At 38.1% G+C, this 288,358-nt stretch overlaps 11 protein-coding genes across 19 annotated transcripts in view; 5 read left to right on the top strand and 6 right to left on the bottom strand.

The window, feature by feature from the left end:
* Nucleotides 1–59,329: 59,329 nt before the first annotated feature.
* Nucleotides 59,330–68,612, bottom strand: mettl4 (methyltransferase 4, N6-adenosine). 2 transcript variants are annotated; one of them, XM_088072242.1, is made up of 9 exons: nt 68,260–68,332; nt 67,418–67,483; nt 66,889–67,034; nt 66,106–66,463; nt 65,810–65,879; nt 64,820–64,994; nt 64,623–64,729; nt 64,288–64,379; nt 59,330–59,660 (listed from the first exon to the last, which is right to left on the bottom strand). In XM_088072242.1, exons 4-9 carry the CDS (start codon nt 66,326–66,328, stop codon nt 59,392–59,394), a joined length of 936 nt encoding a protein of 311 aa, XP_087928368.1. In that variant the 5' UTR covers nt 66,329–66,463; nt 66,889–67,034; nt 67,418–67,483; nt 68,260–68,332; the 3' UTR covers nt 59,330–59,391. The 2 variants fall into 2 exon arrangements, with proteins under 2 accessions (XP_087928368.1, XP_042366538.2); XM_042510604.2 differs by lacking the exon at nt 66,889–67,034 and having other exon boundaries at nt 68,260–68,612.
* A 1,217-nt stretch (nt 68,613–69,829) lies between these two features.
* smchd1 (structural maintenance of chromosomes flexible hinge domain containing 1) lies at nt 69,830–99,914 on the top strand. Its single transcript, XM_088071954.1, has 47 exons — nt 69,830–70,134; nt 72,983–73,058; nt 73,312–73,470; nt 73,572–73,654; nt 73,773–73,906; nt 74,036–74,150; nt 74,518–74,637; nt 74,750–74,916; nt 75,007–75,100; nt 75,204–75,414; nt 75,507–75,624; nt 76,422–76,602; nt 77,017–77,211; nt 77,298–77,411; nt 78,038–78,144; nt 78,360–78,442; nt 78,591–78,704; nt 79,403–79,480; nt 79,593–79,712; nt 79,793–79,937; nt 80,099–80,201; nt 81,398–81,467; nt 83,047–83,186; nt 84,272–84,400; nt 84,508–84,729; nt 85,489–85,637; nt 86,012–86,097; nt 86,180–86,298; nt 87,337–87,498; nt 88,759–88,887; nt 89,016–89,095; nt 89,413–89,570; nt 89,686–89,801; nt 90,445–90,506; nt 90,756–90,843; nt 91,587–91,718; nt 91,868–92,023; nt 92,122–92,242; nt 93,247–93,366; nt 94,628–94,707; nt 94,818–94,940; nt 95,890–96,071; nt 97,006–97,115; nt 97,942–98,012; nt 98,097–98,265; nt 98,353–98,511; nt 99,572–99,914. The coding sequence occupies exons 1-47, from the start codon at nt 69,967–69,969 to the stop codon at nt 99,649–99,651; spliced, it is 5,898 nt and encodes a 1,965-aa protein (XP_087928080.1). The 5' UTR covers nt 69,830–69,966; the 3' UTR covers nt 99,652–99,914.
* A 406-nt stretch (nt 99,915–100,320) lies between these two features.
* Nucleotides 100,321–112,699, top strand: emilin2b (elastin microfibril interfacer 2b). Its single transcript, XM_042510199.2, has 9 exons — nt 100,321–100,605; nt 100,769–100,894; nt 102,340–102,515; nt 102,652–104,298; nt 109,817–110,020; nt 110,104–110,157; nt 110,239–110,289; nt 110,372–110,488; nt 111,072–112,699. Exons 1-9 carry the CDS (start codon nt 100,487–100,489, stop codon nt 111,404–111,406), a joined length of 2,829 nt encoding a protein of 942 aa, XP_042366133.2. The 5' UTR covers nt 100,321–100,486; the 3' UTR covers nt 111,407–112,699.
* LOC121960484 (phosphatidate phosphatase LPIN2-like) lies at nt 111,787–130,193 on the bottom strand. Of its 2 annotated transcripts, none has more exons than XM_042510200.2 (20): nt 130,032–130,193; nt 123,643–123,843; nt 122,529–122,624; nt 121,270–121,565; nt 121,075–121,191; nt 120,784–120,910; nt 120,156–120,624; nt 118,837–118,936; nt 118,468–118,655; nt 117,980–118,073; nt 117,473–117,542; nt 117,287–117,370; nt 117,026–117,105; nt 115,954–116,110; nt 115,069–115,217; nt 114,881–114,967; nt 114,624–114,776; nt 113,540–113,654; nt 113,292–113,395; nt 111,787–113,193 (listed from the first exon to the last, which is right to left on the bottom strand). In XM_042510200.2, the coding sequence occupies exons 2-20, from the start codon at nt 123,832–123,834 to the stop codon at nt 113,049–113,051; spliced, it is 2,823 nt and encodes a 940-aa protein (XP_042366134.2). In that variant the 5' UTR covers nt 123,835–123,843; nt 130,032–130,193; the 3' UTR covers nt 111,787–113,048. The 2 variants fall into 2 exon arrangements, with proteins under 2 accessions (XP_042366134.2, XP_087927954.1); XM_088071828.1 differs by lacking the exon at nt 130,032–130,193 and adding an exon at nt 126,501–126,637.
* A 667-nt stretch (nt 130,194–130,860) lies between these two features.
* Nucleotides 130,861–164,781, bottom strand: myom1b (myomesin 1b). 5 transcript variants are annotated; one of them, XM_042510572.2, is made up of 40 exons: nt 164,624–164,777; nt 163,917–164,138; nt 160,419–160,553; nt 160,131–160,305; nt 157,949–158,106; nt 157,667–157,759; nt 156,693–156,781; nt 156,366–156,407; nt 154,285–154,446; nt 153,768–153,929; nt 151,064–151,205; nt 150,531–150,730; nt 150,090–150,143; nt 149,259–149,383; nt 148,997–149,180; nt 148,736–148,910; nt 148,520–148,641; nt 146,118–146,135; nt 144,212–144,408; nt 143,986–144,112; nt 143,174–143,358; nt 142,969–143,083; nt 142,736–142,892; nt 142,193–142,299; nt 142,041–142,085; nt 141,808–141,944; nt 141,555–141,699; nt 140,983–141,042; nt 140,462–140,529; nt 140,249–140,362; nt 138,583–138,670; nt 138,455–138,493; nt 138,236–138,341; nt 137,720–137,883; nt 137,447–137,483; nt 137,246–137,268; nt 137,008–137,063; nt 136,401–136,616; nt 133,563–133,704; nt 130,861–133,477 (listed from the first exon to the last, which is right to left on the bottom strand). In XM_042510572.2, exons 2-40 carry the CDS (start codon nt 164,066–164,068, stop codon nt 133,272–133,274), a joined length of 4,722 nt encoding a protein of 1,573 aa, XP_042366506.2. In that variant the 5' UTR covers nt 164,069–164,138; nt 164,624–164,777; the 3' UTR covers nt 130,861–133,271. The 5 variants fall into 5 exon arrangements, with proteins under 5 accessions (XP_042366506.2, XP_042366508.2, XP_087928346.1 ...); XM_042510574.2 differs by lacking the exon at nt 146,118–146,135; XM_088072219.1 differs by lacking the exons at nt 130,861–133,477; nt 133,563–133,704 and having other exon boundaries at nt 135,021–136,616.
* Nucleotides 164,782–170,188: 5,407 nt separating this feature from the next.
* myl12.1 (myosin, light chain 12, genome duplicate 1) lies at nt 170,189–174,281 on the top strand. The gene is made up of 4 exons (XM_042510577.2): nt 170,189–170,274; nt 171,734–171,936; nt 172,162–172,323; nt 173,757–174,281. The coding sequence occupies exons 2-4, from the start codon at nt 171,753–171,755 to the stop codon at nt 173,927–173,929; spliced, it is 519 nt and encodes a 172-aa protein (XP_042366511.1). The 5' UTR covers nt 170,189–170,274; nt 171,734–171,752; the 3' UTR covers nt 173,930–174,281.
* A 28,779-nt stretch (nt 174,282–203,060) lies between these two features.
* On the top strand, nt 203,061–207,682 carry fastkd3 (FASTK mitochondrial RNA regulator 3). Its single transcript, XM_042483574.2, has 7 exons — nt 203,061–203,194; nt 203,956–205,431; nt 205,582–205,667; nt 206,461–206,635; nt 206,727–206,796; nt 206,926–207,040; nt 207,414–207,682. The coding sequence occupies exons 2-7, from the start codon at nt 203,985–203,987 to the stop codon at nt 207,510–207,512; spliced, it is 1,992 nt and encodes a 663-aa protein (XP_042339508.2). The 5' UTR covers nt 203,061–203,194; nt 203,956–203,984; the 3' UTR covers nt 207,513–207,682.
* Nucleotides 207,683–207,722: 40 nt separating this feature from the next.
* Nucleotides 207,723–213,819, bottom strand: chmp5b (charged multivesicular body protein 5b). The gene is made up of 8 exons (XM_088071991.1): nt 213,656–213,819; nt 212,591–212,695; nt 211,824–211,870; nt 211,613–211,706; nt 211,466–211,537; nt 211,137–211,245; nt 208,133–208,248; nt 207,723–208,047 (listed from the first exon to the last, which is right to left on the bottom strand). The coding sequence occupies exons 1-8, from the start codon at nt 213,722–213,724 to the stop codon at nt 207,997–207,999; spliced, it is 663 nt and encodes a 220-aa protein (XP_087928117.1). The 5' UTR covers nt 213,725–213,819; the 3' UTR covers nt 207,723–207,996.
* A 923-nt stretch (nt 213,820–214,742) lies between these two features.
* Nucleotides 214,743–278,167, bottom strand: LOC121960972 (delta-type opioid receptor-like). Of its 3 annotated transcripts, XM_088072321.1 has the most exons (9): nt 278,026–278,167; nt 276,215–276,344; nt 273,749–273,866; nt 268,450–268,553; nt 266,248–266,370; nt 236,410–236,559; nt 225,126–225,379; nt 220,039–220,391; nt 214,743–218,699 (listed from the first exon to the last, which is right to left on the bottom strand). In XM_088072321.1, the coding sequence occupies exons 6-9, from the start codon at nt 236,473–236,475 to the stop codon at nt 218,170–218,172; spliced, it is 1,203 nt and encodes a 400-aa protein (XP_087928447.1). In that variant the 5' UTR covers nt 236,476–236,559; nt 266,248–266,370; nt 268,450–268,553; nt 273,749–273,866; nt 276,215–276,344; nt 278,026–278,167; the 3' UTR covers nt 214,743–218,169. The 3 variants fall into 3 exon arrangements, with proteins under 3 accessions (XP_087928447.1, XP_087928448.1, XP_087928449.1); XM_088072322.1 differs by lacking the exon at nt 236,410–236,559; XM_088072323.1 differs by lacking the exons at nt 236,410–236,559; nt 266,248–266,370; nt 268,450–268,553; ... (1 more) ...; nt 276,215–276,344; nt 278,026–278,167 and adding an exon at nt 225,701–225,851.
* On the top strand, nt 276,440–284,082 carry LOC121960755 (regulator of G protein signaling 20). Its single transcript, XM_042510605.2, has 5 exons — nt 276,440–277,204; nt 278,050–278,210; nt 281,350–281,433; nt 281,520–281,754; nt 283,135–284,082. The coding sequence occupies exons 1-5, from the start codon at nt 277,064–277,066 to the stop codon at nt 283,321–283,323; spliced, it is 810 nt and encodes a 269-aa protein (XP_042366539.2). The 5' UTR covers nt 276,440–277,063; the 3' UTR covers nt 283,324–284,082.
* An 848-nt stretch (nt 284,083–284,930) lies between these two features.
* The window catches only part of lypla1 (lysophospholipase 1), a 5,955-nt gene continuing 2,527 nt past the window's right edge, over nt 284,931–288,358 (bottom strand). The window contains exons 7-9 of the mRNA XM_042510444.2: nt 287,393–287,494; nt 286,211–286,387; nt 284,931–285,306 (exon numbers count right to left, since the gene is read on the bottom strand). Of these exons, the coding sequence (XP_042366378.1) occupies nt 285,247–285,306; nt 286,211–286,387; nt 287,393–287,494 (339 nt within the window). The 3' untranslated portion in view covers nt 284,931–285,246. The remainder of the gene's footprint in view (nt 285,307–286,210; nt 286,388–287,392; nt 287,495–288,358) is intronic.

Below are 288,358 nucleotides of genomic sequence, written 5' to 3' on the forward strand. Positions count from 1 at the left end.
TCCCATTCACAAGAATGAGACAGACGCAATGTCACAGTCACCTTGACCTTTGGCCTAAAATTCTAATCAGTTCATCCTTGAATCAAAATAGATGTTTGTGCCAAATTTGAGGATATTCCCTTAATGTGTTAAAGAGAGACTGCATTCACGAGAATGTGATGGACAAGGTCACAGTGACCTTTGACCACCAAAATCCAGTCAGTTAGTTCTTCAGCTCAAGTGGATGTTCGTGCTAAATTTAAAGAAATTTGCTCTAGTTGTTCTAGAGACACTATTTCCTTGAGAATGTGACAGAAGTTGAACTTAACACTAAACTTAACCTTTGAACGTCGACCACCAAATTCACTCCATCCTTGGATTTAAAAAGTTTGTGCCAAATTTGAAGAAATTGCCTCAAGGCGTTCTTGAGATGTCGTATTCACAAGAATGAGACCATGGCCAGGTCACAGTGACCTTGACCTTTGACCACCAAAATCTAATCTGTTTATCCAAGTGGACAAATTTGGACAAATCCGACTCTTGTTCTCATTTGTTCAAGTTTATATTCCAAAGATTGTTTCTGAGGATGCAACAAATTGCCTTTCCTAGAGGTAGAGTACAGGAGTTGTGATAGTTTGAGCTCATTTATTCAATTGAATATTGTCATAATTAAACTTTTATTGAACTGCAGTGTGCTAAAATGAAAAAAACTTTTTTCAGTTTTTGGAGACTTTTTTCAGTCCAGCTTGAATGACGACACTGGTAACATCTGCTGGGACAAACTGTGGCGAATCGCAGTCGCTCCTGACGATTAAATCTAATTTGTACATTAGATTAACGTCAGTCATAAACGTGTCAGTTCATGAAACAAGTTTATGGGATTCTCTGAGTGTTTTATGTCTAGTTTGAAACGTGTATCATCCTCTGAGTTATACACATTATACAATTCATTATACCAAACTGTCCTTTACTTCTTACTAATGACCCCTCTTTAAATCACCACAGCAGAAGTATGACTGGAAGGTTTCACAGCTTCTAAACATACTTACATTGAACCCACAGCCCATCTTTATTTTACACATTTATCCTGATTTCATAGAAACATTATTCAAACATTATTCACTGTGAAATTATTGCTGCTGGAAACCTTTGAGATTTAAGCAGCCTCTCAGATTAAAGGATTTTCCAATTGTCTAAAAATGCAATATATGCATTGTATATGTTTTCTCATCTCATATGGATGCTTTTGATATTGGTGTTTCATATACACTGCCTGCAAAACAATTGTAGCATACACAGTGAAGAAATTCACCGTAAATCATCTTCTTTCTGCTCTGCATGATGGTTTATCCTCATATAGTGGACTTTCTGTAGCTCCTCTCTGTCCTCACAGATCTACAGATGTGAATCAGTGTTTTAGTTGGTAGTTTGGTTGGCCCACTACTTCCACCCAGACTGAAATTTCTCAACAACTATTGAGTGGATTGACATGAAAACTTTGCACAGAAATTCATGGACTCTTCATTACCCTCGTGTCACCATGACCTTCAAATTTGTAGTTTTGATTGCACATTAAACAAAAGATGTTTTAGCATGTGCTTAAATATCTCAGAGTTTGTTGATGTTGTTTAACACAGTGTTAAAACAAAGAGATAGGCTACACTGTGTAAAACTAGTGTCACGTAGCAATGAGGTGTTACTGTCTGAAATAAGCGGTCAATGAGAGGATGACATGCAGAGTCTATGTCCCGTGAGCCACACTTCCATTTCAGCATCTGACCAAATGTCTCCCCTTCTGTTTCTGAATTATGGCTAAAAATTGGCGTATTAATTCCTGAGTTATGGCCAAAAGCATGTTTTGTGAGCTAACAGTGATGCTTGACCACCCAAATATAATAATTTCACCACTGTGTCCAGATGGAAGTTTGCGCCAAATTTGAAGAAATTCCCTCCAAGCATTCCTGAGATATGGCGTTTACGAGAATGGGCTGGATGAGGTCATAGTGACTATGACCTTTAACCTTTGACTAAATTGAATCAGTTTATTCTTAAATCCCAGTGGATGTTTGTGTCAAGTTTCAAGAAATTCCATCCACTTCTGTTGTCAGCACAGAGGAGAAAAAAATGAAGCAGCTTGAAAGCTTAAGATGATGGTTAAATTACTTATATAACACACTATAAGATGTACTTACAGTAATTGTTAAAAAATGCTGTCATAGACGACAGATTTGAAGCTAAATCTCTTCCTCAGGCATCTGGTCTACCATGAAATATATATTCTCCCTCATTAATATGAGGAATATAAGAAAAGTTTAACTGACAGCAGACGTCACTCCATTTAAAAAATCTCCCATTAACCGAAGCTGTGGCGTAATTTTCAGCAAATAATTATCACATTCAGTTAAAGTTCATATCAGAATGCGACCCTGAGGTGATTTTCCATGATCCGAGAAGTGGATGTGTTATTAATAGAGCTCGTTACGTCCTGTGTGTTCTTGGAGGGACATTTTCATTTGTCCGCAGTGACGCCCCTATACTGACAGTGAGGGCACGGCGCCCTCACCTCACCCTGAATTTCATCAGCTCATACGGCCGAAGGGTCAAACATAAAATCTACCTGAAGCAGACAGGATCCCCCGGCCAGCGTTTTACCACCAGTTGTCATTTTGACCCGTAGTATAAATGACACTACATTATAATGCTTCGAAGAGGCTCTAACAAGAGTCTTCAGCGAGCGTGGTGTTATTATGTGAGAAACCTTCCTTCATGGTTAATTGAGAGGATGCATCACCAGGTTGAGTGTTTCCCTCTTTGCTCTGCTGTCTGTTTTGCAGGGATGAGGACATGCTCATTATTGATCCATTCAATGCAAAGGGTGTTATAGTGCCAAATGAGATTTGTCTCACCATTACAAGAAGTAATTGGTCCGGGCTCTCTCTGTAATTTACTCTCAGCCAGCACTGCATTGCTTTATGGTGAATAATTGCTGCTGTCTGGCTCACTACTGTGATGGGAAACATGGAGCTCTTGCAGCTAAGGGGACTATGATCCACAATCCACAATCTGCTCTAATCCACCGTGATGTCTTGTTTGGAGCTTTTTTTTTATTACAAAAATGCACTTTTTTTGTTTCTGGCAGAAATGTGAGAAGACTGTGTGAAAACAAGTAAATATTTGATGAAGTTATGAGAGGATTTATGCTTCTTTCTAATGTGTTCTGCCAAGATATTATCTCCCCATAAAACTTGAATTTAAAAGTTCACTCCTGGCAAGTTTGTATTTATGAAACTCTGCTAACCACATCCTGGCCTCTTGGTAAAAAACAATGAAGGTGAATGATTCCACAATCTCATTTAATGCCTATAATGTCTTCATAAGACAAGCTCAAAGCACTATGGATAATGCGGGCGCGCAGGCATTTTAATAATCCAGTGCTGCGGTGCTTTTTTCTCCCCACAGAGCCCACAAGACTCGCGTCACTGTATACTGATGAGCTGATGTGAAGCCTCTAGTTCATATGAAAGTGGAAAAATATTAAGTGCAGTTTTTCTTTATCTTGTAGCTCACTACTAATCATAATATCTTTACCCACCAAATAATGTTTTCTTCTTATTATCTACAAAAGTTTCTTAATATGTCTGCAGTTAATTGTTACGTAATCAAATATGATTTCAGTTGTTCTTTTATGAAAACTTAGAAAATGATTTTTTCATATTTTAATATAGTGCTTACACACCATTTTATATTTATAAAAGGGCCTAAAGCATTAGAAAATGTGTTCACCATTTGACTATTTTGGACATTTGTGACATTCTGTTTCCCATTAAATAAAACACATCTGAGACAGAGAGCATCATTTATCGTGTACAAGCTTGCTGATGTGAAACTTCTTATTCATATGAATGTGGAAGTATAATAAGTGCAGTTCTTCTTTGTGTGGTTTATCACCATTAATCACAATATTTTTACCTCCCAAATAAATTCTTTCCCCCTGAAATATACAAAACAGTTGGCCACTTGGTCTTATTAATTATCCATATTGTTTGTCATATTATAAAACATTTACCATACACCATTTAATATTAAGGACGCATTTTGAAATTTGGCTATTTTGTTTCCCAATTAAAAAACACAGTGAATTATTTGTGCATAAGCATGCAGCGGGTCTTTATTATTAAACCAGACCAGAGTTATTGCTGTACATTTACAGAGGTGACGAGAGAATAAATAAATAATTTCTCTATATCAACAGTTAATATTACAGGCTGCAAATTAATTTAGAATGGAGGTGACTAATGCTTCCTCAGGGATAGTTTCTTTCAAGAGACTGTTGTTAGGCTTTATTGGACTTCTTAAATTAAATTTAGCACAATAAGATAGATAGTAGTCATAAATGTTGTTTTCTTAAAATCTGGGACTTTGGTGCTCGTCACGTTTCGAGAACAAAAGCAGAATTTTTGACAAAGTTCTTCCATCAGTCCTGTTCAGCTAGCACCTGAAAATGAGTTTGTATGTAAAATAAGTACTACAGTATAAGTTTCTATAGAACAGGACAGGAGCTCACCTGGCGGCAGGCCACAGAGGAAAGAGGCTCTCACGGTGTATTGATGGGCTTGGCTCCGATCGGAGTCCTTCACTGTCTGTTAGAGGTGTCCTGGTTATACATGCCTCACAAATTTTTAGCTTAGGGGTAGGATTTGAATAAAAATGTCATAACTGATTTAACGATAAAAGATGTGCCTGTCCTTATGGCACTGTTCTCTATGTGAAATAATTTGGCAGGTTTTTTTCACAATGAGGTTCACCTCTGATATGACTTTGCCGCATCTCAGAAAAAAAGCTTCATTACTGTGCCACTACATGTAGATTTAAAGAAGAAACAACTTTGATAATAACTTTCTAAATGGAACTTAAAGTATTCTGCAATTTTTAAGGAGTGAATCAATTCCGAATGCAATACAAATGAACTACAAGCATCCGTAAGTTAAAGTCTCCAAATATGTTCCAGATGAACTTTGTCAAATTAGAAGGTTAAATGTGAAGGCCACAAACTGTTTGCATGGCGAGAGCTCATTTCTGTGTCTGACAACTGTGATTGACAGTTTTGGCAGACTACTTAGTACCAAAAAAGTTTTTTTTGCAACCCTAATCATGGATGGCGGGAACACGCTTGAGATGTGGCATTCAGTGTCAGAGAAAACACTGAAACTGTGCCTCATTAGTTTGTTTTGTCTCTCTTTGTTAAATGTTTAAAAACTGGCGGAAAATCTTTGAATCCAAAGAGGTCAAAGAATGTGCAAATAGCAGATTTGCTAATTGTCTAAATGTGACATCGAATTATGCTGCTGCGTTGTTCTCGAGGGTAATTAGCTGAAATTATGTTAATAGAAGTCTCTCCCTCGGATTTTCAAGAGATTTAATTACAGATGCAGCTAATTGGGCAAAGATCTAGCTTTATTAATGTTGAACAACTCCTGTGACCCTGGAAACAGTTTACACATATTTTCTCCTTATTCTCATAATGGGATAATTATCTATAAATAATCAAAAAAATTTTTTTAAAGGAACAGTACCTGCACCTGCAAAAGACCAGACATTCAGGAAGATTTTAGCTGGAACTAAAATTAAGCATAGGTCTCGTCCTCTCCAACACAAACAGATCAAGTCATTTAAGCTGGTAAAAAGTTTTTGTTTTTCTGCAGATTGCAGTGGCTGATGCAACCAATGTTTGGTTTGACTTTTCTGGATCACTGTAGAAACACAGCAGTGCAACACAGCAATCTCATGGATGTATTAAGAGAACTGGATACAGCATTGGTGTATGAAGCCAAAATGGTTCAACGGCTTTGTATAAAATTACCCAGATGTTGCAGAGATGATTGACACTTCTTCCGTGCCGTGCGACCCCTAGAGCATGATACTTACAGCAGCCAAGAGTTACCGAGCAGCTAACTTCCACCAGCCAAATGGCAAACATAGGCTACTGAAATGTTATTGGACTGAATGGATAAAATCCTGAAAGTGAAATGAGTCACTTCACAGGAGTGGTGACGCTCAAAAAAGGTGTCCATGGATTTACAGATATCACTTTTGCCATGTAAGTCAGGTGAAAAAGTATTTTCTCATTAACGAGGACCCGTTTCCTATGTAACAAAAGCAATGCAAATGCTACAATTCTTATTTCTAGGGATTAAATGCTCAAAAAAACATACTTATTATATTTTATTCCATTTCTGCCAATACGTCCCTTAACTGGACCTTGTGTTGTCACTATGTTGACTTTCCTAAACCTAACAAAAGTGACTTAACATTAAGTACCTAATTCGTGGGATATCATTCAAACCCTTGGATGAGAACATGATGCCTACTCATGGTTTGAAAAGTATTTATCAATTTAAAAAAAAATGTATTTAAAAAACTAAAATGCTGTGTGAGATTCTCCCTTTTCTGTAGCGAGGACGAGATTAAATAAACCATGCATGAACCATGTGTGTTGCATGTTTAGACATTCAAATCCAGACAGGCAGAGCTGCACTTCTCCCCATGTCTCTTAATCTCGGTGACACTTTTATGAGCAACATATCTGTTCACACGCTCGATGTCCTCACGGCTGCCCTCGGCGATGCCTTGATATCACTTACTGTATGGATCAGGTGCTCACAGAGCCGGATGAGCCACGGTGAATTTCCCTGATGGAGATAAAAGAGCGAGGGTGCTGAGCGTGCGAGGAGGGCCATGACAGTGAGAGGGGCTGTGTAATTTACTCGTGTCCATTCATTACCTTCATTAAAGTTTGAGGGGTAGACACATGCTCACTGTCTGATTTATCCTTCAATGATAAGACAATCAGTTACACTCCTGCCTCCAATCAGATTCACTGGTTCATTCACTCTGTAGATGATGTGGGCCGGATTCATCTGAGTTTTATTCCTCTGTTAAATCCCTGATGTCAACCTCGTCAAACAAAAATCATCATTATCCATATTTCACACATTTTTGACTTCTTGCATGTGTGCTTTAGAAGTTCACTTTGTTCAGTCAAAGTTATTGAGTTTGTCTAACCAATTTCATAGAATAATCAGGTCAAGTATTTGTCTAGACGATTGAGAGCTGTGGAAGTACTCAGCTCAATCAGACTGTCTAAGGACATATTGTTTCCCACTTGAGATTTTTGGGTTATGAAGAGAAAAATATTTAGCAGGTTTCTGTTGCATGTGAGTTTGTCATTCTCCACTTGTCCATCCAATAGCTGGTGAGATCTTTAATTCACGAAAACCTAAAGGTGGTGTTAGAGGAAAGGTCATGGGATTATCAAAGTCATTAGGATTCATCTTTTGGGAGCCATGGATGTCTTTACAAAATTCCATTAAAATCCATCAAATAGTCATTGAGATTTTTCAGTCTGGAGCAAAGTAGTGGAGATTGGCAGACTATTAAAAATAACTAATGTTCTAATGACAAATAACTAATGACGTAAGGCTGTTAAAACTATTGGCTCAAAAATTAGCAGTGTAGTGAATCAACACCTCTTTGACACAGAGCCTTCGAGTCTCATCTTTTTTTGTCCTCTTCCTGTTTGAAGGATATTTATAAACGATGAAAGACTTCTCAGTTTTGCTCAGTGTCAAACGGGAAGCTACTAATTAGAAGTCAAGGTGCGATCTCAAATTGTGATCAGTCCCAAATACCAAGAGGGATCACTTTTTGGGCAATAGGGGGTTGTGTGTCTAATATTGCTTCTAGCAAATATCAGGAAGTCTTAAATATGTAGCAGCACAGTATTTTCACACATTTCCCACAGATTATGCAATAGAATAATACTGCTGAGGCCTGGTGGCCTTGAGGCTGAGCTGGATGTCAGGCGGAGGAGGGATGAGCTTGATTGGAATTAAGTCTCTGTTGGTCGAAGCCCCAGCAGTGACAGCCACAGGAGGCTAATTGGTCTTTGCCATTTAGCACATTGTCGGTCAAGGAGAATGGACACATTTCCCCATGTGCTTTGACTTCCAGGTTTGCATGAAAGAGCAGAGAGCAGCGTGAGAGGAGGCAGTATTTCCATACATTCCTAGTAGTGTAGTTAGATGGACATGTTCATATGTATATATACTTGATCTTATAAAGCAGCCTTTGTTGAATATTACTGCAGAGACCAGTAGAATCAAGGAATTCTCAAAAAAATAATTAATATTCCTAAAACCTAATCAAGCAACCACACAACCAAAAGTCATCACTTTTTTATTCAAATATTGCGAAATCTGGATTGCTGCCCAGAAGTGGTGCCGTTAGGCCTGGGCGCCGGAGACTTCAGCCCTGAATGTTTTATAGGCTAAATAAGTTTATTTCAAAATTAAGACGAGTCTGAATAGTAAATCAAAACATTAAGACAAGACAAAGACAAGGTAAAACCACAGAAAATGAGGAGATAATGTTCAAAACTAGGTGTGTTTTTGTGGGCATGCATCTCCACCTCACTTCCTTCACAAACTGTTGTTTTTTTACTCCACAATGCATAGAACTGACTGTGAACAGGCAAGAAAACTGCTATAAAATCTTCAAATCAGACACATATTAAGAATACGTACATACATGCTCAAAGAGTAATCCTAAAACATGTCTTGATTGGAAAACACTACACTCTGGGGTGCCTGGTGGCTCAGTGGATAGAGCAGCACCCCATGTACAGAGGCTGTGTCCTGGCCGCAGGGGCTGCAGGTTCAAGTCCAGCCTTAGCCCCATGCTGCATGTCTCCCCCTCGCTCTCCACCTCCTTCACACTCATATTGTCCTGTCAATTAAGGGCAATAAAAGCCCCAAAAATATAATCTTTAAAAAATTCAGTATCAAATTCAGAATATTGTAATATGCTGAATAATATTGGACTATTAGTGTGCTTGTAAATGTAGTCACTGAGACTGAACAACAGTTTGATGATGTGTGGAACTGTGTGAACTGATTGTAGTCAGGTGTGTGATGAGCCTGGAGCCACGAGAGCTGATGAGCTGATTGCCAGCAGGTGTGTTGGTAATCTGGGTCCAGGTTAGTGACAGGACAGGCATGAGACTCACACACACACACACACACACACACACATAGAGGACAAACAGGGGACATGGACAAGACACAAGAGGAGTGGGGACCAAAGGGAAACACAAGGCAGAGAATAAAGCACTGCAGTGGCTGCGACATATTGCCCACATTTAGAGTTTTTTAATTAGAAAAATCCTTTCTCAATGATGTGTAGCACGAAGGACCTCGTTAGAGATAAGTATTTAAAACGTATCCTCTCATCCAATCGATTGGTAATGGTTCTTGTTGATGATGCTTGGTGATCTCTTTTTTAATGCTGTGTTTCAATTATTCAGCCAAAATCATCATTTTATGATTGAGAATGATGATTTTGGCCATTTTATGCAGCCCATTTCTGTTCCCAAACAGGGGTGTGTCTAGGGAGTGGCCTGGAATGGAAAACCCATGAAATCTGATTGGCCACCCCATTATGATTGGCTAGCTGCCCAATTTTTTTGAACTGTTTGACAACTAAACTGAATTTTTGTTTATAGGTGCAACTCAGTCTTAAACCTGAGAGGCAGTAATTTGCCAGAGTAGTGTCTAGCCCGTCTAATTTTAGCTTCAAATAAACTGATACAACTATTAAAAAGTTTGTTCACACAGGCACTTAATTTTCTGCACTTATATTTTATTGAAACTTTATTCTTGCTATATATTTCCTTTTGCAGGAGTAATTTCTTTGAGAGTGTGAAAGCTTTATTTTAAATGTATGTGGTGTCACTTTTTGGTGTTATGATTAGTAGGTCTGTTTATCTTTTAAGCATTACACATTACATTACCATATCATCAGATGATTTCTACAGATCTGCGCTGGTTTGCACGTTAAATTAATAAATTAGGTCTAATAAGTGTCCATTGTGTGCTACTACAGTTTGGTCTCTGTAAACCAGCCTTTTATGTACTGTACATCCTCTCACAAAGCAGATTTCAGAGCTGTGCGGTTTTGACCTGCTGGCATTTCTGGAGGCAAAGCAGGACAGATCAACTGTCCCTGCTGGGTAACAAGGATCTCACTGAGTCATATGTGTGCGTGTGTGTGTGTGTGTGTGTGTGTGTGTGTGTGTGTGCGGACTGTAGTTTCCCTCATTGTCACCAGTTTCCACTGAGCCTGTCATCCTTAATCAGCTCTCTATGACTGCCATCATTTAATTCTTGGTAACTGCGGGAAGCCTACAGAGCCAAAGAGCAGGAAACAAACTGTTATGATCCCACTGTACATGTCGAACCATAAAGAAAAGAAAAGATTTACAGATTTTCTCCACCTTCAGATAAGATTTAACAATGCAGAGCATCCGGCGACTGCTGTGCAGTGATCCACTCGGGATATAAAAAACACAGGATATGCTAAAAAAAGTTGTTGATAATTGGTATCTGAACAATATTTTGCCTTCAGCATGTGTTACTTCTCATACTGTAGACACACGATCATGGAGGTGATATTCTCAAGTCTGACATCATGTATGCACTGTTATATTGTAGGGAGAAAGCGAGGGTTATGTGTCAAGATTTAATGCTTCATACATTTTCCATGGAGGTTTTTTTTTTTTTTGGTCTTTAAACCTGATTTAGTACAGCAAAGAAGTACTGATTATTTATCTTAGGTTTTACTTCAATCCTCAACAACCCTAACACACTATTTCAACCAGTGTTGCTTTATTTCATCACAGAAATTATCAATAAATTTGTTAAGGCTGTTTTTGTCTTCAAACCTCCATCATTTCATCATACACTCAATCACTATAATACTGTCCACCTGCTATAAAAACATGCAAGTAGCAGAGGACTTTGACAAAAAGAGATATTATCACACTAAATTGATGCAGAAAAAGCATGTTCATGCATACAGAAATTTAGGATTTGATGCTTAAAATATTTTGGGGGATAACACCTAACCCCATGTTTTAATATGTGTCTCCCCAGTGTTAAAGCTAAGCCTACACACTTGCAAAGATGTAAACATTAGTAATGGTTCAATGAATGTATGTATGATTGAAAGACTTTGTTTTAATTGACATGGAAATGGAAATAAAAAAACACCATAATACTGCCATATTTCTTAATAAAACAACTTTTATTGACTCACAAATTATTTCATTTGATTTTTAAAGGCTGTAAGATGCATGGTGTGAAAAATAATAGATGTCAGCATGTTTTCTCAGAGACAAAATTTTAACTGTAACTGTTGCAGCCCCAGAGTCCTGTTGCAATGTGTGTGTGCTTGTGTTTCTTGCAGGTCCTTTGTTAGGTGAAGTTGCGGCCTGATTGAGCTGAGGTGTGATTGCTGTGATTGGCCTAACTGGGAACACCTGGCCAGTATTCCTGAGCTGCTCTGGCCAGCCTGTTGGTCCCTCATTATGATATGAAGGAAGTAAATAGAGAGACTGGGGTAAAAAGATTTCTTTAAATTGCAAACAAGTTCCCCAACAAAGCACATAACTGTATATTTTAGTCAAATTTGTTTGCTTTTTCTTCCTCTTTTCCTCTGTAGCATTGCATTGTACTGAAATTGCTGTGCTGAATATTTAATCTATTCATAAAAACAAGTCGCAGTGGTCATATAGCCTTTATAGCCACTGGTGAGTCCATTTCAAATCTAAACAGTAGGAATAGGCTTAAAGCACTGAAGATGAGAAAAATGGTCAATTTTAATGCTTCACCTAATGCATTTTTAGTGTCACTTGTTTGCAGAAATGCAAAAATGCAAACATTTTTTCTGCCAATTAAGTTGAACTAACACCATTTAAAAAAGTCAGATTAGGCCCTACTTCAGTTGCCTGCAGCAGCCTACTAGCATAAGAATCTTTTTGGACCATTTTAAAAAGTTTAAACTTGTGAAATATATTTTAAAATACTTTAATCACTCATTAATTATTCCAAAGTAGGCAAAAAACAAAAAGAGTGCTAACGTTATTCTACTAACCTAGCAGGCCTAGCCTTGTTATCTGGGTTTTTATTCTGCATAATAATTATATGTAGTTACTGTCTCATTATGCAGATTCAAAGACTGATATAATGTCAGTTCATTAAAATGAATATTATTAATATAGCAACTGACTGAATTTAGCAGCTAGCTTCTACCTGAACTAGCTCTCTTGAGTTTAGTCAGTTTTAATTATTTATTCACACAGTTTTACTAATTTTTAATGTTTTTTTTACACTGAAATTATACTTATATGGCTTTCACAGAAATAACTTTATGCAATTTAGAGCATTTCCTGTATGGACTTAAAGCCATCCGGTCACAGATAGAGGCCTATAGGCAGATAGACCTCAGAACACCTCCTACACACACCTTTTCAATTAATTTCCCCACTGTGTTTTTCTGTAGTTTGCTGCTGCAATACATCCATTCAGCCAAGGTGAATAATAGTAGAAGCGCACTCCTATAGCACCACATTCTTCAGCGGTCGGATCAATAGAGGGCGGCCGGCCTTGACTGAATGGATGAGTGTGTGTGGGTTTAGTGCTATGATGCTGTCATTACGTCAGTATACTAATGTTAATTAACTGTCCAGTGTCTTCTTCTCTTTTCTAGGCTTGATGAGAATAATTGCAAACTAGTTCTTAACTAATTGGTTTCTTGTCTTCTTTGAGAGGTGTTGAATCTCATGGCCATGACTGACACTGAATGTATGTAGGTTGGAGAGTTGTTTTATAACACAAATATTAATATTCATCTCTTAAAGATACTCAGGTTATTTAAAAGCATTCATTGTCTCCTGTTTTGTCGTTTGATACCATATCTCACATTACAGGTTTAAATTGGAAAGAAAGTATCTATATTCTAATTTGTATTCATCTGTAAGCAACAACACCTCCTCTGCAGAGCTGGACTGGTCACCTATTCTCCCATGAGGCCATTGTGTTACATTCACTGCAAGCTTAAGCAGCAGTGATTGAGGTAGTGAGCTGCTAATGAGCTTGAAAATGGTGTGGACACGGTTTTATGAAAGAACATTCTTGACAAAGGAAAGCATTAATGTCACAAGAGAAATGGTTTCTGATACATTTTAATGTGATTACTAATGATGAGATGAATCACTTCACCTTGTCTGTATTGAGAGTTTAGCCAAATTTAGGGATATAATTGAGTAAAAGGAAGAAAAGGTCACCTTATTTTGATGTCAGAAAAGTGATATATGCTTTAGTTTTCTGTTGTTGTTTAGGCCTATAGAATGCTGGTTTCATTGTCATATGTTTTTACCCCAACTTGGGCTGTTTGTGTAGACATTTGTTTGAAAAATTATGCCTTATTAATCAACACAAAAGTTAATTTATAAGGAAGTGTGAATAAAATGTAAAAGTAGGATTTTTAAAAAGTGTTTATTCCTGCCTACAACTTCAGTCGACTGTACACTTTTACAAACTGTGCAGGTAATAAAAAAAGACTTTGGAGTAAGTAATTAAAGTGAGCAGGAGAGACTGATTAAAGAAAAACTGGGGGCATCTAAGGTCTTTAAATTAAGTTGGGCAATCACTGAGATGGAGCTCAGGTGTGTTTAGTGATGATTAAAAAGCAACAGCTGAGCTCTCTGATCAGGGCCAGAGGTGCAGCGAATTCCCACACTGTGAATTTGATGGTGCTGGATTCTGATCAACAACAACATCTATCCGCCAGGTTAATAACACCTGATATTTCCAAAGGGAGAGTTTTCATAATTAAATAATGGGGAAAAAAAATAAAAGCTTGGCTGTCAATATCACACCGTAGACTTGTTTGGAAAAGTCTGAACTTCTGGTTTCTATGGCTACTGATATTCATCCTCCTGATAATAAAACATTGATTGTAAAACGATGGGTTTGAATACCAACAGTCGGCACTGAAATAATGCACTGAACAGAGCTGAATGGAAATCATACAAAGCTGGCTAAATATGAGTCTGCCTGAATTGATGGGAGCTCAAGGTCAGCCTTTTGTCTAGAGTTGTGAATGAAAAAGGTCGATGTGCATATAGCGTGGTATTCAGAAACAAGGCTTCCAACAGGTTTGAATGGATCATTGGAGTACATCACACAGCGACGGACCTCCAGGTGTTATTGCAGTAAGACGGACAGGAGGACACAACCTCAGATGGAGATAGGTAGCAGTCTATTCTCCAAAGTACTGTTTCATGGATGAGCCTTTGATGCTTCCTGCGCCACAGCTGACATCACTGCATTTTAGTGACAAAATCAGTGCTTTGATGGTACAGCATGAACAGGATGCAGTTTGTGAGTGCTATGTCAACAATAATCTAAACGTTAAGAAATCTGCAGTGTCAACCAAAAGTCAACACATGGCAACCAGGTCTAAGAGGAGAATGAATTTTTCAGGTAAAATAGAGCAGAAATTACCTAAAAGGTATGTTCATCCGAATAACAAATGTTATTTGTTTAAGGTTTTGCTTCTCCTGAGACTTCTGCTGTCAAACCAAATACGTTGACTGCAATTACATGGACATGAATGACCTGTTTATGTATCTTATTCACATTTTGTGTGAAAAAAGTTTCTTTTAGAGCTTCAGCTAGCACATTTGGGTTTCTCATAAATGAAATATGGTGTTTACATGCTAAAACACACAAACATCATACTGCTTGGAGCAGAAATGTGTCTTTATTCCAAAACAATGTGCCAGTTAATCCAACAAAGACACGCAGCATCTTTAAACACACATTAATGGTGGATTTTAAGTGACAAAATTGTGACATTTTTCACTTCACTCTCAAAAATATTTGTGTGCTTTTGAAAAAGAAGATTTCTCATTTCATAAGCAAGCTCTTTAATTGGAATTAGGTGTTAATGAACAGGCTGCTTGTTAGTGCTTGTCACAATGGACCTGTTGTGTACTGAGAGGAATGTCTCCAAGAAACACACAACCTCCCTCAGCATCATCTGGAAGTCCGGACGCGTTTCCATAGAAACTCCGAGTTACTTTCCACTGAAATGAAAACATTTCTGAGAACAGACATTAATGAATTCTTGCAAATTTAACACAAAGAGAATTTATAACACACAAAGGTTCAGGGACTTTTCCTCATGTATTTGACTGTGGAGACAGAGCTCAAATTTTGACACGTTGGTCACACTTGGCTTTATTTCTCCCACATACTTTCCTATGTTTTAACTGTGGTTTTTTCAGTTAACAGTTTATCGCCAGATAAAAAAAACCCAAAAAAACCCAGTAACACAAATTTTAATCTTTAATCACTTCAATTGGATTTCCATTTTCATTTTGCTTCAGAAGACAGTAGAAGTGTCTGCAAGAAATGTTGCAAACTAAAAGGCTTTCCCAGCGCTGGCTCTCCCTGCCCTTCCTCATGCCTACGCAGAAAGCCTAAAGCAGAGAAAACACGCATCTCCAGCCTCTGTAAATGCCTGGATTGAATCAGTAATGCACTCAACTTACAGCCTGCAGGCTGAATCTGGCCCCCAATGGGGTGTCTGGTAGCCCCTCAACCATTTATTAATTCACAATAAAAATATAAAAAAAATAAAAAGTAATTCACACTGGGAATTGTTTAAGGTTCCAGAGTGCATAAAAGAGCAGCAAAATAGAGCTTGTTTATCAAAAAATCCTAGATCCTAGAAACATCTCATGATCCTAAGAATGTCTTAAAATCCTAAAAATATCCTAAAATCCCTGAAATGTCCTAAAATTCTAGAAACATGTATGGGGCTGCTGCGACTGGCCCCTGGTGATTTTGCAAAACTGGCCTCCAAGTGAAGCAGATGTACTCCTGCAATAATGTCGACATTCAGTCATGTAACAGAAGAATTCAGACCCACTGACTGGGCTAAAATGACGTCAACCATTGCAGTTGCAGAAAAACTCCTGCAGTGCCTCAAAGCTGCCATGTCGTTTCTCTGCTCACCTTTTACACAGGAGCTTAATTACTGGAAAACAAGATGTTGTCTCTAAACAGGCTGTCATTTCTGAGGTGGTTATTGTGCACAGTTTGATGTTCTCTGTGTCCCTTATTTCTCAGCTATAATCCTGAAAAGGCTATGCTGATTAAATTTAGCAATTTGGTCATACAATTGAGAAAGACAAACATTTATTAAAATGTAGAGCATAACCTTAAATTCAAACAAGAAGAACCTGTTTTTTAGTGATGAGTGCCCACATCACGTTCATCTACATCATGTCTATCTTGATGTCCTTGTAGCAATCTTCTTCTCTGACTCCGTGCTCATACTCGTGATCAAAGCCCAATAATGTGACCTGCACCTGAATATTTTATACTTGTTTGTGCTTCCTCCTCGAGAACGCCCCTCATGCATTATTCATGAGGCGAGCTCCCCATTGATTCAGCTGCTGTTTAATCTCAGCGGTGGCGGGATTTTTTCCCACGTCAAAGTCACCGTCACTCCTCCCTCGGCTGAAGCTGTCACACAGAATTACCTGCTCCACCCTCCTTCAGATGAGGTGAGTTCAGGGGTATGCTGGGACCATTAGGCACTTTTGTTGAGCAGAATCGAGTGAGACTTTCAGGGAAACTTGTGTAACTGTTGTGCCGTTTGTCTGAGAAGGACATTGTAACTTCCACTTGCTGTGACTTCTGATAACTACAAGCCTTTATTACAAGGGCAAAGGTTCGTTTCATACTCATTTTCTGTATGGGAAGTCTTTCATTATTTCATGTATTGTGCCATTTTCTGTTTGTTTTAAGCAAAACCATTTTTTTTGCATTTAAAAAAATATGTATATATTTTGATGTTTGTGGTCCCCAAGCTCGATGACTGACAAGGCAACTTCACCTGAGTCTTTAGATGGCCAAACGTTGTCTGTGTTGAACAGTGATTTGATTACTTGCACATTCGTTTGGTAATATGCATCAATAAAAACAATACAAACTAAAATGGTAAGTGCCCTAAAGGTAGCAATTTTAGCCCATCTTTAAGTCAAAATATAATTCTAATCTCTCCAATATCTCAGTTAATATTCTGCATATAATGCAGAATATTAAATAAACGTTTAGCACATAGTTTATAAGAAAACCAGGAGCAGAGTAGTACTTCAGTATCGTGATACTGGCTGGTATGTATAGTAGTTAGCAAATTAAGAGTTTTTTGCAGGAGTTAGTGTAAAAACTGAGCTAAAGGGAAGCAGTTATTGGACATGCATTCATGAGATCGACAGAAATATGATCTAAATGAATGATATTGTTGACTTGTAACTGCTGGATGTGTAAATCAACAAGTGTTTGTTCAGGTTCACCACATCCCAAAATGACCTGAAAAATCAGTGAGTGATTGCAGGTTTTTAGATAAATAATGTACATTTATTATACAGGAACACTTGAACAACAAAATGATAATATGTACATCAGTTATTCACCATGTGTTGCATTGCATTGTGTTGCAAATTTTGTTTTTGTCACATGCCTTCAGGTTGAACGAAGAATCCAAAAACTGAGGAAATTCTTGATGATTGGAGTCAAATGTGTTATTTAACAACAGCAAAACTGTATCAAAATATCCATTTAAAAACTCTCACGCAACTCTAACAGTAGATTCCAAGTCTCAATTATGCAATCATATGCTGAGTTCTTCCCAAACATGCATTTTTGCTAAAACTTACTTACTTATTGCTGAAACTTACTATTTGAAACACTTCCACGTAAACAGTTGAAGTCGGCTCAATGGCCGTTCATGCCTTGGCGTGCTGCTTGTGTGCGGAAATATTTTAATGAGACTTGGATTTATACTGCATGAGTTGTGTGAGAGTCTCTAAACATTTTGATAAAATTTTGCCGTTGTTAAATGTGGACCTCTTCCTCTCCAATTCATCAAGAATTTTCTCAGTTTTTGGATTCTTCATTCACTCTGGAGGCTTGTGAGAAAAAGTAAGCAAAGCAAAATAAGTTCTCTTCACAAATCAAACGTAACAGGATGAGTAGTTGATGTTCAAATCATAATTTGGGGGGAGGGTATCCCGTTAGAAAAACGAAACTCTTTGAGATAGTTTTCTCAATTGTTATAATCTTGTTTTTAGAAACACTGGGCTGTAACATGCATCTAGAAGAATGAATCTTTATTTTTGACCCTAAAATGCTGTTAAATCCTGCAGTACGACAGAACAAAATGGTATCATTGTGTTGTCTAATGAAGTGAAGTGAGGTGAATCACAGCACCTTTGAGAAATGTACTTTTTACTCCGAGTGCTCCTTCCCTCCCTGACAGGGACACTGACAACAGCCATGACAGTATGGTGGTCACATATCCAGACACAGGAAGCATCACTGACCGCCTACAGCTTGGCTAATTGGCAAAGCCTCGGGTCCTTGAATATTTCATATCAGACATTAGTTATAAGATCAAAATGAGTCTCTATTTGCCTATAATGACTCCCAAAAGGTTAAGGATTGGCTCACTACTGAGGCAGCGAGGGAGCACTCACACAGATAATGACGCTCACAAGTCCATCAGCAGCTCGGTGCGGTGGTTACTGTCAGACCACAGCGGTTAGAAAAAGAAACTACAGAGAGAAATGTTATCGATTCCTTTCAGAATAAATGAGCCAGGTGAGTGAAACATGTTCTCGGTAATTTATTATACTTACGTCTCAACACAACATTATTCATGCAGTCAGATGCAGTTATTAAGTAATGGAGTTGCCACCAGTCTCACCTTTCACATCACACACAGTCATTTTATCCATTGTTGATGTGAAAATATTGATTTTGAGCAGCTTTAAGTACAACACATGACTAATTGTACTTCCTTTCGACAGCTGATAAAGCTGTACACTCATCCGGGTGATCAAATTAGCAAACATACCCTCAGAGTTTATTGGGTTTTTTCAGTGACACTCAAACAAGCAACACATGCTGCGCGTTGTTCATTTATTACAAACAGGAAATTTGAAAGTGTTCTCATGCTTGCTTAACATTCTGTTGACCTAAATTAGGCAAACACTGTGCTGCTAACAGCTGTAATATAAATATAATTGCTGCTATTAGTGTCACAATGAAAATACAGAGCATGTTGTACATTTTTAAACCACTAAAAAGGTTTAAAGCTGCATTTGTTTCTGTCACAAGGTCAGAGGTGACTTTATTTTTATTTACGGAGAGTAATTAAAGAGACATTAAATTAACAGGAACATTTGAGTGCAACTATTCAGGCTAATTTTCATCTTTAGTCATCAGCAGATTTATGGCATTAAAAACAAAACATACAACAGCACATATATGCACAATATGGTGTCAGTTTCTCTGTTATGGGGATTTGACAGCTGGTGCTGCCTACCCAACAAAACATCACCTCAATGCATCAACAGTCATCATGTGTAAGTTTACATTAATAAAAAATAAAACATTTATTGTAGTGCAACAATATGGAAGTCCATTTATAGGTAAGCAATAAGATGTCAAAGAATTGTCTCTGACCAATCATCAGTCATTTTTTTGGGGGACAAGTAGCAGACACCACAGCAACATAATTTGCCAAAACCTTCTCTCTGTATCTTTACATTAGTTACATAACTTTAAACACATAACATCATCATAACAGCACTAATCAATTTATATTGATTTGCAGCCTTTTGCTGTATTCATGTGGTGTCGGAATAATCTGAAAAAGACTTACCAGACGTATTTTTAACCTGATCCATTTCCTTAGCTCTTCATTATCAACACATCTTTGTAGCATCCATGTTTGCACATTATAATGTAAAGCTCCTGAACAAACACCAGGTAAAAAGAACGAGCCTCCGAGGAGCACTTGAATGCACCATTAGCCTTGACTTGACTCTTATTCAATCTGTCCTCATTCGTTCATTTAGTGTTGTTTCTGTGCTACATTAGCAGACGAGAAAATGCTTCATTTAGTTTCATTCAATGACTGCAAGAGTGTCTGAACTCTGTCCAATTCAGTTTTTTCCCGTTCACTTAGCATAGCGGACAGCACAAGCAGTGCTCAACGAAAACTTCAAGTAGGAAAATTTGGTGATTCATTAGCACTCGTATTGCACTCGTTTCCACACTTTATTAAAGAAATTGTTCCTCCAAAAGTATATTGTACAATAAAGTGTCAAATATTAAAATAAATAAGCCTGTATGAATAAACTTTTTCACAGTTGTATCTATATATTAGCATGTAAAATAAGTCAGGCTGGATACTACTCTGGCACATTACTGCTGTTCAGGTTTAAGACTGAATTACACAACACTCTCATTCTGGATTCAAACACTTTCTCTGATTCCCAAGTTAAAGACGATTTCAAACTCTTCATGCGTCAATCAAATCCAAATATAGTTCACACAAAATACTCCATAATAAAAAAGAGTATCCTGTCAATGTTGCTTCTGGCATTTCAAAGGAGATGAAAGAGCTGCATGACAGACATGACAATGTTTACTACATCTATCTGACGTGACCACTGAATAGTCATGTAGCGGGTATTATCTCTCTGGAGTAAAATGTACAACCAAATTAGCTGTTCGATTTCCATATCAAACGACATTGTAGTTTTAGGACTTGGGTGGGATTGAAAATGGTAGAAAACAGTACATGGGAAAGTCCTCGTGCTGTTTCTGTGTGATTTATATGCAGTGTGATTATCATGTGATGACATGGGTTGAAACCTTGTTGTTGCTGCTTCACCTCCAGCATGTGACATCCTGTAAAACTGTGCTCTGCAGCAATGAAACAGGTTTTATATTAAACTTAATGCATTTGGGATCACACCTGCATCTCTCTATGCATGGACAGCAATATGTGTCCTCAATTTTTCAGATGTTTGAGGCAGATTTCCCTCATGTTTTTGAATTTGGTGGTTAGGAAATCTCTTTTTCTCTGTTTTTGAAGCTTAACGGTAAGTGCTGTTCAGTTCATCCCTTGCTGATTAGATCTTCATGAACTGATTAGCTTTTCATGAACAACATAAAAAAAGCAAGCACTTATATGTACATTCAATAGATAATTTAATATCTGTCACTGACAATGGTTATCAGCTGAGCTGAGCTGGGCTCAATATAACGGCGTGTGGTCACTTAGTGAAAGCTTCATAAATGCCTAATAAGTGGGGTCATGAAACATTAGCGTCACAGTATTGATTTCTAATGGTCTTGTTGGCTGAGTGATGTTCAGACGCTGTCAAAACAGTAATTGTTTTGTCCAACACCTCTCGCTAAAAGACACTGGGAATTCAATAAGTATTGATTTTATGTTAAAGTGTATAATAAGTTCCAAATGTGGCATTCAGAGTGGATACTAACTGACACAGTGTCATTTTTTTTAAAACAGACTTTACTGAAGTAATTATCTCCGCAAGGTTTTATTGATTCAAATCCAAGACATCTTTATTTGTTTTGGAGTTCTTATTAGGGGTTCAAGCAGCAAAACCCATTGCTGGAGCCCGACTGTTTTTGTTTTCATTCTTCCTCTTTTTCTTCTTCTTATTTTTCAACGCTTAAACTGTTTGTGCAGCAAAAAAACAATGACAAAAACTCATCGGATTTGGCAGGTTGGTTGTATATTTCACCCGCTACTCAGGCCCATAAAATGACACTCAATAATCTTAAGGTGGTGCTGTAAAAATCAAATTTACATTTTGGCAATGATCTCAAAAATGGCTTGGCTAAGAGACGTTAATCTCTCAATTCATAGTACCACAGGTAAGAGGAGAAATATGTTTTTTTGATTTTGGGGTTAACTGTCCTTTTAAGACACTCTCCACCTCTCCTGCAGCATACAAGATCTGACATGCTTCTATTAGATCAGTAACACTCCTGCAACATCAGCTCTCAGTTTCCAGCAAAACACATGGTAATTGTCTCACAGATACTTCCAATATTGCCACTGGTGTTTTGTCACAAGGGAGACAGATTTCCATTCTCCTGGCATGCTGCAGCTATAATCAGTGTGTGTGAGTGTGTGTATATGTATGCAGACCTGTCATTGATTGCTGACACGTTGTGGAAGCAGAGGACAGAGTCGGGCCAAAGGATAAGAAGCTGAGCTATAGTCTGAGCACAGGCAGTCGGGGAACACAGCTGACCTATAGCAGCAGAGAAAGGGAAGCAGCCCCTGCAGCGTTTTGTTCAGGACCTTGATAGCAGCTGGGAGGCTGAAGGGGGAGTTTGTTTTGTTTGTTTTTCATGTCAGGGAGCACACAGGGACGTGACTGAGTCCAGTTGATTTTAATTGCATTCACCACCTTGGAGAAGCTTTAATTACTTAACCATGAATTGTGCTGGCTTCATCTTTAAGCAAGATGTTGGATGCAAAGATATGCTGATGCTTTTGTGAATGACACCTGGACTACTCCTCTCAGCCTCATAAATGAAAAGGGATCATATCTATGTCCCCCAGGTCCACAGGGTTCTATATGTTTACAGGATCGTATGTTTTCCTGTTTCCTAGCTCGATATCTCTCCCCAAGTACAGCTACTCCTGCATGTTTTATCCAAGGGTGCCATAATGGCCTCATGCCAATTGCACACAAAGGTGGGTTTACTTAGGTGGGCCCCGGATAAGATGCCCATTTTGGGCTCATGTCCAGTAGCCCTGGCATAACCCATGTGTGTGGAAACAAGTTAAAGCTTCACTACTTTCTAGTCTTGAAATTGCTCATGACTCTGACTCATATACATTCACACACAGGGACACATGTGGCAGCCCATTTGTCCCTCTGAGCAACCTCTTCACCACAAACCATCTCAAATTTCATAATCCCACTGTTTGCATGTATGAGCATGCCCCTGGTCAAGCACGAGCGAGCCAGCGCTTGCCAGATCTTGTTGATTGTCCACACAAGTCTCTCAAAGAAAAAGCAATTTAGTGTTTTGATACTGTGGAACGTCAGAATGAAGTGTGTTGATAAATTAGAAATGAGATGTTTTGATGAAAAAAGATGAGGTTATTGTGATGGAGTTTCATCTTGTTCTTGAGATTCAACACATCCAGTTGAAATAAAAATACAGCAGGTTGCAATTCCTGTGTATAGACTATAATATTAAAGCTAAGGCAAGTAATATGGCCATATTTCTTCTCCAGTGATGTTGTTGTTCAGCACTTGTCCACGTGAGATGTGATGGTTGGTCTTTATGGTTATTTGGACACCACTGTGAGTTGATGGCTGGATAAAAAGTGATAGTGACAAGCGCTGTGTTTTACCCAAAGCTGAACATTTTATCAACTCTGAACGACCAGAAAAAGCACTAAATGTGCAGCACTCAGCTTAGAGTTGAGGCAAACCGGTCCCTGCGGCTGTACTTGTCAACATCTTCCACATGTTGTTGTTTTTTCACGCTGGTGACATTCTTCTTCTTCCTTCGTCATTTAACAGCAGACTGGAACACTTTTAGCCATATATACGCCCCGTCAGGGACAGAAGAACTGCTTCTCCAGAATCTACAGTGAAGACTGTCCAATAGCAGCTTGCTGGAAGAAGGCATATTAACACCTACCTTGGTGGAGTATAACTGTAGCTTGACTTATCTGTGCATTTAAATGTACCGGGTCTCAGCATCAAATATTGTAGCCGATTGGTTAACATTGGAGTTACTTGAAGCATGGTGCGTCTCATAAAGACTCTAAAGGCTGTCTTTGGTGTTGGTATCACAGGCTAAGGGTCAAAGCATTGGTAATGACTGCTTGGGGATGACAATGGGCTGAAAAATCAACAGTTGTTTGTTCTCTAAATGCTCTGATTTTAAACGTTTGTTATTTTAAGTTGTGTGCAGGTGCATGCTTGTTAAATGAATTAGTGTTTTTTTTGTAGATGCAGAATCTCAGAGTCTGTCATCTAAAATTAGAGGTGGATAACAACGCATTCCCTGTTGTTGTGTTGTTGTCGTCCATAAACCAAGAAAAGAGTTAGAGTGATCTGAACAGATGTTGATTGTGTCCAGTGATACTGAAAAACCTGCACAGGTCTACAGCTGTTATTTTCACTTTGTTTTCAAAGACATTTCAAAAACATCTTTAGTGTGTGTGGATGGGGGCTCTGTACCAACACCCATTAGAAAGAATCTTACTGAGAAAAATATCTCATCTAATCTTCACTTCCCTAAAAGACTCACTTTGCCCTGTAATCATGTTCAAGCAACTATTCTACTCTCTAACACATCCTCTTTATTCCCCACTCATCCTGTTGGATGTAGAGAAGCTGCTCTGTTGTCTGCCCTGTTAGCTTAACATGGCTTTAATTGCTGATATCACAGCCACACTCCTGCATGCATTTGTTTGCTCTCCCTCCATGTGGTGGTGAGTAGGTGGAAAGCACAAATGTCACCAACGATATGGTGTAGCACAGATAGCCCACACACACACACACACACACACACAAATGCATATGCATATGCTGTGATATAACACCAGCTGAATGGTACACAACCAAAGTGTGGCAAGAAAAGACTGTGTCTTTATTTTTACAATCACTTGGATGAAAAATGTCAACATTCAGCCCAATTTTGACCATACGTTCTTGGCATGGTGTGTTTTTGTTTCATAGTGTGATTGAAAAAAACATTTTTTTGTGCCGCTCCACACACCTCAAATCACCTTTCACCTGCCAATTACGCTTCTGGTTTTCTGGTCTTGGCTGTTAACACACACAGAGGCAGGATTGCTCCTGTGAGAGGAGATGGGATTAATAAGGCTTTGTGCCCGCTGTTAACCTTAAGGTAGAGATTCAGAAAGTATGAAATGAGAAAGGATGCTCCTCCACTTGTGGGTGAAAGCAGGACTGCAAGAGTAGAAAAAAGGACGCATTGCTCAGACTGTCAAAAGCTATCAAGCTTGTATTTATTTTCTTTCTGTCTTCTAGTTTTAAAAATGTATGTGCATTTCCCTGCAAAATCTTAAATTGCGCATTTTTTCTTAGTTTTGGACTTCTGCACTAAAGGTGTCAGTATGCTTGAAATTAACTACAAGAAGCCCTACTGCGTTGCAATCCTTCAAAGTGGGACAGCAGCACACACTGTAAGATTAGTCCTTTGTCAAATGCATTCATTGTGTTTGTAGATGCAAGACTGTATAAGAAAAGTGACAAAAGTAGTTGAGTTAAAAGAAGAAAAAAAAGAGAGATTTGAGAAAAGCTAAAGCCCAGCATACTTACTAACCTCAGAGCCATGGAAATATTCGGATATGAACCCAGCATTTCCAACAATGAAAAAAGACTAAAGGGGAGGTTGGTTTTAGATGCTTTTTGACTTCTCGAAAAGCATTTTAGTTGAAGCTTACTGAACACTTAATCATTTTTTAGAAACAATCTTTAGACTCAACCATGAGCCAATAATAAGGAGAGAAAGGCAGGTCATTCCCAAGCTATCCTAAGATTCTCAAATTTGTAGACCATAAGCAGAAGGCATCCAAGAGCAAGCTACAAAAATATTGGACACAACCCTGAGAAGACAATGCATTGCATCGTGGCAAAATGCAAACTAGATGACGCTTGTCCCGAAACAAGAGTGAATTTGGGGTTGGCTGTCACCTTTGTTGGTGAGCACTGAAGGAGTCGATGAAGAGCTTTGGACTGTTTTCAGTTGGACAGGAAAGTGACGGTGGTTCGATTAGTTAACAATTATAACACTCTATTACAGTGGCTTGCTTTGTTTGTCCAAGTGGTGAAGACGTTTGAATGATGTGACCAAGTGTTTTAGTTGTCTATCCTTAACAATCATTAGAATGAATTTGCCATAATCACAATCCCTCTCTAACCTTAACCATACCACGACTGTCAAGTCCAGATATTGTAGAAAGTGATCATTGTAAAATATCGGCAATGAAAGCTACACACAGACTGTCCCTCTCTTGGCAGACTGCTGTCTGGGTAAGCGTGGACATCTTGAAGTATCTCATCTTACTTCACACATGTACTCCACCTCGTCTCAAACCTCCTGCCCTCCTCCCACGTCATTAGCTCTTTTTGTAGTGGCTCAGTCAACCCGCAGCCTCTCTGCTCTCTCTCTGGCATGAAGAGAGCTTTCTCGGTGTCCTCTGCTAAGCCTCCAGATGTCACAACAAGACAGAGACAGCTGTTTGAACAAATGATGAAAAAAAAACTCTGAATCAAAACTTGTGGCCGTTTTGTTAAAGCGGCACTGTCTTCGTGATATCATTTATGTTGCACATTTTCTTTTTGCTTGCTTCTTCAATGAGTTTAAGGTTCATTCACATCACTTGAGCATTCATAATGTTGCTGACAACTACATTGTGTGAGCTGAAGCTAAATTTAGAGTGTTAATTAACCAAGCTCTCGCTGCTGCTCTGGTTGTTCTTGAAGTTTGATTTGTTTGTGTCACCAGACGCTGCCCTCGTGCTCTGCCTGCGGTTGTGCATTTAAATATCTGAACGTCTGTAATGTAATACAGATTTATCAGGTTTAGAATAGATCAGTCATAAACACCAATGCCTATTGTTTCTATTTTTGGCCATATAGAGACCGTCACAAAGGGATACTATGCAAAACATAAAGACCGTGCTCCTTTTTGGGGGATAGAAAACTAAAGCTCCAATTGATGTTTATGCAGATGATATGTGTTTTATTTATAATTTTGACACTTGAATACATTTTACTGTTATTGATATGTCTAATAATTCTTTTGAGACTATGTCTGAACCTAAGTGTTCCCAATGCTTCACCAAATTCAGGTTAATAGATGTTGTGTCACTTAAGTCCATGTGCATAAATGATCCAACACAGGAGCTGGATATTGTTTTTCTTGACATACAGATTTGATTGAATCACCAGATTATTATTGGGCCATGTGTTGTCTTTAAATAACAATCACTCCCAACTCATCAAATTTAGCAGCCGGGTCAATGGCCTGAGGTTACAAAATATGACACTCTAGGTATCCCTCTGGTGTCTCAGTAGTTTTAGATGCTCAGGGACAACATGCTAATTTACAGTCATTGCTTACTTAGTGTCTTTCCAAAATAAACCTCCGTGTTCAGAGGAAATGTAGGATTTCTCACAAAAACTACCTAATGTTTAGAAAAATAGAGCATGGTTTGGGTGTATTTGTTCCATGGCTTTATATGACATCATGTACTGTATATCTTTTACAGTAAGAAACAACACTGACTTTTGGTTTCACATAGGAAAGGGACATTAAGCTCCTGGGTAAAAGTCCTATATTTGTTTGGCCCATACATACCTGGTCTTATCCAGCTTAGTTAGTTAAAAACCCAGTGTGTCTCAAACAGATGCTAAAAGGTGTCCCTCAGAATCATGAGCAGATCACTGCTGATCAAACTGCATTTCTGGTGTCTTAGGAATGAGAATTGGCAACCTGCTAATGACTAACTGTTGGATCTACAGGCTGAGATGTCTGATGCTGTTGCACTGTATGACTGTGCCGCACACTGACAGTGAATATTGACGTATATTATGTGCCTCAAATTTCACTGTCAAGCTTGGTTAACCAGCTACTCGACAGCTTATTTGACAGCGTATTTCCTACCTCGAAAGGAGGCGTGGCCGTAGGAATGACACAATGCTGGTCTGGTCCATACCACAGCCTTCTACATTAGTTCCTCAAGTATTTGTTTTTCATGCAATATTCCAGAAAGGAAGTGGAAACGAGTGCTACAGTTCTTAAGATGCATTCAAGGATGCACTTTTGGATGGGCAGAGCATCTACTCTTGAGATTGCATTAATTCTTTCACACATTTGGCCTGTGCTCTTTAATTATTTTTCACAGTGGGTCTTTCTCTCTTTCTCCATTTCTTCTCTCACGATTGCACGAAGCTGCAAGATGTGCTTTGTCACTACTTGATCTTTCTCATCCCATGAGATCCCGAGCAGATAGAGCAATGTCTGCCTCCATCTCTGTGTGCATGTTAGTAGCATCTGTTCCATCTCTGCTGGTTTATTGGCTGATGAATAAACAAACAGTCACCAGATTTGTCTTGGCTGTGCGATATTAATGATAAATCTGGCAACCCCCGAGATGCTCGTTATCATCTGTCTACAGTGAATTGCTTTCAGGATCATTCATCCAGCCCCCTGGACTCATACTGTACCTCTGTGCTGCGACTACTCTACGGTAACCAGAGTATTCATGAAAGGAGGCGTTGTTTCTCAAAGGAGCTGAAAATAAGGTGGTTTGACAGTGTAGGACGTGATGTGTGGCTCAAAAGAAATTTCGAATTCAGAGCAACTGAAATGATTCGCACTTCATCTGAAGACGTGTCACAACTCGTGTAAGACATTTGAATTTGCAACATTTAATATTTTACATGCTAAAGTTAATGTGGCAGCAGCTTGTTCCTGTGACAGAAACTTCACCAAAAAAATGTGTTTTTTTTTAATTTCATGCAGCTGTAGCTGTGAAAAAACGGTAACAACTGTCCCACTGAGGAGGAACACAACGTGCCTTACATGGAAGAATAATGGAGCTTATGTGATGCATGATTTACACTTTGAATAAGTCACATGGACATTGTAGTATCACAACTTTTAACTCAACTGGAAAGAAACAGGCTGAGTTTTAAATGGTTTATTAATATTTTAGCTTTAGGTGTACACTAATATATACATATTTTGAGTCACAACCAAGTTCATACAGCGTTATGCTACTTTTTGGATAATGGATAGTGGAACACATGACATTTCTTTACTTGTGGTGGCACACAAAATGCTTTAGAAACGTAAAATATTAGGCTTGTCGGTCCAGTAGTTTGCGAGATAAGCTGTGGACAGACAGCTAACCTCTGATCTGATCTTTTTGAAAGGTTTTTATAAACAAACTCTGCAGAGATTCCACACACTTTAAAAATTAATCTGTTTTGCCGCAGCTGCACTTATAAGGTATTTATTACTCTTGACATTTATGATGATGCAGAAATATGCCAATATCTTAAAAATATATTAGATTTTCCATCCCCCAAAAAATGATCAGAAAGTTATTACCAAAGTATTGTGCTTCACTTGATGTTATGACTCAGGGTCATGATATCTGTTTTGTGCAGGTACAGTGTACAGTAGGTGTCAATTTGAGATGTTTTGAAACAAAGGTCTCAGAGGAATTTTACTGTTAGCCGGGTCAAGTAAACATCCGTCCCCCTCCAGCCTCCGCACAAGCACACACACACATACACAGACAAACACACATGTTTTATTTATGGACTGAACGTACTTTAACTCACCTCTTCGTCTTCAACCGAATCCTCAAGAGGCCAGGGGTGTTTCACTGTTCTGGCAGTTTTGTCCTGTTAATAGATGTTCATTAAAATCCAATTGCTATGTTTTGATGTGTTTTTGTTTTCTGCATCTAACGAGCACAATTAAAATGAAGTCAGTGATTCAATGCTATTGTCTCTGTGGACCTTTAAAGCGTTTTGGCCAGAAATACTAATTAGTGTCAGATTTCCACTGTAGATTAATTTACTCTCTTTTTTTCCACACACACAGACAGGCTCTGGTCCCTCTAATGAGGCCTGTCTGGGTCTGGGGGAGGAGAGAAGAGAGGAAATACAGGTGGCAGCTCTCTAATTATGTCCCCAGTGGATGACTACATTACCCAGGTACCCCAGGCCTCCGACAGGTGGGTGGGTGGGTGGATTGGAGATGGACTATCACTGGGATGAATGACAATCTTAATGAATCATTTCCTGAGTTATTCCATTTGGGAAGGGAGTGGGCCAATGTTTTCCATTAATTATAGTCGTGCACTTTTGTTATCTCTGCACAGTAGAATTAAAATCACTCTGCATTACTTATCAAAATTTTGCTACAAGGGTAAAAAAATTAATTGTTGTTGACAATCTGGTAGCACTAAATTTACAGGCCAACAGTTAATTTCATTGGGTCACGCTTTCTCATTCTCAAGAGGGACCTGATAAAACTTGGTGGTCTACAAAGCCTACAAAGGACAGAGTACCTCTTTGTGGCCATCATGCCATTGTCAATGTTAAATCCTGATAATGTCTCATTAGAAAGGTAGGAGAACTAGCTTCTACTTTCCTTTTCGGCCAAAAAAGCCAAACTCAAGGCTTTCTATTGCACTTTGTCATATTTTTTTTTTTTACTAATAAACTATTTTACACCTAAGCTAAGCGTAATTTAACTTTTTTGCAGTATTTTGAGATTTTTTCTAATGTCCTGCATTTCCACATGGGGTAAAAAAAGTAATAAAGTATTAAATTTATATTTCCAATCACAAAAAGTAAACAACTTAAATGAACACTCCTTAGTTAATGTCAGCTTAATGTGAATTTATCCACTACTGGACTACAACTTTCAATTTTCCCGTCACTCCCTCATCCCTGGACTCTGCTCCTATCTGAATAAACAGTAGCCGTCATTGTGAAACAGTCGCAGGAGCAGGCCGAAGCCTCTTTGGCAGTGATTTGTGTGGAGGGAGTCAGGTCCCATCTGTTCCCTGTCCACGGGGGATGTTGGGTTAGCCAGCCAGTCTCCACCACCACCTCACTCCCCCCCTCACATCTCCACTCCCCCTTAACACCCAGAGAGAGGATAATGAGAACAGGGAGAGGGTGAACCGCACATCACCGGGCAGCATGCGTGTCTGAGCTCCCGCGTCGCCACATCTCGTCCACTCAGCCCCGTCATATAGACTCGAGGCCTCAGCTGGTCACATGTGAGCAGAGTGACGAAGTGGTGTTCTTCAAATGCAGATAAACTGTTTGACGTGTGTCCCACTGACTGTTGGTTCTGTAATTCTTGCTCTTCAATCAGCAGCACTTAAAGGGTCACCCTACACACATTACAACACTGTCATTTCTCACTTTATCAGATTTCTGCTTCCACTCCATTTTATTAGAACTGCTTTATAATACAGAACACATTTCAATTCAACCTCTGGTCATTATACCATGGCTAAACTATTTGTAGTTTGAGAGTCAGTAAAACTTTGCAAAGAGGGGACGTTGTACATACAAATTATGCAGCTCAGTTACAGAACTGATGTATTTTGGATTGCTTCCTCTTTTCACTGTCAAACATTCAGTGGTGCAAATTAATTCAGGCCAAAACACAGCTTGAAATATTTCACTGAAATATTTAATTAAAAGAGGAATCTGGCGAAGGATGTAGCTTTTAAATTTAGTTTTTGGGTTATTTTTATCCACTTCTTCAGAGCCAGTGACTCAGAGCAAGATGTCAAACTCGTTTCTCTGTAAGTGTCATCATTTTTCTTCTGTAATAGAGAATCAATCAATTGTTCCTCCCCTGACAGCAGCTTGGACGAGCCTTTCTGTAAACACTGTCTGAGTTGTGACTAAGAGGCCACCATGATTTGTGCCTCGCTCCTCCCTGATGACGTCTTTCATTACCTCCCTGCACCTCTCGGCCCGTGGAGCTCTGACAAATGTTAATTCTTTCATTTGGAGTCAGACTCAGCATTAAATCATTTATTTCAGCTTGTTGAAAACCAGCTCATTACCACAGTGATCCAGCTTAAGACCGGAGGCTTAAAATTTCATGACTTAACAGTGTGACCAGATGTTCCAATGACCAGCTCACATTTGCAGTGTAACAGATGAGCTCTGGCATCACACTCTCTGCCAGCCAGAAGACACACCCACACATGCACACGAGCTGAGGAAAACTCCTGATGGGCTCTCACTGTCTGAAAATGAAATTCCCCTCACTCCTCCGGTAGAGCACAATGTGCAAATGTTCCCCTTGCATGTCTTACAAATACCGAATAATACTGTATTCTCATCCTTTTCACCTGCTGCAAGATTAGTATTACACAAAGAAGTCAGTTATTGCATATATATTAGTTTAATTTTTTTAATATCTCGTCCTTTTACTGCTTCACGTTCATGCTCGCAGTGTTTGCCCTCACAAAAAAAAAAGGCAAAACAGCCAGATACCCGCCTGGCTCATTCCTTGAGGGCAGACTCGAGACTAGAGTTTGTGGAGGATGATCATGGTCTTTTTTATTGGACCTGGGTCACGCTGTCATCAGAATATTGATTCAGACAGAGAATGGACTCGGGTCAGCCTGGCTCCGAGACTCTTTGCAGGATATCATTTCACTAAGAAAACAGTATGTTAGAGTTTGGAGCAGCATTTGAATGTTAATTTGCACTTTGGAATTATTGTAGCTCACATACAGACGTCAGAATAAAATCAGTATGCAACATTGTCCCAACTGATTTATTCAAAGCAATTTATCCTGTTGATCTAATCCAAGACTTTTTATTTAGAGAAAATGTGGAGCAGCAGTCATCTTTAGACCTTCTTGATGTTCCCCAAGTCACCCAGACCATCACCTGCCTGCACACCTGCCCCCTGTTGTCCTAATTAATCACTTAGGTTAAATACCAGCTCACCAGCTTGCTCTCTTTGCCAGATTGTCTCTCCACAACAGAGCTGCAGTCTTTTGTTCTGCTCACTAAAGATGTCTCCCTCTTCCTGGCTCTCACCTGCCTGCCTGTTTGTCCTTCCAGATTTCTTTGCTGTTGCTGCCTGTAACAGTTACTTAATTTCCTGCAAAGACCAAAACTTATTTTGTTTAAAACTTTTCTACTTCATTTCTATGTCCTACAACTTAAAGCAGAACTGCCACACACTTTCTCTCATGATTTTTATTAATTTACACGAAGGTTTAGATTCAAAGTTTATCTGGTAAAGCAAATTGGGGGAAAACCAACTCCAACCCATACGACCATGATCTGTTTCTCACCATCAGAGTTATCATAGTTTTGTGTTTTCCATTAGTTTTTACTATTCATTTCATTGTAGTCGCAATAAACATATGCACTGATGCTTCCTAAGGGTTGTTGTGTTGAAAAAATTGAAACTATATTGACTAAAACTGAAGACATTTCCTGCTTTTTCTGAAAGTCCTAGAGGTCACTGCCTAATAATAAATGCATATATGGGTCAGAATAAGATGCTTATTTTAACAAACTAGATGCATGTATTTTGCATGAGAACAGTCGTTGCAAAACCTGCTTGTTTTTATCAAAGAAATAAGCTGTTCTTTCAGATGTTGTAGTGAGCAAGTCTAGAAGAGTTAAGTCGTAGCAGGCAGTGGAAATTAGGCATGTGTAGACACTCGTGTTGGATTTATTCTTTTACAGAATGAACAAAAAATGTTCAATATCTTCACTGGACTCCCCCTTTTAGCATATTGTAATTAACAGTACACCCACAACCACTATAAATTTCCATAAAGTGTAGTCTAATGACTTAATATTGTCTGAAAGATGAGTATTAAGTGGTGTGTTGCTTATTTTATAAAGGACTTTCATCACTATGTAACAGGAAAGATGCTCATTTATAGTATTTAATTAGACACTCAACAGCTGCTGTTCAGATTTTACTAAATCCTCATGGATCTCACCTGTAATATTAATAGTACATTCTGTACAAAGTATCTCGAATGATGTACTGTATATTGCAGCGTTGAAAGCTCTGTTGAAAATTCTCCACGTTTACAATCCCTTAGTTTTATTTTTTTAAGTGAGAAGTTCATGAATTATGCAACCAAGTTAGTGTGAACGAGGTGTAAATTTGTTTTTTCTGCTAGTGTTAGAGCTGCTCAGGGTTAATTCATTTACACTCATTCATTTTTTTTCACCACCACCTCCCCCTGATTGTCACACACACACACCTGCATCTGCCTGCACGCCTACTCACCTACACACACATGCAGTATAGGATGTAAACAAGCCCAGAGGTCAGAGGGGCAGCGAGGACGCAGGAGAAATGGAGGAGTGAAGCTTTGAGTCACTCTCCACCTCCAGTCTCACTGCGTCCTGCTGCTCCTTCGTACCTGACGGGGACACCTGACTGTTTGATGTGTGTGACAGCGGTACAGAGAACACCACACCCTGCAGTTCTGATCTGGTCTAATCGTGGACCCACTGCTGCGCTCTCCTGCCGATCCGCATCCTGTCACCTGTGGAGGAAAAGGTCAATCCAGGTAACATCACAGCTCACAAGGCAGGTAACTCACGATTATTTGTACCGTCCCAAAAAACATGGCTGCGGCAACACTCCGCCCACTTTCCTCTCACCGCTCAGTGCATTTTTCAAATCCACGCCTTCACACGCTGCAGGCTTGAAGCCAAGAGGAAGCCACAACAGCTGAGTGTTGAAGCCGGTGCAGAAGTGCCTTTGGATGGCAAATTTGGCAAATTTCTGGCACAAAAAGGCAGTGGTGACCCCAGAATTTTTTCATAGAGGGTAACCACATAGCACCACTAAAAATCTTGAAGTGGTACACCAAAACTAAAAGCCATAACCACCCATACATGTCAACCACAATAAATACAATTTCTAAAAAATTCATGAGGAAAATATATTTTGAGTAAGGTAATGTCCATATTCCTCCTTTATTTGCACTGAAATATGCATTGACAATAAATCATAATTTTGGAGTAGTTATAAGAAATTCCATCCATCGATCAAACCAGCTGTCAGCCAGTTATCCAGGTCAGAGTTGTGGTGAAAAAAAAGGAAAGACTCTGTAACTTCTTTTGGGGGGATAGGCCCTCATGTGACTGATGTCGAAGGCATCTTCAGACCAAACACTTGTTCACAAGTTTAACCAATCAGGTGCTTACCAACATAATATTACCACACAAAATACTTAATTCATACCCAGGAGTAAGTATCCATTTTTCCTGAGATAAAAATACACTCACTTTGCCTTTATCTTACCCTCTCATACACTATTAATCATTTGCTATTCTACTCCATTGTCATCCAGCGTCATCGTAAATGTCCTCATAATCAGAGTTAATGGGACAGTTATTGCACTGATCAAGGAGGTGCTTGTCTTTGTAATCCACTTGTTATTGTAGGTCTTTTGTTAAGTAATTGAAGTGTCTTTTCCTTCCATTTGCCCTCTTTTGGGACTAAAGAAATCTACGTTAAGCCCTCTGACGCTGAACTGCAATGATCCCGAGAACAATATGAAAATGTTTGGTTTCTCCAAAAGCATCTTCACCTTTGATTGTAGGAAGTTATATTTTTAAATATAGAAGAGGACTTGTTAATCAGCCAAGGTGCAGAAAGATACATATCTTTTTAAGAAGTTTTGTAGCACTAATATTACACTGGCCCCATATAAAACAAGAAATATCCCAAACGAACACCACATAATGAAGGTTTTATATAAAAGCTAAGGTCACTAATCTTTGGATGAAAAGGTTAACTTCATATAAAAGGCAATATTTCTGAAATGGAAAAACAATATGCAACATTTTTGGGGCTGAGGAAATTAGAAAATGGAAGAGGATGTTTTTAATGATGAAAGAACAACTATGGCTAAATCTCCAAAGGTGTGAGGGCATTGAGACTGAAACTGAGGTTAAAGTTATGACATACAGAGGCTGTGAGATATTTCCACGCGTTTTGAAACGGAAATTTTAGCCATGACTGCACACTGTGTGAATGCACAGATGAGACTCCGATGAGGTGGAGTCTTTTGACACTGTGACTCTTCCCAGATAAATGTATGAGAGGTTTAATTCACAGAACCTTCCCAGGAAAGAGATGGTGTTGGAGGTAAAAGAGCTGGAGCAAATGAAACACCTACAAATATAAAATAAAAGTTTCCCATTGCAAGAGATATGGGGACATACTTTTACACACCGGCTGTTACGAATTGTGTAGATCCTGGTTTGTCTGTTTGTAGAGAACAGAAAAGAACTTTTGTTTTTCTAGTTAAAGAAGAAAAAAAAAGGAAAAGCAGCCCAATCATCAGAAGAAAATGCTGGCATTGTATGTTTTTTACAAACCACGGATACGTTAAATTTGAATGCTTCATACGTATCATTACATTTTTAAAGTGATATAGTATATCAGTTGATTTTGCCATCAGTAGGTGGAGGGGATGGTGGATGGCGTGGCACCTGGTTGAGATGCCGACCAACCTGCAGACCACCACATAGTAGTGTTCAAGATCAAAAAACCATAATGGCAATCCTGTCTGGCATTTCCAAGTGGCGTTAGTGGCACCAAACGTGGGTCTTTTAGGCAGCACCACAGCGCTCCTTAGCAATGTTTCCCAAAAGGGTTTCTTTAAAAGCATTTCCCAGCAGTGTTTGGGGCACCAAACCTGTTTTTTTAGAGGCTCTTCAAGGCGTTTCCCAGCAATGTTTGTGGCACAGGGCCTGAAAGTTTTTGGTAACCCTTTGTGGTGTTTCCCAGCGACCTTTGTGGCACTGAACCTGGCTGGTTTTAAGGAACCCTTCACATTTCCCATCGGCTTTAGTGGCACCAAATCTGGGTGTTTTTAGCAATAGTTCATGACGTTTCCTAGTGGTGTTTGTGTCACTAAATCTGGATGTTTTTTTAGCAGCACATTGCAGCATTTCCTAACAGCATATCCCAGCAGCATTATTGGTGTAGAACCTTGATGTATTTGAAGACCTTTTACTGTGTTTCCAAGTTGTGTTAATGGTATCTAACCTGGGTGATTTTACCGACAAATTACGGCATTTCTCAGTTGTGTTTGAGCCGACGAATCCCTGTTTTTCATTGACACGTATCTGCTTTTCCAGTATTTTTTTATGCCACCAAATGTAACCTTTCAAGCCAAACATGATCTTTTCTTTACCATAACCAACTGTTTTTTGTGCCCTAAACCCAACCACACCCTCACCACAATGTTGTTGAGAAATACTAAGTTCCCCCGCTACAAAACAAAGTATAAATGTAAAATATTCCTGGTTTGCAGAAATGTATAATGCCAAAAAATTTTGGGGTGATTGAATTGGAAAAAGTCCATTCCCTTGGTTTAGCCTAAAGCAAACACTTTTTAAAGAAACAGCCAATAATAACTATAAGCTTTGTCTTTTCTTCCTTTCCCTTAAAAAAATCCTAAATATGACTCAAAGCCACATCTAAGTCATAAAAGCTTGTTGTTGTATGAATTTGAAATGAACTTAACAAACATATTTCTGTGCAAACAAATTTGCTGTATAATAAAGTCATATAATGCACTTTATTGCCATCAAACAGCCAAGCTTATCGATGTCTGTTTGATCATCTCCACTGAGGCCTGTTTAATGATCTCCTCTGCTCTCTTCATGCTATGAGCCGTCTGTCAAAATTCAATTAATTTGTCAGAGGTTATTTGCCTGTCAGTGAGTTGCATTTTAATAACGCGGGAGGGCTTTGATAAGACCTCGCTTTAATTGACGGCGAGCAAGCGATAACGCTGGCTTTATTTATTCCTCCGTTTATTTGCTCTCTTACAGTCGAGGATTCTCCAGAGCAGATTCTTCAGGCTCTCATGACATTATACAGAGAGTTTTCAGAAAGTGCTCTTATTTGAACTCCCCTCGGGTTTCAGAAAAGGACAGTGGCATCCCAACGCTGGGGCTGGTCTTCCCTCGTATGTGCCGTCTCTGTCAGGCTGGTATTCTGAGCTGACATGTCTCTTTTCCATCAAAGCGGCACATCTGGCCCTCCTGGAGCTGGACTCAAATGTCACCCAGAGCTCCCTGCAGAGTGATGCCAGCCCTGTGTTGGGTTACACCACCAGATATTGAAGCATCTGAGTGTCATTCTTGTGTTACTGCCCACTGTGATTCCCATGTGTTACTCCCTCAGTGTCCCCTTTTAAGAATTGTTATATAATGGTTCAGCAGGTTGTCATGTTTTAACCAGGTCTTCTTGTCTATTTTGTAAATAAACATCAGTTTTTAGATTTAACCCTTTGAACCCTAAACAAGTTGGTGCGATTTATTTTTGAAATGTGGAAAAGGGCAACCAGCAACTTGAAAAGAAATGTTCCTCAAATTTCATGAAATTAAAATATGTAGAAAGCTATTTCTAAAAAGCTAGGTAAAACTATGTTATACATACTATAATTACAGAAATAAAATTTTGCTGCAAAATTATTTAGATTTTTAAACACCTTTTCCAGGCCATCTCCTTGTTTATTTTAACCTTCTTTTTCATTTTTTCACTATTTTTTGGGGGTAATTTTCTTTTTTTAAAAAAAACCTTTATTTTTCATTTCATCACACTATTTTTCAGGTAATTTTTCTTTCTTGTTTTCACTCATTTTCAGCTAATTTTCTTGTACTTTTCAGGAACACATTTTTATTTCTTCATTCATTGCTCATTGCCTTCTTCCCATGTTTTGGAAATAAACTTTTGCTCAGTTTTCAAATGGTTATTATTATCAGCTGTGGAACAAAAGATTCAGCATGGTAGTTTACACCATAAAGACTGTGTGTTTATGATCGCTTTATTTTATGAACTGCCCACATAATGCCAAAACAGTCTTTGTCTTACTGTGCAGGATCATCTTGATAGCTAATTAGAAGGCAACACGTCTCATGTGTCTCATGATTTCATTGGCTTTCATGTAGACGTTACATAACACTGAACCCGTCCCCACCCAGAGAACACACACGTGCTGCATGCACAGTATATGATGTTTGATCCGACTGCACACATTTACAAATAGCACATTTATAGGACCGTCTGCAGCCCAAGATTTAGAACCACACGCAGACAGTGTTAACAGCTCCGCCTATGCAGACCTCCAGTGTAGTGAGAACAGAAGTGGGTGTAAAAGTCAATCTGTCCATTTCTTCTCTATAGGCCTACATTCTTATGGACATATGTGATGAGTGATGAGAAACAAACAGTGCTTCATATTAAAGGAGAATACAGTCAGTCAAACTCAAGACTAAAAGTCAGAATATCTTGGCCTTGCTCTGGCTTTGTCGCTTGCTTTATGAAAGTGTACAACTAAATTGTTGGAGTAGCACTTTTAAATTGAAGGAAGATAACACTAATTTTACACATGAAGCTCAGTTTATTACAAGTCAACAAGTCTAGTCTTAGTTTTACCTAATTCTCTGTCTCTTGTGAGACACCCATCTCTGTGAATAACATCACTAAATCATCACAGTTCTTTGTCTCTGTCTTGCCTCAGACTGACAGAGGAAGACAGCTTTTATTTCACAGAACTTGTCTCAAAAAAATTCCAAATTCTCAATTCAAATGCTCTAAAATTGTTTCAGATCCATTAAATTCACTTTGAACCTTTGTGTTCTGAAGCGAGGCTGGTAATTGCCTCGGGGTAAAAATGCACACGAGCCGCTTGATCCCCCCAAATGTTTCATTCACCTCTAGGCTCTGTCTTTTCTCTCCGCCCATAGAGACGTGATTGAGTAGTTCTCAGACTGGCCTTGACAGGTTAAGTAGGGCACGAGAAGCGGCTCTCTGCAGGTCTCGGCCCGCTGCTAGCTCACATTACCAGATACATCTGTTTGAAGACTTTTCTTTAAAGGCAGATAAGTCAACTTGTCACGGGCACTTTTCCCCACGTAGAGTCTCATGTTGTACACAGAAGATCAAGGAGGACTTTGGGTTTGGCTGCGGCGTCTGCAAATGGGTTTTTAGCTGAACTGCTTGTCCTTCCTTGTCCAAATGGACTCTGGCATGTTTGCTTATTGACTGCCATTTTTTTAGATTTATGTTAATTCAACATATTACGAAATCCCACGCAGGGCTGTGGAGTTTCCTCTCGGCTAATCATCTAATCATTTGATGCAGGATGCTCTTGTCCTGTTTAGACATCTATTGAATAAAAAAATTTGCTTTATTAGGAATACACCAGAGGATGTACACTAATGCTGTATAAACTGCTGTATAATGAATGTTTATGTAATTTTGAATTTGATATTTTCTAGACTTTCTATGACTACAAGCATACACTTTTATTAGCACCATTTTTCTGGCATAATAAATAGGCACTTATACCACAGATATTCAGCAGCTGCTTTCACTGATGAGTGTGATTATTCAGATCTCCACTGGCATTTTAGTTGATTAAAGTGTGCTAATCAGGAGTAAGAAACAAAAGAAATTACATTATTTTCCCATTGAAAAAGAATATTTTCTGCAGAAAACAGTTAAATACATTTACTAAATGCATCTCACTACATTTTGATCATCATGCTACCAGTGGTGGAAGAAGTTCTCAGATCTTTAAGTAAAAGTCGACAATGCAAAAATACAGTGTAAATATTGTGCCAGCTGTGAAACAAATGCAATGGAGAAGCAATATTTCCCTCTAAATTGCGGGAATTAAGTTATTCCTGTTTCAGAATTCCCACAGCAATTTCCATGACGTTGCACAAAATCCAAATACTCAGAAACCTCAGCATTGTACTGACGCACTGAGTGGTTCAATTTTTTTTTCCTCTTGTGTTGCTTCCTCCACTTGCTGCTTTTGCCTGTTTCCCCCCTGTGTGATTACCTGCCCTGCCCTAATGTGTTGCACTGTGTCTCGTTGTCTTGGAGTATTTAGTCTCCTTATTCTCTGCTCTCTGTGTCAGGTCATCTTGTCCTGCTGTAACAGAGTCCTAGCGTCCCCTCTGTTTATTCTGTGAACCTTAGTTTTTGACTGGTGTCTGTCTTTTTGACCCTGCTTTTGCCAGCTGATTTGGTGCCTCTGCTTCACTGACTGATCTGCGGTGTACTGACCAAGCTTTCACCGAAAGTCTTGTTTGTTGCAATTTTTACTGCTCTGGCCGAGTCTGCTCTTCTGGGTCCAAAAAACAGGGGACAATTAGACACAGGCACTACAAAAATATATAAAAAGAGGAGGAAGTATTAAAAAGCTGGAGGTCTGGACATTTTCTTCGGAGGTTTAAAACCTTTAGGACTTGTGTGGAATAACCTGAGTCGTACTTGTGACTTACAAAACAATAATTTGGTCCCACCTTAATTTTCGACCCTGCCAAACCTGTGCAGAATTTGACAACATTCTGTAATGTACATAGTTTGGTATCAGCAATTCAACAATTTTGCCTGTGAAATATCACTATTGGGGACGACACTGACAAATAAAACTGTATTTTTTTCACTTTCACTATGTAACTTTATTTGATTCATTAATTTTCTCTTTATCTGGGACCTAACTGATCGAAGTACAACTTTGATTTAAATTATTCCTTCACATAATAGAGATGCTGTCTTGATTAGGAATGTAATGGAAACGGACTTGATTTGTAACGTTTATTTATTTAGGCTATTTATTTTTATTTTTTTCTATCCTTACATGCGCTTTGTTTACCTGCTAACTAGTGTCTTGTTTATTTATTTATTACCTTTAAGCACTTAATTTTGTTGTGATTTATCAACATCAAAACAGGCTTCAGTTAAGTTTTTGTAACTGCCATTTTTGTAAATCTTCTGTCTGCCAATAAAAAACGATTTTATTTTTATTTTTATTTTTTAAAAAGGCCTTTATTTGCAGAAGCTAGATCCATGCTGAGAAAAATAAAATAATCCTGGCAGTGCAGCTGAAGCTCAGTCTAGAACAAATGGCTATTGCTTATTAAAATATATTCTCCTATGACTGATCCCAAACTAGTCTAAAGGTCATTCGTCGAATTCCTAACATTGCCATGTTGTTAATAAAAACCAGCCGAGGGTCACAGGCAACGAGCACAAAGTCACTGACTTATGGAGGAATTAGTTAAGCATTAATGCGGGGACACATCAGCCCGACTGGTCTGAGCGGAGAAGAGAAGCTTCACGCCATCAGCTTGCATAATCGGGTGAAAGTGAGTTTGGATTTGATTGTGTGGAGGATAAAACAGAGACAGGTGTTGGAGATGTGTGTGTGTGTGTGTGGTGTTGTATTCGTTCCTGCTGGACAAGACTTTATTTCAGGTGAGCGTAAATGCCAATGTGGCCCTAATTAAGCCATTGGCCGGCTGTGAGGAGGGCTTAGTTGTCAAACCATTATATCTTTGCCTTTCACTTCATCTCCTCCTTGGCGAGGGGAGCAGGCCTGTAATCATTAACGAAATGTTATGGATGAGTCCTTGAGGAAATCCTCCACTGTGTTCGCATGAGCATCAATCATGTATTGACTGAGTTAGTCCAAAGTCTCCAGCATGTGAGCGAAATATCAGAAGTTTGGAGCAAAACTGGCTGCCCCCTGTCCTAACTTTATAACAAGCTGTCCAACGTGTCTGTGCTATTAAAGGCTCTCTGTTTGAGGCTGCACCTGTCACTTTTCTCCTCGTATCAAACTGAACCAATGACATCGAATACAGCTCACACCGTGAAGTAGAAGCTGACAATATTTGTTACAGCGTACCTTTAGAGTAATATCTCCACCTGAAGCTCATTTCTTACTTAGCTGAATGACAGATGTCAGAAACATCTCCTGCTTCTTCCTTGAGCCTTTAGGGACATGGATGTGCCGCTAATTAACATGAGTATAGGTTAAGAAGGTTGAGTCGCTCACATGGATAAAAATAATGGATGTGGCCAGTGTAATGTAACCCACTGGTTTGTGGAATCCCATTCGGGAACATTTGGCATTTTGGTCAAGCTGCTTTCCCCTAAATATACGTTAGGTCTTAAAAAAAAAACCCCAAAAACAAATAGGTTATAAAAAATGTACCCCCCATACAGTTGTCATGAATGTTGAAATGAACTTTAAAGAAAAAAAAATGCACCAGGCTGTCAAAATATACATAAATAAGCTATTTAAATCGCAACCTTGAAATGTGCATATTTAAGGCAACAGGTCACTGATGACGATGTCAAGGAACTTTCAACAGCTATGAAAGTTGTCCTTCAAAAGCTCTGGTGAAATCACTGATATTATTCACGTATCATTATTATGATGGTGAAGCTCTGTTTCTTGTGTGCAAGGACATGGATGAGTAGTCAGCAAAGTGTTGTGCAGCTCGGTCTGAGCCACTTTGTTTGTTACCCATTCACAGAACACCAGATTTTTTTTCAGCGCTCACAGAATAAAGAGATAGTGGACCATGAGGAGATACTCACTGAATCGGATGAAAGTTTTAAGTATTGGATTAGAATCCCAAACTGCACCTTTTAACCTACAAAATCCTCATATTTTTTTCCGTATGATTTTGTGTCATGCAACAGGTTCTGGTTCTCACACCTTCAGAGTTACTCCTGGCGATGTGAATCACCACATCAAAGAAAAAATAATAAGCTCTTCAAAAGTGATGGCAAGCAATGAATCCTCAGTGGGGTGTCAGTTCAGAAAACAGGTGCTGAATGCTAAAAGAAAACCAGTAAAACCAAGAAACTGAACCTGTTTGCAAAATTAGGTATATACCCACAGGAGAAGATATCTGAAGTCAAGTTGGCCGTAGTGGATTAGTGTGCGTGTGTGTGTGTGTATGCAATTGTTCAACTAATGCTTTATAGATTCACTATACTCATAAAATTACTTGGAAAATCTTTATAACTCATAATGATCATATAGTGTATGAAAGAGCAGTAAGCTACAGTATGTTTACAGTGAATTAAACTGTCCATTAAATACTTGATATTATTGTTATTGTCACTGTGCTCTTTGCGGTCCAGACTCTGCACAGGCAGAATTTGGGAGCTTTATAAAATCAAAATGAACTCAATTACAAGATATTAAACATGTTCCGGTGTGATGAGGAGCTCTGCCACTGAGCACATTCAGTTCCCGTTTATTCACTCAACCCTGATGGCTCCTGATCTAATTACATCTGTAAACTATTCAGCCCAAAACAAGTCACTCATTAATGTGATCGCCACCAGCCTTGATAGTAGAAAACTCCTGACGATGGATTCGTTTTATGTAAATATGTTCTCGTGTTCTTCAAGTCACAAGAGTAATGTCTGTAGCCATCTGGTTTAATGTCATTACCCTTTCAGATTTTAATTGCCTCTGGAAATTTAGCAACTGATAATAAAAAACAAAATGCAGTCCAAGTATCCATTGCAGTAACATCACATCAAACTAATTCATTTCTAATTTAAATGTTAAATTTCCTATTACTAAATCAGAATGTGGTTTATATTAGGGTGTGCTCCGGTTCTCAGGGAATCACATTTCTCAGCCTCCCTGGAAAGGCAACCAATTTTCGTATTCAGGAGGCGCAATCTAAATTCTGTCCTGCTCATAGAAGACTGGACCAGATCTTTATCCTTGCAAGGTGGGGTTTTGCGAGTTTTCCTATCCAGTCCACATGTGCTTTGTGGACTTAAAGAAGGCTTATTACTGCGTCCCATAGTAAGTCCTGTAGGGGGTACTGTGGAAAAACAGGTTACTGGGACCATTGCTATGACCAATCTAAAGTAAAAGCTGTGTAGTATACTCATAAATTTAAACACATTTTCAGCAGGTTTTGTTTTTCGCTGAGGTTGTCTCTTGTCATTGATCCTGTTTGTGGTTTTCATGGATAGGATTCAAGGTGCAGCCAAAGGGAGGAGCGTGTCTCTTTGCAGATGATGTGGTTCTGTTGGCTTCATCTCACTGTTACCTTCAGCACATGCTGGGGCTGTTTGCAGCTGAGTGGGAAATGGTCAGTACCTCAAACTCTGAGGCCATGGTTCGCTGCTGGAAAATTGGTGAATCACCCCCTCTAGGTTGGGGGAGAGTTACTGCCTCAAGTGAGGGAGTTCAAGTATCTCAGCGTCTTTGTCATCAGTGAGGGTTAAATCCTGCAGCGTCAGCAGTGCTGCCGGCGTTGTACTGAACCATTGTGGTGAAGAAGGAGCTGAGCCAGAAGGCAAAGCCCTCGACTTACCAGTCCATCTGACCCTCTCCAGTGGTCATGAGCTTTGTGTAGTGACCAAAGAATACGATCTTGGATAGTTCAGTCGGCCACCTCATAAGGACTGTACACAAAGAAAAAACTACAGCACACATTTTACTGAAATGTTTAATAATTTGCAAAACAACTAACATTTCAACGCACACTGCGTCTTCATCAAAATAAAAAAAACATGTTACAGATTAAAAAAACAGATAACCTTCTCCTTTTGGGTTAGATCACCTGGTCAGGGGACCTGCATCATCATGGATACAATAATAATCACCTGGTTTATGCTAGGGCACGAACACAGTCATTTTGGTCAAGAAACAAGTCACAAAGAATGGTTCCCTGTCTAAACGTCTGATGTTATGACCTGCCATCCTCTGTGAAGTTTGTAGCTCAATAACATCAAACTACTTCCTCCTTCGCGCTCCCAGTGGACAGCAATCTTGATTACTACAGTCGCTGGAGGGTTTCGTCATTTCTGTGTGAACATGTGATGTTTTCAGGCTCTTGTTGAAACAACTGATGGAGTCATTTTTTTGTGGGGACAGCCCACTTTGGTGTTTCTGTTTGATGTAATTTTGATGGCGTCAATTTCATTTTTTTCCCACTTTACATCATCTTCTTTTCTGAGGGTCACTATTTGAAGAGAAAAAAAAGGTGAGGCTGGTATTTTCTTTATCCTTTAATCCGCTTCCTCTCTCACTCTTAGCCGTGCTATTGCAGCTGGTCTCCATGTAAGTCCCTCCTCTCGAAAATAGAGCTCCAGAGCCCTGGAGAGCTGATGCTGAAGTGACGGCATGTCATCGCTGTCCCATATCAGTGACTCACTGAGGCCTGTGTGCCCCTGCCTGTCAGCGGCCTGTCGCTCTCTCTTGCTGGGCCAGTTGGCGGCCTGACGTCTCACCACCTTAAGCGTTGTTAACTCCAGCTCGATGAAAAATCCTCACCCTGTGAAAAGTTTCACAAGAGGATGCACCTCTAAAATACCTGTCTCTCTCACCAACCTTTAATTTCAGCATAAAACCAAAAAAACAAATACATTGTAAAAGCATTACTCTACTTCGTGCTAGTCTCACTGGCAGGCCTGACTGATTTCAACTGCTGGTTAATTTGGTTTACAGCCACAGTCCTCCCCTGAGCCCTGAGGGGGGGGTAATTACAAATGTCCGAGAAATGGATTTCCCTAAACTGCCGGAAAGTTATGTCACAAGAGGAGACGTACTTAGTGCCAGATTTGCGAGCTGTCAGGGGCATAGGGAATAAGGAGGGAAGTGATATAGTGAGGACTTGGAAATGTAACTTAAAATGAAGAGAAAAGCTTTATATGGCATGGCATGTCCTGCGGGGCATCTGGTCCCCAATACTGAGTAAAATGTTTAAAATTTTTATTTGTGGGTTAAAAAAACCCACAAGTGAGGGTGTGGGTGGCTGTATTTCTTTGTTGCTAATATATTGTGATAGAAATTTTCAAAACACAGAGGAATAATATTTTATAGAGCCTCTGGGTTTGTGTGAAAAAGTGGAAAAGTGAAATTAAATGTGTGTGTGATAAATCTCCAGTATAGTTAAACTTTAAGATCTTTATCTGCTTGTGTAAGTGCCATTTACACAGTGGAATAATAATACTACTTTTTAGATGAAGGAGCCACGTAGAGGGTAGCTTTGCTATTTTTCAACCTGGACCCTATTTTACAATGCTTTTGTCTTGTGACTGATGGGATCAACGTTTTTTGCCACTTACAGGCTCAGAATGTTATTAAAAGTGCCTGGAGACATTACCTTTTTGTTTTTCAGTATTCGTAAACAGTACGATTCGATTCAATTCAATTCAATTCAATTCAATTCAATTCAATTCAATTCAATTCAATTCAATTCAATTCAATTCAATTCAATTCAATTCAGTTCAGTTCAGTTCAATTTAGTTCAATTCTATTATTTGTCCCACATGGCAATTTGTGTTGCAAGTGTAAAAACATAGTAAAAACACATAAAAGCACAAACAATATGACACAGAAACATACAACAAATAACATCCTTTTTAACCAGAAACAGTCCAGAAATCCCTATTACAAAACTCACAAGACTTTGTTAATTTAAATAATCAGTAAACCCGTTAGGTGTAAAGTCACTGGATTTACTGACAAGTTTGATTTGTGTGAAAAGCTTTTCAGTAAGTATTATCACTATCAAAGCTAAATCTTAAAGCCATAACAGCAGAAACGAATTAGTATGTGTTTGACTTGTTGTGATCAATTAAACTTCTACAAATTAACATTTAGAAAAGACGCATATGTGAGCCCCTCAGTCTGTCACAGCAGGCTACCTTTATTTGACCTGAAATTCATTATAGATGGGTCAGTTTCCATCACAACCACTCAGCGTTAAAGGTGAAACTCATTAATCTTTAGTGGGAACCTTCCCAACTTGTTGTAGAGGGGTCTTGGACAGGACCAATAGACCTGGATCTGTTAAGAAAAGAGCAGGTTAGAGGTTGAATTAGCATTGGTTGATACTAATGGATAAAAAAAACAGATAAAAGTAGCAGAACTTTTTCAAGTTCGTGAGATAGGTAAGACGTTGATGATCCTATTTTGTGCCAGTTCCTGCTAAACTCTCTGTCCTCGCATGGCACGTACATTTACAATGTCAATCTTTGTAGTTCTTGACACATTAACACATCAAAAATGTTTACCATGTTAACACATTGATTGTCAGTTGGCTGAATGCAGGCAACACTTTGGCTGAGGAAAATAGCTGTTTACTGGAATTGTTGAAGTTAATAATCAGGATTTTTATAAAGTTTTTGGGACACCAGATGAATTTTGAAGAATACTTCTATTGTTAAACCTCTTGACGACAGCTTTGTTTTTTTTTGTTTTTTTTCCGTTCTGTAACTGACACAATATGTGTAAAAACTCATCTTGACAGCGTGGCGAACGTTAGTTATTCATTGCTATTCAACTTACAGACTAAAGTAGAGCTTACTAAAGTCAGAGTGGATGATTCATCATCCCTTGGCATTATAAATGGTATTTATTGCAGTTTTTTCTTCTTCATGTCTTTTTGAAGATGTGAGCAGTGTGTCATCAGACTTCTCCCGGGTGGAGACGTTTTTATTTAACACAGCTTAAAGTGATATTTCATAAGTCAGGAATATTACTACTATCAGGAACATTTTAAAATTGTAAAAAGCAACTTTAAAATGAGTTCATGCACCACTGTCCTCTGAAGTGTGATGTTTCATGAGTAAATAAAATCAATAAAGAAGCCCTGCAGCAAATGATGATTCAACTATAAGCAGACTTTTCCGTGCTACATGTTTAAGTGTTGTTGTATTGGATTTCATTATATCAAAAGGTGTTTTGTCTGTTAGTGATTAGATATAATAACATGATTTATCAACATTTAAAGTCAAGTATTTGACATTTCAAGGTTCCTTAATTAGCCCATTACAAGCTCTACAGATTCTTCTCCTTCTGTTTATGTCCACAAACACATGACCAGTACATTTTTAAAGAGGTAACATATGTTTATGGAGGCCTATTTCTGCTCTTGTCATAAAAAAGATTCTGTGCATCGTTATAATGAGAAACTTTCTCAAAATAAGGACAAGCGAATCAAATCAATCAAAGTGATGACTTATTGACATGTCATTATTTTATGATCAGTCAGTGCTTTATGATATTTTAACAATATTTTGTGACACTAAGACATTATTCTTAGATACCAAGTCATTATTTCAAGATAATAAGACATTCTTTTTTAGATGTTATTGTTATTTTTAGATAATAAGACATTACTAAGTCATTATTTCAAGAAAGTTTCTCCTTTTAATAACTAACAGGATGTTTTTTTTTTTTTTATCACATTGGTGGAAATGGGCTACAGCATATAGGCTACTAAACCTTAATATACCGTAAAATAATTTAAAGTCAAAAACTGCACAAAGTATTCAGGTAAAATACTTTGTTCAGGTGATCTTTGCCTCAAATGACCAGAAAAGGCTGAAAAGCCCTCAGTGGTTTGTTTATTATTTATTTAAAAATACCCATGAACAAATAAAATTCACAGAGCTCTACATTACTTCCACTTTATCACTTCTCCTGCAGTCAGCTCAATATCAGAATACAAACCCCGAGAGTCTAAGTCAATACTCAACAAAGGTTATCCATCGGATTCTTTCCATAAAGCACCGATCCATACTACTGCTGTATGAGCAGCCTGTTCAAACAGTCGCCCTACTGCTGGCTTTGTTTACGCTCGGATTTATTGAATTGAAGCTATTTTTATTGCTCTAAAATTTATTCCCTTGCCTTTTGAGACAAAGGCCGGCAGTGATAGCTCCCCATGTGTTTGTAACACTTGTGAAATTCATATAATATATTTCCACTTCTAATTATACACCACTCTGATGAAGTTTTTATTCCATTTATCTCACCTTAACTTCCCTGAGTCCATGTACTCCTCAAAGGTCAAGATAAGAAAAAATAGAGGTTGTTGTTGCTGTTCTGCGGAGGTGGGAGCTTAGGCAGGCGTGGACGCACCACTGGGGCAGTGATTGATGGAAACCCCTCTGAATATCTGGGTAGCTGGCTCTGACTAGCAGCAATCTGCCAGCACTGCAGCCTCATCAACCCACATCCTGCACTCATGGATTTACTCTCTTTCACACACTCTGGTGCCACAGCGACAGACATTGCTTTGAAGTATGGTTAATACTTCATTTCACTAACAGCTGACACATATTTTTTATTTTGTCTACTTCAAACCCACATTCAAAAAAATGCAAATTAATATGCCTCCCCATCCACCATTGTGATGAGACCACACATTCTAATCCCAAGTCATAACATATTGCCACTTTGCAATGGACTTCCACGTCTTCATATTACACCCAAGGTGTCCTTCTGCGTCTGCTATCTACATTCCAGGATGCTGCTACGGTGATGTCAACACAAGCACATGTTGGGACTACGGTGCACATGGTGATGTTTAGACATCAAAAGCACACAGCAACAAATGCTGGGATGTCAGCAAACACACAAGCAGGCACGGGTGGCACATGGTAAGGTGTAGAAGAAAAAAAAATCACATGCAGACAGGAAGCAAACACCAGACTTCTGCATGAAAGTCCAGGGCTTGAGGGACCCTCCCGCTCCTTATATTACATCCTTACTGGCAGCATTTCAGCCTGTTGCGAACGCAACAGGTTCCATCTAGCGATGTTCTCAAATGACCCTCTGGCGTATCATGCTGCCACCACAGGTGTATTCAGCTGTCCACTGACGTGATATCTTTATCTCATCCTGACGATGTAGTTTAGACATCTTAACAACAAAAACCCAGTGAAACTGCAACTGTTTGACAATGTAAGATATGCAAACTATGGCCTGATAATGGTGACTGTCTCTCAATATTCAATATTCAATATTCAAACAGTTGAATTAATCAGCTGATAACCTAAAAGTAATAGCAGGTGTGGTTTTTAACATATGAGGCTAAAAAACACATTTTTAGTCTCTTTAGTTGATTTTAAGTCACATTCTTCATGTATGTCCATGACTTATTTGTTAAGTCTGTTTCTGTTGCATTTTCTTGCATTTTGCTTTTCGGTGAATTGCTTTGCCACTCCATTCATAAACATGAGAGGAAACAATATTTCAGTATAATGATTTTATTTTATATTTTTTTGTGTGTTTTAAGATGCATTATGTAAGGCAATTGCTGATGTGCCTAAAAATAAACATTTGCTTGAAATATTCAAACCCAAACTACATGTTTTTTTTTTCTCTGCACAAAATGAAAATATTCAAGATGTCTTCTGCATCATGTTAAACACACTAACACAAAATTCAACTTGTCATGTTTGGTATTTTTAGAAAACCTTGTACTTCACTAGAATTTAAAAACACGCCCCGTTTATCTGCACCATGTGAGTTTACACAGTCAAAACAAATTCAGTTCAGCCACATTATCAGTTAAACTTATGCATTAACTGTTGATTTTCTGTGTCCCTCCTTGAATGGATCATCCGTTGACCTGCTCAATTAAAATAAATCCTGCATACACCCACGAAGGTACAAGGCTCTTTAAAGTGTTTGAGAGGAGAACTGTCGTATCATTACCAGTGTCATACTGAGCTTTGTTTGGAACAACAGTGACCTTTGCTCAGTAGCGACAGGGAGATTGGTATTCTCCAGCTGAACCTGCTCCTTTTGTTCCAAAAAATGATTCACAAACCGGGCAGGCATGGAGCTCGAGCTGCTCAAATTTTGGCTCATAGTGTCACCACAGAAGTGGAGCAAATACAATAACACAATGTCGAAAGGAATCATTTTGCAATTTTTTTATTCTCAGTTGTAATAGCACATGCTTGATTGCAGGGTTTTAAACATACATTCATTTTTCAACTTTACTATATGACCAAAAATATATGTACAAATTAAAAAAAAAACAGCTGAAAGTTACATCCACATATATTTTTAATATCTCATTCAAATCCATGGGCACAAATATCTTAGTAAAACAGCCTCCATTTCTCTCCACAAGGTTGAGGAGAAAGGCTGTATGTCATGACAAGTTAAGCTAACTTAGTTTATGTTTATTTGTCTTCCCTGTGTTTTCTGTTTTATTTTGGTAACCCTTGTCTTGTTTCAGATCCCACAGTTTGTCAAGTTTCCCTCCTCTGTGATTACTCACCCCGCCCTAATGTGTTTCACCTGTGTCTCAGAGTATTTCAGTATTTCCCCTCCTTTGTTGCCAGATCGGCTTTAACTTTGTGTGTGAGAGTTCCAGCTTTTCTGTTTTTCCTTTTTGAACATAAATCTGCCCACTGATTTGGATACTTTTGCCTGTGTGACTGATTAAAAACTAACTTGTGAGTCTGCTTTGTGGATTCATCTCCAGTTTTTGCTTGATACTGCAGGGATTTGCTCCCTTTCAAACACAAGAGTAAAAGTGAAGTCAGACACTGCTGGACAATCAGGCGTCACTTACAATCGCTGGTCCAGATTATTGCAAAGGTGTTGGGCGCCGTGGTGATTTAAGGAAGGTAGAAAAGGAGGGAAGCCAAAAGGAGTGCCATGCAAGTTTTGGGTGTCCAAAAACCAAGTAGAGAAAATTATCAAAAAGTGCTAAAACAATGAGATATGTCACCAAAATTAGCCAATCAATAATTCTCCAACACTTAACTGGAGTGACCATTTCTTTATGGGCTTTTTGTGCTGCAGCTTTAGGGCCCTCTAAAATATCATAATATAACATAAAGTTGGAATTAAGCAGCCTAATCTAAAGCATGAAAACACCACTGAACAAAACAAAAACAGGGACGTACTTCTGGTTATTTTCTGTATTTGACTATTGATACTGTCATGAGTGGAGTAAACCACACAAGTCTAAAAACATATTGTTCATCAGCCTGCTTTATTTCCAGAGTATTCACTCACCTGTTAAACTCTTCACTGCTGACACACTCTTTGGAACAACTTTGGTTTGCAGATCACATATGAATATAATTTTACAATGTGGTTTTTATTGCTCAAATGCCATTTTACAGATGTTTTCTTGGCTGCATTAGACAGCAGCCTCTGGCATTTTTATAATTTGCATGTATTAATTTTTCTCCCATGGAATTAAAAACGTTTTTTGTTTACTCCTCACAGTGGAGTACCCTGCGGCAACTGTGATGCAACACGACCCGCCACTGACACAGAAATAATATTTAACAAAGGTGTCCTTTGCAAAAATAATGACGCGTCTCATGTGCAAAGTGAACAGAAATAGGTCTTAACTGAGGAATATTGTAGGTTTTTCCTTTTTTTTAAAGTTGCTCATTCACAAATTTACCTTTCTAGTACTTGCTACTGCGAGTCTACTCCTGTATTGGTGTTTGTAAATGCATAAAACAGATGAAAAACAGAAAGCAGACTTAGGACAGACAGGAAAAGAAGGCTGTCATGAATCTTTCTGTTTAACAAAGCCAAAAGATTTGTAAATCCGGCGCAGAGTGATTTCCTGCCTGCTGCCATCCACCTGTCAGCCATTTTGACACCTAAGCTACTAACATCCCTCAATTTATCTCCTTCAGCGACTATTTTGGACCGGCTGCTCATGTTTGGATGTTCAAACAGTCCTTTTTTCTCCCTCGCTGACACCTTTTCATTGACTCGCTGACACATGCTGCACGCTGACAGACAGATCTTTACATGAGAGACATGAGGTATCCTGAGAATGAATATGGATGCGGCCGTCCATCTGTCCATCTGCCATTAGGCCTTGCTGACACTGAATGCTGACAGGACGCAGCGAGAAGACTGAAAGGAATCTGAAAATGAGCTTGATGTGAATGAGGCTGTAATATTTTCCAGGGAGCCCAGGGGAAAAGCAGTCAAGGAACAGTTTCAGTCGCATTTATACTCCTCGTGAAGGCGAGCGCGAGGTGCGACATTTGAAATATTAGCTTTGAGCTTTCTGTCAACGTGTGGAAAACGACTGCCAGGATTAACAGATGAAGAGAAAAAGGTTGAGATGAGAATAAAGACAGGTCCAAAGCATAGATTTAGAAATAAGCATATTAAACCGCAGCCTTTCCCAGCATGCACTGGGCAGAGGGCAGGAAAATACATTGAACGGCAGGTTGCCAGTTAACAAAATGTAGGCACATTCAGACCAGTGGGTAATTAGGAGTTTCCATTCCACTTGACATGCATGTCTTTGACGTGTGGCGGGAGGAGAGCAGCGTGAAGTCAGAGCGCACACAGTGACAAGAAGGACTAATTAACGTAAATCCAATTAAACCAGAAGATGTAAATAAAACATTACAATACAGCTCCTGTTATTCTGTGGAACCAAATGACAAAATCAAACCACCGGACAAGATGTGTGTGTGTTTCTGTGGTTCTATCTGACACAGTGTTTGTGTGTCTCTCAGCTGGTTGATTTGCTAGCTCGTTAGCTGGCTGTCAGCGGCTTGCAGCAGGACTTCCTGTGGTCACCTTCAGTCAGTTAGCAAAACATTAGAATACAGAATGCACTGTGCTATTTTGGGCTGTTTCTGACAAAAGATGACAATCGTGAAAGAAACGTGGCACATCGCAATGGCGTCACCATTGTCAATTCAACCACAGGCTGTATATAAAGATGGACAACATGACAGTTCCCCAGAAAGTGTGGCTTTTCAGTCTCGATCGCCCCCTGGTGTCTGTCTGCAGTATAGGTCATAAATCCCGCCCCTCCATGTTAGTGAATCCTGATGTCACCTTGATGTTTGTTCAAGTGTTTGTTTTTATGATATGTTCGGTTTTTCATTGGTTATTTAGTTCTACAAAAAGGGGATTTTCGGACACTAACCAATGGCGCCAACATTGTCCAATGACCGACATCCACTTGCTGTGTCAGGGCCTTTAAAGTGGTCATTTTATTTCTGTGAGATCAGGTTGAATGAACATTTAAAAGCCCTTACTGACTTGAATTTGATTTTCTAACTTTATAAAAAAAATATAAGTAAACTTTGATTTAATAGTTGTTTTGCTTCTCAGTTCTTTCACTTTGCTGGAACCACTGGTGTTGTTCCCATCGTGTAACAGGATGAATGCACACATTATGTTGCTTTGCAGCACTGATTTCTGTTCAGATTAAAAGTGTGAGATCTGTGAGCTACAGTGTGTTCTTGTAAAATTATGAGCTCCTCAGCGCGTCTCAATTTAGCTCTGAAACATGCCTGTCTCTCTCCCTCCTCTCTTCATATGTATATTTAATGACAGCCAGATATATCTTGTCCCTTGGGTGACTTTGAAACATTTCATAAAGTACATGGCACTGCGTTAAATCAGATTATGTTACCAGTCTACATCCTCATGAATACATTTAAGATATTCTGCAAAGCTTTTTGCTTTCATTCCTCTCAGCTCACATTTGGAGGTAAATGAATCCTCTGAGGAGATTACATTATCATTTGAATGGGTATCAGGTGGGAATCAAAGCTCACCACGCTGCCTGTTTAAGGTTCTCTGGCTAAATAATATTAAGATTTCTTCAGATGAGTAATGATGTCTGAATCAGAAAGGAAAAAGTTTGTGTCCGTTACAAACTAAGAAACAGCGAAAAAAAGTGTGAAAAAATTAAAATTTCTTTCATTTTGCTAGTTATTTTTGCTGTTCTGTCCACCTTGCAAAAGGAAAAAAAACATACAACTGAGTTTGAAAAATCCACTTGTAGTGTTTCTTTAGACCACAAAACTCATTAGAAATGTAAGAACATACTAGAGCTGCAGCCATAAACATCAGAGTTGGTGGTAATAAATTTATACCTTGGGAATCATTTCTACGCCTGCACACTCAACTTCAGATTTCACATTCTCTCTGATGGTGCTGACTGACGAAACTACTAAGTGCTCGTTCATTGTAGTTGTTGCAGAGCTGCATGTGTGTCTAGCAAAGGCAGCGCAGAGGACCAGAGGATCAAGACAGACGAGGAGAAGCAGCACCTCTCAGGAAATAATTATCTCTCTGATCCCCCCGCAGCCTCCTGTGGGAGGTCTAGCCGTGATGGCTGCCAGTTTGCGGCCCGGCTGTCTCCAAACCTAAGGCTTTGTTTTTCCCTCTGTGAGCAGAGTTGTTGACAAAGCTTCTGACTATTTACAGCAACATTTTCTCCATACCCTCTGATACCCAGGATTAGGGAAATATGTCTGGTAGTTTACCATTGTCAGCATGGGATAGTTTCATGTGATGCTTACACACTGGAGAGACAACACACAATCACTCATTTAAGTACAACCAGCAAGTGTCTGATCTGATCAAATAACCTCTTAAGATGTGAAGCGTTCTTTCTCTCTGTCATCATAAAACACTGATTAACATATAATGCTTACTGCCCAACCATAAAATGAGTCATGGAATTTAAAGGTACACAATTTTACATGTCAAAGTCAATTTACCAGTCTACTAATCAGCCTGTGATGCAAAGTAACTAAGTAGATTTACTCAAAAGCTGTATGTTAAGTCCAGTACAAGTCAGTAAAATCAAGGTCAGGCATTTTCTGCATTAAAAAACATTTGATGCAATTCAGATTAAAGGTACCCAGTTCTTCAGTCCTTCCCTGTCATGTTACATATATATGCCCATGAGGTGTTTGCAGGTCCATCAAAGAGACAGTTCTCATCAAAATGTCTCAAGTGACTTCATTTAAATAACTGTTTGAAGCCCTGAGAAGAAATATTTCACCAAAACTTTATAAACGTTATTTTTTTGTAAATCTCTTTTTTATTGTCATTCAACTTGTATTGCAATTTTGCACGAAAGGCACTTCATAAATAAAGTTGAACTGAAAAGTTGAATTGAAAAAAAAAGCAAACACTAGAGAGAAGTCCAAAAACTGAATACAAACGTGTAGCAGAATTTTGTTTCTTTTTCCTTCAGCCCATTAGTTGTCACACAACCCAGTCAGATTCATCTATTATTCATCCCTTAATTATATAATTGATTTCATTGGCTGTGTCATTTACAGGCCATCAGCCTCCATAAATCGATGAGATGCGGGCTGACCTGTTGATGTTCTCGGTGGTTCCCATTTGAGGTTGAGAGAAATCGTACTTCACAGTAGGTGAAACTGTTGAAGGAAATCAGACATGTGGTCACTCTTTGTCCTCCATCTCCTCGCCACAAAGCCAACAGCAGCAATCAGCGCTCAGCTGACTGACAATCAGCAATATGAGGTGAAGCTCATGCTCCAACCTCATTTAGGAGAGCAGGAGGGGGAGCAGGAGGAAGAAGGGATGACGAGGTCCACACTGTGGTGCTTCATCTTGAGTTTGACAGGACACTCTCTGTCTGCTGGCGCCTGGAAGAGAGATGATGACCACGGTGACATCACTCTGCAGTGCGTTGTAGGCTTTTAGGGAGTGACTGCGTATTCAGAGATGATGATCATTGTGCAAAGAAAAGCCAGTAATGAGGTTTCAGAGGGCTAACAGTTTGGAAGAAGTCTGTATTAAAAAAAGTGTTGGGTCTATTAAAAAATAAACATTGATATTTTTTTTTTAATTATAGCCCCAAGGAAATAAAAAATGCAAAAACTTCTTCATGACATATAGTGACAATCAGAATCAAGTCTCTAATTTTAGCAGAAGTGTTGCAGAAATTGACCAATGAGCTTGGCGTCTGATAAATAAGGTTAAAAAGAGCAGAGGGAAGGAACAGTCACTGAAACACCAATAGAGCCAAATCATGTATGTTTGCATCATTGCCTTTAGACATAATTAATATAGGGTGTTTTTTCATAAACTGCCTTTTTCTGATAGTATTTCAAGGATGAGTGATGAATTTCTTTTATTTGCCTTTCGTTACCGTGGGAACACAGACAATAACGAGAAATCCTTGGTGACTTGATTGCCACCGTTGAGTCCCTCTCTACCTTCACCTCGCTAAAAGACATCTCATTGTGACTCTTATAAGTAAAGTTGTTTCTCAGTTCCTGGTAGTAACCTTTGGCCATACATATGGATGTTTTTTCCACCTCCTTCTGTTGAAAGATACAGCTTGTCCTTCGCTGCATCAAATGACAGCACAGCAACTCTAAAGAGTGATAACTTACTGATAACAAACCTCAGTGTGTGTACCAAAACACACCCATGTCAGTAAGGTTATTTACGTCATCAGTTGGTGAACCTATTGTGAGACTTATAGATATTTCAGATTTTAATTTGCAGGGACTGTAGGAAACATATTCCACATTATACCCTCATATATCTATTCCACTGATTTTCAATGTTAAGACATGACGAGAACCTCATCTTTTTAAGAGATAAATGATTAATCCCATTAAAAGTATTATTGACCACTTGAGATGCTGCAGAGCAGAGAACTTTAATCTGTGGGGGAAAGGGATTGGTATTTAATCTCCTGCGACCCTGAGTCCTCATATAAGGACATTACATTTTGGGTTTCTGCACCTTATACTTCATTCTGCTTAAGTTAGACCTGCTGTCCTTGTTCGTGGACACTTTTTTGTACCTTTATTTATAATCCGTGTCAAAACAAGATGGCCATCTCAGCCAATTCAGTCTACAGCCAAACACAACACAAAGGTGGACAAGTTACAAAATTTGGTAAAAATTTTATGGTGGAACTTGTTTCTTTATGTTAAATCAATAAGTTAATAATAGAAGTTTTATGTGGCACACAACTTTGACAATTTTTGGCCATAGTAACATGCTAAAATGCTGTCAATTAAGAAGTGTTACTTTGAGAACAGTGGGACTTCATTATCATCTTGTTTGAGGACTTTGGGACTTTGTTATTATATTATAGCAACATTTCAAACAGGCCAAAACAAAAAGGACATTCCTAACATGAGGTGGAGAAAGGAAAATTCATTCGTCACAAAACAAACAAATCAATTTTGCTTTTGCACAGCTGTGTTCAGGTGTTGAAGTGAACACTTTTTGACAGTTTTAGACTTCAGCAGTGGCCCCTAACCCATATAGTTACAAAACATTGAACACATGTTGCAGTTTTTGCAATTTTCCTTTTGCACATCAATTTTCAAGTTTTGAAATAAACAGTTTTATCCCTTATTAGGTATGCATGAAAATTAAAAATAAACCCAAGGTCCCCATATGAGGACATCAATTTTTTTTTTCAAAAACAACTCACTGATCACAGTCAGTACTTTTTTCTACTTTCTACTTTTCTACCCTATCTAATTAGCGATGAGAAATTAAAAATGCATACCAAACAAAAGCTCGAGTCTCAGGAGAATAAAACCCTGTAAGCCTGATCGCTGCAGTTTTTTGTTAATATTCAGACTCCTCAGAGTCATAGATTAAGTATGGCTTACACTTTCTTACTACTAAACAGTGATATGGTTGGCAGGTAAAGTTCTGACAACAAGGTCTTGTGTATTATGCAACTACAGGTTAGAGGAAAAACATGTTTTTTATTGTTATTATTATTTTGTGGTGACGTGTCTCTTTAAACCAGCATAGATGTAGAATAAAATACACTCAAACCTTCAAAAAAAAGCCTTTAACTGTAGGAGGTCTGTTAAAGACTTTGATTTCAGATGAGGTTAACTGGATGTATAGACTGGTGTGTGGGTGTATGTGTGTGTGAGAGAGATGGAGAGCATGACAAGTTAATGTGTAAGTGATCCTGCTGGTGTCACACTCTGGCTTCATTAGCTGTGATGTGTACTGTGCTGCAGCGGCCGTAACTCATTCTCATCTGCTTTAAAGACAGCCCCGCTCGTCCACACAACACCGCCACACCACCTCTCTTCTCTCTGGAGACCACAGGCTCATTAGAGAGGCCCCGCCCGACAGAAAAAGGTAGGTTAATGGCTATGCAGTCGGTTAGCAGTGTGACACAGGGAAGAGTGCATTGTTCAGTGAAAACAAGGAACACTCACGGACATATTACGTAAGCGTAGACCTGGGTGTCCTTGACAGGATGCAGCAGCGTGTTGTTGAAGTGAAAACTTTAAACAAAAGTTCTGCGAAAGGCTACAAGCATAGCAGTTTCTTTGATTAGGAGAGGGAAACATTTTGAACTTCAGTTCAAAACAGCATAAAATGAATAAAAATAGAAATACTTTGATCATCCTTAAGACACATATTGTGTCAAAGATTACTCAAAAGCCAATTTATTTTGAGTGTTTATTTAACTGGGGAGTTAAAAACACAGCTACACAAAAATGCACTTTCATCTCACCACATGCATCATAAGCCCTGTGATTCATTTAAAAATGTACCTAGACCCCCCCAAATCAAATCAAAGGTGCATGAGATGTACAGATCAAAAGAAACTGGTGCAGAAGTATTCTGGTGTTGAATCTTTATTGAAAACACACAAATAGTGATGTGGCACTTGTCAAAGGTTGGTCATGAGTCCGCAGCGGTGGGACAGTGACGGGGAGGAGAGGACTCTGCAGGTGAGCTCGACGCTGCGGTGACGGTGGGTTTGTCTGCGAGGTCATCTGCAGCCTCGTCTTTAGGGATGTCTGCTCGGTCATCTGCTGGCGTCAAAGTGAAATAGCTCATGTGCTGAAATTTGAGCACTTCATTGCCCCAGCTGGTCCATCCAGGTTGAAGATTTCGGGCAAATAGCTCCAAGCACTTGGCTTCTGGTTTGATGTAGGGCTTCAACACCTCTGAAGAAAAAAAGAAATAAGGAAAGTGAATGATTGCAGCTGGTTTAACCCACTCTGGAGAAGAAATAGGACCTTTATTCACCCCTGCTCTTCCAAGTTTCTGTGCATTGTGTGTGTCCTGTCACCTGCAGACTACAAACAACACATGGAAACATTATATTTCACCTAGAGGGACCCAAAAAATCAGGCCAAGTGTGCCTGAGCAGTATGGCAAACTTCCAGTTTAGCACTAACTTGAATGGGGAAAAAAATATTTTATATTATGATGTACCTGAAAATGTACCTGAAGTATGAAAATTAAAAGTACCAACAGAAAAATCTTCAAAAAACAAACAAGAAAAAGAAGAAACCAAAATGTATTTGAAAAAAAAAACACCCAAACCTCAAAAGTATAAAAAAAGGGAAAAAAACCCTCAAAATTATATAGAACTAAAAAAAATATCTAAAAACTTAAACTTAAAAAAACTAAACAAGAAAAAAACATCCAAATAACTCAAAATTATTTCAATAAAAAGTCTTTCTGGGCCCCATCTGCACTGCCGATTGGCTTCTTTCCCTTTTGCAAACAGCATTTCTGTGTTCATACATCAGCGGATGATCTGACGGAAAGCGGGCTATGCTGGTTAGCCACTGGGCTCATTAAAGTGCTCGAAGGAACTTAACGATTCAGTTGATATATTTAGTGGTAGCCTACATACTGTATTCCAAAATCGGGAAAACACATTAGCAATTCATTTATTTACTCCAGATGAATCTACACAGAGTGAACGCTGTGGCCCTGGGGACTGCACACTGCACTGCATCCATTTCTTATGGGGGCACTTTCCTTGTTTCTCTGTCATCGGCCAGCACTGGCAGCTGCCCAGCTCCTTCACACCACAGCACAGATTTTTCAGTGTGGAGGCAGCCAGTGACCTTGAGTCTATAAGAGATGATATTCCAGGAGAGGCACACCTGACAGATACGTTTCACTTCCTCTGCCCCGGTGCTACTCTGTCTGCTCTTGTGCATGCTCAAACCGCCCTGATACTCGCCTCAGCCAACACTCAGGGAGTTAATGAGCTCAAAAGCCTGATCCCCAAACTGATCCAATCTGCACAATGTGGTGTCCTGCCTCCCCGTTTTCTCTTCCTCTGCACGTCAGAGAGACAGAGTCACAGAGAGGAAAGGCCAAACACGCAGCTCTCAGACTAATTCAACCTCAACCGGTGACTCAGCTCTCAAAGTTGAACAGAGAATAAAAGGTCTAATTATCATCTTAACTCCAAGATGGGACAATGTATGAAACTTTTAGCTGGAGAGACAGAGGAAGGTGTTACTTAACTATCTCCGGACAAGTAACATATTCACGCTTAGATATTCTGCCTCCTCATTTTCTCCCTGTGATTGATCCAGGGTTAATAAAATAAGGGCAAATTAATTATGTATTACAGGGCGGCTCCATTAGTTCAATTACTGAACAGTAACAAGTTCCAAGGTTTCCCTAGCCCCTTTTACACTGCCTGTTCAAGACAGGAGTATCGCGCTGTTATGCTTGTCGTTCCGTACATAAGGTACGATCACAAAATGTGGGGAAAGAGTTTTTGTTGTAAGTTGCCATGGGAGGTAACAGTGTAGAGGCATTTACACTTCCTGTTTGAGGCAGGAATATCAAACCGTTAAGCAGCCTTGCCATTCTGTATATCAAAGAGAAAAACGGGTGTTTTTAACTCTGACCTGGGAACTGACTTAGTAAACGCGCCAAAACAAGGTCTGTGTAAAACATGAGGCCGAAAAGACGTGACCATCGATGGGGAGGTGTGACATTTTGATTATGTTGGCAACCACAACGCGGGAAATTTAAAAAGCAGCTGTTAGTGAACATCACCTGCCACACACCTTGTGATTCAGCGGTGCCGGCATGCTATTTAAAATCACATACTGGAGCAAGTTGATGAGGCCGTCATTTGGTTCCATTTAAAAATGCAATGAAGGCATAAAGAGGTCCTTAGTAGTATCCCTATATACAGCTCTGAGTAAGAAGACCTCTTGATTTAAAAAAAAAGTGGGATAGCTGACAAAAAATGCTATTTATTGTAGCTGCCAATGAAACTTACTGGTGCACAGATCACTGTCAGATCCATTCCCCAATCAACAGCAATGAAACCCTCACAATTGGCAGTGTGGCACAAATACTAGGATTTAAAAGCTTATTATAATACAGAGTTAGGGAGGGACTTAATTTTTCACAATTTCTGTAGTTGCAGGGGGTCCCTAATTAATAAAGACCGCACGTCTTGTCATTTGGAGAAGTGCAAACACTTTTTTTTCCTGCAGCTTGACCATCTGGCAAAGGATGTGTTGTATCCCTAATGGTGTCCCTTATCTCTCCATGGCAACCAAAAATGTCAGCGATAGGAGCCCCATCTGAGAGAGGAGGAGAAGTGGGTCAGGGTTTCTCGAACGCTGCAGGCTCGAGAATTGTGGCTTCACACTGTCAAGGCTGCCCACTGGCTCTAGCGGACCTGACATGCTCGACAAAGTGCAGCAGGAATGATAGCTGGAGATGAAAGCTCAGGTTGATTACTGCCAAAGGTCTCGGGACACACTTGAAATTTCTAGCAGTTGCATTATATATTGCACGAATGAACAAAAGAAAAATCCCTCAAGGCCTGAGGTTTTAAAATATCATGTCAAATAGTTCAGTAATTAAACTGTTCTGCGTTTATGCTGCAATTTACAATTATTATACTGATAGATTTGAGCCACACCCACTACCAACAGAGCTTTCTCACCTCTTAAAAGAAAAAGCAGCAGGGTAACGGGACTTATTTGAAATTTCTAACAGTTGCATAATCTACGGCAGGAGTGAACAAAAGAACAGTCCTCCAAGGCCTGAGGTGTTAAATTGTCAAGTCAAATCGTTAAATAAATACGCTTTTATTGGCAGATCTGCAAGAGTTGGGTCAAGCCCTTTCTAATATTTCATCACACACTGCAATTTACTATTATTATACTCACAGATTTGAGCCACACCCACTACTGACACAGCTTTATCATGTCTTGCAGGAAAACAAAAAGGGAGTATATTAGCTCGTGCTGAAACAGACGCAACACCACACCACTCATTCTGGCCATTTAGTAGTCCACGTTTGTTTAACCTTTTGAAACCTGGATCAACATCAGTTGCTTGTCTTACGTTTGGATGCCTTTCAAAAGCGTTTAAACCTTTGAAACATCAGCAAATTGGTTTGATTTCTTTTGAAAACATGGCTACAAAGGCAAGGTGCAAGAGATGTTCTGCAAATAGCAAGAAATTAGGAAACGCTTACAAGAAAATTATGTGAAATTTTGTAAAAAAAAAAAAAAAAGGAGAGAGACAGAGAGAAAACTATTCTTTTTTAAAGGCATTTTCTTGTTTTAATTATTAATTCATTTATTTATTTTTCTAATTTTTTACCATTTTCAAATTTTGTGTGTGATCATTTTCATGTAATTTTCTTGTTCATTTCTTTTTTTTTTTAACTAATTCCTGCTAATGTGGTGTAATTTCTTGTGAAGTTTGAAAGAGTTTGAAAGAGATTAAGCCAATTTGCTCAGGTTTCAAGGGACTACAATGCAAAGCAAAAAAAAACAACATTTCTCTCCATTTTTGTCTTTAATTAGTTGTGCTAAGTCAAAATAAAAGGCTGAATTACAAGCTGTGGAAAAACCTCAGCAGCAGCAAATAAAGCGACTGGAATAAAGAAAGCAGTTGTGATTAAACATGCTGAGAGGCTCGGCCTGGAACGCAGTCTGCATATATGTAACCACTATAGTATCACAGCTCGACAACTGCATCATTATGATTAGCATCTGTGTATTTTAACAATATCCAGCCACTTCAACAAGGATTTTCTGTGCTCATGAAAAGGTGCCGGCAAACACTGGCTGTGTTTTTGCTCTCCATACTGCACAATAAATCGCGTTCCCCTGAGAGGGAAGGACATGACGTCAAGGCTCTTTTTCACAGCGCCTGCATATTCATTATCAAGGTTTTACATCGATTCTTAGTCGTGAAAGCCATGTTGGAGTCAAGTCTTTCCACACCACCACAACCAGTGCAGATGGGGCAAATTTGATTAAATCGGAGCAGAAGAGGTCCCCTTCTCTGACAAATCAAACCTGTCATGGGTTCAGGATTCAAGTCCATCTGTTATTATGTTGTGTTAGAACAGTTTTCTCTCCTCGAACATAATTATCAAGAGAAAATGCTCACTTTCTGTGGTGGAAAAGCAAGTTCTACATTGAAAGAGTTTGAAATTCTTGCTTATTTAGCGTCAAAAATCAAAATGTTATGATTTTAGTGTGTCGGTTTCTCATATAACAACATATTGTAGTCACCATTTTAGTTTTATTAACTTTTTTTCATCTTCTTACATGAGATAAAATCAAATTTTTTGAGTTTCAGTCATGCAAACATAACTAATTGACTCAGACTTTGCTTTTGTGGGTGTTATAGCACACTGTAGTAAAATTATCAGCAAAGCTGTCCAGCAAGATAACATCTCTGATGCTGCAGCATTGCCCTCTGGTGGCACAGTAAAACACGACAGTACTGTACTTTTTAAATATACCAAACATTCAGAAAAATGATGAACAAATTTACCCGAGAGTGAGGGCTTCTGGGAGTGAAGAGCTGACGGGACGCTGACAATCAAACGCTGATCCTCCACAGGAACCTCTGACGTCTCTGCAGAGCTGAAAGTGGTTTTAAACAAATATATTGCATTTAATCATTATAGCGTTAATAATATTAAAATAGTCACACTGTAATGACCCCAATGTTCAGCAGTTAAGGTGTTAAGTTTGCATTTTTACTGTTTTTATGTTGCTTTTATGTGTTTATTTACAGGAACATTTCTTACAGTGTGTTTTTAATTAGACTGGTATGCTGCACACACACACACACAAACACACACACAAAAATCAAACTTTTCACACCTTTTGGAGTTATCAGCAGAGGAGCGATATCGACCCAGCACCAGCACTTCATAAGGCTTCTTATGATGTGAATCCAGAGGAAACACAAACTGTCCAGATGTGGTCACCTGAAAAAAAGAGCAAGGCCTTGAAACATCTGGAATCACACCAAAACCTAATGGTCACATTTTAATGATCGACAGCTGAAGTTTCTGCACCTTGACCCAGAACCATTCGGCCAAAACTTCCACTCCCCAGTGAGGATACAGCTCATCACGGACGAAGCGTAGGTGGCTCGGCCGGTTTGTGACCCAGGTGACCACTAAACAGTTCGGGGAGGCCAGCTGCGGCATAGAGAGCCGTTTGAGTTGGGATGAGGGCAAAGAACTGTACCTTCATGGAGGAAACAGATTTAAAAAGTCATGATGTATAAATGCGACCACTCAATTTTAGTTTGGTTCTTAAAGGGACAGTTAACCCCAAAATCAATGCATTTTCCTCTTACCTGTTGTGTTATCTTTACATCTACAGTGTTGAAGATTTGGCCATCTCTCAAATATAATGGAACTAGATGGCACTCGGCTTGTGCCAGTGCCAAAAAATTGCCAAATTGCCAAAAATTTAATCTAAATTGATAAATAGCACTACAGGTAAGAGGAAAAATATGTTTTTGACTTTGGGATGAACGTCCCTTTAAGAGGGTCTCAAAACTGCTTCATATCAGCACTGATAAATTCATTTTTGAACTGTTAGACTAAATATTTTTGGTCTACTGCTGACCAAGAGAAATCTAAGGGATCACAAGATGATTGACAAGATTAGACAGAAAGATGAATCTCTTTATTTATTTATTTTTTTACTTTGTCTAATTCAAATTAATTCTACAAATAAGACAAGATTAATGTGTTTGGTTCAGGTCAACAACAAGGGCATAACTTATATATTAAATAAAGTCTGAAGTAGACATTACTTAATTTTAAAGGGCAATAAGCCCAAAAGGTTGGGAGCTACATGGTTTAAGATACTGTAATGTATATAATGTATCCTGTGACTGTTGAAATTAATGTCTTATTTTATTTCATTTTTAACCTGTTTCTTGTGCTGTTGTAACATGTAATTTCACTGCTGGGGACAAACAATAATAAAAATAATTGATTTTATCTTCCTGTCTACTTTACAGCTTCTAAAATGCTTGATTTCCAAATCACCTGCGACTCCTTTTCACAGACTTGTTTTCCCACGGTGGATCCAAAACTATCAGGTCAAACCTTCTTCCATCTGTGTGAGAAACGAGCAGCTTTAGGAAACAGTTTCAGGCTGAGTCACTTATTTACAATGACATATTAATTTATGTTGCAAGGATTTTACTGCGTTCTTTTGTCTTCATTGAAAATAAGTTATCACAATCACGCAGTGACAATAATTGTAAGGCATTTTGTCAAATCCGCTCCAGATGGCCTAACCAGCATTTACACACTTTTTTGGTTTCCAACATTGTACTCACAGTGGACGAGGGGCTGTGTTCTTGTGAAATCAGACAGCAGAAAGGCTGTGTGTGGTGGTATTACATATTCTTCTCCCATCAGTGTGACCACTGCAGCCCAGTCCGCCCTGTTCTCTGTAACCCGAGAGAACAAGTCCACATGTGAGGTACAGCCGTCTTCAGCAACAAGTGGCTGAACCCACTCCTGCTCCTCATCGTCCACTAGAGGAAGCTCTTTAGCCATTTCACAGAGAGCCGCCAGGCTGCACTCCTGAGAGGGGAGAGGCTCCTGCACTGAGTCTGTCGCTCCGGTCAGATATCCGAGGGATCGGGCCGAATCCAGCAAAGACTTGGTTCCCTCCAGGACGACAGACCTGATCTGCATCAGCGCAAATTATATTATTAGACATTTTTTTTTAGACATTTTTATGATCTCAGATATGTGCTGACAGAGACTGTATCTGAAATGCATGACATAAAACATAGAGCAGCACATAGAGCAAGTACCTTTACTCAAGTACTGTACTTCAAGTACTGCACAATTATCAGGTTCTTTACTTGAGTATTTCCATTTTATGCTACTTTATAGCTCTACTCCACCACATTTCAGAGGCAAATATTGTTACCTTTAAAGCTTAAGTTACAAGTTATTTTGCAGAATTATAATATTATAGATCAAAATATAACTAACAGATTGATTCTAGTATATTATTACAGATTACCCAACAGCATATTGTTGTATTTGTGACACACATTTCAGTTAATACAATCTCTGCAGGGAACCAACGACACATACAGACTTACAGGAGCAGTGTGTAAGATTCAGGAGGATTTTGAGGCATTTAGTGGTGAGAATTTCAGAATGCAACCAGTTGAAACTTCTCCCAGTTTGAATTCCTTCAGTGCACATTGGTTGGGATGTTATAACTGGGAGCCAAAGGTCTCTTCCTCTATAAAACAAACAGATCAGGTAATCTATACCAGTAAAAACACTGAATAAAGCAGTATCACATTAAAAACAGATTTTTTCGACACTGCTCATCATGGAGGGATTTCTAAATATGGTGCTAACATGAAAATACAAATGGTTTGATTTGTCAGTTCTGGGCTACTGTAGAAACAGCGGTGCAACATGGTGATCTCCACAGTCAAGGACCCGCTTCATATGTAAATATGGCTCATTCTAAGGTAACGAAAACACATTGATTCTTATTTGGAGGTGATTGCACACTGAGGAAAATATAATCATTATAATATAATCCATTTCTGCCAATATATCCCACTAAATCCTACGCACTGCACCTTTTAAGATAGAGAGTGAGATTCCACCTACCTTCTCATGGAAGGCCTGTGAATCGATTTCCCCCTGGTTGAGTTCGACGTGTTTTCGTTTTCTTTTCTGAAAGTCAAATTAACATTGGACGATAAAATCTTCTGGCTGCAGCTTGTAAGATTTAAGAATTTGATGATTTTGTTTGTCATATGTGGCAATACTATGAATGTCTTTGGGTTTTGGATTGATTTACAGAAATGCTGATTGATGTGTGTTGTCCTTATAAATATAATGAAATTAAACTGACTGTGATTTTATGTGCAACAATCTGTAAACACACCTTACATGAGAAAATGTTATGTCTAACTCATTGACAATTTTCATACATTGCTAGAGTTTTTATCAAAAAAATGTACAAAAACCCAAAAATAATACAATTAATAATAACAAATTTGTGCAAAAAAAGGTCTGTGGCTTCTTTATTTTTGTAATTTTACAGGTACTTAATAATAATAGGTAGGTACTATACACTCCAGTTGCCAGTTTATACATGCAGTCTTAACAGAAAAGTCCTGAGATTAATTCTACCTTTATTGAGTTTATAATGTTCACTTCTACGTGAAAATATATTTTTTATAAAGGTTTAGGTTGCATTTTCTATCCTCTGAAGTACATTGTGTTATGCTGAGAGGTGTTTACAAAATAACATAAAATGAAGATCTTCAAGACTGCATTAGTTTTAGCTAAGTGTACCCTCAGTTTTTGCTTAAAGATTCAAAACTTGCATTAAATATGTGTAGTGCACATGTAATTACACAGACAGGAGTGACTTTGGTTGGATGCATACAGACACAGGACCACCAGTTGTCGCTGTGAAGTCATTTTTAAAGCTCTTTATTTACCTTTGATGGTTTGTCTGCTTTCTGCAACACATCGGCGTTTCCTCCATCCACAGCAGCACTCTCACTGTAATGGCTCTTTAAAATCTGAAAACAATGCCTTTTGAAAAGACACTTTACGTGTAATTTCTGATTATCATCTCTCAGTCTGATGCAACGCGAATACCCCTGATCGATTAGTGCGCGTGCATCTAAAACCCAGCCCCGCGTGTTCACAACCACCACGGACATTGTTAAACCGGTTGGTTATAACTAACAAACATTAGATGTGCAATCTGGCTGGCTGTCGCTCCGGTACAGCAACCATGTCCCGCCCAATAACTCCGTCAGCAGTCTGTGGTCGAAACTATTGCATTTACCGGGAAATGATACCGAACGGGGACGACGCTGAAGTTCGCTTTCGATTCGTCGCTGCCGATTCAGCGGTTAAGGGGAGAGTTAAGGAAAAAGACACAAGGGACTAATCTTTGGCTTTTTGCACCTCTTACACCTGTGAAAGCATGTTAAGTGTCAACGCTGTCTGGAACCCATTTTCACATTTGTAAGACATGTGTTTTATTTGTGAAAACGCAAAAAAAAGGAACTTTTAACAGCTTATTTCAGCTGTGGACCACATTACACCAAGTGTCTGTCAAAAACCACTATATTTATACATATATATTTATATTTATTTATGAGATAACACCAGAGAGGCTAAAGACTGGATAAAACACAATTTCAGTCTTGTTTACATTTATTGTATTTGTGAAATTGCAAAATAAATGAATCAGTAAAAAAGAAAAGTCAATTTCACTGCGTTTTTCACAAATAAACTAAAGTTTTCACAAATCTGAAATTATATTTTAAATCAGCCTCTCTAGTATAATCTGGTCAAGGTTTGTATCATGGGTTTGACCTGGACCTGGTCTAATCTGGTTTGAATTTGAAGAAAAAAAAAGAAAGAAAAAGGAATGAAATTGCATTTTCACAACTAGGCAATGCAAGGCAGACTTATTTGTATAGCACATTTTATACAGCAAGTCAGTTCAAAATGCAAAGTGTTAAATTAATACCTAAATGATTTACATTTTTAAAAAATGATTAAAAATAGCAAAAGTTCAAACAGAAGATGCAAAAATAAAAATATTATTTAAAATTGTTTAAAATCAAGTTGAAGTTTGAAGTCAGTAAGGGGTAGAGTAGGCAGAAGAAAAAAATGTACAAACAGAAAAATAGAGTAGAGGTTTCACAAAACTGAAACTATTTTTTTAATAATATTTAGCCTCTATGGGATCATGTGGTCCAGATCTGACCTATAGTGGGGTCAATTTTTCCAGAGACCTGGTCTAATGTGGTCCACGTGTGAAAAAAAGAATAAAATCTTCCTTTTTAGTGTTTGCACTAATAAAATAAAGGTTTTACAAATGTGAAAGTGGGTGTCAGACAGCGCCCTATTTTTATTTTAAATGTCAAACATGCTTTCCCAGCGTAGTTTCTTTCCCTCAACTCTCCCCTTAACTGCTAAAGCAAAAACGACGAATGGGAAACTTACTTCAGCGTCGTAACCCGTGTGTTGCTGTTTAGCAGATGGCCCTCACGAGCTTCCTTAGCACAGACAAACGCCTGAGGAGGCAGCAACTTCTTCCTCTTCTTCTTCCACGAGTGACACACGAATAAAAGACGACTGCAAATTTTAACATGCATGTCATTTAGCTGTCTAATTAAGTAAAAATGTTTAACAGGAGAGTTGAGCGTGCCGCTGAAGCCTGCTCGAAGGAAGAAAAAGTCAGCAGAAAGATTTCTGTTAACGACTGTCGCGGTAAAAACCAGCAGCAGACTGAATTTATACTGGAAACCAGAGGTCTGGACTTCAATGGCTTTCTGCAACTTCTGCGCCAGGTAACGACTAATGTTTGCCAACTTTTACTGTGGTTTGAGGTTAACAATTTGTCTACGAGAGTGGTCAAAACGTTTTGGTATATCTAATATGTAAACGTAAAAAAACAGATTTTCAGGTCATTTTCTTCTCATGTTTTCATAATTTCTTACAGTTTTTGTAAGACACTTTATGCCAAGTTACTCAATGCGTTTTTTGTAAAGAAACCTTTTTTTGTTTTGTTTCAGAGGTTTTATTAGGTGTAAAAGGCGTCTGAACGCAGCACGACAGCAGTGATGACAGTCCAGGTGTAACGGGGTTAAAGTTAGGGACTGTGCGTTATTTATCATAACAGCGGGGTGGCTGTGGTGTGACATATTTCAGTCTTTAGTTTTTCAGTTACTTTTTTAAAAATCAGTTCACACACAGAGCTTTACTGAAAGTCTCTTGCTGAAATGCATTTTATTTTGTTTTCTTTAATTTTTTGTTAAATGCTCTCACACTCATAAAATGTTAAACACATGCAACAAAAGCAAATATTTCCATCAGTCAACACAACTTGCGGTTAAATGAGTAGGGGTTGACAACTGGCCTGGCCGATTTCTGGGGCCGATATTTGGCATTATTGCTGATTATCTGTATCTGCATTTTATTTTAATGATCATCAATAAAATGTATTACTTAAAAAGTGCAAAGAAAGTGTCAGCATGGGAGGAACTTTTACCTTGTTAAACCCCAGGAAGCTATTTTTATTTAATTTTTCACTTGACTTTCCATAAAAAAGTTGCTAGGAACTTGCTGTATATGATGTTGAACGTTTCAGTTTTGATTAAACATTTGATAAAGGCATTTAAACAAATTGTTTTGTCAGAGTTTGTCATATTGCAATTTCTAAATATTGATTTTCATTTTAGTTTTAAATGCATATTGGTTCCAAATATCAGTTAGCGGTTTCATTAACTATTAATAATCAGTATTATGTCAGCCCTGCTAAAATAATATTGGTCGACCCCTACAAATTAGCATATTCCTTCAATCAGTCATTATGAAATGGACAACAGAAAACGAAATACAGCTATCAATATGAGCCAGTTCAACCTTAAATGCTTTATGCTTGTGCCGTTTTTATTACTGTACACAGTTTTCCAAGAATGTTTTTTTGATTTTTATTCAGTGATTTATATTTTTATTCAGTTCACCTACAGTAAGCTGAGAGACTAGACAAATTCAGACATTCATTATGGTGCAGCTTTCTTCATTTGCAAAAGAAAAAATGAAAATGTCACCCAAACTCAGAAATACTCACCGTTGTTACAGTATTGTACTAAACCATTTTTTGTGTTTTCTGTCTTTTTTTCTTTTGTTGGAAAGTAACAGCCATATCAGTTTTGACCTAGTCTTGTTGTCAGACTTTTCAATCTCAGACTAACTATGTGCTTTTTTCCTCTTTGGTCCGTGCTTGCAAACAGCAGCACACAGCTGCATGTTTTATCTTTTCCACAAGTGTATTTTAGAGATTCACGATTATGTAAGTAATTTCTATCAGTTGGGAACAAATGTTTCCGTTTTGTTTAACACAGTTTAGCCATAAGAGTTCGGGGTCTCTCTACAAGATCAGCACTAACCCTTTCAAAAAAAAGTGTGAAACCAGTGAAAAGGTGTCAACGCATTTGCAAAAGAAGTCTTTCGCTGTGCTAAAGAAAGTGGTGATGAAGATCAAGTGTATCCCAGTTAAATTAGCAAGTCTTAGCACGTGAGAAAAACATTTTTAAGGCTGACTTCAGCCACTGTGCCAATGCTCAGGGGCATCATAGCTCTCCTGAGAGAGTACATGTTATGCAGGTTGTTGTTGCACAACACAACGCTCCCTGCAGAGATGGCACGACATTTAGAATCAAAACATCGTGGTTATCTTTAATTTAAAGGAAATCTTGTTGAGAAGCATTTTGTTCCGTGTGCTGTTGTGTCGAGGTTGCGTGGTATCGTGGTAAAAAATCTGCCACTGTCTCTCGACATTTGGCCTTCAGTGACACGAGTGAGGGTGACAGCAGACTTCATGGTTTGCACTGCACATCTGGAAGCCACCTGAATGCACATATGAAGGCACTGCCTGCTAAAATTTGTAGTTAAATGTCTTTAATTCGTGCTTTTAAAATGGCAGAGGGGCACTTGGGTGAGATCTTTGATGAGATTCTCGGACATCAATGTCCATACTTTTCTGACAGTGTTAAGATTTGACCAAAAAAATCTGCCAAAAAAGTTTGTGCATGTAAATAGGAATTATTTAATTCTCTACTAATCTGAGGTTCAGGGATGCTGCTAATTTCAGCAGTTTGTTTTAAGACTGTTGTTTCTGGAAAATGTTATGCTTTTTTTTTTTAAAAAACAAACTTTTTGTTGGGTTTTTGGTCTGTTTGCTCTTTTATGTGAAATTCTCTTGCTGCTGTCTTGCTGAATCCCATAAAAAAAAAAGATTTCAATCTCAATGAGACTGGCTAAATAAAAGATTTTTAAAAAATTAGGAATGCACCATAATATCAGCATTTAAAGTGAGTTGTTATATATAGGCACATTGGATATTGGCAAAAATTCAAGATTGTGCGTCCCTTTTTTTAGATTGATGGATGAGTTGATTTGTCTATAAATGTCATAAAACAGTGAAGAATGCTTACTGTGCTTCATAAAATAAAATCAAAAAGAAAATGTACATACAATGATAAAAAGCAGCAAATCTCCACATCGGAGAAGCTGAGAGTGACTGAAAAACAGTTTCCACTTAATTTTCTGTTTTCAACTAATCAAGATTGTTTCAACTCTAAAAAAAACGGACATAAAAAGCTAACAATGGACACTTTTGACATTTCATTTCAGGTATTTAGAATCCATGCACATGAAACATTTGTGTTGGTCACGACGGACAGAACCGTCCTGGATTTTGACCGATTTGGTGAGTCCTTGTCGATTCACAACGTAACAACATGCTGCTGTAAATTAAAGATGGGAAAATTGAGCAAATATATTTTAAACTGCTGTAATTTTTTACTGTAGCTATCATCACATGCAACAAACGTTTTTTTCTGACTTTGTATTGAATTGTCTTACTGTTACTTAAATAGATATTTGTCTCTCTGGTCATGTTATAAATAGGTATTTAAATATTTTTACACCAGCCAATGAAAGTAATCTATTTTTTATTGTAGAGGAGCTTCAGGATGGCAGCACCCTCAACTTGTTTCAAGGGAAGGCCCAAGCTCAGTCAGCGGCAATGGAGGAGCGAATCACATTTGAACCTCATTATGATACATTGATTCGGAGCGGCATGGAAGAGTACTACTCAAGTCAGGGCGAGAAACCATTACGTAAGTGCTCAAATAATCAAAGTAGAACATTTGAGATGGACAGAGTCTTTAAGCTGCGTGCCATCACTCAGAACTTGCTGCTTTTTTGTTATTTTTTCCAGCGTACGCACTTGCTGAGCTGATCGACAACGCCCTCTCAGCCACGGCTAAAAACACAGGAGCGAGGACAATAGAGATACAGATGGTTGGTTCTGCAGTCGTATATGATTTCATAGCCAGCAATTCACCGTCAGATCTTGCAAATCACAGTAGTAACGTGTCACATCTAAATCTGTGATAGCGACTGACGTTCTGTTTTTCAGGTGTTCGATGAAAACGTTGGGAAACCCGCAGTGATTGTTTTAGATAACGGGTGCGGGATGACTTCTAAACAACTCAAAAACTGGGCAGTGTACAGACTCTCGAAGTTTATCAGAGAAAACGGATCATTTGGAAGGTTTGTTTACTTTCTGTCATCAAATAAACTATAGCTGTCAAATGTGGCTTTCAGTGTTGTATCTTTTAGGTTTAAGTGCATCAAGTTAATTTTTTTATTTGTTTATTTTTCCTTTTTTCTTCGCTACAGTGAGCAAGAGGATTATGTCCGGCCTGATCCTGTCCCGCGTAGTCTCAACAGTGATATATCCTACTTTGGCGTCGGAGGAAAACAAGCCATTTTCTATATTGGAGACTCAGTCAGGGTATGTTTTCTGTAAAAACAGTTTAAGGGGTCCTGTTAAGCTTTTTCTTTATGTAATAGTGATACAGTGTCGACTGTTCGTATTAAAAGTGGCCAGTGTTTTCAAAAATGAGGTAAACATATGTAACATTAATCCCTTTGAGCGAAACCCTCAGGCTTTACACCGTCCTAAATACTCTGATTACAACAGTTTGTTTTTTTCAAGATAAGGTGACAGATTACTTTTATTTGACTCATGTTCGTGCTGGAACATGTGCGACTTTTAAGTTTTTGTTACTTTTGCTGGACCCCTTTGCATCGGTGTCGCCAGAATTACTTCATTCAAATAGTCAGAAAATAACCACAGACTGGTTCCCTCTGTTTGTTAGATGATCACTAAACCAGTCGGCTCCCCAGATGTTCATGAGCTGGTTCTGTCAAAAGCGGAGTTTAAGAGAAAAGAGCAGAACAAAGAGGAGATTTACAGCACGAACATTAGACACAGGAAGGTAAGTGCTCTGAAAAACAAGGCGATCATGTTTCGCAGTTTGAAGCCTCCGTGTCAGCATCTCCTCCCTCGTCTGTCTGTCCTCTGTGCGACTTGTCGTCCTCCTCTTGCAGCCCGGTGACTCCTCACATGTGAATAAAGCCGATGAGCGCTTTCTTCACACCCTTATTGCCGAGGAACGTGGAAAGGAAAGCTTCACAGCCGTGGTCATTTCAGGAGTCTTTCCGGAGCATTTCATCTTTCTGAGAAGGGAGTTTGAAGTGTGGACCAGACAGCTAGCGTGAGTTCATTCACCCACACCATGTGATATGTACTCAAAAGTCCTAAGAGGTGCAAAGTTGAAAAAAGACCTGTTTTATCCACATTTCAGCCACATATATCACTATTATATTCATGGAGTCAATGGAAACGACTTGAGAAACAGCTCTACAAACTCAGATCATCTCCCTACAATTGACATACTGGTGAGGCTGCTGCTTTAATGGCACACAAGGGTGACTTCTGCTTTTATTTAAACACAGTCTGTCTCAGCTGATGTCACCATATGACTTTTTTTTTTTTTATCAGATCTCTCTGCGCGAAAAACCTCCCAGATGTCCCCGTACGATTAATCTCCGGGAGGTTGACAACGACATGCAGACTCTGTACATATCTTCTGCTGTGGACACCTTTGAGTTTAAGGCTGAACAAAACGGTGGCATGATCGACGGAGTCATTCGCTATCATCCTTTCCTCTATGACAGGGAGACTTATCCTCAGGACCCCTATGCCGAGCAAGGTATTGTCACTCTAAAATACAGAATATACTTTATGAGATATAACAGCTTTGGATTCAAAGTGTTGATTTGATTTTTGTTCTTTGTTTTTCAGCCTCTTCTGATGATAACGAAAATAATGAGTCTGGAGACGTGCAGCAGGCGAGAGAGAAAAGGCCGATATTTCAGTGTTTCTGGAATGGGCGGCTCATACCGTACACAACTGTCGCTGAGTAAGTACTTTTTAAATATTTTGTTGCATCATTTTTTCCACTTTAACATGAGCAAGCAAACAAACAACAAAAACACACATCACCAACATCTACTGTTTGTAATATACTGTTTTAGATTAGTGCCCCATATAACACTCAAAAAATCTCAGCAATGCCTTTAACTTAGAACATTTTTTTATATTTATTTATAGCACTATTTATCTGCCTTTTAGGCCATATTTGATTGCTTTAGTGGCTTCCCGGAGTACCCGGTGTTTGCCGTGTCTCTTTTGCATGTGTCCTCTGTCAGTGATTCTCTTGTTTGATGATGTAAACCAACATGGATGCTATCTCTGTTAATTTGCAAAACAAATCTACCTACGGGTACAAAGTCACCTCAGCTCACCTCATCCCATGAGCTATACTTTGTCTGAACTGCTATTTAGGTAATGCTAACACGCTGAACGTCAGTAAGATGGCAAACTAAGTCCTGCTTAAACAGCGTAGCATTTGCATTATGAGCATGTTAGCATGCTGAAATCAGCATTTGGCTCAAGGCACTGATGTGCAAAAGTACAGTCTCACAGAGCTGCTAGTGTGGCAGTAGACTTTCAGGTTTTGCTTTGGGCAGAGCGGGGTAAATTGTTTACCCTGCTGTCAGTGTCTTTGCTAAGCCAGGCCAATCAAATATTGACATTCAGCTGTATGTTTTGTGTGTGTATTTTATCATCTAAGTCTCAGCAACTGTGACTTGATTTATTTAAGAATTAGCATAGTATGTTGATCCTCTTGTGTTTTTTGCCGGCTGTTTTTTACAGGTTTGACTGGTGTACGCCCAGCAAAGGAGCAAAGGAGATTCCAGAGTGTTACAGTCGAATTTCAGGGGTGCTTTTCACCGACGACAATTTCAAAGTCAGCACCAACAAGCTCACTTTCATGGATCTGGAGCAGAAACTGAAGAATAAGGACACAATCTTCATACACGTTGTTAACGGACAGGTAGTCACATACAAATGCTTTCTTTTTTTTTTTTTTTATTTTGATGATTAGAACAAAATGCCAGTGCCATCTTCAAGTGTTTCTCTGTAGTGTGTGTGTTGGATGTGGATGTATGTATTTTTAAGATTTATCTGTGCATAAAAAGTTATATGCTGATTATTTTATTGCTGTCGTTGCTTATCAACAGAATTGTCCGAGAACAGTTCTGCATTGGACTATGAACATGAGTGTAACAGTGCTCATGTTGCAATCAGTAGCTGACAAATTAGCCATAGAAATTTGATAAGCCAGCAGCAGAAAACCTGTTTTGGTGCCTTTTTGTTTCTTAGTGGTCAAAAATAGTCATTTTGATGCAGATTTAGTTAATTTAAAAAAGCTAGAAAAACCATATAAATATTTTTTCCACGTCCACAGAAACAAAGAAGTCACATTCAGAAGGAGTTTACTCAGTGGCTAAGAAAGTGTCACGAGAATTGGGACAAGCAAATTGAGTACCGGGGCTACAAGGAGACCATAACGCGAACAGATTTGCCAAAGAAAGTGCAGTATCCCTGGGCGACATTCTCCTCCATCGAGTGGGACGGCAAAATTTACAAGAAAGGCCAACTTGTGAGCATCTTTTTTTTTTTTTAATATGAGATTATGTTCTGATTATGCTGTTTTCTGTATTGATGCCTCCATACTTCTTCATACAGGTGAAAACTCAGAAAACTCAGCCCATTATGTACGGTAGCGTGGTTCGGTTTTTGCTGTACGGAAAACATGACGGAGATATTTTTGCCACAGGGGGACAGGTTGAGTTGGCTTTGGTAAGGAATAAACTATTGAGTTTGTGTTTGATAAATTGATAAAAGTATGAGATCCTGCATGTTGATCCTCTGCTTTTTTAACTTTCTGTTTTTGTAGTTTTTTTATATTTTTTGGTCAATGAAAAAAAAAAGGGAAAAAAATTAAAACTGACAGTTATAGGTTGAATTTTTAAAGCTTAAATAACTTATTACACAGTTGGACTTTATTTAAAAATATTAACACTGAGATATTTATGATTATTTATCATAAATATCTCAGTGTTAATATTTATGATAAATAATCATAAATATTGTGGATGCATTGACTAAGTAGGTAAAGGCAAATAATAAAACAGCCAGAGCTGTTCATTAAGTTCAGAAAATGACATTACTGTAAGATGATAAGATGATATCTAGTCTCATATTAGATATCAATATAATATCAATATATTACTGAGCCCTAACTTAAGCGCAGCATTAGGAAACCTTTCATTTTACAGAGCTTAACAGATTCGAGGTGGCTCCTCACACCAGGCTAAAAATAAGAGAAAACTTGATCTGGAATTGCTAAGTGAAAATGTCAAATGACTTTTTTTTTTAGTCTACTTAATTAATGCGTGGTATTGATAAGCAAATCTGTTTTCTAGGAACCCAAAGCATTTCACGACACGATCAAGACCATACCCATTTTCAAGATTGACAAGACTGCCTCTAATGAAGCCATCAAGAAACACATTGACAATGACTTCGCCAGGTGAATACACAGCTATGAGAGATGCTCTCGTGCAGCTGGCATCTAATCAGAGGCATAAGACTGCAAGGCGATAAATCTAGTTTTTTGTGATCCTGCGAATGTGTATCAGTTGGAAGTAATTTGTATTATTATGTTTTATTCCCTTCCACTTTATTTCTTTGGTCTAGCCTGATGACACTTTATCAGCTCAAGTAAATTAAATATCTTTGTTCCAGGCTTCCAGTGACTCTGAAGGTTAATTGGCCGAATGATGAGCAGTGGCCAAATAATGCTGTTCGTCCAGCTGGGAGCATTATTGGTAAACTTGTCATCGCTGTCCATCAAAACATGATAATGTTGAAAAATGTCCTTTCTCATGTTGTGTGTATGTCACATTTTACGTTGTTTATAAAAAAAACATATGTATATATATATATATGTATAAATATGTTTTCACATCATTTTAGGGGATCTGCAAATCCAAATTCTAAACAAGAAGGGAGAGCCGATAACCGTGTTTCCATCGGTGGGCCAGGGAACAGGGAAAAAACTGAGTATTGTGCTCAAAGTCACCCATCATGGTAAGAAAAAAAAACACTATCTTCTCAGCCTCTGAAATAAGCAGATTTTTTGAAACCCCAATATATTAAAACAACATTATGTTGATCTAGATCTGTATATCCATTCAATGACATACAATCCAGTATCATCGATGCAGAGTGAAATATTGATATATACTGTATTCATTAAGAAACACCTTTATTTCGAATCTAATTTCGTAAACAAAACAACATCGAAACAGTCTTAGCTGTAGTGATAACCTTTAAGTCAAATTGAAGCAAAGTCATATTCTGACTTATGTCAGCAAATATTGCATTGTCCAGCGAATTAAGATAATTTTATATAAGGATGAAACTTCTTTTATGTGAGAAAGAACAGGTAAAAGCTTCACCAAATAATTATTATTAATATACTGATAAAATAAATGTAGAATGCCTTTTATAGTTTACCAGAGCTCAAGTTGATTAGTCTGTAGTCTACAACCTAATATTCAGTTAATATTAAAAAAACAAAAAATAAATTAAAAAAAAGCAAATCCTTATATTTAAAAAGTTGGAACTCGATCATTTTTGTTTGTTATATGACTTATAAAACCTTAACTTTCTTCCAACCTTGGTGCGGCCTCATTTTGAGTCTTTGTTTTGCAGCTTCGTGGTTAACAATTCGTCAGTGTTTACTCTGAATGTTGTGGTAAATTTGACTTTCCTTTTACATGTAGGTCCTAAAGGGAATCAAGACGTTATGTGTTACGTTGCCCCGCCTTCTGCACATTGGGGTTACTGGTTCAAATTACGTGGTAAATTTATTTTTATTCGTCAACCTTCTGATTCTTGGTTACTTTTTGCATGCCTTGTTTTTTATCTGCTGAAAGATCATTTAGCGATTTGCAAACATCTCTTCTTTGGCAGAGGAACTGACCCAGCTGGGGAAGTATACGCTGTCCCTGCTCACCATAATAAAAGAAAGTGATGCCACCTCCTTTGGCGGCAAAGAGCTTCCAAGTTACAAACTCAACTTTACCGTCACAGGTGAGGAAAAAACTCTGTCATATTTATCATCCTTTCTGGATTCCCTAATCAGACATGTCCACTGTCTTCGTCCTCCTCAGAGGGTAGCGCTGAGACATTCGTTATGGGTACAGTGAGCCCCACTGCTCGCATTGGAGTGCCATTTAACATTCCTCTGCTGATAAAAGACGGTTATGACCACTCAGTGACGCCTCCTCCTGATCTGCAGCCTGAACTCAAATGCAGGTGGGTCACTCCACTTTATTTTAACATCTGCTGCTGACGGAGAAGTCCTGTTTTTCTTATTGTTTGAAAAGTGTTTTGACACAGTTGCTTTCGAAGAACAGCAATTTAACGTAACTTAGTTTATTTAGCGCCCTGTTAACATGATCTTTTTCATTATTTAGTGGCCTGGACCTGAGTTACGAGACAGTGGACAGCAGTGGGACCACGCTCACCATCAAAGGCGTCAAAGCAATCGCAAAAGTCCGGAATTACCAACAATCAAAGGTTAGAAAAAACAACATCTCAGAGGTCATTAGCTTTCCCGCTTATTCAAAATCTATAATAATGTAAAAAAAAAAATAGCAATATGTACCTACAGTCCAGTAATGCCATAAAGTCAACACCACAGTCACAACTCACAAACAGAAATACAATTCGTCAGCCCTGTAAATGCAAACCAGGCTGGCAGAGGAGTGGGGGTGCAAAACTCTTTATGGTTGACAGAGCATATAACCTCACCGAGAAACCAGTTCTCACTCAAGGCTTTTATTTGCTGACTTGTCTTTGGCTTTTAACAAAATGTAACCTCACATTTTAATGTTTTTTTTCTTGATTTTTGTGTTTATTTACCAGATCAGCTGTTCTGGTCGCTTCTTAACTTCTTAACAGACAGAGGCCAACAGGTTTTAGTTGAAGGAGTTATGTCATGAGTTATGTTATGAGTTATGCAGGATTTATAATGCCCTGGCTTCAACCACAGGATGCGTCTTACCGTCTTGTTTTTTATTTTTTACACAGGAAGCTGCAGGTCTTCAAAAGAGGGCAGCTTCCTGGGGAAATTGTCTAATCATAATGCACTTTTGTCTCTTCTGCAGAGCTCAGAAACAATCCATGCTTGTGCCAAGCCTGCTTTTGTTAACTGGTGTGATACTAAAATCCTTAACTTAAACGTGGTGAAAACTGAGAAAGTTATCATTGATTTTAGGAAAAACAATACTAAGCCTAAAGCTAGCACTAAGAGTTTCTCAAGAACTAGTGACATTGTTGGCACTTTTTAAAATAATAATAACAATAATAATAATAATAATAATATAAAAATAACAATGATAATGCATATCTTTTTTTATATAGCATTTATATAGCATTTTAGAGCTTAAGCACAAAGTTCTTCCCAGTTAAAAAATGTTTACTGAATAAAATAAAATGTCTCATGTGCCAGCATAAAATAGCACTGGGTACAAGAATATATGAGGTGCAAGTTCAGAAATACAATTTCATAAATAAGTAAAATGTAGATAAGATAAACTCTCATAAACATATAATAATAATAATAATAATAATAATAATAATAATAATAATAATAATAATAATAATAATAATTATTATTATTATTATTATCATTATTATTGTTATTATTAAAATAAGAATAATTTGTTTTATTTATTAATCTGTTTATTTACACTCTGAATTTTATTTTGCAGACATTTGACGTTGAAGTGACCGTGCCTGGCTTGAAAAACACAGGGACTTTCAAGATCAGTCTTCTTCCTGGTAAAATTGCAATTAAATATTCATTTAGAACAATAACTAATCTTGATTTGTTAAAGGTATCCTATGCATGAAATTGTGATGCATGTTTTTCAGTATTTTCCAGCATCTTATAGAGTGAAAGATTAATCGATTAGTCAAAAAGAAAGGGCAACAATTAAGGGCTCTGCACACTGACTCAGTTTTTTGTGGCCGTCTAAAAAAGTGGATCACTTTTAACAGGTCAGATAGTAACATTCAGGTGGAAGATTATGACGAGAGGAATATAATATTAATAATAGAATAATTATATAATTAATAATAATAATAATAATTAATCACTTAATACAAATAATTAATATAATTAATCACTTAATACAAAATATGTTTCATAACTCAAAATTATGGATCATAAACATGAATTAATTAGTAAGTAATGGGACTCAACTGTGGCTATCAGAAACAATGAGTTTTATATTGAAGAAACCCGGAGCACCACTTATTAAAATAAAAAGGTTGATAGTCAATTAGCGTGATTAATTATTCTAGTCTCATAATTTGAAGGCTGCTACAGACTTCTTTTTCCAGGTGTACAGTGACCCGACATCTATACACACACAAACAACAATTTTAATGTTTATAGAAACAACTATGATAAACACACACGTGGATGTGCAGGAGGGACCTTTAAAGATATAGATATAGGCATAATTACGATTCGAATATTGAAAAAGTTGAGGGGTAGGGACTTGTATGCACAGAACTGACATGCATATATCAATTCAAGTCTGTATTTAGAGTCTGTCCTCCTCAGTGTGAGACAACCTGTTAGCTCAGCTGAGGTGAGGTGAAGTGAAGTGACTTTATTTGTACCCGTAGGTAGATTTGTTTGCATAACAGAGAGAGCATCCATGTTAGTTCACAACATTAAACAAGAGAAACACTGACAGAGGCAAACGCATAAGAGACAGGGCAAACACTGGGTACTCACAAGCTTACAGCGGGGTAGAGGAGGTCCAACCCCTCCTAAGTTTGGGGAGGTGTGTGTGTGTGTGTGTGTGTGTGTGTGTGTGTGTGTGTGTGTGTGTGTGTGTGTGTGAGTGTGAGTGTGTGAGAGTGACAGTAAACCAAAGTATTGTTTTTGTGGAAGGCAGCATGTTAAGGGGTTTGTGACTTTTCACATCATAAATTGACAGTGCTCTTCTGCTGTGGGGGTCTTCACTGAATCTTTCAAAGAGTTATCAGCTCCCTGTCCCAAATGAGCCATAAATTAAGTCTAACTGTCCAGGTAGGTGCTAAATCTGTCTTAATGCCTCCTTTTTGGGGCACCAGCCTCGGTCAAAAGTTCCACTAGGCATTTATGGCATCCATTAGCAACCCAGAGGTCAACTAAAGAATTTCTTTGCTTTAGTTATTGTCAACATCATCCACTACATAGGCCACTAAATGTTGGTTGTTAGTGTCATTTTAGTTTAAAACACAGTTTGTTTGACATCATCCAGCTTTACTTGAAGTGGTTATCAGTTTGCTGTGAACATTAATGTAATCCTTACAGTTGAGCAAACACTCCATAGTTTCTCATCCTCATGTGAATGTTTTACAGGTAATCCGCATTTCCTTCATGTGACGCCAGAAGAAAACCCATTATCAGTTGAGAATGGAAACTCTGTCACGTTCAATGTTGAAATTCGTGACGTGGGTGGAAACATCACTGCTAATCCCAGACAGACCGTTCGCTGCCAGGTATGGGTGTGTAGCTGCTGGGAAATCTCAAGCTTTTGATTGATGAGTCACTTTATCATGTTTTACCTCTAATGAACTGTTAGGGGCTGTTTGGCACATTTCACAAGCTTTTCATTCTTCATTTTTTGGCGGGATTGTTTATTTTTACTTAATTTTATCATTTCCAGCTCAGCTACTACAATAAGTCTAAAATGCACTATGTGAACAAAATTGTTACATTCATGCTGTTAAGTGCAAAAAAATGCGCTAGTCAAAAACTGCAGTTTTTGATCCCACAGCCATCAAAGCATAAAAACATGCATTAAGTCATTTTTTGTGTTTTCTTTTCATCTAAAAACATAGTGGCATCATGACAAAAATCTGACATTTATAGGGTTAAAATTCTGAAAATTAGAATTAAAGTAATATTTGATATGTATAATTTGGACTGATGTTGGTTAAGAAATAAACTAAATGAAAGTAGAAAATCATATTAATGTATAATATTTTGATAGCCTGATTTTGAAAAGTGCATTTTGTGTGCAGAGTGTGAGTATTTGACACTGCACAAAAATATAATGTATACAAATGAAGTGCTGCTATTCATCATTGAAATATCATAGGCTGATATTAAAAATATGAGCTTAGCATGGAGCATATTGAAAATAATTAATTCTATGCATTTTGTTTAGTTTTTTTTTCATCTAAAAACATAGTGGCATCATGACAAACACCTGGCATATCGAGGGCTAAATTTTTACTATTATTATTATATAAATTAATAAATATTTGATATTTATGATTCGGACTGATGGTGGTTAAAAAAGTGAAATCAATAAAAGTACAAAATCATATTTATGTATATTTTTTATTGCCTGATTTTGAGAAGCACATTTTGTGTGCAGAGCGGTACGTGTGTGTGATATTATATTATATGATATTATTGCGGGCCCTAAGGGTTAAACATGTGTAAGATAGTGTTTCATCTTTTTAGGCCTTCTCTTATAACTCTCCCTCTTTCTTTTTTCATAATGATATAATCTGAATAAACATAAATAAATGGTTTGCTTTGGTTAACTCCTCTTCATCTTATATGTGTGAAACAGATCACGGGGTTTCCACCAGTGACAGCGGACTGCAGCACCACAGGAGCTGGACAGCTTGTGACAAAACCGATAGACCTGAAAATAGTCATGGGAGAACCACAGTATCTCAAAGTTCATTTTGATATGCCTGTAGGTTTTAAAAGAACAACAACCATCAAAGCTTCCTGCTTTAGAGAATACTCACTTATTAAAACTTTTGTCATTGTGTTTCCATCCTTTCTTTGTTTTCCCACAAGAGTCAGAAGAAGGTCGAGTTGGTCATGAGGGAGCTGAAGGTCGTGCCGGGAACAAGAGTCGCCCGCATGGAGCTCTGCAGTGAGGATGAGAGTTTGGTGCTGAGGAACAATGAGAAAATAGAGTGGCTGGCTGGAGGCTTGATGGAGAACCTGTTCTACAAACTGTATGATGAGGCGAATAGAGAGGTGCCTCCGAGTGCAGAAATAGCCTCCAAGATCAAGGTGTGTCTGGCATATACAGGCTTTGTCCTGTCGTGTTTAATGTAACATCCTGTTATTCAGGTGTTGGTTTTTGTTTTATTTTTCTGTTACCTGTTTGTAGAACAGAGTGAGTGAGGGAAGGATGGAGCGGGAGATCGACAGGCGGATCGGTGCAGCGTCTGCAGTAATGCGGACTCTGCACCGATCTGTCGTGGTGAAGAGGGAGCTGAGCCGAAAGGCAAAGCTCTCGATTTACCGGTCGATATTTGTTCCTACCCTCAACTATGGTCACGAGCTTTGGGTAGTGACCGAAAGAACAAAATCGCAGATACAAGCGGTCGAAATGAGCTTCCTCCGTAGGGTGGCTGGGCTCTCCCTTAGAGATAGGGTGAGGAGCTCGGAGTAGAGCCGCTGCTCCTCCGCGTTGATAAGAGCCAGATGAGGTGGCTCGGGCATCTAATTAGGATGCCTCCCGGACGCCTCCCTGGTGAGGTGTTCAGGGCACGTCCCACCGGTAGGAGGCCCCGGGGAAAACCCAGGACACGGGACACACAGAGCTGGGCGAAGTGGGCTTCCCTGCTTAGGCTGCTGCCCCCGCGATCTGACTTGGGATAAGCGGAAGAAATTGGATGGATGGATGGATGGCTTTATTTTACCTGCAGTTTGCCTCTGTTGTGATAAAAAAAACAATTACATTTCTTCAGTGAATCATTTTAGAGTTACTGAATTTGAACGTTTCCCATCTAAAAGCTGACTTTTCATTGTTCACATGTGTTTAAGGTTAACTGGACAGGAGACTTGAATCTGGAAGATTTGGTCCAGGGGAAGCTGCCCGACATACAGGTGCCCACGCAGGTGCAGGTACAGGCAGAGCGTTTCTACCAGGTGGCCTACCAGGACCAGAGTGTGTCTGTCTCCTTCAGCATAGTGTAAGACACCTACCTGACTCAAAGCTGTGATTAGTGTTTGTTAGCTTTGGGAAATACGCTTTTTTGCCCAGAGTGAGATGAGAGGATGGATACTCATGTGTCTCTGTGTTAAATATACAATCAGCCTGTTAGCTTAGCTCAGCATAGAGACCGGAAAAGAATAGAGTTGATACTAATAGCAGGACTGGAAATCCCACCTATACCTCCTAATATGCTGGATGGTGTGTCGTTGACTATACGAGTCATACGATACTGAAATTCATCAAACTTCTATCAAGAAAGCAAAATACTGTAGTTCCCAAAATGTTGAATGTTTCCTTTAATATCCAGACTGGTATTTTTTAAGTCCACAGTCCTGCTTGTTTTGTTTGTAGGCCTCATCCAGATATACCAGCGCGGCTGAAAGCAACGTTAATCCAGAGCGCAGTGAAGCTTGGTGAAATCCTACCTGGAAACATCAGTGAGTATGAACCTCGTCACCCAAAAGAGATTTTTGAGCATTTGCTTACACGCAAGATGACTCACTTTCTTTCCTCATACAGATTTGGAGCTCATGGACCAGTATGATAACGTAACCAAGATGCTCACACCCACCTGTATGAATCACATGACCGTGGAAGCGGAAGGTTTGGACAAATCATCCATTGTCTTTAAATGGCAGGTGAGGACAAAAAAAAAAAACAAACGAGCTTAAAGGAAAACTTGACTCAGACTCTGTAATTAAAGGCGTTGTTCAGCCCAGAGTTGAAATGTGCACTCATTTTGTCTTCACTCCACCTCGGTGTTTCAAACTATATGAGGTTGTCTTTGTTTTAGTTTTGCTTTTATGACATATTTTATTTTTTTTGTAGCTAATTGTTCCAAGTGTCCTTTGCATTTTCCTTTTTTGCTGAGTGTGGCATGAGGCTGAGGTACTTTTAAGTTACCATTTTTTTACTTGAACTTCAACAGAGTTGGAATTGGGTTTTATTGCCAAGTGCATTTACATATACAAGGATTTTGACTTGGTGCTTTGGTGCAAAACAATTAACGTAAAGGAAGAATAAAATTGTAAATTTAAATAGAACACGACATAAAATAAAACAATAGAAGCAATATAAAAATATAAAATGAAAATAATAGCATTCATATGTTGCTTTATCCCTGCAATTCATTTCAGAGGGCAATACTGTACTTTTTATTCCAATACATATATTTCACAGCAATAGTCAGTAGTTACTTTGATTTGTTTTACATTTTAAAGACCTATATAAAATATCTGGGCTGCATCTAACAATTATTTTCGTTTGTTTGATCAATCTATCGTGAAATTAGCCTATAAAACATGAAAAAAGTGAAAAATGCAGATTACTTTTTCGGAGAATAGAAGATGGTGACATTAAATTGCTTGTTGTGTCTGAACAACAGTCCAAAACCTAATAATTACCAATTTACTATAGTGTAAGACTAAGAAAAACAGCCATTTTTCACACTTGAAAACATGGAGTCATCAGATTTTGGGAGGGCATTTTTGCTTGAAAGATGATTTAAACACTTTAATAATAATCACAGATTATTTTTATTTCAATAAATGATTGGTCAGTTTCAACGAGACTACCTGTTTGAAAAAATCATCAATACTTTTACTTTAGTAAATCAACTAAACACCTGTTTAAATTTACTGTTTAATACTTGTCCTCCATCTGTGTGTTAAAATCAGGATTTCAGCAAGTCTGTTCTGGTTACTGGGGTGCGTTTCCAGTCTGGCACTCCTGGCCGCAGGGAGATATGCTTCAGCTATAAGACCTTTGTGGAGCGCGTCATGGTTAAAGTGACCGCTGGCGTCCCTGCAGAGCTTAAACTGGTCAGCGGGCCAAAGCAGGTAAGGAGGATTTTTCTGTTGGAGTCCTGGTGTGATAAGGTTGATGGGAGGAAGCTGAACATGCAAACACAACCTCACTGGTTTGAGTCCAGCAGGAGACCTTTGCACATCACCTCCCCCCATTTCCTGTCTCCTCTCTGCTGTACATTGTCAAAATAAAAAGCATTAATACCCTGAATAATTGTTTGAAGCTAATGCTCATGTGTTGTTCGATGCTTTCAGTTTACAGGTGTGTTATGTGTCCGCAAGTTGTCTCATTTCTTTGTTAGATTTCCTTGTTAGTTTTTTTCATATTTTGTCAAACTCAACCTGTTTTTAGCTGTGAGTTTTAGCTTAGCTTTAGTTTTTAGGGCATTTTAATCTTATCATAGTCTGTAAATATCATAGTCTGTGAATAAAACTATTTTATTCTAGTTTTAGTCACTTTTAGTTTTTAGTGGTTACAGAAAATTTTCAAATTTCAGTATTTTTTTGGTCGTCAGATTATATTGAACATTTTAATCAGTCTAGTCGAGCCAAATCAATAATTTTGCCATTTTAGTCAAATTTATTTCACCTAAGGTTTTCTCATTGTAATCTGATGAAAAACAGTTTGAATGACTTTGCAGCTTTGCAGGAAGTGTTTGGTTAAGTGGTAAATCAGGTTTGTGGTATTCCTATCAGCTATTTTAGGACCACATTGCTTCCCTTCTGATAGAGAAATGAGAAATTATAGATAAGATTTTTATTTATTTATTTTTTCTCTCTCAACGTCTCTGTAATGAAAATGGGCCCAAATATCGCCTTGTTTCTTTCTCCCAAAACCCTGTTTGCTGTCATTGTTAAATCTGTGCTTATTGTGCACTAGTGTAGTGAACGCAGCACACAAAACTGCTGCATTTAAAAAAAAATCTATTACTTTGCCTTCTCTTTTTTTAATCTACTCTGATGACATGTCACTGCCACAGGGCATGTCGCCCTGATCTTGTCCTGGCACAGGAACAAGCAAAGCAGTTTGACAACAAAATAAATATCTGTTAAATGTGTGTGCTTATTTCAGTTTCACTTTGCACACTAACTCAGACCTTTGATCATTGTTGCTTGCCCCGTTGCTGCATTAAAGGCCTTTATTTGTTTGTTTGAGGATTTTGCCTCCGAAAGTTTGGTTTAGGTTTTAAGTACGCTACATCTGTTTGCTGTTTCTGAGTTGTTAACAAACATATTTATTAATAGTTTTCATTAACCAAACTGTTTGTGTGATATGTTTTTTGTATCTTTAAGCCTTTGCAGGTGTTGAATGACAAAGGCATCCCCACGCCGTTCGTTGTCCAGCTGTGTGACGAGTGGGGAAACCCCTGTCAGGACAAGAGGGTGGTGGTAGAATTGAAGTCTTCACCCCTGTCACTGAAGGTTCGCCTTAACAATACAAACATGCACTATTTACCCTGTTCCTTTACTCAAAAAGTCAGCAATGGCCTGAACATCTGAGTTGAACCGAATTATCCTAAGAGGAGAAATTTAATGAGATGTTTTTTTAGGTGACGACAGCTGCTATTTCAAAACCTGTGAATGAAGAAGGGAAAGCCTCTTTCACTGTTAACAGTCTGAGCGGACCAAAGTGAGTGTCACTTTATGATACAGGGTAAAACGGTAGCATTTTTCTAATCATCATAATGCAATACAATAGCAGCAACCCTAAAGAAGGGTTGTATTTGTTTTTCCAATATTATATAAAAAGTGACATTATTAGTTTTATAGATGCACTAATTATCTTCATACTGCATTTATATATTTACCAATTATTTTTGTATTTGTATATATTTGCCAATTATTTGTGCAAATTAATTCCACTCTCAATAAAATGCTTTAAATACACTCTGACATGATGCCCCACCAGCTACTAATGGGAGTGTTGTTTCCCTGTCGTTCCATTAGGGGGTACTATCAGCTCGATTTTAAAGGTTCCCTCAACCAGAAACCCATCCCTGGTCCATCAGTGAATCTTACTGTCATCCCCGATCCCACCAAACCTGTGAGCCTGACAGTGGAGTATAACACCAAAGCCACGTTTCCTGCCGGAGGCATCTTTCCAGGTTTGCTCCTCTAATGCATATTTATATTTGCTTTATTGATGAGCTCTTGTTTCACTGTATGCAACCGGTTTGGCATCTCTTAGCAAACTAAGTGCAGCTGTGTGTGTCTGTCCAGTCTTCTTGGTGACCGTGGTGTCTGATGAAGGAAGCCTGATTACGACTTTTAACCCTGCTGCTGTGTCCATGTTCCTGTGGGAGGTAACGCAAGAAGAAAGAACGCCTCCAAAATCGGTGAGTGACTAATAAACAGAAGGACCGACAGTGACTTTACTCTACAAGGAGAAACAGGCTGCAGAGTCAGACATGGCCACAATGCAGAAAAAACTCTAAATGAGTAAAGCAAACGTAATTATTATTTGGGTCAATAATTGCAGACTAAGATATTCCACATAGTCAGTAAAGCTGGTATATTTTTTGTCAAATGTACTTTACATTACAATATATGATAAACCTTGATTCAGGAATTTTAATTCCTGTTCAAGTTTTGACCGATTTGTTGCTGCAATCACAAGGCTTAAACTTGAACTGTAAGTCCTGTTAATTATGCATTTTTTTTTTACCAAGTGGATGGTGCCAGATATTATATTAATTAATAAAGACTCAGTTAATTTGCTTCTGTGTATTTATTTGTTACATTTTGTTTTACAGGGTTAGAAAAGCAAAATTAAAGTCAAACTTTATGTTGCCTTACATGGGAATCATCCCAGTCACTTCCACACTGCGAGGCAAACAGCTTATTAATTAAATACTGGTACTGGATTGGTGCTCAGGTATTTGCCAATATCCAAAGCCCAGGTATCAAGACTGAAAAAGTTGGACTGATGCATGCTTGATCTTATTTGTTGAATAATATTCTTCTACTTCTCTTTTCTAGGCCACTGAGCTGAAGTGTAGTAAACCCTTGGAGATGGAGAGGAAAGACTGTTTTTACTTCAGGTAAAATGCTTTTCAGATCAGCCTGTTTCTATTATGTTTAAGAGGATGTTTAAGGAAAAAAAAGAGGCAGATTTTAAGATTAATAACTCTGACGTCTGTACAGAAAATGGCTTTATTGCAAGCAGCCAGTTAGCTTAGTAACACCACAAACGGGGAAACGGCTCGCTTGGCTCTGTTCAATGTTAAGCATTTTAAAACTGTTATGAATGTTAAATGTTAAAACTGTTTTTTGTTTTTTTTTCACTGCAGAGATAAAAATATCCCAGAACAGGTTGGAAGGTACATCATCCAGTTTTCTTTGCGAATAGACAAAGCAAAAGTCCTGTACAGTAAACAGGTTGGTTGCACCGAACATCTGGAAACATCACAGCACAGTCACGAGTTATTTCACACACTCACCCAACACACACAGCATCTAGAGATGGTCTCCACTAGTGATGAGCGAGTACACTGAAATTCATCTGGGTCGATTTAAAGTGTCTTTTTTATGATCACCTAGAAATGTATTTACAGAAAAGTCTCAAAATTAAGCCCCAGAACTTTAAAAAAAAAAAAAACTATGTCAACAACTCTTTAAATGAAAGTTGCTATAGTGTAAAAATACAACACCAATTCAGAAGCTTTAAATCAATGTTTTTGATCACAAGAGTAAGAAAACTATTTAAAGAACAAAACATGACGGTAAGCTTGATTATATAAACTTTGACATGTGCCTGCAATAAGTTCTTAAAAAAGTGTGATGTGGAGTTTTTTAACAAAACTTTTTTTCTTTTTACTTTGTTACTTTTTTGTTTAATTGTTAGATTTGTATATGAGTGAGACACGGACAGACAGAGTGCATTCAAACATGGGCTATGTAACAGTTCATTATATCCCTATGTTTAAGCCTTTAAATTAAAGCCCTGATCTGTCATATTTCTTATACTAACATTTATTTTTATGAGCCAGAGATAAAAGTGTCAGGTGACCCTATTCAAAAAATTAAAATGAAATAAAACAATAGGCCTAATATACTTTGTATATCTCTGTGTGGCGTTAAGTGGTTGGATCGATACTCAGGCACTGTTTTCTGTCTCTTAGATTCTCATAAATGTGCTGGCCAATCGACCAGACAGACTGGGACCTGACTTGAGGCCAACAGCCCCAGTTGTTTTCTACAGTAACGCCATTGCCCAGAGAACTTTGGTGGAGAATATGACTCTGAGGATAATGGTGAGCGCACATCCTCAGAAGCCATTAATGTTTATAAATTGGAAAAGAGCAGAAATGGCTTTCCAGTTAGATAAGTCAATTTTAAAGCAGTAGTTCGGTTGTTAGTAGTCTGCCACGCAGCCTGATTGTGTTGCTTTGATTGATTCTAGGACTCACATGGAAACCCAGCAGGGAAGGAACTGAACGGGAATGTAGTCGTAACTATAAGAAACACGACTGGAGATCACAACAAACGGCTCCCTCTGTTTGAAGACCAAACCAACAGCTTGGAAATTAGCTTGGTACAAGGAAAGGCCCACATCCCTGTGAGTTACAATCGTCTTAGGACACAACACAACCTATTTAAGAATGGCGCCGCAATGCATATCGGACATATGATAATTGTATCATTTATTCTGAGCAGAGGCTGGCTATCATGGAGAACAGCCCCGGTGAGCATGGAAGTGAATACATGCTTGTCTTCACACCTGAAGTGTTTCTCACGCCGCTGGCTCCTTTTGAGCTCTCCTTCCGCTTTTACAATGGTATGATATTAAAAAATTATTGTATATTGTACATATTTACTTAAAACTAACTGTTTTACATATGATCAGATGATCTGCAGTTTTAAGTAAACATGTGCAATCAAAGTCTGAGATATTACAATTTGTGGTGATGAGGTTATCGTCGCAGCCTTAGGCACTACACCTTGTTGTTGGCATATTATGTTAATACTGCTGATTTCTCCAACAGAACACATTCCAATTTTTCTTTTTTTTTTTATTCTTTCTTAGATGTGGTTTTCCTTTCCAGAAAATAGTGTGTCTGTTACTCTGGATAAACAAAAAAAAATTTTTTTTATTTGGATTGTTTCCTTGGTAAAGTAGTTTCAGTGAGGACGGCTCATAGCGAAGTCTTCAGGTAATCCACAATAACACCAGGAACACACTGCCTGCGTGCGCAGTGCGTGAGCAGTGTACAAGTGTCACTGAACCTGTTTTTTTTTGTTTCCTTGTTTTTGGCTTCCATGTTAACAAGTCAGAGCGGCCACAGCGTGAGCAGCGCTGCTCACGTGTGTCTCAGTTGCCTGTCAGCCTCAGCGCATTTTTTTCATGTGCCACATGCAGTCGTCAGCAGAAATAGCAACAGAATCCCATCAGAAGGCGACAGAAGGCGTTTTATTATGAAATATTTGCAGGACTGTATTGTAGACAATGCAGGAGCTTGCACGACTGCATAAATGAGTGGAATTTGTGCTTATAAATGTGGACATAAAGCATTCAACGCTGCAGATCGGCAAGGTCACCATCAAGCGCTGCTCATGCATGCAGTGTGTTCCCGGCGTAACAGAGGCTTTCTTTCTGAAAAATCACAATCATCATCATTTTAAATGATTTGAAGACCGGAAACAAAATTAAATTTCTCTTCAGAGACGGAAATCTAAAACAAAAACAACTGGGCAAATAAAGCCACATCTGTCTAGAAAAGTTTTATTTCTTATTATCTTGAACTAAACAACTAATTGGCTATTTATATTTTTCTGTTTCAGATGCAGAGAACCAGCAGAAAATGGCTGAGCTGTCTAGGAAGAAAGATAAGCTCATTGCTGATGTTGCTGCATGCAAAGACATCTTGACTGCAAATACCGAGTTACATCAAATGCTGAAGGGTAAGATTTTATTTATTTATTTTTTTTCCCCAAAATAAGCGAATATGGAGTGTGCTACCAGACAAATTTGTGTAGAGCAGAGTATCGTTTGAATTTTACTCGATATCAGAGCTAATCAATACGTGAGTTTCAATCAACAGGCGGCAGTTTGGCCATTATTCCGCCTTGCCATCCCTTATAAAAGAGGGATGCACGTCATCTGCAGATATTGGCTTTAAAATTAAATTTTGGAATCAGGCAACTTGCTGATTTTTGCCGATATCACAAACCGACATTTTTTAAAATTAAGATTATTGGACAAAGTGAACATATGCAAAGCATTGACCCTAAGTTGAAATATTTTTTCTTATTTTGCACAATGATTAAATATTTCATACACTGAAACACATTTTATGTCTCCACCTGCTGGTGGGCCATTACAGTAAGAGTGTATAATTTGATGTAAATTCCACTACTGAAGACATGATCACTAAAATTAGGTGGGGTATTAGTTATCAGCAAAATGAAAATGAGTTTTAACATAACGGCATATTGAATATTGGCAAAAAATCAAATATCGTACATCCCTATTATAAGATATACAATCACGAAATCAAGGGCAGAGTTGTCTCACCTTTAAGCTGGCAGCAGAGATCATAGCAGCGCAGAATTGACGTCTGTGTAAAGGGATAGCCGCAGGATGGGACCGGTTTGACATTTTGAGGATGTTTCATGTGTGCAGGCCACCACCAGGAAACTTTAAAAAGCAGCTAGCAGCAGTTAACAGCTCGTTTTTTTTTTTTTAAGCCTAAAAAGTCCGCCAATTGCGGAGACAATGAGGTCTGGCAGCTCCTAACCCTCCAAGCAGAGGGCGAAATCAGCCGCCCTATCACAGATGGTAAATGATTGTTATTGCCAGGTTATGCCGTTGTTATTGTTTAGACGCATGTATAAGTCACACTAGAGGCTGAGGCTGTTACGCTACACTTTACATGTTGCTCCTTATGCTTCCAAAACACTGGCATGCTGTCTAAAATCACACACTGTGGTGGCACTGTGGCCACCATTGTTTTGTTCTGAATAAAAAAGCAGCATTAAGAGGGGATTTTATAACACCCCTATAGAGCCGTCTTTGTGTAAAAAGGTCTACGGACGCACTTCAACTGGCACCAAGAACATATCATGGTACAAAGCCCGGCCCTACTTATGTCTGTGATTCTTTTCTGTGTCTACCAATGCGTGTTTAACATGTTCTCTAATAATAAGTTTTATTTCATTACAGATCTTAAAAACAGTGCCAGTCAAAAAGAGGCAGCCCTTCGAAAGGAGCTGTTAGGGAGGAATATGAGAACAGGACAAACTGTGAGTGTTAGATGTTGATTCTGTCCACACTTAACTTCTGTATAAATTATGATTTCATCCATCCATCCATCTGGAGAAGATAACATGCATCATTTCTTTATTCTTTGTAGATCCCAGAAATTGAAAGACTCATGAGGGAAAAGAGAATTGAATTCGACATGATTCGAAATCAGCCCAGAAGAGTTTGCTCTATCCCTGATCACTTCAGGGGGCAGCAGGATGTTTTGGGAAAGGTAATGTCACAGAAAAGACTGAGTTTTCTGTTGGATAGACGCCCTATAAACCCAGTGTGTACTTTCAGGGATAAGGGTGACCTCCCGGCAGATGTGTCCAATCACTGCTGCTCCTTTAAAAGTCTTGGAAATCAGATAATCAATCTAAAACTAAGGCTTAAATGTCGTAAATCAGTCTTTCCAAGCTCTTAAAATTTTTTTAAAAATCGGACTCAGGATTTCATTTATTATTATTTTTTCCGATTGTGATGTAAAGTCTCAAAATAATTGTGACATCTTTGATGTTTTTATTTTTTTAAGTCAGTTTTGGTTATTGTAAAATCAGTCTCTTACTTTCATTCCAAGTAGCATTTTAAAAAGTCTCAAAAAGTCTTGAATCAAACATGTCTTAAGCTGTTGAAACCCTGTGTGCAGGGTTTCCCACACATTCATTTATTTGTGGCGGGCTGCCACGATTATAACATCTGCCGCCCCAAATTGATTTTAGATTTTTGGAACTGGGCCGTCCATTAGGAGCACCACTGAATCATATATACCATTAAGTTATGTATTGCTCCACACAGACGGCAGAGCGTACTCTGGGCACAGATGGAGCAGCAGGACGCCAAACACAGTTAAAGTGAAACATAAGCATTGATTGTGCTGGATTTAAAACAGACCTGCAAAAACATCAAAATTTAGAGAGTCAGTTACAGTCACACAAAGATTCTCAGTTTGAGGGAATCAGTGTGTGTGTGTGTGTGTGTGTGTGTGTGTGTGTGTGTGTGTGTGTGTGTGTGTGTGTGTGTGTGTGTGTGTGTGTGTCTGTGTCTGTGTCTGTGTGTGTGTGTGTGTGTGTGTGTGTGTGTGTGTTTTAGGATCATAGCTTTGCCGGACGTATTTTCACAGATAGCACGTGTCACACTTTTTTTCCAGAGCTGTAAGTTTAACCCTTTACCTTTGAATGCAGGTTGGCCACCTGGCCTTTGTGCAGGATGATGATGCAGCTCGGGTTATCTCCTGGCATATCAGGGCTGACATGGACTGTGTCATCACCACAACGGACACAGCAGCAAAGAGGATCTTTCACAGCACCCAAGGCAGGCAGCAGGTCATGCCCCTCGATGGTGTTTATGTGAAACCAGGTGCAAGGTACACTGTCTGTGGATTTCTTTCAAATAAAACTCACTGTTTTCTGTGACACTGGGAAATGCGGTTCGGTTCCTGCACTTTAACGTTATCGAGCCTAACACTTAATTCATACTGCCCCTCCACACACTGACATTTACTTCGTTGGCGCCTGAGTTTCTTTCCTGATGAGATTGTTGTGTGTCTTTGATTATAGTCTTTAATGTTTAAGCCTATCCCTATCCCCAGCCTTCCAACAACAATAATTTAAAGATCGTGTGGCACCTTCCTCTTGCACAGACTGTTAAACAACAAAGCAACAAGGATGCCTTTGACAACGTCAAGTCAATTTTTTTACTTAAAGCCCAATATCAGTCTGCACAGCAAACAGCACTCTGTGCACTCAGTCTATGCGGTGTGTACAGAGTAGTACGCGTAATGTTATGGACTGTAAACATATGAGAAGTGAAGTCCTGTTTTTATTCATTAGATTAAATAAATCTAAATCCAAAGACTCATGCAAATTAATGCATGCTTTGAAATGTGGGCATTAAAAAAGCGGAAAGTACATCCTCCTTCATGATTATCACAACATATTAAACGTTAATGTAAGATTTTATGATATGACTTCATAATGACTTCATTTGGGTTCAAAGTATGGATAATGGTAACTATAATTATTATCATATATAAGAAGGAGAGCAACTTCCTTCCTGTTGGTCCTGTTGATTGTGTGTCGATGACAGTTTCTTAAAGAATCGAACCAGTGTTTTGACAAACTGCGTACTTTACATCACAGCAAACCGAACAGATGTGACGTTTATTCATCTCATGCAAGTTTTAACAGCAAAGTTTAAAACACACAGAAACACTTGGATGTCAGTGACTGCCTGGAACGGTTAATACAATTATTCGATCACCTCTGCAGTCCCTCTGCTAAGATTTGAATCTCTTACAGTTCGCTGCCGCACAGAAGAGATGGCGGCATGCTCTTTAATCCTCCTGGGAACCCCGTCCTCGCCACAGATCTCCTGATTTACACCGGCGACGATGAGAGCTGTAAAAAAGGTCAGCTGCCTCAGATGGATATCCCCTGCTTTGTGTAACATCGCCTCATTGTTGTTTTTTCACTGCAGATTTCAATTACAAGTTCAGGGTTTCTGTGGGTTTTTAGAGGCTTCCCGGCTCTCTCTTTGTTTGCTGCTGTTGGGGTATTTCCTTCATGCCCCCGCAACTCCTGTGGTAAACGGTTCCACCTGGGATTCGACCTCACAGGGGTGGAGGGATTTCCTCATCGGGGGCCCCGACACTGCAGCAGAAATTGGGCCTCTCTTGACACATTAAATTTTTTTTCATTCTTTTAGTCAGATGATATATGTATTGTTTAATGGAATAGAGGTTTATTTGTTTGCCTTGTAAAGCCTGTTGACACTCACACATTCACATGTAAATGTATTAAGAGCTTTCATTCTCCTTTAACCCTTTAAAACCTAGAGTGACATCACTTCACTTCTTTCACATGCCTTTCACAAGTGTTTTAACCTTTGAACCCTGAGTAGTGCAGTTTCTTTCAAAAACGTGAGAAAAAGGCAATGAGCACTTTGTAAGAAATGTTACACAAATTGCAAGAAATTGGTAGATTTAGATTATTTTTGAAAAGCAAAGGGAAAATGTTAAGGAGAAAACAGTTATACTTTATACATATTTTTTGCTAAGTTTTGGGTCATTTCTTCTTTTGTTGCTCATCACCTTCTTCCCACGTTTTTGAAAGAAGTCAAGTCAATTCTCTCATGTTTCAAAGGGTTAATCTCTATGATTGTGAATGGTTTTCATTAGTTGTTAAAAAAAACGTTTACATTTGTCTAAACAGCTCTGACCTTTTCCCTCCTCGCAGCTTTTAAAAACATCCTCGGAGACACTATAGTGATTGATGACCTCGACTCTGCTACCACGTACAGAAAGATGGTGAGTGATGCTTGCAGGCTGGAGCCATGTCGTGCATTTACTGGCTGGTGGTTATTTTTCCTCTGAATGTGTCGTTGATTGCAGGTGACGCAGCATAAAATGTTCTGTCCCACCATCCTGACCAGGCAGGGCGATAGGGTCAGTGGCAAGGGAAAGTATGGAGGCACACAGAACAAAGCCCCACCGATGAACGCGCTGCAAGTGTTTGGAGCCCCCCTCCCACAGCGTTACGACGCTCTTTGTAAACACCTAGGTGACACCTCTGATAGTCATATTTTAAACTTATTTTTGTGACCCTGTTCAGTCAGATTGTGCTTTCAGTTCTCGTTTTGTTTGACAGAGCTGCTCGGTGAGCACCGCAGAGCTCTGCAGAAGAGGGACGAGACAGCAAAGGAACTTGAAGATCACTTGACAAATATGAGGTCTCCTGAAATGCTGCAAAAGGAAGAAGAAAAAAAGGAGAAGGAGAAACAGCTAGAAGAGATTGAAAGACAACTTGGTATGTACCTGGGACTCAGAAGTGGACTTGAGTGACAAATTTGATGACTTGAGACTTGACAAAATTGAAAAACCTTTTCAATTGTGTCCTTTTTGTTGGTATATTTCATGACATTTATGGGAAAGGGCTTTTTGACTTTTTAAGGACTTGAAACTCAAAGCTTAGGACTTAAGACTTGACTTGGGACTTGATTGCAAATACTTAATGAAGTAGGAAAGATGGCTTTCTCATAGCACCAGGATGTCTCTGCAGTAGAAAGACGCAAATACTTTTAAATTGGTGCCACATGACCAGAGAAAACAGACAAAAGGGAAGCTTTTGCTCAAGAGGTAGAAAACATACAACTACCAGAATGCATTGCGCTGCACCAGCTCAATAAACACTCCCGCTGGTGAGACACATAATGAGAACGCAATAGCTGGCAGCTGGTAACAGTCGATCTCACATTACAGTTAAACAGTAAAACATGTTTCAGAAAACACTTGAGGTGAGAAATATGCAACTCAGTAACAGAATTGTGGTTTATTTGATTAGCGCAGCTTAGTTTTACCATCTGATCTGTTTTTTCAGTCTCTGTTTTCACTGTACAGGAAGCAGTATGGCGCCCAATTCCTGTTCACAAGCACTCACTGTTACAGCTAAACAGGGCACTAAAATGTGTTTCTAAAAACATATAGGTGAGAACTAGGCAGTATGGTGTTTGAAGTTTGGTTTATATTTAATCAGCGCTGCCAAGTAACCGTTTGATCGGGGTGGGTCTACCTCCTGGTCCATTTCTATGTCCATTTGTGTCTGTGGTGGCCTCCGGTGGAGTGCGAAAATGCAGAAATACTGCCTGTAGTTCGAGCAACAGCCTGAGAGTCAGCACAGCTCTGCCTGATGATGTGTTTTGCGTCAACATATCTGGTTGAAAATCAGCTTACTCCTAATTTGCAAGAGAATGATTTAGTCCCACCACTGACCTGGAAATCTGGGCAGAGAACACATTTCAAGCTTTTGGCTTTATATTCTTTTAGCACTGTCAATGTCTAATTGATTTTTATTCTATTTCTATCATCAGCATCAGAAAGACCAGTGAAACGGGGGCTTGAGGCTGCTGGGGAGCCATCTGGCATCATGTCAAAGAGAGCAAAGCAGTGATCCAAACAGCCCGAAAGTTTGAGCATGAACCGCTTTGGCTTTTAAAAGAAAAAATATCATTATTATTATTATTTTATTGTTATTATTATTATCATTATTTTCACTCCATGTGTTGATCATTTGAGTTGCTGTTATATATATTTTTTATACATAACAGTTTTTTTTTGTGTTGTGCTTTTGTAATAATTAAACCTGCTGGCGATATGATGTGTATGGCCTGATACTGTATGTCAAACATTTATAAAATACGTGATTTACTAAGATGTCACTTTGCCTCTTATTGTTTCTACTCAACGACTACTAACTTAAGCGAAAAACAAAACTTAAAAATGAAATAAAATCTCGAGGGATCTGTGAAGATAGACACTGACAGGCGCGCGCATGTTACGCACGGGATAATTACGGTGCCTTTTCCAAACAAAGACAATCATTATCCAAATTTCGGCCTCCGGAAATTATGTAGCACGATTACATTGTGTTTTTGGATGCCGAAAGAGAGTTGGACGTGGGCTCGTGTGTGTGTGTGTGTGTGTGTATGTGTATGTGTGTGTGTGTGTGTGTGTGTGTGTGTGTGTGTGTGTGTGTGTGTGTGTGTGTGTGTGTGTGTGTGTGTGTGTGTGTGTGTGTGTGTATGTATGTGTATGTGTGTGTATGATCTCAGAAACGGAAAAAGGCATCTGTCAGTATTGGAGGGGGTCCCGGAACGTCACATCCAAGGACGCTGAAAGGGGCTTGTTTCGGTCTGCGCACCGGAGAGAGTGAACAACCCGTCTGATTTCACTGATCACTGGAGCACAGACCTAATAGTGGACAATTTTTAAAAAACATTTTAACCATGAAGTGCGGAATTATTCACTTTTTAATAACTTTTCCTCTCATCAGTGGATCACCTTTCCAACAAAGCGTGTTTCAGGGCAACGCGTACTCTGCCTCCGAAACACGACAGAGAAATAAGTGAGTAATTAATGGTTATTTTTTTGCATATCACTCATTGATTTGACTCGTTTAAAAGCCTCTTATATCCTCTTGTACGTGTAAAATAATGAAGTCTCTTGTCCAAAAGTAATCCATGCATGTCTACACGTCCATTTGACTAACCAGTGATTTTTTTCTGCAGAAACTGGTGCGCCTACGTTGTGCACAAGAACGTGAGCTGTGCCGTCGTGGGAGGCACGGAGAGTTTCGTGCAGCCGGAGGTTTTGCCGTGTCCACCGGAGCTGCCCAACTGTGCGCAACAAGTGATGTAAGTTCCCAGATGTGCAGTACACTGGGTGGAGGACGGATATTCTCTATTTTGTTAGTATTTTAAACTATGAGAGGCAACACTGTTGATATTATGCACCGTGGATTCGTGCACTGACTGATAATGAGTACTGATGTTAAAAACCAGAATTTGGGCTTGGTCAGATGAGGATGGAGCTGGTCATTTTCCTTTAAGTTCTCCCTCTGCTGTGGTGTATGTTATTAACAGCTTTGTTGTCAAACTCTACCTCTAATTTGTATTGCTTGATAGATTTTGCTGTCAGATAAGCACCTTTAACCCTTTGAAACATGGCTTGAAATCACCTTTCACAAGAATTTAAACCTTTGAACCCTGAGCCAGTTGGTTTGATTTCTTTCAAAAACGAGCAACTTGGTAAAAATGTCCCAAAAATTGCAAGAACTTAGAAGATAAAGAAATTTATTTTTAGAAAAGCTAGCAAAACATTACAGAGAATTATATTTCTAATTATCCTGATTAGATATTAAGCATCATTATACTGAATAATTACAATTTTAAGCACTTTATTCAGGTCACTTCTCCATTTCTTTTTCGTTGTTCTTTTTTTTCCATCCCTGTTTTTGTTTGGTTTTTTTTTAAAATATATTTTCAGGGAGTTTTCTAACATTTCTTTAACTGATTTTTTGCTAATTTCTTGGTTATTTTTTCTGAAGTTAGTCATTAACCTTTCCCATGTTTTTTTTAAAGAAATCAGGCCAATTTGCCCTGGTTTCAAAGGGTTAACACATTATTGTTTTTGCTTTGCTAGTGAATCTGAATAATTTCATGAAAAATCATCATGGAAAATAGCTCCTACATGAAAATTCTCACAACAAGGTCTTTGGATTTTCTTGAGAAGAGGCATAGCAGTTGAGTTTTATATATATATATATATATATATATATATATATATATATGGTGCTTGGAGCACCACAAGCTGAGTGCCATCTATTTCCATTACATTGGAGAGATGTCAGACATATCTTTGCCTGGTAACTCTCTGCAACTCACACCAAAACAATCTAGATTTATAAACAGCTCTAAAAGAGGAATAAATTGTATTTTGATGATTTTATGATGTTTGGGTGAACTGTCTAACACCACTTTGAAAGCAGAATATTGTTGAGGCATCTGTGTTGAATTTTCCTGAAGGGCAGACATTCATCTGACTTTGTTTTGTTTCAGTGTTCATTGAGCAACAAACACACTTGTGAAATGTAGTCAGTCATTGGGTGGCAGGGACATGTGGGCCAGCAGTGTCCCCGTGAGTGGAAGTGATGGAAAGTCTTGCTAAAAGGAAGATTTGCACAAACTCTTACACTGAACATCTAATGAGCAGAATAATTATTTATATTATACTGTAAAACATACCCTTGTACATCAACTGTGGACTTTCAGAGTGTATTCATGTCTGTGTGTGCCTCCAGATATCAGACACACTTTCGGCCCACGTATAAGATTGCATACAAGACTGTAACAGAGCTGGAGTGGAGGTGCTGCCCAGCGTACCATGGCTACGACTGTCTGGAGGTGAAAGACATTAAGCTGCTAGAGCGTTTTCCTCATGCTCCCTCTGCCTCTGGACCTATTCCTGTCCCAAAAGGTGAAAGATGTGATTATAACCATAGAAATAAAGCAATGTTAGAAACAAAATTAATTATGTAACTGCTGGAAAATGCCAGAATAAAGTAATTTATTTTCCTGTTAACCAACTCTCCCTCTGTTATTTCTTGCTTTAGCTCCAGAACAGCGGACAGAGAACAAGAGGAGCCATCCATGGGAAGGAGATGGACAATTTGGAGGTCAGACAGGTCACAGGCCACTGGCGGGTCATGGAGGATCTCAAAGTGCACAACACCTGGAGGAGGAGGTGCAGCGGCTATCTGAGATAGTCCTCGACATGCAGGCGAGAATGACAGACATGTCCTCCAATCTGAGGCTGGATTTCCAAGAGGATGCTAGTAAAATGCTGCACACCCTGCTGAATAACTACAGACAGCCTGCCAGTGCGAGAGGTGGAGAGACCCACACTGTTCAGGTGCAGGACTTCTCTTTAGTGCATGAGACTACGCAGATGGACGAGGTCATGAACAAAATCAGCCAGGTCACAGATGAGCTGGAGTCCAAGAGCAACACCCTGGATGACCTGCTGGGTCGTGTCAACCATCATGATGGACAGATTCACCTGTTAATGGAGGCGGCCCACAACCAACTGTCCTCGCCCCCTCCTGCTCCCCCAGCCAGTCAATCAGACCTGCGCGCCTACCTGGACGAGAAGATTCGCATTCTTAGAGAAGAGTTAATGCAAGGCATGGACATCAAAATGGCAGACTTGAAGAACTCATGCGATTATAAAATCACATCAGTTCTGGAGCAGTGTGAGGGTCAACAAGACAACTACCTCAGCCTGGCTGAGCTTATGGACACAAAGGAAACTGACCTCCGAAAAGAGATCCAGGACCTTAGGAACAAGCTGGTTGATCCTGGAAAGGAACACACTCATCTTGTGGAGAACCTTGAGAAATGTCTGAACTCATCTGAGAAGACTGGAGTGGCCCAATGTCTCTATTTGGAGGGGAAGCTGAAGAAAGAACAAGCAGAGGTCATGAAAGACTTGAGAAAGACTGTGGAGGACAAGCTGGCCTCCATGGACAAAAAACTCAGCACCCTTTTGGTAGATATAAGCACCAACTCCTCATCTGGTGATGGTGCTGTAGAAAACACTCAACAGGACCTCCAGTGCTGCAGAACCGCTGTAGATGCTATGGAGGTCCGTCTAAAAGCCCAGATCAATGACCTTGCAGACATAAAGGGGCAACTCCTCAACTACAGCACCAGCATTGAGGACACACATGGCGAGTTAAGCTATCTGAAAGGGCGTATGGGCAAGTTGGAGGATTCACTATCAGATGTAGCCCACCAGCAGTCTCAGGTGTCTGGGAATCTCAACACCACCAGTGGTCAAGTTAAAACAGGGGCTGAGCAGGAGGCCAAGGAGCTCCTGGAGCTCCACAGAACTCAGCATCAGGAGCTGAGAAACCGTCTGGATGAGCTGGGCAGGGAGGTGAAAACTGAGGTCGTCCGCTGCAGAGAACAGACAGAAGATGTCGGGAAGGAGATTGCACACATGGACAGCCGTGTTGTTAATGTGGAGAGTTTATGCGGCAAACTGGATCCTGTCTCCGATAACCTCCAGAGGATCAAAGAAGGTCTGGATAAACATGTCACAGAGTTGTGGACTTGTGTCAACCAGCTTAATGATACTGTTCGAGCTCATGCCCGAGATATTGGAGGTCTGAGGGGAACCTGTCAGAACCTTCAGAACCACATCTCTAATGTGGCCAGAGACCTCCAGGTGTTAACCAACAGCAATCTTGGAAAGACAGGTGAGCTGTACAAACATACACTCACACATTTTATCGCCTGGAGGTGTGAATGATTACTTTGTCTCTGTGAAGCAGCAATTTAAAGCAACACTTAACATTCCTTAAATGCATTCTTAGCAGCCTGCCACGCTGCAGAACAAAGTTTGAGACCAACAAACAACAAAAGTGGTTGTTTTTAGTGAGTCATTACTTTATTTCCATTGACTTCTTATATACCAAATGTGGTTGCTTTTTAGCGATTAATGGCTATTTTCCAGGGGGCATAGGACCATGAAAAGTTGTTTTTTACTAAGATATCACTGTTCTTCAAGCAGGTTTTGTGCCCCCTTAAACTAGGTATTTTAAGACAATACATGATATTTTCCTAATCATAACCAAGTGGGGTTTCTGCCTAAACCTAACCACACATTAACCACAGTGTTTTTAGAACTTTAAATTTTAACATGTGCTACATAATAACATGCACATGTAGTGCAGCTTCATTTAAATGGAACTTGTGAGCTCTTATTTACGACATTGTCAGTCGTTTGCACAAAGTCCTTCAGAAATTTCCACTTATGAGGCTGTGATTACCACAATACAGACTGCTCTCCTTTAACATGATAAACATGACTCCATTTGAAAGCAGCACCATGGTTTGCACATATGTACCATGCCAACCATGCCAACATTCACGAGTCACTTGCAGTCCATTCAGAATTGACTGGAGACCTACTTTTATTATATATTATATATAATAAATATATATATAATATATATAGATATATTATAAAGGATTTTCCTTAAAAACAATTTCTAGATGGGGAGCTCCTAGACACAGTGCACGGGTGATGTTGGGCTTTAAAAAAAGGTTGGAGCCAGCCAGGTGCCAGACCATTAGCATCATAAATCACTAGGCAGACAAAGCCGACATTTTTTTTTTTTTTACTTTTGCTGGCGGTCCGGGTTACAAACACAAGCTGACAAATTCTGCATACTGTACCTTTAAACAAATTTTTCCTGGCTTGTATCAGGTTTAATTAAATTTATTATCCTCAAAAGTTTAAATAGTGAAATCTTGAGATGAGTCAAATAGCTGTAATATTTCCCAACCTTGTAGATCACTGCTTGGATCGGAGTCCATTTGTTTCGTCTGTTTATTGGAGAGGCTGCGATATTGGATTGTACCTCCGTGTGTGAGTGAGAGGAAGTTGGATTTTCATTTAACCATGTTCTCAGTTCAAGGAGGCAGGGTTGATTGAAGACACATGCTTGATTTAATAGACCTCACTTGTGTTGAGCAATGCTTTGGCATTAGGAAATATTGCTTGCGTGGCTTTTTTGTTCATCCAAGTTTGTGTTTATGCGTGACCATAAACTCTGTAGGTGTATGTACAGTTTTTTTTAGCTGTTACATATGAGAACATTGGCGTGATCTTGTTCACCGCCTTCAGTATCATATGAACTATTTGTTCTGCATTGGGTGTATTCTGAGACTTCTTGCTGTTAGCATATTTAAGAGTACAGATATTCAGTGCATATGTTGCATATTTCTCATGTGAGTCTGCGCATTAATGATGCCTATGAGACCGAGCTGGACTTCTCGGACTCTCACAGTTGTAAATGTGAACCAGGAGCACGCCCGTAATGTTTACAAGCCAAGTCTCTTCCTCTGGGACCCGCCGGTTTTCAGTCGCGCCTTTATGGGGCAGGTGATGCTGCCTATGATCCAGTCCGGGTCTCATGGGAGGTGAGCTGGAATAAAGCAGTCATGCTCTGGTTCAAGTCAGACCAGAGGATCTGGATCGTGATATGTTTTGCTTCTGATTCATTTCTGGAGCTCCGAGATGCCAGTTTTCCCATATTTGCCAAAGACTGTTGCCACCCCACCCCGTGGTTGCTGTCATAATATGGCATTTAATTCATCATTGTGTCACTGGGAAGTTTTGCACAATGATTTCCACTCATGGTCAGCAGTTTAACAGAAACCATTTTGACCACTGGCTCTGTAAAAACTTTATCTCCTTGTTTGCCTTTGTCCTCTCAGTTGTCTCATCCTATTGTCTCCCTCCCTGCTTATCTGAAGGAAGTCGAAAATGCAGCTTGGAGGAGTCCATCACAAGTAGATCTCACACTGGGCGAGCACTCATTGGTGTCTCTATATCAGAGCTGAGTGTTTAGATTAGGTGCTACTGGTCCTTTTCTTCACAACCTCTTCAGTGCTATATTATACTCATCTCCTCAAATCCAGCTGCAGTTTTTTTTTTTACTTGCATGGCTGAGTTCCTTTTCTGTTGAAATAAACAGTGTGCACACTGAAAGCTGCACCAGGGGTCCCCAAGGGCCATTTGTTGATGTCTTTGCCATGATGTCATACCGGTTGTTAAACCTAAATGAGAGGGTCAGAAAGGGGATGAAGACAGATGCAATATGTCATTCTTGATTTTGTGGCTTTCAGGGCTTATCATGACGTTCTCTCTTTTATTTAGAAAAGCATGTTGACAGAAATTTATTTAGATTATTTTATGTAGAAATTTATAGAGAAGTTATTTAGAAAAGCCTGCTGACAGAAATAAATAAGTCACTGATGTTTTGCTTGAAACCCTGATTTGACGAAAACAAAAACTAAATTAATTACAGAAATGAGCACAAAAGTTGATTCTTGGCCTTGGAAAAAGTTCAAAACAGATTTTGGGGCCACTTTCTAATACAAGGGCTGCCACCTTGGAGTCGGAGATTTGAATCATTAGTGGGAGACCCCTCGGTCAAATGAGATTGCTTCAAGTTGAGCAGTGTTATTTTTGATTTTTAAAAAAAAAAAATTTTTTTTTTTTTGCATGTCAGTGTGTTGTTTAGAGTACTTTTGGGGATGTCCCCAGATTTTGCTGAATAGTGAGCGCCATTGACTTTCATCCTACTCTTTTGTCCAGGAGAAATGGGCTGGACAAGTAAGAGATTAGAAAGTTGTACCAAAACATCATTACACAGGTCCAATTAATTTTCATTCAGCCTTGAAATACATTGCACACTTTTAATTGATGATTAACCTTGAGACGTGCCCTTTTATATATACTGTTATTATATGAAGTATAAATCATTTGCAGGTTGCATACGTGGGGCCATACACTACAAAGTGCCTCTTCCTCCGTTTGTTAGTGTCCATATGTAAAATGTATACATTTCCTCATCTCTTTACGTGCATTAAAGCACATCCTTCTCATTGTGTTTGACAAGGAGGCCTCAACTAAAACAGCATCCTGGAGCTCCATTATAGGGACGCTCTGAGATAAGAAAGCATGCTTTCCTGCTTCCCACAACGCTCAGCGGAGAGATAAGGTAACTTGTAGAGTGTTGCGCTCTGGTCAGCAGTCAAACATGATAAGCCCACAAGCCAAAAACAAGATGGGACCTGACAGAAGGACCTTAAGACCATTAAAGCCTGCAGGGTTTAGCAAGCGCTCATGTTAGACTGATGGGGTTCGTGCTACATTCAGGATGCATATGGTCACGAAAAATCTGCAAATAGCAATTTCCAGGCTTTGAAAAGTTTTAGAAAACTGAATACACCCTGAAAATTTTGGAAAAGTCATTGAATTTTGTTTCGCAAACTTGTAAATTAACACATGATATGTTCAAGGACAGTTTGAAATGTAAAAATCCAACTTCAGTTCCTGTTTTTACTCTTTCTGGCTGCGATGGATGGTGTACGTTTAGGGATTTTAAAAATCACAAACACATTAAATAAGAAAGAAAGAAGACATGATGTCATTTTTTCTCTAAAACTCAACAGTAAAATAAATAAAGCTAAAATGCAGCCTTTAAAAGTTGTATGCCCTTCCCCTATGCCAAAAAAGAAATGTAAGTCCCTCCTCAGTGCTAAAAACAATATTTGACATGCCTTCCCCTCACGTCTCATAAATAACGAACAGTCCCTTAATTATATTTGAATATTCAGTTTTAATCCTGTTCTGAATTCATTGGGTTTTTTTTAATTAACATCTCTTTCATCCTCTGAACTTTGAGGCTTATTTATTGATTCCTAAATCAAAATCTTTGGGGCTCAGATGGTGTGTTTTTGGCAAACAGTGACTCATAAAGTCAACATGCACCAAATTGCTGTACAGTCATTATTTTGTGGTTTGTAATGAGGGAAAGTTCTTGTGACACAAGGGGCTGTTTGTATCCTGTCACGGGGCGGGGGGCTAAGTGACTTACAACAAAGCGAGGGTTTCCCATGCTGCTTTGTGGTCAGCAACAGCTGCATTTGTTTACAGCTCACCTCTTTCATCATGACAAACACTCTTGCATATGTTCATACATCCCGTGTTTGCCTCTTTTACCCTTTTGGCAATCGGTCTGAAATCAGTTTTGAATCCGTTGCATCAAAGACCACTCACATACTTCGATTTATATCAGCAGCGACACAACTAACAAATGCAGAGCGGTGGAACACGTGTGCCTATACGCAGACTTACCTCCTGTGCTGCTTTATAGTCACACACCGGTCCCTCTCCACATGTTGTGTTTAACAGGCAGACTTTTATACTAAATGACCCTCCTCCCCGGGGTGAGGGGACAAGCTGCTGATTGAACATGTGGCTGTGTCTTGGTATGCTGCTGGTATGTCTTTTATGTGCTGCTTTTTCCTTCTGGAGCAGCAGCGTTGGGGCCTGTTGTCTGGTTGTTGTGCCCCTCAGCCAGGAGGCTTGATTTGTTGATAAACTGCAGGGTTCGTCTCAGCGGTGGTTCTCAGGAATGCAGCAGAACATTATATACAGTTCAGGGCTGATCGCCATATGATGGGAGATCAGCACTCTGTCATTTTCTCTGTTTACATCCATAATAACAGGCTCAGGTAATAAAGACTCACTGTTTGACTGTTAATGAAAGTCGATGGTAGCTCTACCATAAACATGTTTCTTAAAAAGTGAAAATTAAAGTGACAGAGTGGAAATATTACATAGAATATAATAACATCTTATTACTGTGTGTTAATATTTGTTGTTGCTAACAAGTTGTTTCAAAAGTTTGAAATGTGAAACACTGGAGGAGGAAAAAATATCATGAGCGACAGTGTCACTGGACTGAAATAAGAGAAGCCCTCCAGTAAAAACTACTGCTATGAAACTTAAAATATTTAGTTTCTGTGTCAGAGAAGTATCGATTTGTTTTAAAATGTTCAAAATGTAAAAAGGGTAGGCAACCTGTAGCTTCAGAGCCGCATGCAGCTGTTAAGCCTCTCTCTAGTGGCTTCAGATAGAGAATTTAATAGGGTGTAGACACATTTTTTGCTTTCAGCACCAACACAGGTTTCTGTTGAGGCATGCTAGAAAAAGTTTTTCTTCACAAATTCAAGGTAACACAGTATGACTAATTGATTTCCAGATGGCCTTTTTCTTTGGAGTATTCCTTCAAAAAAGGAGAACTCTTATTTTAATTAAAAATGACCCCCACCGGCCTCCTATGCTCATGATTGAAAGGTTTTTTTGTCTGACCTGCAGCCTCGGCCTATCGCTCACCTCAGATCTGTCTGTTTCAGGCGTTGTGGTTGCTGTGGAGAATGCAGGACTTCCTCAGAGTTCAACCAAGATCCTCACAGTGCCGGTCGGACCCCCGGACGCCAGAAAGCCATCTGTGATGGAGACCGGAGAGGCAGGACCTCCGGGCAAGATGATCCCGTCCAAGTTGCCAAAGGGGACGGACGGCAGCATGATGCCCGTTCAGGGTTTTGCTGGAGCACCAGGTGAGAGACAGCGTACATGCACTCTGCTCTGCATGCTCACAGGATCATTTTGTGTGTCTCATCTTTTTGTTTCATTTTCATAGCCTCACCATCTAAATCCACTGACTCACTAAAGCTCAGCACACCGCTCATCACAGGTAAATCCTACTTTAACTCTGATTTTAAAGACAATTGAGCTTCTCAAGAGTGGATGAAACTGTTTTTCTTGTGGTTTACAGATGTGAACATACCCCTCAGACCACCACCACAGAAACCTGCTGCAGCGTCAGGTCAGAATTTATTCATTAAACAGGCTCCTGCGTCTGTTAATGTGACGTTTATCCTGTGTGATGTTTTCTTTCCCGTGTTCAGGTGGTCAGGTGTCGTTCTCAGCTGGTCTGACTCTGCCACCGTTCCAGGGAGAGACTGGAGTCATTCAGTTCAACGAGGTGCTGGTTAATGATGGAGGACACTATGACGCTCACACAGGTAACTGTTACTGCAGTCTCACTGGCTCAAAACAATGAAACATAAACCTACATTTCACTCCACTGTTAATGTAAATTATCAGTTTGTACTGTTGTTGTGAATTCAGTTTTATAGCTGTCGATTTAATTAACTGATTAATTGTTTTACAGTATAAAATACATTAAAATGTCGTAGTTGTCGGGCCAAACCTTATATCTCCATTTTTCACAATTTTCTTTTTTTTCATTAATTAACTCTATTGGTCCCCTTCTGTGTCTATCAGAGGGTTTTACTATTTATCAACCGATGAAATGTATTTTTTAAAAAAAAGCTTGTGACTCAATTTATCTCCATTGGATCCTTTTAAAAACACAGCGTTTTTGTTTTTTTTTTTTCTAATTCCTGAAAGAATTTGGGAAGTTTGCGCCCGACAGCAGCAATGTGTGATCAAAGTTCATTAAGCAGAAACACAACATGACATATTTCTACAATAGCCTATATTCAGTTTAAAATGATGCCAAATTAACCAAAGAAAAGAAGCAGTGATGTTTGGCACATCAGATTGGACAGAAGGTGTGTACTGAGATCGTCTCTGTGTCCTCAGGCATCTTCACAGCTCCCACAGACGGACGTTACCTGGTGACCGCCGTGCTTACGGCCCAGCGTGGCGAGAGGGTCGAGGCCATCCTGTCCGTGTCCAATCGCAGCATCCAGAAGTTGGACACAACAGGCTTCTTGTCAGGAGCAGCAGCGGCGCCGCTGTCTCCTGTCCAGTGTAACTGCAGCAGTTCAGCCTCAGTGAGTCTCGTTCTGTCTCTGAGGAGAGGAGACCGAGCGGGACTGGTCATGACTGCTGGAAAACTCGCCGTCTCAGCCTCCTCTGAGATCCTGTCATCGTTCAGCGCTGTGCTTCTTTACTCCAGCCCATCAAAACGGTAACCCTGCTCTTTTTAAAGACACCTTTAAGTTTGGTGTGGACATTTTTGGGGACACAGCTAAAGGTGATGTCACATTATCAAAGGAGGGATGGACAATCTCTATATCAGCAGGAAGCAAAAAGAGGAAAAATATTCTCAAAAAAAATAATGAGATTATTTCTATCATTAATGCTAATATATAATGTGTTTACGTTGCAGTTCATTTTGTTTTATTGTAAAGTTTGATCTTACATATACGTTTTGCTTGCTAAATCTGAGTTTCTTAATATTTAAAGACGCCGTGTCTTGCACCAACACCAACCATTAATTTCTGACATTACTGAATTACACACACATAAACACACACACATACACACTTCTCATTGGTGATGAAATTCTCAATAATGTGCAAAATCAGCTTTAATTGTTTCAAATATAGTTTGTGCTTTTATTAAAGCATCATTAACATTTGACAGTTTATCAATACAATACATTTATTAAATATGATATCTACACATTAGTTTATAATTTACACTATAAAATGACTTTAAATAATCCATGTGTTCTCACCTCTCACACTGTCCCAACAAACAGCAAGCAGATCAAACAGTTGAATCTATGAAAACAGTCGTCTGAAACATACTTTGTGCTTACGTAGTTACAAGATAATGTAACCTGGATAATCACGAGGTAATCACAGCAATCTACAGAAAACACTCGAAGCAGCAGCAAAGTTTTTCACTGAAAAGTAAAATACGACATCACAAAACCAGGAAAATAACTGTGTGTTTCTTCACACAAAGTTCATCACTTTCATAGAAAGAATGCATAAATATTTTACTTATGTTACTGAGCGGGAAAATGAAAAAAACAAAAAAGAGGCATAACAATAATGTACTGTTTTTAAACTGGCAAAAACATCAGCAAAGATTCAAAAATAGTTTCCTTCTGTCAGTCTAACTTGATCTTGATTTTGGAAAAAAAAACTTATTACAGAATAGCAGCAGTATCTAAAGTACAGAAAGTATTTTTTTTAATTACAGAAATTACTAACTAGGAGCCAAATATCTGACATTCTTTCTTTATAGCATAACAGTGCAAAATCATGAAGCCAACAAGCCAGTAAAGAGTGAATAAGGCCTTAAATGGATGAAAACAGCTCCTATAAATTTATGTATTTGTTACAATAGCTCACAAGTCAGAGAGCGATAGTCAGTATTTTTGTTGCATACCGAACAGTGGCCAGTTTAAGCACCAATACCGCCTGAATAAGTGCTGAGGGAATATCTTCTAATAAAGCTTTGTAACAAGAAAACTATGCAAATGGTAAGAACAATAACTGATGCGTCATACTTTGGCTTTCACGTGTGCCAATGGCTGACGGAGCCTTCAGATACACCTCTCGACTGTGCAGCTCGAGCACGAATAACATAAGTGCATGAATGGAATAAGCTCGAAATGAGATGATGTGCATTAAAAATATGAAATACATAAATATCGGGAACTTTTTCACTAAAGCGGAATGTGTCTAAGAGGATAAACTATTCCAGTAGTCTACATAATTGACAGTTACAAAAACGTCAATATTATCAGCCAGTGTAGACAGTCGTTAACTGCTGAGTTCATTTCAAGTGTTTAACTGAAAAAGCAAACATCAGTTTTAATTAAAGCAGCTCCTCAAAACACACCTCAGCGATCGGCTGCCTCCAGTAACAGAAGGAGCTGAACTCCGGGCAGCTGAAGGTGGCGTTGTGTTGTGAGCTCCGTAAAGGAAAAACGTGCTCCACCAGTTCGCTGAGGCGGCTGTATCTGTGAAATAAAAAACAGCAACGTGCACAATAAAAGTTTGACTGTGAGAAACAGCTGACAGACGCAAACAATGACTCCAGAGATGCTTTGAGACTTACGATGTTTTATTGCCTTTGGCCTGCTCGAGGATTAACTCCCCTTTGGGATTGACTGTGAATATCCGACACACGGGCACGCCTACTTGTTTATAGGCGAACACGTCCTGAAACACGACAATAAGGAGCATTCTCAGAGTGATGGAATCTAACCGAACAAAACATAACACCTCTTTTTCATTAAATTATAATCTGCTGTGGTGAAGAAAATCATGTGACAGTGAAGCAAAGACCCAAAAATCTACACTTACATTTTCTCTGTTTCCAAAAGCAGCGTAGAAGGGATTTGTGTTCGGGAAAAACAAGTTCTTGATGTCTGTGAGGCATTCGATCTTGAACTTCTCAGGCTTTTTTTCGATGATCTCTCTAACAAGACAGTTACGAAGAAAGCATCACAGACTTGAACCTCGGACTTTTTGCCGGTAGCAGAGTTGACAGCTTTAAAATTTAGATAACTATAATCATTTATACAGAATCGATGAGTATCCAAAATGCACAAAATCACCATAAACACTATTTAATAGCGATTAAATATGATTTTCAAAAACTGTTCTAATCTGTTTTTGGATGCTTAACAGTGCAGGATAATGTGTGACCATTTAAATGTTTTATTTCCACCAACGCAAATGATACACATTGCAGAACTGCTAAATTTGTATTGGGATCAGTATTCCTATTTAATGCAACTTTAGCCTAAACTTCTCTTCCTCTAATGACTTTTCAGACTACAGTTTTTCATCCCTTTCCTGGGGAGAAGGCAACATCAGCTTTACAAGACATGCCCCAATAAGTAAAAAAAAAAAAAAAAAAACCCTCCCAAAACTTACTAACAAAGAAAATTACATTTAAAAGTGCTGAACATTTTATTTATTTTATATGTTTGTTATAGTTTTTCTCTAACATGAATTTAAATCTAAAATTAATATTATAAATATACTTTTCTGGACTTTTTTCCCTATTTTGTTTGGATAATTTTCTTATAATCCTCCCTGCTTATTTTTAAGTATTTTTTTAGTTCATTTTCTTGTCACCTTTTACTTATTACTTGCAATCTTTGGGAAATCTCTTGACATATTCTCAAAAGAAATTAAACCAATTTGCTCAATTCTTAACACAGCACAAGAAAGCTGGTGCTGATCCAGGTTTCAAAGGGTTAAGTAAAAGATCTAAATATTTATTGTGCCATTGCAGTAACTAGAAGCAGTGCATTAATGTCAGATTTGTCACTTGAAATCCTTGGTTGAAAAACATCTATTCAGTCCTCTAATGAAAGACAGCTGTAAATAATAGTGCTGACTAAAAAAAGCTTAAATGATCAGGGAGAGGATTTGTAACCTGTGGAAGGCGGAGAAGAGGCTGCTGGGGGACAGCATCAGGGGTCCTTGAGGCAGGAGAGTCCCTCTGTCGTTCACCCAGTGCAGATAACCTCGGGTCATGTCAGCCATGCCGATCGCTCGGGCCGAACAGTACAGGAACTTGTAACCGTTCCTGCAACGGTCAGATATTTCTTGATATATTAAACATTTTGCTTTCATTAGAGACACTTTGCTGTTTGACTTTTTTTACTCTTACAGAATAAATGTGTATCTTACTCGTGCACTGAGTGGTAAAGCTTAGCGATGCCCTGATGAGTCCAGTCTTTCCCGAGCTGAGGCAGAATCTGACCGAACACGTCTGATCTGTGAGAGGAAAATTATGAGCAGCCCGAGAACAGTGTTATTTAATGCAACCCGAGAATAAACACAATTTACTTTTCAAGAGAATTTAGACTTTTTCGTACTTGGTGATGGTGCCATCGATGTCGGAGATTATGACTTTGTCGTCCCAGTTCCACAGGTAGATGGTGCCCTCGCAGCGACATGTCCCCTGATACTGAGTGGTTATGCTGAAGGTGACGTCATTAGGGCCCTCTCTTAGCTTCAGGCTGGCCTGTAGGAGAGAGAGTGAGTGGAGTTATACTCTTTGAAACCTGGTAAATTTGACTTGACCTTTTTCAAATATATGGGAAGAAAGCAAAGAGAAATTAAAAAATAAATGACCCAAAAATTAGCAAGAAATAAGCAAACGTGCTTTTTAAGAAAGATTTAAAAAAAAAAAAAAAGATTTTAAAAAAATGTTTATATAAACAACAATAGGAAATGATCTAGAAAAAGTGCTGAAAAATGTATAATAATTTTGTAACATAATTTTTAAAAATAAATTGTGATAATTATATTGTTTTGCTAGCTTTTTTGCTTTTCCCTAGACATTTTTCCGCATCTTTGAAAAAAAATAAAAAATCCTATATCTACTAATTTCTTACAATTCATGGAACATTTCTTACCAAGTTGCTAGTTTTAGTATTACTTTTATCATTATTATTATTATTCTAAAGAAATTGCACCAATTTGTTCAGGGTTCAAAGTTTTGAATATTTGTGAAAGGCATTTTTGGCATTTGGAATAAACATAGAAAATACAGTTACTTATTCAAGGCAGCAGGAAGTCGATGATGAGACCTTACCATTTTGTACACAAAAATATAGAAAATACATAAAAGCTCTCCTTTAGCCTTTAAGGCTGAACTTTTTCACCGGGCTTCATTATACATTATCAGAATGATGAGACACACTCCACCTCTGTCTAATTTCAGCCGCACTCCCTGTATCAGTGATCAGTTGTCTTACTATCTGCTCAGACGACAGGCGGAGGGACTTCTTGTATGAGGGACAAGGTGCCGGTGCAGGGCCTTCTGTCTGCACATGCTCAGTAGGTTTCAGAGCAGCTGCCACAGCGTTCAGCTCTTTAGTTTCATCGTCACTCGACCACTCTGCTGCTTTCTGCCTGCAGGAGAGAGCACAGTCTGAGGCAAAGACCAGCAAAACACTACCAAGACCAGAGTACATAAAACGTTAATTTAACATATCAACTGAATTTCAGTTAAATAGATGTCAAAATAAGCACATAAAGACTATGCATTAACATAAACTTTATTTATAAATGTGTGCAGAATCACTTAGAGTCACCAGAGGGCAGCAGACCTCCTTCTCTGCCTGTAACTCTGCTTTCTCCAGCACAAACATAAGAATATTTTTGACAGGGTTCCCACACATTTTCATGGATAAAATTTACCAATTTTTCCATGACTTTTCAAGGCCAAATTCTATTTTTTTTTCCAGATTCAAACTCTATTCCAACATAATTCCAGCTGGTTGACTTAGAGCAAGGAGAGAAAACGACAAAATGTACGCACATTTGACAAAACACAACGCATATAAGAGCTACGTACTCGACAGCCACAGAAAATTAAATTGTCATTGTGCTGCTTTATGTTAAAGGTTATCCATGGAAGGTTATTGTAACAATTTCATTACACACAACAAAATTGCATCACTTTTCCAGAACTTTCAATGATTTTGAGTAAATACACGACTTCTCTAAGCCATTGTGAAATTCCAAGATTTTTCCATGTTTTCCATGACCATGGGAACTGTTTCTACTACTTATTCATCACAAAACTAACATGCATCCTTAATAATCTCTAGAACAAACTAGAATACTTCAGCTGCCTGGTCCAAACAACATTTCAAGTCTTTCTCCTGATTTCTTAGTGACGAGTTTATGAGTCATAAAATGACAGCAGTGCTCGCTGACTAACATGCCAATCCAGCCTCTGTGGGACATGTTTACCCAACACTGCTTGTGTTGGTGTGCGACTGTGATGCTGTGAGGAAGCCAAAGCTTTTGTTGCTGACTCACTGTGTTTCTGGGGCCGGGCGAAGGGCCGGGCTCTCTCTGTTCAGAGACTCCTGTCTCTCTAACTTGGTCTCTGATGATAGCTGAAGAAAAAACGAGACATCGTGAGATTTTTTTTCAAGATAATGCAAAACAGGGATGTTATGGTTAGTGATGCGTTTTGATGACCTGTTCCTCATTTGACTGAAATCATTTACAATGCAAAGTCACACTGACGTCCGCTTTACTGTAAACACACAGATGGCTGAGTCACATAATCAGTACCTGCTTCACGCTGCTCTTCCTCCAGAACCACCAGCGGCCAGACTTTTTAGGCATTTTCTCCTTCACCCAGGCCTCCTCTGTGGCCTGCCATTCAGATCAATTATTCATATTTAAATTGATATATAATGAGCACAAAGTGTATGAGATTAAAGACTGCACTATAAACACATTAGACCAACAGGATACCTTTGGTAAGTTCTTCTGAAAAGCCTGCATACTAAGAATCAACGGTGCTGCCAGTGTCCAGTTGTAATACCTGAAAAGTAGGTTTTATTTAGCCGTAATATGCACATCAAGTAATTAAATATCAAAGGCATACCATGCAGGATTTCCCAAACAATGTATAGACTCAGAAAGAAGTAATCGCTCTCAATCAATTACAACCTGTTAGAGGTTTATGGCAGTGTATTTTTCTGCACAGGCTCTGCCCACAGCCTGTATTTTCTTATTTTCTGTTTTTTTTCTGTGTTTGACCAGGTAAGCAGCAGGTTTCCAAGAGAGAAAGAGCAAAAAAGCGCAAATATAGCAAGGCGAAACTCCAAAAGAGAGTGAATCTGGGGTTAGCTTTTACTTTCACTTTTGCTGGTGAGCATGTTTACAGACAGTAAGTGACAATTCTGCATAGTTTACCTTTAATGCACCATGTTCAATAAACTGAGGTGAGAATCCAGTGACTGAAATCAAAAGACTCACCTGTTTGCAATTCTAACCACCAAATTAGGATTGTCGATGATCGCTGGATTCTCTGCAAATTCGTTGTAAGTGATGATGTGCTCCATGAACTTTTCTGGAATAAATTGAACAAAAATGCCTGACTGTACATAATGGCGATATCCTGTGTTTTTAACAACATCATCAGTATGAAGGAGTAGGACAAAATATGTTATGCATCTTGCTTGTTTAAGCCTCATAAACTAGGATCAAAAGGTTTATTCGTCACTATTCGATTAGTGAAATAGTGAAATGTGCTGTTATACTAATGTGCAGAGAGACAGTCAGAGAGGGAATGACGTGCAGCGTAGCCTCTGTACGTGGGGCGCCTGCACTGTCCACTGAGCTACTGGACGCCCCAGGATAGAAATAGTCTAAAAAATAGTCTTTTTCAGAATAATAGCAAACACCTGAATATTTTGCTGCAGTAGTCAGTGTTGGAGTAACTTGCTGCTAATATTAGCGGGTACCTTTCGGGATCTCTGAGTTTTCACCAACACCTCCACACAGCGACAGGGTGACGTCCGGCAGGTCACCAGCAGAGTCTGACAGACACTCGGTGCCGCTGTCTGCTGCTGCGCTGCCTACAGACTGGGGAGACTGGGATCCAGAGCGCCTCCCCATCTCCACCCAGTGTTTAGGAACCTGCTCAGACTCACTGAAAACACACACTGAAAGGTTAGTTTCACACAGCAAAAATCCCCAAGTTGTGTAAATAGTTGTCATTTTCTGCAGAAATTATTTCAACTTCTTCTGTGGTTTTGTTTACAGGTTTGAAAGTTGGCAATGAATGTTTGTCATACATTAAATCATATGTGATGAAATCCCCAGGTCCGTACCTTTTTGGGAAGTACCGCGCAACAACATCAGGTTCAAGTGCATTCAGGTCATCCAGGTAAATATCATCAGGCCCCTGATGCTGGCTCCTCTTCCTCACACCTTTTATAGAAGCAAGACAAGAGACGCCCTTTCAGAAACCGTTGACTTCATTTTTTTTTCTATCCACTTCCTTTTCTTTTAAACTTCTGCATGTGAGTGCAGCGCAGCCCCAGACACAGAATGTAAACTCAGGCCCAAAGAGAAACCACATCCTTCCTGTCTGCATTCATGGACTCCAAAACTGTATGTAAAGTACACTCACATAATCTGAGTTTCCCATGCCATTTTAGATGCTTAAGAAGAATCATTGAACAATTTGAATTATTATACGTTTCTATACAATTTTTAAAAGAAATATTATGACGAACAAGCAGATAGAATTATACGTGTGTAGACTATTTTATGGTCTCTTTTTTGTTGAAAGCAGGATGCTCTTGATATTTTTTGGGAGTCTTAACTTTTATTTTTTACTTTCATTTTTCTTTTAAAGAACTTCCCTTTTTTTTTTTTACAAAAATAGGGAGCAGCTGGATCCTTTTTTTTGGTAGCCTAATATTTTTTTATCCTTGCCATTAGTATATTAACTTAAGCTATTATGGGTTAGGGTTAGAGTGGGTAAGGTCATTAGACCAGCATATTGGTACTCTATACCTCTATATAAGGTGTCAACTGAAATAACACTGATATTTGCATTTGATCCATTTTGCACCGGAGTTTTGATCCCAGACTAACTAACTCCTCTCCAGATCAGCAAACTTTCTGTTTCCTCCATCATGGGAGCCACTCTCCTCGGTCAGTTCAACATCTGCCTGCTTAGCACAAGCTAACACAGCAGCGGCTACAATCCTCTTCATTTCAATGTATTTACTCGCCTGGCGAAAAAAGTATCTTGCTTCTTGGTTTACTTCGCCTGAATGAGGCCCACTGAATATGAGTAATAGTTTTTTACTTTGACCTCCACCTGCGAGTTTCTGCTCGCCAATGGACTTCACAGACTTTTAAATCGTAGTTTTGGGACGTTTTACAAGCATGAAACTTGCATAGATACAAAATTTCATAATGGGAAGTGTTACAAATGACCCTGAGAAAATGCTTTTTGGGCTGCAGGGGATTCTTTCACTGCAACACCACGAGTGGAAGCTGGTAAAAATTAGAGCTGTGTTTCTCGGGGCCTGTCCCTAACCCAATCTAGTCTCTAAGAAGATCCTTTTTTTATAGCAGAACCAAACCAACAACTACTGTATCTACAGAAACCTATTTATAAAGGAGGTCGTGTTACCTCGTCTCTTCGCAGGGGAGTCAGTGGCTTTAGAAGAGGCGCTTGAATCAGGACGAGCAGCTGCTGAGTCTCCGGCCACGTTACTGTCTCCACTGGCAGCAGAGCCGCTGTCCCTGCGGCTGGGTGGCGTAGATGTCCACCTGGTCTTGCGTGTGGTTTTTAGGCTGAGGTCAGAGTCTGTGGGACATGCCTCTGAGGTAAAACTGCTGGACATTTTATCTGAAATGTCCTGCTTGTGCTTGGTAATGTTTGTATTGCATGACGAAGCCTCGGGAGGCTGTGGTTTGCAGCTGTGCTTATCAAATTTGATGGTCCGAGGCTCAGGCTTAACAATACTGCAAACACGATTTGTGGTTCTGTCTTCTTCTCTGTCCTCCATGGCTTCTGTGCTTAAGATAACCCTGAAATGTGTGCTCTCAGAGGGGGTGATGGTCAACGTCTTTGGCTCCGGTTTGTCCTTTTTGTTGACCTGGAAACAGGAAACAACAGCACAAGAGAGCTTAAATACGAACAAATCCCTACATATGTATAGACGAGGATGTACTTGATTTGCCAATTCATCCGCGCAAATTTCCCCTCGTCTCGCAAAGTTTGGACCCGATTCTACACTTCTGGTCCCGAGCCTCACCCTTGTGGATTCTGGAAACTCTCCCCAGGTCCACTGCATGTGCGACTCAGCCCTGAGCATGCTCTCTGCCGGCTTCACCATCAGCTCAGAGTCACTCTTGGGCGACATGGGCTCCGACATCTCCCTGCTGTAAGCAAACACCACATTTCCACTGAGTCAGCTGTAATCAAGTAGTGGGAGTGATTTGTTGTACTCAGCTCAGCCTGTTTTGATAATGCGGATTGTCTCATTGTTTCTTTAAGCTTGTATGAACAGTGTAAATATTGGACGGGACAGAGTGAGGGGGCGTACGTATTGCAAGGGGACCAGTCTCCGTCAGAGAAAGGGTAGCTGTCCCATTCGAGGGTGGTGAGGGGGGAATGTTGTCTGTGGTCCATGTTGTCCTTCATCGTGGAGAGTGCGGATGCCCTGCAGACAGGAAACAGTGAAATAAATAGAAAGTTTGTGTAAAAAAAAACACATTCAAATCCAGCTTTTGCTACTTACCGTCCATTGTGTGTGCTGTGCTCTTCATCTGAACTGAGCTCACACAGCTCCAGCTCCCCGCCTGCAGGTGTGCTTTGCTCCTCCTTACGTGGCTCCGCCTTGTGCTTCCTCCTGCGTCTCCTCTTCTTCTTCCCAGTTGTGTTTAAACAGGGTGGGAGTTCTCCAGAGGCCGAGTCTTGTGGACTCAGAGGCTGATTGATCTCTGCCGCCAATCCGCCACATCTGGGCTCTCTGCTGCGGAGCAGAGCTTCCTCTGTGGGGATGGGCGACGTCACCAGGTGAGCTGGAACAATCTCCTGTATTGTGGTAAGAAAATAAGAATAGACTAAAGGCCTTTACGCACAGGGGTGCGTTTTATTAGTGCAATTCATTTAATGTCAGTGAGCCTGTTTACGCGTGGTGTTAACAGATGGAGTTGGCAGAGTTAAATACAAGTGTAAAGGCGCACTGTGATCCCATCACTCAAACCACTTGCTAAAGTGGTCTGGGATGCCTTTTTAATGCATATATTTTGTCGTATAAACATTAATGCATCCTGATGCAAACAAGGACAGCGTCATCAATGCATGACGTGATGTTGTGGTCGTTTTGGTGAAATGGTGCTAACACTCTATAACTCTATAATTTGCCCATTTTGTGACGAAATGGATGAAGTGTTGCATGACCGCCCATCGTTTTGCCCCGAGGAGAAGTGTCCAATTCTCCAGCTGCACCAATACAACCACTAATGTGACCACCAAATGTGTGGATGGAATAACTGTGCACCGCCTCTGGTCATTTATGAGCAGAAGGCAGCAGAGGGGAAGTGGTTTTGAACACGGCAGTAGGGTCATGAAGCTGCTGCAATCCATGTGAATGCACAAAGATTTTGCTCTACCCTACTGTGCTAAAGTGGATTTTTCTGAGCTTTCCCACCACAAATAAAAGAATCAACTAATGATGCTGTGCAGGACAGACGTCATGTTTCAAGATAAAAACTGCATGAATAGTTTTGACTTTAAATGTATGTTTTGTTTCAGTCACGCTCCCCTGTGTAAAGGCCTTAAAGGTCTACAGCTGCTGCACACTGTTTTGAATCTGTTATTAGCCACAACGACGCTTTCAGCTAAATGCCAACGTCAGCATGCTAACACTGATTTTGCACAGTTAGATGATGTTAGAATGAAGCACAAAATGTTGCATGTTGTCATCAAAGTAATTTATTTCTAATTCAACATACAAATGTGTACTAGTGTCATCATGAACTGATGAAAACTCACATTGTGCTGCTCTGTCTCCTGCACAAAAAAGGCCTCTCCGTTGTCTCCCAGCTTCATGTGCAGCTCTACCGGCTCCCCGTTGATTTCTATGTCAATCTGCAGGGTCAAACAACATATTTCTATAAGAAATACTCTAAAGCTTTGCTGTGTATTTCCCAGCATTCCCCTCAGTTGGCCTCGGGTTTAATCAGACATCAATGAGGGTGTTTACAGCAGAAAAGCACCATATGCATGCTCAACAGAGCTTATGGATACAAAAACTGTGCCACAGATTTACCTGAAGAATTAGAGTTAAGCCAGAGGAAAAAAAACAGGGAACAGCTTGTACGAAAGCTTGCTGTTTTCTGCAAATGTAACAAGTTTCTGTTTGTGTGTTAAACAAAAAGACCTGGGCTGCCTGGGTGGAATTAGTTTCTTATAAAAAGGTCAATATCAGATTAATACGCACACAGTATGTCAGTTATGTGCACAGCAATGTTTTCTTTCATCTTTCAGTGATCAGAAAGGTTAAGAAATTCTTTTAATGGAGGTGTCTGCAAGATGCTGACATTTGATAAGAAATCAAGATTTGTTCTGTTTTGACGAATATCCCTTTAAGTCTTCTCTGTCGATGACAGACGACTTCCTGCTCTGTCTGACTCCCCCGAGAGCTTTTTTTGAATGGGATGAATCTTTACAGGATGAGAATAAGAGGCTAAATTGAGCTTTAGTCCGTCTATCCCACCTTAGTCTCCAGCTGATAACTACACAGTGTCTATAAATAGAGAGAGAGGCCAATCTGCTCCTGTGAGAAGCAGAGTGGATTGTTCAGAGAGCCTCAGAGGGAAGGAGAGCAGCAGAGGGCCACTAGAGGACTGGAGAATTTATTGTGCAGCTATCCCACGAGTTACTGCATGGTACTGCACGGTTTTGTCTGCAGGATGAGTAAAATAAATATAACAATATCATGCCACTGCAATAAAGTGAGGGATAGAAAATCACCTTAGTTGCACAATTAATCAGTTACGATTATTGTTTTGCAGAATTTGTAAGAACAAATGCAAACTTTCATCAAAATATTGCTACAATAGGCATCTAAATTCAGACATTAAGATATACATTTTTGGGCACTCACTACTTTCTCTCTGGAGCGCAGCACCCCCAGTTTTCCGAAGCGGACATGAAAAGGGGAGCACTGGAACGTCCCATCAGGCTGTCGGACCACGATCACGTCAATGCAGCCCGACAGAGTGGCCTGATTGATCCCCTTATACAGCTCCTTCACTGTCACCAGCACCTGGCCCGCCAGCTGCCCCACGTAGTTCATGGTGTCCGCCTGTAAGCAAAAATATCCTCCATTAATTGGGTCGTTCCAAATGCAGCAACATTTCTGTTCCTGTGAGTTACTTTCTCACATATTCTTTGAAATGTGTCATATATTTATAAAAAATGACTCAAAGGGAGAACCATCACAGAAGCTAAGCAATGTGCTGCTGTGGAGGAGTCGGCAACAAAATTTAATATATTTTCACCTAAAAAAATCAATATCAGTTTAAATGTACGCTATTCAGAATTGAGCCATATCAGCCATAAAATGATAAAATACTCAACATATTATACATTACAAATACATATTCTTACATCCTTATACATTAATTATTTTATAGGACATGCTAATTGTTACTTTTTTAAAACCATTTTCACCATTCACTTTGTGTCCCTAATGTCATTTTCCATGCTGTTATTTTGTTCCTCACTTTACAAAAAAAAAGCATAAAAAGACTACAATTCCATGGAGACCATTTTCAGGAAGTGACATCATTTTCTGGAAGGAACTCAAAGGAATAAAGAAGGGTGAGCATAAATCTTCACTCATCTTTCTATCCATTTTTCACAGTGATAATCTGTTTGTCGTACCCTTAAAGTTCCTCCCTGTTGGGCTAAATTAAGAAGGAAGTTGCGCAGATTTAAAAAAATGTAAAAATATATTTGAAATTATTAGAAAAGTTCAATTTATGTGTAGAAGGATCACTAGCTCAGTCTGGATCACCCACACAGCTGAGGCTAGCTTACCTCAAATGTTTGCACCAGCCCACACATAGGTGTTATTATGTGCGTTACTGAGATTGGCCGTGTGTTTATGAATGTATTTAATGTAAAAAAAACTACACTACATCTTTCTTTTTAAATTGATGCTGCATAACAGGACTGACTCAATTACCTTCATGCAAAGGCCGTAAATTTGCATTTATTACCTCCTAAAACAAGTTTAACACGGCTGAATCACTTGCAGAACAAAACCACACGCAACTTTATTTTCTTATTAGGTCAGTGTCCCGGCAGAAAGGCTCCTGTTGATCAGAATAGTCTGCAAAGGAAATGCAAGCTGGTCCCTAAACACAGCGGCTCTGTCCCATTTTCCTCAAAAGAGTCCTGAGCTGACGGAGACTTAATTTGGCCCTCGACTGCAGCAACAAGACTGCTGCAGAGAGCAGACAGTGTGTGTTTCTGTCTCTAAAAATCACATTTTGGGTTAATATAATTAGCTACTCTCGCTCTTTTTAAACTTGAACGTCACTATTTTAATGTCACTTTGCTACTGAGTGTTTCTACTGTTTTAAATGCACCTGGTTTCTCTTGAACGTCAGTGATAGTCACATGAGCGTCAGCATCTGTAATTACTGTAGAGAACACAACGCTATTATTAATCTGACTGTCAATATTTTTCAGAGTCATGTTCGCAGTGTGTGTGTGTGTGTGTGTGTGTCCTGAACAATGAGACCACAAGCAGTGTGTTTCAGTATTCAGGACAATGGTTTACACTGACTAAATCAGAGCTGCATACCAGCTGAATGGACTTTGAAACCATTCAGTCTCAGTCTATAGTCATGATGATCAACTCACTATCAGGTGACTACAGTGTGTCACGAAAACGTTGCTGACTTTCATGTGATAACAATATAATATCAAGAGGAATTGTGTAATGTGGAAATAAATTGCATGAGATGATGGAGATTTTCCTGCAGATATAAAAAAAAACATTCTGTTATTCTGTATTAATCTGATCCAGGCTTAGGCTTGATCAGATGTTATCCAGATGTTATGACTTTTATTACCATCAAAAATACAGATGCTCTTCTCTCTTCTAAACTGATAAGGATGCTGCATTGAGGCGACGTATTGTAGTGAACAGCATGCACCACAAAAGGGTCAGTTTTTACTGGCGAAACAGGCAGCTGAGACGATGGCGACTGCGAGTGGTCGTATAGTGTCTACCCCAGTGAAATTTTAAAAATATATAAAAGATAAATAAATAAATGCTGCCTGTCATTGGCAAAAATAGGCAATTAAATGGACGTAAACTGGCGTTGAGAACATGCACGGAGTGGTTACACTGCAGTCGTTTCATAGCTGCCAGCTGCAGCATTTACCCTTTAAAGTTTGATAGTTCTGGTTGGTGAACGTTGCACATCAATGAGCAGGCCTGCTTCATGCTAATATTTAATTTTATGTGATTTTTTGCATCAGTGTCATAAAAAGTGTCTTGATTTTTTAAGTCATATAATACACTGGATTAGCCTCGGAAAAAAAACAGAATGCCCATCTGGTGATTTACCAAATTTTGAGAAAATTTAAAGCATTAGATTATGTCATAAAGTAAAATTATATATGGTGTGATTTATCCATGCAATAATCTATTATATTATTTTTTAAATTATTGGTTACCTCTCATAGAAAGGTAGCCAAACAGAGGTGATGAGTTTGAATTACGAATATACTCAGGTTTGGGTCGAGTTACACTTAAAAAAATGGGCTTGAGTTATTTGACAGCTAATTGCTAGAGATCACATTTTCCAAATTAAAATGCAACTTTTCAGGTCATTTAAATGCCGTCTTTGTTATAACAGAGCCACAATTTAATTAAGATTAAATTAAGATAAACAAACTTACTCTGCATATTCGAATGGAAGTCTAACTAGCACCCCGACTCACCAGAGTCCACGGGGACTTGAGGAGCAGCCGGCGGTCCTGCTGCTCCGCAGGTGACCTCCCTGAGAGCTCCATGTCACCCCGACAGGAGCTGAGCTCAGGCCTCCTCTCCTCACCTCCTCTGTCCTCCTCAGCCAACCTGCTCCTGGTCTGTGCCGTGCACCACAAATCCCACAACCTTTCTAGCCCCTCTGACTGAGCACAAACTCTGAGGGAAAATTTCCTCCAGCCTTTAGCCCTAAAACGCTTACATAACCTCTCTTTGCAACTGCCCCGTCACGGCCAACTTGAGCTTAAAAATTCTACAGAGACCTTAATCTGTTTGTTTGAATAATCGATTATTTAATTAATAATGAAAAAATAATGACAAAGGCCCATCTGAAGCTGCAGTTAGCCTGTTAGTGTACAGCCAATCATACTGAGCATAAAGCATGTATGTGTTCGCATTAATCTCAACTGAGGTGCAGCTGAATTTGGCAGCAGTTCACTCAGCTGTGACCGGTTGGTAAAACTATAATCACAAAGTCATTAGGATTCATCCTCAATGGATCGTCAGATCACAAATGAAAGAGAAAGAGTCTGTCTCCATGCTAGAGCGTGTGACAGGTGCTGCTTAAGAAATGTTATCGTGCTGATGTTCAGCAGGCGTTTCAACATTTGCTAACCAGCAATAAACAAAAAGTACAGCTGGGGCTGATGGGAATATCACTTTTGCAGGTGATCAAATGTTATTAGGCCTAGAAGTCATCCTAAGGGAAATATGAATGTCTCTCTCTTGGTATTGATTAAAGCCCTATAAAATTAATCTCTTTTTATCATAATTACATATTTATACGTTATTTCCAAAAATCCCCATCACACATAAAATGTCTTAGATGTAACTCTGCACCTTCACCTCATTTATATCCCCTGAACTCTGAATATGAGTTGTACAGGGTTATGTATTTTATGTATTGTTTCCTACAACATTAGAGAAACAGTAACATGACACGAGCATTTGCTTTAAGCTTAAGTTTTGCACAAATCTGTAATGGAAACCAGCCTGTTGGTTCACTGCAGGTCCAAGGCAGAAATGCTCAGCCATGACTGCTTATTTAGCTCATGATATGTCTTGTACTATATTAAAAACACCATATGGAAATCTTAACAAGCTTATAATCTTAACTTTCATTGGAGGGGGTCTTAAAGGCAATCCATCTAATAGTTGCAAAGACAATCAACTAAAAACCACAAATGGGACTAGAAGAAAAGCCAAAGGATTACTAAAGTGAGAATACAGTTTACGGGGATCCTGAATATCTGAGTCAAATTTTGAGGTAATGTAGCAGGTAGATGTTGGGCTTTTTAAATGGAAAGAGGAAAGGTCAACATCAGTCCGTAGGCCTCATCTTCTGGAGGTCTTGAATGTCTGAACAAACTGTCAATCCATCAAATAGTTTTTGAGATGTTTCAGTCTGGATAAAAGTAGAGGACCAACTGAGCAGTATGGCTAAAAATGATTGTTTAGTGATGATTAAGTCAAACCTATAATTTAATTATAATAATGTAATTCCTAAAAGTTACTGTAGGCACCCAGTGTGTTATCGTAGCAGTTGATAATAGTGTCACACAGTGTTCCTGTAACGTGACGTTCCCCTCTACTGAACCACAGCAGCACATTGTGGAGTGAAAGTGCAATGCTCATTTAACGGACAAAGCAGAAGAGTCTAGATGAGACTCATCAGTCGTGATAGCAACGCTGCACAACCACAGCTCTGAAGTGAGCTGACTACACACTGGCTGCATGATCTGCACAACACACCAAATTTAGTAAAAGCCTCAGCTCCCACAGCACTTCATATGTTTGATACTGCACACGAGGTTAGGACAGAGAGACCTTTAGAAGCTGGAGGTGCTAACTGTAATCACTTTATAGTTTAAAGCTTTACAGCTTCAAAAATATTTGTCTTTTAGGTCCTTTTATTGTGCTACAGAAGCCCAGTATTTACTGATTACACATCCAGCAGAGCCAGATCTCACGACACTCTGAGGGGACCTTAGGAGGTGTTAATCCTGTTTACAAGATTAGGACAAATCTAGCTTTCCCTGTCTCGGCACGTTTGTCCTGCTCACTATACGTCTAAGCGTCCAACGTGATTTTGCGTCAGCCGCTGTTGTTTTGACCAGCGTTGTGTCACTGCAGGTTTTATTTCGACCACCAGTTCCTGATAAATCTAACACCACAATGTTTTTGACTCAGCTGACTGTATGTTGATAAAGAAAATCAGGGCTGCAGCTTACAATATATAAATCAATTAGTAATTTAGTCTATAAATGTCAGAGACCAATGGTGCAAATTACTGAATATAAAATTAGATAGTGAATCCTAACATATGAAGAGCAGAAACCAAAGTATTATATGAAAAACAAATCATTTTTGCATTAAATACGACCTTGACATAGATAGATAATGGAAGACAGAACGGGACATTCTGTCTTTTCACTTTTTATCATTTTTTTTAACCAAATCCCCTCTTTGATGAGACAATATTGTAGGAATGAATATTAAAAAATATGAACATAATTCCATTTTTTATCAATAACCACCAGCAATGTAGATATATTAAATGGATAAAGGCAAATATTAAAACAAGTAGAGCTGTCTGATAAGTTGAGAAAAGTATTTCATTATTACAGTTCATTAGTCGAGTATTTCTTTAATGTTTTTTAAAATGGTAAATAAAGCTGTTAAAATGTTCACACTCTCTGCCATACGAAGGCATTTTTGCACCGCCAAAAGACATAAAGCAACAGAATGAATGTTTTATAAATATAAACTATTCACCAAAATAATATATTGGGATGTAACCCCTTTGTAATTACCAACATTATTAATAAGTAACAGTAATGTTATTACATATGTGTTCTTTATGACTGTAACTGTGTAGCATAGCCTACAGTTGTGTGCCTAATTTAATGACATAAGTGCTTTACATGTAACCAGCCCAGTTACTCCCCAACACTGATAGATATACAAATCAGGATCCTTATCTCTATTTGGGAGTTTGCTGTTTAACACAATCAGGCGATAAAAACCTGCATATATCAGCCACTGAGTGTAAGAACTATAATGTTCATGATAATGCCAAAAATCAATCTGTAAACAGCACCTGTAGATGATTTCAGGTTAAGCAAAGTAGCCTATTATAAACCTATGAGGCGTTCAGGGACACCGCCGGAGAATTTCATTTAGCAAAAGAGACATTTATGAGAAAGTGTGGGATTATATAAATAGCAATAACGTGTCGCACAGTAGTTAATGTCCGGTTTATCTTCATGTAAAGGCACAAAGTGTCTGTTTGTCTGCGTTTATCGCTAATATCCGCTGTCACAACACTTTAAACGCGATACTCAACATCAATATGGACTCACGAGTTACATATACGCCGCTAAAAGACTCCGCCGGCACTTTAACAAACATTAATACACATTTCTGTCTGTTTTTATTTTTCTAGAGCTGTGAAATGAGGAGAGGAGCTGGTTAAATCATCCTACCTGCTGGAGTAGAGGCTCACCCGCGGGCTGTCACACCTTCAGTGGGCTCTTCCTCCGCCGGCTCGTGTTTGCGTCTCTGCTGCTGCTGCTGCTGTGAAGCCGACCACGAGCACGTGACCCTGCAGCGCTCAGGCTGCACGTGACTACCGCGCAGGAGGACTTATGATCAGGTTAATTGTTTGGGTTAATTATTAGAGATGTGAGGGCAATGTCGGGATTTTTTTTCTATATTATCCAACTCTAAAATGTGGGAAAAATAGATGATGAATCTGCAATTCTAAAAATACAAAGCCTATCTCAAAACTAACTTAGAGTAAATAAATAAACAGGCCTAAAAATGTTTAAAAATCATTATTGCTGTTTATGTTGTTGCCTCTCTCTGTACTTGTGAGGCCCTATGTAAAATCAGTTTCCTTGTTTCTGTTTCAATCTTACATTATCTTTGATCGCACTTGTTTATAGTATCATGGTGTTTTCACAATTGCTTCCAGTAAAAACCAACAAAGGCCGGATGCTCTCTTCAACCTTTATTAAAAGCATGTTTAGCTCGCTGCATAGCTGTAAAGCTGTGACACAATATCCACTATCCAGATCCAATACTGGAAAATATATCATCCACATGTGCATTTTTCTCCACCCATAAGAACATGAAAGTAGCAAAGGACTTTTTTTTTTTCTGACAATATTATAGACAATTCAAACCATAAATTAATGCAAAAGAATTCATGAGAATGCAGGAAATTAAGTGTTTGATGGTCAAATTTTCCTGGGGAGGACTCCAAACCTTCCAGTAGAGGCAGCACAATTATTTTCCTTTTCTGAAATTAAGTGCAGCGAAAAATGTACTTTATTATTCACAGTGAGCAACCCAATCACCAGAATACATTTTTGCATTGTCTGTTCCTGCAGATATGTACAATTTGCAATTTGGGGGGTATTTTGGGGGGATATTTAAAATATGTGCGTTCATACCCCCAAATAATAACATGAAAGTAGCAGAGGACTTTTATTTTGACAAATTTAAAAACATGAACACCACACATTTATGCAGAAAAAGCAAAAATTGGTACACGAAAATTCACCAGAATGCAGAAAATAAAGTATCTGATGCTCAAAATGTTCTGTTTGAGGACCCCAAACCTATGCCCTTGGACATTTGTAGGTTTTTCTGTAGCACATAAGTCAAAACATTTCATTATGTTTCAACAACGCTGTGGTTAACTTGCAGCTCAAAAAAGCCACTCGGTTATGATTAGGAAAAGATTATGATTTAACTTAAAAATACCAAGTTTTGGTGCCACAACGGTTGCTAGAAATGCCGCCAATGTCGCTAAGCGACCAGCTTTGTTGAATGTTGGCCTTGAATAGTTGTCAACAACTTCTCACTATCCACCGTCCCCTCCACCTCCATGACGAAGTCAATCAAAACTAAGTTACTTTAGAATGTGATACGTAACAAACATATAAATGTCATGTATCCATGGTTTGCAGAAACACTTTTTTCTTCTGGCGACTGGGCTGCACAGTAAGGACATTAAATTTCTACACTCTCCATTTGCAGGTCAGAGGTCACAGCCAGCCTCAGAGCAGCAGCCCTGCAGGTGGTGTGGGATTTTCAGAGATTTGCACCAGGACAGTTCAGCAGGGCAGAATTTGGCAACACAGGCCAGACTGGACCTGAATCCTCAGCCGAGGAAGGCAGTGTGCCACCCACTGAAAGTAAGGAGGAACAAATGAAGTGTACCATCCACTCTGGAGGGGAAGTAGAGAGTTTCAGTTCCCAATTAAACACCTGCTGCGTCAGACTATGACTGGATGTTTACACAGGGATTCCCTAGATTGTTACATACGAGTCTGCAACACGATTTACACGTATATGGCATAAACATCTATTTATAAAGTCTTTAATAATCTGTTATACTATAAATGTATATCTTATTAATCTGTATGTTTTTGTCTATGCTTTTGCCAGCTTTGACCCTGAAATGTGTCAGTAAGCTGCAGTCATCTGCTCTTTAGAGCCAGTATAAAAGATTAAGATGCATTTGAAAAACAAACACAAAAACATTGAAGAAGTATAAAAATATTTAATGTAATGAGCTGTGGTTCCCCTCACTGCACTATTGTCTCCACTGGGTCGTTCCAACTTTTGCACTTGTTGATTTAAATTAATTCTGCCCTGTTTCACCCCAAGAATTTCTCATGTTTGCTTTGTTCTCCCCTCCAACTACTGAGTGCCTCACCTCCAAAAGCCTCTTAAGTCTGTTTCACTCTGTGTCCCGAAATCATGTGGCACTATAAACTCACAAGTGTGAATATTTAAACCAATAAATATGCCAACAGATCGTTTATTTTAGCAAATAGTCTGAAAGAGACAACAAAAATATCCAAATCAAATGCAGGCAAATTCTCAAAACTCTCTCTCTCTGTGTGTGTGTGTGTGTGTGTTATGTTTTGTTTTGGTTTTTTTAATTGTTAGCAGATGAGATATTTACGACAGAAGATTAGGGCCATCTTAAGGGAAAAAAGTTAGATATCGAGAATAAAGTCATAATTTCAAGAATAAAGTCTTAATATCATAAGAAAAAAGTTGTAATTTACAAGAAAAAAAGTTGTAATGTTATGAGAATAAAGTTGTATTTTTACGAGAAAGGGGATATTATATTATGGAATAAATATATTGCAGGTTACCTGTTGACTGGCACCTGTGACAGTGTTTACCATGGAGGCTGCCTGTGCTCTCGCCTGTTTTAAAGTTTTCTGGCAATATGTTTTTTCCGTAATATAATATCCCCTTTTTCTTATAAAAATATGATTTTATTCTGTTAAATCACAACTTTTTTTTGCTTGAAAATTAGGGCTTTTATTCTCGTAATATTGCCACTTTATTCTCATATATTTACGTCTTTTTTGTTGTAAATTTGTGACTTTTTTTTTCTCGTAAAATTATGACTATCTTGTAATATTACAAGTTTATTCTCAGAAAATAATGATTTTTTTCCTTGAAGTTACAAATATAAATATATTTTTTTTTTCCTCAATGTAACCCTAACACTCTGTTGTAGATATTCTGCGACACAAATGTGGAATATTACTATCATTAATATTTAATAAGAGTAAATGCAGCATCTAAGTTACAATAAGTGGAAACACATAAGTCATATAAGGCTCTAAGCACACGTCAAACTTGTAGCTAATGTTTGTATATGTGAGTATGATCAATAAGTTTCTTCTTTAGTTTCACGCAGTGTTTCTGTCTGTTTCAGCTCCTGGTTCAGGCTCTTCCTCTGTGTCTGCAGGCCGCTCAGACACTTCTGATTGGTCAGCAGTCAAAGGCTGGTGAGAAACTTCTTTTGCATCTTCTGTTTTTTGTAAATCTGAAGCTTTGGGTGCAACCTTCTTCTCATCTTCAACCTTTTCTGTTGGAGGGGTCTTACTTACAGATTCTGCAAGAGAACAATCGTAAATGTGACAAACTGTGCTCTTTCTGTAACCTTTCAGACATCACACATTTCATTTAATCTCTCTCACTCTTTCGCTTCTGTGTTTTCGTCTCGGTGATGGGGGTTTTCATCTTTTCCTGTGGTGTGTTTGGGCTGAATACCACGTTTCCATCCGTATCAGTCCAGTATGAAGTCACGCCCAGGTCAGGTGTTCCCTCTGTGATCTCCAACTGAGAGCAGAGAAACTGGAGTCAGACTACACTAAATGTAAAAAGCTCTGCTCTCACCAGATTTAACCAGCCAAAGAATGATGTCCACTACTTACCTGAACGTTTAGTGAGGTCAGAAATATCACTGATGAGTTTCATAATGAAACCAATATCTTCAAACCTATATTCACTCCAGCTATTCTACTTTTTTTTTCAAAATACAGTAAAACACTATAAATCTTAATGCTTTTTGGAGCTAATATTACACTGTAAACCTAACAGTCTGTTGAATTTAATGGTACTGATGAAGTAATTTATGGTATTGACATTGTAAAATAATGGTAAGAAAAAACTATAAGTAATTCAGCAGAAATCTATACTATGATTCTAGCAGTATTTTGGAGGTTTTTTTCTCCAAAATACAGTAAAAATAATTATGTCTTGATGCTTTTTAGTGACAAAATTACTGCTTTAAAAATACAGCGAAATGTTCTTGTGAAATCAGTTAACATTTGAAGGCAGCACAATATGTAACTGAGTGATTGATTTAAGCTTGCTTTATGAAAAAGGACCTTTGTCAATGTTAAAACGTATTCTGTTTTAAATAATGTATAACTAAACCACAGAGACAGCCACCAGGAGCTGTCAGAGATGCAGTAGTTCAGGTCTGTTCTAGGAATAGTTGGAACATTTTCGCTTTTTCGTGGAGCGTTAGATGAGAAGATCGATACCACTTTGATGTTTGTTCACTGGAAGCTACTGTCAGGGGACGGCATGCAAAGCTCAGCTTAGAAAAAAACAAACTGTGAACAGAAAAGAGACTGTAAACAGCTCGCCTGGCTCTGTCCAAAGATAAAGAAATCTGTCTACCAGCAACTCTGAAGCTCACTTACAGGGGGTTTAGATGCTGAATTATTTCTCGACTGTGGACGGTGACCTCCAGCAGTCGTGGTTAAAGTGATGAGCAAAAAAAACTATTTATGACATGTATGTTAAAGAAAAATCTAGGACATATTTCTACTGTATGATCGTACAATTGGAATGTGACCAAACAAAAAGGGGAAACGGCGTTAGTTTTCTCTCAGTGATGTGTGAGCTTGATTTTGTTCGCTCTGGCTAATCTAAAAGATTTTGCTTTTTTCTCCGGAGCATCATCAATCAAGCCCACGGTGGTTACAGGAGAGAGGGGTTGGCTCCATGCTGGTGGTTGGTCTTCGGGTCCGAGGCTATAGTGACTGGGAGTGAAAAAAGGGAGGACTCAACTGTAAGGAGAGAGTGAAGGGTGGAGGGTTCAAACCACAGCGAGACAACTCAAAGAGGAAGAGGAGGAGGAGGAATTGGGGAAGTACATGCTCGTTTTTATTAGTCTCATCAGGAAACAGGGGAATAGGAAGTGATGCAGTCACCACCATTAATGAACAGTGATCTAACAGTCTTCATTGCAGTGGTGTTGTTATCATCACAATAAAGGAGGCATCGTAATCATTAATGACAGGCTGTGAAGGGGAGCTATGACAACGGTGAATCACATTAACAACAATAATGACAGTGGGCAAACGTTCAGTGTTCACAGCAGACGGAGACAATGGAAGTGATCACAACATTTAAATGATGATAATAATGAGACGGCACTCAATGTAAACTCTGATGAAATGACATAATGCATGTTTTAGCCCATTTGCAACAAGTTCTGTTTACTTCTGTTTCTGTCCTCCGAGGCGAATGAGTGTCAAAACTAGATTTTGGGTCCAAGTCATGTTTTAAAAAAACTCGCCCAGCACATCCACAGTGTAGTATTTCCGCACAGGTCTCAGGGCCCTGACACACCAAGTCGACGATCATTGTCAGGCTGTCGGGGAGCGACAATTTTGTGTTTGTTTTTTTTTTTGGCAGATTCAGCGTGGTGAATCAGCATTGGAGAAGTCAGAGGTGGTCGGTGAGTGAAATCAGTCTGACTGGCAGTTTATCTCACAAACAACAACTGATATTATTGAGAGCAGAAAGCTTGAAATCTAAAAAACTCTGATATTCTAGATTCCCATCAGCACTTGAATCCACCAACAATGACTTAGCAAAACATGGAGGATAATGTATAACTATTAATCATGACTGTCAGTATCTAATGTATGCCCCTGCAATATGCTTTCTAAATATGAACTAAAAATAAATTTGCTTCATGAATAACTTGTAGCAAATGGGATAAAACGTGTTTTTAAATTGACATTTCACACTAACTTAATGATTTCTTTTCTATGACTCGTTGCATCCTACCAACACAACATGTCTTAAACTATTATTGTTGACTTCTTTTGTCAAGTAATGTTTCATTTTTCTTGTCAAGCAAAGATGTGTGTCTCTCTCCATGCTACAACTTTACACAAACAAAAATTGCACCAGTAACAATTTTGAATGGACATGATGTTAGATTTGTTACTACTGGACCAAATAAATACATGTGTTTTTTTTTTTTTTTTAATAATTTTAAGTCACAACTCCTTACCACACTCTGGATTTCTCTCTGAACTGTTGTTGACATTTCAGATTCAGCACCTCTAGAGTTAATTTTATATTCTACACAAAAACACCCAACACATCTTCAATCCTGTTTCTTTCCTTCAACTGTTTCCACTGTTTTTCATTTATACATATTTACGACAAGATTTGGACCGCTTTTATTTTTTCTTGCCGCCCGCCTCCTCAGGGATGAAGACACTTACGGTGAAGTCCCCGCTCTCGGTGCCGTACTTGTTCTTCACCAGGATGCTGTACTTGCCAGAGTCCGACGTGTTCACACCGGTGATGGTGAAGCTGGCAAACTTGCCCGACGCAAACTTGAGGATGCAGTGGTCGTCAGACGTGATCTCCCTGTCGTTCTTCAGCCAGGTGACCTCTGGTACGGGGTCGCCCGAGATGTTGCAGGTGAGATTGAGAGCCTGATGAGAGAATAACATACAACACACACACACACACACACACACACACACACACACACACACAGAGAACATTATACAGTAATTGCAATTATGTTCAGACATGTCTCTCTATAACTGTGCGCTGGCCTATGGAAGGAAGCCCATTTCAACCAGTGTGAAGAAGAAAAAAGATCCTGTAAGTAAATGAGAAATGTTCTCAAATGTCTTATTATTTTAAAATAATGTTAAACAATCGCATTATGAACTCATTAAGTCATTATTTTGATAAAGTTTCCCATTATAATGACTTACAGGATTGTTTTTGTTTTGTTTTGTTTTTTAATTCATTTCCATCACATTTGCAGAAATGGGCTTCCACACTGGTCACATAATGTCCGTTCAAACAGTTTACCTTGCCCTCCTGTATAGTGACCACATCAGGCAGGCCTCCTGCCACTCGAGCACGACCTGAAAGGAACAATAATACCTTCAATAATTACAGTAAATATGTTTTATGTACTGCATATGACAATCTTTAGTAAACCACCAGGATCTTTAATTGCTAATCAGTGGAATCTAAAAACGGATTTAACAGGACTCTGTAAGTATTAGGTGGAAACACAAGTTGACTTTAAACACAACACACTTACTTCTCTCTGCAATAGCAGCAGCTCTGATAAGGTGGAAAAAAAGGGGATGACAAATTAGAGGAGAAAATTAAGGCTTAATCTGCATGCATGCTTTTTTATGTATATCCTCAAATCCCTGTAGGTTTGCAATTACATAATGTGTTTTATGTACAAAATGCTGTGAATCTTGTTAATAATATATTTGAGGGGTAAATAACTTACTTAAGTCTCTGGAATTCTGCAAAAGCATCGTCGAATGCTGCAAAACAAAAAAAAAAAGGTTGTAGGAATATGAATGTTTCTGTAGGATTCACATAATGCAAAACAAGACATCTGAAACATAAAAATAAGTACAAGAGATCTATACGAGGTCATCAAATGTTAAAAAAACCAAACATTTAACACTGTCCCTGCAAAAGGAAAAATAAAACAAGGAACATTAAACTTTAGTATAAGTACATGATCATTGTGTTTCAGATATGCAGGTGGTCTCACCTTGACCAGACAGCTCAACAGTCCTCCTCAGGCCTCCTTTTCCATCGTTGAACTCAATGGCGTATTTGCCCATGTCTTTCTCCGTGGGCTCTGTGATCTGCAGCCACAGCTGCTCTCCCACCACACCGCTCTTTATGCGGTCAGAGAAAGCAATGGCCGAATCCCTGTCAGAGAGGCAATACAGATATTTAAACACAGAAACATACAAGCAAGGGAAAACTACTGATGACAAATGACTGAAATATTTCATGATCGTACCATAAAATCTGTCAAAAAATAAAAAATAATAATTAAAAAAAGAGCTAACAGTTTTAGCCTTACATTGACATAATATAATGCAGCCAATAATAAAATAAATATATTGCAATTTAAAAAAAAATTAAATTAAATTAAAGATGCAGAGATTTCCAAGAGGGAGACAGCTTACTCGCATTACTGAGATTCGCCATAACTAATGAACCTTAATAACAAATGTTCACATGCTTGCACAAATAGCAGTGTAGACACAGAACGTACTTGTAGTGCCATGTCACTTGGAGTAAATCGTTGTAGTAGCTCACGAAGGTGTAGAGTCGGATGCCCTGATCTGTGCTTGTGATCTTCAGTGGAGTTGAGGAATTGGCTGAAATTAAAAATATGATTCAAATATTTATTTTAGGTCAAAATGCAAATCCAAAATTCAAATCAGTCACCAAAACTTTTTAATATATAAAAGAATAAATTTTACTTTCTTACCAATAAAATTGAAAACTTCATTCATCAAGTCTTTGAAACCTTGAAGAGAAAAGATTTGATCATCCTAAGTGATATATATTTCCCGCAGTCATGATCCGCTAACTCAGTGTGCGACACTTAAAGGTTACCTTGATCTCTCAAATTCAACGTGGAAGTGTCTTTTCCTCTGTCATCCTTCAGAACGACCTCATACACACCAGAGTCCTTCTTGGAGATCTGACAGAAGAGAGCAGGCATGTCAAACTCAGTCGCAAAACAACAAACCAACAAGGAATATAATTTGTATTTATCTGAAAAGGCAAGCTTTTGTCTTCTGCTATGGGTGCTGCAGAACACACATATATGACACAAAAGCAAAAAAGCCGACAAACAAACGAACAAACAAACAAGCATAGATAAAAAAAAGCATTCTCAGGCAGAACGGCAAAACCAGAAGTGGCCGTCGGCCCTTGAAGACAACAGATAACTGTTCCCAACTTTTAGTTTCGTCCAGAATACGTCATCGGCAGCTGCTTTGTCTGCAGGGGAGTCGCGCTGAAATGGGACACATGTGACATCATGTTTATATGTTAGACTACCTGCAAGGATGTCATGTTACTGATGACACTCGGACAGACGTTTAGAGACGAAACAGTGGGATGGAAGTGAGTAGTGAGATGGAAAAGAGGGTTAAAAGAAATTTGAGAAAGATTAAAACAGAGAAGAAGACAGTTAGAAAAAGAAAGTGAAATTGGCATCCAAATATTTAGTGTGAATTAATTTAATGGGGTGGTTAGAATTTAAAATATGATGTGTTGAATGAAAGACATGTGATACTAGTTATTTTTTTAAACATTTATTTAGGAGTTTCTATGATGGAGTATTAAGTCTATTAAAAAAGTATTAACATGGAGCAGCGGCTGGTGGGAAATATTCCAAGAAAAAACTCTGTATATCCAAGATTAAAACAAGTGATATTCTCTGAGATTAAAGTTGTAAATTTTCGAGAAAAAACTTCAATATTCTTTAAGATTAAAGTAAGAAATTTATGAGAAAATTTCAAATATTCTCTGAGACTATACAGTCATACATTTTAAATTTTAGTTATACATTTATGATAGAATAAAGTCAAATGTTGTTAAATAATTAATAGAAAAAGTCATATAGTCTCTGAGAATAAATGTACAATTTTTTAAGGGAAAAAAACCCCCAAATTTCCTCTGATATTTAAGTTGTAAATTTATGAAAAAAAATCTCAGATTTCTATAAATTTATAAGACAAAAACTTGAATATATTCTGATACTATGAAGTCATACATTTACGACTCATTTGTAATTTCCCAAGGAATATCCCAAGGAATATTCCGTTTTTTTCTCCTTAGAAATATCATAGGTTTTTTTTGTAAATTTAACAATTTAATCCGAGAGAATATCCAAGCCTTTTCTCGTATATTTACAGTTCTTCTCTCTGAATATTACCCCCAGCTTTATACTCACAGCGGCCCCAATTTTCTTAGTGTAATTAGTAACGGAATATATATTTTAAGAACTCCCTTTTGATCGTTTTTTAGAATTTATTCCAACTTACTTAAAGACCTGATTCTTGAGGACAAACATTGTGGTAAAAGATGCCCATAAAATGTGAAGGATCCAAATATTTTTGGAGAATAGACATGAGCAGAGCTGTGCAAGGATTCCATCGTTAACATTCATATATGCAAATGAATTCAGGACAATTATACAGTACAGAAATATACATGTATATATACATAAATTCACTTCACACACACAAGTTTCCTTTTCTCATATTTGTACCTGAGCAATTTCCAGTTTCAGCACTCCCTCGGTGAAGCCGAGATGCTCGTCTGCTTTGATCTCGTGTCCGTCTTTGTACCAAATCGCAGACGTCTCCTTTTTCGTGTTGCCAACCTGAAATGCAACACAAGAAGAAACATGTTTAAAATGAAGACACATACTTTATTTTAAAAAAAAGTTAAGCATGATAAAACCTTTTAAGTTCTGTCTCACCTTGCATTTCAGTATCACACAGCACTCGGGTGTCACCTCATAATCCAAATACTCGATAAAGTGAGGACCTGGGACAAACATGGCAAAAATCGAAATCATGTCATGTAATGCAAACATAGATCAACAGTGATTCCAGTAGAGTTAAAACGTTTACTTGATTATATGATTAGCTGATCAACAGGAAATGAATCTGCAGCTGTTCTGAAAATTGGTTAATTTTAGTCAATGTTTAAGCTAAAATAACAACATTTTCTGGTTCTTTTTTTTGTATGTCTTTGTAACAGTCAAAACATTTTAAAGACATCACCTCAGGCTCTGAGTTGTGTTGGGCATTTTTAAAATTGTTTTCTGATTATTATAGACACACAGTGAAACATTTTAATCCAGACAATTACCAGCAGATTAATCGCTAATCGTTAGTTGCAGCTCTAAGTACATGAATGATACATGAGCATGCATTCAGTAATAAATACTATTTAGTATTTAGGGCACGCTCCTTGTCAATAGTGAGTATCACATACCTTGTTTTCTGACCCACTCTTTCATCTGGAACTCTGATTCCTTCTGCAGCTCCTTGAACACTGCAAAATAAAAAGAGTTTACGCATTTTATGTATGTAAACAACACCTGGATTAACCCACAAAATTTCACCATTTGGTACTCGATTGGTTGCTGTTAAACTGTATAATAACATAACTGTACAATGTAATTTGGGATCAATGTTGCTGCTCAGTGAGAGCCTCAAACTTGCCAAATTGCTGTATAAGCAGCCAAAGTTTTGGTGTATTTTGGGGGTTTCATTCTATCTATTATCCATCTGCTCATCTATCTATCTACGCTGTTATATTAGTGATACATTTACATTTATTTACATTAAGTCGTACAGTTGATATGATACGTTATGTTTGCACTGAAGCTGCCAACAACTAAACCTAAATAATTATACTTCTGTTTCAAAAGATTAAGTGTCTACTGATTTCTCTATGATTTTGGCCTCTAAAATTGTATCTAAACTTAACTTTCCCTGAGGTTGAGCTTAATACCATTTCTAATTAGAATAATATTCAGGTTTATATTGTCTGACTGAACATACCGTCTCCTATCAGCACCAGGCTGGACTGATTAGTCGCCTTCCCATCCTGCATCTGGAAGGTAAAGGTACCCTCATCCGCCGGAGTCAGGCAGTCCATGATCATCTCAATCACACCGGTGTTCTTGTCGAAGTTCATCTTGTATTTCTAAAAAACAAAGACAACAAAACTTTCCTCATCAACATAAAAAAAAAATAAAAATCATGCAAAAAATAAAATTCCCAGATATAATATGAGAACAAACTGTTTACTGACATCCCCATGAGAGAGAGTGTTGTCATTGAAGATGTAATCCACTTTGCCGTTAGCTGAAATCTTTTCCGCCTGAAGCCAAAAGCGAACTTTACCCTTCTCCAGGAGCTCCACAGCCAACTCTGACTTCAGGGGAATAACTGGAGTGAATAAAGAATGAGAAACAGCTCAAAGAAACAGTCCAGACCATGCCATATAAAAAAAAAAAAGCAATAATTGCACGCTGGCACACTCACTGGGGAATTTGTGGTCATGACTGACCTCCAGCAGCCTCTTCAACTCTGACAAAGATAAGAGAAATAGATGCATCAGTTGAGGACAAAACTTAAATCTTTCTTAAATCTTTTCATTACATTTACTTTTACAAATGCGTGACTTCGTAACCCACCTGCCTCAGAGATGGTGTAGCTGGATGAAGCACCATCAGTGTGGGTGACAAGACATGAGTAAATGCCAATGTCCTCCTCACCAAGATTTTTAAAAGCAGCTTTGGATCTGCAGGGGAAACACAGAATTGGAGTAATACCTCAGAAAAGTGAGTGATGGTGGAACGCACTGAACATAGGACTGGATAATTAAAACTTGGATTATATTGCACAAGTTGTGTGAGAGTCTGTAAACAGATATTTTGATATAGCTTTGCAGACCCCTCTTACTTTACTTCAATAAGATTTTCTCAGTTTTTGGATTCTTTGTTCATCTTAGAAACATTCTTATTCCTAACTCCCAACGATGCATGGTCAGTGGCCCTACACGTCAAACTATGAGGCTCTAGGTACCCCTCAGTGTCAGTTTTGGATATTCAGAGACAGCATGTTTATTGAGGCTCATTACATGCATTACATGCTTCTCAAATTTAACGTAACGTGGGGTGGGTCAACTACAAATGCTTGTTTTTTCAGTGAAGTATTGCTTTAAAAAGTCATCTCACTTGTTTCCCTTGGTCTCTATGTTCAGCCGGGATGAGTCTGTGATTTCCTCGTAATTCTTGGACCACACAAATTTGGAGTCAGGGATCATTTCACCACATTCAAAGTTCAGAGAGACGATACCGTCATCATCAACCTCCACAACGATCTCCTTTGTGCCTAAAGAGAAAGCAGTGTTATAGTTTGACATTATCATCATCACCAGGAGCCCGTCAAAATCAGATGTGTTTCCTACCTGGTTTAGTGATAGCTTGGACCGGCTCTGTCACATCTGAGGTCTGTCCAACACCGGCTTGATTCTGGGCACGCACACGGAACACATACGTCTCTCCTTCCCTCAGATTCTTAATCTGCAAAATGAAATAATAATAATCTGATTACTCTCCAGGTGCGGCCACACGTGTAAATGAGGAGGAAGTGCTCAGCTGGACGATGGCGACCTTGAAGTACGTCTTCTCTGTGGCCTTAAGGTTGACCCCTTTCCACGCCTCCACTGGTGCGTCCGCTTCCTTGATGTCAACATAGAACCCGTTGACCGGATCACGGCCCTGGTACACAGGTGGTTTCCACAGCAATACCAGAGAGTTGCTTCGCACCTCTCTTATCTGCAGGTCATGAGGAGGCCCTGTGGTCCAAGACAAAAGGTAAGAAACACACCCAGGCTTACACAAGAATTGGCTCCTCGTGGTTGTATGCGACCGTAAACCAAGTCAAGTTGCAGTTATAGTTAACATCCATGTCTGTCCAGATTCGTGTAGCCATGACAGATGACAGTGCTTCAAATATGGATGCTGCTGCAAAGATGCTGCAAATTCTAAAACACGGATGCTTCACATACCCAAGTTTAGCCAATATCAACATTCAGTATCTGATCAAATGTCTCCCCTTATGTTCCTGAGTTATGGTGTTGAGTAATGGCCAAAAGAACATGTTAATGTCACAGTGAAATTCACCTTTGACCTTTTGGATATAAAACGTCATCATTTCATCAGTTTATCCCTTTAGACAATTGTGTAAAGTTTTAGTTAGTTTAGTTAGTGTATGAATTCTTGACTTAAGGTCACAGTGACCTTTGGCCATCAAATTTTTATCAGTTCATTGTCGAGTCCAAGTGGACGTTTTTGCCAAATTTGAAGATATTTCCCGAAGCCCTGCTTGAGATATTGCATTCACGAGAATAATAATATGACACAGAAGTCCACTGCAAAGTGGCAATATGTGAGGACTGAGAATGAGAACGTGTTGAACGTACCTGGCACAGCAATGGTCCACTCCTCACACAGGAAGGTGTCACTAGGCAGAGATGGGATGCCAACACCTGCCATGTTGGCTGCTCGCACCTGGAACTGGTATTTCCTGTTCTCCTTCAGGTCAGATACCTGGAGACAATGAGACGGGAAGACAAAACCTTACTCGTGCAATTGTGCGTCAAGATCTCTATCATCTGAACCTTGTATTTGGGTGGAGGACAAACTCACCCTGTAGGCCCTCTCACTGATAGCCCTGATGTTGCCCTCATGCCACTTTCCTGGCACGCCATCGATGACCTCACGGTAATCCACGAAGTAGCCGGTGATGTCAGCGCCACCGATGAAGTTCGGCTGTTTCCAGGCCAGCACCATGGAGTCACGCACACACTCCAAGACAGTGATGCCATAGGGTGGAGCAGGGGAGGCTGAGATGACAGAAAGCACAAATGAATGCCTCAGTGGGGGAAGAGGGTGATGTAATGGGAAACTGAAGCCCCACAATGACGTGATACGTTTAATTCACAAACTTGATTTTACACCTCCGGCCAGCTGCTCGAATTGATTTATAATCCTCGTTCTTAAAATTCTTGTAAAAATGCATGTCATGAGTTTATTTTACCTTTTGAGCTTCAGCGTCCCATCACTGAAAACTAACAGATTGCTTTATTCCAAGGCCAAAACATTGCTGAAGTCACACTGGATTGTGTAAAAGTTTAAAAATAATAGTAGGAAAGCACCTGTTGAAACAGAATGTCGTCCAACCTACAACACAATTGCACCTTTAATATTTATACCAGGGTTTTATATTATGATAGTCAAACTATTTCTTGATACTATTAATTAGAAAGTGGTTACATAAAGTTTGTGGTAAAAATTTACACAACAAAGGACACAATGATTTCTGGGACTTGGATGCAGTAACTAAGCAGCTAAAGGTCTCTCCAAAAGCAGAATTACATAACATGGTGATAATGAATTGGCCTGTCATACACAGCTTGATACCCCTCCCTTTTTAGGGGTGAGAAGTTGGTCAAAGTGTCCAAGAGGTGGACATCTGAATAAGTACACAGTGAGCTACCAAAAAAGTCTCAGGTCACAAGCGTGCTGCTCTTGTGTTGGTTGGATGACCTGCTTTTCGAGTACAGGGTGTGATAAGCAGGCTTCTGCCATGACATACTGGTGTGTGTGTGTGTGTGTGTGTGTGTGTTTGTGTTTTTGTGTGTGTGTGTGTGTGTGTGTGTGTGTGTGTGTGTGTGTGTGTGTTAAAGTGCTCTGGGTACTCAGTGTGCAGGTCCTGAAGTGCCAGGGGACTGATGTCGAGAAGGTTGTGGAAAAGTTGTGGGCAGAAAAACAGTTGACAAGCGTGATTGTGTTGAGTTAAAGTTTGGTGGTGTTTTACAGTGACTTACCTTAAAGAGAAGAATACCAGTAGAACACTTTAGCAACTGTTTATTGGTTACTTAAAGGGACAGTTAACCCCCAAATATAAATTTCACATTTTTCTTCTTATATCGATCTAGATTGTTTTGGTGTGAGTTGCAAAGTGTTGTAGGTATTGGCTGTACAGATGTCTGCCTATAGTGCAACTAGATGACACTTGTCATTGGTATAGGCAAACATTGGGGTTTTTTTGTTTATTTTGGAATTGACAAAAAGATTTCCATCTCTGACCGGTGCTCACCTGCCGACCCTCTCCTGGGCTTCGCCGTCTCCCGTTTAGCAGAAGCATCTACAGAGGACTTACGTGCCTGTTGGGCTGAAGGCTCACTGACTGTATCTACAGCCCGATCCTGAACCTCAGAAGTGACTAATTGTGCAGTTTGGGCTATTTCCGTTAGTGAATCAGAAACTAAGTCTGACACAGTCTCTGAGACCAGCTCTTTTGCCAGGTCAGGGGCCCAGGACACGCTGCCTCTCTTGCCCCCTTTGCGTTTACTCTCCTCCGAATCGGGCTGTGGGAGGTGCGAGCTAGCAGACCCGGCCCCCTGCCTGGCTTTAGTGTCAGCCTGAGCTTTATTGCGCTTTTGCATAGTGTCAGGGGAGGACTGGACAGTTTCATGCGTGCCCGTCCAGCGTGGCCTGTGCTCGGTTAGTTGGCCCGCGTTACCCCCCGGCCCCATCTCCGGTAACACACCATGAGGGATGCCGCCCCCTACAGGAGTTAGCAGAGAAAAGCAGAAGAGGCTTTTAAAAAAAGAAATAGGCAAAAGATCATTCATAAGTCACACAACATCCAGAGAGCAAAAAGAAGAAACAGAAACAGTACATCAGCCTAACTAACAGAATAAAATGTCTTCATCTGACAGGGAGTGAAAAATGAAGACAAGATGACCAACGAGTGACATCTGTGTGAAGAGGTGAGTGACTATGAAAGCATGCATCCAATGACTGTGAGTGTGCAGGCTTTGCAACAACCCTCTATGAAAAAACACTGTACCTTAGTAATAATGCCAGCGTATTTCATCATCTCCTAAATTTCCACGCCAAAGATGAAGTAATGTGTTTATACAGAATGATTTCTTTAATCTAAAGGAGTGTGATCTTTTCTTCAGTGTTAAAGGGGACCTCTTATGTTAATTCTCAGATGTGTATTTTCCATCTTTATTAAATTATGTTTACATGCTTAAATGTTCACTTTATTTTCTTAACACTACCTGAACTGGAACACCTGTATTCACCCTCTTTCTGAAAGGCTCTGTTTTAGTGTTTAAGCTTTTTAAGTCCCTTCTAACGCCGACATTTACTGATAAAGCAGCAGTATTTGATGACTTGGGTTGTTTCCCGCTGCATCATAAATTGCTGCCGCCACGTGCATATCATACTGCTATTAAAAAGTTGCTTTTTGATGCGGAGATCACTGACAACTGTACATACGTTTACCTCATTATTTGAAACTTTGGCAAGGTTTAATATGAACATCTGATATTGTAACATTGTGCATATTACAGAAAAAATAAGCATAATAGGTCCCTTAAGTTTACTGTCCATTCTAATCTCTGTCTGCAGAGAAATACTGTGGCATTTTTACTAACTGTGTACTATATGTACATGAGTGTGTTTCATAAAGGAAAACAGAGCATGCCGCTCAGAACAAAGCTGGCCAGTGAATGAGTGGCATCCAAAGGCTGAAAGTTATGTTGATTAAAATGCAGAGAGACTTTAGGGAACACATGCAGGAGATCAGAGAGAGCTTCTACGACAATTATCAAGGCCGCAGGATTGGTCTGTTTGTGCTTAAATTCAATATAGACTTTTATTGACTTTAAATGAGGTATAAATTGAGTTATTGGAGATCATGTTTTATTCATTTAAAGATTTTTTTCTGATGTAAAGGAGTAAAAAAGTTTGATTACTTTATGTAATTTTGCAGACATTTGCCAAATTGTAATATAAATCATTACTGGAAAAATACCATGTGATGTCAGCCATGTCATCCAGGCCTTGGGTGTGTACAGTGTTGCCAGATCTGGCTGAAACCAAATAGCTGTGTCTGAGCCTATAATTCAACTACTGAACAGAACAATGCCACTGCCAGGTTAGCTGCTAAGAGAGAGGTTAACACGGAGAAACGTTTTAAGTTTAAGGGTACCGGTGGGTTGGGAGAGGTGTGTGTGTCAGTACCTTCAGCAACGTGTGGGGTTGCCGACACGCCTTGTGCCCGGGAAAAGGTGGGGAAAATGGGGGGTGGTGGTGTGTGACATTGGGCTGGTTTGCAACAACCACTGAATTGGATCGTACTGACCCAAAATAGAGGAAGTCTACAAGTCCTGACCCCGACTCAGGCTGTGCAGGGAGGAGGAGGAGGAGCAGGGAGGGTGGAGGATCAAGGTAGGTGCAGAATAACGTGACAGAGTGACAGGGTGGAACCACAGTGGAGAGTGTGGGAGTGTAGATGCTGATGATGTACAAACTAGAGACATGTCTGAAGAGACGACATCATTTCATATTGAAAAATAAAAGCAAGAAATAAAGTTAAAAGTAAAAAAAACCAAAAAACTCTTTCCCTAACATGAATGAATAAGGAATTTCAACATAAAAGTTTTAAAATATGTCATTAAAAAAATAGCAACCATTTAAAAATGTATTTACATTTAAACTTATTTTTTATATATATTGCCTAATCAATTATTTTATTTATTTTATAGCTAAAATGGCTGATTGATTGATTGATTGATTGATTGATTGATTGATTGATTGATTGATTGACATTGACTAAAATGCCATTCCATAAGAAAGAAGCCATTCATTTTTCAGACCTTTACCTTGTGAATTTTCTTATAAAGAGATTTCCTAACATATTTTTTGTGTTAAGCCATGGATACAAATTATAAAATATACCTAAAATGAAAAGCAAGCCACAACACCAACCGCCTTTAAAAAAATAATGATAATAATTTAAAGGGACTTTTTATTACTGTGGATTTTTCCTTTAAGTCACACAAACAACAGGATAATATATCACTATAATTTTCAGTATCCTCTGACTCTGATTGCATTAGCTTCTTGTACTGAGATTAAAACCTTTATTTTACTTACCTATAGCTGCCTTCACCTCTACAGGCTCAGACTCGGGGGAGAACTGGCTGAGCCCTGCTGCGTTCACTGCCCTCACCCTGAAGATGTACTTCTCTCCCGTCATCAGACCATGGCAGATGAACCTGCACATGTGTTTGATCAAAGGTGATGGTGGCAATCATGAATATAAAACAGCTCGACTGTATAGACCTCATAAAGAAAGAGGAGTCATTTTACCTGGTAGCATTCACAGGTTTGTTGTTGCATGGCTCCCACACGCTGCTGCCCACGATGCTCCCCTCGATGTAGTACCCAACCAACTCTTTAGCTTCCTTGGACGCTTCCCAAGACACAACGACTGATGTGTCTGTGTTTCTGGTGGGGACAACTTTGCTTGGGGCAGATGGGATATCTGTGGACCAGAGCATTTCACATTTTTTTAACTGAGTGTGACACTGCTGCTGTTATTATGATGCATGTATGTGTGTTTTTTCTGACCGAGCTTGTCTCCAACAGTGGTGGCCTCAGTTGGGTCAGATGGCTCGCCAACACCGGCAGAGTTGCAGCAGCGGACACGGAAGCTGTAGGATTTTCCCTCAGCGAGATCAAACAGCGCAAAGCGAGGAGACTTAACTGGGATCTCTGTGTTCACCCTCTGCCAGCTGTCTGTGCCCGAGACACACTGACAAACATGGACGCAAGGTATTAGTGCCGATTTTTTATAGTTCAACATGTTAGAAAATGTTGGTGGCTAATTTACCTTTTCTACATAGTACATGACACCCTCAAGGCCTTTCCCTGCTGGGGGCTTCCAGCTCAGCACCACATAGTTCTTGGTTGCCTCAGTCACCTGCAGCTCAAGAGGTCGGCCAGGAACAATACCCTCTGATGGTCAACACACACAGAATTAGATCCCTCGTCCCTAAAAGTCAAGTCAATATCATTTGCACGGCTCTTTTCATACACAAATGAACACAATGTGCTTAATGGTAAAACATAAAAAAATAATATGAGATAGAAAACATAGAAGTTACTCCACATGAATATAATAACCTTTCAGCAATTCATACACAGAACACTGTTGAATTGAAAATGCCCGTATTTTTGATAAATGGTGAAGTGAACGCATCAGTTTGCAGCATATGAAAAGATTTACAGAAGCTAACATGCTGACACAACAGCGGTGTGGAATTAAAGTCTGTTCCCCCGTCAAACTGCGTTTCCTTCCTGTTGGGTAGTGCTACTGGCAGCTTAGACCAGTATTGCCGAAGCCAGTTCATTTATGGATGTTTGAAGGATGTTTACGAACAATCTTGGGAAATGTCAGGAAGTTAATGATGGTCACAAGACTTTTTTTTTTTAATGAACACAAGAAAGTGAACTTGTTCAATTTTTGGCACTGTGAACTTCAAAATTCAAATTGTGAACTATGAAAATAAACTAGACTTTAAGCAAGCTCCAGTGAAGTGCAAACGTGCACAACACTGGTCCCTGAACACATCAGCTATGCAGCAGGAAAATGGCCTTCATATCACCAGGTGTTGTAGATTTGACTATTGTCTTAGATGGTTTTTATATTTTAATATCCTACCTGCAGGCTCCTCCTCCGTGACGATGATCTGGCCGGTCCAGGGAGCAGAGGTACCTGACAGCAAGGAGATGATCATGAAAAGGTAAGATGTGATTTTCAGGTTTTCTGTATGTTGCACAATTTTTTAACTGTTCAATTTTTTTTTATCGTAAACTGTGTTTCTTAACAGACATTAATCTTTGTGGAAAAGCCTCTAAAACATAAAAAATGAAAAGAAAGAAAGAAAGAGGAAAATGCTTAATTTAAATGACTTTCTTAAACCGTTCAAAAATCTGTAAAATAATACCGTTTCATCTCTTGATTTTATTGAGCTGGTGCCTGCAGATATTAATTCATCAGTCAACAATTATGTTACCCTATCTCTTATAGTACTATTATAGTATATGTAATAGTAGACTGACAGGCTGTATTTGACCAGAGATGCAGTAAATGCTGTAATACCTCTCATGCGAGCGCGGTCAGCTGGGTCCATGGCAGCCACCGGCTCAGAGACTCTGGACGGGCGGCTCATGCCGCTCTTGTTGACTGCGCGCACACGGAACATGTAGGAGCGACCCTCCACCAGGCCGGTGACGGGGAAACGGGCAAACTTAACTGGAGTGTCATTGCACTGGATCCAGTGGTTGGTTCCAACCTCACATCTGGACAGATATTATAATATGTATTATAAAAAAATTGAGAATTAAGAATATATGTAGTTCAGCTGGTTGATTTAAAAAATATCAGTCAGTGATATCTTTCTTTTGTGTACTTTAATTACTTTGAAACTATTTATTGATTAAGATGAACCACTGAAGCTGCTTCATGTGTCCTTTTTTTTTAAAAAAAATGCACTTATTATGGAGTGTACATATCATCAACAGATAGCAGAAAAATGTCACAGACCATTACTTTTAAGATGTGATTATCCCATTCCTCTTCTATCCAGATGAACACTGCTTGATGTCTGACGGTGCAACAACATATCGACTGACCTGTCCACAAAGTAGCCCAAGATGGAGTCTCCACCATCAATAGCTGGCTGCTTCCAGGTGACAATAATGTAATCCTTGTTGGCGTCCAGGCAGCGGACATCCAGAGGGGCACCGGGAGCTCCTTCAACCTCAGCATCAGCATCTGACACAAACAGTGACACCATCAGGTAAGCAAACTCTCTTTGTCTTACACACTCTGAACAAGTCATGTTTATTTACCCTTTAGCTAAAGATGTGACGATAATGAATTGATTCTAGCTGGTGGTATTAAAGTGAGCTGTGTCTTGTGCTGAAGTGGGTAGCTGCAGGGATTGATGCCAGGAATGTTTCTGGTCCTCAGAGTCAAACACAAGCTGAGAGCAATCAGCTGCAGGAGGACAGAATTAGCAGATGACCGCCCCGCAGTGAAAGGGGATAAGAGAGGTGACTCTTAAAGAAACACAAGGGGTAAACCAGGCCAACTAAATGTTGCATCATTAAGTATCAGCATGTGATTTATTAACTGGGTGTAAATGTACATCATGATGCCTGTTTTGTACAACCATAAGCCATTAACAAAATTAGACTTTTTTAAAAATGTAATAGATCAAAAAATTACAGTAGAGGAATTTTGTTGAGGTAAAATAAATACCTTACCCACTAAATGGCCATTTGTACTTCGAAAACTTAACATTGAATTTGTAAAGAAAACTGTTTTTTATCCCATGGTAAACAAAGAATCCAAAAAGTGAGGAAATTCTTGATGAATTGTTGCGTTAAACAATTGCAAAACTGCATCAAAAATTACAAATTCTCACACAGCTCTTGCAGTATAATCCAACTCCAACTATCCAGACATACGCTCGGTACGGTTTGTGTTATTGTGTGACTTTGGTGGTTTGAATGATTAATTTGGATTCAGCAAAATCATACAAAAACATGTTGGAGAGAGCTGTCTGCTTGGAAAATACTGAGCGTACAACTAGATTAGTGTGACTTAGATTATACTGCATGGCTTGTGTGAGAGTTTTATATTTTTATTAAGTCTTGCTGTTGTTAAACGCGGCCCCCAGTGACTTCAATTTATCAAGAATTTTCTCCATTTTTGGATTCTTCATTCACTGTGGAGGTATACAAAAAAAAGTTTTCTTCACAAATTCAACATAAAATGAATTGAGTAACTAATATTCAAACAATTGTGAGGGAAGAATAATTCTTGTATTAGAGGAATTTTATCATGATCTGCCCATTATAAAACCATACTGAGGGAGGAGATAATTATAACCTGAGAGCTGTAAGGAAACTGGGCAGCCTATTGTTTCTCCTTGAAGCAGATATTTTCAGTATCTACTGTGTCACAGCCAGACTCATTCCACAGCTGAGCTCTCTGAAAATAGCCTGACCGCAGCCAGGCTCATATAGCGTTTTGTTATGGCGACTTTACCTGAGCTCTTTAGTGGGCGACCCTGAGCTTTAACAAAGTCAACAACAGGGTCTATTTTCTAGCATGGTCATACTCAACATGTGGAGAAGCCACAACCTTAAAGGTCAGATTGTCTCTGAAGGCAGAAAGCTTCACTGACCACTTTTTTCCACTGTATTCAAACAGTCAGATGCCTGGCAGTGTTGTCTCTATTAGCGATATCCTATTTAAAACCAGTCACTCATTCAAACACTTAGACAATTAGATGGGAAGTTGTCATCCCGTGCTAGAGGACGTGCTCGTGTTACTTTGACTTTAAGCTAATGACATACTTAATAAAAACAAAGCTGTGGGGACATTGCATTTAACTCGTGTTGACTGGACTGTTAATGAAAATATTTGTCAGGAAACATCTTAAATACACAGAGAAGCATATTTTAGAATTAATGGCTGGAGAACTTTTTCTTAATGTACATGAAGTGAGGTTTTGGAACCATCCCAGTCACATGGAGAAAATGTTGGCATTTTACGCTTCTGTGAACCACAGATATGTTACATTTGTACATTTCATATGTATCATATCAACATTTCTAAAGTGACGCAGTGTATTAGCTAAATTTATCATCATGAGTTGGAGGAGATGGTGGATGTGACACGTAGGTGAGATGCCTGCCAAGCTGCAGACCACAAAACTGTTTTTTAGTGAGTAATCGCAAGTTTTTAAACCACCTAAGATGATTTTATTTTCACGAGCTGTTACTGTGTTTCCACCAGGGACAGGAAAGCAGTTGTTTTTCACTTAAACATTGTGTTTCCTGCTTAGATAGTGCAACGAAGAGTGGTTGTTTATTACTAAGCCATCACTGCGTTTCCAGCTGTTAAAACCAGGTATTTTATGTCAAATCATGATCTTTTCTGAATCAGACCCAAGTGCATCTTGTGCCTCACATTAACCACAGCATTTTTTGAATGTAAGGTTTCAGTGTATCTGCTACATGATAGCATACAAAACAAATTGGATTGTTTACTGATGTGTTGGTGTTTGAATAGTGGTCAACATGACCATGAATGAGTCAGAGTCAGAGCTTCAAGTCCTCTGAAGGAGTCTCAGACTTGAAGGCAATGTTAGAGCAAGATGAAGACATGTTATTCAGCAAGTAGTGGCTGATTTGTGACTCTAATATCCCAAATGAAATATTTTACATACAGCAGCAGCAGCTACACAAATTAGATTATAATCCCTCATATAGTGAGCAACTGAGAGTCATCTAACTTTTTGATAAGATGTTAAGGTGTACCCACCTCTGACAAAGACGTAGGCCGAGTAGGTTTCATATCCAGACTTGGTTGTGACACGCAGGGTGTAGAGCCCCTCGTCCTCTTTGTTGAGGTGTGCGAGCGTCAACGTGGCTCGATCTCCACTCCAGTGCATTTGGTACCATTTAGAAGGAGTCAGCAGAACATCTGAAAAAAATGATGGATTGTGGCTGAGTAACTTGCATCACTAACACGTACCCCTTATTTATAAAGTGATACACCATGCAGAGACATGCACAGAAAATTTCTGTTTATATAAAAAAACTTTCCTCATGTCATACTTTTTAAATATGCGCGTCCCTATCAAAGTAATGCATGTTGTCAGATCAAAATAAAAGTACTGTTTTGAGGTTCTTTATCTCAGTATTTTCACAACCAAGCCATTTAATATAAATAATCCCCAACTTCATCAGCTGCAGCCTTAAATTGATGTACACTTAGATGCATCAGTTTTCAGAATCTAATAACATACATAATATATATGATTCAGTCATCAGCTTACCATCTCTGTACCACTGGATCTCTGGCTGGTAGCGGTGCAGGGCGGGGTAAATGATGACCGTACATCCCAGACTCATGGTCTCACCCTCTCTTCCAAACGACACACCAAAGTTATCGACAATGTGAGTCTGGAAGTTGATGCCATACTCAGAAACTGGGCCATCTAGACACAAAGTATGAGACAGCAGAGTCAGAGCTCGACCTGGATTAGTTTTGGAAAAGAAGCCAAGTGGAGGAACAAAACACTGCACTGTGAAAAAGACACAAGATTATCACATCAACGATCAGATTCACAGAAAAACAAACTTTCTGAAACTGAAACTGCAGTACAGTGCTCACAAAAAGAACTGACAGGAAATGTGGAAACTCGTTATCATGCATTTAACACACAGACACAACAGAGACGTGAAAATCCTGTAAATGACGATAAAACACTAAATATTCAGTGATTTCAATGGTTGAATTTGATGAAAATACAATTAGGATATTGTGATCGTTTATATAGTTATTTGTGCAATATGTAGCATTACATATAGCGTCATAATCTATAAAATAGCTGCTTTGTATCGTTATCAATATATTCTAGGCTACTTCCAACGTTCTCTAAATTATAGCAATAAAATGCACTCCTTTTTAAAGCAGATGCGTCCTCTCACAGCACATTCCTTCTGCACAATGAGAACATAAACTGACAACGTTGCACACTTGCAATATTGTTGTCAACCCAAAAATGCTGAAAAATCTTCAGATTTTTCCAGATGGAACTATTTCAGGAGAATACAGTGAGCTCTAAATATCCACACAGACAAGAGTGGTCATGCATGGACGCATCCGTGGAAACATCAAGTTCACCAAAACATTTTCAAACCAGATTCCCGTGACCCTGTTACCTTCAGCACTGGCCCCTGCATTGCCGCCGCAGCATCAAGGAAACAGAAAAGCAGTTAGTGCAGTAGCACCCACCCCTCTTCAAAGCCCCAAACCCAAACCATCCCACCCATCAGCACAGGTCAGTCATGTGTGAGCAGTTAGCCATAAACCAGCACGATTAATGTTAATAAAATTTATTTATAGAGAATGACCAATAAATGCATAACGATAACATTAAAGCTGCATTGTTTTAACACTGAGAAGACTAAGAACTGATTACATTTAATTCGTCAATTATTTACTATTATTTTCAGTGCAGCTTTTTAGCCTCTCTAAGCTCATTGTTTTGGTTTTAAGGACAGAAAATATATATATATAGATATTCTGTCTCATTAACCTTTTCTCAGCAGCAGAAGGCAGATGTTTTCAGCAAATAGCCTCAAATACAGCTTGTGCACAGCATGTGCACAGCACTAAATAGCAGACAGGCAAAGTTAGCTGCTAGCTTACAAAGAGAATCGAACATCTTGTAGCTAAGCACCCTAATGTTTTTCTAAAGAGCTGGTGGAGACCAAAAATGAGTTACAAGGAGAGTAAATTCTGGACTTATATTCACTAGGTTGCTAGTGAAGAAATACATGAAATAACTAAAACCTCTTAACTCCGCATTTCGTGGTGTCGGCAAATAATTTTAACACATTATGTGTCAACACCATGGAAATAATGCCCATGGAAAGTGTACTCAATTTTTTTGTTGTGATTGACACACAAATTCCCTGGTTCAGTGATGATGGTTATTGTTATAGCTGCACAGGTAATATAGCGTAACAGAGTCTACGTAAGGAGCAGTGTTGTGGAAATGGACAGGTCAAACAAGCACAGGGCTTTCATCCAGAAGACCGCTGTTTTTGGACCATGTTTTAATGTTACATATATTAACTATAATGTAATATGTGATGTACTTACGTCACATTATGATATATTTACATCTAATAGGTTAAAAGTGTACTTTACCCTATAACTGTGCATGTTGCTCAGCATCTGCTGGATGTGTAAATAAGAAACTATTTACCAACACATTACATGTTATAACTTAATAAGATGAAAATATGTCATCTTTTTTTGCCACCTGATGGCCATAATTGAATCAATTCAGCTTTAATTCCACAATACAACATACAATTAAATATTAAAATACAAATCCACACTTACGTCTGGGTGATGGCAGGAACTCGTCAACTTCACCTTTGAACCCTTTGGAGAATAGCAGCACATATGTAGTGTTAGCTGTATTATATTTACAAAATGTCAAAATCATACAACTTTACTTGTACCATGTTTCACATATTTATAAGACAGTAATTATTACAACTTTTTACATTTGGGTATCAAGAAAACCTTTAAAACTATTGGAGACTTTACACACTGATGGTACTCTTTTTTAAGGGATTCAGAGTAAATTTGTGATCATGTGAAATCATTTTGTTTGTGTCAAGAGCACCGGTGTTTGTAATGGTTTTAAGACTTGAGGAAACCTACTCTTAACAACGACAGAGGCAAATGCCGACAGCTCTCCCTGGGAGTTCATGGCAGAGACGCGATACTGCGCCGTGTCATCAAAATCACATCTGAAAGAGGAGAGCATCAGCTGATCAATGTCCATGATACGCACATTCTCTCTCTCTTAAGGATTAGTGTGTATAGTGCCCTTCCCCCACCTCAACCTCGGCCCTCTCAACCATGTAAATAATACCAAGTATGTGAGACCCGACTGTAAAGCGTTCCATAACTCTTGGCCAGGAATACTCAGCAATAAATAGACACCAGTGGTGATGTCATGAGCACCAGGTGGTGTGGCTCTGTACATGAAAGTATCTGTTATGTACAGCCAACATATTGTACTATAATGTGATGGAGGTAATCTCATATGTTCTTCCTTGTGCGTTTTGGCAGCTTGTTAAAATGGTCAAATGTTCTTAGCTATGTTTAGACAAGTTCAGTGGGAAATAGTGAGGCTCTTCTTTGGCTCACAGTGGCAAGTTAGGCAGAGACAACTTGAAGAGACAAATCAGAAAAAAAAGTTGCAAATGAAAAAAAGTTATAAGCATATTACCTGAAAATAGGACAAAAAAATAAAAAAAATTGAAATGACACAAAAAATGTAAAAGAAAATCTGTGTTTCTATGATATAATTTTAACTGTTACATTATAATACTTATAATTTACTGGAATTTCTTCCCATTTTTGTCAGAATTTTTTAGTAACTTTTTAGAAACTATTTTCAGGTAATTTTCTTGTGACCTTTTACCAATTTCTTGCAATTTGTGGGACATTTCTTGCCAAGTTCATCATTGCCTAAGGTTTCAAAGGGTTAAAATCCTTGTGAAAGGCATCTGAACACAGCACAAGAAAACTGATGCTGATCCAGATTTCAAAGGGTTAAACTATGGCACAAGAGCTTTCAGTGGCTTTTTTAGAGTTTCAGAACAGCAGATAAGAGAAGCTACACCTACCTGTTGATCTCCAGTGAGTGCACATTGTATCTGCTCTCAAGTTTATACTTGCCAGCATTGGCAAGAGGGTCAATTGCCACATTGTTTTTGTACCTTTTAATGGGAAACAGAAAACATGACAGAAGAAAGACCAGAGGAAACATAAAGAACTTGAAAAGGATGAAACAGAATCAAGAGGAAAATAATAAAAGGCATGGAGCTCAAAGGAATATGCAGGATGTTGACAGGACAGAAAGATAAGATTTAAGGTTATGTTATAGGTGATGTTTGTCGATGACCTACCAGACGACCCGTGGGTCGGGCCAGCCGCTGACAGTGCAATGCAGTCGCACACACTGCTTCTCCCACACGGTGTGGGAGCGTGGTTTAATTACAAACTCCGGGGCGTGCATCAGGCTGTCTTCGTTCATACGCTTAAAGTGTTCCCCGTGTTCATGGATCTACAAACAAAACAGTCCTTTAAGCATTAAATCAGTCAGAACAGTTGTTTCTTTTTTGCCAACCAGTAACTTATAAATATATATACAAATAAATATAAAACTTTCATAAATTCACAATGCATTGCTAAAGCAAAAACAAAGCTTTTGCACATAAACTGAGCGAAACCCAAACATATCATTGATTTTTTTTTTATACATGCAAAATGTTTGCACTTTTAACTGTAACACATTTTGAGTGTGCAGTGTGTGTTTCTCATTATGTCCTGTGAATAGCTAAGGGTGTTGAGGCTTCGTCTGCTTGTGCATCCACTAACTCAACACTTAATATGACAACACCACTGGGACACTGCCTCCCTGTGTCTCAAGAAACACGATCTCCTGGGGAATTTGTCACCCAGTAGCGAGGCTCTCTGGCAGAGTGGAGACAGTTAAATACAGTGAGGGGTCACTGTAGCTTTTATGATGCTCAATGAATGGCCGGGTACTACTTCATATAATCACACAGGGACATTAATAACTTTCTTGTGTAAGAAATAGTAGCAACATCCACTTAACCACAGACACTTGGTGCTGCACTAAGCAGCACTGTACTTTGTTATGCTCCGTAATGCGACAATATGCGTATAACATCACTGTTTTATGTAGCCTAATATTAAGTGTAATAGTGGATTTTTTTGTCACAAGTACGAAAAGATGTCATGACAATATGAAATAAAGTGGTTGACTGATGTCACAAGTAACTAAAAACAATCTATGATGTTGTTGCTGCCTTCAAATGGGATATTTTTTTTTACTTTGTTCACACAAGGAACCGTGGACCTTTTGTGGTTTTTGTGACCTCAGAAGTGGAAATTTTCTGAAAGCACAGAGGTTGTGAAATTTTTAGTGACATTATAAGAAATGACGGAGGCCATGGAAGTTCATTTTTTTGGTGGATCTTAAGTTTATATATTGTAATTTTAGTTTTACAGAGTTGTTCTTTGTAATTTTTTAAGATGTCTTTTTCCTCACAATACCATTTTCTGCATTAGGTGACCTGTGCACTGTACGGGGGATAGCCCATGGCCCAAAACAAAGCCCTGTTGGTTTGAAAAATATTGGACCGAAAGCCCATTTCTCCAAAAGCCTGTTATCCCAAAAACAGATGCCCATGCCCCAAGTCCTATTTCTCCAAAAATACCTAGGACCTGGAGTTGGAGAACCCAGCCCAGAAAACATGTTCGTATAATACAGTAAAGCATTGACTGAAATATAAAAACACTCGAAAGATTTCTGGCACAGACGTCACTGAAAAAGAAAAAGGATGGGTCTGTGAAAAACACCCGGATTTGATGGCTCATTAGGAAAACACCACTGGATAGTGCTCTAAAGGGTCAATAAAACCACCTGGGATTGGTAGCTCAAACACTGCTGGGAAACTTAAATTTACTGCAGGGATTTTGTATTTTGGAGAAAAGGACCTTTGGAGAGATCGGCACTTGTTTTTGGGATAACGGGCTGTCGGATAAATGGGTTTCTGGGCTACTTTTCTGACTGTTAGGGCTTCGGAATTTTTGGCTGTCAGAACAATTGCACGGCACCCTCGCTAGCTCGCCAAATTGATAGCCTCAATGACTTCTAGACACCGACAGATGAACATGTTGCCATTGCCGAGCAGCGGTGCTCTCACGACTTGACCTCTTGAATGCCAAGCACATTGTGCACACCCCTTCCTGTGTTGTAACCATGATCTTATGAGTTCCAAATGAAGGCTGCATATGAAACAGAATAGTCAACTCTGATGTCACAAGTAGGAAAAGCAAGTCTGTGACGCAGTAGTGCAAAATTGTTTGCCCTTAGTGTCATGGGTATGTACACATCAGAACAATCGATGAGCTCTGAACTGGACACTGGTATATCAGTGTCACAATTATGCCACTGGTTTTCTATGATGTAAAAATAAAAAGAGTTTATTCAGGTTGTTGTAAAAGTTATGACTTCCTATGTGACCTCAAAACAGTTACATGTAGGATTCCCCCACTGACCCTTCTGTTATTAGAGATGCGGTTGGCTGACTCGCGCATGGCCTCCCTCCTGGAGATCTGCTCTGACCTCTCCATCTCCAGGCCGCTGGTGAACAAATCCCTGCGGGCCATGTATGTAGCAGTGTCCCTCACCCTTGCTTGCTTTGTATCGGAAAATCCTGTAGCAAAGTCTTCACTAGGAGTTTTTAGAGCAGAGCCAGGGATAGATGTGAGGAGTAAGTAACTGAAATAACTTAAAGTACAAAACATTCTTGAAGTTCCAGTTTTACACGATGAAAGGTTTATTACCTGCCCCTGAAGATAGGCACTACATAGCCGATGATTTGGTTTTCTTTATCCACAGCCAAGTAAGTTGGCTTGGCTCTCTTGGGTGCAGGGCTCAGTCTGCTCACATCCAGCCCAGAATGTGAGGACACTATAAGTCTGGGACATACAGAAGACCATCAGCCTGGCGCCCAGCCAGACAACTTATAATATAACATTAACACATGGGAATGAAGCCAAGATCAGGGTCGGTGAGTGGTAGATGAAGGTTCAGTGGGAAAGTGGTGTTGATGGTTTAGTTTTGATTATTTTTACACCTCAAGAATAATTACATTTTCTCAATCAACAAAAGACACCCGATGCAAAAGACAATATGAGCACCACTGATGTAATCATAAAGGCCCAAACGACACTTTTACTGCAACCTAATATGATGGTAACAAACATACTAAAGTCAAAAATCTGAGAGTACGCCAGACCCCCAGTGGAATTACAATTCCTATCATGATGCTATGTGGCCCAAAAAGACATTTTCCCATAGACTTACATTGTTAAAGACATGTGAAGACCAGTGGATGCATTTTTATGAGCACCACAACACCGGTGAAATGACAAGTTTAACTTTTGGAATTGATCCACTTTGTCTGATAACATTTTGAAAGTCGCACAATTCAATCGTTTATTCCTGTTCAAGTTAGCTAAGGCCTAAATCAGAAGTTAGCTGCTTGGCCTGTGTGACATTTTGGTATTGGAAGCATTGGGGTTTTTTTTTTGTAGTCTAAGTAGGATTGACCATTCATGCTTGAGCGGACTTTAGCTGCCTGTAAACAAGCAAAATAAACATAGGACTTTCACCCAGGAGGCCGGTGTTTGTGTTCCAAAACGACCTTTTCTGTTGTTTAGTTGTGAGAGTGTTGCTACACTGGAATCCTTGAAATATTAGCTGTTGCCATCAGAGGCTTACTGTCATCAGACGGACAGCTGATATGTTCTGACACTGTAGCCTAAACAAATCACATAGCTCTTGCAAATATACATTATATACAATCCATTCATACTACAATTATCTCTACATGCTTTCTTAGGATACATTCAAGGAAGGGGTTACAAGTGGAGCAATGGAAGAAAAATTATTTTGGATTTTAGGCCAGACATCAGTTTGTCTCTGGCAACACTATCTGCAGCCCTCTGAGAGCTGGGGGTGGGTGCTTAGGATATGAGATAAGGAGGCGGGGGCAAGAAGGGTTACAGGGCAACTGCCCCCATTTTTACTGTATCTATCTGGGTCACTGTCCCTTTAGCTCTCACCATTTACACTCTCTTGACTGTCCAGGATCAGGGCTGCAACAACTCCCATTAAAATGGATTATAATATGTAGAGCTTTGGTTTCATTACTGGAATCCATTAACTGTTATTTCTTATAACAAATCCAATATTCAAATCTACATAAATGTGCCATAACAACATTATCACAACCACGCAGACTGTTAAATCATCATCAGATCATAATCCCCTCCTCCACAGATTCGGTGACTGGTGGGCTGCCCAGCCACATGTATGTAAAGGCAACGATCCGGTGGTGTAAAACCTAAGCCCTCTGACCTGTTCACACTCTCCAGGCCAGTGTATTTAAAGATCTGCCAGACACTGTAAAATATAAGATCTCCATAAACTGGGTGTTTTGTTAATCCTAAAATAATAAAGAACATTATCTGTCTAGTGATCGACAATCCGCAGTGTGGAGAACCAGCCATAAAACCAAACTTCTCACCCACATTTATTTATTTTTTTAATTAGAGCCACTTTAGTCATCTGTTTCCCTAGCATGTAACAACAGACACAAACACTGACAAAAACTAACTTGACCCATGCATATTCTCTATTAGAAACACTGGACAACTGACTAAAGTATTCAGTAGAGACCCCAAAAATCTAGGGCAACAAAAACGACCACTAACAAACAGCAATTCTTCCATCATGAAATGATGAGAACTGTATATGTTGTCAGGTTTTAAAGATCGACTGACAAAATTGTTACTTGTTACTTTCCCTTCAACATGGTATGCACAGGTCAAGACTCTATTTCAGTCTATGCCATACACCATAACTCGGCCTTACATAACAGTGTTTCCTTACGACAGGCTGCACTCTGAGCAGAGAAAAAACTATAATTTCCAATTATAATTTTACTTATTAAGGAATATGTGTGTTACAGGTAAGAGTTTGTGTGCATGCAGAAAAACAAACAGTGCATCTCTGAGGCTACATGCAAAGAGTTTCATGCAGGATCCAAAGCATTTTTTCAGCCACTATGAGGAGCAAAGATCTTCAGGTGTGTGTGAGGGTTGATCAAAGTGAACTCAAAGGAGAGATGATGGTTACTTTGGTGTCATTATGGCAGCAAAGCAGGAAAGATGATCCCAAAGCTGTGACAGGAAAATGATCCAACAAGGATGATGGAGGTGAACTTGATCAGTTGGGCCGGATGATGATGTTAAGCAGCAGTCCAGTAGCCAGATTAAAATGTTGGCATTGTACGTTTCTGCAAACCAGTTATATCAACATTTCTAAAGTGACATAGTTCAAATTGCATGTATATGAACTGAGTTCCTCATCAGGAAAGGAAGGGGATGACAGATGGCGTGAGACCTAGGCTCAATTGCTATCAAGCAGCGAACAACTGTAAGACATCGTGACTTTTTCAGACGTGTTTCTGGCGACCAAACCAAATGCTTTCATGAGACATCAGGACATTTCCAGCTGTGTTTGTGGTGGAAAAACACTGTATTTTTACATGATGTTGAGACATTTTCATTGAGACATTTTTTTAACGAAACATCTGGACATTTCCAGTTTAGTTGTAACCAAATTGGTTATTTTTTAATGAGAGGTCAGGACATTTCCTGCCTTTTGTGTGGTGAAAAAAAACAAGCAGTTTTTTAATGACACATTGAGACATTTCCAGCTGTGTTCCAGTCTGGTGTTTTTATCGGAAGTTGGGACATTTTTGGCCATGTTTGTGGCAACCAAACTGGGTATTTTAAGCCAAAACATGATCTTTTCCTAAAACTAACTGAGTGGTTTTGTACCTAAACTTAACCACACATTAACCACAGTTTTGTTGCAACATAAAATTAAAAACAGAAATGTAAAGAAATGTAAATTTTAGACATGTAGTAGGACTTTTGTGCAATTACTTTAGTTGGGGCATATGTGCAACTCTTCGGTTTAGGGCATCATGCAATACTTTTGGAGTGTACAGATCTGGGAGTTATACTTTATGTTAATCACAGTTTGATTACACTTGTGTGGTCATGTTGCCTGTGTTTCCCTATGGTCCAAGACGAATTTTTCCGAAGGGAAACAGAAATGGCGAATCTAATCCTATTCGCTACATATAAAACGTACAAATATAACATATCCGTGGTTTGCAGATATGTATATTGCCCTCTGGTATTCTGGCGATGTGCTGTAAGAACAGAAAAGTGGCTTGATGAAGGTATGATCCTCCTCCTGCTTACCCCCTGCTCCCGCTGGTGGCAGAGGAGCTGCTGCTAGCAGCATATCTGCTGCTGGTCTGGTATTGGCTCAGCATAGACTCTGTCTCCCTGCTCCTGTAGCCACGATCATAGTGGCGATGGTGCTTCTGGTAGAATGGTATAGATCCAGGCATGCTGCAGGCCGGTCCCGGTATAAGCCCCGAGTTTCTGAGTTTCCGAGTTCCTTGTTGCCTATCTGTTTGTCTGTGCGGTTAGTTAGTGTTCAAGAGCAGGTGGATTGACTGTTACATACTGTAGCTCCATCATGGATTTCACTGAATTTTAAATGTGACAGACTTGTTGAAATCAGCGATTCATGACTGCATGAACAGGCTGGCCATGCTTTCATTTACTTCAACATGTTCTGTGTTGTTGAACATGGACAGTTAATCTAGCTCTCAATTAAATAATATTATGAAGAAATTATATAATGCCCACGATGCCAATAAAAGTTTATTCAAACATTTTAGCCAAATCTGCACAATATTTCCTTTTTCAAAAAAGGAAAACAACAGAGAAAAGACTTTTAACTATCATAAAATTGCAAATTCTAACCTGCAACATTAGCTAGCAAGACATGATATAGGATTTGGGCACCCAGGCACTTTCAGCATGCTTACACAGACATATGCAACAACCACAACCTGGCTTATCACATCTTATCCCTACTCATAACTGTTGCCACTTACCCCCAACAAAAATCCCTCAAACTCCAAGCTTTAAAGGAAAAGATCCAATGCCACACTTTAAGCTCGATATCCCAGCAAACCTACAGGTAGGTGCGCACAGGGCTGCGGTTTCCACACAACAAAAATAATATTGGACCTCGCCAGAGTGCCCAAGCAGCAGTCACAGCCTTTTATGGTGAGGGTGGAGATAAATATAGCTGAGAACAGGGTGTGGGGGGCCGGTCACCTCCCGTAGGGCAACATATTTATGGGTGCAGGTCTCTTCCAATGAGCATTACTGCCTGATATGCAGGTAAACATAAACTTATATTTGTATTTTGTTGGCCATATCTTTATTTTTTTAATGAATTTTTGCCTCCTATATCCATCTCATACATGTATAAAAAGTAAGCCTTTGTGTATTAATTAGTGAATGTAGGTATTACTTAGGTACAGTATTTATTTTCTGTTTTTGATTTTGTGTGCTTTTTTGTTATCTGGTAAGGCATAAGGAAATAAATCATAGTTCAGTAGTTATTAATATGACAAAGCCCACATACTTTGAATCAATGCCACAGTACAAGTACCTCACAGTCTAAACTTTTCCTAAAGGCTCAGTGATCTCCAAATTTCTCAAGTGGCCCTTTTTCTTTTCTTGTTTTTATTTATGTGAAGATCTAGCTGGCTTTTAGCTCATGCCAGAACAGGTTAATCTCCAGCAGCTTTTGTCCTTTTTTTACCACAGCACTCTCAGCTGTTACTAACTTTAGCTATGCTATTGTTACTTGCTTCACACACAACAAATGCCAGTTACTGTCTCTTTATCACTCTCTCTTTCTGTGTCACTTTCAGTTGAGGAAGAACGCAGATGTCCCCTCCTGTCCCCTCTGCTCATGAACAGCCACCAAAAGAAAAGGTAAAATAAATCAAAGACTCAGAGGATGTTGATAAAAACGCACCCCTAATGCCAGTATGATTCACAACATGAATTTCTAAAAGTTATCCTGTAAAAAAAGGACTTCTGTTTACATAAAGTTTGCTGAAGGCCATTTGGCAGGCAGATGTAATTTGGCCGCCCTAGATGTTTGAATGTTGTTCTGGAGATTGACTCCAACACAAACACCTGGTTTCCATGACAAAAATATCACATTGATGAACACCTCTGAGGCTTTTGTATTGAACATTTTGCGTTTTTTTGGCCCTCATGCTACCTCACATGATTCAACATTCAGCAGGACAACATACCTAAAATTTGATGGCAGTGATCTGAAGTATAACCTCATTAAAAGAGATCAACACTCAGGAGAACAATACACCATATTAAGAAAGGTCATAACACTAAATTCTGTCTAATGAATACGGGATATGTTCTACGAGTAATATAATATGTCGCAAGCCACTAAATTATCTGCCAACATGACCTCTTTAAACTGCAAGTATTAAGTGAGAGTGTCAAGTTTACTCTTAAGCCTTTTGTGTGTAGCTCAAGTGCATTTAATCTCTGAGTCTATTGCACTAATTCACTTTCTTTACAGAAGTTAGATGAAAAGACTGAAACCGCTCTCATGTCTGTATGATAATTATGAATCTACAGGTAGCTGCTGGTTAGCTTAGCTTAGCTTAGCATAAAGAATGGAAACAGCTAGCCTGTTGACAGACAGAGGTAAAGGTAACAAAATCTGCTCACTAATTAATGCTAACATCACAAAAGTTAAGTTTGCATCATTGTTTATTTTCATTCATTGTATTTCGATCTTTTACCTTTGGACAGTGTTAGGCTAGCTGTTTTTATGCTAAGCTACGCTAACAGCCAGCATGCAGTAGCTATTTAGCATACAGACAAACATTTTCTCGTCTAACTCTTGCCAAGAAAGGAAATAAATGTGTTTCAGTGACCTGTTATCTACATCTTTATTAATACAGTAGATAGGTTGCCTCTTTTATTTTTTGCGTTATTGAGCATTAAAGGAAAACTTTACCTCCAAATGATCATTTGTATATTAAGGGCTCACCTCATGTTACACTGAATTTGTGAATAAAACTCTGTTTTTCTTGCATACCTCCATGGTGAACAAAGAATTGAAAAACTAAGAAAATTCTCAATGAATTGAAGTCATGGGGGCCTTGTCTAACAACAACAAAATAATGTTAAAATATCTCTTTACAAACTCTCACACAACTCATGCAGTATAATCCAAGTCTCATTTATCCAGTCGTATGCTCAGTACTTTCCACTTGCATTTTTGCTAAAACTGTAATATTTAAAACACAACTATAGTCCTACGCACAGGCAAGAAGCCCATTTGGGCAAGCTATACTTGTCGTTTTCTGACAGTGAATTAGCTGGAAGGCAAGATTTCAGTGGTGTGCACAAGCAGAGCTCAAACACATGATTGACCATGCATGCTAATGTACTTTATTTTTGGATTCTTCATTCACCATAAAGGAAAGCGAGAAAAGTTTTCCTCACAAATTCAAAGTAACACGGGATGAGTTATTCATATACAATTGATCGTTTTGTAGGCAGAGTGGTCCTTTATGACACATTCTATACATAAATTACATATCGTAAATAAATGTTTTCTAAATCCATTAGCTTTTATCTTCTTAAGAAGTTAGCCCGTGTAAATATACCCTTTCATAGAAAGTAAAAGTGACATTTAGCATGTTGCTGTGTAACAACAATATTCACATGATAGCCTATTATATCAGCTATATTTACATCATTAAGCCTGTGTCTTATCCTGTCACACCTAAGGATAGGCTTACAGTTACCTCCAGGATTAGGGAATGACTGAGTGTCGAAGAATAGCATACAATCCTTCTGTAGATTTTATCACACACATACTGGGATTGAATCTAATCTGACAATAAACCCCAATTACAAAACAACTGTCACTCACATATCATGTAGTAGAATGTTTTCCTTGAAATTCTTCAGTTTCATAGAAAAACTAAAGTGAACATCTTCCCAGGAACGTGATGATAATACAATCACCTAATGACTTCATCCCATTGTACCCTGTGGTATTTAAAGAGTATCGTGTGTCACATAAATCAGCTTTAGTGTTGGTTGTCAGTAGGGAATTTTATCACCTTTCAGCTGGGATGGTTTATTGCAATAAATAAATCTGTATAATCTAATGCAATTCAGTTTTGTTGACACTTCAGAAAGGTGTTGATTCATCTATTTGACCATTCTGAGGCCACAGAGCAGATAGAGGTGGATTATACAGCATTGCATAAAAAGAAGTTTCTAATATTTTGTCCATTCCCACTTGTTAATTGTCCAAATGAATTCAGTTGTAATGAATCACATGTTAGCGCCATGAGTTCAGCTGTCCAGGAAATTCCAACAGTATGGACATCTCATGGGATCTATTATGGGTATTTTTGTACTCTGCTTAGTATGGCTCCCACACACTGAAGCTACTTGAATGTTTAAGATAACAGTTCTAGACATGAACAAATTAAATAAGCTCTCACACAGGATTGTGTAACATGCTAAGACACACTATTAATTACCTCAAGAAACTGTTATATTAATATAACTGAGCTAAGGTGAGGTTTTATATGAAGCTAGTGCACTCTAGTGGTTTAATATCACACTACAATATATGTTAAAACTTTCAGTGCCATGTAAATTTGACCCAGCAGGGCTTCCATGAATACATTCAATGAGATCCAGGGGCTTTTTTGGGAATTGAGGATATTGGGAGCTTAGCTTGGACTTGAGGGGATTCCTCAGGAATATTTTTTGATGAACAAGCTCTATTTTTATGCTTTTTTAAATGCACTTTGGCACTGTATTTTCCTTTAAAAAATGAATGAATTCAATGTTAAATCTGTTAGTAGTTTTTAGTAATTAGCACTGAGAAAAAGCAGAAATACTTTATAAATGCTGTCATTGAAAATTCATTGACTAGAGTTGGTGAATTAGTTAAATATATCAATTTATGCTAACATTGATGAGATGTGGAAGGATAATTTATTCAAGTACAAGTATGAATGAAATGACAGATTATTAGATCTGAGGCTTTCTTTTATTATCTAGGCCTATTCCTATCTTTTGAAACAAATGTATATCATACATATTTAGACCCTGGGCTATTTATGAAACACTCAGGGCCAAAGCCTCGGATGCCTAACTGAGCCACTGATGAGATCAACTGGAAAAGCTTAAATTTGCAGAGAAATGTGCTTTGGTTACATTTAAAAAGTTTGAAATCAAATTAATTAGACCCAGAAATGTATGTATTCATTAATTTATTTATTAATTCATCATTCATTTCTTTATTTTCAATCATTCAGCTACCTTTGTAACCAATATTAAAACTAGTCATGATTTCTTTTAAGACTATACAGCTCTAGACTGCTAACTTGTTAGGTGACAACATGAATGACTCATGTTCAACCATGTTATCAACTTTGAAAGTGATATGACAACTGTACAAAAAGACAGATGTGGCTTGTTTTAACCTGTGAGTCAACAGTTCTGAATCTCGCTTTTGAAGCCCTGCAGCTCTAAGCCTCCCTTTACAGCAATGACCGAGGGATACCAACTGTTGTCTGACCCACACTGAGCAGTCACTATCTATTATTATCCATCCTGTCTACTTTTTCTTTTTCTTTATTACTTTATTGTTTTGGTTTTGGGAACGGCTCTTTATTTTGAAAGAAGGGAGTGGCTGGGGTGTGACTACATTTTTTTTCACTCTCCCTGAAGCTACAAATCCCTGAGTTACTGGCAAAAAAATGCATGACTCTCCCTCCACCATAAATTAGTTATTAGATTTTTAAAATGCACCCTTTAATGTTTGAAAGTTAAAAGTTTAAGCGGAAAACCTGGAGTTGAAAAAAACCCTCTTTTTTCACCATAGTGCATTCTTCACAAACATTTTATTTTTGGCCAAATTTTAAATGACAATCTTTTTATAAAAGGGAAACATAGCTAAGAAAGCACCATACAAACACTTTACAGGAATAAATACAAAAAACACCATAAAATACTGCCACATGCTACTGGCTGAGATGCATATGAAGGTATTTTACTTTTATTGGTGTATTAAAACAACACCAATAAAAGTAAAAGCAATAATTAGACTAGTATTGTCCCTGACAAAAGTATCATCTCAGTTGGGAATAATCTAATAATTTGCATCTGACTGGCGTGATATATCAAATAATAATGATAAAAAAGCAAAAAATAGTATGATACTAAATATTAATTTCCTGATGTTGATATTAACGCCCATTTTCTTCCCACTGGGATGATTTAAGCTTTCCTCGCACAAAGGACGATGTAGTCTTTCTCTCCTTAAAAGGGCATATCCAGGAATGTCAACGCAGGCAAGGGAGTGTTTGTGGAAGTTACATTTGCTCCACCGGGGGGTGTGCAGGTAAATTGTGTATTTTATTCTCATAAAATATAAAACATTAGGATCGTTTTCGAGTAAAATTTAGTATCAAATACATTAACTGTAGTGTTAAGGTCAAAAAAACGTTAAAAAAATTGTTGTTCAAAGGATAATTTCCGACCCAAGCTTGATGATGAACCCCTATTTCCCACCGTTGGTTTGTTCCGAATGTTCTCATCACATCAGGAAGTGAAGGGCGGTGGTTGAGAAAAAGAGCAGCATCGGGCTAGCTGACGAACATCATCCTCTTGTCAGGTAAGACTGTGTTTTAACGTTATATTTCTTCAGATCACGTTAGCTACATTGTCAGTGATTTGCTAGCAACATACTACACTACTGTTTACAAAGTGAAAGGTCTAAATTATGTCGAAGTAACATGCTATCGTGCTATTTTCCGTGTTCCGGTGAAAACAGGGCTAGATGTTAGCTGCGCTGCTAAAGACTCAATAGCTACAGTTAACTCGGTTGATTATAAAGCAGCATTTTCGACTTGTACAGTCACTTGTTAGCTGTATAATTCAAGAAACCCGGTTAAATCGTTGTTGTTAGTGAGCTATCGTTCACAGCTGTGTGCACATCGGTTATTAGGGGAAGCTCAAGCTAGGCCGCAGACCATGAATACAGTGCAACGTTACGTACTTTTTATTCCGCTGTGAGTTGAGACAAAATTAGGTCCTACACCATTACATAACCCTTTAACAAAACTAATGCAAGAATGAGATTGTTTTGGTCGAAGTTTAGTGTTGGTTTATCAAGTGCGCAGCTCATTTAAACCTAAACGTTACCGTAACGTTAGCTGATTGTTTGTTTGTGGTTTATTTTGTTAATATATTGCTAGTACTATACACTGGATATTCGGTAGACCTTTTGACTAATAACTACTTGGAACAATAACCTCGAGTCCTCCAAGCAAAGTGGGCAATGTTTGTTGTTAGCATCTCAGATATGCAAAACCGCTGCATTTTTTTTTTTATCGCAAATTGCATATTTCCTGCTTTTGGAACAAAACAAGCAATTTTGAATCGCATTGGGAACCTGCGACGGGCAGTGTATATACTGAATGATTGCATGAAAGCAAAAATTCGTGTTATAGTTAAAATGGTAAATGACTCCCCCCCAAGTCAAAACATTTCAACTGGTATACCTGAACGTTAATAGAGATATTTATAACTAGTGTCCTAGATAAAATCGAGACATGTGGCCCTATTGACGATGTCTCAATCCAAGACCAAGCTTTGCACAGCACTTGTACAATATTTCATCAACATCCAGTAATAAAAAGATTAGTGTGTAGGACAGTTCATGCCAGACACTGCCTGATAAGGGCATCTGTCCTCACACCAGTAATTTTCCTTTCCTCACTGAAAGCTGTGAGATGATCAACCCAGAAAGATGAGGAACATTTCCATTTATAGCTCAGTGAGGGACACCACACTGGGGATTCACTGCCATGGAATTAAAATACCCTGCCACAGAGTGGTCGGCACAGATGACGAAATCTTATTTTGAGTAACAGCTTGATCCACTCTACCTTTTGATCAGATTATCTTCATCTCTGTCTTATCAGGCCTATGTTTTGTCTTATTGCTCTCTCTCAGCTGTTGTTGATTATTTGCACTTGATAATATTTTAAGTTCTTGGCTGATACAATGCTGTGCTCCTGGATGTAATATCTAACAAATGTGTATACATACTAATTAATTTATTTCACCAGGTAAAGAAAAACAGTCAACATGTCAAGCAAAAAAGCAAAGGGAAAGTCCACAAAGAAGCGCCCTCAGCGCGCAACTTCCAATGTCTTCGCCATGTTTGACCAGTCTCAGATCCAGGAGTTCAAGGAGGCTTTCAACATGATTGACCAGAACCGTGATGGGTTTGTGGATAAAGAGGACCTTCACGACATGCTGGCCTCACTGGGTGAGTGGGAGAGTCTCTGAGTCATTTTAGGATGAGCTGAACCAACATTTCTATAAGAAGTTGTTGCATGCTTTACTCATGTGGGTGTGTACCGACACTGTTTACTGTCTGAAAACCAGTTCTACAAGTAAACATATTTTAGCTTTAATCAGTTGTGAAGGTCACTTCTATACACTTCTGTAGTTGAAACCCTTTAGGCAAAGTACACCTGTGTCTTTTTTACAGGAAAAAATCCAACTGATGAGTACCTGGAGGCCATGATGATGGAAGCTCCTGGACCCATTAATTTCACCATGTTCCTAACCATGTTTGGGGAGAAACTCAATGGCACAGACCCTGAGGATGTGATCAGAAATGCATTTGGTTGCTTCGATGAGGAGGGAACAGGTAATTTTTTTCCTTATAATAGACTCAAAATAATCCTTTTTGCCCTAGGAATATGCTCTTAACCTCCCTCCAATGAGAAGCTTTTGCTGATACAAAGATGACATCAAATTTCAAAGAAGAATGTGGCATTTAAAGCAGGGGAAGGGAAATGTGAAAAAAACAAAGAAAGTGGTAGACTTTGAAAATACACCCTCTACCTGTGGCTTTCTGTCTTACCAGACGACAGCTGCCGTATGCAGCACTGGGTCTAAGCTGTGTAACGGCAGCAACAGAAAGTTAGTTGATCAGGCAGGGAGCTGGGATGTGTACTGCAGGTCGGTCTTCAGAGTTGCTGCTCACTCTCCTCCCAGCAAAGTGGTCTGTAGCAGTGCGGTGGAGGACACTGTGATTCGAGGCTCTAGCTAATGTTAGAATATTAGCAACATTTGCTGTCCATCTCAGAAAGGCTTTACCAGTATTAACACTCCTTTTATTGCATTTGTCAGACTCACTTTGATAAGTCACTCCTCATTTTTTGGGTAGCCTGTCATTGTAGGCAGCTGTTGCCAATGCTGGAAGTGCAACATTCCCTGCTGGATTCTCCACCATTGAATTAGGCTTTGGCCGTAGGGACCTGCGCCAAATCTGCATTTGTAGAACAGCCAACAGGAACGCCCTCTCTCTGAAATTACCTGTGATCAGTCTGTCTTATGGGCAACATTTTCTAAATCTTGAAAACATAGCCAAGAGGAGGTGCAGGAGTGTACTTTTCTCTCAGTCCACTTGAATTACAGTATGTAATTATTATGTAGCATATCTGTCGCAGCTCATCTTGCATACAACTGGGCCAATCAGACTTTTGTGTGCATGTGTCTGACTTTATGCTTAACAACCTCCTTGGTTGCAGTGATTGACAATCTCTGGATTATTGACAATTTTGCATAATCCAACTATGTCAGTGGTATTTCCAGTAATTAGCTCAGCTAAATACAAGGATTCTTGTTGTGGCTCAAAAACTGAAGTCCATAGAAACTGTTGCTCTCATTTTTAACTGGAGCAGCTGCAGATCCATTAAAAACCAGATGTGTTCGGATCCACTGGGCATGCTATGACATGAATGAATCAGGTTCTTGTTATCTTTGCTACCATCTTGACTGTAACGAGACGGGAGAGATTCCTCTACCGTCCTGCAGACATGCTGGACACAGCCTGCCCCGCATCCCTGATCCCCTGACACATCAGTTCACTTTAAGTTTGTTCTAACTTTTTCTCACCTCGAACAAAACACTTTGAACTTCAGCTGTGTTTTACGTAAAAAAGTTGCCAGTCTAGCTTTAATAATATGAAACGTTCCTTAAAGGGTAATGCAATCATTGCAAGCAAAAAGGAGATGATTCTGATGTTTATTCAGGATGTCTTGGCTTTCTTATCTGATTTGACTGTTTTCCACTCAGGATTCATCCAGGAAGATTACCTCAGAGAGCTGCTCACAACAATGGGTGACCGGTTCACAGACGAGGAGGTGGACGAGCTCTTCAGGGAGGCCCCCATCGACAAGAAAAGCAACTTCAACTACGTGGAGTTCACACGCATCTTAAAGCACGGTGCCAAGGATAAAGACGATTAAAGAGCCATACCAGCATATCCCTTTCCACGCTCTTGGCCTCTTCTGTCAGCTAGATCACCGAGCTGCATGTCTCAACTCTCCAGTATAAACCCCATTTTAAACAAACCAAAGCAATAACTATCCACTTGTTTGCTGTGAACTTCCAGTATTGCCAAATGTCCACATCTCTAATGAGAAGAAAAATTCGAATAGGCTATAAAATGTTTTTTCCTGTCATGTACAGATGTGACGAGGCAGTAGCTAGGAAGCTCTAAGGGATAAGTCTTTGCAATTCACGTGATCGGGTTTAGCTGAATTTTTACATTTTATAATATAAACTTTTTAAATAAAGCCCTCTATCAAGTTGAAATAAGTATTCCGTTATTCTGTCTTTATTAAGCCCTTTAGCAAAAGTAAAATGCTTGTGCATAGTTTTTCCTTCCTTGGATGCTTGTCAAGTCTTGACAAGTCGACTCTCTCCCTCCTCACTAAACTCATCCGACGTGTGCCGACTGGCTCGAGCTGAATTCTTCATGTAAAAGAGCAAGTGAACACAATCTGTACTGAAAAACATTTACTTTTTGGGGGCACAATAAAATTTAATCAGAAGGCACTGTCCAAATAACATAATCATGAGGATGTAATTGGTGATACAAAGCGACTGTCTTTAAATGACTGAAAGCCAACAAGACAACTGAGTTCTCTGCGCTTTAAGACAAGCATGATGACGTTGATGATTGCGTCAGGTTAAATTTGATTATGTAGCAGTACACCAACTAACAATTAGCACAGCTGAATACACAAAACTTGTGCTGATAGAAAAAAAAAACAACTTTTGAGGGAAGTTCAACTCCAGGCGAACTGCGCTTAAGTGGGCCATTTCGGGTAATTTTTCGTGACCTATACTATGATGTGTTTGGGTCATTATTGACGACAAACTATACTATGATGTTTTAGGGTCATTTTATGTGAAATAATATACTATGACGTTTTGAACCATTTTTTCGACCTATTATATGATCTTATTGGCCATTTTTTTAAACCAAACATTATAGTATGGAATTTTCAGTTGTTTTTTGACATGCTTAATTATGGCCTTTTAGGCTTTTATATGCACTTTGTATAGTATAACATGTCTCAATTTTTCATTTCAGTTATTTTTGACATTTTTATATTACATACCATTGTTTTTCATTTTTTGACATGCGTATTTTTCATTTCATGCATTTTTTTTTTCATTTTCAATTTTTTATATGACTTTTTGACACATTTTTTTTATTTTTTTTTTTTTTTTTTTTTTTTTTATTTTTTTTCACTTTTTTAGTGCTTTTTTTTGTTTTTTTTGATGTTCACATGTTTTTTTGACATCACTTTTTTTTTTATGCTTTTTCTTTATTTCCATTTTTTTTTCATGTCATTTCATTTCAAATTTTGATGTTTTCATGCATGTTTATGCGCTTTTTCATTTTTTGACAATTTCATTGTTGAAGTTTGCAGAGACGTCATAGTGAACATGGAACATAAAAGCGAAAAGGCTTTTTCATTTCGCATGTCAAAAAAATGACGAAAGGCAATTGTTTCATGTCGAAAATGTCAAATTTTGACATGTCCTAAAAAATGGTTGAAAACGATTTATTATACTTTGCAGAGACGTATAGTGAACAAAGTGGAAATAAAAGCGAGAAAAAGGCTTAAAACATCATAATTACGCATGTCAAAAATGACGAGAAAGGCAATAGTATAGTATGTCGAAAATGTCAAATTTTGACATGTCCTAAAAATGGTTGAAACGATTTATTATAGCTTGCAGAGACGTGTCATAGTGAACAAAGTGGAAATAAAAGCAGAAAAGGGTTTAAACATCATAATTACGCATGTCAAAAAAATTTCGAGAAAGGCAATAGTATAGTATGTCGAAAAAATGTCAAATTTTGACATGTCCTAAAAATGGTTGAAAACGATTTATTATAGCTTGCAGAGACGGTTACATAGTGAACAAAGTGGAAATAAAAGCAGAAAAGGCTTAAAACATCATAATTACGCATGTCAAAAAAAATGACGAGAAAGGCAATAGTATAGTATGTCGAAAAAATGTCAAATTTTGACATGTCCTAAAATGGTTGAAAACGATTTATTATAGCTTGCAGAGACGGTCATAGTGAACAAAGTGGAAATAAAAGCGTAGAAAAAGGCTTAAAACATTAAAATTTCGGATGTCAAAAAAAATGACGAGAAAGGCAATAGTATAGTATGTCGAAAAATGTCAAATTTTGACATGTCCTAAAAATGGTTGAAAACGATTTATTATAGCTTGCAGAGACGTCATAGTGAACAAAGTGGAAATAAAAGCGTAGAAAAGGCTTAAAACATCATAATTACGCATGTCAAAAAATGACGAGAAAGGCAATAGTATAGTATGTCGAAAATGTCAAATTTTGACATGTCCTAAAAATGGTTGAAAACGATTTATTATAGCTTGCAGAGACGTGTCATAGTGAACAAAGTGGAAATAAAAGCGAGAAAAAGGCTTAAAACATCATAATTACGCATGTCAAAAAAATGACGAGAAAGGCAATAGTATAGTATGTCGAAAAATGTCAAATTTTGACATGTCCTAAAAATGGTTGAAAACGATTTATTATAGCTTGCAGAGACGCATACAGTGAACAAAGTGGAAATAAAAGCGAAAAAGGCTTAAAACATCATAATTACGCATGTCAAAAAATGACGAAAGGCAATAGTATAGTATGTGAAAAATGTCAAATTTTGACATGTCCTAAAATGGTTGAAAACGATTTATTATAGCTTGCAGAGACGGTCATAGTGAACAAAGTGGAAATAAAAGCGAGAAAAGGCTTAAAACATCATAATTACGCATGTCAAAAAATGACGAAAGGCAATAGTATAGTATGTCGAAAAATGTCAAATTTTTGACATGTCCTAAAAATGGTTGAAAACGATTTATTATAGCTTGCAGAGACGTGTCATAGTGAACAAAGTGGAAATAAAAGCGAAAAAGGCTTAAAACATCATAATTACGCATGTCAAAAAATGACGAGAAAGGCAATAGTATAGTATGTCGAAAATGTCAAATTTTGACATGTCCTAAAAATGATTGAAAACGATTTATTATAGCTTGCAGAGACGTGTCATAGTGAACAAAGTGGAAATAAAAGCGAAAAAAGGCCAAAAACATCCAAATTACGCATGTCAAAAAAATGACGAAAAAGGCAATAGTATAGTATGTCGAAAAATGTCAAATTTTGACATGTCCTAAAAATGGTTGAAAACTATTTATTATAGCTTGCAGAGACGTGTCATAGTGAACAAAGTGGAAATAAAAGCGTAGAAAAGGCTTAAACATCATAATTACGCATGTCAAAAAATGACGAGAAAGGCAATAGTATAGTATGTCGAAAAATGTCAAATTTTGACATGTCCTAAAAATGGTTGAAAACGATTTATTATAGCTTGCAGAGACGTGTCATAGTGAACAAAGTGGAAATAAAAGCGAGAAAAAGGCTTAAAACATCATAATTACGCATGTCAAAAAAATGACGAAAAAGGCAATAGTATAGTATGTCGAAAAATGTCAAATTTGACATGTCCTAAAAAATGGTTGGAAAACGATTTATTATAGCTTGCAGAGACGTGTCATAGTGAACAAAGTGGAAATAAAAGCGAGAAAAGGCTTAAAACATCATAATTACGCATGTCAAAAAAATGACGAGAAAGGCAATAGTATAGTATGTCGAAAAATGTCAAATTTTGACATGTCCTAAAAATGGTTGAAAACGATTTATTATAGCTTGCAGAGACGTGTCATAGTGAACAAAGTGGAAATAAAAGCGAGAAAAAGGCTTAAAACATCATAATTACGCATGTCAAAAAAATGACGAGAAAGGCAATAGTATAGTATGTCGAAAAATGTCAAATTTTGACATGTCCTAAAAATGGTTGAAAACGATTTATTATAGCTTGCAGAGACGTGTCATAGTGAACAAAGTGGAAATAAAAGCGAGAAAAGGCTTAAAACATCATAATTACGCATGTCAAAAAAATGACGAAAAAGGCAATAGTATAGTATGTCGAAAAATGTCAAATTTTGACATGTCCTAAAAATGGTTGAAAAAGACTTATTATAGCTTGCAGACACGCGTCACAGTGAACAAAGTGGAAATAAAAGCAAAAAAAGGCCGAAAACATCATTAATACGCATGTCAAAAAAATGACGAGAAAGGCAATAGTATAGTATGTCGAAAAATGTCAAATTTTGACATGTCCTAAAATGGTTGAAAACGATTTATTATAGCTTGCAGAGACGCGTCATAGTGAACAAAGTGGAAATAAAAGCGTAGAAAAGGCTTAAAACATCATAATTACGCATGTCAAAAAATGACGAGAAAGGCAATAGTATAGTATGTCTAAAATGTCAAATTTTGACATGTCCTAAAAATGGTTGAAAACGATTTATTATAGCTTGCAGAGACGTGTCATAGTGAACAAAGTGGAAATAAAAGCGAGAAAAGGCTTAAAAACATCATAATTACGCATGTCAAAAAATGACGAGAAAGGCAATAGTATAGTATGTCGAAAATGTCAAATTTTGACATGTCCTAAAAATGGTTGAAAACGATTTATTATAGCTTGCAGAGACGGTCATAGTGAACAAAGTGGAAATAAAAGGAAAAAGGCTTAAAACATCATAATTACGCATGTCAAAAAAATGACGAGAAAGGCAATAGTATAGTATGTCGAAAAATGTCAAATTTTGACATGTCCTAAAAATGGTTGAAAACGATTTATTATAGCTTGCAGAGACATGTCATAGTGAACAAAGTGGAAATAAAAGCCAGAAAAAGGCTTAAAACATCATAATTACGCATGTCAAAAAATGACGAGAAAGGCAATAGTATAGTATGTCGAAAAATGTCAAATTTTGACATGTCCTAAAATGGTTGAAAACGATTTATTATAGCTTGCAGAGACGTGTCATAGTGAACAAAGTGGAAATAAAAGCGAGAAAAAGGCTTAAAACATCATAATTACGCATGTCAAAAAAATGACGAGAAAGGCAATAGTATAGTATGTCGAAAAATGTCAAATTTTGACATGTCCTAAAAATGGTTGAAAACGATTTATTATAGCTTGCAGAGACGTGTCATAGTGAACAAAGTGGAAATAAAAAGCAGAAAAGGCTTAAAACATCATAATTACGCATGTCAAAAAAATGACGAGAAAGGCAATAGTATAGTAGGTCGAAAAATGTCAAATTTTGGCATGTGCTAAAAATGGTTGAAAACGATTTATTATAGCTTGCAGAGACGTGTCATAGTGAACAAAGTGGAAATAAAAGCGAGAAAGGCTTAAAACATCATAATTACGCATGTCAAAAAAATGACGAGAAAGGCAATAGTATAGTATGTCGAAAAATGTCAAATTTTGACATGTCCTAAAAATGGTTGAAAACGATTTATTATAGCTTGCAGAGACGTGTCATAGTGAACAAAGTGGAAAATAAAATAGAAAAAGGCTTAAAACTTGATAAGTACGAATGTCAAAAAAATGACGAGAAAGGCAATAGTATAGTATGTCGAAAAATGTCAAATTTTGACATGTCCTAAAAATGGTTGAAAACGACTTATTATAGCTTGCAGAGAAGCGTCATAGTATACAAAGTGGAAATAAATGCCAAATAAGGCAAAAAAAACATCATAATTACGCATGTCAAAAAAATTATGAAAAAAGGCAATAGTATAGTATGTCGAAAAATGTCAAATTTTGACATGTCCTAAAAATGGTTGAAAACGATTTATTATAGCTTGCAGAGACGTGTCATAGTGAACAAAGTGGAAATAAAAGCGAGAAAAGGGCTTAAAACATCATAATTACGCATGTCAGAACAATGACGAGAAAGGCAATAGTATAGTATGTCGAAAAATGTCAAATTTTGACATGTCCTAAAAATGGTTGAAAACGATTTATTATAGCTTGCAGAGACGTGTCATAGTGAACAAAGTGGAAATAAAAGCGAGAAAAAGGCTTAAAACATCATAATTACGCATGTCAAAAAAATGACGAGAAAGGCAATAGTATAGTATGTCGAAAAATGTCAAATTTTGACATGTCCTAAAAATGGTTGAAAACGATTTATTATAGCTTGCAGAGACGTGTCATAGTGAACAAAGTGGAAATAAAAACGAAGAAAAGGCTTAAAACATCATAATTACGCATGTCAAAAAAATGACGAGAAAGGCAATAGTATAGTATGTCGAAAAATGTCAAATTTTGACATGTCCTAAAAATAGTTGAAAACGATTTATTATAGCTTGCAGAGACGTGTCATAGTGAACAAAGTGGAAATAAAAGCGAGAAAAAGGCTTAAAACATCATAATTACGCATGTCAAAAAAATGACGAGAAAGGCAATAGTATAGTATGTCGAAAAATGTCAAATTTTGACATGTCCTAAAAATGGTTGAAAACGATTTATTATAGCTTGCAGAGACGTGTCATAGTGAACAAAGTGGAAATAAAAGCGAGAAAAAGGCTTAAAACATCATAATTACGCATGTCAAAAAAATGACGAGAAAGGCAATAGTATAGTATGTCGAAAAATGTCAAATTTTGACATGTCCTAAAAATCGTTAAAAACTATTTATTATAGCTTGCAGAGACGTGTCATAGTGAACAAAGTAGAAATAAAAGCTTAGAAAAAGGCTTAAAACATCATAATTACGCATGTCAAAAAATGACGAGAAAGGAAATAGTATAGTATGTCGAAAAATGTCAAATTTTGACATGTCCTAAAAATGGTTGAAAACGATTTATTATAGCTTGCAGAGACGTGTCATAGTGAACAAAGTGGAAATAAAAGCGAGAAAAGGCTTAAAACATCATAATTACGCATGTCAAAAAAATGACGAGAAAGGCAATAGTATAGTATGTCGAAAATGTCAAATTTTGACATGTCCTAAAATGGTTGAAAACGATTTATTATAGCTTGCAGAGACGTGTCATAGTGAACAAAGTGGAAATAAAAAGCGAGAAAAGGCTTAAAACATCATAATTACGCATGTCAAAAATGACGAGAAAGGCAATAGTATAGTATGTCGAAAATGTCAAATTTTGACATGTCCTAAAAATGGTTGAAAACGATTTATTATAGCTTGCAGAGACGTGTCATAGTGAACAAAGTGGAAATAAAAGCGAGAAAAGGCTTAAAACATCATAATTACGCATGTCAAAAAATGACGAGAAAGGCAATAGTATAGTATGTCGAAAAATGTCAAATTTTGACATGTCCTAAAATGGTTGAAAACGATTTATTATAGCTTGCAGAGACGTGTCATAGTGAACAAAGTGGAAATAAAAGCGAGAAAAGGCTTAAAACATCATAATTACGCATGTCAAAAAATGACGAGAAAGGCAATAGTATAGTATGTCGAAAAATGTCAAATTTTGACATGTCCTAAAAATGGTTGAAAACGATTTATTATAGCTTGCAGAGACGTGTCATAGTGAACAAAGTGGAAATAAAAGCGAGAAAAAGGCTTAAAACATCATAATTACGCATGTCAAAAAAATGACGAGAAAGGCAATAGTATAGTATGTCGAAAAATGTCAAATTTTGACATGTCCTAAAAATGGTTGAAAACGATTTATTATAGCTTGCAGAGACGTGTCATAGTGAACAAAGTGGAAATAAAAGCGAGAAAAAGGCTTAAAACATCATAATTACGCATGTCAAAAAAAATGACGAGAAAGGCAATAGTATAGTATGTCGAAAAATGTCAAATTTTGACATGTCCTAAAAATGGTTGAAAACGATTTATTATAGCTTGCAGAGACGTGTCATAGTGAACAAAGTGGAAATAAAAGCGAGAAAAAGGCTTAAAACATCATAATTACGCATGTCAAAAAATGACGAGAAAGGCAATAGTATAGTATGTCGAAAAATGTCAAATTTTGACATGTCCTAAAAATGGTTGAAAACGATTTATTATAGCTTGCAGAGACGTGTCATAGTGAACAAAGTGGAAATAAAAGCGAGAAAAGGCTTAAAACATCATAATTACGCATGTCAAAAAATGACGAGAAAGGCAATAGTATAGTATGTCGAAAAATGTCAAATTTTGACATGTCCTAAAATGGTTGAAAACGATTTATTATAGCTTGCAGAGACGTGTCATAGTGAACAAAGTGGAAATAAAAGCGAGAAAAGGCTTAAAACATCATAATTACGCATGTCAAAAAATGACGAGAAAGGCAATAGTATAGTATGTCGAAAAATGTCAAATTTTGACATGTCCTAAAAATGGTTGAAAACGATTTATTATAGCTTGCAGAGACGTGTCATAGTGAACAAAGTGGAAATAAAAGCGAGAAAAAGGCTTAAAACATCATAATTACGCATGTCAAAAAAAATGACGAGAAAGGCAATAGTATAGTATGTCGAAAAATGTCAAATTTTGACATGTCCTAAAATGGTTGAAAACGATTTATTATAGCTTGCAGAGACGCGTGTCATAGTGAACAAAGTGGAAATAAAAGCGAGAAAAGGCTTAAAAACATCATAATTACGCATGTCAAAAAATGACGAGAAAGGCAATAGTATAGTATGTCGAAAAATGTCAAATTTTGACATGTCCTAAAAATGGTTGAAAACGATTTATTATAGCTTGCAGAGACGTGTCATAGTGAACAAAGTGGAAATAAAAGCGAGAAAAGGCTTAAAACATCATAATTACGCATGTCAAAAAATGACGAGAAAGGCAATAGTATAGTATGTCGAAAAATGTCAAATTTTGACATGTCCTAAAATGGTTGAAAACGATTTATTATAGCTTGCAGAGACGTGTCATAGTGAACAAAGTGGAAATAAAAGCGAGAAAAAGGCTTAAAACATCATAATTACGCATGTCAAAAAATGACGAGAAAGGCAATAGTATAGTATGTCGAAAAATGTCAAATTTTGACATGTCCTAAAAATGGTTGAAAACGATTTATTATAGCTTGCAGAGACGTGTCATAGTGAACAAAGTGGAAATAAAAGCGAGAAAAAGGCTTAAAACATCATAATTACGCATGTCAAAAAATGACGAGAAAGGCAATAGTATAGTATGTCGAAAAATGTCAAATTTTGACATGTCCTAAAAATGGTTGAAAACGATTTATTATAGCTTGCAGAGACGTGTCATAGTGAACAAAGTGGAAATAAAAGCGAGAAAAGGCTTAAAACATCATAATTACGCATGTCAAAAAATGACGAGAAAGGCAATAGTATAGTATGTCGAAAAATGTCAAATTTTGACATGTCCTAAAATGGTTGAAAACGATTTATTATAGCTTGCAGAGACGTGTCATAGTGAACAAAGTGGAAATAAAAGCGAGAAAAGGCTTAAAACATCATAATTACGCATGTCAAAAAAATGACGAGAAAGGCAATAGTATAGTATGTCGAAAAATGTCAAATTTTGACATGTCCTAAAAATGGTTGAAAAACGATTTATTATAGCTTGCAGAGACGTGTCATAGTGAACAAAGTGGAAATAAAAGCGAGAAAAAGGCTTAAAACATCATAATTACGCATGTCAAAAAATGACGAAAGGCAATAGTATAGTATGTCGAAAAATGTCAAATTTTGACATGTCCTAAAAATGGTTGAAAACGATTTATTATAGCTTGCAGAGACGTGTCATAGTGAACAAAGTGGAAATAAAAGCGAGAAAAGGCTTAAAACATCATAATTACGCATGTCAAAAAAATGACGAGAAAGGCAATAGTATAGTATGTCGAAAATGTCAAATTTTGACATGTCCTAAAATGGTTGAAAACGATTTATTATAGCTTGCAGAGACGTGTCATAGTGAACAAAGTGGAAATAAAAGCGAGAAAAAGGCTTAAAACATCATAATTACGCATGTCAAAAAATGACGAGAAAGGCAATAGTATAGTATGTCGAAAAATGTCAAATTTTGACATGTCCTAAAAATGGTTGAAAACGATTTATTATAGCTTGCAGAGACGTGTCATAGTGAACAAAGTGGAAATAAAAGCGAGAAAAAGGCTTAAAACATCATAATTACGCATGTCAAAAAATGACGAGAAAGGCAATAGTATAGTATGTCGAAAAATGTCAAATTTTGACATGTCCTAAAAATGGTTGAAAACGATTTATTATAGCTTGCAGAGACGTGTCATAGTGAACAAAGTGGAAATAAAAGCGAAAAAGGCTTAAAACATCATAATTACGCATGTCAAAAAATGACGAGAAAGGCAATAGTATAGTATGTCGAAAAATGTCAAATTTTGACATGTCCTAAAAATGGTTGAAAACGATTTATTATAGCTTGCAGAGACGTGTCATAGTGAACAAAGTGGAAATAAAAGCCAAAAAAGGCTTAAAACATCATAATTACGCATGTCAAAAAAATGACGAGAAAGGCAATAGTATAGTATGTCAAAAAATGTCAAATTTTGACATGTCCTAAAATGGTTGAAAACGATTTATTATAGCTTGCAGAGACGTGTCATAGTGAACAAAGTGGAAATAAAAGCGAGAAAAGGCTTAAAACATCATAATTACGCATGTCAAAAAATGACGAGAAAGGCAATAGTATAGTATGTCGAAAAATGTCAAATTTTGACATGTCCTAAAAATGGTTGAAAACGATTTATTATAGCTTGCAGAGACGTGTCATAGTGAACAAAGTGGAAATAAAAGCGAGAAAAGGCTTAAAACATCATAATTACGCATGTCAAAAAATGACGAGAAAGGCAATAGTATAGTATGTCGAAAAATGTCAAATTTTGACATGTCCTAAAAATGGTTGAAAACGATTTATTATAGCTTGCAGAGACGTGTCATAGTGAACAAAGTGGAAATAAAAGCGAGAAAAAGGCTTAAAACATCATAATTACGCATGTCAAAAAAATGACGAGAAAGGCAATAGTATAGTATGTCGAAAAATGTCAAATTTTGACATGTCCTAAAAATGGTTGAAAAAGACTTATTATAGCTTGCAGAGACGTGTCATAGTGAACAAAGTGGAAATAAAAGCGAGAAAAAGGCTTAAAACATCAAAATTACGCATGTCAAAAAAATGACGAGAAAGGCAATAGTATAGTATGTCGAAAAATGTCAAATTTTGACATGTCCTAAAAATGGTTGAAAACGATTTATTATAGCTTGCAGAGACGTGTCATAGTGAACAAAGTGGAAATAAAAGCGAGAAAAGGCTTAAAACATCATAATTACGCATGTCAAAAAATGACGAGAAAGGCAATAGTATAGTATGTCGAAAAATGTCAAATTTTGACATGTCCTAAAAATGGTTGAAAACGATTTATTATAGCTTGCAGAGACGTGTCATAGTGAACAAAGTGGAAATAAAAGCGAGAAAAGGCTTAAAACATCATAATTACGCATGTCAAAAAATGACGAGAAAGGCAATAGTATAGTATGTCGAAAAATGTCAAATTTTGACATGTCCTAAAATGGTTGAAAACGATTTATTATAGCTTGCAGAGACGTGTCATAGTGAACAAAGTGGAAATAAAAGCGAGAAAAAGGCTTAAAACATCATAATTACGCATGTCAAAAAAATGACGAGAAAGGCAATAGTATAGTATGTCGAAAAATGTCAAATTTTGACATGTCCTAAAAATGGTTGAAAACGATTTATTATAGCTTGCAGAGACGTGTAAAAGTGAACAAAGAGGAAATAAAAGCGAAAAAAAGGCTTAAAACATCATAATTACGCATGTCAAAAAAAATGACGAGAAAGGCAATAGTATAGTATGTCGAAAAATGTCAAATTTTGACATGTCCTAAAAATGGTTGAAAACGATTTATTATAGCTTGCAGAGACGTGTCATAGTGAACAAAGTGGAAATAAAAGCGAGAAAAGGCTTAAAACATCATAATTACCCATGTCAAAAAAATTATGAAAAAAGGCAATAGTATAGTATGTCGAAAAATGTCAAATTTTGACATGTCCTAAAAATGGTTGAAAACGATTTATTATAGCTTGCAGAGACGCGTGTCATAGTGAACAAAGTGGAAATAAAAGCGAGAAAAGGCTTAAAACATCATAATTACGCATGTCAAAAAATGACGAGAAAGGCAATAGTATAGTATGTCGAAAAATGTCAAATTTTGACATGTCCTAAAAATGGTTGAAAACGATTTATTATAGCTTGCAGAGACGTGTCATAGTGAACAAAGTGGAAATAAAAGCGAGAAAAAGGCTTAAAACATCATAATTACGCATGTCAAAAAAATGACGAGAAAGGCAATAGTATAGTATGTCGAAAAATGTCAAATTTTGACATGTCCTAAAAATGGTTGAAAACGATTTATTATAGCTTGCAGAGACGTGTCATAGTGAACAAAGTGGAAATAAAAGCGAGAAAAGGGCTTAAAACATCATAATTACGCATGTCAAAAAAATGACGAGAAAGGCAATAGTATAGTATGTCGAAAAATGTCAAATTTTGACATGTCCTAAAAATGGTTGAAAACGATTTATTATAGCTTGCAGAGACGTGTCATAGTGAACAAAGTGGAAATAAAAGCGAGAAAAAGGCTTAAAACATCATAATTACGCATGTCAAAAAATGACGAGAAAGGCAATAGTATAGTATGTCGAAAAATGTCAAATTTTGACATGTCCTAAAAATGGTTGAAAACGATTTATTATAGCTTGCAGAGACGTGTCATAGTGAACAAAGTGGAAATAAAAGCGAGAAAAAGGCTTAAAACATCATAATTACGCATGTCAAAAAAATGACGAGAAAGGCAATAGTATAGTATGTCGAAAAATGTCAAATTTTGACATGTCCTAAAAATGGTTGAAAACGATTTATTATAGCTTGCAGAGACGTGTCATAGTGAACAAAGTGGAAATAAAAGCGAGAAAAGGCAAAAAAACATCATAATTACGCATGTCAAAAAATGACGAGAAAGGCAATAGTATAGTATGTCGAAAAATGTCAAATTTTGACATGTCCTAAAAATGGTTGAAAACGATTTATTATAGCTTGCAGAGACGTGTCATAGTGAACAAAGTGGAAATAAAAGCGAGAAAAAGGCTTAAAACATCATAATTACGCATGTCAAAAAAATGACGAGAAAGGCAATAGTATAGTATGTCGAAAAATGTCAAATTTTGACATGTCCTAAAAATGGTTGAAAACGATTTATTATAGCTTGCAGAGACGTGTCATAGTGAACAAAGTGGAAATAAAAGCGAGAAAAAGGCTTAAAACATCATAATTACGCATGTCAAAAAATGACGAGAAAGGCAATAGTATAGTATGTCGAAAAATGTCAAATTTTGACATGTCCTAAAAATGGTTGAAAACGATTTATTATAGCTTGCAGAGACGTGTCATAGTGAACAAAGTGGAAATAAAAGCGAGAAAAAGGCTTAAAACATCATAATTACGCATGTCAAAAAAATGACGAGAAAGGCAATAGTATAGTATGTCGAAAAATGTCAAATTTTGACATGTCCTAAAAATGGTTGAAAACGATTTATTATAGCTTGCAGAGACGTGTCATAGTGAACAAAGTGGAAATAAAAGCGAGAAAAAGGCTTAAAACATCATAATTACGCATGTCAAAAAAATGACGAGAAAGGCAATAGTATAGTATGTCGAAAAATGTCAAATTTTGACAAGTCCCAAAAATGGTTGAAAACGACTTATTATAGCTTGCAGAGAAGCGTCATAGTATACAAAGTGGAAATAAATGCCAAATAAGGCAAAAAAAACATCATAATTACGCATGTCAAAAAAATGACGAAAAAGGCAATAGTATAGTATGTCGAAAAATGTCAAATTTTGACATGTCCTAAAAATGGTTGAAAACGATTTATTATAGCTTGCAGAGAAGTGTCCTAGTGAACAAAGTGGAAATAAAAGCGAGAAAAGGCTTAAAACATCATAATTACGCATGTCAAAAAATGACGAGAAAGGCAATAGTATAGTATGTCGAAAAATGTCAAATTTTGACATGTCCTAAAAATGGTTGAAAACGATTTATTATAGCTTGCAGAGACGTGTCATAGTGAACAAAGTGGAAATAAAAGCGAGAAAAAGGCTTAAAACATCATAATTACGCATGTCAAAAAAATGACGAGAAAGGCAATAGTATAGTATGTCGAAAATGTCAAATTTTGACATGTCCTAAAAATGGTTGAAAACGATTTATTATAGCTTGCAGAGACGTGTCATAGTGAACAAAGTGGAAATAAAAGCGAGAAAAAGGCTTAAAACATCATAATTACGCATGTCAAAAAAATGACGAGAAAGGCAATAGTATAGTATGTCGAAAAATGTCAAATTTTGACATGTCCTAAAAATGGTTGAAAACGATTTATTATAGCTTGCAGAGACGTGTCATAGTGAACAAAGTGGAAATAAAAGCGAGAAAAAGGCTTAAAACATCATAATTACGCATGTCAAAAAATGACGAAAGGCAATAGTATAGTATGTCGAAAAATGTCAAATTTTGACATGTCCTAAAAATGGTTGAAAACGATTTATTATAGCTTGCAGAGACGTGTCATAGTGAACAAAGTGGAAATAAAAGCGAGAAAAGGCTTAAAACATCATAATTACGCATGTCAAAAAATGACGAGAAAGGCAATAGTATAGTATGTCGAAAAATGTCAAATTTTGACATGTCCTAAAATGGTTGAAGACGATTTATTATAGCTTGCAGAGACGTGTCATAGTGAACAAAGTGGAAATAAAAGCGAAAAAGGCTTAAAACATCATAATTACGCATGTCAAAAAATGACGAGAAAGGCAATAGTATAGTATGTCGAAAAATGTCAAATTTTGACATGTCCTAAAATGGTTGAAAACGATTTATTATAGCTTGCAGAGACGTGTCATAGTGAACAAAGTGGAAATAAAAGCGAGAAAAAGGCTTAAAACATCATAATTACGCATGTCAAAAAATGACGAGAAAGACAATAGTATAGTATGTCGAAAAATGTCAAATTTTGACATGTCCTAAAAATGGTTGAAAACGATTTATTATAGCTTGCAGAGACGTGTCATAGTGAACAAAGTGGAAATAAAAGCGAGAAAAAGGCTTAAAACATCATAATTACGCATGTCAAAAAATGACGAGAAAGGCAATAGTATAGTATGTCGAAAAATGTCAAATTTTGACATGTCCTAAAAATGGTTGAAAACGATTTATTATAGCTTGCAGAGACGTGTCATAGTGAACAAAGTGGAAATAAAAGCGAGAAAAAGGCTTAAAACATCATAATTACGCATGTCAAAAAAATGACGAGAAAGGCAATAGTATAGTATGTCGAAAAATGTCAAATTTTGACATGTCCTAAAAATGGTTGAAAACGATTTATTATAGCTTGCAGAGACGTGTCATAGTGAACAAAGTGGAAATAAAAGCGAGAAAAAGGCTTAAAACATCATAATTACGCATGTCAAAAAATGACGAGAAAGGCAATAGTATAGTATGTCGAAAAATGTCAAATTTTGACATGTCCTAAAAATGGTTGAAAACGATTTATTATAGCTTGCAGAGACGTGTCATAGTGAACAAAGTGGAAATAAAAGCGAGAAAAGGCTTAAAACATCATAATTACGCATGTCAAAAAATGACGAGAAAGGCAATAGTATAGTATGTCGAAAAATGTCAAATTTTGACATGTCCTAAAAATGGTTGAAAACGATTTATTATAGCTTGCAGAGACGTGTCATAGTGAACAAAGTGGAAATAAAAAGCGAGAAAAAGGCTTAAAACATCATAATTACGCATGTCAAAAAAATGACGAAAAAGGCAATAGTATAGTATGTCGAAAAATGTCAAATTTTGACATGTCCCAAAAATGGTTGAAAACGACTTATTATAGCTTGCAGAGAAGTGTCATAGTTTACAAAGTGGAAATAAAAGCCAAAAAAGGCAAAAAACATCATAATTACGCATGTCAAAAAAATGACGAAAAAGGCAATAGTATAGTATGTCGAAAAATGTCAAATTTTGACATGTCCTAAAAATGGTTGAAAACGATTTATTATAGCTTGCAGAGGCGTGTCATAGTGAACAAAGTGGAAATAAAAGCGAGAAAAAGGCTTAAAACATCATAATTACGCATGTCAAAAAATGACGAGAAAGGCAATAGTATAGTATGTCGAAAAATGTCAAATTTTGACATGTCCTAAAAATGGTTGAAAACGATTTATTATAGCTTGCAGAGACGTGTCATAGTGAACAAAGTGGAAATAAAAGCGAAAAAAGGCTTAAACATCATAATTACGCATGTCAAAAAATGACGAGAAAGGCAATAGTATAGTATGTCGAAAAATGTCAAATTTTGACATGTCCTAAAAATGGTTGAAAACGATTTATTATAGCTTGCAGAGACGTGTCATAGTGAACAAAGTGGAAATAAAAGCGAGAAAAAGGCTTAAAACATCATAATTACGCATGTCAAAAAAATGACGAGAAAGGCAATAGTATAGTATGTCGAAAAATGTCAAATTTTGACATGTCCTAAAAATGGTTGAAAACGATTTATTATAGCTTGCAGAGACGTGTCATAGTGAACAAAGTGGAAATAAAAGCGAGAAAACGGCTTAAAACATCATAATTACGCATGTGAAAAAAATGACGAGAAAGGCAATAGTATAGTATGTCGAAAAATGTCAAATTTTGACATGTCCTAAAAATGGTTGAAAACGATTTATTATAGCTGGCAGAAATGTATCATAGTGAACAAAGTGTAAATAAAAGCGAGAAAAAGGCTTAAAACATCATAATTACGCATGTCAAAAAAATGACGAGAAAGGCAATAGTATAGTATGTCGAAAAATGTCAAATTTTGACATGTCCTAAAAATGGTTGAAAACGATTTATTATAGCTTGCAGAGACGTGTCATAGTGAACAAAGTGGAAATAAAAGCGAGAAAAAGGCTTAAAACATCATAATTACGCATGTCAAAAAATGACGAGAAAGGCAATAGTATAGTATGTCGAAAAATGTCAAATTTTGACATGTCCTAAAAATGGTTGAAAACGATTTATTATAGCTTGCAGAGACGTGTCATAGTGAACAAAGTGGAAATAAAAGCGAAAAAGGCTTAAAACATCATAATTACGCATGTCAAAAAATGACGAGAAAGGCAATAGTATAGTATGTCGAAAAATGTCAAATTTTGACATGTCCTAAAAATGGTTGAAAACGATTTATTATAGCTTGCAGAGACGTGTCATAGTGAACAAAGTGGAAATAAAAGCGAGAAAAAGGCTTAAAACATCATAATTACGCATGTCAAAAAATGACGAGAAAGGCAATAGTATAGTATGTCGAAAAATGTCAAATTTTGACATGTCCTAAAAATGGTTGAAAACGATTTATTATAGCTTGCAGAGACGTGTCATAGTGAACAAAGTGGAAATAAAAGCGAAAAAGGCTTAAAACATCATAATTACGCATGTCAAAAATGACGAGAAAGGCAATAGTATAGTATGTCGAAAAATGTCAAATTTTGACATGTCCTAAAAATGGTTGAAAACGATTTATTATAGCTTGCAGAGACGTGTCATAGTGAACAAAGTGGAAATAAAAGCGAGAAAAAGGCTTAAAACATCATAATTACGCATGTCAAAAAATGACGAGAAAGGCAATAGTATAGTATGTCGAAAAATGTCAAATTTTGACATGTCCTAAAAATGGTTGAAAACGATTTATTATAGCTTGCAGAGACGTGTCATAGTGAACAAAGTGGAAATAAAAGCGAGAAAAAGGCTTAAAACATCATAATTACGCATGTCAAAAAATGACGAGAAAGGCAATAGTATAGTATGTCGAAAAATGTCAAATTTTGACATGTCCTAAAAATGGTTGAAAACGATTTATTATAGCTTGCAGAGACGTGTCATAGTGAACAAAGTGGAAATAAAAGCGAGAAAAAGGCTTAAAACATCAAAATTACGCATGTCAAAAAATGACGAGAAAGGCAATAGTATAGTATGTCGAAAAATGTCAAATTTTGACATGTCCTAAAAATGGTTGAAAACGATTTATTATAGCTTGCAGAGACGTGTCATAGTGAACAAAGTGGAAATAAAAGCGAGAAAAAGGCTTAAAACATCATAATTACGCATGTCAAAAAATGACGAGAAAGGCAATAGTATAGTATGTCGAAAAATGTCAAATTTTGACATGTCCTAAAAATGGTTGAAAACGATTTATTATAGCTTGCAGAGACGTGTCATAGTGAACAAAGTGGAAATAAAAGCGAGAAAAAGGCTTAAAACATCATAATTACGCATGTCAAAAAAATGACGAGAAAGGCAATAGTATAGTATGTCGAAAAATGTCAAATTTTGACATGTCCTAAAATGGTTGAAAACGATTTATTATAGCTTGCAGAGACGTGTCATAGTGAACAAAGTGGAAATAAAAGCGAGAAAAAGGCTTAAAACATCATAATTACGCATGTCAAAAAATGACGAAAGGCAATAGTATAGTATGTCGAAAAATGTCAAATTTTGACATGTCCTAAAATGGTTGAAAACGATTTATTATAGCTTGCAGAGACGTGTCATAGTGAACAAAGTGGAAATAAAAGCGAGAAAAGGCTTAAAACATCATAATTACGCATGTCAAAAAAATGACGAAAGGCAATAGTATAGTATGTCGAAAAATGTCAAATTTTGACATGTCCTAAAAATGGTTGAAAACGATTTATTATAGCTTGCAGAGACGTGTCATAGTGAACAAAGTGGAAATAAAAGCGAGAAAAGGCCGAAAACATCATAATTACGCATGTCAAAAAATGACGAGAAAGGCAATAGTATAGTATGTCGAAAAATGTCAAATTTTGACATGTCCTAAAATGGTTGAAAACGATTTATTATAGCTTGCAGAGACGTGTCATAGTGAACAAAGTGGAAATAAAAGCGAGAAAAAGGCTTAAAACATCATAATTACGCATGTCAAAAAAATGACGAAAGGCAATAGTATAGTATGTCGAAAAATGTCAAATTTTGACATGTCCTAAAAATGGTTGAAAACGATTTATTATAGCTTGCAGAGACGTGTCATAGTGAACAAAGTGGAAATAAAAGCGAGAAAAAGGCTTAAAACATCATAATTACGCATGTCAAAAAATGTGAGAAAGGCAATAGTATAGTATGTCGAAAAATGTCAAATTTTGACATGTCCTAAAATGGTTGAAAACGATTTATTATAGCTTGCAGAGACGTGTCATAGTGAACAAAGTGGAAATAAAAGCGAAAAAAGGCTTAAAACATCATAATTACGCATGTCAAAAAAATGACGAGAAAGGCAATAGTATAGTATGTCGAAAAATGTCAAATTTTGACATGTCCTAAAAATGGTTGAAAACGATTTATTATAGCTTGCAGAGACGTGTCATAGTGAACAAAGTGGAAATAAAAGCGAAAAAAGGCTTAAAACATCATAATTACGCATGTCAAAAAATGACGAGAAAGGCAATAGTATAGTATGTCGAAAAATGTCAAATTTTGACATGTCCTAAAAATGGTTGAAAACGATTTATTATAGCTTGCAGAGACGTGTCATAGTGAACAAAGTGGAAATAAAAGCGAGAAAAAGGCTTAAAACATCATAATTACGCATGTCAAAAAATGACGAGAAAGGCAATAGTATAGTATGTCGAAAAATGTCAAATTTTGACATGTCCTAAAAATGGTTGAAAACGATTTATTATAGCTTGCAGAGACGTGTCATAGTGAACAAAGTGGAAATAAAAGCGAGAAAAAGGCTTAAAACATCATAATTACGCATGTCAAAAAAATGACGAGAAAGGCAATAGTATAGTATGTCGAAAAATGTCAAATTTTGACATGTCCTAAAAATGGTTGAAAACGATTTATTATAGCTTGCAGAGACGTGTCATAGTGAACAAAGTGGAAATAAAAGCGAGAAAAAGGCTTAAAACATCATAATTACGCATGTCAAAAAAATGACGAAAAAGGCAATAGTATAGTATGTCGAAAAATGTCAAATTTTGACATGTCCTAAAAATGGTTGAAAACGATTTATTATAGCTTGCAGAGACGTGTCATAGTGAACAAAGTGGAAATAAAAGCGAGAAAAAGGCTTAAAACATCATAATTACGCATGTCAAAAAATGACGAGAAAGGCAATAGTATAGTATGTCGAAAAATGTCAAATTTTGACATGTCCTAAAAATGGTTGAAAACGATTTATTATAGCTTGCAGAGACGTGTCATAGTGAACAAAGTGGAAATAAAAGCGAGAAAAAGGCTTAAAACATCATAATTACGCATGTCAAAAAATGACGAGAAAGGCAATAGTATAGTATGTCGAAAAATGTCAAATTTTGACATGTCCTAAAAATGGTTGAAAACGATTTATTATAGCTTGCAGAGACGTGTCATAGTGAACAAAGTGGAAATAAAAGCAAAAAAAGGCAAAAAACGTCATAATTACGCATGTCAAAAAAATGACGAGAAAGGCAATAGTATAGTATGTCGAAAAATGTCAAATTTTGACATGTCCTAAAAATGGTTGAAAACGATTTATTATAGCTTGCAGAGACGTGTCATAGTGAACAAAGTGGAAATAAAAGCAAAAAAAGGCCGAAAACATCATTAATACGCATGTCAAAAAAATGACGAGAAAGGCAATAGTATAGTATGTCGAAAAATGTCAAATTTTGACATGTCCTAAAAATGGTTGAAAACGATTTATTATAGCTTGCAGAGACGTGTCATAGTGAACAAAGTGGAAATAAAAGCGAGAAAAAGGCTTAAAACATCATAATTACGCATGTCAAAAAAATGACGAGAAAGGCAATAGTATAGTATGTCGAAAAATGTCAAATTTTGACATGTCCTAAAAATGGTTGAAAACGATTTATTATAGCTTGCAGAGACGTGTCATAGTGAACAAAGTGGAAATAAAAGCGAGAAAAAGGCTTAAAACATCATAATTACGCATGTCAAAAAATGACGAGAAAGGCAATAGTATAGTATGTCGAAAAATGTCAAATTTTGACATGTCCTAAAAATGGTTGAAAACGATTTATTATAGCTTGCAGAGACGTGTCATAGTGAACAAAGTGGAAATAAAAGCGAGAAAAAGGCTTAAAACATCATAATTACGCATGTCAAAAAAATGACGAGAAAGGCAATAGTATAGTATGTCGAAAAATGTCAAATTTTGACATGTCCTAAAAATGATTGAAAACGATTTATTATAGCTTGCAGAGACGTGTCATAGTGAACAAAGTGGAAATAAAAGCGAGAAAAAGGCTTAAAACATCATAATTACGCATGTCAAAAAAATGACGAAAAAGGCAATAGTATAGTATGTCGAAAAATGTCAAATTTTGACATGTCCTAAAAATGGTTGAAAACGATTTATTATAGCTTGCAGAGACGTGTCATAGTGAACAAAGTGGAAATAAAAGCGAGAAAAAGGCTTAAAACATCATAATTACGCATGTCAAAAAAATGACGAGAAAGGCAATAGTATAGTATGTCGAAAAATGTCAAATTTTGACATGTCCTAAAAATGGTTGAAAACGATTTATTATAGCTTGCAGAGACGTGTCATAGTGAACAAAGTGGAAATAAAAGCGAGAAAAAGGCTTAAAACATCATAATTACGCATGTCAAAAAAATGACGAGAAAGGCAATAGTATAGTATGTCGAAAAATGTCAAATTTTGACATGTCCTAAAAATGGTTGAAAACGATTTATTATAGCTTGCAGAGACGTGTCATAGTGAACAAAGTGGAAATAAATGCCAAAAAGGCTTAAAACATCATAATTACGCATGTCAAAAAATGACGAGAAAGGCAATAGTATAGTATGTCGAAAAATGTCAAATTTTGACATGTCCTAAAAATGGTTGAAAACGATTTATTATAGCTTGCAGAGACGTGTCACAGTGAACAAAGTGGAAATAAATGCCAAAAAAGGCAAAAAAACGTCATAATTACGCATGTCAAAAAATGACGAGAAAGGCAATAGTATAGTATGTCGAAAAATGTCAAATTTTGACATGTCCTAAAAATGGTTGAAAACGATTTATTATAGCTTGCAGAGACGTGTCATAGTGAACAAAGTGGAAATAAAAGCGAGAAAAGGCTTAAAACATCATAATTACGCATGTCAAAAAAATTATGAAAAAAGGCAATAGTATAGTATGTCGAAAAATGTCAAATTTTGACATGTCCTAAAAATGGTTGAAAACGATTTATTATAGCTTGCAGAGACGTGTCATAGTGAACAAAGTGGAAATAAAAGCGAAAAAGGCTTAAAACATCATAATTACGCATGTCAAAAAATGACGAAAGGCAATAGTATAGTATGTCGAAAAATGTCAAATTTTGACATGTCCTAAAAATGGTTGAAAACGATTTATTATAGCTTGCAGAGACGTGTCATAGTGAACAAAGTGGAAATAAAAGCGAGAAAAGGCTTAAAACATCATAATTACGCATGTCAAAAAAATGACGAGAAAGGCAATAGTATAGTATGTCGAAAAATGTCAAATTTTGACATGTCCTAAAAATGGTTGAAAACGATTTATTATAGCTTGCAGAGACGTGTCATCGTGAACAAAGTGGAAATAAAAGCGAGAAAAAGGCTTAAAACATCATAATTACGCATGTCAAAAAATGACGAGAAAGGCAATAGTATAGTATGTCGAAAAATGTCAAATTTTGACATGTCCTAAAATGGTTGAAAACGATTTATTATAGCTTGCAGAGACGTGTCATAGTGAACAAAGTGGAAATAAAAGCGAGAAAAAGGCTTAAAACATCATAATTACGCATGTCAAAAAAATGACGAGAAAGGCAATAGTATAGTATGTCGAAAATGTCAAATTTTGACATGTCCTAAAAATGGTTGAAAACGATTTATTATAGCTTGCAGAGACGTGTCATAGTGAACAAAGTGGAAATAAAAGCGAAAAAGGCTTAAAACATCATAATTACGCATGTCAAAAAATGACGAGAAAGGCAATAGTATAGTATGTCGAAAAATGTCAAATTTTGACATGTCCTAAAAATAGTTGAAAACGATTTATTATAGCTTGCAGAGACGTGTCATAGTGAACAAAGTGGAAATAAAAGCGAAAAGGCTTAAAACATCATAATTACGCATGTCAAAAAAATGACGAGAAAGGCAATAGTATAGTATGTCGAAAAATGTCAAATTTTGACATGTCCTAAAATGGTTGAAAACGATTTATTATAGCTTGCAGAGACGTGTCATAGTGAACAAAGTGGAAATAAAAGCGAAAAAGGCTTAAAACATCATAATTACGCATGTCAAAAAATGACGAGAAAGGCAATAGTATAGTATGTCGAAAAATGTCAAATTTTGACATGTCCTAAAAATGGTTGAAAACGATTTATTATAGCTTGCAGAGACGTGTCATAGTGAACAAAGTGGAAATAAAAGCGAGAAAAAGGCTTAAAACATCATAATTACGCATGTCAAAAAATGACGAGAAAGGCAATAGTATAGTATGTCGAAAAATGTCAAATTTTGACATGTCCTAAAAATGGTTGAAAACGATTTATTATAGCTTGCAGAGACGTGTCATAGTGAACAAAGTGGAAATAAAAGCGAGAAAAAGGCTTAAAACATCATAATTACGCATGTCAAAAAATGACGAGAAAGGCAATAGTATAGTATGTCGAAAAATGTCAAATTTTGACATGTCCTAAAAATGGTTGAAAACGATTTATTATAGCTTGCAGAGACGTGTCATAGTGAACAAAGTGGAAATAAAAGCGAGAAAAAGGCTTAAAACATCATAATTACGCATGTCAAAAAATGACGAGAAAGGCAATAGTATAGTATGTCGAAAAATGTCAAATTTTGACATGTCCTAAAAATGGTTGAAAACGATTTATTAAAGCTTGCAGAGACGTGTCATCGTGAACAAAGTGGAAATAAAAGCGAGAAAAAGGCTTAAAACATCATAATTACGCATGTCAAAAAAATGACGAAAAAGGCAATAGTATAGTATGTCGAAAAATGTCAAATTTTGACATGTCCTAAAAATGGTTGAAAACGATTTATTATAGCTTGCAGAGACGTGTCATAGTGAACAAAGTGGAAATAAAAGCGAGAAAAAGGCTTAAAACATCATAATTACGCATGTCAAAAAATGACGAGAAAGGCAATAGTATAGTATGTCGAAAATGTCAAATTTTGACATGTCCTAAAAATGGTTGAAAACGATTTATTATAGCTTGCAGAGACGTGTCATAGTGAACAAAGTGGAAATAAAAGCGAAAAAGGCTTAAAACATCATAATTACGCATGTCAAAAAATGACGAGAAAGGCAATAGTATAGTATGTCGAAAAATGTCAAATTTTGACATGTCCTAAAAATGGTTGAAAACGATTTATTATAGCTTGCAGAGACGTGTCATAGTGAACAAAGTGGAAATAAAAGCGAAAAGGCTTAAAACATCATAATTACGCATGTCAAAAAATGACGAGAAAGGCAATAGTATAGTATGTCGAAAAATGTCAAATTTTGACATGTCCTAAAAATGGTTGAAAACGATTTATTATAGCTTGCAGAGAAGTGTCATAGTTTACAAAGTGGAAATAAAAGCCAAAAAAGGCAAAAAAACATCATAATTACGCATGTCAAAAAAATGACGAAAAAGGCAATAGTATAGTATGTCGAAAAATGTCAAATTTTGACATGTCCTAAAAATGGTTGAAAACGATTTATTATAGCTTGCAGAGACGTGTCATAGTGAACAAAGTGGAAATAAAAGCGAAAAAGGCTTAAAACATCATAATTACGCATGTCAAAAAATGACGAGAAAGGCAATAGTATAGTATGTCGAAAAATGTCAAATTTTAACATGACCTAAAAATGGTTGAAAACGATTTATTATAGCTTGCAGAGACGTGTCATAGTGAACAAAGTGGAAATAAAAGCGAGAAAAAGGCTTAAAACATCATAATTACGCATGTCAAAAAAATGACGAGAAAGGCAATAGTATAGTATGTCGAAAAATGTCAAATTTTGACATGTCCTAAAAATGGTTGAAAACGATTTATTATAGCTTGCAGAGACGTGTCATAGTGAACAAAGTGGAAATAAAAGCGAGAAAAAGGCTTAAAACATCATAATTACGCATGTCAAAAAAATGACGAAAAAGGCAATAGTATAGTATGTCGAAAAATGTCAAATTTTGACATGTCCTAAAAATGGTTGAAAACGATTTATTATAGCTTGCAGAGACGTGTCATAGTGAACAAAGTGGAAATAAAAGCGAGAAAACGGCTTAAAACATCATAATTACGCATGTCAAAAAAATGACGAAAGGCAATAGTATAGTATGTCGAAAAATGTCAAATTTTGACATGTCCTAAAAATGGTTGAAAACGATTTATTATAGCTTGCAGAGACGTGTCATAGTGAACAAAGTGGAAATAAAAGCGAAAAAGGCTTAAAACATCATAATTACGCATGTCAAAAAATGACGAGAAAGGCAATAGTATAGTATGTCGAAAATGTCAAATTTTGACATGTCCTAAAATGGTTGAAAACGATTTATTATAGCTTGCAGAGACGTGTCATAGTGAACAAAGTGGAAATAAAAGCGAAAAAGGCTTAAAACATCATAATTACGCATGTCAAAAAATGACGAGAAAGGCAATAGTATAGTATGTCGAAAAATGTCAAATTTTGACATGTCCTAAAAATGGTTGAAAACGATTTATTATAGCTTGCAGAGACGTGTCATAGTGAACAAAGTGGAAATAAATGCCAAAAAAGGCAAAAAAAACGTCATAATTACGCATGTCAAAAAAATGACGAGAAAGGCAATAGTATAGTATGTCGAAAAATGTCAAATTTTGACATGTCCTAAAAATGGTTGAAAACGATTTATTATAGCTTGCAGAGACGTGTCATAGTGAACAAAGTGGAAATAAATGCCCAAAAAGGCAAAAAACGTCATAATTACGCATGTCAAAAAAATGACGAGAAAGGCAATAGTATAGTATGTCGAAAAATGTCAAATTTTGACATGTCCTAAAAATGGTTGAAAACGATTTATTATAGCTTGCAGAGACGTGTCATAGTGAACAAAGTGGAAATAAAAGCGAGAATAAGGCAAAAAACGTCATAATTACGCATGTCAAAAAAATGACGAGAAAGGCAATAGTATACTATGTCGAAAAATGTCAAATTTTGACATGTCCTAAAAATGGTTGAAAACGATTTATTATAGCTTGCAGAGACGTGTCATAGTGAACAAAGTGGAAATAAAAGCGAGAAAAAGGCTTAAAACATCATAATTACGCATGTCAAAAAAATGACGAGAAAGGCAATAGTATAGTATGTCGAAAAATGTCAAATTTTGACATGTCCTAAAAATGGTTGAAAACGATTTATTATAGCTTGCAGAGATGTGTCACAATGAACAAAGTGGAAATAAATGCCAAAAAAGGCAAAAAAACGTCATAATTACGCATGTCAAAAAAATGACAAAAAAGGCAATAGTATAGTATGTCGAAAAATGTCAAATTTTGACATGTCCTAAAAATGATTGAAAACGATTTATTATAGCTTGCAGAGACGTGTCATAGTGAACAAAGTGGAAATAAAAGCGAAAAAAGGCCAAAAACATCCAAACTACGCATGTCAAAAAAATGACGAAAAAGGCAATAGTATAGTATGTCGAAAAATGTCAAATTTTGACATGTCCTAAAAATGGTTGAAAACGATTTATTAAAGCTTGCAGAGACATGTCATAGTGAACAAAGTGGAAATAAAAGCGAGAAAAAGGCTTAAAACATCATAATTACGCATGTCAAAAAAATGACGAGAACGGCAATAGTATAGTATGTCGAAAAATGTCAAATTTTGACATGTCCTAAAAATGGTTGAAAACTATTTATTATAGCTTGCAGGGACGTGTCACAACGAACAAAGTGGAAATAAATGCCCAAAAAGGCAAAAAACGTCATAATTACGCATGTCAAAAAAATGACGAGAAAGGCAATAGTATAGTATGTCGAAAAATGTCAAATTTTGACATGTCCTAAAAATGGTTGAAAAAGACTTATTATAGCTTGCAGAGACGTGTCATAGTGAACAAAGTGGAAATAAAAGCCAAAACAGGCCAACAATGTTACAACATGCATTTCAAAAAAACGACGAAAAGGCAGTAGTATAGTATGTGGAGGAATGTCACATTTTGACATGTCCTAAAAATGGCTGAAAACGAGATATTATATGTTGTAGAGAGGTTTCATAGTATCCAAAGTGAAATAAAAGCCATACACCATAGTATAGGATGTTTCAAAAATTGGCCAATACACAATAAGATGATTTTTATGTCGTAAAAATGGCCGATAATGCCATATTATAGTATGGCGAAAAATGTCAAATATGAAATGCCCAAAAATACGCCCAAAACCACTTTTAAACAGCATGCCGAGACATGCCACAGCATAGAATGTTGCAAAAACACCATGATATAGCAAGTCTACAAAATGGCCAAAAACGCCATCGTATAGAATGGCGAAAATGTCAAATATGACATGTCAAAAAAAAAGGGTTGAATACAACGTAGAATCGCATGTCGAACCACAAATACGGGTTATTAAAGTATGGCGAAAAAGGTCAATAAATGACATGTCAGGAGACGTCACAGGATAGGCCCAGCTCCCATACAAACAAGTTAACACGTACAAACAAACAAGAGTCTTCTGAAATAACACAATTGGCTTCGGCGCTCAACGAGAGGGAAGGAGAGGGACAACTGGAAACGCCCGATTGGCTGGCAGGGAGTCGTGGAGAGGAGGGACAGCTTGGAGAAAGGAGAAGACAGGACATGGATTTGAGACAGGAGGGCACCCCAGAGCATGGAAGAAAACCCCCGATGGCGTCATCCTAAAGCTTTCAAATGGATGGACTGCAAGGCATTTCAGATACGCGAAACAATGAACATGGCTACCACCAGCGCCGCGACAACGACATACCAAAATATAATGACTTGGAGTCATTTGTGACCACATACTATAGTATGACATTTTTGTGCCATTTTGGGTCATTTTTGATGACATACTATGCTCTGACGTTTTTGGGTCATTTTTGACGACATGGTATACGATTTCATTTTTCCGTCATTTTTGGTCAGTTTTGACAAAGTACTACTACTACGACGTTTTTGGATCAGTTTTGATGACATGCTCTACTATTACGGTTTTGTGCCATATTGGGTCATTTTTGATGGCTTACTATACAATGACGTTTTCCCACTACACAATGACGTTTTTTCGGTTTTGTAAGATATACCATAGTATTATTATTTATTTATTTTGAACAACATACTATACTATGATTTTTAGGATAATATACTATACTATTACTTTTTTATCCTTTTTTGACAATATACTTTATTATAATTATGTTCACGTATTTTAGGTTGACATGCTATACTATGACTTTTCTATGCTATTTTGGAGTACATACTATTTGTTGTATTGTTTTGACATTTTTATGACATACTATGCTATGACCTTATTCATGACATTTTTGATACACGATGGTATGATCTTTTTCATGACATTTTCTAATTGTATACTGTCACTATGCTACTGACTGATCTTTAATAAATTTTAATGGCATACTGTGCTATGCTTTTTTATGACTTTTTAATGTTTTGGATTTTGCAGGCATTACTGGGCTATGACGCCCTCTAGTGTCGGGATGACGGTCTCAATGTCCCAAGTGCTGCCTTCAAATGCTGTCGGTAAAGATATTGACTTGACACAAAGCGCGTAGCGTGCATGTGAAATCAATCGGTAAATACAATTTCAGAAATTCAGTAGCCATATGAAGTTGATATAGTGGCCGTGTGACAGTGTCGCAATATTATTTTATCGGGATATAAAATTTATGGTGCGAAGATGATGCGAGCGGTTTATTTAACAGCAAATTTATTAAGTGTAAATTACCTTCCACTCTTTCTCCAGTCCACGTGAAAGGATGCAACATTGCTTGATTATTTTAGAAACATTTCTGTCACATTTTCATTTTTATTCCGCGCATACACAACTCGAAGCACCGGGATGATTTAAAATATATGTACTTTCGAAAGTACCGAATAACGAGGTTCCCTGAACATCTCACAATCCTTACGGAACTGCGTTGGGTCAGCGCGGGTCGGTCGGCATCTCACTGTCACACGTTTTGTGACCCCGTGTCTTCATCGGAATGTCCAGGTATGAACTTCACCTGTTTTATCCTTTTGTCTGTTGTGTATTTATCGCTCTGAGATTTAGTATCAGCTGTAAAACACGCTAATCAGAGCGGTGCGACTCCTCAAGGCTAGCCGGGAAGCTAATAGCTAACGTTGAGTAACACTGTAGCTAACGTTAGCTAACAGCAGCCTCAAGGTTGGTTAACGTCAGTGATTTAGTGCTCTCGGTACAAGCAGAGATATATTAACGGTGCAGAAAACAACTGCCAAGGAGAAGAGTTTTAAGGGATTGCGTGAGGACGACGCACTAATACTACTACTTCAGAAAACAATGCGCAAGAGTGTTATAAAGCAACATGTTTATAGTTTGTCTCTGACAGAGGTCCGAGCTAAGCCCCTATGTTTTGATCATAGGAACGTCCAGAAATGCTCGAAATGTCTTAAAATGCTAAAAAGGTCCTAAACATCTTGAAATATCGTTAAATCCAAGAAACACTCGAAAATCACAGAAACATTATTAAATATTAAAAACATTCAAACCCTTAGAAATGTGAAAAAATGCTAAAATGTTTTTTTCCTGAAATCCAAGAAACATCTTAAAATCCCAACAAATGTCCAAAAATCCGAGAAACATGCTAAAATCCCTGATACATCCTTAAATCTTAGAAATGTCTGGGGCTGCTGAGACTGGCACCCTGGCCTCCTGTCATTTTGCAAAAGTGGCAAGTTGAATTTACCTGCCTTAACAACTTTTTCTCGACTTTTTGTTTTTCATTATTTCAGCTGGGTCTGAGGAGTCCTGCTTCAGGATCATGGCTCTAAAGATGATCCAGAAGTTTCCGCTGCTCGGGCAGGTCGGGATTCAACGTTATGCTTTCGTTGGACCAGTCTGCACCAGCAGAAAATCTCAGTCTGTGTGTGAAGTGTGCCTGTGTACCTCAGCTGGCGGATCCATCTGGAGGCAGGGCTGCAGGAGGCTGCGGTCGGACTGTGGGACGAGGAGCCTGACCACCATTGTTAGGGAGCCGTCCTTTGTCGCCAGCAGCTCTGTGGGACTCCACAGACACTCAGGCCCTCGGTTCCGTCTGACCCAGCTGCACCGACCCACAGCTGCAGAGGAGCAGGCTTTCCAGCAGCGTCTAGTGAACTGCTCCTCATCCCAGCAGGTTTTCTCACTCCTGCGCACAGTGGAGATCCTGTCTGACACTATGGCTGCAGCAGCACTTCACCGTGTGGCCGACCTGGAGCAGGATGGAAACTCTCTGAGGGATCCCAAAGTGCTGGAGAAGGACACAATCAGAGGTCTGTGCTACCAGCTGGAGCAGGACTCTGAGCGGCTGACAGATGCTGGACTTGTATCAGCCCTCCTGGCTTGCACTCGCCTCTTTTTGGATCCTTGGAGCACGCTGATGGTGCGGCTGGTGTCTGAGAGCCAGGAGAGATTAGACAGAGGGCGGATGAGTGTGGGGCAGCTGTGTACGCTGGGTCAGGCGATGCTGGCTATAGAAGGTCCCGGCTGCGTGATGCTGGAGCAGGTGATGGAGCAAATCCGGAAAGAGGAGCCTGCCCAGTGGAGCCACGCAGATCTCATTTCTGCATATAGATTCCTGCAGGGTGGTGTGAGTGATGATGGAAAATGTCAGGACCTGCTGAACGCTATGCACACCCACGCCGTGACAGTCACCTCCCGCATGGATCCTCCGTCAGTCAGCGGGGTGCTCGGCGCTCTCGTGATCCTGAAGCAGACGCACGCCATGCCTCTTGTGATCAATCTGTGTAAGCAGGCTGTGCGGCACATACCTCACTTCACGGATGAGGAGCTCACCGTCGTGCTCGGGGCCTTAATGCACTTTGGTCACAGTGATCATTACTTCGTGCAGGCGATGGAGAGGTATGTGCCCACAATGGCCTTCACCTCCCAACCAGAGACAGTAACCAAGGTGGCTCAGTTCTTTGGCCGGAGAAACATCCTGTCCCCGAAGGTGTTTGATGCCGTCGCAGAGAGCTTTGTGTACCGAGCAGATGACTACAGCACCAGCCAGGTGGCCAGGCAGATCATGGCTCTCGGAAAGCTCGGCTATCTTCCTCCCAACGCGGGCAACGTCTTCAGGAAAGTTGAAAACATCCTGCACACACGGTTTTCACACTTCCAGCCCCGGACGCTGCTCAACCTGCTCCACGCCTGCACCCTGGTGGAGAGGTTCCCGGTTAATTTTGTGTCCAAAGTTTTCAGCAGTTACTTCCTTCAGCAACTGCAACGTAAGACATCCTGTTAGATATCTGCATCACGCACAACATTTTCATAAATACATGATCAAAGCAATTGCCTGATGTGGATATTGCTGCATGTATTATTTTGTGTGTTTATCCTGCATCATTTTGTCGTTCCAAAATTGACTGTTTTTCCAGAGCAGGGCACAGGAATGGACCGGATCGTCCTGGCACAGCTGACCCAGCTCTACATGACTCTGAAGTTGGAGTGTCCTTACTATCAGGTAAAATATGTACATCAGTGTTTAGACTTCCTACACATTTTCCATTTCAAAATTCCATACTTTTCTATACTTAAATTACCAGACTTATCAGTAGTAGTAGTAGTTACATGTGAATAGCCTTTTGCATACTATGACCTTTGCAATGACATTTTTACATGCTGTACAGTGACCATTTTTCTTATTTTTTCACATACTATACTATGACCTTTTTAATGATTTTTTTAATCTACTATACTTTGACCTTTTTACGACATTGCATACTTTGACCTTTTATTTACAATTTTTTTGACATACAATACCGTGATCCTTTTTATGACTTTCTTTGGACATACTTTACTGTGACCATTTTCATGACATTCTTTTACACTATTCTATAACTTTATAAATTGCATTTTTTTACATACTTTGATTAACTATGATCTTTTTTATGAAAGTTTTTGGACATACTATACTAAACACTTTGGTCACCGATGTCTGGATTTGGTTATGTTTTGAGGCGTAATTGAGTCTTGATCTTGGATTGATTGTATCTGCTAATATGGTTTGATTCAGATGCATTTGTGCTTTTTGTCTGAAGGCTAAAACCAAAAAAATACATTCTGCTGCAGCTTTCCTGGAAAAGTTTTGTTGATTTTTGGTCAGTTTTTCACAAGAAATCAGGAAAAATAGATTCCAACAAAAATGACATTTTAGAGTGGATTTAGTTATGTAAGAATTTAAGACAGCATCCATGTCATGCTTTGTTGCACAATATGAATGTATTTGTGTTTGTTCACACCTTGTGTTTCTTTAGGGTCCGAAGCTCCTCCCAAAGTACCGCGTCAAGTCTTTCCTCATGTCTGGACGCTCCCTGGAGACGCCAGTGGACGCACATCTATACAACTCTGTGAAAACAGGACTGGTGGATTTACTCGGGGCTCGGACATACTTTGGATCCAAAGTTCTGACACCGTACTGCTACACACTCGGTAAAACAACAACTGGGCAGCTGTGAATCCTCTAAATGCTTCCTGTCGTCGACATTCTGGGCTTCAAAATCAGTTTCTTTTTTTCTTGTAGATGTGGAGATAAAACTTGATGAAGACGGGTATGTGCTACCTGCCAGTCATATTGATGAAGTACACAAAAGGTAAATAGTTTTATGCACTTAAAGAGTTTTGATGATTTTAAGTGTAAAATTCTTCTTTACTTGCTTTTTATCAACTGAGTGATTTAACAACAACTTTAAACACATTGCATTTTTTGATGTGTGTTGCAGGATAGCTCTTTGTATTGATGGACAAAAGAGGTTCACTACAAACACCAGGCAGCTGCTGGGTAAAGAGGCCATGAAGCAGCGACACCTGAGGCTTCTGGGATATGAAGTTGTTCAGGTTAGACACACATTTTAATTTGAAAAGAGAACAAAAGCCATTTTAAAAACATTTTCATTATTCTGGAGGCTATTTGACATAATGGAACAAACACTGTAACTTGCTCATGTACACACACGTATTACATAGTACACACACTAGCTAGTAGCGTCATCATGCTAAACTAAAACTGCTTCCAGTATGTAAGTATATATCTCATGAGTAGGTTGCAGTATTTTTTCCATCATGTAATACAGCCTACAGAATAATGTCAGTGTTCAGAAAATGGCATAAGTATCAAAACACCTTCTAAGTGTTTATCCATTGAGTTTTCTGTCAACTTTAGTATTCTGTTTTTATGAAATGAAATTGAAATTGTTGTTTTTCTTTCTAGATTCCCTTCTATGAATATGAAAAACTGCAAACCAAGGCCAGCGTGGTACAGTATCTGCACCAAAAAATCTTCCCTCACACTTACAGGCTGAGCTGGTGATGAATGTGCTATCAGGGGCTTTGCTTTTGTTGAGCCTTTTGTTGCTTTAAGAACTTTTTATTTATTTTTTCAAATAAATGTAAAAAAAAAAGGAAAAAAGAAACAAAAGTTCTTCAGTTAATGGGTTTCACATATTTGACATCGCAATAAAGTGACTTTTGTATAAATAATCGCTTTTGCATAAATAATGATTGTTGAACGACTTAAATGTACTGTTTGAAAAATATAATTTATTTTGTTCTTGGCAACATATGCTGCAGAAACTGTACAAAGTTAAGAGAATCCCAATTCAAACAATCACCTCAGGTATATATATATCATGAGCGCAGTAAAAGAATGATTAAAGACATCTGATTTGAGGTTACAGTTTCCATAATTCGTAGGATAGGAGATACTTTGGTTTTAAGGCTGGGAGTGTCAGTTGGATGAATACAAAAAAGGCTATGATACATGAGAAAATTGCACAAGAGTTCTGATTTCTGCTTTATGAAGCCGGAATCTGAGGAAGGCCAAACTCGTCTACCAGGACGCCATCCTGAAACACAAAAAAGGACTGTCATGAATGACAAGCTGGTTGAAGAAAGAGTAGAAAACAGATAAATCCAACAAAAGTGACGTACCCTGTTGACAGACTTGTCTCCGGGCATGCCCTCTGGGATGGCAGGAGCTGACGAAGCCTCATCCAGGTAGGAACTGTCGTCATCCATGAGGAGCTCGTCTCCCAGAGCATCCAGCTCTGTGGACACATGAACAGTTTAAGATCACAGCAAGTGGCAGTCATCACCAGCACGATCATCTCGTGTAATTAGCGTCTCGACAACAACATAAAAACATGGGAAGAAGTTACAAACTAAAACCAAATTATATGCAATTCAGAAACAAAAAAGGCGAAACTAATATATATAAATCAATATATATATAAGGGCCCGAGCACTGGTGGTGTGAGCTAAAGGTTATGTCGAAAATTTGCAAAATGTCAGGAGCTTTAGCTCAGTGGGTAAATCATGTGTTTAGTGTTCCTGAGGTCACTGGTTCAAGTCTTATCTGGGACAGTAACTTTTGACTTTTATGGCATAAATAAAAAAAAATATTGTCTGTCTGCTCTGCTGATATAAGTCATAGATGATGTACCTTGCAACAAACACTTAAAACAGTTAAGAAACACACAGCTGTCTCCTGAATGTTCATATACTGAATACTGAATCTGCCCTGCCAAGAGCTGGGTAGGTTATCGGCCTGACTCATATATCGGTGGAATTTTCGACAGACGTCACTGCCAATGCTGAGCTAAAGGGAACGTCGACGACTCAAAATTGTCAAGAGGTTTAGCTCAGTGGGTAACTCAGGTGATTTGTGTCCCTGAGGTTGGTGGTTCAAGACCGGGATGGGTGACTTTTGAAGACTGAGCTAAACCCAAAGCTAACATAGAGCTAAAGGGAACGTCAAACACATGAAGTTGAGTTGAAAGACAAGGACAGTCAAGAGACAGAAAGTTGGTGGAAAGATAAGAAGTTAAGTTAAGAGACAGGAAAGTTAGTCAAGTTACATGCAGTTGGGTTGTGAGACAGGAAGTTGAGGTGAGAAACAGGAAGTTGGTTTGAAAGACAGGAAAGTTAGTCAAGTTACAAAGAGTTAAGTTGCGAAACAGGAAGTTGAGTTGACAGACAGGAATAACAGTATAAGAAGTTAAAATATGAATAAGAAAGGATCAGAAAGTAAGTGACTGGAATAGGAAAGTCAGGAATATAGCATGTTTCAAAACCATATGACTCTGACATTAGCAGAGCTAATAGATGTTACCCAATATTTTATTATATATATTATATTTTATTTATGCAATAAAATATAATTTGACTGTACAATCATACAGTTTAGACACTAATTATGATATTGCAGAACAAATTAAGTACATAAAGTACAGTATTTTATCATTTTAGCTGAAAAACCAGGTGAAGTGGTCCAGAAACAGGTAAAACCAGTATCGGCAGTGACGTCTGTCGATATCAAGAAATATCGGCCTAACTCATATATCAGTCAAGTTTCGACAGACGTCACTGCCGATACTGGTTTTACCTGTTTTTGGACCACTTCACCTGTTTTTTCAGCTAAAACGATGTATTACTGTACTTTATGTACTTAATTTGTTCTGCAATATCATAATTAGTGTCTAAACTGTATTACTGTACAGCCAAATGATTTTTTATGGCATTAATAAATATATGAATATTTATTAATATAATAATAATATAATAGAACAGAATTCATAAAATAAGGTGAAGGGGTCCCTGAAACATATTATATGGCATAAATGAATAAATATATAAATATTTATAATAATAATAATAATATTTAATAAAATCAGGTAAAGGTCACATGTCCCAGTGTGAGGATTGAACCACCAACCTCAGGGAGGCCAACCATCTGCCTTACTCACTGAGCTATACCTTCAGACACTTTGTATGTTTTCGACGTTCCCTTTATTGTATCAGCAGCGATGGCCTCCAACATCTCAACTGATATATGAGCCAGGGCAATAATCTACTAAGTTCTAAGGCAGGGCAGATTCAGTACTCAGTATATGAACATTCGGGAGACACGTGTGTTTTTTAACTGTAGTTGTTTGTTGCAAGGTACGTCATCGATGACTTACACCAGCAGAGCAGACAGACCTATCAGCCTATATTTTATTTTATTTATGCCATAAAAGTCAAACATCACCTGTCCCAAATAAGACTTGAACCAGCAACCTCAGACACATTAACCACCTGATTTGCCCACTGAGCTAAAGCTCCCAACATGTTGTGTGGTTTCGATGTTCCATTTAGCTCAGTATCTGCAGTGACGTATGTTGAAAACTCAATGGATACAAGTGTCAGGCCAAAAATCAACTAAGCTTTTTGCAGGGAAAATTCAGTATTCAATATATGAAAATTCAGGTGACAATTGTGTGTGTTTCTTAATTGTTTTAAGTGTTCTTTGCAAGGTACATCATCCAAGACTTATATTAGAAGAGCAGACAAATATATCAGCCAATATTATATTTTATTTCTGCCATAAAAGTCAAAAATCACCTGTCCCAGGTGAGACTTGAACCCACAACCTCAGGTATACTAAATACCTGATTTACCCACTGAGCTAAATCTCCTGAGATGCTGTAGAGTTTTGAGATAATAGATAATATATATTATTAATAATATTTTTTTTACTTTGTTTTTTAATTTTTTTGCTTAATTGTGGGTAATTTTGTTGTATCTTGTAACTTCTTCCCATGTTTTTGAAATAGTTATATATATATAATATTTTATATTAATACCTTTAAATATAGTTTTATGAACATTTTTCCCTTTTATTTATTTTCTCATTATAACTTTCACCCTGTCTGTCTCTCCCTTTTATGAAAATGATTTTCAGGTCTTTTTCTTGTCTTGCTTAGTTGCTTGTTGCTTTTTAAGCCATGTTTTCAAAATAAATCAAACAGGTCTTAAAGGTTTAAATGCACGTGTAAGGCGTCTGAATGCAACACAACAAAACTGATGTTGTTTTCAAAGGTTTAATATGAAATGGAAAAGAAAAAGGTCAAAAAAACAAAAGTCAAAGAAAAATCCAGACATAAAACTATCTTACCGGCTTCCAAGTCAGCTTCATCAATGTCAGGCGTGCCATAGCTTCTGCCCAGCGCCTCCTGGATGTCATTGGCATCCTCCATCATATCAGCAAGATCATCTTGAAGATCCTGTATAATAAAGGAAATGCAAAGAGTTTAAATATTTCCATTTCATCCATTACATATGTTGAAAAAGCTGATGAAGGTCCAGTACACTGAGCGTAAATGCCACATCAGCAGAAAATAAGGATGCGTTATCTTTGGATACATCACTATTTGATCTGGTGACATAAATTATCTTAGTTTTAGCCAACGTCACATAGCTACTGTGGTCCTCCTAAACAATTACCTCAATCTGATCAATGTTCACTTTCTTGTATGCTTTCTTCATGTCTTTGAGGCCGACTTTCATGGCGTCAACCTAGAAGGAAAAAGCAAATGTTAGCAGAAAGACCCATTTTTCTCAGTTATAATCTATCTTGTTTTCATCTCTTACGGTGGTTTTAGTGTCTTTCAGGGTCTGGATTGTGTAGTTTGCTTGTTCCATGTTGAACGACTGCTGCATGAGGTTATCCCTCTGACTCTCATACCTGGAAGAAATAAGGATGGAAATAAGTTAAACTTTATGTGTTTGATGTAGAGCATAAGTATGTTTGGTAAGAAAAAACATTTTAAGCTTTTAAGGTTAATTTGAGGTTTTGACTTACATTCTTTTCTGCTTCAGAACTCTCATAGCCTTTTGCTTGACCATGTTCTGGTAAATTAAAAAAAAAGAGAATATTTAAAAACACAAAACATGAACAGGGCACAAGTGTATGATGAGTAATTTACTTGTTTTTTTTAATCAGAAAGCTGTGTTTTGTGAAGGCAAAATGTATCAAATATAGAACAAAAAACAACTAGAAAACATATTTCCACTTCTTGCATTCCTTATGTATGATGTCGTGGGTTCTCACACATTTTTAATGGACATTTCAAAACTTTTGCATGACCTTTCAAACACACCAGATTCAAACTCTATTCAAACATAATTTCAGCTAGCTGGAAATACATGAAGGGAGAGAGGGAACGCAGGAAGAAACTAAGGAAATGTACATGATGGTAAACAAAATGTCACACGTTGAAATACATTCGAGAAACTTTATATCTTTTATATATATATAAAATTAATTTGCCGTTACGGTATATTACATGGAAGGTTTTCCATAGAAAATGACAGTGTCAATAAACAACAAACTTTCACGGATTTTCCAAAACACTCAATGATTTCTACTAAGTCCATGACTTTTCTGTGACTGGAAGATGTGAGTGTAAAATTCCATGACTTGACTACGGGAAGCCTGAGTGTCACAACGTTTTTTGAAATGAGTAATGTGAAATGAATTTGGCACTGGCTGGTCGCAACATAAAGAGTTTAAAGAGAAGAGCCAGTTCATTTCTTTGTTTTCCAACTATGGTGGACAAGAAATCTCACCTTTGAGGGCCCATCTCTCATCCTTTTCATCTGGTCCTTGTATTTTACGAGTTCAGCATCTAGTCGGGCAATCTTCTTATCAACAGACTCCGCCCGACCATCAACCTGCAAATTAAACACAGTGATAAAGTCATCAACTTTTGATCAGAAACCTGGTGTAACATCACTTTTCTTGTGCTTTAAGGTGCCTCTCACAAGTATTTAACCTTTGAACCCAAAGTAAATTGGTGCCATTTCTTTCAGAAACATTCGGGGAAATGGTGATAAGAAACTTGGTAAGAAATGTTCCACAAATTGCATGAAATTAAATGATTTTGAGAATTATTTTTAAAAAGCCAGAAGAAAATATCTAGGCAAAAAAAGAAAAAAGAAGGAAAACTTTATGTGAAGTGATCATAATGACATTTAATTTCAAATCATGTCACAAAACTATTAAAAAATTTTAAGCACTTTTTCGGGGTCTCTAACTTTTAACATTTCATTTCTTCTTTGGTTGCTCATTGCCTTCTTTCCATGTTGGGAAATTGCAAGGAATTAGTAGACTGAGCAAATAATTTCCCAAAAGCTGGGAAAAAATGTCCAGAGAACTGTATTTATAATTATCATAACTACATTTAAATGGGAGTCCACCCCAGTTAGCTAATAATAGCTCTGACCAGACAGACAACCAGTATAACTGGTTAATGGCAGCCATTTCACCGAGAGAGCGACATGGTTTTGATGTGTGCCAGTGAAATGTTTTAAATTCCTGCTCAAAATTACATAACGCTGATTCATTACACGAGCAGCTTAACCCATTGTTTTCTTTAAATAATTTGTCTATCGAGCGATCCCATCAATACAGTTTGACAAAAAACTACGTTTGAAATAATTATGTCTGCTTTCAATGATTGAACACCTAACGTTAGTAACTATTAGGTTCGTTAAATACGACATGTTAGTTAAATACGTGAAACATTGGCCTGTTTTCTGCGCAGAAAAGTTAGCTAACAAGTAGCTAGCTTAGCCATCTTTGTTTACTTTGCTCGAGGCAGCCTACAAAAGTTATTTCGGGGTTATACTCACGCTTCCTATGCAGTCCGTCAGGTTCGGCGGCGGACCTTTGGGTTTAGACCTGCCAAATAATCGGTTCATTTTGGCAGAAACAGTTTAAGGCTTTAAAACTTCAGGCGAAAGCGACGCTGGCTCGCTGAAACCGTCCAGCTGAGGGAAAACACCCGGAAGAGACTTGCGGAATGACGTCAGAAGAGACACGTGATCATTACGTACTCAGCCGCGCCCTCCAAACAGCTGTTATTATGTCTCCGTGTTTGAATCATGGTTTAATATTTTGTTTGTGTTTGTATCCTAATTCCTTATTTTGTTGATTTTATTAATTTCCCTCATGTTAAAATAAAACAATTATTTATTTAGCTATTTTTTGTCTATTTATTTCTTTATTAATTGATTTATTTATATTTTTTCAGATTTTTTTCAAACAGTAGGCCTGCACAAAAATCATGGCATACATTTAACCCTTTAAAACCCAAGCAAATTTTTTAGAGATTTCTCTCGCAAACACGGGAAGAAAGAAATAAGTAACTTAACAAAAGCAATAACCCAAAAATTAACAAAAAAGAAGTTAAAAGTTACAAGAAAAGTACAGGAAATAAGCCAGAAAAGAAGAGTAAAAAAAATGGACAAGGAATTGACCTAAAAAAATTCCTACAATTAGAAATACACTATACATATATATTTTGTAATATAATCTCAAATATATAATTATAATAATCATACATTTACAACTGACTTTTTCAAAATAATTTTCTAAATCTAATAAATTCTTGCAGATTGCAACTCATTGAAATTGTAGGATTTATTTTTCTAACCAGACATGTATTATAGTAATAACATTTATATCCTCTGGAGGGAGCTGTTGGCAGCAGAGAAACTACACCTGCAGAGAACTGCAGAAAATTATCTACAAACTAAAACTGCTTTTTATCATTTAAACTGTGATTTAAATAAGCCAGTGTAAGGGAACTTGATTTATTTTGAAATTCAATATTCAAAAGTAATGACATTCCTTGCAACAGAGTATCACAAACACACACACTGCAAAAAATTCAAACAAGTTGAGCTTGTCACTGCAAGATAAGAGAATCGATGTGGATTTGTTTGACTTGCTTTAATATCAAGCGCTTCACACACAGGATGTTTTGATCAATGCGTCTGCTGTTCGGCTGACAGCAGACAAAGCTAATATACAGCAGCAACAGCAGATTTAAACAGTGAGCACAGAGATAGAAAAGAAAATGAAGTCTTGGTCACAGTGTCGCTTCTTAGAATAATGTCTCTTATTGTTTTTCTAAAGTAAAAGAACTGTGCTTTATCTATATACATAGAGTATTATTAACAATGAAAAACTTTCCCTAAACCCACAAAGCTGTAAGGACATGAGAGTGTAATAGTTTTTGAAAATGGAATAATTACTAAATTACTTTAATATTAACTAACCTCTAATGAGAGGGATGCATTTATACTGTGGGTGACGCATGATATATAATATAGAGTCTATTTGCAGTACATTCAAAATAACAGCACAGTCCATCAGGCATACAGGCCGCCTGTGTTGTGTTATACTATCATAGCAATGACTGACATGCTACAAATACAGTGTATTTCAATGTCTGTGCAAAGCTTTTTGGAAATCTATACAAAATATTGTACTGTTTTAATACTATAATACTGTACAGTTTACTGAATAAACTGTATGTATGTGCACAACTACACAGCTTTTCTCTACAATAATAGCATGAGTGTTACAATAAGACTACTGTATGTGTATCATGGTAAAAGCCACACAAAGCAAATGTGATTACCATAAATTAAAACAACTTATCAAACTGGACACAATTCCAGATTCAAAGCTGATAGAAAGCCCTCTGTCAAATTTTAAAAGCACATTCAAGTCCAGGATTTTCAATTTTTCTAATCAATAAACTTGCTTTGATGCAGCTGAGTTCTTTGTTGTAGTTTACCTCTTAGTGACTTCAAAGTCTGACATTAATCTCACACTGTGGTCATTCAGCACGATTCAAACTCTTCACAGAGGTGAAAAAGGTTATGGCACATATCTGCTGTCACTGATCATGCAGCTACCACTGACATGTTAAGTGAATTAAAAAAAACTGTAGGGATGAAGTGCTGTTTGACCCTATTCTGTAATCACCGCTGAAATTATTTTCCGCTATTACTGACATGTTATATCCTGGACTCTTAAAGGCACATTTGGTTATAGAGAAATTATGGGTAGGAAATGACGGGAATAAATACAATTTCAGAGAGGCGTGAACAAAATGCAATTAAATTAGCAGAAAAATATAAAAACACTGATGCAACAAGTATACTGTGGAAAGGAGCCAACATCTTTCAATTTTGATCCATCTTTGTCTATTTTTTCCATATCATACTCAACAATTTTCAAGAGACATTTTGGCATTATATTCTCATTAGTTATAACGCAATATTTTTCAGGACGTGCCTTTTTCACTTTCCTGCTGTATGGTTTAGAATTTTATGGATCCAAGTTGAGGGTGATAGAAGGGCAAAAAAGACATTACAAATCTGTCTGCTACTTCAGCACCATGGACAGCACCATGGATTTATCAATACACAGCACAGGTGAGGGAAAACGGTGATATTTTTCAACCTGGACCCTGGTTTTCCATGATTCTGTGTCTAAGTGAGTAATGGAGGTAGCAATTTTTGAGAGAGACCACTGCAGCTACAGCAGTTTAACAGGCTGCAATGTAATCCCCATGGCCAATTATGCTTCGTCAGTGTATGTCCATTAAAAGTTCTTGTTATTATGGAGAGGACCCTATAGAGAAATTAAACTTTTTTCTGTACCTTTTGCTGGTCTGTTTGTTTGTGATCAAGTCTCCCTCAAAGAAAAGTCTAATTCTGAAATCTCACAAGCGGTAACTTGAAAAAACACAGAAATAATTAATTTCTCTGTAGGTTTTTTTTTTGTAATGTTGTCACACTTCTAAAAACAATCTGCATCTGACAGTTGATTTCTAATTGATTTGCACAGTTGCCTCTGGGGATTACATGACAACTTGTTTCACAGCAGTCTCTCTCAGTACTGGAACAATTTCAAATATTGTTTTCCCCATCAGTGGCTTAGATACAAAAAACGTGAGAAAATAGAGTCCAGGTTGAAAAACACCAATTTCCCTTTAAGCCTTGGTTTATTCTTTCCACAAAGACGGCCGCATAGACAACAATGCAGAATCATGCTGGTACATGTCTGGATCTTTTGTACTCAGTGCAGGTTTCTTCTCGCAGCAAACCAATATTCCTTTTAACCGTAGGGCGCAGTATATTAAAAACTCAACCAGCCGATGATACGCAATTCTTTCCCCCAGGATGTTAAAAGCATGATCCTCTCTATTCTGCTTTACTCTCCCTCTGATTGGCTTAACTTGATATTCTTACCCTAACCAAAAACAAAAAACTCCGTCCACACACTATTCATGTCAGACTTTTACTTCTCTGGATTTGAATCCATAACTTTACTTGCAAGGGTGACTCAAGACTAGCCACTGCTAATGTGGTTCGATAAATTTAGGCCATGCCAGGCCAGTAGTTGGCGGTGTAACTTTGTAATGACACACCATAGAAGAAAATCTAGTGCATGCACAAAGTGCGGCTGTGCGTCACCATTCTCACAGGATCACACAGTGCCAGAAAGGGTTGCGTTTTTTAAAAGATTAAACCCTGTCTTAAAAAGTCTGCATTTTCAGGCCCCCAAAACACTGTTGTTGTGTGAACGAAAGGCCAAACCGCAACAAAAGTTCAAATCAAAATACTTAAAAAAAATAACCTGCAGTGAGCCTAACCAACACAACAAATGAAGGCAACAGGTCTAAGCCAATCAGAGGGGGACTAGGGCAGGTCAAGCCTTTGCCATTGCAGGAAAACAAAAATGGCTTATGGGACCCTCACAAAGGCGCTAGTCTGATGGTGTGACATCACTTTGAGTGGCACAATACACAATCTGCCATGCCCGAAAAAATATATACAAGACAATTCATAATGTGACCAAGGCCAATAGAAAAACAGCCCAAAAGACAATAAACCACAAAATGTAATACAAATCTGCAGCTTTTAAAGTAATTATCCCACAAACGTAACAAAACATAATAGTTGCCGGCTACAAATGTAATGCATGATTGCTTGTAAATGTAATAGTTATTACAAATGTACATTTGCAGGAAATTACGTATTACGTTTGAGGTAGGCAACTGCTATTACATTTGTGGGATATTTACTACATTTGTGGGATTACTACATTAAAAGCTGCAGATTTGTATTATGTTTGTGGTTTAAAACGTTGGCGGGCGTTACAGACCCTTTCATTTGATCTCTGAAATGAAATCGCATTAGTAATGGCACTGATTAAACTCCATGTTATAATGAAAATATATTCTGTAATAGAGTCAAAACTACATTGCAGATGTGACGTGTGTTAGGCCGAGGTCATGTGAGTCTTCTTTTCCAATGTGGGAAATTGAAGACAGCTCCACTGCTAGTCATGTCGGCCTTCTAGTCCCATCAGGGTTCTCCAGGGGAACGGCGGCCTCCCGCACACTGCTGGGGGTCTTCTTGCTCCCTGACACCTTGTCCCCCTTCAGTCTGGCTGAGAGGCAGAAGTCTTTAAAGCAGCGTTTGAAGTTCTCATCCAGGAAGGCGTACAGGACAGGGTTCAGGCTGCTGTTTGTGTAGCCCAGAGCCACACAGAAGAAGTATGCGGCCATGATGGCGGTGGTTTCCGGTATGCTCACGAGCGCCTTCACCAGGATGAAAATGTGAATTGGCGTCCAGCAGACCACAAACACCGCCACCACGACCACAACCAGCCGCGTGATCCGTCGCAGGTTGCGGTCTTTCTCCCGCGAGCCGGACAACATGCGGACGCTCTTCAGCCTCAGGACCATGAGGGAGTAGCACACGGTGATGATGAGCACAGGCACGACGAAGGCAAAGACAAACACGCATATCTTCATCAGTGTGTCCCAGTACACGTACGGCTCTGGGAACTGTAAGGCACACTCAGTTATGTCTGCAGGAGAGAGGGAGGGAGGAGAATTAAGTGATGAAGTGCACTTTATGATGAATAAAATTCCACTCTGTGCCTTTCTGCTATCAGTTTAACAAGCTGCTATGGAACAGCTAATCAAAAGGGAACATTTTGCTCTAAACGGACATGTTCTGTTTTTAGCAGGGAAGATGCATGATGTGCAGCTAATGGAAAACTCTGCTCTGACACAAGATAGAATACATTTCTGCACTTAAAATATTATCGGCACATGCTTTAAAACCCTTTAAAGTCCTTGCTAGGAAAAAAGCAATGTGATTTTTTTCTTCGCATTTTTTATGTCCTTGGGATTATATGAACAAACATCAATGTTCATTTTTTCAACCCTGTTTTTTTTTTTTTTTTTTAAATAGGACACAGTTGGCTGTTCGTGGTAAGAGAGAAAAAATCCAAATTACAAATCATTTACTGTTATAATGCTGTAACTTGTTAAAATACCAGTGTGTATTAATTTATGACCATGGAGTTAGTGTTATTACGGGTACTAATATTATATTTCACATATTAACGATTACAGTACTTCCAAAACGTCTCAGAAATAGTGAAAAAAATCATACTGATATAATTCCTTTCACCATATATAATATATAATAAACTAACATTAAATATATGGTATTAACAACAGTGAATATTCAATATTTTTTCATTTCATAGAAAAATGACAATTTATTATCTGAGCAACTCGACCGTTTAGTGAAACATGGTTTTAGACAGTAAAAAAACACCTGCTGATGAATTTTTTTCACCATATACATAATGGGTAAAATTTAATGTATCATTTAACAACAGTGAATGATCAGAGGCTCTTTTATTTCTTAGCAAATACTCAGTTTCAGTTTTACTGGCTTAGATTCAGTACATTCACCATAAAAGGCCAAATCACCATTTAGTAAAGCATGTTTTAAAAAAATAATAATAATTTGGCCTTTATCAGACTTTTATTTTTTATATAAAGTTACATAACTCTGTTTGGTGAGACCTCTGAAACTATAACATGTCGAAAGAAAAATCCCATCACACACAGCCCTCAGGTGTGGTGCGATTTGTCTAACGCCCTCTAGGAGGCGAACTGATAAGGCAGACTGTTTGAAGACACAGCGGCATCTAGTGGATCGTTTTAGCTTAACATACCTAAAATAAATGGTAGAGGCGGCTCATTCAGATTGAGTTCAATTCAACACATTTTTCATTAAGATACAGTGACTCAAAATGTGCTTGTTGAGCAGGACATTAAAGGGTTAAGCAAGTCTTTTGACTTAAAAAAAAAAAATCTAAAACTTTGCAGCTTTATTCATTTCCTCACCACTCTTCGTCTGGGTGCCACCCAGGATAAAAGCAGGTATCCCCGCGGCCGACGAAAGGATCCAAATGCACACGTTGATCATCTTCGCTTTGATCGGAGTGCGGAAGTCCAGGGCTTTTACCGGGTGGCACACGGCCACGTAGCGATCCACACTCATCATGGTGAGAGTGAAGATGCTGGTGAACATGTTGTAGTAGTCGATGGAGATGAAGACCTTGCAGACCACCTCACCAAAAGGCCAGGTGTTCAGCAGGTAGTCCGTGCTCTGGAAGGGCATTGTGGTGGTGACGAGGGCGTCAGCGAGCGCTAAGTTGAAAATGTAAATGTTTGTGGCGGTCTTCATCTTTGTGTACCTGTTAGACATGTAGAACACAAGGTTTCCCGGTAATAGTGAAGAGGAGAGAGACGACCTGAGCTAATCAACCGTCCGTATTACTCGGCTGGCTCTTTAGAGGACCTTCCCTCTTGGCTCATTATTAATTAAACATTGTCTATTAGTCCACACTGCTTCTTGAATCTGTAATGTAATTTTTCTGATTCACACTTCATTGTTATGTATAGCATGCTGCCGTTTGCAGGTCATGTGTAGCCAACTTGCTTTCCCTTCATTAAATTATAATACCAATAAAGCAGTATGTGATGAATTCTGCAAAGTTTAATTTTAAAATTGAATTTAAAGCTTTAATATTTTGCCCGTGTTGGTGCCAGCAGGATGTTATGAAGCATTGGGATTAAACTGAGATCCTTCAGAGTTGCCTTTTCTGATTCATAGTGACTAAGTAATATTATCATGGTTACAGGAAGCGATGCGATTTTTTTGTTTATAATAAAAACATGTTAGTTATCACATGGAGCATTTATTATTTATAATCAAATCCGTATATAAAGCTACACATGACATCACCACAAAATCAAAAATACTAATTTTTCCTCTTACTCATAGTTCTATTTATAAATCTACATGAGATTATTTTGGTGTGAGTTGCCGAGTGTTGGAGGTATCGGCTGTAGAGATGTCTGACTTTAATAGCATATAATAGAACTCTATGGGACTTAGCTTGTGGTGCTCAAATTGCCAAAAAAAAAAAAAAATCAACAGCAATGTCTCCTTCCAGAAATCATGACTTGCTTACTCAAGATAATCCACAGACATTGTGGTGAACAGTTTCATGTAGGAACTAATTTCTTTCGACTGAACTACACCCATCAACAATCTACTTCCCAAAGATGGTTTCTGTCATTTTAGGTAGTTCATATCACGCTGCTGTATGTTCAAGCATTTGTCTTTCTGATAAGTTCTGTTATGTTGTCAGAAAAAGGTTGTTTTATCTGACAGCTGTGCTCGCGATTTGTCAAAATGGTGTTTATGTGGGAACTCGATACTGGGGGAGATCACTACTGAGCAGACTCTGGCACCGAATGACGTCACTTACACAAGGTGGCAGCAGCCATATCTGGGATATTTTGGCTTCAGTTTGTTATAATGGGGGTAAGAGGGGACATGTCGTCCATCGTTATACACAGTCTATGGGTGATAATCATCTGTGAGTTCATTACAAGGAGCAATTACAATCACAATACATGTAGTCATTTGACCCATTGTTCATATAAAAATTTTGATTAAGGTGGTTTTAATAGTACCAGCCATTAAAGCCATAAAGGGTTAACCACCATGTCAGATACTTCTACTAACGGCTTACAGCTCAACATCTAATATGTGGCCTACGCTCTCTTTGTAAGTGCTGGATGAGGGTAATTTCAGATATTCGTTTGCACTAAATCAACATGAAACGCTTTTTTCCTGCTGCTGAAGCATCCTCTACGGAGCAGCTACACAGTGAAACGCACAACCTTTTCTGTAACTGAAGAGATGAAATTGGCTTCTACAGACAGGCATCGCAATCAATCTGATTTGAGGTAATTGTTGTCTACTGTCCCAGACATTCTGGATGCCACTGCTGCGTTTCACATTACATCAAAGGAGATTTATTGGCTCTCACACACCATAAATAAAGGCCAATGAGGTGGAAGCAGGCTATCAGCTTTGACAAAGCACCACAGGTTTCAACTGTGATAAATATTGTGTCCAACAGAGAGATTTACACAATATTGTTATTATATTTTGGAGGCCTTGAGGGTTATTAGATTCATAAAACAGGCAAGTTTTGAAGTAGGCAGAATCATTGTTGCCATTCTTTACACATTAACATTGAATCAGAAATGAAAGCATTATTTAAAAAAAATATATTTAAAAAACCTCCAGTTTTGTCTCTCTGTATTCATATATATATATATTTGGAGAAGAACAGGGTTGGTTGTTACAGTCATTAGACCTTGCTCACTACAGGGTACTGCTTTAAGATGTTGGTAGGACTGTTAAAAGTTTTAGAACTGGGGTCAGAGGTCACCCACAGGGTCTTTGCAGGATTAAGGGCCAATTCATAGTTTTTCCATTCATGTGTCCGCAAGGTTCTGCTTTTGTCCTCATGACGTGAATGTCATCATTCACCCATGTGACGTCCCTGTGCAGCTCTTTTTTTTTTGTGAGTGCTCAGACTGTGCACCTAGCAAGTACACTGACTGTGCATGCTCTAATCTCTTGTTCCAATCTCCGGTCCAAAACACTTCAGTCAAGCCAGCTGCAGCCGCCACACCACAATGAAGTGGACACAGACATTCCCTCCAGATCCTGCAGTTTCATTTTTACCAGTTGTTGGCAGGAGAAGGACCATAAGCCCTCCGTTTACTGCTGACGGTTGACACGGACCATAAGTGTACTATGAATAGAACAGTGTCGCATCCGCACGATTGCAGCTGTCTGCAGACGTGCAAAAAGTATGTCCAAGTCTTAAGACACTTGACAGCGAGGCGAATGAGGGGGAATGACATGCAGCAAAGGGCTGCAGGTTGGAATCAGGAGCACATTTAGTGCAATAGCTGATTCCCCTGAGATACACCACAGAGCGTCACAGGAAGTCATTCCTGCCTGTGGCCATCAAACTTTACAACTCCTCCCTCAGAGTGTCTGACTCTGAGTCGATAGACTGTCACTTGGACTTCATGCACTCATCTACAATTCAAATTCCATAATTTATTCATTATTACTTAAAATGCGCAAAAATATTGTTATAGTGCAACAAAACTTTATATCACTGTCTTAACTGACAAATTTGGTGAAATATTTTAACTACAGCATTCCTCTGTGCAATTACTCAAATGTGCAATATTCTCCGAACTCTTAAACATAAGTTATATTTTACATGTTGCACACTGTATATATTGCATATATTCTTATTGTTATTCTTGCTTATGTATATCTCTGTTGTTCATTGTTGTAGCTTTGCACAAATATTTATTATATTTTTAACTTACATACTAGTTTTATACACTGCATTGCAGAATAAGGCACCGTTTTATATTTTACACACTTTACACACTCAGCACATCATCCATATTAGAATTTAATATTCAAAGTTAGTGCTAATTGTCTCACTGTATTTCTTACATTTATATTCTTACACACATACTCAACATACTATACATACTTTATGTTAGATATTTATACATTTACATACTGTGCTAACTGTTTACTCTGACTGGATTTCTATTCTATATTTTTATATACTTGCGCTGGTACTTATTTCTACTTTCAATAATTCTCTATGTTGGCATCAGAATGACTGTAATGAACCAAAGTTTCCCCACAGGGATCAATAAAGTGTTTCTGATTATGAATCAAACCCATGCCACTGCAAAGGACTTAGCTTATATGGGGCTAACACTACCATGTAAGCCAGAGGTCGCTGCAGAGTGAGAGTACTTTTTGTACTAAAACAACTGAAAGGTACAAGGGGAGAGGTAGGAAATAATTTGATTGTTTGTTTCTACAACCATAGACTAAATAAATAATTTCCATAGCTACCGTGATGTCACTCACTGGTTTCTGGACTGCTGTTTTGAAGCTTTGAGTCGAGCATTTTCACCATCTACATCTTGTTTTTTTAGAACCAGAATGGCCATAATTGAATGAGAGGTTGGAATAAAAAATAGTTTAGAAATAGAAATGAGTTATAGAGACCAAAACTGTTTTTGTATCAAGCTGTAAACATGTTTTTCTCTGCTGTAAACTTGGGCATTTTATCATGGGGGTCTATGGGGATTTATTATGTTTTGGAGTCAGCCTCAAGTGGCCATTTGAGGAACTGCAACTGTTTCTGTTCTACATTGGCTTCATTTCACAGCTTTGGAGGTTGCTGCTTGGCTACAACATGTGGTTGTTAGCTTAGTCGCTTGCAAAACACCCCAGTAGAGAGATGCATGTCACATTCTGTTTTTTGGGTTGGTTTTTATATGTTTCGTTGTTTATATAATTCCGTAAAGATAAAAGAAATTGACTTTCAGGAATGATTTTTCCTGTTTATGTTTTCTCAATGCAGGAGATGTGTTAGGTTGTTCCATTTCAATTAAACATTTCAATGAAATTAAACTTCGTAAATTAATTTCAAGCCTGCATTTAATTACAATCACATCAGGACAACCAACCCTTAGTCACTTGCAAACACATTTAAAGGGAATCTATTGTGCATACAATTTTTGAGTGATTTACATGAAAGTAAAAATCATGACAGCCGGCCCCATTCTCCCCTACATATTGTCCCTCCCATTTAACATGCACATTGATGCCAGCTCTTTGAATGACATTTGGATAAGTGGGCTTTGGAGTAATAGAGTTGCCATTAAAGAGCACTGAGGACAAACATAACATAGACCAGATGGCCTCGAGGTCACTGTGAAAGCCCAAGGGTTGGTGCCAGTGTCCTCACCGCAAGTAATAACATTTACAATGACTGTGGAGGAACATATTCGTCTGGCTGCACCTCTGTTGTTTTCTGTATTTCTTAAAGCATATGGCATAATTAAGCATCCTTGCACGTGGAAAAACTAATCTTTTCTCAAACACCAAAAAAAGCAACCTAAAATCATTATAACATTCCTATTGTATTGCTATATAGAATTACAGTGGATTTCTAGGCACTCCGTATAGTTACTGTACTGTACACCTTTCTTGTATTTCAAAACGACCTTACCTGATGATGACATACATGACGAGGCAGTTGCCCAACAATCCGACCACAAACACCACGGAGTAGACTGCAGTGATGATGGGGATGATGGGAGACATGCCCTCCGACTCCCAGCTGTCATCGTGGGTCACATTGCGGCTCTCGGAGTATCCGGACATCCAGGCTGAAGAATTCAGCGGACAGTCCTCCAGCAGCGAGGAGAGGCACTTATTGTCTTCTTTGAATATTTCCACTGGAGTGCTTTCCATTTTTGACACCTGTTTGTTAAAAAAAAGAAAGAAGAAGAAGCTCCAAAATAAGATTTTAAAGTGGATTAATTGTTTTACGTGGCGAGCAGTGATGTGCCTATTAATAAACTGGGCAAATAATGTGGTGTGACTGAGCCAGAAAAACGCACCAAATTACTAATAAAAAAATCGTGTTATTGCAAAAACAATGACAGCTTCACAAACTTCACTTCGGTGACGGAGCCACTTGTAGATCATGCAAAACAGTCGTTAAAAAACACGCAGGAGCTCCAGGCTTTCAGGTAAAAACGTCAACACATTACTGTAATTTGCAGCTCGCTGGTTACTCACCTTGATGGACCCGAATCAGCGGACGCAGTGTGAGAAATATATCTGATTAAAAATGTATTCAGCCTGGTTGTTTTCTTCCGTGGTGAAGGATACAGCGCATCAAAGTTTGTGGATGGCACTGCGCGCCCGGAGAGGAGCAGCAGCGGTTTGCGGACACTCGTGCACACGCACTGATGGAGAAGCGGCGCGCGCAGTCAGGCTGCCCCCTGACTACACACACACTACACCCCTACACACACACTTGTACTCCTACATTTGTGAGGACCCTCGTTGACATGATGTATTCCCAAGAACCTTACTCTAAACCCGATTCAAACCTAATAGTCTCCTTCCCCGCTAATACCTTTTTTACTGATCTATGGTGTGTGTGATTTTAAACAGTGATTTTTATGATTTTGCTATGCATAATTTACACTAATAGCATGAGGCTTTTATTTTATCATTAACTATTGTTGTGTTTTAATGTGTTTTAAATATTTTAGAACTTAATTTAACATTAAGTTCCAGTGTGTAGGATTTAGAGCGATGTATTGGCAGAGAGCAAATATAATCTTGTCGCCTTGTTAGATTTCCTCTTTTATTATTTTTATTGTCTTTTAATACATTTATTTTTATATTTGCTAAAAACTTCTAAAAAATAGCTTAATTCTGGTGCTATAAAAATAAAGTTATCATCATCATCATCATTATTATTATTATTATTATTATTATTATTATTATTATTATTGAATATCAAGTATATGTTCATTAGTTTAAAAACACCTGAAAATAAAATCATGGTGTTTTTATCACCTTGGAGTGAGCCATTTATAGGACGCAGGTACTCATCCATTAAGATTTCCATGTTGCACCAGCATGTTTCTACAGTAGCCTACAGCAGACAAAATACTGGCTCTAGAATTAACCATATGCATTTTTGCATCAGCCACAATAATTACCAGCCACTACGGATGAGCAACATCAAAAAAAAAACTTAGATATTTCAACGCAACACTGCTTTTTTCAGTGACTTTGCTGGTTACCAGGTCTGTTTGTTTAAGAGAGAGAGAGAGAGACTTTTGCAGACAATTCAGCTTCCTTTAAACCCTCCCAAACATCTGGATTTTACATTTTCTGAGAACAACAGTGAAAAGACATGGTAGCAGGACATGCAGACCTCGCTGGATAATTCAGCTCCTGATAAAAACAATGAACACTGAAGGAATTCTAACCAGAAGTTTCAGCTGGTTGCAATCTGCAATCCTCACTGCTGTATATGCCACTAAATCCTCCAAAATCTTACACATTTCACCTTAAAAGCATTATTATGTGACCCATAGGAGCCTAACATACCTAACATTAATAGAATGATCCTCTCTCTGCCCCTCATGAACGAGGGAACCAAAATCATTTTCATGGATTTTAGACAACCACATTGTGTTTTTTAATAAAACCAAGTCTTAACCCTCAAACAGGTCTTTGGGGAAGTGAGAATCAGCCAAAATGTCCTAACTTTCCCAGAATGTCCTCACTCTATGGTTAAAAACATGCTTCGGTCCTCACTATGTAGCAATTTCATGCACACACACACATTTAACAGCCAACCTTCACCCAAAATATGAGCTGACAGAGCAATAACCTGCGGGGAGGCACACAGCTTCTTACAATCTTCTGTCTCATTGGAGTAAAATCATTAACAAAGACATGCTATTTATATACTGGGAAATTTTAAAAGGGTTAAACCACAGTAATGTAATACATTTGCACTCTAATGATGTAAAAAATCTATATTCATGTCACAGCAGTTCTCTGGAGGCATAAAAATGTTTTCTGTTGCGAAATTTCAAATGAATGTGGCCAATTTACTCAATTTCTCTCAGTGTTAAAGTAGACTCGGGGGGAGGTGAGGGTGAGACAGAGGGGAGGAAATGCAGAAGTAATGAATCAGGCAACACTGAGGTTATAACCACTTTCCTTGGATGCAGTGCTGCACATTTCGGGAAACTTGTGCTTCAGTGGGCACAGTCCGGAGGGACAGCAGGGGGAGATGATATATGATCAAGGTCCAGCTCAGACAGGATCCAAACCACCCAACCAGCAAACAGCATGACCTATCATTTCACCTTTATGCCACAAGTTGATACATTTCAGCCGCAGATCTCAAAACGTTCCTTCTTTTGATCTTTAACAGACAGGTATTTTTTGTTGCTTTAGGCAGTGTTTGAAAATGCCGATTGAAGGTCTGAGGAGCAACATATACATTTTATTAAAGGTAGCATAGAAAAATATATTTATATACCTACTGAACAATGTAGCTTTAAACTCTGGAGAACCCCGCCCCCACTGCCCGCCTGATGTATCGAGCTCTATTCTCCCCTTGCAGTGACAGTGCCAGGGAACAGCTTTCTATCCCGTAATACTGGCACCACAGGCTGTTAGTGAATGTATTATGATAGCCAGTGAAGTGTGTCAAATGGCAGATTGCACAAATGTGTGAGCTGCATCTTTCTCCAGCTAGTCTCACTGTAATGTTGTGTCTGGAGTCCCTCAACATAACCTCAATGACTTCATCTAATTTTATGACAATTGCTTGTTCACGTCATTAGATCTGATAGCATTTAGTTTGTCTTTCACAGACTCCAGCTGTAAAACGTGGTTACATGAAATTGATTTTCATGGACTTTAAAATATATAAATTATGTTGACAGGTGCATTACATGCAGCTCTACCCCTTCCAAATCTACCAAAAAGTCTTTTAAGAATGAATGATATTTTTTATTTTTTACTAGCGTATCATGTCTTGCATGTGATTACAAGATTTCATAAACTCAAAACGAGCCATGCCCAGAGTCAAGCATTCATATTTTAAGACAATATTAAGAGGAAGGGCGAAAAGGAAGCGACATAAGCATCCCACATAATCAGATCATTGCTGAATGACACAAAGCTTATGGATATCTCCCAGTTACTGTGTAGCACTGAAAAATGAAAATAAGTACTAACTAAACAACTGCCTTCTCTTGCAGGCTTTTGCAACAAAATTGGCCATTATAAACACATCAAAATTAAACAGCCATTCCAGCTTTTGGTCGTTCGAGCTGCAGAATATGTCAGGGTTTAATCGAGCCATTACATGGAACATTAACTCTTTTAAGTATGGTCATAGTTTGTGCTGTATAAAAGAAAACGGGACTCACTTTCCACTTAAAACAGATAAAACACAGTAACATATAAGAAAAAAATGAAAAGCAGTGAAACATTTAATAACTGTAATGTATAACATAATACATAGTGCTCTGACGGATAAATCTACTAACAATAGAAATATATGTACAACTATTTATCCAACATAGCATATTGTTTTATTAAGTATACTAACATGCGTTGCAGAGCATGATGTCACAGCGAACTTTGATATTTTAATTATGAAATGTCATCAGGTCATCATTTTACTCTATGAGACATTTGTGTGAAATTTTGTACTAATTAATGCAGGAGTTATTAAGTTATGGCCAAAAAATGTTGCTGCTCTCAATGGCCAATGGTTTTTTCTGTGCTCATAGGTTTCTCAAATCTAAGAACAGAAAAAATACACAGAGTTGAGGCTTAAATTTGAACACTGTGACAATTTTTTTTAACTTGCACTCCTTTGTAAGCCCATCAAGATATTTCAGACAAATAAATATCCATATAGTGAGAGAGAAAAAGAGGAGTTTAAGATCTTAAATTAGGATCAGGCTGAGACAAAAGGAAGGCTATTTCACAGAAGCTGAATATCAAAAGTATGAGAAAATGGTCATAATCTCATATTGATGTTATACTGAATTTTCCGGCAACGGTGGCTTAGGAGGTCGGGCAATAGTCCAGTAATTGAAAGATCTGCGCCTGTTTCCTGGCTCCTACAGTCCACATGTCAAAGTGTCCTTGGCAAGATAACAAACCCCAAAAAGGTGTGAGTAGCACTTGGCACCTTAAATGAAACTGTGTGTGAATGGGTGAATGTGACATGTAGTGTAAAAGTGCTTTTAAGACTAGGCAGGGGCTATACAAGTGCAAGTCTGTATTCCATTTTTAAGGAGTGAGTCTGTGTATTTGTGGAGGGATCAAACAAAACCATGTCCTAAAAGTGAAAATGTGGCAGAAGGAAGGTGACTAGTCAAGAGTAGGTAGTAAAAGCTTTTGTTCTTATTGTGTAGAACTGAGAGATTTTCACTGAAAGCCAGGCTTGTTAATTTAAATTTCTGTTCTTTTTTTTTTCCTCTTTTAGGAGCCTATACGATATGATTCATTACATTAGATCATTTTTTTTCAGTTGTATCAGAGATAGCGACCATTAAGACTGCAGGGGGCACATAAACAATGAGACTAAAAATAAAAGACACAGAAATGTTTATATTGAATGCATTAGGGTGATGCTTTGTGTGGATATTATGCAACAGTGATTTAAAGTGTATCATACTGTGACTCATCCTCGGCATGTCATCGGCCAGCAGAGAAACCAATCTACTACACTGAAGCTAATGTCTGGGGATGAAAAAGGTCTCATTTGCTGATTCCTCAAGGCCCTCGGGAAGAAATGGATCTGTGGAGCTTCTGTCAGTAATTATGCTGAATATAGGGAGAAAAACCAATGAAAAGTCAAAAGTCATTATTGCAGAGAGAAAATAATTTGAACAGTTTCCCTGCTGAGTCATGAACGAGCTCGTTCCTGTTCCGCGTATCTGCTTCCATTACATTTCTTTATAGTCAAAAATGTCTCTCCAGCAATCGAGTCAATTAGTTGGGAGTTATTTAAATTAAGTAAATGGAAAAGTAACTGCAGATAGATATTTCACATTCAGCCACATTGATTGTTAATTTTGTGAGATGTCTCCTTTTTTATGTTATTACCAGTAAACACTATAACTTTTAACAAGCTCATTATCATTTCTTTCCAGAGTTTTTCATCCGCTACAAACAGTTTTTCCTAAAGCTGGAAAACTTCAGAAATTATCTTTGAATGTGCTGAAGTTAGGCGACAACTTCATTTTGGCGTGACAGCTCAAAATCTGCATATTCTGACTCTACAAAGTCATTACTTCATTTGTTTTCCAGTAACTGGCTGATATTATATCCCTGCTCATTGAAAGCACAAATACAGGTAATGTAGCTGCAATAATACTGGTGCAGGATCACACATTGACTGAGCTGTCTTGGTACTAAGAAGAAGAAGTGAATGCTCGAGAGAAGGAGGTAAAAAGTTTCTCCAGCACCTGGTCAAACTACAGTGTTACAGCCTCCCCAGTGTCCCTTTGAGCAGAGATATGAATGTGCTTCTAACCCAGTGCACGCTGGGAAATTCTACAGCCCTGAATAGCAATAAGATGGTATAAAAAATTTAAAGAATGCAAGAAGAGAAGACAAGGAGTGAATGAAAACAGCTGTCAAGAGAAAAGAAACTGTTGTTACATTACGTTCAGTCTGAGGGTAAACAAAAGGTCGAGTCTTATGCTTGAACAACACCGGCAAACTCAAAGTGTCTTCAATTGCTATACAGGCACAGACAATAGAGCTTTACTTATGTTGCATACATCCCTTAAAATGTTGTTTTGCAATTATATGTAGGTGCTGACACAATTTTGTTGTATATGGGATGTAATAGCCAATTTGAACTTTAAAAAAAAGTAAAATAAATATGACAAGACAGTTATTGTTAATGTGCACTGGGTAATTGATTGAGCCTTTATAGTGATTTTTCTAATAAATCATATTAAGTTGTATTACAGCTCTATTTACAGGCAGCAGTATATAAACTATATGTTATTGAGCACTAGAAACAGACTTGTGTGCCCAATCTTATTATATTGGACACTCTTTGTCCACACTGAATCTGTTTAAAAAAAAACAAACTTTACCTATCAGCTGTGCGCTTAGAGGCGTTAGAATACAGACATAACCACTGAAAAGATTGGGGAGTACTTGCTTCCTATGTTCATACTTTTTAAAACAGGAAAACGTTTAGTAGAGATGGCACACAATAACATAAGACTGTTATATAGTCAGCAGCAGGTTGTTATTAGTGCTCAGCTGACAGGATATTGTTTTGATAATTCCTCATTTCAACCTTGTGAATCAGCCGTTCCTTGTCCACAGTGGTGCTTTCAATGAAAAGGACAGGAATAAAAAATTAAATGGGGTGTCTGACAACAGTTTAGCTCAAAATGGTATGGCACATCATGTTGCAAGTCGCATCCAGTTAGGACGCAGCATAATTATCATGCTAACATGTTCACAATGGTAAGCTTCTTCACCAAGGGCTGATACCTGAGGTCATATAAAAATTCACCCCTTGTGCAGTTTTCATGAATGTTGAAATTAGCTATAGAGACCAAAACTGTTTTTGTACCAATCTTTAAACACGTTATTTCTGATTTAAAGTTGGGCATTTTAAAATGGGGGTCCACGGGGACCGGCTCGCTCTTGGAGCCAGCCTCAAGTGGCCATTAGAGGAACTGCAGTTTTTGGCTCTTCTGTGCTTACTGCATGCTAATATTTGCTATTTAGCACTAAAAACAAAGTGCAGCGGAGGCTGATGGGGATGTCATTAGGTTAGCAGGTACTTGGTCATAAGTGGACAAACGTAACTTTTTCCTTGATGATGGTTATCAGGAAAAAGTCACAGCATGACCAAAGGTAGACCTATGAAAGTTCAACTTAAGGGGGACACTGGGAAATATTTGTGGTGATTTCATGGCAAATAATCCAGTAGCCGTTAGGATATTTTACTTAAAACCACAAATGTCAACCTCATGGTGGCACTAGAGAAAGCGTCAAGGATCTCTAGGTTTTGGGCATCTTTCTCTGGGGATCATACATCTCTCTACAAAATGTCAAAGCAATCTATCCAGTTGTTGGCATATTTCAGTCTGGACCAAAGTGGTGGACCTGTAGAGTCACGTTGCAAGCGTGAAAAAAATCTTACTTTGGAATAGCATCAATTAAATAGCAAACAGATAAACAAGTGAATTTCATTGTGACATCTTAAATAATGTTGCCGTTAAAATAGTTCTTTGCTTTAATCTAATGTCCACCACTGCTGTAATCATCCAAACAAATCTGGTTCCAGCTGTGTGTTGGCATACATTAAAAAAAACTGTACAACCATCAGAGCTCTCTAACTGGCCCTGACCTCTGACCCCCACTGCAGAGGTGCAAGCTCAAGAGAACTTCACCTCAGAAATCAATACGTCACATTAATATTCTCACCAAATCCCACCCGTTCCTCCACGCACACTAATACCCTGCTGAGCTTAGGGAAAATTCTTGTCTATATTTAAACAGACACAATCTGTCAGTGTAAGAATTTCAAGTGTATATCCACAGTGAGGGATTAAATAGATTAAGAAGGTTACTTTGAACGTCTGTGTCTTCTGTGCTCACCGACAGACAGCATCTGACGTGACTCACGCTCTGAATTATTTTGAAAGTGTGCACAGAAACATGGGATTTGTAGCCCCTCATGTCGTAGATGTTTTGAAGCTTTGCTTGACGACAGCTCTAAAAAAAGTTACTTCCAACACCTTATTTCAATTCGGCACAGTGCAGTGAAGGTTGCAACTGACCATCTGCATCTCAACAGCTACTTTGAGCATTACAGCTCCAACTTATTGATATTTGTGAGCACAAACACTTTTGCAAAATCTTATGAATCTAGTCTTGACAGGGGGGATGACTGATCGAGCTGTTTACTTAAATGCAATACTGCTCAGTGTGCTCATAATCTTAATCTTTTGTGAAAATGTGTGGCAGTATCTCTCACAGCTTTGTCTGAACTCGCAGGCATGACAGGACAGATGGATGCCATGACAAGTTTGTTTTTCGAGAGATGAATAGTGCAAAGAGGAATCTTGAATCTAATTTAAGTTCAGTCATTGAAATTATGCAAGCAAAGTCATGCATTTTAATTTTTATGGCCCTGCTATTGAAAATTTTGTCTAAAAGGATTTCTGAGACAGACCAATTGAAGTCTGCAAGCCCTTTTTTCAAGAAGAGATTAAATAGGAAATAATGCAATTACTGTTGTTTGCAAAAAGTCACTCAAGGTGTGTCAAAACTTTATGGCTCTGATCTCCTTGAGTCATCACTGAGTGCTCACGCCCAAAAACCTCTCCATTTTAATCAAAACCTGAGAATGCCCTTTTTTCTCCTCACATAATTTACGTAATCCTCATAATGAAAAACAGGCACCACTTAAAAACTAAGAAAAGTGGATATTTTGTGTAGTATGAGAATCATTCGCTTTGGGAATAGCTACCCATTCTCCAGACTACTGTGCTTCCTTCTTGATTTCTTTTCTAAATCTTCTTGGTTAGTGTCAAAAGATCTGGACTGTCCCCTGTGTCTGGCTGCAGTACAAGTCATAAAGCTGACCCCTGCAAATCCATAAATGGGACATGGACCAAACGAACAACTCAAAGTAAACCCAGAATAAGTTTTTCCCAGAGATGGTTTCTGTCTTTTAAGGTAGACATCATCACTCTGATGTTTGTTCAAGTGTTTGTTTCTGATAAGCTTGGTTATGGGTTACTACTCATGTAATTAAGGTCATGATCTCATGATTGGTCAGATGAGTGTTTTGGCAGAAAGTCAGTACTGGCGGAGATCACAACATGTTCTTATCCTTTAGTCCTCACATATTGTCACTGTGCATTAAACTTTGGCATCTACATATTACGCTCCAGGTATCCTTCTGCATACCCGGATGCCAATGTCAACGCAAGCAGATGACAGGATTACACTGCACAGGGTTATGTTGAGCCAACAAAAGCATGTGGCAACTAATGTTGGAACGTCAGCAAATGCACACCTTGCCATGCATGATAAGGGGATGCATATGTTAAGGTTTAGAACAAACACATCACATTCAGACAGGAAGCAAACACTGGACTCCAGCCTTAAAGTCCCGGTTTTGCTGGGCCTACTTCCCCTCCGACCCGCCCTATATGCGCCCTCACGTTCCTTATATTACATCATTACCAGTTGCGTTTCACCCTGACGCTGTTCTGTGGCGTATCATGCTGACATGAAAGGTGGCTTTTGATGTCTGGATCATACACTAAAAGTACAGTCAAAGCGGCACTACTGAAGACTTCTGAATGAAAACGCTATGGCATAAACAAGTTTCAAACAATGTCACCAGCTAAAGATGGCAGCGGCCCTATCAAGGATATTTTGACTTTAGTTTACTACAGCGGGGGTAAGTGGAGGCACATTGTCGGCCTTTATATACAGTCAATGGGCTGCATGCGCCCATTAGATTGTTGTGTTGGTTGTCTCTTGGGTTTTGTACTGAGGCATCTATCTATCACTATGTGATCTCTGGTAGCAAAACATCTCTCTTGTAGTAAGTTAGTAGTAAGCGTCTACCTACAGAGCTTCACTTGGTGACATGAGGCAAAAAGGCAGAGAAGGAGAATGTGTAGGTTCAGAGGAGAGAGCAGCTATTTCAGGCTTTGAGGTTTTCCCTGCAGGATTCACACAGTATATGTGGGAAATTGAGCGTGTTGCTCTGCTGTTGTGTGGTTCCTCCTGACATGGAGGTAGTAAAGCATTTTTGTGTTATTGGAAAAAAGTACTCTACAATCCGCTAAGTAAACTCACCAAGGAGAAGCCCTGATGGTGTGAACTGTATTGTTCAAGCTGTGTTCTTCAATCTGAGCCGTTCATTCAAACAGTGCGGGGACTCAAGTGTAATGCTCTGCACCCAAATTTGTTTTGAACACATGCCTCTTTGAATCAAGTTGTTTGCCATTACAAAGCAATTCAGTAACTCCAAATTTGTTTGTTCACCAGAATGGACACAAGAATCTTACAAAGTCTGATCTATTATTGACCAGTAGGAGCCAGAGCATGGATATCATTAATTCACAACATTTTCCCAAGAAAAACAAATCTGCAAGAATCCCACAATGGCATATGCTGACATTCATAGAAAGGTTGTGTTTTAGCAGAAGGGGCCATGGAGTTAGAAAAAAAAAAAAATATAGCAATAGCAAAAAAAAAAGGCAAGGATTTAAGGAGCTACTGGCTGCTGCATCTACATGTGCTGCCATCGTCATAGCAACATATTTACTGACTTTCATTATTTGTATGTGGAGGCTACCTTACATGATGGTCTGTGAAACGTGTCCTAATGAAGGTCCTATTTAAAGACATTTACTCAGACAATTCTGGTCATTTTTTAAGAAAAAAAGGCCAAACATTTGTTGGTTTTCGCTTTTCAAATGTGAGGATTTGCAGCTTTACATTATCATATATGATAGCAAATAAAGTTTCTCTGGGGTTTAGACAAAACAAGCTACTTTAAGACGCCACTTCAATTCATTCAGAAATAATAAGCAGATTAATAATATTGGAAATAATCTTAAATTGCAGCCTAACTGCAAATTCTCAGAAACTGTACTAAGGACATGTGGCCGTTAGCTTTGAGCCCTAAGCAATAACTAGACAATAGATACTCCTCATTGCAATATCCCAGCCAATTATTAAGAAAGCCACAACCAAAAAAATAAAAATAAAATTTTGTTAAAATGCTGTATATAAATAGAATCCAGCATATAGGTTTAGCATAAGACAGAAAACAGAGCAGTTTTACTGCTGAGACATCAGTAGTGTGAAATCATAGCATTATAATTGGACACAGTTAAGTCCCTCTAAAGCACATCCATACTGTAGAAGTTTATGAGATGCACCTTGAGGTGTGGAGCCGGCAGGGCCACGCTGTGTTTGATCAACGACCCAGAGGAGCAGCCGATCATCTCCCAAAATGCTGACTGTGCACTGCAAGGCGTGGGACATTTACAATCAATGGCCGAGGGATTGGACTGCAAACAGACGGTCCTCTACATCAAACAGAGACAGAGGGGGAAAGTTGGGGAATTTAGGAGTTGATGCAGTGAAAAAGTTAGAGGAGGAGGGAGAAGTGATGGAAGGTGGAAAGAAGCCAGAAATGATGAGGCAAGTGAGGACGAGTCTTTCGCTGACAAAGAAAAATCATTACTATGATCTGTGTGTCCTGATGTAAACTATGGACTAATTATACAGCTGATATTTAAATATAATTTGAAAAAGCAGGAATATGTGACCAACTGAAATGAGGGAACCTGATCTCATGGGAAATTTGTATGTAATTTTCATAAAAGCATGATAATCACTTTTTTGGTGTCGGCTATAAATGCAGGCTGTAAAAGAAACACTTCACCTGCAAAATGACAGTTTGTTTATTAATTACACGATTCATGTTACCTTGAATTCGTGAAGAAAAGCCTGTTTTTTGTTAACCCTTTGAAACATGAACAAATGACAAAAGAAGAAATGACCCAAAGATCAGAAAAAAATAGTGAAAAGTACAAAAGGTCAAGAAAATAACCTGAAAATTAGTTTAAAAAAGAAAAAGAAAGTAAAAAATAAGATGTGATCTGAAAAGGTGCGTAAAAAATTTCAATAATTTTGTAACATAATTCTGAATACGTAATTGTGATCATTTCAAATATTGTTTTCTACCTAGCTTTAATTATTTCTTACCAAGTTGCTCATTGTCTTCTATTTTATTACAACCTGAGTCTTATTTTTGTTCAGAAATATTATTTTAGAAACGGGCTGTTACGAACTGTCTTCTATAAATACTGTCTACTATAAAAAATATTGGAGTCCAGGTTTTTTATTTTTCTTTGAGAAAAAAAAAATTGTTAGTTTTTTTGTTTTGTTTTTTGCCTTGAGCTGTCTAGCACTGTCCTCATACCAATATTACAAATTCTTTACATAAAAAAATGTAATCAAGAGGCCGATCACAAACCTACTGCAGCCTAATATAACGCAGAGAAAACACACTGTAGAGATCTTCCTGTGTCACAGCGTCACACCTGCTCTCTGTGACTGATCGGCCCCTCGGTCTTTTAGCATCAGCGGCCGGTGTGGAAGCTCCCTGCAGACACAGCTATGTTTACTGTACGTTTCATAAATAATGAACACATTCAAAAAACCTGCATGTCAGATGAAAGCCTGATCTATTCTACAGGGAGGAGCGTGTTTCCTGCAGTGCGAGGTGTCCCCCTCTGCATGTCGGCCACGGTACGTTGAAGCTTCTCGCTGTGATGTTCCACCAGCAGTCAGCAGGGGAACCCATGACTTTTTGATGGATGCCCGTGACTTAATGAGAAGTGAGGGCTGTCAATAGACAGGATCAATAGGCGTGCTGCTGCATATCTCAGCAGCTTCATTTCACAGGAACAAGCCTTCACCCTCTATTAATTTCAGAGCCGCGCGGCGCTATCCCCCCATGCACAAACGCATTCAAACACATATGACTTGACCTTGATTTCTGTGAGACTGAATTCGTCAGTGGATGTTTGTCATTCATGATAAAACAAACACGTCATCATACACAGCTGATATTCACAGTGACGTGGTTTAATGTAACAACTGTACTTAAGTATAAATTCAAGGTATTTTACTTCAGTATTTTCTCTTTATGTCATTTTATACTATTACTCCACTACATTTTAGAGGGAATATTGTCCTTTTTATTCACCATATTTTTCTGAAAGCTTTAGTTATTTTAAGATTTTTGCACGAAAAAAACATTAAAAGAGTTTATAGAATATGATGTTTTGTTATAAATTAAAGTACCAGACAGTTTATAAAAGCACAGCTGCACTAATTGGTTGACTAGTTGAATGAGTCGAAAAATGAATTACCAACTTTTTGGAAAAAAACATTGAAGTCTTTTTCTTCTATATCTGATTATTTTGAGTTTGGGTTGCTTTTTTTTCTTTAAAAATTTGGGGATTTAGTTGTTTTTTCTTATTTTGTTCCATAACTTTGACTTTTTTGGATTTCTTTCATTTTTTTTTCGAATAATTTTTAGGTTTTTGGATATGTGTTTTTTTTTTTTAAATATTTTTCTGCATTGGGTACTTTTACTTTTCATACTTTAAAGTACATTTTCCTGATTATGCTGATGTCTTATGTTTCTCACAATGATGTTCAACATCCCTCAGAGAGTAGCCATGAACTTGCGTTGTTTATATTTACTATACAAATGTAGAAATATAGCCTAACATAGACGTTAATTGGGTTTCATCTGTAAAATTGCAGATTTTACATGATAACTTACACTTATTTGAAAATCATATGTGCCTTAATACAAATTGTTCACACGATTAACTTTTCTGTATTCTACTGGGAAAGCAGAGTTGGCAATGTTCGCTAATGTTGGCATCAATTCCCAATAGACGTCAGTTTTTTGCATGCCACTCCTGCACATTTTCTGTTGGGAATATCTTTAGAAATATCTCTCATTAGGTCTCATTTATTACTCCATATGTGGCGATGGAAAATGTCCATGAAAGTAAAAAAATCATCAACTACTTAAAAAATGTCAATATTTAATTTACAATTTAATGTGTCTGCCAGCAATATTTCTTCTTGGTAAATTTGACCAAATAAACACACATACAGAAATAGATAGTTTTAGTCACATTTCAGGGCTGGCTGTAAGTATGCGATATACAGTAACACATGGTGTTGTTTTGCTTTGGCATCAGGTGTGTATCTGTCGTGCTTTGATAATGATGACACTGATGGGAGCAGATGGTAAAAACATCAGTCACCTATTAAACGCACAGATGGCACTTTGACACTGCAGAGAAATAACAGTCAATTTAACATTTATATTGGTTAATCATCCTGACAAGCAAGGTGTAAACATGACTGTGATTACCAATTTACCAGATAGGGACATTAATACGTGCAGGAAAAAACCGAAGCATTGTTTCAGAGAGGGAAGACACTAATTAAAGAAGGCTCTCTGTGACATGCAGATTTTGTTTTATTACCAGTTTATGAGGCTTTTAACGGTTTAAGCACCCTCAGCTGACTGCTTCTCCTTTTATGCATCAATTATTATTATTACATTGTTAAATGTACAATTCAGAAAGACTAAAGACTATAGAGACTACTTTTTGTCTTCAGGCTGCCTTAAAATTTTGAGTTAACTGAACTTAAGAGGACAAGTTGAGGCAATGCTGCAATGATTCAAACGAATAACCTTGTATAGTCAAACAAACATATTAATATTGAATTTTTATTTCAGATTTATTTGGCTAGAAAAGTTGATTTGTTTCGAGTAATTACAAAATTACCTCAACTTGTCTTCAAAAATTAATCCAACTTAAAGTTTTAAGGCAGCCTGGACACTGTTTTTTACGCTGAAACAGTTTTATGTTTTTAAATCAAAGACACAGCTCAGACTATTAATTACTGTAAGACAAATACATGGTCACAGCCATGTTTTTGTTACTTTTTAATTCTATATTTTCTATGTTAATATATTATAGCAATATATATGAAACATTGGGCGCCTGAACATGGACATGTATAAGAAGTTGTGTCTTTTTTGGCGACATTTTGAAGATTGCTTGTGCCTCTGAAGTATAGCTGTTGAAGAAAAATTGAGACTTCAGTATTTTGTTCATCGTGGAGATAAATAGAGACTGTCCACATCCTTTGTAAAGCTTTCATGCCACAGCAGATATTCAAATATTACAGACTGAATCACAGTGTTTGTTTTCAATAACTTCTGGGTAAAAAAGAAAAAAAACAAAACATGCATAAAATCAAACAACACTGAGCGAACACTGGCTCAATTGATTAGTTTTACAAAAGACCGTGCCCTAAAAAGATTCAAGTATGCTATATTTTGCCAAAAACAGACAGCTGTTTTATATGAGGATCTGTTAAAGCCACCACATTATTTTGCAAAAAACAAAATGTTTTCAACATAGAAATCATAGATATCCTGTCACAACTTTCACAGCTGGTCGCTTTTTAAAATGCTATTAGTGAATCTTTTAGCATCATTATCAGTGATCTGTGGCATGAAATATGCACATTTCAAGGCTGTGATTTCAACAGTTTGCTCATTTATCAATAAACTGACATCAAGCCATTTCTCATGTGTCTGTTACTTCCTGTCACGACTTTCACAGAAGTTACTTGGAAAAGAGCCCTCAGAAGATCCCTTAACATCATTATCAATAACCTGTTGCCTTAAATATGCACTTTTAAAGGTTGTGAATTCAACAGCATGCTCATTTATGAATATATTGACATCAAACCAGTTCCTGTGTGTCTGTGACATCCTGTCCCAACTTTCATAATTGTGAGTTATAAGCGAATCTCTTAGCAGCATTATCAGTACCTATTACTGCAAATGCACGCATATCAAGGTTGTTATTTCAATAACTTGCTCATTTATGAATATACTGATATCAAATCCCTTCTCATGTGTCTGTGACATCCTGCCACAACTTTCACAGCTGTGACTTTGTGGAAAAGAGGCCTCAGAAAATCCCTTAACGTCATTATCAGTGACCCTTTGCCGTAATTAACTTTTTTGCTCCGACACATATAGGTCAGCTACGATGCACGCAGCTCAGTACGTTCTATATTCATATTTTTTTAGGATGCCTGCCTGCACCGGATCAGCCCCCTCCGTTGTCTTCATGTGGGTGCACTGACACACCAGACAGATGGAGGTAGTGATGTGGTCTGTTGGGGGTGTAGTGAATCACTCGTTACTTACATGTGTCCAGGTTTCCATGACAACCATAGGCAGCAGTAATGCTGGGGTGAGTGGCGACCTTTAGAAAGTATTTCTATGTTGCTTAATTTAAATAAAAAAGCTTTCTGGGGAACTTATGAGGAAAGAAGCTGCAGTTTGCTGAGCTAACAAGCCTCATAAATCAGACGCAAACTCGAATATGACAATGAGATGTGCACGGTTTATTAGGGCCGCACCTCAACGGTTGCATCATAATGTGGCTGCCTCATAATGATTGCTCTGTTACACGTGCTTTAAAAGTAAATGTGTGTTTGTTGGAGGTGGTTCTTGCACAGTTCATCACAAAATGAATCGCCCCTGTCAGAGGAATTAGTGCAATAAATCACCCTGATGCTGAATTGGGAGGCTGCGGGCTGTTTTTCCAATCTGCACTTAATAACATACGGCTGCAGCGACACTGATTTGACTTTGCATTTTATAATAGGAGCGCTGAGGCTAATGCCGCTGTGCATTAGGCCACGAGAATAAGCAACCAGCCTGAAAAGCTTTTGTGTTCCCACATTATTAATATAGTTCACGGACACCCCTACTGATGCACTGAAGCTTTGAGGACATTATCAGGGAAACTGAAGCATATTATTAAGAGTCATTGTGCTGATGATGTTAATGGCCTTATTTCATTACAACGGGGAGAAAATGAATTTCAATATTTGTCCCAAAATGTCTTCAAATGGAGGCAAAGAGCCCATAATCAGAAAAAGAAACACCAGGACACCAATATATTCCTTTAATGATGCTCTGTAGTTATTGATGTTACTGTTATTTAAAGTTCATGTGTGTAATAATAGGTTAAGGTGCTTTTTTAACAATGGTGTGGCTCTGTAGAGAAGGCAGTGTCTGTCAGTCGCTCCACCACTTCGACTGAAATATCTCAGTAACTACACCAGATAGACATGTATGGTCCCTAAAGGCTTACTGACTTTGGTAATCCTCTGCCTTCACCACCATGATGTTGACATTTTTTCTTTCTAGTGAAGTCTCTCGGCAGCTGTTAGACGGATTGCCATGACATTTGGTGCAGATATCCCAGCGGTATCCAGGGGATGAATAATGATGACTTTAGCGATCAACTGAGATTTGCGACGAGAAGAAATGCATCTTGGGATTCATAAAAAAGCTTTTTTCACAACATCCTCACATTGGGTATGAAACTTTGCTACTCACTCCGCTCCGTTAACAGCAGGTAGAAGCTATAGATCACACTGCTGAAATAAACAATGAAAAGCAAGTTTAAATCACTCTGAGTCAGTTTTGACCATCAATAATGACAATCAAATAATAAAATATAGATGACTCTGAAATGGGCTATTCTGCATAGTGAGTACTTTTAATTTTAAGTATATTTTGATGTGAATGCTCATTTTTTTACACAAGTATTACTACTTTAACTAAAGCATCTGAGTACTTCTTCCACCTCTGGTTGTACCATAAAGCTACAGGACACAGAGTTTTGTTAATGTACTCTGGGTGAGCCACCATCAATACTGCAAGTTAAAAACACATAATGAAGCAAATCTAATGATCCCTTTCTCCACATGGATCATTAAAATTTGAATCCAGAAGCATACATTGCTGGAAACGATGTGACGTTTCCAAGTGTGAATTCATTCATGCTGCTTCTTGGAAACTGGACAGGCAAATATTAATTCATATATCAGGCAGAGAGGGATGTTAAAGGCCCTGGAAGTGCATTTCTATTAAGTCCTGTCAGCAGCAACTAAATTATCAGAGCATAGAGATGGGCAGTAGTGATTTGGCATGTAGCTATAGATTCATACTCAGCTTTACAACCACTAAAGTCAGGGCAGAGTGAAGCTCATTGATTGCCATATGGGACGAGAGAGTGCACTATATTTGGTTTAAATGGTGCGATGCGAGGAAAAAATTTAACCAGAGAGTCAGCGACTGCTCTTGCCTTCATCACACCAATTAAAATGTACCTCCAGCTACAGCTTAATGAAGTGCCTAGTGTAGCACAAATAGCCTGCACCGTATGGAGTTGTCATATAAGGTTTGAACAGGAATACCCAAATGCTTTGATCCTAAAAGCTCTGCAAATGGCAGGCTCATTAAATGCATGTAGCCACGCCGTAGGAACAATATACTGTATATCTAAAAAAAAAACACCTACAGGAATTACAGTTTGTGCTCATTACTAGTCAAAAACATTTTGATTGTGCTCCAGTTATATGCTTTTGGCATGTTGTTGAGTTATGTTTGTATTGAAACAACAATCTAACATGCTTTTTAAAGTTTCTTTTTCTCAAATGATGCCTGAAGGGAACTCCGTCCTCATTAGCTTCAGTAAAGGATGGAGTTTGCTCTACGACACATCAGCAGGGTTTGAACCAGAGGTGCACGATCTGCTGCTGTTCAAACTCTCCCCGCAGGGCTGTCAGACCAAAACCCAATTTGAGCCTCATTTCTGTCATTTGTAACCCTCCTACATCCTCATAATCCTCCATCTGAGCTCTGTATGTGACACTGATAAATCAGACTGAACTGCTTCAGCCACGGTGGGACAAATTAAGATATTGTGAAAAGTACATGTGACTTTCTGTCGACCTCACAGCTCGTCTGTACAGCTGAGCCGGATTAGCCACTTAACCCAAAGTCAGGAATAAAAGGCAGCAGCACTTAAAGGTCACATATGAGCAGAATTGGAATTAGTTGATTATATGAAGCTGCAGTATATTTCTTGTCTCGTGAATAACCTCTCTAAAGTGAGCAAATCCGTGGAGGATGGATGCTTTTGAATTAGCAGGATATTACACAAAAAGGTATTTGAGAAGAGAAATACTGGGTTTGAAATGGATTTCAGGAGCAACGGTAGGTCTGATGTAAACATGACAAGCAGGATATTTGCAGAAAGAAGAATAACAGTATTTTCCTGTTAAATTATTCATGCCACATACCGCACATGCATGATCAATCGACAAGGCTTGCAGTAAAGAGTGATGGCACTGTCAAAGTGGAAAGGTCCAATATTTACCTGCCATGGATATTCAATTCAGGCAAAGAAGATGGACAAGACATCAATATGTAGAGATTTCAGATTTAAATTTGCTTCGATTTTTTTAGGCTTGAAATACATTTGGTGCATCATAACAGAAATATTCACTTCTCACATGAAAACGCTCACCTGGTAAGACCATCCTGATCACGTGAACTTATCATTCTGTTTCTTTCTCTGAATCAGTCTGGACTTTCTGCCAACCCAAACGATTTCAATCCACCACAGTCGAGTCGGCTGCCAATCAGGGACTGTGTTATAGTGGATAACATAGCATGCTTACAGCGGCTTTCAAAACAGTAATGTCTGCTCTATCAGCAATAAGCGCTAACTTAAGCATTAGTAGAGTAAACACAGAGGTAAGTGAAGTTAAATCAGTAAGAGTCAATAACAACAATTGATCTATCGCGCCGCCCTCGAACGCCACAAGCCAATCACATTTCGTGCAGCTAATGCACTCCTGCTCATAGACCTCCATAGAAAAGCATCGGAAATTTTAAATTATAGACTATAGACTACAAAAAAAACCCCCAAAAAACGCTGCTACTGTCTGTAAACCAAAAGCGCAATTCAAAAGCTTAACTGTGCTGATTTTGTCGCTTTGTCTCAGTGGCTACAAATATAGCTCCATTCATTTGTGTCAAGAGTTTCCATCTGTTTCAAGTTTTTGTGGCCAACGTAATCAGCTAAAATGGGCGGAAAAGACAGAGGCTGATTAAGAAATGTGTGGAAAAATTATGAGCTATAAAGCTGAAAATGTTAGTGCAAGACGCAGCTAAATGTGCCAAATTGACAGCTTTTCGATGGTTGAAGAGCCAAGTTTGCTGTGGCCCCCCGTCAAACATTGATAACTACTCGATTGCTCTGATGCTTGTTGATGGCGGTTTGTAGTACAGTCTCCATTTGTTTTGCAGTTTAGTTAAATACATACTTTTCTGATTTAATGATTTGTACAGTTTAAGGTTTAATTTATTATTTAATTTATTATGTATTTGGGTTTAAAAGAGAATACTTTTCAATTTACTCTGTTCAAGTGCAATTACATTATTTCATTACCAAAATGGATTAATTATCATAACTTTAAAACATGAGCAAAAATAATTTGATCTGTATTTACTTGATTTCTCAGGCTCTGCAAAGTTTAAAATCTACATTCAGTGGCCACTTTATAAGTTACACTTTTATACCTAGACTCTATTAGCTGTTTTGCTATAAAGTCTGCTTTTATGGTATATGTTTATTACATGTTTTAAAGGTTCTGTTGTCTTAAACCTAATCATAATGAGAGGTTTTACTGATTTTGTTTTCCTTCCCACCTGAGAATTGCCGTAAATTAGAAACACTTCTTAACACAAAGCAACAAACTATGATCTCAATAATGAACACAAAATCATCTTCACATATTTCTCACAATGTCAACAAAAACTGATTATAAGCTCCAGAAAGGTCAAATTTATGCATGAACTGCTCTATTGAATTTGTGGTAATGATGCATTTTTAACCATCAAATGAGTTCTCATGTAATCAAACAGTGAACTATAACTATCCCACCATCTCATTATCTATACTCTGGTTTCCAGCCACAGTCCACCTGCTTATCAGGTGGATTAAAAAAGCAGCAGCCCAACAATGTGACTCCTCCACTGCATAAAGCAACACAGCCGACTGATCTCAGGAGGAGAGGAGGAGGAGGAAGAACAGATCCTTCCCCTGTGAAATATTCTTTGAAGTTGCAACAAAAGGATGAAGAAGAGGCCCGCTGGGAATCCCCACCTCAGTGTCCTCCACATTCATTTCTCTCACTTTTCATCTGAGGATATAGAGAGGGTGAGACCTGACCTTCTTCATCGAATGACACCCTGCTTATTTAGTAACTTCAAATCCCCGCTAGGTTTTTAGGTGAGGTAGTTATTTTTGTTCCTGACAGGAAACCTTAAATTGGGTCATCATGGCCAGTCACGATGTGATAAGTCAGACTCTGAGAGTCCACAGAGGGACGGTCATTTCTCTCTGCGCCACAGAAAAACTTCCAGGCGTGACGGCTTGTTTGGAGGCTATAAAGTGTTCATTTTCTGCAAAATGTTCCTTCTAAAAGCCCAGCTGCCTGGACAATTAAATCTAAACAGGGTTTCGAGACATCAGCTGCATCTGTGGCTGAGCAGTGAAGAGTTTGGCTCCAATAGTCCTGGCGCCATTTGCAGATGAGCACCAGGGGCTTTAAATGACCAGAGAGTGCTTCTAGGGAATAATGATAGCGTGGTGTGCAACATGGTGGCACACAGCGGAGCAGGATTCAAATATTTAATTAGGTGGTTCAGAACGGAGTCCAAAACAATAAAATGAGCCAAGTCTAAAGAGTTTTAATGTCCAGCCTGTTCTCATTCTGAAGTTGTCAAATACTGCCGCTTCTGCAGTGCTTTCAGCGTTTGATCCCGATGCTAAAAGTCACCTTTCGCATCCACATGACAAGCCACTAGACAGCCTCAGGTTGAAACACTGCTGGTAATGATGTAACATACAAGATTCCCACACATTTTTACCAACAAACTGTCGAAACTTTTCTAAAATATTTCCATATTTTGCACCATTCCCCATTACTTTAATCAAATAGTTGATAATGGGCAGACCAATAAAAATGTATTTGGTATTTGTGAATAAGAAAACTGCAAAGTCTTGTTAACACATTTTAGACATTCCCGCTGCCAACTAGCTTCATATGCCAACGGACCAGAGCACGTGCTGGTACTTCACAAAATATTAAAGCCATGCACCTTTTCTGGGGGATAGAAAACCAACGATCCAATCGATGATCACGCAGCAGCACAGCAATTCATTTTAAATGAATGATATGTATTTTGCGTAATGTTAGACATGCTTGGGGATTTTCATGAACATATTTTAAACAACAGTAAACACAATGTTTATTCAAATTCTTTTCAAAACATCCTTTTGATTGCAAAGAATTTCCAGGCCTGGAAAACAGTTTTACTATTTCCATAACTTTGTCATGAATTTCATTACCGTGGGAACCCTGAATATAAGGAGTACGAAGGTCGGTATGAGGCAGGCTGGATGGATCCAACACCTCCCCGACATCCATGCAGGAGTCTGGCATACTGCCTGTGATTCTTTTGCCTAAACCTAACCATCCGTGCCAGCATGTGCATTTGTTGACATCCCAGTGTTGGTTGTCATGTGCTTTTGCTGCCTAAGTATAAACACGAGCTGCGTCATCCCACCATGTGTTTGTGCAGACCTCACAGTTGTGGCATCCTGGAACGTAAGGAGCCGACGCAGAAGGATAGGTAGAGTGTAATATGTGGAGGCGGAGGTCCCCTTCAAAGCCACAGTATGTGATGACTTGAAATGAGAATGTGTTGCAATGTCAGAGCATTTTATACACTGCATAGTTGAATGAATTTTATACTGCAAAACACATGCTGGTCACAGATTGTAAGCTTTTCTGCATGTGTGGCTAAGAAGGAGAAAACGCATGCATGTGGAAAACCAAGCAATTACACAGTTTAAACAACCTATCTAGACAAAAGGTTTCGGCTAACTTGTGGAGTCTCTCTAGGGAAAAGCTCCTCCGAGCGATTGAACATTGTCGCAGAATCGACTTCCGTTAAGTCGTTTGGATAATGAGAAACCTGAAATAATCAAGAACCAGATTGGGCTTTGCTCTACACAGATGGCTTGATTTCATCACATTTGGGGGCACATGAGGAAAAGGTCTCCATTCAACCCCACGCTCCTCAGCTCATTACCTTTCACTGAGGCCAAAGTCGAAATCATGATCAAGGAGCAGCCCCGAGCTCTCCGGGGGGAGTGTGATTGCGCTGATGAGCGACCTCCACAGTCCTCAAGTTGCTGCAGAGTCCAGTGAATTAATGAAGGGCATGGCAGCATATGCATTTAAAGGGGAGCACCACCGAAATGAAGAATTCCATTATGTTATCTCCAAGGCCTCGTAAAGTTTAAGTTAGTAAACTGAGTGGAGACTTCCGGAGACTTTTTGTAGTTAATCCATCACTGTGAACAAGCTACAAATCCCATTTTGCAAGGCTGCGTCCCATAATTAATCTGTTTATAATGGAGCCAACTTACTCAGAGCAACAACAAGACGCTCTTTACCCCTGCTGCCTGAGCTGATTTTCAAACCTAAAAGCAAAAACTATAATCTGATTAAAGCACTGGAGAATGATTTACAGCGATCCAAGGACAGTGAGGGAACATTGGAAATTGGAAACAAGGCCGATATGTCAATAAAAGTACATGCTGGCACGGATGGTTATGATTAGGCAAACGACACACATGGTAAACACGTTTCAACCTGACAGCGTCCAGCAGTATCTCATGCGGATGCGACAGGTTCCTTCTGGACGCGTTATCTACTGACGCGGCACATCTTCGTATCATGTTGCCACAGCAGGTGCCGTCCAGCAGCTGTAATAACACCATGAACGGTTCTGTCTAGCTGCATGTCATGCACACGTGAAAGGTGGCTTTTAGCGTCGGGATCTTACACTAACATTACTGCAAAAGCAGTGGTATTTGACAACTTTGGAAAGAGAATTTGCTGGCTTTACTTATCTAGTCTATAAGCAGATATAGGGCTGAGTGGGAGATATAATAACCTGTGTTCCACATATTTTTATATGTTTTTAATTTGCACAAAGTGGAAATGTTTTCCATCATGTTTTCCACTGTTTGAGGTTTGACTAACAGTCTTTTATTCCATCATCTTGTTGTGCCACCTTCCTCTGCAATGATTTAATAATGATCGACCCAAGAAGTAGCGTCACCAGATTTTTTTGTGACTGAACTTACTTATTTTTGGATAAAATTTGCACTACGTTTGGACAGAAACCAAGCTAGAGTTACATTATGTGTTGGGATGAGGACGATCTTTAATTTACGTGTTCAGCTTTTCATAGTTTATCATATTCTTGTTAAAAATCAGAGGAACTCAAGTTAATATCATATTCATCCAATGCAATGTGAAATCTATTTCAGCAGCAGAGGAGTCATATAAAATATTGATATCTTTATGGTATGCAGGATAATGCCACACTGTATCTACTCTGCAGAGGACATAAATCATAAAGGGAGCTATGAATATTGTAAACACCTAAACACAAGATTGTATTGCAGACACATTTTTCATAGCATATTCAAAACACATTTCTGCAGAATATGGGGCTGAGATGTGGAAGTGAGTGGGGCGGAGACGGAGCAGAGTGCCAGGTGCAGCCCATAGAGACAGCGAGCCAATTCAGCTCTTTGTATATTTGTTGGCGGAGGAGCCCGAGCTCTGATGGCAGGAAGACGTATAAACACACACCTGAAAGCATCAATAGTGGCAACACAGTCGACAGAACTGTTGCACTGATGGTGCAGATTTGATATTGACTTGTCAATGACTTTGTTTGTGTTGAGTAAAGAGTAACAGGTGCAAACCAGAACATCCTTTTTGTCACGATTTTCCTCTTAGGAAGTTAAAAAATTCACAGGTGAATGGATTTCACTCGTACAGGTTTTTAGGTCATTTTTATTTAATGACACAACTTGTCAACTGAATTATGGCTTTTGCTTGGAGGTATGAACCTGATGATGTTTCATTGCACAAAAGCGGCTTTGGAGTATTTTATGTGAATTATTTTTCCACCATATGACCTCACACATATGTCATTGTACAAATAATTGTATTTACTTGGGTTTAAGCTGAGATTTTCTTCCCTCTGGAACTTAACAAATACTGATTGGCGATCACAAACACTGAAACTAAATCCTGTTTTCCTGTATTAGTACTAAAATAAAAAGCTCCTTCATGGAGATCTTGAGAAAATTAATAGGAATTTTTTGGTATATAAAGATATAAAAAACTCCTTATTGGCCTAAATCATAAAGTGGGGCTGCATTTTAAACCTCAGCTGCCTGTTTCAGATTTCAAGAAACAAATGAATGCACTTAATGTCAACCAGTGGAGACACACAAGTCAATTTTTGTCACATTGTAAAAGCTTTCTTTTAAATTTAATTGGATCCATATGCATTAAGATGAAATTCATGGTCACATCATTTTGTCTGTACTCCATCATTTGGATGTTTAATTTCAGTTTGAAACAGAAGGTTGACTCACGTCATACAGGGAGGAAGCAAATCAGGGAGAGAGCCAGATGGGCTGACTTATTCAAAGATCGGAGATCATTTGAGGCTTCGTGAGATCTGAGTTTTAAATAGATATCAAAATGATGTATTTATTCCATCTTAAGTCATTATTTCAGAAGTAGTCCAGATGAATTATTTGTCTTATTTGTCACGGTGGTGTTCACACGTAAACCAGTAAGACACTCTTGCCCCTTCTATTAACTGTGGCGAAAAAAGGAAAAAAAAAGGCAAATCCCACACAGCAACACGTGCAATTAGTCGGAGGCCAGAGGTGGCCTCGAGACAGCAGGCATTTCTCTAAATAATCAGCCCTGTCAAAGTGGAACACACCACACATCCATCAGCCAATAAAAAAACTGTCTAACTTGAATGTCTAAAACACAAAGGACGATGGCAGTTAATCCCAATACTGAGGGAAAAAAATAAATAGCCTTTCAAGTGAAAATGAAGTGTCTCTCAGTTTCTGCTGGTTGAATGGGAGTTAAATCAATGATCACCTGTGCAGACCAGCAGCCACAAGAAATGTTTGGCATTGTGGGCTTCTGCAAACCATGAATATGATATTTGTACATTATGTTTTATATGAATCATGTGAATGTTCCTACAGTGACACAGTATATAAGCTGTCATCTGCAGGTGAAGGGGATGGTGGATTGCATGTCATCTAAGCGAGATGCCCGCTAAGCTGCAGACCACTGTTTGAAACCAACAAACAACAAAACCAACTGTAATGTAGCAACTCATTGCTGTGCTTCCTGCAGCTCTTCCCTAAAAGCAGTTGTTTTTTAGAGATATCACAGCTTTTTTGCCAGCATTGTGTCATGAGAAGTCCTGTTTTACAGACACACTGCATCTTTTCCTGATGCTATAGTGGCTTGAAAATTGTTTTATGCAGAGTAATGAGAAATTGCAGCTTTTCCTGCTGGGAAAGCGACACAAAAAGCGATTGTTTTTTACTAAGACATCACAGCAGGTTGTTTTTTTTTACAAAGTAACTTTTTCCTTACGTCGGTGCAGAACATACTTTTGATTGATACGATTGCTTTTTGTGGCACTATCCCTGCAACATTTTGGCAGAGACACAATAAAGCATAAAGCAACGCAACAGTAAGCCTTATTTTTTTCAGTTTTCTTTGGCCTGATTCTTTGATGTTGGTTTGGTGTTTCTGGGCCTTTATGCAAATATCTGTGTGCAAATTAAGACATCGTATTCACATGTTTACATATGAATCATCTGGCATGCCTTTCAATAAGCATCTGTATTTAAATTCAGATTTGATAAAGAACTAAAGAAACTGCAGTGTTTACAGGTCATTGATGTCAGCTACTGTTTGCTTTTGATATGGAGATGAAACACGTAACAGCTGCTTTAATATTTGTCATTATTTTTATTTTTTTTCTTTGTAATCCTTATCCTTATATAATGATTTCCGCTACACCCATCTCCCAAGACTTTAACTCAAAAGCACAGAAAGACACTTTTTGTTTGATAAATTAGCATCTGTTTATATATTGAGCATCAACGATGAAAATAACTGCTGCATGCATGATGTGGACGGCTGACATTTTGACAGATATTGAGTTGTAAACATCATTTTCAGACTCTGTTCAGATGGGAATTCATATGTATAACCTGCTGTCAGAAAACAACATTACATTTAAAAAGCATCTGGTCTTGGCATTAAAAAGCACATCAATAATAATGCTTATATTCTTCTTTATCATGCATGTCACAGCGATTGGATCTATAACTGCATTCATTTGCATTCACATCATGGGGGAAACTGCTGAGTTTTAAATTTCCAAACCAACGCTTGTTTACTTTAATAAAAATTTTGATTAATTTTCAGGGGCAAACAGGTGAGGATTCTTTTACGCGATGCACTGGCTCAAGCTATGAATGATTTATGAGTATCAGAGCTATTATTCACCATCGACCAGCTTTATATTGCTTAAAACCTTTTGGGGCCAGAAGCTCCTCAGACTGCTATTTAGCCTAATAGAGGTGACAACCAGCAAGTACCATCGTAATAATGGTCAATATCCTGACAGGCAGCCTGCTAATGGGCGCTGTACCCCTCGCTCCGATACCTGCCTGACCTTCTGCTCCGAACTACACTCCTGAGGCAATTAAATAGGACTGTTATCATTTCATCCAAAGTATCTGGGAATCATTTATCAGCATCAGGAGGCAGTAGAAACCAAGTAGCAACCTCTGCAATCGGAATTCATCCTGGTCAAAAGACTCTGCAGTAGTCAAGGGGATTTATCGCCTCCAGATCTGATCGACATTGATGGAAACACAACTTTTGGGTGAACTTGCTAATTTTAGCCCCCTTACTGACGAGATGCAATGACACACCACCACAAAACATTGTCCATCTCCGGCAAAACAGCATTCAAACATCAATTCTAGCTAGTCTGCACTGACTTTGAAAGAGAGACTGAATAAGTCAGAGATCTATAAAAAGAAGTAACCACTGCCAAGTTTTCATAGTCTTCCATCAAAAGTGCTTTGGACAGTTTAATAACCTGTTCTCTGGCCTACTGGTGACATCGCACATGGCTCACAAAGAAAAACCCACACACAGAAAGGCATACTCATCTGCTGCAAAGCCGTGTACACAGCTCTGCTCTACTGGGAACAAGAAAGGACCCACTAAACGCCTATGTTTAGTGGGTTTTTTTGTATTTAAAAAACATGCATGCCCTCATTTTGATGGAAAAGGGGTATAATCGACCTCATGATCCACACACCAAACTGACTGGTCAGTAGGTATTGCTTTTATTCACATTGATCTGATATCATGTAACATTAGTAATCATGACAGAGTCCCTGGTAAGAAGTTAAGCACCATCGAAACCCTGAAAACCCAGGGTTCACCCTGAAGTTACCTCGCTAACCCCAATCCTTTTTTGAAGTACAGACCCTCAGGACAGCAACATGATTCCTTTTTCTAAATTTAATTGTGCCAATGTGTTCAGACAGCTGCGTCAGGCCTAAGGGCACACAAAAAAATCATATATTTTCAAGCAACAAAAGTGCCTCGGGGGTCAGAAGAATTCAGCTCTGTGTGATTGCAGTGCCAGCATCTCCATGATCTTTATTTTCAACCTTTCGCATAAGCTTGATTCATAAAATATGTCTTGGAGGGGTTTCAAATATTAGATTAGAAAAAGATATTTTCTAGTTGGGCAAGCACAATAAATACAAGCACTTTAAAAAAAAAAAAAAAAGCTGCTGTTTGTTTTTAATCTGCCATATAACAGCCTACACATACCACTCTTTTTAAATAGCAAGAAAAAGCAAAACAAATGCACCCAAATTCAATCAAACATAAAACATGTAAATGCAGACGGAAAAAAAAAAAACAAATAAAGCAAACTCTAATGTCCAAAACATCAAACAAACTCGAAACAAATAAAACAAACTCTAAAGTGTGAATAAAAAAGAAGCGTGACACAGGATAAAAACAAAAAAAGTTAAACTAACTTTTAACCACTGAATTTTCACTGTGCCTATACTGTTGGTATTGCTGGTGTCTACTTGCTTCAGGGCAGAGGAGGATCTGTTTGTTTGTATCTCATCTACTGTAAGTGGTGGTTTTATTGCTGCTATGTGCTCAGAAATAATGCTGCAATCCAGCGGAGGACAGAACAAGTGACCCCAGGATATAAATTGTACAGTAACCTGTGCAAAGCATATATTAAATCCCCTGGGCATTTGTGTAAACTCAATTTCAGGTTTTGAGAGGCTTCTAGAGGCATTTACATGTATTTGTTAGGTTGTCTCCCTCTGAAACCTTTCATGCGTCACCCACCCAATATGCCCTCCAGCCTGCAGCTTACTACAACTGTTATGCTCCTTGCACAGGCATTATATTTGGCAGATGAAAAGAGTTTGATAAATGAAGGCAATCACATCACAATCGCTCAGAGTGATGAAAAAATGTCAATTATTGCCTGACTTCTTTATTAAAACAATAATAGTTTCACCTCTTTGATCTGTAGTATTAAACTGCATTTTTTACCACAGTCACTATAGTCGTCACCAAATCAAACAGAACTAAAACTGAAATTGCTACTTCAAAAAGAATTATTGTAGATACAGCTACCACTTACTTTTTATTTTGCTATTATGGGAAATGCCATTTCAGCCAGAAAGTCCACTTTAAACAATGCGAACAATCACGCTGTAAGTTGCAGGTTGTAATCTAAATCGTTTTCTTTCTTTGTGTTTTTGTCAACAAAAATTAACCGCATAGTTAATGGGTATAAAAACTTAGTAGTAAGCTTCTGTTTTGCATCACAGTTAGATTTAACACTTTAAAATTCCCTTTAAATGATGTGAAAAACTAAAATTTTAATGCAAGTTCTTAAGTTGATAGCTTAAAAACATTATAAACATTATCTAAAATAAATTCTAAAGTGTTTTGTACTTAATTACATTACTTAACACATGTTTTAAATTAATACACTTACTTATTGTTACCCCAACCCTGATTTTTTTTCTCAACCTAATCAATTAGTAACGAAAGTGTAACCTAACAAAACTAACTAAACAAAAATCTGCCCAGTCTGAGGTATTATAATGGTGTGATAACAACTGATTACAGCCATTTCATGAGCTTATAACATTGGAAAGGGGTGAATAAGTGAGGTCAAAATATGTTTAAAATGTGTGTGTTTCTGTGTCTAAACTGGAAACAGTCATAAAAGTACAATATTCCACCACCTGAGCTGCATTTGTTGAGAGCAGAGAGCGTTTTCTTGAGGGCTGCACCCCCTCACTCCTTTAAATCAAGTCATTAATGTCAGATGGATTTCTGGCTTTGAAGTGTGGTTGGTGCAAAAAATGAAAACCTTCATTATTCAAATACAGAAATCTGAATTATTCAAAGCCTGACTGGTTTGCTCTCTGTTGGTCTGATTGTAAATGGATTCTACAGACAAATATCTCAATCAACAGTGCATTATTTATTGGCTGCTGGTGAGAAACCCATCAGATGTCGACAGAGAAGCACAACCACCAACGGCTGATTTACAGTAATACTGAAAATTGCTTTTTTCTTCTTTGCTTTTATCTTTGCAGCCCCAGAGGTTAGTGGGCAGCGTACAGAAAACATTTACTGTTTACCTTTTGCTTCTGCACCGTGTCTTCCCTGAAGAACAGGGTGTGCTCTGGGAGAAGAACTTCATTGAATAATTGGCAACCTCGTTCAGGACACAATGGGACGAACATCTAAGTTCACCTGGAAAATCTCTTTGCAAAATAAAAGCATTTGTTCCGCATGACAAACAGCAAAGACTGCTTACATCAGATCAATAAACTTTCTCTCTCCACCCTTTTCATTATATCGTCTCCACCCTGCCCTCCCTCAGGGTCCATGGGATCACAGCCAGCGGCTGTCAGTTATGTCATGTCAGCTCATTTGGAAGTGATTGAAGCTGACGTCCTGCGTGTGCCGGACCAATTGCCCTTTACCCCGCACAGCAGAGAGGAAAAACAAGCGCAGGAGCAGAGACGAAGGTTTTGAAAAGATCAGACAACTGAACGTATCAACAGGCAGGACGAGGGTCACTCAATAGACATTATTTCCCAAAAGACAAGACATGAGGAGTGATTGAAAGGTTAATTAGAAACTTTTTTGTCGTTATTGATAAAGAAAAGTGTAAGATAATCTTTCTTTGCAAAGCAGCTGTGGGCCGATTTCAAACTGCAGCAACAAAATGTACAATAAACATTCCCCTATAATATAAAGATGTTTACTGATGGTATATTTTGAATCATAGCTATAAAAACATCAGGGTGATCATTTCTGTGGGGGTGTCACAACGACTGACACTGTTTCACCGGGGTGTAACGATACGTTTTAACAACGATACGATGCCTGTTTTGAAACATGGTTGGCGATATGATACAAGAACGATATGGGCTCATTTAGAGCAATAAAATATGATCAATTCAATGACTGGACACTGATAAAGTTACTTTTTTGCCAAAAATAGAGGAAAAGAAAATGCCAATTTCTATGCAGTGGTAGTGGAGGTGAAACACAAGAAAAGCATGATACACTGAGCTACACAAACATTCAGTGCAAGGCCTCTAGCAGTTTTTTGCAAGGGAATCAGAGATAAATCAACATAATAAGCATTTTATAAAGAACATCTCTCTTTTTCAAAAGCTGAAATGTGTCCAAACCATTGGCTACAAACACAGACTAAACATCTCTGGCTCTCTGTTGACCTGGTGCGTCCCTGCTATAATCCATCATTATCTGAAGCAACGCTGCTGAGTGCTGACGCATTATGCATGCCCGGACTGTTGGGGAATGGGAGAATAAATGTTTACAATTATTTACCATCGTAAGTGCAAAACAATACATCCACATAACAACGTTTAATGTGCAAAATACAAGGCGAAACTTCTTATTATCAATACAATTGATGTATGCCTTAAAAGATTTAAGATTTAAGACTGATACAAGTCATACTAAAAGGACAACTTGCTGTTAGCCTGTCGATGGAGTATGAGCACAAGAATATAAATTGATGTATTGATACAATGGATGTATTGTTACACTTCTACTTTTTACCCATTGTTCAAAATATAAAAATGTTGATAAGTGTGGCTTTTAAGTAGAATTACTCTTTGAATTGTTGAATAAAGAAGCTATTTTCATGTCAGCTATTGGAGAAAGTCTCTGTCTTTTACACCTGTAGTTTGTTTGCTCTGACCTGAGTCATGGAGCACTCTTACAGTGTTTCATATTGCTGCAAGTTTAATTTGTGTTCACATGGCAGCAATTACAAGCAAATCAAAATTTATGATGCATTAGAAAGCTGCTCTCCAAGTCAGTAATCTATTGCCATGCAGGAAAACCCTTGGAGGTAAATAAGTGTGGCTGCGTCCTGTTGTGTTCCAGGGATGAATTAAAGCGCCACTTTGCAACTTCACAATGGAGAAGAGACAACTATGCAGGTTGATTTTGGCCCTGATTGCTGTGTAATTTTTCACATAACACAACAATACTCCTTGGCAATGAGGGAGCTGTGACTAGAAAAGCATGTATTAATGAACTGGAGGGGCCAGATGTGCATAAGAGTTCAGGAGGAGGCACGCATTAATTTACCTGAAATGTGACATGTTTATCAGCTGAAAGTATTTCCGGAGATCCATTATGTATGTCTGTTTAGCGCAGCTAGCTACAGGTTCAATCCAAAAACGGCGTAAAGCTTCCTCCAGTAGGGTGGGATTTTTTTCCACTCGAAAAAACTAGCTGTGTACTTAATGGGAATGTCCAGGATGCATAGATATGCAATCTGCCTGCCGAAACTCACCATACAGTAATGAAAGGACAATATTCTCCAGAAGGGAACTTTCTGGGACATTAAATTGTGATCACTGATGGTGTGATGATGGGACTCAAGACAATTATAAATATGATGGGGAGTTGGGGGCTTTTTTCAGAGTTTTTTTCCATTTACATTTAAAGACAAATTCAAGAAAGCTTTAGTGTGTGGACCTTTCTTCAAGTTTTATTGATGTTGCCAGGCAACCAGCATCTTTTTGACTTTGAAATTGGTTTTTGTGCAATTAACACAAACAATAAAGTTTATCAAGTATACAACACAAAATCTCATCTTCATTGCATCATACAAATAATCTCCAAAAGTCTAATTAGATTGGAACAAGCTCTATTACGTTTTTAGTTTCCATTTTGTCTTTCTGCTTCTCTTCGCCCTCTTTTGATTGATGTTTTCATTTTGCATTTCGACTCTTATGTAACGTTCAACAGGAACATTGAGGTTGCTTTAATGGGATTTTTCCTAATAAATGATCAAATATTATTTCTGCTCTGCTCTTGTGGGACGTTTTGACTGAGACTCGTATGAAAAGGCTGTTTGGATTGGTGGCCTATTGAGTGTTTTCAGGAGATAATGCAGTTGTTCATGGCGGAAATGGAAGCATATGCTATATTAACTGGTACTGAATTAATTACCTGGATCGTTTTAACTACAGGGTTAACTGATTTAATTGACTTATTTTAATGTGAAATGTAAAAACACACTTGAGGCTACTCTGCTGCGGCCCATTGCCTCTGGTGCAATAAGGTATTAATTTTTATCATTTTCAAACAGACTCTACTCAGTTTTTCACACAGCTTTTTGCGGTTTCACCTGTTGGAGTGCCACAGAGCTGTGCGGGGGCGCCTGTGGTAAGTATAGCAGCTTCAGTTGATTATAATAGATGTGCCATTTGCTGTGGGCATGCTGCAGCAGATGTGCCACACTGTGTCCATGCCCCCATATATTTTGACCTCAGATGTCCATGTGTTACATGTCCACCAAACAGAAAGTGGACAACGGAGCGTGAAAATGTTTTTGGTGTGTGCACTGAGTGAGAAGCTATCGTTGGAGTTTATGGGCCAGCAAGTTTGGATTTCTCATCCCGTGTTCAATAAATCAGTGAAACAAGCTCACTCATACACACACACACACACACACACACACACACACACACACACACACACACACAGACAGATGATCACCAGACTGCAGAACTGGGATCAACAATTTCATTTAAAACTTGCCACATGAAACACAAAACTACCAGTCATCCAGCTCTAAAGAAACCAAACACAAAGACTTTGCTGTGTGAGCTAATTAATTACATTTCGGACGAGGCTACAAGCTAAGTAAACTGGGTGACTGTTTTTTCAAGGTGGTAAATATTTTAAAAGTTTATCCCCCTCACTGCACACTTTATCCACTCTCCTCCTCCATCGCTTCAGCGAGGAGAATATGTGTGAAGTCTGGTGTTTGCCAATTTGTACTTCACCCAAAACTCCTCTCTTTGCCTCTTCTGCCTTCTCTCCCACGTACATCCACACTGGTCTTGTCACAGACTCCAAACTACAAAAACAGAATTAAAACAGACCCCTGCTGCTCCAAACATTAACTGTGAGCAATCATTTGCATAGTATTTACTGACTGCTGGAACAATTTTAGCTTTCATCCAGGGTGGTTTCAATTCAGTTACAACTGCAAAATAACAAACTTTGCATTGCACAGCATAAACATTTCCAGACTTAATTTACAAGGCTGTCGTGAAGCAGAGATGATACGGTCCTCTGTACTGCGCTGCATTTATCATGCTGTAGCAATACCCAACTTATGGCCCGCGGGTCAAATCTGACCCCGACAGGGTGCCAGGTGGCCCCCCAACCATTTTCTAATTCACAATAAAAATAATTTGATTCAAACTAGGACATCATTTGTACTTTTAGTATACACAAGGCACCAGAGTGCATAAAACTGCATGTGCCAGTGGAGGATCCCCCACAACCCCAAACAGAGGTCCTAGCTAAGACCCTAATGTCCTGAAATCCAAAATGTCCTAAAATCTTAGAAATGTCCTAAAATCCCAGAAATGCCCCCAAATCCTTGAAAGGTCCTAAAATCCTGGATACTTCCTGAAATCCCAGGAATGTCCTAAAATCTTTGAAACACCCTAAAATCCTAGAAACATACTGAAATCCTAGATACTTCCTGGAATCCTAGAAAAAGTCCTAAAATTCTTTAAATGTCCTGAAATCCAAGAAATCACCTCAAATCCTAAACATGAATGGGGCTGGTGCAACTGGCCTCTGGCCTGGTCATTTTGCAAACGTCCCTAAGCAAAGCAAATAGACCATCCCAACAGGGCTGCAATTACATGTTTCTACTTGATGTAAATTGTCCGTCATGCCGCCTGCATGTGATCGAAAAACAACGCAGCATGAGTTAATGACAAACCAAGCGTGTATAGGTAAAGACCGACAGGTGATTTTGATGTGACTTATCGACTGGAAATGATCAGAAAATCACTCAACCCATCACATCAAGAGAGACGCCTGATATTTGCTGATCAAAGTGAAACTCATCAAACAGACTGAGCTGACAGAAAGGACTCAGTCACAAAGACAGCAGAGGATCAAAGACACTCTGATTTCAGGTTTGAGATATCAAAGACTGGAAAAAGAGAGCCATTACAGATATTTATGTACTGATAAAACCTGTAGTGATATGACGAGAAACTTCAGGCAACTCCCTTGAGCTGCAAATGATGTCGACCTTACGCCAAACAACTTTTCAAGCGATTTCAAAGCTGCAGGCTAATTTTTAAAGGCAGCATTAAATCATAACCTCAGCTGGTGTGTGTGCACATGAGCTTGATCATGTGGTGTGACGGCGTCATAAACTCTGTTACTCTTGAACAAGAGCCCAAGATACTTGAACTCCTTTGTTTTGGGCAGTAACTCTCTCCGAAACGTCTGAATGTGCTATAAAATAGCACTTAAGGAAGCTTTAGTGTGTGGACCTTTCTTCAAGTTTTATTGATGTTGCCAGGCAACCAGCATCTTTTTGACTTTGGTTTTTGTGCAATTAAAACAAACAATAAAGTTTATCAAGTATACAACAAAAAATCTCATCTTCATTGCATCATACAAATAATCTCCGAAAGTCTAATTAGATTGGAACAAGCTCTGTTATGTTTTTAGTTTCCATTTTGTCGCTTCTCTTCGCCTTCTTTTGATTGATGTTTGCATTTTGTATTTCGACTCTTATGTAACGTTCAGTAGGAAGACTTGTATGAAAAGGCTGTTTTGATTGTCACTTTGTCGATGTGAATAATAAATGCTGCTTTATTGTGCTGCTTTGACTCTTCCACCCTTTTTTGCATTTTTCCTCAATTTATTTTCATCAATGATCACTGAAAAACTCTCAAAATGCAACTTGGTGATTTTTGCTCTGGTAGATCTCTTAAGGTTTTCAATCTTACACACACACTGCTGTCAATCAAAACAATACACACACACACACACACACACGCAAGCAGATTTGATAATGGCTATACAGTTTCTCCTGCAATGAATAAAACCAGCATGCTGCCTTCGACAGTAGCTGCGAGAATCTCATTAAATTCTCCTCTTCTTTTCTTTATAGCTCACACTGAACCAACAGCAGTAAAACCACTGAGTGGATACACAGTCCAACTCTGACGTCCCCTCTGGCTGTTGCTGTATTTTTCGACAATGTGCACGCGGTCCAAGCAGGTATAGAGTGAAACAGACTGCCATCAGATCTGCTCTGACAGCTTCTCATACTTTATTAATTGGATTTTGGCTCACTGCTCATACTTGTTACTGTGTTAAGGAAATTGTTGACAATGATGTTGTTACATTAAGCTAAATTTATTAAATATCTCCGGGTTTGCAAAAAAAAGCCAATGCGTAAATGCCTTTAACCTGCGTTCTCTCTAATGGCCAGCAGGGGGCGACTCCACTGGTTGCAAAAGGGAGTCAGATTGTACAGAAGTCTGTGAAAATAACCCAACTTTTCACTTCCAAGATCCAAGATATAGCCAAGGCCAAAATGTCAAAACAAAGGCTTCAGTACCGTAGACCACAAACCACTGGCTGAAGTCATGAAAGCTGTGTGTCCACTTCTTTTATACGGGTTGTGATTAAGTCTATGCAAAAACAAAGTGAAAGCATACTTCAAATTAAAATATTGAACGTTGTTATACTGTTTGTTTGCATAAGGCTAACTGCACAGAGAAAAACAAGAAAAATGTAAAAGTGAGCCAATTTAGACACCATTTTTGCCTGATTATGTTAAACAAGTGTGTATGTTGAATAAGACTATGGATCTACATGCTAACAGATTTTCAGCATCATAGTCCAACATATTACAATACATTTGCTAATATTCACTAAACATGAGTTATGATGGGAATATTATAAGTTTGGCAGGTGTTTCCCCAAAAATAAAAGTATTGGACAGACTGTTCAGACTTTTCTGTGTCAAAATACATCACTTGGGGAAGTGTCCCCAGTGTCTCCGCTGTTTAGCGTCTGTCCGAGATGCAGCCAACTGAGGTTGAGGTTATTTTGTAATGATTCAATTTGTCTTCTCAAATTCAGTCAAATTAAAAAATGAAGGCAGCCAAAGCACTAACTTTTTAAGTCAAAATAAATAGCTTCTTTTTTTAGCATCATTATTACGTGCTCACAGTAATGGGTTGAGTTTAAAGAGCATGAAAGACCAGTCAGGGTGGGAGCAAGGGAAAGTGGATGGTTCAACATTTGTGGCAGGGTTTTTGCAAAGTTGTTGCCTTTTCAGCCACATTTGTGCCAGAGCATTTTGAGCATTTTTTTCAGCATCTGCAATCTTTTCCTTACAATAACCAAGTTGTTTTGTTTCCTAAAAACTGCTGACACCTTGTGTCAGTTGCTTGATGTGACTAATATCAGCCAAGATCTTTTCCTAACCTGATCCTGCTCACCACCAAATTTTTGCCACTCAAAGCTGGTTTATTTTTTACGGACATCCGCCATTTTTTTCCTAATAATATCAAAGAAGTTTTGTTGCCTAAACCTAACTGCGCACCCCTTCTGTGTCAATATAAAATGCAAAAGGCTGCCCCAGGTGTCCTTTTAGTGACGCTCTGGGCTTCTGCCGAGCTGCAAAGTATAACGAGTAGGAATAAGATCTCATGGATCTGTTTTATGCTAAAAACTACAAATATCAACCTGATGAAATCCTAGAGGGTGGGAAGAGACTGACCAACCAGTCAAACAACAGGCAACAACATTGTCATCCCTAGAGCCACGTTGCTAATGTGACTAAAACTAGAAAAACAGAGACACAAAAGAACAAGAATAAGAATCACTTGGTTTTCAATTCTCCAGCCCTGTGTTGTGGTTATTTCACAAAAACTACCAAATGTTTTTCTAGATGACGATAGGACGCTATGATGATAGAAAAACCTTGAGAAGTGTCACATTACTAGCACGAGAAAAGCTTTCTTCTCAGCAGTGCTCTCATACATTTTAAATCTAACGGGGCCTTCGAAAGGAGTCGGAATAAAAGAAGTATCTCAAACCTTAGAAAGAGATATCATCTCCCAACTGCATGGAAATCACAGCATTGTATGCCTTGGGTTGTCTTGCCCTGAATAATGAATAGTTTAAAGTAAAAATAACCATAAAATAACCATAAAATTAAGAAGGCAGAGAAAGAGAGAGAATATAAAGGAGTGGAGGGGGCAGTGGTGCTCCATATTCATGCCTCATTTATAAAATATAAACCTCAGTCCGGGGATATTTGTCCATAAGTCTCTGTGCAGAGGGGATGAGAAAATGCCGCCTATGGATTTTCACATATTTTGCCTTAAGAAAAAGGCCCAAACTGGTATCACATAGGATTTTTATGTGTTATATTGTATTTGGACATTATTGTGGCATTTCTTTAGGCAAAATACATCCGTCTAAGTCCCACTGTGCATATTTCAAACACAAGAAAATGATAAAGCAAAAACACTGTAGGCAGAAATGTTGGCTCCTCTGCTTCATACTGATCTTACATTTTCTTTTATTTGTCTCCTTTTTTACTTCTGAAAATGCTACTGCTAATCACACACCTTTGTGTGCTATAGATGTTTGACCTTATCATCACTATTCACAACTTGGTGTGTGAACATTAAAAAAACATCTTGTCTAATAGCAAAATTGTGTAATTCTCTTGTTAACACCTCAATAATAGATAGGCAGCCTCCTACAAGGGTCAATGCACGTATGAAGTTTAAAGATAATAGCTCTTAATACATTGTATATTAATCAGTCCCTTCAGGATTTTGCATTGTTGCAACAGTTCACGGAAATTCAGAAATGTGTGAAAATCTGTGCTACCTTTGGAGTTTTGTCCAATCACCGCAACTTTACTACAAGTTTAAATATTTAAAACAGATAAAATCTCATTTCACTGTAAAGCTGCATTCAGCGTATTGATCCACTCAGCCCCCCCCTCTCTCTAGCCCTTTTTACACATGATCACGCTATAAGGCCACTACAAAGTCCTGTCTTTATGCCTCCTTTGCATGTTTACACAGAACCAAATGACCGCAGCATCATTTCACTTTAGCTTGTGATATTAAATTGATACTTAAACCCTTTCATCGCTGTTTCAACTTCCTGTGGTGCATTAAAGGCAACTCTGTCCCCCCCATCTCTCAATTGTACCTATATTCAGAATGGCCCAATATTCCCGCCATAAACAGGCAACATAAATGTGGCTTCTGTTAATCATGAGACTGCTGCTGCACCTGTGAAAGCCTCACATACACTGACAGGAATAACTTTTAACATCACATAATCCAATGTTTATCAACGACAGAGTCGAGCCGTTCAGCTATCCATGTGAGACTTTTCAGGGCCATTTAACAACAGTGTGAGCTGCTGCTGTTGTGTTGACTGTAGCGGGCAGAGAGAGCAGGAGGAGAGCGGGTCTTTAAGCGCTGGTCAGCAGCAGCCTAATCCTAACAATCATAAATCAGGTTAGCTCTGATCAACTGATCATAGCTACTTGGAAAGCCCAAGACCAAGGCAGGATTAACGACCCTCTAAACCTCTTTTCAAACACAAAGAAAATCAGGTGAAGTATCTACTTGAATTTATTCTTCTGACTCCTTTCTGCATTTATATCTTGAGCAGGTCTGACTGAGCTAAAGGTCACTGGCTCCCCTTAAATGACTCCAGAGTAAACCAGGCTGCTCAAGATCTCACTCACAGCTCGATGAGAAGGTTATTCACTGAACATAGACGGAGCCGGCAGAGGAATTTTAAAAAATACAGATCGCACCTCAGTGGCTGCACCTTGATCTATTATTGTACTGGAAAACACAGCTCTTCTGTAATATTTGGTATTCTTATAATTGCTGGCAGAGGGCCCTTATTTTGAAACAGACAGGAAGTGTTGAGTTAAAAATAAATATTTATATGTTTTTCATGTCTGCGACTGATATAAACAATCAAACCGCAGTGACAGGTGGTAAGATTATAATAAGATTTTTAAATCATTTTCACTGCCTGTTTGTTTGTTAAAAGTCTATGTCTTCACAAAGGTAGTAAAGCATACAGGTTAATGTAGACCTCATCAGTGCCCAGGAGGACCACTGGGACCTCTACATAACTGGTCCGTATGGAGACTTGAACCAGTGACCCTCCAGTTCCTAAGCCAAGTCTCTATGGGATTTCCTCCAGTTAATAATAGCTAAATTAATGGCTAAATTCCTTTCCTAAGATTAGACAGGATTTTAACCGCACTTAAAACATGCACATATTTCTGTAATACCAAAAATCCAAAATATCATCCTAAACTGAGATAAGGCTTAATGAAATCTCTGTAATGACACCCCTGAGCCTCTGTGAAGTTTTTCCATTTTACTGCCTGCAAACACACCGCAGCACAACAACTTTTCCACTCCACTACCTTCACACAGCCACCTCTGTTAGGAATAAATAATTTACCTCTTCAACCTCTTGAGGGAATTTAATGGAGGTTAACAGATTCAAACAGCAGCAGAGAGCAGACTCGTCTTTTGGGAGCTTTAAAGTTGACAAATAACTTATCTATTGGTGCATTTATGAAGGTAAAAAAATACTATTAGCAGCTATTCAAAAGGGGTCCAAAGATTCAGTTAAGAGCTAAACAGGAAAGGAAAAAAAACAATACTTTTTCATAAAAAATGTGTTTTTTGTGAGAGCTAATGAGCTTTCGAGGAATCAATGACCCGTTGCATGTGTGTGGGCATGTATCTGCTACCCTCCTGCTCCTTTTTTCACGAACAAACTGCTGAAAATAAAAAAGCAAAATGCCACCGATGTTGGGTGTGAATTACCTGCTGTGCTGTGGGCGCTCACGATGATGCATCGAGGCAGCTCTTCGAGGATTACAGCGCTTGAGACTGCAGGGAGGACTGTCTCAGTTTCCAGCATCAAGGAAAGGTGCACTCTCTGGTTCGCTATAACACAAAAACACAAGAACAAAAACATTGACATTTTTAAAAGCGAACTCAAGACCTACTTCTTTAGTCGGGCTTTCAATTTAACTTTATCTATTTATATATCGACTATTTATTCCTTCATTTTAATCTGTTTTACAGACTTACTACTTCCTATTATAATATTTATTATTATTATAATATTATTTTTAACATATTTATTTATTTTACTTTGTGGTGTTATCCTTCCATTTACCACTTATTTACAGTTTGAGTATTTTACCTATTTATATTTTATTTTACTATTATCATTTATTGATTTATTTATTATCTTTCTACTTTTAGGTTTCAGTCTTGTTTTTATTCATGTGTTTGTGTGCTTGTGTGTGCGTGTGTATATGAAGCACTTTGTGTTACAGTTTGTTTATATGAAAAGTGCTTTTGGATTAATGTATTATGAGACTAGAATCTGACTTTTTAACATCACTTGTACCAAATCATAAATATTGTGCCACAGAAATGAACAATTTCCTTAAAAACAGGATGAACTGAAGCAAAACGAAGCAGAAAACCAGTGTCAGCGCTGAGCCCTGCACTACTGAGTAGGGTTTTCCACTGGCCAAGTTTAATCTTTGTATTTTTTTATTTATTCCATCCTGCCTGCACAACAGATCTGCAGTCCTGCTGAATCTGTAGCTCATGGTAAGCACATGTGGGTACAGCCTGCAAACCTGCACGTCATTTCAGCATGCATTTAAAAAAAAACACTCATTTAAGTATTTAAGTATTAATACATTTATTTTTTGGTTGTGTGCAAATTCAATCATCCATATTACCTGCTGGTCACGAGGCCAAACAGCCAAACAGGAAGTAAGAAATGTACCAAAGGTGTTTCTAGAGGAGGGAACTCGGACTGCACCATTTTGAGTAGATTAGAGGGGTGTTTGCATTGTTTTGTGAAGTGTAGCCTACCCTAAAGAGTAATATTAATATTTGTGTGTGTGTTTCCTAACCTAACTTGTGTGTTTGTTGACTGAGGAACTTTTATTTTGAAATTATTATTTTTTTTAAATTATGATTTTGGTTTAATATAGTTTTCTTTCACAGCCTTATCAATACCAGACTGAACTGCTTTTTGGTGTTATTTTAACTAAAGTTAAATTATTAGTAATTAATTAATATGAGGGAATTGTAAATTACTAAAAATATTAACAAATGGACAAAAACAGTAACTTTATTGTGATTATTTACGGCCCACAGTTCATAACTGTGGGCCGTAAAATACTCATAATAAAGTTATTTCTTATGGAAACAAATGGACAGTATAACTGTATATATCTGTATTCCAAATCAGACTTTTACTTTTACTTTTAGGAGGTACTGCAGCTGCCCTTAAAAACTGCTGCATGGAGTTTGCACACAATTGGGACATACCACAACCTCACAACATTGGGCTTTGAACTTTGACACTCTTGCTCATATATCCATCAAAGTCTGTAGCCTAAAACTTGAAGTAAAAAAAGAAAAAAGTATGAGATTTGTATTGCAGCAGATTTTAATGGAGAGGGATGTCAATCCAGAGAGCTCTGCTGATGTAACTTTGCAATGTACTGGATGTAGTTTTAACTGCATACATTGCAGTTTCTGAAAATTTTATTTTCAAAGTAAAACACATCTGCATTTTTCTGTAATTGTTATTGCCGTAATTATATCTTTTTGTTTTGTTATTATTTCTGATTATTTTGTTCATAATTCCTATTCTATTCGACCAGTCACTTGAATGTACTGTCATCCATCACTGCAGCTTCTGACAGCTGTCAAAATGAGCTGTCAACAAGCTGTCAAATCTCTTTGCAGCTCAGTCGATGTGATGTAACTTCTGCCACGACTGTGGATCAGAACAGCAAGAAAAACATGCTGGCTCGCACACTGCAAAATATGACAGACTGCAGTAAGACATCCTGGTATTACTATGTCTTTAGAGGTCTGCAGGAGTCACACACTCCTCAGTTTTTAGAGCATGTGCATATGACAAAATTTAATACATTTAAATCAGAAATTGATGCAGAAAAGGCAAAAAAAATTTGCTTTACAATTCACCTGAATGCAGGAAATCAGGTAGGTGATGCTTTAAATTTTCTGTCCGAGGTCTTCCAAACCTTCTGCTTCACGTGTTCCTCCAAATGTTAGACAAAACCGACACCCTGCAGAGGAGGACAGAGAGGCAGAATGTAACACATTGTGAGCTGCAAAAAAGCATTACAAAGTTTATTTTTATGCACATAATTGGAGAATAAAGGTGAAATAACACACTCTTACAGTAGCTATTGCATTTCGTTTGCATGCTGTAAAAGCAGAGCACAGTATTTGTATTTTTAAGCAGTATTCAGGTTCAGCAGCAATGATTTTCAGCCTAAAGGCATAAAATGGAGACATTTTTATGTATTACAGTTTGCTGTGTAAAACTTTTACACCATTTTTTTCTCAGTTTTACTGCTTCCATACTGCCCTTTGTAGTAAAGTATAAAGTTAACCTTATAGCTTTTTTTTTTTTACATTTGTTCTCTTTACTGTAATAAACCAAAAAGATGGACCCTTCACAAATCCTAAAATATGAAACCAACCAGTATAAAGGAGGTGGAAGGAGAGACGCTGGGTCTTTTTTTTTACGGCCTCAGTGCAGCAGTATATCTGCGAGCCATCAACTGTCTCAGTCCAATTATTTTGGAGGAACATGTTCCATTTCTCCCAACCTCCATTTTATTCCTGAGAGATCCCTAATTAGTTGTATTTTCCACGTTACTGACCGCAAGTAGACGAGTTAAGCCTTGAAACAGAATAAAAGACGTGGAGGGTCATTAAACCTTTACAGGCTTCCAGACAGACGTTAAAGACAAGCACCTGACTGCTGGCTGTGCTGAAAACACACACGATGTATGGTGTGTACAGGACGTATGAGCGCTCAGAGACTGAGAGGAGGTGACACATCTGTCGAGAATCAAGAGGGTGATCTGCTAAATCACCCAGGTGTGGGAAGAAAAAACATAAGAAAAAAAAGGATCTGTCGTCTTTTTCTGATGTCTTTTTTACGTGTTTGCCTTCAGACTTCCTGTGGACACTGTTGCTGTCTGGGATTGAATGAGGCGTGAATATGAGCTACCTCCGTCCTCCACTTCATTACCTGCTCTCTGTGCTTCTCATTACAGCCTCTTCCCCTGAGAGCGCAGGAACCACTGACTGCACGGTTATTGTGCTGGATTACACAGTGTCGGATGTTCTTGTTATTGTTCAGCCCTGTGTGTACAGTATTCATAAGCAAATAGCCGACAGTCATTCAAAATCATACTCTATACAGTATATTTATACTTGAATGGACGTATGTTGTTAGATGTTCTTTACTGCCCCCGAAAAATCAAAATAATGGCTTGAACAGTGACATTTGATTGTCGACAATATGTTTGTGTTTTCAATGCTGAATCAACAGAAAGGTCTACATGATGTATTGATTGTATATGATGCAGTTTTGGTGGTTCTGGTCTGCGGCTGATCAGACCAGTCACCAGAATAAAATGTTGGTGATGTACGTTGATGCAAACCAGGGACATGTTACATTTGTAGATTTTATACATCATATCAACATTCATTAAGTGACGTAGTTCTGATTAAATGTATATGAGCTGATTTTGGGATTGGAGATGGAGGGGGTTGTAAATGGCAAGACGGCCACTGAGCAGCAAACCACAGTTTGAGGCCGACAAATAACAAAGCAGTGTGTTTATTTGTGAGACATCGGGGGTATTTCCAGGCGTAACTGCACAACCAAAACTCATCGATTTTAACCCATATCTGGGTGTTTTTAGTGACATCAGGGGCATTTTCAGCTGTAAATTTGCCACTGAAACCTGCTGTTTTTAGCAAGACAACAGAAGCATTTCCAACTGCTATTTTGCCTCAAAATCACTTTTCCAGCCATGATTTTGCCACCAAAGCCAGTTCTTTTTAGCGAGAAATCGGGGCATTTCTAGCTGTGATTGTGCCTCCAAAACCAGCTTTCTTGCCATGATTTTGCTACCAAAACCAGGTTTTATTAGCGAGACATCAGGGGCAATTCAAACTGTGATTTTCCACAAAACTGGTTTTCCAGCCATGATTTTTTCCACCAAAACCGGTTGTTTTTAGAGACATCAGGGGTATTTCCAGCCAAGATTGTGCCATCAAAAGTATTTGTTTTGTATTGAGAAAACAGATATACTATTTGTCCAACTGGATCTTTTAATCTATTTCCATCATACGGTCAAAAATTCAGTTTGTCTGTCTTTGGTTTAGGTATAAACACCTGCATACCATCCTCACCACAGTGGCGTTGGTTCCAGTGCAGCGCAGAGCTTTTTGCTTTGAGTCCTCTTTTTTTCCACTTTCATATCTGTCTATGTCTCTCTATAAAACATAAAAAATGACCCGAAAAAAATTGGTTATCGCGGCTTAAATGGGGAATTAAAATGAAGTGTTATTGAAAATAGAGCAGACACCTAACAGAATTTTAAATCTGGTCTCCAGAGTGTTACCTTTCTATCCACGTAAAACAGTCAAACAGAGCTGTGATTAAAACTGCATTTGCCATTTGACTAAGACGAACCTCGTCTAGAGGGATTACAAATGAGCTCATCCTAACTGTTTATTGATCAGGGGCAGACGTTTGTTTTCTACCAATGTAACTTCAATGCATATATAGGAACAATTTTACCGCTGTCAGTGAATTGCAGCTAATTTCCTATTTAACTTGCAGCAACTCGAGCGAAGGTGTCAAACTGGAGGAAATTGATTTGCCATGATTTTACTATATGGATTGTCAAACGCCTGCAGGAGAGAAAGGAACAGAAGACAGCATACAGCTCAACAGAGGGGCATCATTATTCATTGTGATAAAATGACGACTTCAGAAGGGCAATAATTTGTTTTCCCCTCACAGATGTCTACAGCGTTGGTCGCAGCTGTCATTTTCAGAGAGTTGTTTGTTTGCGGGACGTTGTGGAAAGCTATACGTTATGACAGGCACTCAGAGTGAACATCAGCCGTGTGATTCTCTGCAGCCGGGAGGTGGAATCACAATGATGAATATTACCTCTCTGGGATTCGCGGCAGAGCATTAAACTTTTATTTTTCACTCAGGTCTTGAATTAAAAATGTATGTTTCTGTACAATGTTTCTGCATTACGAATAATACTTCCTCGACCTACCAGATGCCGGTGTGTGGACTGTATTTCTACATGCATAGTGTATATTTCTGTACATTAATAAGATATGTGACCAAGCAAACATGACACCCAAAAGCATAAACATTCATCTGCTGGTAGAACAACCTCCGATCTCCTGAGAAGGCTCTCCACCTGAATCCTGAGCCTGACTGCAGGATTTTTTTCCCCAAAAGCCACAATTGCATTAATAAGGTCGACCTCTGATGTGTGGTGAGAAGGCATGTCAACGTTTTGCTTCATCCCAGAGGTGTTGGATAGCGTAGAGGTCGGAGCTCAGCAAAGATGCGTCAAAACTTGCACACCAAACTAATAAAAATAAAAAATTTTTGCTGTGAGGGGTCACAGGGGTTTAGAGGAAAGTTAAAAAGTACATATTGCTGCTGTTTACTTTTTCCCTTGTGTTTGATTATTTGCTTTATTTCGTGCACTAAAACCAGTTCTCCACATCTCAGAAAGACCAAACAAACTTTCACTTGCACTGTGACGCATTTTGTGACGAAGAAAAAGAAAAGAGATCATCATTTTTTGCATTTCATGTAAAGCGTCTTACCACTAAGTACTAAGTACTAAGATAAGTCTGATCTATCTATTATTGTTATTATTATTATTGTTATTATTATTATTATTATTTATGTACCAAGGCTCCAAACACTGTGCACAGCAACCCTTTTAGACTAGTTTTAAACAGCATTTTCAGTATTTCAGTGTTTTTTCCAGTCTTTAAACATAATAACACTTCAAGTTCCTTTTTTCAGCAACAACCTCCATCTGGTGGTGTGTTTTGGAGTAGCTTGACTGCAGTAGAAACAGCCCAATTGACTTAAAAAATGAACGGAAGCCTTAATTTCACCCCATGTGCTTAACCATTTAACACCTGAATTGACATCTGTTTTCTTGTGCTCCAATCGCCTTTCACTTGCATTTAAATCTCTGACAGCTGAGAAATTAGTTTGATTTCTTTTAAAAACATGGGAAAAACCCAAAACACAAAAAAACATAATGAGCAATTTGGCAAGAAATGTCCCACAAACTGCAAAAATAAGCAAAAGGTGACAAAGAAATGATCTCAAAATTAGCTGAGGGGAATTATTAGATAGATTTTATCAAAAGAAAAAAAAAGACCACGAAAAATTATATTTATAATTCTTAAAATTATACATTTAAAATTAGGATACAAGAAAAAAGAAAAGAAAATATTTATTTTTTTAAAAATCACTTTCTTGGAGTTATCTTTGTTAGTTTCTTACTTTTCTTTTCTCTTCCCTCCTCTTATTGTTTATTTTCGTTGCCCTCTTCCCATGTTTTTGACAGAAATCATGCCAGAGGCGCTGCTAATAACACGGATTTTCTGTAAGTTACATACAGAAGCTTTAAATTACAACAGTTTGAAACAAAAATACTACTATGTAGGAATGCACGATATTTTGGATTTTATTTCTGATATCCGATATGTCAATATATAACATCTCATTTGGCCATTAACTGATACTGATATTGATACATCATATGCAGTGGAATTAACATCATATTATGCACACTCTTATCATGGTTGCACACCAGCAGGTGGAGACATAAAATATTATACTTTTCAAAGTACACAATACTCATTCAGTGTGCAATTTAAGAAAAATACTTCAGCTTAGAGTTGATGTTTTGTACCTCTTTGCTTTGTCATAATAATTAAAAAAACGTTTGTCATATCAGGAGAAATAAGTATGTTGGCAAATCCCATTATTTCATTTTTAAAGCCAATATCTGCTGATGCAGATGACGTTCTAATATTATCGCTTGCGTCATATTGTCAGTGCTTTATGTGTTTTTATTAAGTTTTCACACTTGCTGCAACACAAATTGCCCTCTGGGATAAAATTGAATTGAATTGAATTGAGTTGAGTTGAATTGAATTGAATTGAATTGAACTGAAATGAACTGAATTGCTATGCATGAATATCAAATAAAGGAGTCTAAAATAAAGTGTTTCCCACTTTTCATTTGTCAGATCAGCTTTCTAATAATACCTTTTTTCCCCGTCCGTCTCTTCACATGGTTAACAATCTGCCTCTGCTGAGTCAGACTGCTCAAAATTGGTTTAGAAAAAACATTTCTGAATCAAGTCAAACTTTTTATTAGTGGATTTGATTTACCTGAGGACACGTCCTGGTGTCTTCCTCCAAAACTGGTGCTGTGCAGCAGAGCCCTGCAGCATATCTGCAGGCCCTTTCTGTCTCCCCTCTCACTCAGACATGCAGCAGTCTGACCGAGCTGTGGAGCAGGGCAAGAAAAGCATTTAATCAGCTGTATAAAAAAAAAAGAAAAAAAGAAAATACGATTCATTACAGCAGGAGCCTCTGTGGCTCTGAGATAAACTCTGCAGTGCATAACTCTACTTTTTATTACAGAGCAAAAAAATGAGACTTTTCAGCCTCAACTCACTGAAAGATTTTTACTCACTGCCAGAGCAGGAATAATGACTTGCAATGAATTGAATTTCGGACTTGGAAAATGAGAAACATAATAACCAGAGTGAATATAACTGCACATTATAGTTGTGAACAACGTCAGCAGACAGCCGGGTGGCTGATTTACGGGATGTGTTTGGGAAGGCTGGATCTTTCTAGTACGAGATTGTATTGAATTTAGAGATAACACACATAGAGCGGAGTGAGATTTGCTGACGGTTTATAGGTGCTTACAGCCGTGTGGAAAGATGAAAAGATTCACACGTGTGCTTATCTGCTCCAGCTATACATCACAGTAACAGTTTTCTCATCAGAGAGCAGGGTCCATTTAAGAGGCAGTTCTTCTCAGAGATTACCACGGCTAAAAGATGTGTGATTTATGTCGAGGCTTAGAGAGAGAGACTTTCGTATATTGAATTTGTTTTACAGCTGTGTCACATATAAAAAGTGGATGAGGATGGATATTCCTCCCCTGCTGCAATCACCATTTATCATATTTCCACTGTCCCATTTGCAACTTCAGCTGCGGCGGATAATCTCGTTCCACAGTGTGTGCTGTGCAATTAAATCAGAGAGCAGGAGTAAGAAAATGTATTCAGTTTCATTAGTGTTGCTCCTCTTGTGTGTGTTTGGAGGATGGTACATGTGTGACTGTACTGCAGTGAGATATGTAAATTCTGTTTTGGTCAAATCATCCAGAGCTAGAAGATTTAAAGGCTCACTCATGAAAGGATAGCTGCTGTCCATAAAACTTCAAACAAACAGACACCTAAAATATTTAGCACTTTTAATTAGCGTCCAAGTTCAATGGACTCTACATTTGGAGGGAGCAGAGCAGGATGAAAACACTGAAGTCATGCTCGTCTTGGCATCATTTCTCAGAATTTCGTGGTTTTAATGAAGATTTACTTTCATTTTCTGCAAATATACAGATATTACACAAGGTGTTCTTTTAATGCCAATGCTGATATTTTGGACTCAATATATTTAGATTGTGCCTGTTTCTGGCGGTGAGAGATAAAATATCAAATATATATTTTTTAAAAAAAACACTAAGAAGTCCTGTGATCAAAATTCAAGTGCAGAAAATATCGCTGAAGTGAAAAATATACTTACTGCAAACCCCAAAGTGAAAGGCACTATTTTGTGAGATGTATACTATATGGAGTACATTTTTCCAAAAATCCTGCCCCCCAGGCTATATGAAGCCTATAGTTTATGTAGGCCATTCAGCTTGTTTCTTTTCATTTTTTTCAAAGATTAAAAAATTGAACCCTGCATATTCAAAATATCTGCAGGGCTTGGTACATATGCCGATATGAAATTCATGCATTTTTAAATGGCCTATTCAGACAGTTTAGCAATCCCTTAATTACACACATTAACCCTTGATTGAAATCCTTTCACAAGCATTTTAACCTCTGAAACCTGGGGAAATTGGTTGGATACGTCCTGCAAAAAATGTCCTGACAAGAAAATGGCTTGAAAATATATATAAACTAAAAAACATTTATTCTTAAAATTATATTTTCAAATCATTTTACCAAATTTTTTTTTTAAATTTTATTTTCACCTCTTTCTTAAGTTCATTTTTTCTTCTTATTTCGTAACTTTTTTACTAATTTTTCGCAAATTTTAAGGCTATCTTTTATTAAGCTGCTCATTGCCTCCTTCCAATGTTTTCTGAAATAAGTCCAGTCAGTATTCGCAGGTTTCAAAGGGTTAAAACAGAGCAAAAGCTACTAGCTAAAACACGTTGATGAAAAACATTATATTAGATTATTTGTTTATGTTAGCACTCCAAATGTCTGGCTAAACATGACTAAACACAATTTTGTCATTTGTAACAGTATAAAAATTATTTTCCCAAATAACACTCCAAAAATGCATACAGCTAACATTAGCATTGACTGACGTATGTTTTTATATGTGCCACCACTTAAAAACAGCATAGTATACGAAAAATGACAAACAAAAATGTACTTATTCTTAGTTAATTTCCACCACAGCCACATTTAGACTACACAGTGTAAGCCAAAAACAATAACAAGAAATAAAAAAGAGTGGTTAAATAAATCATGTGAAACATTCACAGAGCAGTATCTCTGATAAATAAAGAAATAAATACACATTTGTGTAAATAACACTCACCTCATCCAGCTGCAGCTGTCTTGACTTGCTCGCCTCTTGTTTTCCTCCTGCTGTGTTTACAAGAGCCGCTGCTGCCCTCTGCTGGACACACCCGACACTGCACCACCTCGGCGCACCAGGAGAGGCGTAGCTGCAGATGTGGGAATTGGGGTTTTCCAGATGTTTTACTTAATTATTCAGAGCCTTGGCATCAAGAACTTCTTCCAATCTACCCATGTACACCAGTTTAAAAGAAATGCATCTACAAGTTACCAGCTACACAGTCAGGAGGCAAGGATTCACTTTGCAATAATTTTAATTTCTTGTATTTTCATGCAATTTTGTGAATGATCTCTCACTGATCATTATTATTTTATTTACTTTTTAGCTATATATTCATATGAGTCATTTGATTTGCTAACCATAGGTGGCATTGTTTATACGAAAAATATTCAATTTTTTTTAAAGATAATGATCATAAAGATATAAATAAGAAAAATGTCCAGAAAACAATATTTATAATTATTTAAATAATATATTAAAATTATGTTAAAGAACATCACGTTTTTTCGGGTTATTTTCTTGTCTGTTTTGGTGGTTTTTTTGCTCCTCTTTCTTTTCTTTTCTTTTCCAGTTAATTTCCTCGCTAATGTTTGAGCCACATCTTGTTCAGTTTTTTTTTTTTTTTAAAGAAAACCAATCTGTTCACGTTTCAAAGAATTAACGAGAAATTATCTTCAATGCATCTTCACTCATTTACACACCACCAAGCTATAATACAAAACCTAAATATGATCTGTGCAATGAACTCAGTGCGTCCTGGAGCAGCCATTGCTGTAACAGCGAGCGCACATTGTGTCCTGGCCGTTAATGCACGGGGCGCAGAAAAATCTTTTCACACTTGTAGGAAACGCATGCGCACAGAGGGGACCAACTGGTTTGTGTCAAGCCGAGGCACACGGATGTGATCGAGCCAAAAATCACCTTTATTCTGGCATTCATGGTGACACAGTGAGTACTCATATCTGAATTTTGATATCATAAAACCCCTCGTGTTGGTGCATCTTTTGCTGGGGAAAAAATGAGGCGGATAAAATCAGGATCCATTGAAGCTGGAGCATCTCTGAGTGGATATTCCAGCAAGCAGAAATAACAGCATTCATCTTCCATTCGTGCATATGTGTAATCTGTACTGAAATGATGAAGAAACGTAAATATTTGCTGTTTATTTTGCCTTGAAAGAAAAATGGTCAGACTGTAAATTATCAGCTTTTCTCATCAAATAATGTCATTATGTTTCTATAAATGGCTGCTTGCTTCAGGGTGATTGCTTGTCTTGGATCGACCATCATGCATGCGCCCGCGTATGTGTGTGTGCGTGTGTGTGTGTCCTCCCGAGGGTGCGACTGATGGATGCAATTGCTGCGGTCCAGGAGTAACGCCTTGTCGCTATCATTACTGCTCATCCCTCACAGAGACAGAAGAGAGACAGGAGGAGAGAGGAGGGCGTTTTTAAAAAAAATTTTTTTTTGCTCATCACAATTTGTTGCATTTAGCATGATCCAGGAGCTGTTTGCACTGAGATATCTGCACCAAAACGCACCTTGTTTCGTGATCAAAAAATGTCGATTATTGGGGTTGCATTGCACAGAAGTTGACCCCGTGCACGCGTCGTGAAGTGCTCGCGCATTCCGGCACGTTTTCCTCTCTTGTGAAATTTGCAAATGTAACCACTTGTAATTTAAGTCCGGGATCATCTTTAATCTCTTGTGATGCATGTGTGCAGCAGTTTAGTGATAATCTGACAGTTTAGAAAGAAAAAAAACTCTCACTGTGGTTTTCTTCTCCTCATGCAGTCCATGGGCTCAGAGCGGGAGGAGATGCGTAAGAGACAGATGCAGGTTCATCAGGAAGCAGCTGCCAGTGTCCTCCAAGCGCGCCACAGTATGGGAAACACCCCCACCAACGCCTCAAACGCCTGCTGCTTCTGCTGGTGCTGCTGCTGTAGCTGCTCCTGGTAAATCACACTCCAGTGCTCCCACACAGCAGGGCTGGAGAGGGGAGATGTAGTGCAAGGAGGGAGACATAAGGGCCCAGTTAGTGTATTCTGCCTTCCAAATATCTTTTTCTCCACACACAGAGATAACTATGTTGAAATGATTATCCATCCATGATTTATAACTGCTTATTGTTCATTTAATACAATAGAACCTCTTAAGAAAGTACAAATGCCTTTTCTTCTGATTTAAGTCACATTTTACGCAGCTGTTGCACCGTATCATGGAGAAAATGTAAGTCCCGTTGTAAAATAAAAGCACAAAATAATTTAAAGCTGGTGTAGGCAGAAATCTGGAAAAGGCAACAAAAAAAGGCAAAATTTAAAACTACACCCTAATCTGAGAGCTCCCCAATTTCTATCCTAAGCCCCTCCCACCAGACGGCAGCCACACGTTCTCATCCGCAGTCGTCGCAGATCGCAGCTTTGCAGTCTGCCTCTACATATTGCTCTCCAGGTGTCCTCAACACAGTCTCATCCCAGCTCGTCACATAGTGTCGCTCAGTCAGTGACCTTCCGCGTCAATTTATGACGTTTTAGGTGTCCTTCTGTGTTCGCTGTTTGCGCTCCTTGATGCCGTTATGGTGACGCCAGCAAATGGTGGGATGAGCGTGGACTGTCGTGACGGTTAAGTTTAGGCAAAAGAGGCACATGGTAAAGTGTAAAGGAAAAAAACAAAAACACATCTACACAGGAAGCGAACTTTAGACTCCCGTATGAAAATCAGTTGTTTGTGGGATCCGTCGTCTTCCCCTCAGGCCTGCCGTATAAGCACACTTGCACTCCTTATATCACGTGGTTACCGGCAGCGTTCCATGCACACACGACTGGTTCTGTCTGGCCGGGTTTTCAAGTGACGCTGCCCGTGCGTGTTGCATGTGGGCCCACTCGGTGCCATCCAGCAATCTGGTCAGCATATATCAACACAACGTGATCTGTCGATGCGCGAGCGCTTCCAGTTGGAAGGTGGCTTTTGCCGTCACACTCATACATCGAAAGCACTGACAGAGCGGCGCTATTTGGCAAGAATGGGTGACAATAGGCTGGTATCCCTCTGCGTCTGCCCTTTATGTTCTGGTTACCGCTACCGTGATGTCAACACAAGCACATGGTGGGATAACACTGCAAGTGGTTATATTTAGACAACAAAAGCACGTGGCAACAAACGCCAGACGTCCTGCATCTCTGCATGGAAGTCTGATGGCAGACAGAATTGCGCCGTTAAAGCAAAGCTTTTCGGAAACCAGTCTAAATACTGATTGTGTCATCATTTTATAGCCATTACACTAAGCAATCAACTTTTACTTTATAATAAGCAAAACACTTGTCTAATTGCACTATAATATAGCACAGAATATAAAATAAGACTATGCAACACTCAGTATGGCCACCTATAGTAGTTTATGACTGGATTGGACATTCAACCAGAAATATGCAGGTTTTAATGAATTAAACACTGAATATATTAGTTTTTTTTTATTTTTGTTCATACAACTATTAATTGTATGTCCTCCTGTCCTAGACTGCAAATGGAAGTCAGTATGAACACATTATGCATACAAATGTCAGCTGTGCCAGGATATACAAATTTTAAAATGATTTTAACTTGTCATTACAGTCATGACTTCCATACTACTTTGCTCTTACATTTTATTTTATTTATCTATTTTTTTGTTTACCACAGTGTTGTTTTTACCTATACTTGCTGTGCATGTAGTATACTACTCGCACATACTGCACTGTGACTGGTGACCATTTTCACTTCTGTGTTGCATGTTTCTGGCCTTCACCAGTGTCAGAAGTTGTATTTTTGCCACAAATATGTATTATCATGTTACTTTCATGCAGATTAAAGGGCGAACCGAAGGTCTGCCAGCAAAGTGCAAGAAGCCAAGAATTTAAAAAAAAAAAAATTTTACGTTGTCATTAATTGTTATTCAAGTTGGATTTCTTGCAGACACAATGTGGCCTGTCAATGCAAGAATTTTGTGAATGTGATGCAGCAGAATTTTGAGAGAGCACATCATGTATCCAAAAACTGCAAATTCACAGATATTTGGTAGATATTTGGTTTTCTGATACAGATTTTTAACCCGTTTTCAAGGCCAGTGGAAAATCACATATTGTGTACTACTTACAACATGCTAAACGTAACTTGACGCAACCACAAACTGTATTATTTTACAGTTTGAAGACGTCCCTCTAGGCTTCATTTAATGGTAGCAGCTCAATAGTGAACAACTTCCTTTTTGCCTCCGTCCGCCCACTCATTCAACAACACCACAGCCCACACCATCATATACCAGAAAAACAGGAACACAGTGGTCCTGTGACCCACGCTGGATCGCACTGGATGGAGGCCTCAGGGGTTTTAATCTGTTTTCGAATCATCAACCGTTAACTTGTGCTTCCTCTAAGGACAGCCGACCTGTTGTGTGCAGAACTAGGCCGCGTTAGTTCACTCCGCTGGGGATGAGTAATACGTTTTGGCCCCACATCTATATCACTTTCACCTGATTGTTGCACAGCTACAACAGCCACATTCCCAGATGGGACGCTTCACCCTCACCTGAACTAATTAGTCTCCAGCCATCAGGTGTTGGGAACATTTTAATTACACACAGGAGATCCCCACGGGACGATGTGGACAGTTGACACACTTTACTATTCACGCAAACGTTCCCAGTAGATCGTTCCTGAAACTTCTCTGTATGTTCTGTTATTTTACAATTTAAAGCCTCCAATTCTTAATATAGGCTGACAGAAAATCAATGTTAAGTTATGTAACAAAAGGAAAATACTGTTTTAGTTTTGGTTTGAGGCTGTTTCTTCGTGTCTATGCTGTTTATTTACAGCTAAAGGAACAGTTCGACCTCAACCCCATCCGAAACCTTGTGGAAAGCCTTTAAAGAGAAGAGTATGTTATAAAATAGTACATGGGGTTTTACGTTCAGGTGTCCACGTACTTTTTGTCATGTTGTGTATAATATAGCAGAAAGTGCTTTTTGACAGGTTTCACACTGTAACCAACTACATTATTTTTAGTACGGAGGCTCACATTAAGGGTTGAGTTATTTTAAAAGCTTTTTTTTTCTTCCAGTTTGACTGTCAGGAGCGAAGACGAGACAATACAGAGGTCCACTTTTGAGCGCAGAACAGAGGGAACTGCTAATTGTGAAGAAAGGTAAACACAGTGACTCATCTATGTGCCATTACCAAGAAAATTAAATAACAGGGAACCAATACGTCCACTATTGTTTTATCTTTAAGCCCGAAGCCGACTCTGGATGACGCTCGCTCCTGGCCGGTGTCGTTTGAAAAGGTAATGAAGAGTGCAGCGGGTCGCAGCTGCTTCAGGCAGTTCCTGCGGACGGAGTTCAGCGAGGAGAACATGATGTTCTGGCTCGCCTGCGAGGAGCTCAAAAAGGAGACCAACAAGACTGTGGTGGAGGAGAAAGTCCGTCAGATATACGAGGACTTCATCTCAATCCTTTCCCCTAAAGAGGTGAGCCACCGAGGCCAAATGTTTGTCTAAAGGAGTAATAATCTGTAAATTCATCAAGAAAAATGTATCTGCTAATTAGACAATCTAATTAGAACTGATTAATAATTAAACTTTTCTGGTTCTAGGTTCTTCAGTGTGAAAACCTGCTGCTTTTCTGTTTTATATCACTGTACATCGATTATTTGGGGTTTTGGATTGGTGGTTTGGACATAATAAGCAAATTTAAAGACATCAGCAGGCTTTAGGAAATTGCAATGGCCATTTTTTTCAGTTTTTATTTGACGTTTTATAGACTAAACTAGAGCAGCTGATCATGAAAATAATCACTTAGAGCTGCAACTAAAGATTATTATCATTTTTCTATCAGTATTTTGTTATCTATCCATTAATTCCATTTTTTTTTCCAAACAGCAAATATCTTGTTTTGTCTCACCAACAGTTCAAAACCAAAAGAGATTTACTTTACAATGATGCAAAACAGACAGAAAAACAAATATTCTTACTAAGTTTTGTAACTGACTGGTGACTGGTTAAAAAGTGGCAATCAGTTCCTAAATTATCAGATTGCTGCTGATTAATTTTCTGTATACTGACTAATCAGTCGATTTTTCAACCAAACTGCCAAAGTAATGTGGCCATCCTGCAAAACCCAGATATGTTACATTTGTACGTTTTATATTTAGCAGATACGTTTAAACTTTAAATTCTTGATTTTATTTTGTCACAATGCTGTGGTAAGCATGTGGTTAAATTTCAGCCAAAAAAAAAAAAAAAAAATCAATTGATCTGTAGATTATTTTCTTGATTAATCACTTTGTCAATTTTAAAATTTCAGCAACATGCAAGTTACTGTTTTAATATCTGAGAACACAAGATGACATCTTCACATTGCTTACTAATTGTCCAATCAACAGTCCAAAAATAATAAATAATTTAAAGCAGGGGTATCAAACACATAAAATAATACTTAAGATGTTTTAATACCAGTTAAGGCTTTATTTTCATATGAATTAATTCGATGCCTTTTAAGGCTTTTTTAGGACCCGCGGGAACCCTGGTAATTGGGTCATGATTTCTGGAAAGAGACACTGAAGTTTAGTTTTTTAAATGTTTTTTTTGGCACTTGGAGCACCATAAGCTGAGCGCCATCTAGGTCCATTATGTCGTAGAGACAGCAGATATCTCTACGGCCAAACTTTCAGCAACTAACACCAAAACAATGTAGATTAATTGGTAGCATTACAGGCAACAGAAAAAATATGTATTTTGATTTTGGGGTGAACTGTTTCAGTAATATTTCAGTCTAGCAGTTATTTCAGCTCTATTTGCTGTTTTCACATTTAATACAGCTTCAGTGTTTTACCTGTTCATCTTCTCCAGGTCAGTTTGGACTCACGCGTCCGAGAGGTGATCAACCGCAACATGCTGGAGCCGACCTCGCACACCTTTGACGACGCTCAGCAGCAGATCTACACGCTGATGCAGAGAGACTCGTACCCCCGCTTCATAAACTCGTCTGCGTACACAGATCTGCTGAAGAGCCTGGAGGAGCCTCCCCCCGAGCCATAGACTCTCCACTGACTGCCGCTCTCTTAGCTTTTCAAAATTGGCGCATGCGTCCCACACGAAGGAGTTTTGTGTTCCTGTTGGAGTTCCTGCTATTTAAAAGAAAGACAGACAGGAAAAAATGAACACTGCTTAAAAAAAACGGTCTTTATCCAGCTGTTAACTGCTGTTTATTTACCCATGATTAGCTTACCAAAATACCTGGAGCAAACACGAACAAATGCTCTGTCCGGCATCAGTTACTTGTTCGTAAAACATATCTATATTTTTATATACTCCCTAGCGCTTGACATTGCACTTTTCTACCTTGTTTAAAGAGGGAACGCATGTATCTGTGAGCACTGCATTTGTATTTAGGTATATTGTGAGCCTTAATGCATATCCAGTTCTTGTAGAAACTAGGTTTTATTTAACAGTAACTTAAGAAGAAGGAAAGTGCCTTGGAGTAAGATCTTCTACACTAGCACCTTTGGTCTAATATGAATGGTGCAACAATGACTTCATATGTTGGTGCTTTCAGCTCTTCTCAAAGATAAAAAAGTTTTTACAACTCAATGAGCTGATACCCAGAAATAGATCTTCTTGTCTGTGTGTTTCAATACTGTGATATTAGTCATATTATATTTAATTTAACACAAAACAGGAGGGGAAAAAACTGAAAACATGACCATGACCACTGATATATTTGTGTATTTAAAAAGGAATTTGTGTGAAATAGCTATTTGAATTCTCACAAATTAAATAAAGCACAATCGTATGTTGGTTTTGCTGTTGTGTGTCATCAACATATAGTGCTATACATATACACTGTAAGAAAGGTTTTATATATTAAGCTGCACTGAAATGACATTGATTAAGTTGTGCATATGTGCTCTGTTTAGAAATACTTAATACTATTTGTGTAACTGACAAAATACTGATTAACCCTTTGAAACCTGGATCGACATCTCTTTCCTTCCATCAGATGCCTTCTCAAGTATTTAAACCTTCAAAATATAAGTAAATTGTTTTTCTCTTATTTGATAACATGCAAAAACGGCAATGAGCAACTAAGCAAGAGCTGTTCTGCAATTTCAAGAAATTAAAGATTTGGAAATTAAAAACAAAAAGAGCTAGGCAAAAAATGTCCAAAATTTTAGAATAAAATAAGGTGTGACTGGCCGAAGTCTCCCGTCACAGGTTAGATTTTCTAAAGCCTAAAAACAGAGCCAGTTTTCTCTCAGACCACCTGAATTACAATTTGCTTAAAGTAAATTACATGATTTTTACCCCATGATGCCAAAATGAAACTGCCTACCCCAGCTTTAACTGCTGATTTTTTTTAGATTCACAGTCTATGATGTCAAAAATATTGAAAATACTGAAAATCGCCTGTTACTAAAGCATGGATGATGTCTTTAAGTTAGTTGTTTTGTCCACCAACAAATCCAAAACCCAAAATATCATATTTACAATCATCCAAAGGAGAAAAAAAAATCAGCAAACACTTAAATTGAGAAGCTATACGCAACAAACGTCAATTTGGCTTAATAAAATGCCTCAAATTATATTATCGTCTAATAAATGTTTCAGCACTACTACACACAGGCTCTACTAATAAAAAAAGAGCATTTAACAACAGGCCATTTATTGTGAGATATTAAACCATAAAGTATAGCCCTAGTTATTCCAATACATACGTTTCCTGCAGCAAATGGCTTGTCTCGATGGCAAATAGCTTTACAATCAAGCAACTAAAGTTACTCTAACACTGGGGGTTGTGTGTGAGGTCAGGACTGTTAATCCTCTCCTGCGTTAAAATATGGAGCCCCGGTCCTGTCTGGCTCTATGAGCAGCAGCGTGGTTTTATTGTCAAGTAAGTCAGTGGTTCCTGGAATCTGCGGAGTCTCGCTGGAGCCCAAAGGTGCTGTGCGTCTCCTCCCGAGTTCATTCGTCACTGATGGGAGGAAGCTGCTTCTCTATGAATCGCTTGACATCCACCATTTCCTGCATGGATACAGAATAAAACTTAATACAGGGTTCCCACACATTTTTTAGAATTTCAAAACTTTTCAATGACTTTTCATGACCATCTTTTTCTTGCCCTGCTTGCCCTGTGTTTTTCCAAAAAAATCAAATTTACAGATAATTTCAGCTAGCTGGCACACATGAAGAAAGAGACGGGACGCTGGGTGAAAATGATAAATAAATCACGTAAAACAAAACGTCATTCGTCGACAGCTTCAGAAAAAAAACATTTTGTTACATTATATAACATTACGTGGAAGGTTTTCCAACCTACACAACAGAATTCAATGACTTTTCCAAAACTTTTAAAGATTTATAGCCCTTTTAACCAAGATAAACATTGATTTTCTTGTGCTGCGTTCAGGTGATTTTCACAGGAGTGTCGAAGAAATGTCCTACAAATGGCAGGAAATTAGAAGATTTAGAAATTTATTTTTAAATAGCTAGGGAAATCTTTGATAAATGATATTGATAATTATCAGAATCATGTATACATATATGTATATTTCAGATTATGTTACAGAATTATTATTTTTAAACATTTTTTCAGGAAATTTCCTTTTTGTTTTTTATTTCCTTGTTTTCAGGTTATTTTCTTGTGTTTTTTACTTATTTGTTGAAATTTTTGGGCCAATTTCTTCTGATAAGTTGCTCGTTGCTTTCTTCCCATTTTAGAAAGAAAGCAAGCCATTTTGCTTAATAATTCAATGACTTTTCCAAAACTTTAAATGATTTTAACTTATTCCATGACTTTTCCAGGCCAGGAAACATGATTGTGAACTTGAATGACTTTTCTGGGGGTTTTTTTCGTGACCATGGGAACCCTGTAAATAGTTAATACAGACACAACTCGTAAGTCAGATGTGAATTTTCCCACACTGACCTCGGAACAGGCGCTGTGAGGTAGACCCCGATACGACTTGAAGGTGACGTTGGCAGGATTGAGGAGGCTTTTCATCTTTTCTGCTGTCTGGCTGCCAAATATGAAGGGGACGAGGGGGTCAGCATCCCCGTGGCATTGTAGCACATGCATGTCCTTGTTAGCACTGTTGGCAGACGCCTGAGAACACAGGAGATTAGGATTATTCTTATTATCTGATTATAACAGATTAGGACGTAGCTATGAGAATCCCTTTACTGTAATTATTACTGTAATTCAATTAAAGGAATAGTTCACAAGAAAATGAACATCTGGGGCATTTTTCTGCACAAATATGTGTGGAATAAAATTTAATTTCAACTAAAAAATGAGATGATGAATTTGACCTAGAGGTGGGCAATATGGCCGTAAAACAATAACGATATTTCAGGCTATTTTTTGCGATAACGATATTCTTGACAATATGACAAAAATACTGACAATACTTTATTATTAATTTCAAGAACAATAAAATGCAACAAATAGTTGTTTATGTCAACATAAATATTGTGCACCTTCAAATATTTAGTAAAAATTTAACAAAAATGTTTTGTTATTTTGTCTGTAAACAATTCAGTGAGATTCATATTCTCTTTGACATATAAATATTACGACAAAATAAAATCGAACATTTCACATCTAAACAGTTGCCAAATACAAAAAAAGGTCCAGGTGGTCCAGGCCACTGACTCTGTAGTGCTGGAGTTGCTCCTGGCCGATTCCGCCTTCTGCCACGCTTGTTGTTTCCGTATGTAATGGTATGATGCCTAAATGTCAACAGGTCAAATATTGCCATTATCATGATATAAATCTGAATAAATGAGACTTGGGGGTCTAATGAAGCCACACAGATCTCTGTTTCGCTGTGACCAACATACTATTTGAAAACAGCCTCTTGCCCTCAATCAGAGCCAGAGCAAGTGCTGCCTGTCCATTTATATGCAAATTTTGAGGTTCAGATTTGTAGCTTTACTTCGCAGCAAAAAGCTAAGGTCGGGTGATTTGGTGGTTGCCTCACAACAATTAAAAAAAGACGCAGCACGCTGCAAAACACGCTCTGTCTGATCAGCCCTTGCGCTTCTGTTTTTAAATGTAAATATCTAAAAAGATCTACTGCAAATTGGTGTGCTTTATGTTTTTTTCTACCTGAGGGAAGGAGTTTCGGAGAGGGAGCCAGCAGCTCAGAGCGACCACTCCTGCAAGCTTCTGCTGAGTTGTTAAAGCGGTGTAGAGAGACAAAGCTCCACCCTGGAAAAAAAACAAACACTTTTGTTTTAAAAAATCCTCGTCACATATCTCTTTTGACTGATATTAACAGAGACAAAAAGCATAAAAGCAGCAGCCTCGTGACAGCAGAGGATGGAGGTAATTTCAGGTTCCTCCTAAATATAAACGAGCTGCAGAGCTGGATCTGCACAGAGGTACTGACAGCTGATTTGTTGGATCACAAATCTTTCAAGTTCTAATATTGGTATTGACCTTGTGATCTATACTGAATGGATTAGTACAGGGGCTTGTGTGCCAGACTATTTCTTGGCCGAGCACGATAACTTCCTGGAGTCTCTGCTGGTTGCCTGGCAACGGCGCGCAGCCAAGAAATCGTCCTGCACACAACCGAATAGAATAATTGTCTTTACACATTTTTGTACAACCGAGCTGTAACATGTTAACCAGTGAGCTTTAGAGGTGCTAGCTGTCCTCGTTTCCAGCTAAGCCAACTAGCTGTTGGCTGTAGCTTCATATTTAACAGGCAAAAACTCAGAGTGCTATTAATCCTCTTATCTACCTCTCTGCCAGAAAGCAAAGTATTTCCCAAAGTGTCAAACTCTTGTTTCACACTCCATTCAAAGTACACAGAAACAAAATAAAACTAAAAAAAGAAAAAAAAAATTCAGTTTTTCATTTTGCTGTTCAAACAATCATCACTTAATTCACGCAGTTAGATGTGGAAATATGCTGGCTCTACACACGCTAAAATAACTCTTAATTTAAATGGAGTCTGATGGGTCTGGTGATAATGAATTTGTGGCTGTTTCTGGTTAAGCTAAAAACATTTACTCTGTAACAAAAATGTCTAATAATAATCTGAACCTGTCAATGGCAAAAACAAAC

Source organism: Plectropomus leopardus, chromosome 21 (genome assembly GCF_026936395.1).
Source record: "Plectropomus leopardus strain MGB_pleo_1.0 chromosome 21, ASM2693639v1, whole genome shotgun sequence".
Taxonomy (NCBI): Eukaryota; Metazoa; Chordata; class Actinopteri; order Perciformes; family Serranidae; genus Plectropomus; species Plectropomus leopardus.

Coding starts and splice junctions, on each gene's coding strand:
- mettl4 (XM_042510604.2), bottom strand. CDS start 68,487: ATGTCCGTGGTGGTTGTGAACACGCGGGGCTGGGTTTTAGATGCACGC. Junction 67,484..68,259: donor AAGCAGACAAACCATCAAAG/GTAAATAAAGAG, acceptor TTTGACTTTCAG/AAAAGAAAACGAAAACACGT. Junction 66,464..67,417: donor CACAGGCCTTCCATGAGAAG/GTAGGTGGAATC, acceptor GCGCTGATGCAG/ATCAGGTCTGTCGTCCTGGA.
- smchd1 (XM_088071954.1), top strand. CDS start 69,967: ATGTTTAACAGGAGAGTTGAGCGTGCCGCTGAAGCCTGCTCGAAGGAA. Junction 83,187..84,271: donor GACAGACCGTTCGCTGCCAG/GTATGGGTGTGT, acceptor TGTGTGAAACAG/ATCACGGGGTTTCCACCAGT. Junction 93,367..94,627: donor GTTACATCAAATGCTGAAGG/GTAAGATTTTAT, acceptor ATTTCATTACAG/ATCTTAAAAACAGTGCCAGT.
- emilin2b (XM_042510199.2), top strand. CDS start 100,487: ATGAAGTGCGGAATTATTCACTTTTTAATAACTTTTCCTCTCATCAGT. Junction 104,299..109,816: donor CAGCAATCTTGGAAAGACAG/GTGAGCTGTACA, acceptor TGTCTGTTTCAG/GCGTTGTGGTTGCTGTGGAG. Junction 110,290..110,371: donor GAAACCTGCTGCAGCGTCAG/GTCAGAATTTAT, acceptor TCCCGTGTTCAG/GTGGTCAGGTGTCGTTCTCA.
- LOC121960484 (XM_088071828.1), bottom strand. CDS start 126,572: ATGGAGCTCTCAGGGAGGTCACCTGCGGAGCAGCAGGACCGCCGGCTG. Junction 122,625..123,642: donor TGCGCTCCAGAGAGAAAGTA/GTGAGTGCCCAA, acceptor TTGACCCTGCAG/ATTGACATAGAAATCAACGG. Junction 117,106..117,286: donor GGAAGAGCAGCGTGAAGCAG/GTACTGATTATG, acceptor TTTTTTCTTCAG/CTATCATCAGAGACCAAGTT.
- myom1b (XM_042510572.2), bottom strand. CDS start 164,068: ATGCCTGGATCTATACCATTCTACCAGAAGCACCATCGCCACTATGAT. Junction 158,107..160,130: donor GCATCTCTAATAACAGAAGG/GTCAGTGGGGGA, acceptor TTTTGTTTGTAG/ATCCATGAACACGGGGAACA. Junction 156,782..157,666: donor CACTCACTGGAGATCAACAG/GTAGGTGTAGCT, acceptor CTCCTCTTTCAG/ATGTGATTTTGATGACACGG.
- myl12.1 (XM_042510577.2), top strand. CDS start 171,753: ATGTCAAGCAAAAAAGCAAAGGGAAAGTCCACAAAGAAGCGCCCTCAG. Junction 171,937..172,161: donor CGACATGCTGGCCTCACTGG/GTGAGTGGGAGA, acceptor TCTTTTTTACAG/GAAAAAATCCAACTGATGAG. Junction 172,324..173,756: donor CTTCGATGAGGAGGGAACAG/GTAATTTTTTTC, acceptor TTTTCCACTCAG/GATTCATCCAGGAAGATTAC.
- fastkd3 (XM_042483574.2), top strand. CDS start 203,985: ATGGCTCTAAAGATGATCCAGAAGTTTCCGCTGCTCGGGCAGGTCGGG. Junction 205,668..206,460: donor TGGAGTGTCCTTACTATCAG/GTAAAATATGTA, acceptor GTGTTTCTTTAG/GGTCCGAAGCTCCTCCCAAA. Junction 206,636..206,726: donor ACCGTACTGCTACACACTCG/GTAAAACAACAA, acceptor TTTTTCTTGTAG/ATGTGGAGATAAAACTTGAT.
- chmp5b (XM_088071991.1), bottom strand. CDS start 213,724: ATGAACCGATTATTTGGCAGGTCTAAACCCAAAGGTCCGCCGCCGAAC. Junction 211,871..212,590: donor TGAGAGATGGGCCCTCAAAG/GTGAGATTTCTT, acceptor TTAATTTACCAG/AACATGGTCAAGCAAAAGGC. Junction 208,249..211,136: donor TGAAGCTGACTTGGAAGCCG/GTAAGATAGTTT, acceptor ATGTGTCCACAG/AGCTGGATGCTCTGGGAGAC.
- LOC121960972 (XM_088072321.1), bottom strand. CDS start 236,475: ATGATCGGCTGCTCCTCTGGGTCGTTGATCAAACACAGCGTGGCCCTG. Junction 225,380..236,409: donor TGCCGGCTCCACACCTCAAG/GTGCATCTCATA, acceptor TTTAACAAACAG/GTGTCAAAAATGGAAAGCAC. Junction 220,392..225,125: donor GTCATGTATGTCATCATCAG/GTAAGGTCGTTT, acceptor CATGTCTAACAG/GTACACAAAGATGAAGACCG.
- LOC121960755 (XM_042510605.2), top strand. CDS start 277,064: ATGCACGGGGCGCAGAAAAATCTTTTCACACTTGTAGGAAACGCATGC. Junction 277,205..278,049: donor CTGGCATTCATGGTGACACA/GTGAGTACTCAT, acceptor CTCCTCATGCAG/TCCATGGGCTCAGAGCGGGA. Junction 278,211..281,349: donor TGCTGCTGTAGCTGCTCCTG/GTAAATCACACT, acceptor TTTTTCTTCCAG/TTTGACTGTCAGGAGCGAAG.